This window comes from Phyllostomus hastatus, unplaced genomic scaffold, assembly GCF_019186645.2.
Source record: "Phyllostomus hastatus isolate PE091 unplaced genomic scaffold, TTU_PhHast_1.1 phas_scaffold_345, whole genome shotgun sequence".
In the NCBI taxonomy this organism is placed as follows: Eukaryota; Metazoa; Chordata; class Mammalia; order Chiroptera; family Phyllostomidae; genus Phyllostomus; species Phyllostomus hastatus.
The window spans coordinates 32,024,323-32,293,432 of NW_025334024.1; the positions used below are offsets into that span (position 1 = coordinate 32,024,323).

At 59.9% G+C, this 269,110-nt stretch overlaps 17 protein-coding genes across 42 annotated transcripts; 9 read left to right on the forward strand and 8 right to left on the reverse strand.

Annotated features, from left to right (window-relative positions):
* Positions 1 to 7,626: 7,626 nt before the first annotated feature.
* Positions 7,627 to 18,328, forward strand: DPEP1 (dipeptidase 1). Of its 3 annotated transcripts, none has more exons than XM_045819218.1 (11): positions 7,627 to 7,760; positions 13,811 to 13,981; positions 15,769 to 15,901; positions 16,160 to 16,292; positions 16,397 to 16,547; positions 16,674 to 16,743; positions 17,066 to 17,242; positions 17,335 to 17,419; positions 17,496 to 17,571; positions 17,768 to 17,903; positions 17,979 to 18,328. In XM_045819218.1, the coding sequence occupies exons 2-11, from the start codon at positions 13,878 to 13,880 to the stop codon at positions 18,144 to 18,146; spliced, it is 1,233 nt and encodes a 410-aa protein (XP_045675174.1). In that variant the 5' UTR covers positions 7,627 to 7,760; positions 13,811 to 13,877; the 3' UTR covers positions 18,147 to 18,328. The 3 variants fall into 3 exon arrangements, with proteins under 3 accessions (XP_045675174.1, XP_045675175.1, XP_045675176.1); XM_045819219.1 differs by lacking the exon at positions 7,627 to 7,760 and adding an exon at positions 11,541 to 11,845; XM_045819220.1 differs by lacking the exon at positions 7,627 to 7,760 and adding an exon at positions 13,681 to 13,705.
* Positions 18,329 to 21,605: 3,277 nt separating this feature from the next.
* Positions 21,606 to 27,010, reverse strand: CHMP1A (charged multivesicular body protein 1A). The gene is made up of 7 exons (XM_045819188.1): positions 26,881 to 27,010; positions 25,570 to 25,589; positions 23,963 to 24,040; positions 22,778 to 22,924; positions 22,474 to 22,602; positions 21,973 to 22,160; positions 21,606 to 21,776 (listed from the first exon to the last, which is right to left on the reverse strand). The coding sequence occupies exons 1-7, from the start codon at positions 26,885 to 26,887 to the stop codon at positions 21,755 to 21,757; spliced, it is 591 nt and encodes a 196-aa protein (XP_045675144.1). The 5' UTR covers positions 26,888 to 27,010; the 3' UTR covers positions 21,606 to 21,754.
* A 135-nt stretch (positions 27,011 to 27,145) lies between these two features.
* Positions 27,146 to 31,402, forward strand: SPATA33 (spermatogenesis associated 33). The gene is made up of 3 exons (XM_045818545.1): positions 27,146 to 27,194; positions 27,452 to 27,619; positions 30,435 to 31,402. The coding sequence occupies exons 1-3, from the start codon at positions 27,158 to 27,160 to the stop codon at positions 30,650 to 30,652; spliced, it is 423 nt and encodes a 140-aa protein (XP_045674501.1). The 5' UTR covers positions 27,146 to 27,157; the 3' UTR covers positions 30,653 to 31,402.
* Positions 31,403 to 32,567: 1,165 nt separating this feature from the next.
* CDK10 (cyclin dependent kinase 10) lies at positions 32,568 to 39,704 on the forward strand. Of its 5 annotated transcripts, none has more exons than XM_045818542.1 (13): positions 32,568 to 33,172; positions 34,775 to 34,847; positions 35,420 to 35,491; positions 36,066 to 36,168; positions 36,272 to 36,353; positions 36,455 to 36,522; positions 37,089 to 37,141; positions 37,289 to 37,358; positions 37,765 to 37,824; positions 38,128 to 38,251; positions 38,323 to 38,462; positions 38,759 to 38,811; positions 39,113 to 39,704. In XM_045818542.1, exons 1-13 carry the CDS (start codon positions 33,086 to 33,088, stop codon positions 39,208 to 39,210), a joined length of 1,083 nt encoding a protein of 360 aa, XP_045674498.1. In that variant the 5' UTR covers positions 32,568 to 33,085; the 3' UTR covers positions 39,211 to 39,704. The 5 variants fall into 5 exon arrangements, with proteins under 5 accessions (XP_045674498.1, XP_045674499.1, XP_045674496.1 ...); XM_045818543.1 differs by having other exon boundaries at positions 32,572 to 33,134; XM_045818540.1 differs by lacking the exon at positions 32,568 to 33,172 and adding an exon at positions 33,218 to 34,005 and having other exon boundaries at positions 38,323 to 38,444.
* On the reverse strand, positions 39,702 to 43,328 carry SPATA2L (spermatogenesis associated 2 like). Its single transcript, XM_045818544.1, has 3 exons — positions 43,224 to 43,328; positions 42,674 to 42,977; positions 39,702 to 41,501 (listed from the first exon to the last, which is right to left on the reverse strand). Exons 2-3 carry the CDS (start codon positions 42,974 to 42,976, stop codon positions 40,542 to 40,544), a joined length of 1,263 nt encoding a protein of 420 aa, XP_045674500.1. The 5' UTR covers position 42,977; positions 43,224 to 43,328; the 3' UTR covers positions 39,702 to 40,541.
* Positions 43,329 to 44,463: 1,135 nt separating this feature from the next.
* Positions 44,464 to 55,528, reverse strand: VPS9D1 (VPS9 domain containing 1). 4 transcript variants are annotated; one of them, XM_045819186.1, is made up of 15 exons: positions 55,215 to 55,528; positions 53,892 to 53,967; positions 52,202 to 52,294; positions 51,947 to 52,109; positions 50,417 to 50,528; positions 50,284 to 50,346; positions 49,823 to 49,875; positions 49,645 to 49,729; positions 49,333 to 49,418; positions 48,520 to 48,983; positions 47,351 to 47,480; positions 46,897 to 47,105; positions 46,526 to 46,622; positions 45,487 to 45,591; positions 44,464 to 45,188 (listed from the first exon to the last, which is right to left on the reverse strand). In XM_045819186.1, the coding sequence occupies exons 1-15, from the start codon at positions 55,311 to 55,313 to the stop codon at positions 45,020 to 45,022; spliced, it is 2,004 nt and encodes a 667-aa protein (XP_045675142.1). In that variant the 5' UTR covers positions 55,314 to 55,528; the 3' UTR covers positions 44,464 to 45,019. The 4 variants fall into 4 exon arrangements, with proteins under 4 accessions (XP_045675142.1, XP_045675141.1, XP_045675140.1 ...); XM_045819185.1 differs by having other exon boundaries at positions 49,645 to 49,732; positions 52,202 to 52,291; positions 55,215 to 55,527; XM_045819184.1 differs by having other exon boundaries at positions 49,645 to 49,732; positions 55,215 to 55,525.
* A 157-nt stretch (positions 55,529 to 55,685) lies between these two features.
* Positions 55,686 to 67,055, forward strand: ZNF276 (zinc finger protein 276). The gene is made up of 11 exons (XM_045818574.1): positions 55,686 to 56,071; positions 56,889 to 57,192; positions 57,498 to 57,544; positions 57,640 to 58,092; positions 59,037 to 59,115; positions 60,143 to 60,226; positions 64,379 to 64,489; positions 64,560 to 64,635; positions 64,933 to 65,050; positions 65,838 to 65,937; positions 66,010 to 67,055. The coding sequence occupies exons 1-11, from the start codon at positions 55,882 to 55,884 to the stop codon at positions 66,254 to 66,256; spliced, it is 1,809 nt and encodes a 602-aa protein (XP_045674530.1). The 5' UTR covers positions 55,686 to 55,881; the 3' UTR covers positions 66,257 to 67,055.
* FANCA (FA complementation group A) lies at positions 66,594 to 100,301 on the reverse strand. The gene is made up of 43 exons (XM_045818575.1): positions 100,196 to 100,301; positions 99,678 to 99,787; positions 99,438 to 99,522; positions 98,740 to 98,882; positions 98,527 to 98,622; positions 97,499 to 97,572; positions 95,783 to 95,895; positions 95,275 to 95,357; positions 94,738 to 94,771; positions 94,224 to 94,290; positions 92,518 to 92,630; positions 92,319 to 92,395; positions 91,978 to 92,119; positions 91,500 to 91,633; positions 90,051 to 90,161; positions 88,950 to 89,045; positions 88,796 to 88,855; positions 87,949 to 88,037; positions 87,216 to 87,276; positions 87,069 to 87,118; positions 85,819 to 85,895; positions 84,362 to 84,475; positions 83,148 to 83,284; positions 82,693 to 82,763; positions 82,361 to 82,457; positions 82,094 to 82,281; positions 80,982 to 81,078; positions 80,461 to 80,637; positions 78,905 to 78,978; positions 77,104 to 77,232; positions 74,258 to 74,342; positions 72,934 to 73,100; positions 72,326 to 72,431; positions 71,686 to 71,742; positions 71,433 to 71,537; positions 70,527 to 70,636; positions 69,516 to 69,669; positions 68,503 to 68,565; positions 68,027 to 68,129; positions 67,617 to 67,692; positions 67,302 to 67,458; positions 67,066 to 67,158; positions 66,594 to 66,718 (listed from the first exon to the last, which is right to left on the reverse strand). Exons 1-43 carry the CDS (start codon positions 100,272 to 100,274, stop codon positions 66,611 to 66,613), a joined length of 4,362 nt encoding a protein of 1,453 aa, XP_045674531.1. The 5' UTR covers positions 100,275 to 100,301; the 3' UTR covers positions 66,594 to 66,610.
* Positions 100,302 to 112,707: 12,406 nt separating this feature from the next.
* On the forward strand, positions 112,708 to 136,834 carry SPIRE2 (spire type actin nucleation factor 2). The gene is made up of 15 exons (XM_045818525.1): positions 112,708 to 113,088; positions 121,345 to 121,388; positions 124,419 to 124,784; positions 127,325 to 127,405; positions 127,514 to 127,678; positions 128,367 to 128,453; positions 128,706 to 128,829; positions 128,924 to 129,093; positions 129,653 to 129,839; positions 130,642 to 130,763; positions 131,795 to 131,929; positions 132,664 to 132,731; positions 134,842 to 134,869; positions 135,572 to 135,690; positions 135,966 to 136,834. Exons 1-15 carry the CDS (start codon positions 112,815 to 112,817, stop codon positions 136,186 to 136,188), a joined length of 2,193 nt encoding a protein of 730 aa, XP_045674481.1. The 5' UTR covers positions 112,708 to 112,814; the 3' UTR covers positions 136,189 to 136,834.
* Positions 136,835 to 139,651: 2,817 nt separating this feature from the next.
* TCF25 (transcription factor 25) lies at positions 139,652 to 158,368 on the forward strand. The gene is made up of 18 exons (XM_045818526.1): positions 139,652 to 140,118; positions 142,391 to 142,546; positions 143,513 to 143,587; positions 144,653 to 144,771; positions 145,270 to 145,335; positions 149,091 to 149,173; positions 150,086 to 150,216; positions 150,559 to 150,658; positions 151,754 to 151,847; positions 153,007 to 153,099; positions 153,214 to 153,319; positions 153,989 to 154,148; positions 155,248 to 155,335; positions 155,802 to 155,960; positions 156,105 to 156,195; positions 156,565 to 156,644; positions 157,808 to 157,880; positions 158,116 to 158,368. The coding sequence occupies exons 1-18, from the start codon at positions 139,927 to 139,929 to the stop codon at positions 158,272 to 158,274; spliced, it is 2,025 nt and encodes a 674-aa protein (XP_045674482.1). The 5' UTR covers positions 139,652 to 139,926; the 3' UTR covers positions 158,275 to 158,368.
* Positions 158,369 to 161,269: 2,901 nt separating this feature from the next.
* Positions 161,270 to 172,386, forward strand: TUBB3 (tubulin beta 3 class III). Its single transcript, XM_045818479.1, is given in 10 exon segments — positions 161,270 to 161,353; positions 161,355 to 161,761; positions 161,763 to 161,940; positions 161,942 to 162,071; positions 162,074 to 162,112; positions 162,115 to 162,190; positions 164,973 to 165,108; positions 169,613 to 169,721; positions 170,171 to 170,281; positions 171,025 to 172,386. Coding segments are annotated over 10 exon segments (2,331 nt in total). The 5' UTR covers positions 161,270 to 161,284; the 3' UTR covers positions 172,101 to 172,386.
* A 4,191-nt stretch (positions 172,387 to 176,577) lies between these two features.
* DEF8 (differentially expressed in FDCP 8 homolog) lies at positions 176,578 to 192,241 on the forward strand. 13 transcript variants are annotated; one of them, XM_045818488.1, is made up of 13 exons: positions 176,950 to 177,439; positions 181,120 to 181,253; positions 181,573 to 181,655; positions 182,871 to 183,020; positions 183,914 to 184,055; positions 185,241 to 185,405; positions 185,974 to 186,101; positions 186,232 to 186,345; positions 187,118 to 187,198; positions 187,838 to 187,978; positions 188,079 to 188,188; positions 188,403 to 188,472; positions 188,939 to 189,065. In XM_045818488.1, exons 2-12 carry the CDS (start codon positions 181,130 to 181,132, stop codon positions 188,446 to 188,448), a joined length of 1,284 nt encoding a protein of 427 aa, XP_045674444.1. In that variant the 5' UTR covers positions 176,950 to 177,439; positions 181,120 to 181,129; the 3' UTR covers positions 188,449 to 188,472; positions 188,939 to 189,065. The 13 variants fall into 13 exon arrangements, 9 of the variants coding, with proteins under 9 accessions (XP_045674445.1, XP_045674439.1, XP_045674440.1 ...); XM_045818489.1 differs by lacking the exons at positions 176,950 to 177,439; positions 188,403 to 188,472 and adding an exon at positions 176,578 to 176,761 and having other exon boundaries at positions 188,939 to 192,241; XM_045818483.1 differs by lacking the exons at positions 176,950 to 177,439; positions 188,403 to 188,472 and adding an exon at positions 176,879 to 176,939 and having other exon boundaries at positions 188,939 to 192,241.
* Positions 192,242 to 192,388: 147 nt separating this feature from the next.
* On the reverse strand, positions 192,389 to 197,039 carry LOC123805758 (tigger transposable element-derived protein 1-like). Its single transcript, XM_045818490.1, has 2 exons — positions 195,430 to 197,039; positions 192,389 to 195,344 (listed from the first exon to the last, which is right to left on the reverse strand). Exon 2 carries the CDS (start codon positions 195,341 to 195,343, stop codon positions 194,186 to 194,188), a length of 1,158 nt encoding a protein of 385 aa, XP_045674446.1. The 5' UTR covers position 195,344; positions 195,430 to 197,039; the 3' UTR covers positions 192,389 to 194,185.
* An 8,375-nt stretch (positions 197,040 to 205,414) lies between these two features.
* Positions 205,415 to 214,124, reverse strand: DBNDD1 (dysbindin domain containing 1). Its single transcript, XM_045819000.1, has 4 exons — positions 213,998 to 214,124; positions 207,878 to 208,033; positions 207,444 to 207,596; positions 205,415 to 206,497 (listed from the first exon to the last, which is right to left on the reverse strand). Exons 1-4 carry the CDS (start codon positions 214,026 to 214,028, stop codon positions 206,340 to 206,342), a joined length of 498 nt encoding a protein of 165 aa, XP_045674956.1. The 5' UTR covers positions 214,029 to 214,124; the 3' UTR covers positions 205,415 to 206,339.
* Positions 214,125 to 214,911: 787 nt separating this feature from the next.
* On the forward strand, positions 214,912 to 234,379 carry GAS8 (growth arrest specific 8). 5 transcript variants are annotated; one of them, XM_045819227.1, is made up of 12 exons: positions 214,912 to 214,947; positions 217,463 to 217,517; positions 219,473 to 219,550; positions 222,241 to 222,438; positions 222,982 to 223,188; positions 224,526 to 224,580; positions 225,118 to 225,323; positions 225,795 to 225,962; positions 226,273 to 226,359; positions 227,724 to 227,933; positions 229,685 to 229,750; positions 230,903 to 231,149. In XM_045819227.1, exons 3-12 carry the CDS (start codon positions 219,536 to 219,538, stop codon positions 231,050 to 231,052), a joined length of 1,362 nt encoding a protein of 453 aa, XP_045675183.1. In that variant the 5' UTR covers positions 214,912 to 214,947; positions 217,463 to 217,517; positions 219,473 to 219,535; the 3' UTR covers positions 231,053 to 231,149. The 5 variants fall into 5 exon arrangements, with proteins under 5 accessions (XP_045675183.1, XP_045675184.1, XP_045675182.1 ...); XM_045819226.1 differs by lacking the exons at positions 214,912 to 214,947; positions 217,463 to 217,517 and adding exons at positions 217,906 to 217,954; positions 234,284 to 234,379 and having other exon boundaries at positions 230,903 to 231,096; XM_045819228.1 differs by lacking the exons at positions 214,912 to 214,947; positions 217,463 to 217,517 and adding an exon at positions 217,350 to 217,462.
* LOC123806185 (5-hydroxyisourate hydrolase-like) lies at positions 231,257 to 233,769 on the reverse strand. The gene is made up of 4 exons (XM_045819230.1): positions 233,614 to 233,769; positions 233,154 to 233,293; positions 231,946 to 232,081; positions 231,257 to 231,502 (listed from the first exon to the last, which is right to left on the reverse strand). The coding sequence occupies exons 1-4, from the start codon at positions 233,671 to 233,673 to the stop codon at positions 231,413 to 231,415; spliced, it is 426 nt and encodes a 141-aa protein (XP_045675186.1). The 5' UTR covers positions 233,674 to 233,769; the 3' UTR covers positions 231,257 to 231,412.
* Positions 234,380 to 237,404: 3,025 nt separating the features above from the next.
* PRDM7 (PR/SET domain 7) lies at positions 237,405 to 251,920 on the reverse strand. Its single transcript, XM_045818480.1, has 13 exons — positions 251,903 to 251,920; positions 249,814 to 249,910; positions 249,144 to 249,638; positions 248,912 to 249,006; positions 248,655 to 248,781; positions 248,462 to 248,569; positions 247,497 to 247,546; positions 245,798 to 245,954; positions 245,080 to 245,181; positions 244,606 to 244,877; positions 244,124 to 244,191; positions 242,765 to 242,958; positions 237,405 to 237,490 (listed from the first exon to the last, which is right to left on the reverse strand). The coding sequence occupies exons 1-13, from the start codon at positions 251,918 to 251,920 to the stop codon at positions 237,405 to 237,407; spliced, it is 1,869 nt and encodes a 622-aa protein (XP_045674436.1).
* Between the last annotated feature and the right edge of the window lie 17,190 nt (positions 251,921 to 269,110).

A 269,110-nucleotide genomic window follows, 5' to 3' on the forward strand; every position in this document is an offset into this window, starting at 1 on the left:
ACCCGCCAGGGCCTCCCAGCCCTGTGGGGGTGAGACTCCAACTGAGATTTCCCCTGGACTGTCTTGTCTGGGAGAAATAAACTGTCCTGTCCCTGAATCCAGGGCCACCGTCCACCCCTCCATCCGTCCACCCGACCTCCTGTCCATCCCTCAACTCCGGGAGCCTATTTTTAGCTCCTGATTCATCTGTTAAGCAGGGGTAATGGGCATTGCTATGGCAACCTGGCCAGCTGAATTCTGGAAGGGCCGATGCTGGCCTCTCCGGCAGCGGAGAGGACCACCGAGAAGCAGCCCCACTCCGCACATCTGTGCAGCAGCTGGGTGCAGGGTGGGGGTGGGGCTGTGGGTCCTGGCGGGGGCAAATGTCAGCCTCATCCTGACCCAGCCGCTGAGGCCACATGGCGGGACAGCAGTCTCAGTGGCTGGAACCCCAGGCAGGCCCTGCGCTGCCCTGGGGAACAGAGCCGCGAGGTGGGTCCGGTGAGATCTGGGGAGAGGCAGAAGGCATAGAGGGGTCAGCTGAGAAGAGGGGGGATTCCTCCCTCCGCAGGAGGCAGGGAGGGCCCAGGCAGCAGCCCTAGGGCCGGCAGGGGTAGAAGAGGGGACCCGGGAAGTCCTCGGCCACGCTCCCAGGGAGCCGTGGGGCGGGTGCGCCTTCTCCCGGAATCTTGGGCCCTTTGTCACTTCCCAAGCTTGGTCACAAAACGCCATGCCGTGGCCTGCTCCCTGCAGACACTCGCTCTCGGGTCAGAGGCCACACAGCGGAGAGGCGGCGGAAGGAGCCGGGGGAGTGGGCGGCCGCCGTGACCTCCAGCCTGTTCACTCCTCCCGGCCACTGCAGGAGAGACCCCGCACCAGAGCCACCTGCGGGTCCCCCCTACGTCCCTGACACACGGGCACGGGCAGGCCACGCTGCTCGTTGTTGCTTTCAGCCGCCACATTTCGGCGTGGCGCTTTCGCGGTAGCAGGCTGACACGCTGCGCCTTGTGCGCGTGCGCAAACGGGGCTCCGGGCCTGGTAATAAAACACCGCGGGGCAAAGCGGGGCTTCTCTCTAGCTCTGCGGGTGGTGGTGCCAAAGCTCCATCTCTTTGCCTGTGAACATGCCCCACTCTGCGAGGGAGCAAGGACTCGGGGTCAGCGCCGCGCCCCCCCCACCCCCCGCCACCTTGGGCTGCCCTGCCTGCTGTCCTCAGCCAGGCGTGGGCGGCCGGGAGCAAGCACAGCAGCCGCCCCGAATCGGAGCAGCCGCCCCGAATCGCGGCTGTTCTTTCTTCTGCAGCGGAGAGGAAGCGCGGCAGGAAATTGTGACTAAGTGCTGGTAATTGGTGCGGGGGCGCGCGGCTGTCAGACGCAGAGCCTGGCGCAGGGCCGTGAGCACATGCCGTCCTCTGCCCGCCACCCCCACCCCCGCGTGGCGTCGCCCTGAGTGAGGGCGGCGGGATCCTGGCCCGGTGCAGACCCTCGTCCCCGTTAGGATGTTGGGCAGCCGCCGGACCCCCACATAGGAGTCCTCCCCCTGGGGTGCTTGCCGGGCCCGTCTGGAGCCTCAGGGCGGCGCTTGTGCACAGCAGCCCCACCAGGGCCCCTTTGTGAGCGGCGGCGCCTCCCGGAGGGCGGCGGGGCGCCCGCGGGTTCCCAGCACTCCAGGCCCAGAGCCAGCAAGTCCTGGGCGTGCACGTGTGTGCACGCCTGTGTGCACGTGGGTCACAGGTGCACGTGTTTTGTGTGTGTGCTGTGTGTGCACATGTGTGTTTTGTGTGTGCGCACATGAGCGTGTGTGCTTTATGTATGTGTGCGAGTGTGTATGTGTGTGCGGTCAGGAGGGCTGGGGGGGGGGTCTTTGTCCTCGGCCTCTTTACGGAAGCCTGTCCTGACCCCCAGCCACCCAGGGCGGCCCCACCCCTCCCCATGTGCGGCCCACCCACGCTGCGTCAGCTGGGAGCTGGCCAGGCCAGGCTGTGTGGGCCAAAGGCCCTGGTGTCCTGCCGGGACGGACACTTCCTGGAGCCCCTCAGTGACAGGTTCGCTAAGAGCGTGAGACACAGATGCTTGACCAGCAGAACCTTCCCTGCCCTGGGGGGAGCCAGTCCTGGGGGCCGGGGACAGGGTACCTGCAGACGGATGGGTGGACAGGCCTGCCTTGCTCTGGACCCACAGGGCTGGGGGCCCGCAGCTGGGATGAGACACGAGGACACTGTCTGCCCAGCGCCTCGTCGGACCAGGCCAGACGGCCTCGGCCAGTGGGAGTCCCCAGGCCTGGGGTGAAGGGCGGAGCCTCTGAGGGCCGCGCCAGTACGTCAGTGCGCAGTTTAGTAGGTCCCCGTTTTAAGTGGGAGGAACCGTGGGGCTAGACCCTCTGCCCAGGCGCCTTACCTGGGGTCTCGGGTGTGAGCTGACCCCTGGCCCGGCCTCAGCTCGCCCTCAGGAGCTGGGGAGTTCTCCTTCAGAACGTGGGGCACCAGGGGCGGAAGGTACCACGTGGGTGTTGTTCAGGCTGCAGTCCAGAGCCCCGCCCCTCTGCTCAGCGCTGGGGGAGGGGGGCGGGGGGGAGGGGGCTCCCAGGCACAGGAGGGTCCCAGCAGAGACCACCACCTGGATGGCAGGGATGGGCAGGGGCGCCCGGACTTCCAGTGCGTGCTCTTCGGACAGCTGCCCACAGACCTGGTGCAACCCAGGGGCGAGCTCGCCCGCCCCGCCCCCGCACACGGGTGCGGGCAGGAGCTGGGGCGGCCAGCTCTGGGAGGGGTGCACGGTGCGGACAGGCTGCCCGTACACCGCAGAGTCCTGGAGCCGTCCGTGAGGCCTGACAGAGACGCGGGCACGGAGGGCTCCGCCGACGCGAGCCGCCGGCCTGTCCTCATGGACGCGCGAACACTCACCCACAGGGACCGCGGCCTCGCTCCCCACTGCCGCCCCGCGCCCCTGGCGGGGCCCCTCCCGAGCGGGCGGGGTGGCTGGTTGGCTCGCGCCCCTGGGTCACCCTTGGTTCTGAAGCAGGAAGAACGGTGCTGCCCGAGCCCGTTTTCCCGCTGTCCCCCGCCGCCCCCCTCCTGACCGGCTCCCCCCGGGGATACTGAAGCCGAGGAGGGAGGCCTTCTGGCCGCTTGCTCCTCGCGCTCTCCCCAGCCCTGGTTGGGAAGCTTCACGCTTCTCTAGCCGCTCACTTCCAAGTCGGGTGTTTATCTGCGTCTTCTTCCCGCCCTGACCCCCACCAGAACGTTCTGAGTCTGGTCGCCCCTTTCCCGTCCGTCAGGAACCCTAGTGGTCCTGTGGGTGTCGTGAGGGCACCGGGCAGCCGCCTGCTCTCCCACCTGGGTGGCATGTGTGGGGGCCCAGCCGACTTCTACTTCCAACAACTGTTTGCAAAGCTGACAGGGGCCGACCTGCGGACTCCCGGACTGAAAATTAGACACGTTCTTTTTTTTTTAAGATTTTATTTATTTTATTTTTAGAGAGGGGAAGGGAAGGAGAAAGAAAGGGAGAGAAATGATCAATGTGTGGTTGCTCCTCCCTCGCCCCCTACTGGGGACCTGGTCTGCAACCCAGGCCTGTGCCCTGACTGGGAGTCGAACCAGCGACCTTCAGGTCGGCAGGCCGGGGTTCAGTCCACTGAGCCACACCGGCCAGGGCAGGGAATTAGACACGTTCTTCGGTGTCAGGAGGCCCTCCCTCTGTCCTCTCCTGTCCCTGACCCGGTCCCGCCTCACAGGGACCGCTCGCCTGGTCTCCCCGCGGGGACACCATGTGGACTTTGCCTGAATCGGTGCTTCCTGGACAGCTATTCTTTTTGACCTGAAATAAACGCTTGTTGCCTATTTATTTTTAAATAAAATAAAAAGGTTAATACCACATTCACACTCAAGTCCAGGGACTGGGGTGGGCCGGGGTGGGGGTGGCGGCGGTTGGTGAGTGCTGGGCGGCGCGCTGGCTGCTGTCCTCAGGCCCGGGCAGGAGGGCATGTGCTGCCAAGAAGACGGTGGGGGCTCAGGGGAGCCCCAAGCGGGAGCCGGTGCCTGAAGCCGCCCATCGAAGACCGAGTCCTGTCCCGGCATCTGGGCTGCAGGCTGTGACAAGCAGCAGACGCAGCCCTGGGCAACCCCGGCGAGAGCCTCAGGGCCACCCCGCCCACCCGGCTCCACAGAGGGAATGAGGCCCAGGTTGGGTGGTGGGCAGGGGACACCCCGCCCAGCCACGGTCTTTCACTGGCGTCGGGGTGTGTCCTGGAACTGGACCACCCATGGGTCCGGCAGGGACAAGTTGTGAGGTGACCCGGATGGGAGCCCAGGGTAGGGCAGAGTCTGGGGCCCCGAAGGTGAGGGGAGGGGGCCTGACCGGGAGCCTGCACTAGCCCAGCCGGGCCCGTGGGGAAACGCCACATGGGTGCCCTTCACTGGATGAGAGTGACCGGGAACCCCCAGCTGCTCTCGTCCCCAAGGCTCCCCGTGCCGACAACGCCTTTCTCCCGGCCCCTGACCAGCCCCCAAGCCCGCTCCTCCTCCCTGTGGGCATCGGGCCTGGAGAGGCCGGAACAAACAATCCCTGGGGCAGCTGACCCTTGCAAGTGACTGCCCGAGACGTGGCTGCCGGCCCAGTCACCCCGGAGCACAGGCTGCCCCACAGGTGGGCAGGGGCCTGACGGGGACGCGGGCCGGTCAGCACATCCCGGTGGGCTTCGCAGTGACCCAGGCCCTGTGTGACGGAAACACTGGTTGATAAGACCACCCAGGTCTCGAGCCTACGATGCTGTCACACAAGGCCATCATGTGGACATTGTGATGTGTGCTTATCAGCCCGAGTCCAGACCCTTCCCGCACCCCTTACCCCTCACTCTGCTCTCCCTCCCCCACCCCCTCCCCCTCACAGCTGTCCGTGCTCTGCAGCTAGGTCTCTGTTTCCACTTTGTTTATTTTGTTCATCCGATTACACATACAAGAGAAACCACATGGCACTTGTCTTTCTCTCACTGGCTCATTTCAACGTGATCACTTTTAATGACATATTTCAGCCACACCCTGAACACAAAACACAGCTCTGAGTTTCGGGATTCTGTGGCTTCTGTCCTGGGATGGAACTGCTTGTTTACGGAGGCGGCCTCCGGTCTGAGCACTTGGGTCGGAGGACGCCCAGAACACAGGCATCCTGCAGCTGTTCCGGGCCGGGCGAGTTCGCACGGGACTCGGGCAGACAGAAGAAAACCCTCGGAGCCATCAGGGCGTCCTTGTTCAGGGGGCGGGGCGGGGCAGTCCACACACACCGCAAGCAGAGTGTCACCCCGGGGGACGTCCCGACCCCCTTACTCACATGCTGAGCGCACGCAGAGCCAGCAGGGTGCCGGTGCCGACCCTCAGTCAGAGAGCAGAGCTTCCCTCTCTGCACGGAGCCCTCCTCCGGCCACGTGGGCTCGGCCAAGCCACAGCTGCCTGGACCTCCGGCGAGGGAGCCTGATGGACTCCATTATCCCTGCATGAAGAAATGTCACTTTCCCACGCTCTGGGCCTCTTAAGAAGCTGGACCAAAGTTATAAACGTTTCAAGGTTTCTGCTGAGTGTGGTGTTTGCCGGTGTAACCATCTAGAAAAACATGGCCTTGCCCAAGGGCTGTTACGAATCAGGGAACCCAGCTCACGGCTCCCTTCCCCCCTCACCCTGCTTTGTGCCAACCCCGGCTGCAAACGTGTTTGGGGTCACAGTGACTTTCTCCTTCCAGACCCTTCCGGACCCGCTCACGGCCCTGGGCCCTGTCCCAGGCACCTCCAGCAAGCCAACGCTGAGTTCACAGTGGGGTGACCCTTCACCCTGCTGTGTTCGTTTCACTGATTAAAATCTGTCCACACTTGAACTCCCGTCCCCGTGTTTGTCTTTGAGACGCGCTGGCGGCAGCCAGGGCAGGAAGCACGGGCAACGCCTGTTCTGGAATGAGCCTCCCGCTGTGACACTCGCAGAGAAAGGGGGGCCCAGCCGCTCTGCAGGGGGAGCTGGGCCTGCTCCTGCCTCGGCCACTAACGGGGGTCCCTCTTGGGCCTAGAAATACCCTGGGGGCCCGGCTGGGACAGCCCACAGCCACACTGCCTGCTCAGCAGACTCATCGTCCTCATGCACCTTCAAAGAGAGAGAGGGGCCGCAGGGCGTCCATCTGTCTGTCCTCAGGCCCCATGGGGACTGGGCTGGGGAAGAGTTTCCAAAGACGAAAGGCCAGATCTGAGAGCAGCATCCTGCGAACGAGAGGAAGACAGTCGAACAAACAAGATGTTCCCCAGAGACAGCGGGGGAAGGGGAGGCCCTCACCCCACCCCACCCCACCCCATGGTCACCCTGAACCCCCCTTGACCCCTGGGCACCCACCCCTGCTTGGGGCTGCAGCCTGAGGGTGACTTTGAGAGCCTAGCTCTGAGCCTCACCCCTCACGCCTCCTCCAGAAGCCCACCCTGATGCCTGTCCACGCCTCCGTCCCAGCTCAGGGGATGCACCCTCCTGGGGTCCAGGGGCTGGAGGGCAGGCCTCCCCACACACAGCAGGTCACCTACAGCAGATGGAAGTCTGGTGCCACCCTGGCACCCAGGGGTACAGGGACCTCCTCTGGCCGAGGGGTGCCCTCACGGAGGATGGCCTCTGGGGGCCCTAGAGCCCGCCGCCAGTGCAGATCTGTGCGGAGCTATCTGTGAGCGGCTCCCTTTTCCGCCTGCAGCCCCGCCCCCACCTGGGCTCCTCAGAGTCCGGATGCGTCCTCACCTGGCTGCCGCAGGGAGCGGAGGCAGTTCTCAGGCTGAGTCTCACGCTCCCAGCGGGGTGGTCTAGGGTGGTCTGGAGCAGCTGTGATGGGGGCGCTAATCCCCCCACTTGCAGCGGGCGTCTGGTGAGTGTCCTCTCCCTGGCTCGTTGGTGGCCACCTTCCCACTGTGTCCTCGCTGTGGCCGAGATACAGCCCCTCTGTCCTCTTCTCAAGAACGCACACCCCGTCCTGCAGCTCCACTCGCCCCCCCGACGCCCACCTCCCGAAACGGTCCGGGGCAGCACACGAACTTCCGACACCCGTTCAGTCCAGGGCACAGCGCCTGCTCCAGAAGCCCCTGGGCCCCTCCGACCGCCCCCAGCGCACTAGAAGCAAGTCCCACTCCGGATGTTTCAACCCGTCTGCGCCCCATATGCCACTGGCTTCTGGGGCGGAGCAGCACGTTCCCGGCTCCGCCAGGGCACGGCACGTTGGGGCGGAGCTTCTTCGCGGCTGCGTGGTACTCAGCCGCCGGGCTGGGCGCGTGGCGTTTGCCCATCATCCGCTAGCAAGCCCTTGGGTTGTTCCAACTTCCTGGCTTTTGTGTGTAACGCTGCTGTGAGCACGTGTCCACGCTTCTGCGGGGGTGCCCAAGTCTTTCGTAGCTCTTGGCATATGCGTTATATGTTCACAATTAAAATGCACAACAGAAAGAATGGAAAAGCTCGCAGGTGCCGACAGGGGGCGTCCTCTACGATCCGCAAAGCTGGGCGCGGCGGCCCTGGCAGCCCAGGGCAGGGCCCCAAAAGAACGAACAGGGCCACCCGCTTCCTTCCTGCCCAGCCCCCTTGTCTCAGGTACTTCCGCCCCTCCTCACCCCGCCTTCCCCACACTCACGGACACGGGGCTCTGCAGGTGGAAATGGGGCATTTTCACCTTCCTGAGCTCAGGCCTGGGAGGACAACAGGTGGCCGGGGCGGGGCCAGTGCAGCCGCGAGGTCCTGGTGGCCGAGCGCTGGCTGCTGACAAGCCTGCACTGCTGAGGCCAAGGTAAGTGGACTGGGGGCCAATGGGCCGGGGTCGAGGGGAGGTGATGCCACCCACAGAGGGGGGGGACAGGGGCAGGGGGCGAGGTGCTGCCGGAGGGGAGGTGGCCTAGCACAGGCCCAGCCGCAGAGCCCAGGTCCAGCAGGGCGCAGCCTGGGAACAGATGGGTTTCTAGAAGGAGGGTGCGCTGGAGTCGGGCAGGAAACGGGTTTGCAGAGCATCCCCACGCGGGGCTCTTCCGTGTGTCGTCTGGGAAGCGGCGGCCTCCTTGGTCCCGGGACAAGGCCCAGACCTGCAGAGGCTGCCGGGGCCCCTGCCGCCCCTCCTGCCCATGTCCCCACATCTCACTGTCCGCGCTGCCTAGAATGTCCCTCTGTGGCCGCCCGCCCCTCAGGGTGCAGCCGCCTCGTGCTCACGGGGCCGGGCCGGGGTCCTGGCAGCCCTACGCCTCGCTTACAGAAGTTCAGGGAAGGTCGCTGACCTGTGTCTGGCTCCAGGAGGGGGCAGCTGGATGTTGTGGATGGGGCGCCTGCCCCAAATGCGCCCTCTCCTGGCCTCAGCCCCTTGCGCACAGGGGAAGAGATGTGAGGCAAGGGGGTCCCCTCTGTCCATGTGGTGATGTCAGGATGCCTCTGACCACCCACTGGGGCGGGGGCAGCTCTGACAGGCCTCCATGGAACACAGACAGACCCCCAGGGACAGGCAGGCAGGGGAGGCCTGGGCCCCCTTCTCCCCGCACGCTGTCCTGGGCAAATGCAGTAACAGTGGACGACACAGAACTCGTACGCTCTGCCACTCTGTGACCTGGGCTCGGACAGCTCTGAGCCGTGCGGCCTGGGCGTGTGCAGCTGTGCCTCAGTTTCCTGACCTGGGAATGGGGGTGGTCATCTCTGAGCAGCCTCCAGACCCCCCCACCAGGCAGTGACCTCCTGGGTCACAGCTGCAGGAGCCTGACCGGCCACCAGAGGGCAGCCTCAGGGTTGCCAATGGGGTGGACACCTGCCGCCCAGCTCCCCTTGGGGTGTGGGTCGGAGAAGAGCCGCCGCCCCGAGGGGCCCAGCCCCTGAGAGCCCACCAGCCGCAGGCCGAGTCTGGCCCATTTCACGGACGGTGCACACACAGCCTCCTCACAGGCCCGTCTCCTTCAAATCGAGAGTGTCCCATGCCACACCCAGGGGCCAAGGCCGGCCCCAGACACCTTGGTGCCCCGCTGGGAGGGTCAGCCGCGCTTCCGAGGTCATGACCAGAAACTCCCTGTGCTGGATGAGGGGCTGTAAAGGCCCAATCTGCTGACGCAGCGGTAGAACCTCAGGCCCCAGAACTGCCAAGGCTGGGATGAGGGGATCCACCCTCCTGGGGCAGTGTGGCGGCCAAGGCCGCCAACTCACTCACGAGGCCCTGTCAGGCCCTGGCGGGAGCCGAGGTCCCTCAGACACACGTGCACCCACACCAGGTCCAACGCTAAACCGTAGACGCCTGCACAGCCCTCCCTGCGACGCAATCCAGGGCCCCCCCCAGCCACAGGTGGGGGGGATCCACTGGGCGGATTGTGGGGTTGGCTCCTCCGCCCTGGCAGGGGGTGGTGGGTCAGCTCTAGGGACAGCAGGCAGTGGACAAATGCAGCCCTGTGAGGTGCGACCTTCAGGCAGAAAAAAAGGCAGTGAGAAATCCTAATGGCTGTGGGGTGGTTTGGGGGCTGCTAGGGGGGCTGCCACCCCCTTCCCGGGTCCAGAAACTGAGGCACTGGCTGTACAGGCCCAGGCTGCGCGGCTCCGAGCGGTCCGAGCCCCCGGCCACAGGGTGGCAGAGGGCACGCGTCGTGTGTCGACCCGTCACTGCATTTGTTTCTCAGAGCAACATACTTTTCTGTCCCAGGGAGTGACTTACTATTTTCCAGTGCCGGGGCCTCCGGGGGAAGGAGCTGGGATGGGATGGTGGCGACCCCCTGTCCCTTCAGACTCCCTGACAAAACACATCAAAGATAAAACGAGGACTTTCAAGATCGTGACAGTGACCCTGAAGCCCGGGGCTTGCCCAGGATGCGGTCCCGCCAGAGCCTCTGAGGTTGTCCCCATCCTGCCTTCCCAGCGGGACCCAGGCCCTGGCTCCGAGCGGGAACATGCGGGTGACAGCTGGGGGGACCCAGGGCCCCTCGGCCCCAGAAACAGTGGAGAAGCCGATGGAAGAATGGAGGTGGGGGTCCTGGCCCCCGACTTCCTCCGGAGCCTCGGGGGGAGGGGCCGCCCCCAGTGTGGGTGCACATCCTCGCACGGCCGCTCCGCCCAGCCCCTCACTCGCCAAACTCTGCGTCTGCTCTCCAGGGGCCCCTGTGCCCCCCAGGACCACAGATGGGGGAGCAGGGAGTGGGGGTGTCCAGGGGAAGCAGGTACCCCTGCCACCTGACAGCATCCATCCCCACACTTGTCTGCTGCCCCTGGCCCCACGAGGACTCCTGACCCCGAGGTGGGGGTGGGGAGAGGGTGTGGGCTCAGGGAGCCCAGGATCCGTCAACTGTGAGGAGGGGGGGCTGGCCTGCTGGGGCCCTCAGGAGCCTCTTCCTCTGTTTTAATTCATCCGATTTCCCGCCTTCGCGCACATGCCAAAAATGTGACGGAGAACAGGAAGTAACACCATTAAAGGCAGAAATCTCTCTCCCCACTCCTGGCCTTCCCACCCGAGGTCGGTGCCAATGCAGCGCTCCAGCCGGCTCTGCATGAGGGTCTTGTCCGAATGTGGAGCTGGGGGACCACCCCACAGCCTAGGCCACTGTTGGAGGTGCCCAGAGCCCAGGGAGCCCTGTCCTGCCCTCCCCGGGGCACAGGGCCCCTCAGCCCCTCTCCTGGGCCCCCACTCCCCGTGGGCTGTTCACAGCCAGCCCGGCCCAGGGCGGAGGGTCAGGGAGCCAGGCGGCAGCCCTCACAGGGCTGTGGGCCCCTACTTGCATGCCCCCTCCATCAGAGCCCCTTCTCACTCTGGCCCCCCGGGCTCTGAAGTGCAGGGAGACCCCCACCTGGCCCCCAGGACCGTCACTGTGTCCCCGTCCGTCCTCCCTCATGTGACACTGGAACCTTCACAGCAGCAGTGCCCCGACTGGGGACTCCTGTCTTCCATTTAGAGACAGCGACCGGCAGACAGTGGGCAAGGGTCGGGGGTGGGCATCTCCACAGCAACCCCACTGAACAGCTGGGACCCTCGGTGGGGACGGCACAGCCCACTGGGGTGTGCCCCCCGACCCCAGCCTCAGACCTCAGAAACCGCTTGGTGGAGCCACCCCCAGCTGGGCCTTCCTCACATTCCCACCTGCGGCAGCTGGACTGAGGGGAGATCGCTCGCAGCCCCCCCACATGTGTGGGCTCCAGTGCCCCCCAGTCCTGCACCAGGGGGGTCCCCAGACAGTGTGGGCGCCAGGAAAGCTGCCTGGGCTGGAATCCCCAAGTCCTTAGCTGACCACTGACAGGGGTGTCACAGGCCCAGCACCGGGCCCCCTCTCTGCTGCCCGCCCCCCCCCCCCCCCACCTAAGTTAGCTCTCCCGTGGAGACGCTCCCCACAGCACCACCCGAGGACCTGGACTCGGCCACACACACAGCCCCTGCATCCTGCCGGTCCTGGGCCCAAGCCCAGCCTGCGGGTCAGAGGGAGCCTGTGCCCCCCTCCCTCACCCCCCCCCCGCCCACCGCCCAGCCAACTGAGGCTTCACTCGCGTCTGCAGAAACCACAAGCAGCTGACATGTGTTGGACATTCAGCTCCTTGTCCTGCTCTGTGGTGTCACAAAGGCCCTTGGGATGTTTTATCTGTAAGAAGTAGACTTCTTGTGCAAGTGAAGCTGGCTGGAGAACTTAGGGAAGGGCCGAAACTTGAGAAAAACAACCACCCCCAAGCTCAGTACCAGGGAGCTGGGCGGCCTGAGGCAGGTCCCAGCAGCACCCTCCTCCTGCTGGGGGGCTCGGCAGAGGACCACGGACCTGGGCTCTGGGATCCCCCACCTCTGGAGCCCCTGGGTGGGGGCACGCCTGCCAGTGCATCTGTTAGTGGGCACCTGCTGTATACTCAGTGAGGCCCGAGTGTGAACTGGGGGGAGACAGACAGGTGAGTGCATCATGGGGCCGGCGAGGGGGGTGCACAGGCTGGGGCTCTGGGGTTCTCCAGGGGATGGAGGGCAGATCAGAGCAGGGGTACCTGGTGTTGGGTCGAGGGGGAAAAGGGTGGCTTCTGGGGTCAGGGAGGCGGTGAGATGAGGCTGGGGCCCTGCTCCTGTCAGGACTCCCTAAAGGAGGACCCGCTGCTGTGCCAACTGGGGGGATCCCAGGGCCTCCCGCCCGGATGTACAGCCCCCCTGGGGAGCATGGGCTGAGGGCAGGACCACCTGGTGGGTGAGGAGAAGCCACCAGTCTGTGAGCTGCAAGGTCACCAGGGGCTGGGAGCTCAGTGGGAGAGGACGAAGGCCAGCGGTGCCCAGCCTTGGGCTGCTGGCCAGGCCCCCAGGGCAGCTGCACCAGGAGACAGAGCCAGGGGACAGGCAGACGCCAGGCCGGCCACAGCCTCGAGAGAGAGGGGTCAACGTCACAGCACTGCGAGCGTGTGGGCCTCGCTCGGACAGGTGACAGGTGACACGAGAGGTGGGAACCGGGCTTGGAAACGAGCGCAGTGGGCACTTGGCTGGAGGCGAGCTCTGGCCCTGCCTACAGCAGCCGCCGGCTCACTCTGCACCGAGCCCGTCGTCTGGAGGGCCCCGCTGCCCCTGCGGCTGCACGCCCAGGCGCTGCAGACGGAGGCACAGAGGCCACAGCTGCTGGAGGAAAGGCTGCGAACCGGCCACAGGCGCAGATAAACAAATGAGGAAAACAAGTCCGGTCAGCCCAGGACAGTCAGCCCAGGACAGACACCTTGGACAGCAGACGCACACTCTCTCCACACCCAGAACCGGTGTGGACACATCGACAGCCACCAATGCACCAGGAGCCACTCCTGAGAAATTCAGGGTGTGATTCCCTGAGGGAAATATGGAGTGATCAGGCTGGGAACAGAAGAAAAGCAGGAGGAAACGTAGAAGGGGACAGAAAACGCAGGGACAGAAGACTGGCGCGAGAGGGCCCTCGACCCAGGGAGGGCGTGTGTCCGACGAGGGCAGAGGGGAGCGAACCTGCAGGCTGAGCCGGCCGCGGGAGGTTGCTCGGAGGGCTCCCGCCCACCGCACGAGCTCCGCTGGGGTCTGCAACTCGGGGGGCCCCACGTGGGGCGGCTGAGGGGCTGGTTCTCACCAAGGAGCCCCTAAGGACTGGGGTGGCACCCACAGCGTCCTTCCTAGAAACGTCATCCCGTCACCGGCGTGCGGAAAACACCGGCAGCTGACGCTGTCGGAGAGAGCACCGATGTCCTCGTGGTCCAGGGCCACAGAGAGCCCTGGTGGGGCCGGGCCGGCCGGGGAAGTCAGGACGCCGGCCCTCCTTTGCCTAGAAGTCGGATGGATGTTTTGTTCATCGTGGATTATATCTGCACAAATGTGTTAACTTTTTTAAGTATTGTGCTAAAATGCTAATTCCTGCAGTGACTGGGGTTTCTGGTGCCCCCAGTCTGACAGTCGTGCCCGGGCAAGTGCTGCATTGTCACTGTGTCCAGCTTTGTGCCCCTGGGATGGGCTGAGCCCAGGCCCGGGAGGTGGTCCAATGGGCGTCGGGTGCCGAGGGCCCTGGAGACTGGAGGCTGCAGCCGGCGGGGAGAGGACCCCGGCTAGCAGAGGACGCAGACGGTCGCGGACCCTGCCCGCCGGAGCCCGCAGCAGGACCAGGGGGCCCTGCGAGGGACTCGGGGTGCAGATGCCGGCACTGGTAGGCGTGGTGGGAGCGAAGTTCACCTCACTTCCAGCTCTTGTTTGCTGACCTCAGGCCCGGCCCTGACAGAGGCAATAACAGCGCAGCCCTGGGCTGCGGAGTCACGGGCCGGCCGCAGGTGAGGGACGTGGCACCTGCCCCAACCCCCCCCCCCCCCGCCAGGAATGTGCCGACGGCTCATAAACAGCCATCACCTGAACAAAGGCCCCGCACTGTCTTCCAGCCGCGGCTCATCCTCCGTGCACTAGTCAGGCCCGGTGCAGTGTGGCGGCAGGGCCCTGGGGACTGCCATGTGGGCCAGCTGGTGGCTCTGGCCCCTGGTGGCCATCTGCACTGCAGACAGGTTCCAGGAAGAGGCGAAGAAAATCATGCAGGCCAACCCTCTCATTGACGGGTAAGTGGCCACTGGGGGGCCAAGGGCTGGGGGTTGGGGGCCGGGAGCGAGGCCAGGTGCCCCTGACTTGAGGCAGTCCCCTGCCCTGCCATCGCAGGGGACTTGGGGCAGTGGGCATCGAGAGAGGGGGTCCCAGTGCAGGTGCTGGGGGCTGTACGGAGGTCCGATGGGCCCGGCAGTCGGGAATAGTTAGAGAGCCAGGATGTGGGCGCCTGGGACTGTGCGGAGGCCTGGAAAGCCAAAAGGAGGTGGACGGAGTCAAAGCCAGTGACGGCAGGTCCGCCAGCATTAGCACCTCTCGCAGCCAAACGCAGCTTCGACAACAGGGAAGCCTGGGGGGACCCTGGCACGGCGTCCCACAGGGCAGGGGCTCAACGAGGCTCCCCTCCCCGGGCCACCTCAGGGCCCACAGGGGCTGCACGAGCTCCGGCTGCTCTGCCTGCCTGCCACCAGCCGGGATGCAGGGGCAGCAGGGGGCAACGGCTGTCACAGGACAAAGTTGCATGGCCACACCCAGCCGAAAGAGGACAGAAGTACCTCTTTCTTCTTTAAGATTTTATGTGTTTATTTTTAGAGAGAAGGGGAGGGAGGGAAAAAGAGAGGGAGAGAAACAGTGATGTGTGGTTGCCTCTCCTGCGCCCCCTGCTGGGGGCCTGGCCCGCAACCCAGGCATGTGCCCTGACTGGGAATCGAACCAGCGACCCTTGGTCCGCAGGCCAGTGCTCAATCCACTAAGCCGCACCAGCTGGGGCAGGAAATGTCTGTTTTGAATGGCCACGTGCCCTGCTTAAAGTGGGGGGAGGGTCTGTTACCAAGGGAGAGGAGGAGAACACCGCCAGCAGTGCCCCCGCAGCAGCTGCACACGAGTGCCGGCTGTGCACCCCCTCCTGGCACCTGGAAACCTCGCCGCCGCCCAGCATGCCGCCCGGACCACACAGATATGCAGGGTGGGCTGTGACTCGAGATGGCGGGGTGCCCCTCCCTCTGGGAGGCAGCTGAAGGGGGGATTGGATTTCCTAGGTAGATGGGGGAGGGGGGCCTCCAGGAAAGGCGTGATGTCCCCTCAGAGGCCTGGTGCACCTCTGCCCCAGGGACAGCGCCCGGACTCTGGACCTGCCCCCACTCAGGCAGCAAGGCGTCCTGACCCCCAGCCCAGTCCCCTCAAATCAGCATAGAGCCCCTCCCCCCACCCAGGGTGCGGGCAGCTTCCGGGGTCTGTGATGGCGCTCACAGAGGCAGGGGCGGCGTGCTGGGGGGGCCCCCCCGCAGTGGCACCTAGGGCCCCAGGCGTCCCAAGGACAAAGCCTCAGGCCCAGACCACACTGGGTTAGGAACCCAGAAGACCCCCGCCTGGAGGGCCTGTGCATGTGTGCCCACACATCGGTGTGCATGGGCACAGGCGTGTACTCACACGCTGTGACTGGTAAAGCCCAGCTTCCGGCTGGTGGTCTGCGTGGACCTGAGACTCTGCATTCTGATCAGCTCCCACGGTCTGTGTGGCTTCTACACACACACACACACACACACACACACACACACACACACTGCACCTAGGAAAGGTCTCCCCTTGGAGGGAAGACCTAAGCATTTACAGCCCTCAGCTGTAAGCGCAGGTGACCTGACTCAGGTGTGTGTAGGTAATGAGTAACCTATGACCCGAGGGCAGCCTTAGTCCTAAGCCTGTGAGAAGCAGGAATTCGACAGGGGACAGAGGCCAGGGACAGAGCTGGGAGCCCCCCGCCCCAGTGGCCTCGCTGACCTGCCTCCCTTCCCCTCTCCTGGCCCAGGCACAACGACCTGCCCTGGGTGATGCTCAAAAGGTTCCACAATCAGCTTGGGAATGAGGAGGCTGACCTGAGCCACCTGGCCGACACCCACACCAACATCCCCAAGCTGAAGGCGGGCCTTGTGGGGGGCCAGGTACGGCTGGGCTGGCCCCGCACTCCCTTAGGTTGGGGATCCACCTCGTCCCTCCCTGGGGTCCTGGCTACGATGCAGCCCCTCTCTGGTGGCAGCACACCTGACCTCCTTGGGGCTTCGGAGCTTGGGAGGGAGCTCTGACGGCCATGCAGGCTGCAGAGACTGCTTCCAGAACTGGAGGAGCCAGCCCGACATTCCTATGCTTATGGAGGGAGGGGCCTTGGGGCCTCGGGTCCTAGCTCCCCCCCCGCCCCCCAGTTCTGGTCCGCGTACGTGCCCTGCGACACCCAGAACAAGGACGCCGTGAGGCGAACGCTGGAGCAGATGGATGTCATCCACCGCATGTGCCAGAAGTACCCTGAGACTTTTGTGTGCGTCACCAACAGCAAAGGTGAGTGCCCACCCAGCCAGCTGCCCCGGCCCTCACCTCGCCCCGAGTGGAGGGGGCGCATCTGCTGTCCAGACACCCACGGCCCCGTGCGGCTCTGCTCCCAGGCATCCGACAGGCCTTCCAGGACGGGAAGGTGGCCAGTCTGATTGGCGTGGAAGGCGGCCACTCCATCGACAGCAGCCTGGGCGTCCTGCGGGCGTTGTACCACCTGGGGATGCGGTACCTGACCCTCACACACAGCTGCAACACGCCCTGGTGAGCGGTCCCCGGGGCCTGGCTGGGGAGAGGCTGCAGTTGGGCTTGGATGCAGCCCTGCTGCTCTGGGTCCTGACGGGGGTGGGGCGGGGGTGGGGTGGGGATGACAACTCTCCTCCCTCCCAGGGCCGACAACTGGCTGGTGGACAAGGGGGATGACAAGGCCCAGAGCCAAGGCCTGTCGCCCTTTGGGGAGGTGAGTGACAGATGCGAGAACCAGTCACCCTCAGAAAAGACGTGACCTGGAGACTGGTGTCCCCCACCTGCTGGGGCCTCCATTTCCTCACTCATGAAGGGAAGTTGGCTGGGGTCGTCTGAGGGCGGGCATCCAGCTGGAACCTGCTGGTCATTCGAGTGACCCCGACCTTCTAGCCATGGGGCCCCTGCCCAAAAGCACCCCCTGCCTAGACCTCTCAGGGGGCAGGAGTGAACCCCACGAGGCTGCACCCGCACGAGAGTGCACCGCCCCCATGGCCGGGGCAGGCTCTCCCAGCCCCCTGAGGCACGTGTGCCCACAGAGCGTGGTGCGGGAGCTGAACCGGCTGGGCGTGCTCATCGACCTGGCGCACACGTCCGTAGCCACCATGAAGGCTGCTCTGAACCTGTCTGTGGCCCCGGTCATCTTCAGCCACTCCTCCGCCTTCCAGCTGTGCCAGCACCGGCGGAACGTGCCGGACGATGTGCTGCAGCTGGTGGTGAGGCGCCTCTAGGCCCGGGCGGGCCCCGGGCTCCGGGTGGGGGCCACGCGGGCTGCCCCACGCCCACAGCTCCCCTCTGTCCTGAGCAGAGGAAGAACGGCGGCCTGGTGATGGTGAACTTCTACAATGACTACGTCGCCTGCCAACAGCAGGCCAACCTGTCCCAAGTAGCAGGTAGGTGGGTGTGAGCCGCCGCAGCTGAGCGGGAAGGCACCTCTGGCAGGACCCACACATGCAGCCTCCCTTGCAGACCACCTGGACCACATCAAGAAGGTGGCAGGGGCCGGAGCGGTGGGCTTTGGTGGGGACTTCGACGGTGTCTCGAGGTAAGGGCGGAGACTGTGCCTGGTATGGTGACCCCCAGCTCCCCGTCATGAGGGGCTAGAGGGGTAAGTGTCCCAGCAGGCCTCCTCTGGAGGACACCCCCTCAGGCCCCCAGTGCCTCAGGGTGGGGAGGCAGATGGGTCCCCAGACCCCTGACCCCCGGGCGGAGGAGCCAGGTCCTCTCCGTGCTCCTCTCAGGCTCCCCACGGGGCTGGAGGACGTGTCCAAGTACCCAGACCTGATCGCTGAGCTGCTCAGGAGGCAATGGACAGAGGCGGAGGTCAGGGGTGCCCTGGCCGACAACCTGCTGAGGGTGTTTGAGGCGGTGGAGCAGGTGAGGAGGGCTCCCGCTCACCCAGCCCCTAGCCGGGCAGGCGGGCAGGAGGCCCGACCGTGTGTGTGTCCGCAGGCGAGCAACCACAGCAGCCCCCCCTCGGAGGAGCTCATCCCGAGGGAGGAGCTCGAGGACTCCTGCAGGACCTACTATGGCTACTCGGAGGCCCCCAGTCTCCACCGCCAGCCGGGGGCCCTGCTGGCCTCCCTTGCCACTGCCCTCCTCAGCCTGAGACTTCTGTGACACCCCGGGGCCCGCATGCCCTGGGCTCTGGGAGCACCCCAGGCTCCAGGAACACAGCTCCCCGCACATGACTGGCCTGTCCTGAGCAGGCACCTGGGCACACCTGGGCAGCACGCTGCGGGGGCGGGCACTCGGGACAAAGGCCCACAGAGGACCCTCAATAAAGGCACCCACCTTGTTGAGTCCTGAGGCTGTGTGTCACCCTGGAGGGGCCCCCTGCAGATCCCAGGACACATCTGGTGACCCGGCCCCTGGCTGGACGTCCAGGCCCCGGAGGGCCCTGGTCTCGGAAGGACTCGGGGTCTGAAGGGGGATTCGCACATCACTGCTGGGGGAGGGGTCTTTAAAAACACAGCTCCAGCGCTCCCCCCATACTCGTACAGACACGCATGCCCACACACTCATGCCCTCCCCGTTATGCCTGCACATGTGCACGCACACCTGCATGTGTACATGCACACCTACACACCTGCACATGTATGCACCACTGCACACACACAGGCACACTACATGTGCGCCGACCACCCCCTGGGCTCAGCCTCTGTTGACAGACCGGAAGTGAGGGTGGGCAGCAGGCCTCGGGACCACTCTGCAGTGTCTGCTCACCACAGGGAATACTGTCCTAACACAGTCCTGCTGGACCCTGCTGGGCAAAGCTCATGGGGGGGAGCAGCGCCCCCTGCTGGGCATCCCGTGCATGTGTCCTGAGATGAACAGCCCCGAAGGCTACAGACCCAGCGTGGGAGCCCAACACACCTGGGTCCTCTCCAGGCCTGAGACGGCCCCTGTGCACAGGCTGATGCCGGGCGTGGCCCCATGCAGCCCCTCTGTGAGGCAGTGTGAACCCCAGTCCATGGGCACAGGCCCCGCCAACCCTGGCTGGCTGGGACCTTCTCCAGAAGGTGCCTTAATGGGTGTCTGCTGGTCACTGAGATCAGATTCATGTTTAAGGGAAAACAGCCAGGGCCTCTGCAGAGCTGGTGCCCCCGCCAACCTTCCCACGTGCCAAGGGTCCCCCGGGGCTCATGTTCCCCTGAGGAGGGTATCAATGCTTGACCTGAATAGTCACACCACATTCAACTGCACCAGAGAGAGGCTGGACCTCAGAACCCCCAGGGCCACTGAACGGTCACTCGTCAGCAGGGACACACCCACCAGCCCTCCCAAGGAGGGGCAGCGCCCCACGACCACTGGAGTCCTGGCCACCCCCTACCCAGGGGCCGCCCCAGTGCAGCCACCACCCCACAGCACAGAGCCCTCAGGGTGCGGGCACGTCCCAACAGTGTCTGCACCTCGGTCACTCGGGGACGTGCTACCTAGCACTCCGGCCGGGTGCATGGCAGCCCCAGGGCCCTCAGGGTGGGGGCAGCAGCGGTGGAGGGTCACCCATAATGGGATACAAGGGACTCTCACAGACAGCTGACCACCTCCTCGCCGAGGGCACGGTGACAAGGAGCGTCACCGATGTGCCGGGGGCCACGGCCAGGACTCTGCCCACACTGTCCTCTGCCCGGTCAGGCTCGGGCTGGCGCGGTCGTGCTGACACCCTGTGCCGGGACGCCGAGCAGGGACTGCACGCGTGGCAGCTGGGTGTGGAGGACGGGGAGGGCCGGCCTGAGACCCGGCAGAGCGAACTCGCTGGGTCTCCAGCACACGCAGGGCGCGGGGGCGGCTTCTGGCCCGGCGGGAGAATCCCACGACACCCGCGGTCCGTGTCGGAACAAGGCACGGCAGCGGCAGGCAGGGCAGCGGCCCCCAGGGACAGAGCCACACACAGGAAGCCGGCCAGAGGACGACGGGCATCGGGGCGTGACGCCCGAGCGTCCGCAGTCATCCAAGTCCTCCCACCAGGTGCTCAGCGGGGGCCGAGGCTGGCCGACACCACCCGTCCCGGCTGGGCAGCGCCACGGCGGTCAGTCCTGCGGCAGGACTCCCTGCTCCGCCTATCACGTGCACCCGACCAGGAGTTGAATGTGGGGGACACTGCTCCGCCCAAGCAGAAGCAGAAAATTATTTAAAGGTAAAAACCCCAGCATCTGCCTGTCCAGGCAGCGCCTGAGAGCCTGCAGCCCCGGGCCCGGCTGCCATCCCCCAGGTGTCCCCTCAGTGCCCGTGTGGGGCTGGGAGGCCACAGAGTCCCAGCCACGGCTCCCCCACCCCAAGGCCACAGAAGCAAACCTGGAGCCACTTCTCAGCAATCGCCTTGTTTACTTGCAGCAGTGTTTTAGGAACAGGGCGCAGACGCCCTCGGCCCTCACGTGAGCCACAGCCCCTCCCCCCCCGGGTCCAGGACTCCCAGGACCTTCTCCGACACCCCAGCACGCGGGTGCACCGAGGAGCCATGGCCAGGGAGTGAGGCGAGGTCCCTGTGTCAGGAGAAAAGCCAGACAGAGCCCCCGCCCTCGCTCGAGTCTCGCTCCATGGCCCACCACGTCTGCCCCCATGCCACCCACTATGCAGGCCACCCACGGGCTCCCAGCCCAGGAGGAAACAAATGCGTAAGTCCAGACGTAGTTCTCCAGTGTGTCTGTTCACAAGAGCCCCCAGTGCGAGGACGGACCGGACAGCCAGCCCTCGGGAAGGGCAGGCCGAGCAGTGCCGCCCCCAGCAGCTCATGCCAAGGAGGGCGCAGGCCCCATGCTCCCAATCTCCTGCCCACTCCTTCTATTTTGGCAAAAAAAAAGAGAAACCCCCAAAACTAAAAGAAAACCTCAAAACAAATCCAAACAGCTTCGAGAAAAGGAAGTAAACATCAGGAACGTGAAGGACAGAGGGTGCCGCCCCGGCAGGCCATCAGGACGCGTGTGCTGCTCTGTCCTGCACGCGTGGTGGCCACAGCCGACCGGGCTCTCTGGGCTCCCGACAGCCACTCTGGCTTCCGAGGTCAAAGGTGTGAGCACAGGCAGGAGGGGCTGTCGGGTGGGGGAGGCACTGCAGTCCGCTGCCAGGAGCTGTGACCACACATGGCTGCTCCCAGGTCAGGGGGGGGCCTGGGCCGCAGGGGTCAGCGCACGCCCCGGGGCCTGCCAGAGGCAGCAGAGGGGGTGGGAACAGCCCCCGGGGTGAGCACGCCTGCACCTGGGGCCCGGCGCTGAGGGTTCGGCCAGCGGGCAGGAGCACTGGCCCAGGCAGGAGAGGGTGGGCCCCCACCTCCGGGACTTCTGCAAAGGCAGCCTGGGGTGTGTTTGCTGGGTGGCCCCTGAGGGCACCCTCCACATGTCCTGGGGCTTGGGCCCTGTCTGTCCAAGGGTGGGTAGGGGAGCCCCTGTCCGCTGCTGGGAGGGCTCCAGGTACCGCCCGGCAACAGGGGACCCTGCACCCCACTGGCGGACAGCCAGCGGCACAGGTGCTGTCACACGACATCCTCGCAGAGTCGGGCACAGGAGGGAGCCTGCCGAACCACCAACTGCTTGGCCAGGAGTCACAGAAATCACCCACGAAGTCAGAAGTGTGTGCAAACTCACCCACCACCAGCCTCAGAGGACAAGAGGTCCGAGGCTGGGCAGGCGAGAGACGCTGAGAGCGGGGAGGACCGGCGCCGCCGCAGGGGCAGCCCCGAGGCGGAGGCAGGACGTGGGGACACTGCCCAGGCAGCGCCCTGCGGGCTCCTAGTTCCTCAGGGCGGCCAACCTGGAAAACAACAGCAGAGCCCTGTGGGGAAGGGCAGGGTCCGGGAGCACCCACAGGCAGCCAAGGCCCCTCGTCACGGCTCCATGGGAGCGGTGCTCAGACGGCCTGGGTGCAGCAGGGCCTTCACGCAAACTCAGGAGCCTGGGCAGGGAGCCACCTCCCCTCACTCACAGCCTCGGGCCCGGGCCCCACCCACCTGCGTGACAGCTGGTCCTCCTGGCTGCGCACGGAGCTCTCGCCCACGGCCGAGGCGCCCTCGGGCAGCTGACTGAGTTGGTCCAGGACCTCCAGGCCATTCTCCTCTGCGATCTGCACGATGAGGCTGTCCACCTGCTCCTGCGGCGTGGTCAGCGTGGTGGCCGAGCTCATGGAGTCCTCCATCACCTAGGGTCAGGTTCTGGGCGGTCAGGCGCAAGCCAAGGAGCCCCCACGGAGGCTTCAGTAGGCCCACCGGTCCCCGTCTGCTCCCCCGCTCCAGCCCCTCTCTCGGCTCTCTCTGCAGCCTGTGCCTGGCTCTCTCCAGCCTCTGGGGGCCGAGCACAGCTGCCTGTCGTGCAGGGAGCGTTCCCAGCCACCCCTGACCCCTCAGAGGCTCAGCACAGAGGACACTCGCTGGCACCAGGGAGGGGACAATGCAGGGCAGCTGCCTGCGCTGCCACCGACACGCTGCCCGCTTGCTAGCACATGGCTGACCTACCGAGGTGTGCACGTCCAGGTTCTGCACCTGCTGCTCGAACCTGTCCATCACCGCGGACACCTTCTGCAAGTCCATGCTGCTGAGGGCTCGGTCCAGGGCTTTGGTCACCTGCGCCATGTTCTTGGTCACCTGGCACAGGAGGGAGGAGGCAATGGGACTGCAGGAAGGGACGTCTCCACCGGGGACAGGCCCTCTGAGCCGCCAATCAAACAGTGGACACGAGGAGACCGGAGTCCCAGACGCCGCGGCTCCCGGGCAGCGCCTCCCAGCCCGCCCCCGGGGCCCGCCTGGGCCGGGCACTCACCCCCTTCATGGTCACAGCCGTCTGCACCTTGGAGGCCACGGCGTCCACGCGAGACGCCATGCGCAGCCAGTTCACACCCTCGTTCTTCTTGCGGATGGCGTTCTCCGCGTACACGCGGGCACACTCCACGTTCTTCTGCTGCAGGGCCTGAAATTCGGGGTGGCGCCAGCCTGGCTCAGGGGCCGGGCCTTTCCTGGGGGTGTCTGCTGGTGTGCTCCCTTCACAGCCCTTCACGGGGCCGAGAGTGTCACGAACACACACACGCCCAGGCCCCATGCCCGCTCGGGAGTCGGGGGCCCCGGGCAGGGCCTCCAGACCGGCCGCAGTGGGGCCCCAGCGGGGAAGCCCGGATGCAGGGCCACGCGCCCCTGCCCCTCCACGCCCCCAGCGACTCGGTCTCCCCAGCTTCCTCCCAGGCCCCTCATGCCACCACCCGAGTGGGCGCCACCGACTGGAGGGGCTCAGGCCCCCAGCGGGCTCTCTGGCCGCCGTCCCGCCCAGGAGCCATCGTTCGGGCCAGAAGTCACCAGGTCCCACAGATGCCCCCTCTTCCCGAGAGCACGGACCCCTCCAGCCTCTTGTCCTGCTCTCCCTGACACGGGGCCCCAGGAGCCTCCCACCCTGCCCCCAACCCACGGAGGGGTCGCCCCCCTCAGCCTGAGACACAGCTTCACCAGGAGAAGGCTGAGGGGCTGGGGTCAGGGAGGACCTCCAGAAGCCCACTGCCTGCACCACCTGTGGGAAGGTCCCGTTCAGCACACCAGGAATTAACAGAGAGCACGGACCTCCAGAGAAAAAGCACAGACAACATCTGATCTCTTTGCTCTGGACACCCTGCGGGCTGGCAACACAGAGCCACTGCAGGTCTTGGGCAGGTCTGTCCTTCCCGGGTGGAAGTGACACCCTCCATAAAGACACCAGGGGCCCTGGCTGGCGCGGCTCAGTGGGCTGCCTGTCGGCCCGTGAACCAAAAGGTCGCAGGATCGATTCCCACTCAGGGCACGTGCCTGGACTGTGTTGCAGGTTCGGTCCCGGCTGGGGGCACGTACGAGAGGCAGCCAAGAGGCGTCCCTCTCCCACACGGACGTTTCTCCCCCACCTCGTCCCCTCTCCCTAAGGTCACCCACTAGGCTGGAGAAGTCACGCAGACACCAGGAGCAAGGGCAGTGGCGGCGGCCGTCTCACCTTCTTCACCTTGGCCTGCTCGGCCTTCGAGTCCTTCTCTGCCTTCTTGGCCAGCTTCTCCAGCTGCTTCGCTGTGAACTGAGCAGAGGCGGGCGCCGGGTCAAACCGGTACCGCCGCTCCCAGCCTGCCGGGCTCCCAGGACGCAGGGCCTCTCTAAGGTCGCCTGCCAGCCCCTCCCTCGGCAGCAGGCTCCTGCCGCGGGCACTCCACCCTCGGCGTCTGACACTGCGGCCCCTCTTCCCTTCCTCAAACCCGTCCAGGCCACGCTGCCCGGCACAGCGGCCACAGGGGACTCTGCTGGCAGGCGGCGGGCGCTGCAGAGCTGTCGCCGTGCAGGGCGGGGGGACGCCTCCTCTCCTGGCTCTGCCTGTGTCCCAGACCCATGTCCTCGCTTCTCCGATGGACTGGGCTACCCACCCACACGGGGCCCTTCAGGGGGCACCCCGCCCACCCAGAGCGACAGCCGAGGTCTCGCCCTGCTCCTGCACACCCACCCCTGCCCCAGCATGCTCCGCACCCCCCATCCGCCCCGCCCCCTTGCCACCTGCAGGCTCTCACAGTCTGCCTGCCTCTGAGCCCCGTCCCTCCGCATCCTCCCGCTGGCCCCCAAACCACCACAGCCCACCCCTGGCCTTGCTCCTCCTTCACAGAGTCCTCGCCCTCCCACCGCCTCCGAACAAAGGCTGCCCCGGGGCCAGGTGTCCTGGGCCCTCCTGCCACTGGCAGCAGCAGGGGCCCTGGGGCACGCCCTCGCACACCCCGGCCACCTCCTGCCTCCACACTGCCCACACCTTCTTCCTCCTGGGGGGCCCCACCCAGCCCTGGTCGGAGTGGCCCCAGCAGCCCCCCAGCAGACCTCTCCTGACCAGGAAGCTGGCAGGGGAGCCGGGAGGAAGGCCCAAGCCCCCAGGGCCCACAGCCCCGAACACCGACCGGTCAGTCATGTCCCATTGGCCCACAACACCCGCCCTCCTGCGAGGGCCCCTGGCCACCCCACAGCCCTGGGCCCCCATGCCATTGGCACTTGGGACTGTCTGTCACAGGGAAAGGGTCTCCAGTCTGTCCACCTCCCACTCCTGGGCTCTATAAGGAAAAAAACAGGTTTTCCTGCTCTGGGCGCCTGGCCCTGACCCCCCTAAGATGGCGTCTACCCCAAAAGTGCTCACAAGCACAGCGCCTGCGCCTCCCCCACCCCCACCCTCCGGTGCAGGGCAGAGCCAGGGTGCCCAGTGCATCCCTGCTGCCCAGTGGTTCAGTGTCCACCAGCGACGCTCCCCGTGTGGGCACTCAAGGGAGCCGGGGCAGAAGCTACCCTGGAGCTGCCAGAGCCTTGACCACCGCCCAGGCAGGGGCCCCACTCCGATGCCCACAGGGCCCTCCGCTGGGCCTGCACAGGACCCCAGGGCGCCTTCAGAGACGACACGGCCGCTCGGCCAGTCAGCCCGAGACCAGGAGAGAGTCGCCGTGCTACTGAGCAGCTCAGTGGTCCCCTTCATTACCGCTCGAGCCAAACACTGTGCAGCGGTCGCCTGGCAGATGACCTCTGAGTGTCCGCGCTTATTCGCCAGCAGGACGGGGTGGGGGCACGTGGCCACCCAGTACGTACCTTCAACTGGAACAGCGTGTCTGCAAAGAGAGGGGAGGAGTTGAGAGTTTTAAGAGACACGGGAAACGATACTTCTAACAAGCACATGAGACCTGAGGCCCTCGCACCACAAGGAGTGGGAAGAGAGCACAGGCGTGGATGGTGCTGATGGACAGCCACACCGCTCTGCCGACTCGCTGGCCACGGGCCCTGGGCCACGCAGGGCCCTGAACCTCTGTGCCCTCACCAGCAACACCCAGATGGCACCAGCTGACCTCCAGGGTCAGCGTGCGGATGGGAGGACACAGAAGCAGCGGGTGGCCCACAGAGAAAACTTAAGGTGGTACTACGGTGACTCAGGCACCTTTGCAAAGCTCCCTCAGAATCCTTACCCCACTTGACAATGCATTTCTTACACACTTCTTCTCCCCCAAAGTACATGGGTGGAAACAGCAGCACGATGGCCCTGGCGCCATCAAAGGGCAGAGCCATCCAGCCAGGCTGAGCCCCTTGGTACTGGACTTGCTGCTCGCTCACCAAAACCCAAGAGCCATGGAGATTCGAGTGCAGCTGAACACTTTCTCACCTGGCCCCACTCCTAGGAGGGCTCGCCACCCTGGCTCAGGGGGGCGGCTCGAAGCCCTGTCCCCAGCCTGGGGTGCTGAGCGCTATCCGCGGAGCCCAGGGTGGTGGCCCTCAGGGCGGGCCTGGTCAAGGCCTTGGGCGCAGACTCTAGAACCCACAGCGCGCCTGACACAGGCGCCAGGCGGCCGAAGAGCCAAACGCTGCTACGGCAAAGTGTCGCCCCAAAGCGACGCGGGCAGTCAAGGCGCCCTGGAGAGCTGGGTGATCTGTGGCGCAAACACCAACATCGGTGTGTGTTGGGGGCTGGAGGGATGCCTTCCGAGGCCATTTGTACAAATTTCCTTCACGACGCTGACACGGCTGCGTGGCTTTTCGCGTGTCGCAAAGCGATTTTTCAAAACCTCCCTATCGCGCCAGCAAACGCGGGCAGCCCCACCCCCCACTCCCCCCACCCTCTGTCTCCCTAGTGCCGGAGGGCAGGTCCCACCCCGGGGACTCTCGAGAGGCGGGCCCGGCGGGCAGGGTGCTGCCGGCCTCAGCTTGGCTATTTCTCTTCGCAGTTCCCTCTGATCTGACACCCCGGGGCCCCAAATGGCGGTATCCGTCGACGGCACCGGCGTTGGGGGGTTGGAGGGGCAGCCGACGGCTGAGGGGGACCGGGTATCGGCGAACTGGGGGCCGGGGATCGGAAGCCGCAGGTCGAGGCCCGGGGCGCCCGCCCGCGCCTCCAAGGGCGGCGGCTCTCACCGTCCATGGCCAGTCCGGCAGCGGGAGCCCTCGCAGAGGCGGTGGGACTGGATCTGCCCGGGGGGCGTCGAATAGCCCAGCCGACCAGCTCTGCCGGGTGGGAACTTCCGGGTCGCTCCCCACTTCCGGCGCCCGGCCCCTCTCGCGAGAGGACCGCGGCCGATCCCGCCCGCGGGTTGCCGTGGTGACCCCGTGGCGCCGCCAGGTGGCGGTGTCTGTGAGTCACGCCCCCCAGGTGGGAGTGCCGGGCTGTGCCAGCGGGGCGGCGGGCTCACCTATGGGACTGGGCAGAAGCAAACACAAACGCGGGAAAGGTAAAGGGCCGCCGGCCCGCGGTCGCCCTGGAGCGGCCGGGACCCGCGAGGGCTTGGGGTGCCGGGCGCCCTTTCTTCAAGACCACGCCTCGGGAGCCCTTTCTTACATGGAAACGTCCAGTTTGGGCAGATGGAGTGACCCAAGTCTTTCAAGCTGCCTCTTTCCTTCTGAACCAAAGCAGGCAACTGAGGAATAGTGGATCCATTGCCCTAGATTCAGTAAGTCATAGTTCGAATTAATTATCCGTATATTCCAGGTGAGAAGCAAAACAAGGAGTACACCTATTCAGGCCCAAGGCCTAAGGAAAGGTCGATGAACAGGCAGTCCCAGGACTCTGAGAAGCCACTAGACACTGCGCCTGCAGAGGGTCACTCTCAGAGGAAGGCGGCAGCCAAGCAGCACTGCCTGTCACCCAAAGTCAAAGGTAGGACCTACCCAGAGCGCTGCAGCTTCAGGGTGTTTGGGAATGGAGTCAACAGGAGCCGAAGTGAGGGATCCTGGCCACAGGGGTGACGGTGGAAGGGTGTAGGACCTTTCCATGGGAGGGGGAGAGCCAGAACTCTAGGTGGAAACACAGGTTTGGTAAAGGTTGAGGGAAGTTGCCAAGTGACACATGCACAGCAGAGAGGCAAGGGGGGTTAGGGCAGACACTGAGCATGCCACTGTTGTCCCAGAGGATGGACGTGCTGTGTGAGGTGGGACGCAGAGGGAGCAGACCTTGGTGGGACAAAGGGCTGCCACGGTTTGGCAAATTTATTCACGTCGTCACAGCCTAGGGTGGCCAGACCTTTCCATGTGGGTGGGGGATGAGGCCACAGAAGCAGCCAGAGGATGAACTCTATCAGTTCCATCTGTGGGGTGTGGAAATTAGAAGAGGGGACATGTGATGGAGTTCATGCCCTGGAAAAATCTGTCTCCAGAATGAAGGGGCAGAGAAGAGGCCCGTCACATGTCACAGGCCCACTGCTGCTACTGGGGAGGAGCTGCTGAGGGAGTAGCAGCCGGAATCACAAAGGATCCAGTAGGCGGACCAGTGGGACCTGCTGTAGGATGCGATGTGGGGACATGGAGCCAGAAGGGTGGTGGCAGGGACCATGAGGTTGAGTCATTGCTGGGCCAGGAGGACTGGTGTCAGACTGGAGGGGAGAGAGGCTCAGACCGAAGCATCTGTGGGTCACGAAGGGCTGCAAGCAGTTTGAAATGAGGGTGTGGGGCTGGGGAGTGAGGCCTGGACTTCAAATCCCAGCACAGGGTGGGAGATCACAGGAGGGGCCCGAGGCTGCGGGAGGAGGTTTGGAGAACGCTCCCCGTCTGTCAAGTCAGGCTTCTGGCTGCAAGTCGCAAAAGCCACCCAGAGGCCTATCGGATGTGCCTTCGCTGCTGAGGGGTTTGAGGTTTCCCGAGGAAAGGAAGGGTCGGACGCAGGCACTCCTGGCAGCTGACCGCCTGCGCCACTGCACTGCCACTCCTGGGACCCGCGGTCCCCGGACACTGGGCGGGGACCAGGTGTGGAGCACAGACAGGACGACAGGACCGTGTCTAGTTCACAAGAAGCATCTCCTTGCTTCCTGTCGGTGAGAAGAACCTCTCCCGGCAGGCCTCACCTGCCTAACACCTCCGGAACGGGCTCACCTGCAAACTCCAAAGGAAGGTGTGGGCAGGGGGCTGCCTGTTGGAAAGGCGCCAACAGCATCCCTCACACCATCATTTCAGAGGGGTGCAGAGAAGACAGATGTGGGGGGAAGGTCAGAGGGTAAGAGTGAGGCTGGGGTTTCAAGAGAGGTGAAGAGCGTGGTTTCTCCTTGTGACAGAGCATCTCAGCAGCCGCAGGGACAAGCCGCTGGACACGTGGCACCACGAGGCAGTCTCCAAAGCCTGACACTGAGTGAAAGGAGCCCCATGAGCCCCATGTAAAGACCACATATGTTATTCTCCATTTATGTGAAATGTCCAGATAAGGCACATGTATGGAGAGGGAAGCCCAGGCTAAGGGTAAGAATGGGGACTGGCCGCAAATAGAAACAAGGTCTTCAAACTGGATAGACAGTTGCCCACCTGTGAAAGTTCACTGAAACCCACTGAACCGTGCGCCTGATGGAACCCAGCTGTGCGCACGTGCACCAGGGAACGTCTGCAAAGGGGGAGCCAGTCCCCAGGCAGCTGTACTCCACGTGCTATTTTAAATGGAACGTTCCTATCCTTTTACGTGGTTCTGATATACATATAAAATATTACATGAATCAATGTAAAAATTTTAACTCCCCAATTTAAATTATGCAGAACACGATGAAAGTTTTTGGCTTTTTAAAAAATTTTATTTTAATTACTGATCAAGTACAGTTTTCTATGTTTTACTCCCAGTTTTTGACTTAATGATAAAAAGGAAGGGCACTCTCAGCGCCTAGGGCAGGCCGTGGTCATTCGGCAGTGGTTAGAAAGCTCAAAGATCGGTCAGCGTCGAGGTGCAAGGGCTCTGGACCTGATGCCCACATCTCCCTCTGCCACCAGCCTTGGGCAGGCAACATAAACTTTCCGTGCCTCAGTTCCCTCCTCTGTACAACTTCAGAAGCTTGTCGTGGATCACTGTTCACTGTCATCACTCTGGCTCACAACTGGCCACCTCTGGTCCCATAGGGGGTTAGGTGGGGAGCAAAGCGCACCGCAAAACCATTTTGCTGCAGATGCGCAGTGAGGGGAGTCTGCTGACTGTCGCCCTGCACAGACGTGCAGAGGCCTGAAGGGGCGTGCCGCAAGCTGGAAGCCCCTGGGGTGGCGGCAGCGAAAGGCCTCCCACTGTTGTGTGTTGTAACATTCAACATAGTGAACTTCACAAGTTCTACACATTCCTTGTGACCTTAACAATTTAAATGTGACCAACGCCAGAAATGTCCGTTGCTGCAGCACTCTGACCAGGTTCCACACTGAGAGCTTTTGCCAGATTCGGGCTCCTCTGGAAACTGCGCCTGGGACTTCACCTCTGGTGCACGCCTGCCTTTCTGAGGCCTGTCACCTGGGCCTTGTGCAGCGCCGTGTCACCGAGGTGGGTGGCAGAAGTCTCCTGCTTTCGTCCGAGAAAGAGGGTGTTCAGTTTAAGCTTCGGGATGTCGTGTGCTATTTTGACAGCCTTCAACCTTCCTGTTTCTTTTTCCTGAATCCACATTTCCCTGTGCTGTGGCCCTAAGCCAGACACCGTCTGCTTTCCCAGGCTTACTAAGTACTGGGTGTTTCCTTCCTTCTAGAGAAAACTGAGGCAAAGGTCAGGCTGGGCGAGAAGAGAGCTATCCTTCCACAGATCGTCATCAGCAGAGCCTCAAGCAAGACTGTCATCAGCTACAACTCTGGCTCCAGCAGGAACGAGGAACAGAAGACCATTCGGGAGCCGGTGGAATGGGGCCCCTACGCCAGGCACAGGAACCCCAGCACCATCGATGCCTACACCTCACAAACCAAACAATAAACGGCCACCAGGGGTAGCTGTCCCCCGTTCACTGTGCTCTGAGTCTCAGCCAAGATGGCAGAAGGGCCACCCTGCCCGGCAGGAAGCTGCAGGGGCCCCTGCAGGAGACGAGGGTCCCCCGTGCTGGCAGCTTGGCTGAGGGCCAGAGTGACTCTGAAATAAGTGAAGGAGTCCGCCTCCTGCTGGCATGGCAGCCTGTGCAGAGGCGTGAGGAGAGCAGGAGGCATCTGCCCTGACTCCTGGGGGCCATTGGAGCCCTCACACATTCTGAGGGGTGTGCGGTGAGTCCTGGCAGTCGTGGGGAGTGAGGTGTCCCCACACTTGGAAAGAAGGTGGGTCTCTGAGCACTGAACTTCAAGGCCCAAAGGCTCCTAGCCCGGCTGTGACCTGGCCCAGGGTATTCAGAGTCCAGAATGAGAATGTGGAACAGGAGTTGGGGCCGATGTGCATGCGGAACTTTGGAAGCAGCCTTGTCACCACTGCCCCAGGAAGAGGAGAGTGGAGCTGACACTGCTCGTCTTTCTGGGTGTGAACAAGGGCACCCATCCAGGGGGCCCCCAAGCTGTGCCCCACAGCCAGCAGTGCTCAGGTGCAGCTGGAGAGAATGCCCCGCCCTGGCTGGGCTCACGTGCAGTCTGGTGACACTGTGTTAGCTCTTAGTTTGCAGAATGGAAGCAAACTGTACACACGGTTCCTATTTCTGCCTATGAGGATTATGTTCCATTAGTATTAAGTAGTGCAATTGACTTCCAATCAATTCGTTTCAGTATAACCTGAGAAACAAGAAGTCTCATATTGACATTGTTTACTAACACATCATCAGTATCTATATATTTCTTAAAAGATTTTATTTATTTCTAGAGAGAGGGAAAGAGAGAGAAAAAGAGAGAAACATCAGTGTGCAGTTGCCTCTCGCGCGCCCCCTACTGGGGAAATCTGGCCCACAACCCAGGCATGTGCCCTGACTGGAAGTCGAATTGGTGACTTTTCAGTTCACAGGCCAGAGCTCAATCCACTGAGCCACACCAGCCAGACAGTATCACTGAGTTTGTTCAATGTATTTACTTAGGCTTCTGCTACAGCTATGCATTCAGAGAAATCCAGCCCATACAAATGTGGGTCTGACCCCATAGGGTCCACAGGCCTTCCCTGCCCCACGAAGCTCCTAGCAGGCTGTACGCTTCTGTTATTGGACCTCTAGACTGCCCGCCCAGCCCTGCCCTGCCCAGAGCGTCTCAGTGTGAAAACTGTCCTGACCATGGTGCTGGTGTGCTCACCTCGGTAAGCAGCTTGTGAACAGGCGGGCTGAGGCTGCCAGAGGAAGGGCCAGGGGACCTAGCGGTGCAGATGGGCCCTCCCTGGGGTGAACTCAAGAGGGCAAGGACAGGCAGTTGCTGCGGGGCTTGGCTGTCACCTGGTGGGAAGTCAGGGAGGAGGGGCAACAGCTGACACACCTGTGGGACCGGAGAAGACTCCAGAGCTGAGTGCAATGGATCGCCAGCCAGAACGACACCCCCCACAGGGTATGGGTTCCGGTGTGGGTGTTAGGGGATAGAAACACCTGGATTTCATCCCATATTTTTATAAAACAGTCTCTGGAGGATTAAGGATATAGTCAGAAAGCTCTTCCCTTTTGCAGAACCAAATGTCATACAAATACTTATGTTTGGATTTTAATCAAAGTAAACAAAATGCTCCCTGTTAAAAAAAAAAAAAAAAAAAGGTCCAGATGGGCAGTTCCAGAACAGTCACGGGGCGGATGTACAACATGGAATATAGTCAATACTGCAATAACTATGGAGGGAGCCAGGTACGTATTGGGCATATCTGGGGATCACTTCCTAAATAACATATAAACATCTAACCACCGTGCTACACACTTGAAACTAGTATAGTATTAAAAAGTAAAAGACTTTATAAAGCTAGAATGATTTATTAACTTAAACCGAAACAACGGATTTTGACGCATTAACTTGATTAACTTCATAGTTAAGCAACGTCGGGACTTACATTCACATTAATTTACCACTGGCAGCACGGCCGCGCCCTACTCTCGGCGGGCCGCTCGGCCCGCGCAGCTCCCACGGCGTCCGCCTGCCCGCGGCCGCTACCCAAGCCCTGCCTCCGGGAGCCAGTTGCGCTCCCGCGCTCGAGCTCGGAAGCTCACCTCTCGCCGCCGAGGGTGGAGGCCCCGGGTCCCGCGATCCCTGCGGCCGCCCGTCCTCCTCCGGCGGCCGTCACTCAGCGCCCCTGCGGGGTCCAGTGTCCGGTTTAAGACTGAAGTCCAAGCGCGTCCAGGGAACTGAGTCCTCTGAGGTCTCCGGTTCCCTTGGTAACCATTGCAGATGCCGGAACGCCCCCGGAAGTAGGGACGCGCGTGCGCCGAGCAGCGGTCTGCTCCTGCGCACCCGGGAAGCGGGTATCGCGCTCAGCATGGGCGAGCCGGAGCCGGAGACGGAGCAGATCCGTCTGAAGTGTATCCGTAAGGAAGGCTTCTTCACGGTGCCTCCAGAACACAGGGTGCGATCTGGGGGTCGCTCGGGATGGACCCACTCTCGCCGGCGGCAGGGCGGGGCTGAAACGCTCCGGGCCCTCAGTGTCGCGCTATAGCGCCGAGGTTTCCGGCTTGGGCGGGAACGACAGTCCCAGAGTCCTTCGCGGCATGCGGGGAAGCCGGCGGCCACCCGCGGGGCCGGCCATCTCTGCAGCCGCGGGCCCTTTCGTTAAGAGCAGGCTCTGGGCTTCAGCGCCTCTTCGTATTTAGTGTTGCACCCGGGGCCCCTTTAAGTCGGAGGAGGGTTGACCCCTGGGAAGCCTTGGAGGCGTGGCCTCCCCCGGGCTGCGAAGAAATCGGCCCGATGCCGGCATCCTCCCAGCACCCGCTGGCCGGCCGCACCTCACTCAGAACTGCCCCGGGTGCCGGTCCCGTCCCTGACGTGGTGCCGGGGGCCCTGTGCTCGGAGGGCAGTTAGACACACCCCGACCAGGACAGGGCAACGTGCACAAAAGCAGGTGTTTCAGGACAAAAGTACCGGCATTTCAGAGAGAGAATGGTTTTCACTGGGGGCCAGGAAGAAATTGGGAAAGGGGTAGGATTTGAACACAGAAATGAGGAGGCCAGATTGAGCGAGTGGCAGGAGCAAAGTCACAGGGAAGAGAGTGAGGAAGGGAGTCAGGTAGGAACGGAAGGTGGAGATCATGGCCGGGTCCTCAGCCCAGGCCACCTGGTTCCCCAGGAAAGGAACGACCTGGAGGGCGAGGGCTGGTGCGAGAAGAGGGGTGCCGTCAGAATTGGAACCTTCCAGGTGTGCTGCTCAGACGTAGGCAAAGGGCTCACTTCGCACATCGTGAAGGTGTGTCAGCGTGCAAGGTGTATGCTGGTGCAGAGGGACCCAGAATCAAGTGGCAGAGTGCAGAGCTTCATTCCTCCCTCCCGGAACCTTCCAGAGACAGGCAGCTGTTTTCCACAGGGTGGGCCAAGCACCCAGGTTGTCCCTCGTTGGCCAGAATTTAGTCATACAGCCATACCAGCTACGAGGGAGGCTGGGGAACAGCCGCCAGCTGTGTGGCTGCCTGCCCCTGAGCTGAGCAGTGTTTCATAGCTGCAGGGAGGAAGCCCTGGCTGCCGCACATGGCCCTGCTTGGCAGAGCCACTCTGCTTGGCAGATGCTTCGTGAGGATCTCGAAGCTTTTTCCACCTGCAGAGCATCTTTTAGAGCAGTGTGCTCGGTGGACTTCTGTGGCGGTGGAATGTCCTGTTTTCTGCACCGTCTGTGTGGTCACCCTGAGCCAGGTGGGGCCGTTGAGCCCGTCGCATGTGGCTGGCAACGCAGCTGAGGAAGTGAGCTTTTCACTTGAACCACAGTCAGCTGCTGGCGAGTTAGGCAGCCTGTGCTGGACCAGGGAATTGGAAGGGAGCAGTTGGGCCGTCTGTGGTGTTATGTTCCAAGTGTCTGGCCCAGTGTCACCGTCCCTTTTTCCTCACCTGAAAAGCCCAAGTGTGTGTGGGCACCTTGCTGTCTGGTGACTGGGACGTAGGTAGTACCAACGAAGTGTGAAACATCACCTTTGGCCATCCATCAGCTGCCACCCCTTTGCACTGCCAGCACCTCTCTCTTTTAGCTGGGACGGTGCCGGAGCGTGAAGGAGTTTGAGAAGCTGAACCGCATCGGCGAAGGGACCTACGGCATCGTGTGTGAGTGGCCGAGATGGGAGGCCAGGGGCTCGGGAAAGTCCCGCAGTGGCAGCGCTGGGGCTGGAGGAGTCAGGGCAGCCACCGGCACAGGCGACTGTCTGTCTGAATGACTGCATACTGCAGATAGCTCCCTCACTGTGGCAGCCGGCACTGCAGCTGCTGCGACATGGAGGTGCGTCCCACTGCTAAGCGTTGTGAAGCCTCACAAACCAGCACAATGCTTCAGGGAGTCTTTGTGCAAAATGAGGGTTGTCTTTTCTGGGTAAAGTACCTGATTTGGTGTTAGGTCATAATCACAACAGATCACCCAGCAGTGGTCTGCACAGTGACTCTAAGAGGAATCCTAAATGGAGTGTCTCACAACCAGGCACCCTGTACCCAGCACAGACGGCCTGTGTCCGTTGAGGCCAGGGGTGTCCGCTTGCCCAGAGGGAGACTGAGTGGCACTGGGCACCCGGCTGTCCAGGGAGAGGAGGAAGGGAAGCCCTGGGTGTCAGGGAGGCCTCCGTGTGGCACGAGGGCATGTGGTTGGGGGTGGACTGGACTCCGTCACAGTTTAGTTTCTGCCCCAGATCGGGCCCGGGACACACAGACGGATGAGATCGTCGCCCTGAAGAAAGTGAGGATGGACAAGGAGAAGGATGGTGAGTAGGGTGGGGTGCTTGGCCCCTTCCGGTGCAGAGTGGAGGGGCAGAAAGGTGCAGGGTGCCTGAGCCCCTTTAGGACTGGGCCCTCAGCACTGAGAGCACCTGGCAGCCCCCAAGAGCGTCCGTGTGGTGGTTACGGGGGCCAGTCTCTGGGGCTCTGGCTCGTCGCCCCGCCCCCGCCCTGTAGGCTGCAGTCCCTGTCCTCTGTCTCCCTAAGCTTCTGCCTCAGCTCTCGGCCCACACGGGGCCTTCCCTGCCCAAGGCCTGGCAGGCAGCCCCTGTGTGCCCACCACCCCCGCCCCTCCCTGGCTGCCTGGGCGGCTGGGCCCTGCCCTGCTCACCACAGACCTGCCCTGCACAGTGGTCCGTGCCTAGCATTTGACAAAGGAAGTAAGGGTTCGAGGTGCTTGTTGGCATGGCCTTGAATCCCCCCGAGCTGGCAGCTGAGCCCCGACGGTGGTAGGGCAAGGTCAGTGCAGGCCGATGAGGGTGTGGCACGGGGCTCGCTGAGGGGCTGGGTGCAGGGGTTCTGTCGGTCAGGGCAGGCTCACTGAGGCGCGTCTGGTTGCAGGGGTCCCCATCAGTAGCCTTCGAGAGATCACGCTGCTCCTCCGCCTTCGCCACCCGAACATTGTGGAGCTGAAGGAGGTGGTGGTGGGAAACCACCTGGAGAGGTGAACAGTCTGCAAGGCCTCGCGGAGCCCACCACCCAGCCCCCCCCCCCCCGCCCCAGGGAGAAGGGTGAGGTGGCAGGTGTCTTCCCCTTTGTTCTGCCAGCATCTTCCTGGTGATGGGCTACTGTGAGCAGGACCTGGCCAGCCTTCTGGAGAATATGCCGACACCCTTCTCCGAGGCCCAGGTGCACAGGGTGGGGGGCACCCAGGGGTGGCCTTCACAGGCCCTTGTTCAGCACATTTGTGCCAAACGGGGCTCGTCCTGAGTGTCCGGCCCTCTGCACAGGTCAAGTGCATTGTGCTGCAGGTGCTCCGGGGCCTCCACTACCTACACCGGAACTTCATCATCCACAGGTGGGGCTCTGGGGCTCTGGGGACAGGCGGGGCCTCCGGCGTCGGCGCTGGTTCTTGACGTGGGGAAGTGTGGCCACCAGTACTGACCACTGGTTCCCGTGCATCACGGCCCGGGGTCCAGGACGGGAGCAGGAGCAGACAGCTCGGCGCGGTGGGGGCTGCTGGTGCTCGGCCCCCTCTTCGGGGAGCGGGTGGTGTGAATGCCTTCGAGGCCCCGAAAACCACCTCCTGGTCCTGTAGCCGACACCGGAGAGGCCGGACCTGGGGGTCGGGGGGCGGGACATTGGAGTCCAGAGCAGGGCTGTGCGGCTAGCGGTCCCTATGCTGGGCGGCTGTCCGTGCTGTCCTGGGGGGCCCGGGCCCAGGCTGGGCCCTGCACTTCCTCCGAAAGGTACAGAGTGCGAGGGTGGCCCTGCTGCCACTTGCCTGCGCTGCCCGCTCGTGTTTAAAAAGTCTCCGCGGGAGGGGCCGTGTGGGACAGCGCGCTGAGGGTCGCCGGGACGGCGACGAGCAGACTGCCCGCGGAGCCCACCCCTGGGGACTCTCACACCCCCTTTCTGCCACAGGGACCTGAAGGTTTCCAACTTGCTCATGACCGATAAGGGCTGCGTGAAGACAGGTGGGCGTGGGGGCTGGCTCTGAGGCAGTGTCTCGTGCAGGCCACCTGGGGGGGGGGGGCAGAACTGTCCTTCCATGCACCCTAAAGGCTCAGCGTGGCTCCCTCGCTGGGTGACACACCTCCCTCCCGTTTCTCGGCCTGTCACAGCGGATTTTGGCCTGGCCCGGGCCTATGGCATCCCCGTGAAGCCAATGACGCCCAAGGTGGTCACTCTGTGGTGAGTTCCTCGGGGCCAGCCTGCTGCTGGGGGGCAGTGGCTGAGGCGGGATCTGGGGCAGCTCCCCAGCAGCAGGGCGCCTGGCCTGGCTGAGCCGTCTTGGGCGTTGGAGGTGGTCCCCACCCTGCCTGAAGAGGGGGTAGGGAGAGGGGGCACTGGCGCCAGGCGCCTCCTGCCGTGTGTCCTGCAGCCCCAGCAATGGCACGGGAGGACCACGGGCCCTGCCGTGGGCCCGGAGCTGTCTGTGGTGCCCCCAGGAGCCTGCAGTGATGGTGGTCCCCACAGTGCTGGTCTCCTGGGCAGAGCTGCACGGGAGGGGCGAGGCTGGTGGGAGGGCCGCGCAGACCGCTGTGCCCCATGGAGACCCAGGAAGGGCCAGGCGCGAGGTGGGTGCTTCTGTTTGCAGGTACCGAGCCCCTGAGCTGCTGCTGGGATCCTGCACGCAGACCACCAGCATTGACATGTGGTGAGGCCGGGCAGGGGCAGGAGGGCAGGTCTTGTGGGGGCAGAGTGGGCTGGCGTCTGTGCCCCAGCTCCTGGGACCCCACGTCCCCGAAGAAAGCGAGGACACAGCACACGTGGGCCGTGGCACCGTGGTCCTCAGAACGGAGGCCCTGCCCTCGTGGTCATCAGGGGGGCCTGCAGGACCGCATGGTGCGGCCACCTCATTGTGACATCTGCTGGAGCTTGGCCTGTCCTCTGACCTCTCAGTGGGCCACGTGGGAGGGCGCTGGCAGGTGTGTGAGGGGGGTCCTGCTCCGCCCCACAGGGCCCTGGGCTGTGTCCTGGCCGAGCTGCTGGCCCACAAGCCCCTCCTCCCCGGCACGTCTGAGATCCACCAGGTGGACCTGATTGTGCAGCTGCTGGGGACGCCCAGTGAGAACATCTGGCCGGTGAGTGCCCAGCCCCCACCCCCGCCCGGCCGACCCGGCCCAGCCGAAGCTCCAGCCCCTGTGTCCTGCAGGGCTTCTCCGAGCTGCCGCTGGCCAGCCAGTACAGCCTGAGGAAGCAGCCCTACAACAACCTGAAGCACAAGTTCCCCTGGCTCTCGGAGGCTGGCCTGCGCCTGCTGAACCTGCTCTTCATGTACGACCCCAAGAAAAGGTGCCGGCCCTGCAGGGGCGGGGCGCCTTCCACCCAAGCCCCCCCAAAGAGGGTCTCTCAGAACAGAGGCTGAGCTGGCCCCTCCCCGACATGTGCCTGGGTCTGGTGGCCTCTGCACACTCAGGGCACAGCCCATCCCGAGGGTCTCCTCGGTGCCTGGGCCCCGGCCCTCCCTTCCCACCTGCCCTTCTGTTGTTGTGGGGAAACAGGAACCAGGGCCGCCCTGTCGGGCCAGCTGTGAGGGCAACAGGCCCGTACAGGGCCCAGGGCTGCACTGACTGCAGGCTGTCCTACAGGGCGACGGCCGGGGACTGCCTGGAGAGCTCCTACTTCAAGGAGAAGCCCCTACGTGAGTCCCCAAGACCCTCAGGCTCAGCCCGCAGAGTTGCAGGCTAGTGACTTTCTGGAGGGTGTTGGGACAGCCTCGGGAGCTCCTCCAGCTGCCAGCCCGGGATGGAAGGCGGGCCCCTAGCTCAGACCTGTCCAGGTGGGACGCTGACCCTGAGCAGGTGGCACTGGGCACTGGCCACAGACACCGTCTGTGGATCGCGGCACTGGAACAGAGGGGTGCTGGGTGGCCCTGGGGCCTATCGTGAACATAGGGTGGGGCTCAGACCCCCTGCCCGGTGCTGACGGCCCCCTCTCCGCAGCCTGTGAGCCGGAGCTCATGCCCACCTTCCCTCACCACCGCAACAAGCGGGCCACCCCAGCCACCTCTGAGAGCCAGAGCAAGCGCTGCAGGCCCTGACTGCTGGAGGCCCCTGCCGGCCAGGCCAACAGGTTCTCAAGACCCAGCTCAACCCTCTGCTGGACTCACCAGCTGCTTCAGCTGGCCATGTGGGTTCCTGCTGTCTCCACCCACCACTGCCCCAGCACCAGGGGTGAAGCCATGGTGCACCCTGGGCTGGCTGGCCCCACCTGGCCTGCGCTGGCGCCATCTGGTGGCCTCCCCGGGTCTAGCCCAGTGCTGTGCCGTTGGCTTGTAGAAGCTCCGAAGCACCTACTGGGCTCATCGCAGAGGGTGTTGCTGGCTTCGGACGTGCAGCCTCTCAGGGATGCTGTGCCCTCTCTCGGTCACCATGGTCTCCCCAGAGCAGGGAGAAGCTGCGGTGACCCCCAGGCCGGACTGGTGGGACCCAGTGACCAAGGTCTGGGCAAGGCCTTGGGCTGGGGGCTGAGCCCAGAGAGGGAGCCACACAGTTGGAGTGGCAGGAACTCAGAGATAAAAGCTCTCCTGACAGACGCAGGCGGGTCCCGTGTCCTTTATTGTACTTGAGGCTCTGTCCTGGGAGCGGGGGAGCCGGGAAGGAGGGGGTGGGCGCGGATGTCAGGCCGGCCACCCACCAGTCCAGTGAGTGAGTGGTTCCTGGAACCTGGGCAAGGGCTGCCCCTCCTTTCCTTGGCCTTGGAGCCCAGCCAAGTGCTGACTGGGGGTCCTGGGTGGGCTTCACGGGAAGCCGGGTGCTGGTGCCCCAAATGGCCTCACAGCCCCAGGCTCTGTCGGCCCTGCTGCTGCTGCTGCTGCTGCCCAGAGCTCCTGGTGCCTCTGTGCCCTGGCAGGAGGTCCTGCCCCTTCTCTGCCTGCGGGGCCAGCTTTCCCCCCACAGCTGAGCCTGGGCCAGTCAGCCATGCGCCTTGCAGAGTCCTCAGAGCTCAGGCTCCGTGTCACCTCCAGGTCCCCTGGGGCACTGGGAGGAGGCAGCATGTCCCAGGTCACAACCTGCAGGGAGCAGCCCAGGAGCTCCAGGCTGACTGCAAGGCCCCTGCTGTGCAGGGGGAGGGGCCCTTCATAGAGACAGACCCAGGAGCCTTGATGTGGGCAGCTGGGCCAGACTGCTCCACCCAGCACATTGGAGTCTAGGTCTGGGTGGCGAGGGTGGGGGGAGGAGGGGCAAGGGCTTTCCCGGGAAGCAAGAGCTGACCTCCTACCTGTGGGCCTGGCCTCTCTACCCCCCGCCGTGCCCAGGACTCTCCTCGTGTCCAGGGCAGCAGTGGCCCAGGCCTGATGAGGAACAAGAGCCAGCGAAGCACCATGGAAACACTCAGAAAGCCCTGGGCCAGGGGCTGGGCCGGGCGGGCCTATGGCCGGGCCCCAGGGCTGTCGTACAGCAGGGTGTCCACCTCTGCCCGCTGCAGCCACAGGCGCTGCTGCGTGTCGCCCAGCAACGTGTGCAGCTCGTGGCCCCGGCGGCAGGTGGGCAGGGCCGCGCAGTGGGCGGTGTGCAGCTGGCGGCACGTGTGGCAGCAGAGGGCAGGCAGGACACCAGGGGCCAGGCAGCTGTGCACCTGGTAGCCCGGGGACTCGGGGACCGGCCCGTGTGCATGCTGGGGGCCAGCCCGCCCGGGACTCCCGGGGCCCTGGGGGACGGCCCGGTGCCTGGGCTGACTCAGCTGCTCTCGATGCAGGGACAGGAGGAAGGCCTCCTCCGGCTCCTGCTCTTCCTCCTCCAAGGCCCCGAGGGGCGGGCTGCTGGCCCGCTGTGGCACTGCAGCCTCCTCCAGGGGCTCCCAGGCCTCCCTGCCAGCGCCCCACAGCCGGGCACTCTGCTCCCAGGTCAGAGGCCGGTAGGCGGCCTCTGGGGAGGGTGAGCTCGGGCCTGGAGAGGGCTCTCCGTACAGGCTGGCCTCCTCTGAGCTCTCGTCCTCCTGCAGGTCCCGGTACAGGTCCAGCTGGGCCCGGAACCTAGCCGGGGAGCCCCGGGGCGGCAGGGGGGGCGGCTCTTCTTCGCGGGCCAGCCTCTGCTGCAGCCACGCCACGCAGGAGCTCACATCCACACTGGCCCGCCGCGCCTGCAGCAGCACCTCGGCGGGCAGCACGCTGGTGCCCAGCTGCGCCAGCACCTCTCCCAGGATCTCACACTCCAGCCGCAGGGCGAAGCAGCCCAGGGCCACCTGCACCAGCTGGCAGGCGGGTGGCGGGGCCGTCACCATGAGGCAGTGGTTGTCCCCAGGCACGTAGCCCATCTTCTGGAAGCTCTGGACGAGGAGGTCCTCTGACAGTGCGCCCTTCAGCACGTGCACGTAGCCCCCCGAGAAGGTCTGCAAGGAAGGGCCAGTCAGAGGCAGCCCCGGGCCACCCCCCTCCCTCAGCTGGCGCCTGGTGCCAGGTGGCCAGAGCTTGGCTATGCTGACACGAAGGGCCACCCCTGGCCCGGGACTCATCAACTGAGGCAGCCCCTGGCACCGCAGCTCAAGAAACAAGTACTTTCTTCGGGCTCCTCAGAACAAGGCAAAGAGCCCCACACTGAGAACTCACTGCCTTCCAGCTACAGGGGGGTGAGGGCTTTCTGGGCTACAGACGGGGAGCAGCTAGAAGACTTCGTCAGGCTGGGACTCCGTGAGCGCTCCTCCGCCCACAGCTGCTGACCGCCTGCCTCCCTGTCAGCTCTGCGAGGCTCGGCTGCGTGCAGGCTCCGGACCCCGGGCTCTGCCTGCCCCTCACAATGAACGGACCTTTAACGGGCTGTTCTGTCCGTTTGGGAAGTGGCTTTGGGGAAATCAGGGAGCTTGCCCAAAGCCACACAGCCAGGAGGAGACAGACCCAGACTCACCCAGGTTGGCCCAACACCAAAGCCCAGGAGCTCCTCGAGGCCCCAGGCAGGCCCTGCGAGCCCCCGGCACCACCCCTTGCCCTCGGAAGAGATGAATGAGAGTCCTACGACCTCAGACGGGCTGGTGTCCTCCCTGAGCAGTGGGCTCCAGGGCTCACCACCCCAAAGAGGCTGCTGCCGCTGCCATGGCAACTGGCAGAGGCATTCCGCCCACATGCCCAGTGACATCATCACCTTCCCACTCATCTAAATTAAGCAAGGGGCCTGGCCCCTCCTGCTGGTGGCAGCTCACCAATGAGGCCAGTTCACACCCTCTGTACCTGGGCCGAGGGGTGAAAGAGGTCCATGCCCAGCCTGGCCCCCCAACCCTGCCTGCTTCACTAGGGTGCACCGACCTGGCTTCATTCTCCATAAACGGGATCAGCCCACATCCAGGACGGTTAGGGTGACCATGGGTCCTCAAGTCCCTCCCGTGCACCTGTCCTAGGACTCTTTATGACAACTGGGGCCGCAGAGACACTTGTGGGAGGGCAGTGATGGAAGCTTTCTGGGGCAGGGTGCCCTCAGGGAGCTCTGAGCCCTGAACCGCTGGGCAGAGGGCACCTGAAATCCCCCAGCCGCCATGCCTGCCCAAGGAAGCCCCCTCGGCGGGGCACCCACCTTGATGGTGGTGAACTCCTTCCTCCAGGGCAGCAAGTACAGGTGCACCGCGGCCAGCTCCAGCAGCTCGAAGGCGCGGGCCAGGCCGCGCAGCGCGGGGGCCAGGTCGGCGCGGCCCCACAGGCCGTCGGTGAGCAGCGCTAGCGCGTCGTCCTGCAGCGCCCCGTGCAGGTCGAAGTCTTCCACTAGGATCTGCCAGAGCACCGCACGCAGCGACGGGTCCCCGCACACGCCCGCGCGCCCGCGCCGCAGCTCGCGTTCCAGGCACAGGCGGTAGTCTTCCGACAGCGAGCGGCTGCCCATCCTGGCGGTGGGGTAGGGCTTTAGGAACCAGAGCCCCCTCCCACCCGCCGGGTGCCCCAAGACCACACCCGGCATTCCAGACCAGGCTCCGGACCCGCGACCCCGCCACCTAAGCCACCCCGGTACCTACAGCAACCCCCTTCCTGGAGATGCGCCGCGCCCCGCCCCGCCAGCTGAGTCCCCGCTCCCGAGCAGAGCACCCCTCGCCACCAGATGTTGCCGCGAGCCCCGTGGGCGACCCCACTACCTGTTGGTCCCCAACGGTCCCCTAGGCGCGCTGCTCAGCTCCGGCCTGTCCCCAGCAGGGCGCTTCCGCCGGGAGCCGGCTCCGCCCCTCGGCCTTGGCCGTGACGCTAGGGGTGGGGCTTGAGTCAGGCACCGCCCCCTCAGCTAACACAGCTGAGAGGGGCGTACCCAGGGGCGTGGTCTTTCCCTCCCCGGTGGAGCGGAGCTGGTTTGGGGAACTTCCACCTGGCTCCGCCTCGCTCCTCTCCCCGGCGCCGTGGCCTTTCGGGGAAAATTTTTCACTGAAGACCGAGGACAGAACAGGAGCTCCGTAAATGGACGGTGTCTCCCAGCGGCACGTCCGCCAAGGAGGCCCGGAGCTCGGATGGCCGCGCCCCGCTGTCTCCGGCCGGGCCCTCCGAAGTGCTCGGCCGGCCGGGGAAGCAGGGGCGCAAAGAATCTCCTCTTGAACCCGCCGGGCTGGGAGCCAGACGTAGGGCAGGGCTCCCCTCTGGCGGCGGGGGGGACCCTCCGCCTTACCTGGCAGGGTGAGTTGAGTGGGCGGGCGCAGCCCTGTCCTTTCCTGAAGTGCTGGTGGGCAGGGGACCGCAGCCCACACAGGACCCCGCAGGACAGCAGCCCCAGGTGCCCACCGGCTTCGAAAGCTGGCCTGCTGGGCTCAGACCCAGCTCCGTCACCAAGAGTCGTCTGCTGGAGAAGGCACCTCACCTCAGGCAGTGAGCCCACGGAAGGCCCGGGGCACTGTCTGGCCCAGTAAATGCCCGAAACGTCTGGTCGCCCTTTTGTGAGAGTGTTTCCCAAAGAACCTGAGCACCGCTCCGTGCCCAGCGTCTGCTGTGGGTGGGCCCACGCCGCCCACCTCTGGCCGTCCAGATTGCTGGGGCCCTCCTTCCTTGGCCGGCATTGCCCATGAGGGGGCCCGCCACCTGCTCTCTCCTCTCCTGGAGCTGCAGGTGCCTCCGCTCAGGGGCCCACATATATCTGCATTCCGGAGCAAAAGCTGATTCCTGAGAGCCCTTTGGGCTGCATGCTGTGGGATCAGGGTCTGCCCAGGTACGACCTCCACCCCACTAGGCTCCGCAGAGCCTCCTACCCTAGAGGGCACCCCGGGGCTACCCCAGTCCCTCGCAGAGCGCCTGGCGGCCGGCCTGGTGTGGTGGGTGGGCCACAGTGGTCTCTGGAAGTTTGGCTCTTGCTGGTCGGCCAGTGAGTGGGGAGCAAGCAACCTACTCAGGCAGAGATGTCAGCGAACTCTTTATTCTCAGCCAGCTCAGTGGCTGCTGGGGACAGGCAGAGTCAGGCCAGGCCGTGGGCTGCAGGCAAGCGCTGACCCCTGGGTCCACGCCAACTCAGAAGAGGATGTGTGGGGGTAGGAACCTGCCGCCCACTCACCTGATGCCCACTGCCCAGGGTGGGAAGGTGGCCCCGAGTCCCCGGCCGTGGCAGGTGTCCCGGGGACGCATGGGCCTCCAAGGGACAGTGGAGTGGTCAATGCCCAATAAATAAACAGTGCAGTCTCAAACTACCCAGGCCCCAGGTCTCCGGGGCAGAGGGCTGACATGCTCCCGACTCTGACAAGAAGCTGGCTCAGTGAGCTGTCTCAGGGGACAGAAGGCCCATGCCCTGGCTCCACCCTCACACACCGCGCCCCCCCCCCACCCCGGGAGCTGGCAGCTCTGGCTCCTTGCCGGGCAGGCTGCTCAGAGGCTGGAGCGGGAAAGAGAAGGGCCTGGTTCCTGGGAGCTGGTCAAACTTAGCCCCGTCCAGTCAGGGGCAGCCCCTGAGGCAGATGACAGGTCAGGGTGGGGGCAAAAGCTGCAGAGCCCCAGTGCCAGGGGCTCCTGCACAGTCCTCAGCAGAGGCCTTCCTCCTCTCCTTGCCCAGGGCCCCCCGGGGCAGCAGCTCCAAGTAGCTCAGGGCGCTCTGCAGTGAGGTCAGACAGTAGCCCCCCTCTCCAATCAGGTACCTGCGTGGAGGTGGCACCGGTCACTGAGGGGGTGTGAGGGGGCCCTGGCCTTGTAGAAGGGGCATCTGCCCTCAGGGGGCAGGGCCTGGACACTGGGGTCCCACAGGGGCTGTCAGGGAGGCTGGGTGGGGGGACAGCCCACCCCTCAGGCAGACACTGCTTAAGGCTTGGGCCCCAGCTCTCCCCACCCTCCCCTTGGCAGGGGGCCGAGCCGGGGGTGGTGGGAGAGCTGGGCTGGGGAGAGGGGCTGTGGGCCGGGTGCACAGCTGCACGCCCCGCTCCAGCTGGGGGCTCCTACCCCTCGTGGATGAACTCCTCCAGAGCGGCGCACTCCGACACCAGCTGCGGGAGGCCGCTTCTGAGCACCACGAAGGACAGGATGGGCAGGAGGTCGTCGGCACCGCTGCCGGACAGAGGCGAGGATGGCCGGGGGCTCTGGGGCCAAGGGGCTGCTCCATCGCCACACCCTGAGGCCCCAGCTCAGCCCCCGCAGAGGTCCTGGGCTTGCTGGCTGCTCTGTCTGCATTAGCACCACCCCCTGAGAGCACCTCCCCAGAAAGGCCCCACGGAGGACAGGTGGGGGTGGCTGCAACCTCACAAGCTTGTCTGAGCCTGGGGTCCAGGGTGATGGGGGGTGGCTCAGGTCCCAGGAGCCTGCTCACCCCTGAGATCAGGTGTCACTCAGCTCAGTACGCCAGGCACCCCAGGCTCTCCGAGAGAGGCATCTCAGTGAGCTGATCAGGGAGGGCCCAGAACCCCAGCACCCCAAACCAAGGGCCCCACAACCAGTGGTCTCTTGAGGAGAGCGTGGGGCAGACTCTGGCTCAGTCTGGCAGGAGGGGGTGCCTCTCACACGGTGAGCTCCTTCCTGCTCGGGCCCCGCCCCTTGTCCCCAAGCACCTCACGGCTGCAGGGACACAGGCAGGTGCCAGGGGAGGAAGCTGGTGGGGCTGCAGCCGGACTAAGCAAGCTTTCAGTCCTGGGACTGCCACCTGCAGTGACTCACTTGCAAGCTGGTGAAGGGGGCTGTGGGGGCCCGCCAGAACTCCCGGCCGACCTGGCCCTGGAGTGGGTGGGGTGGCACCTGTCTCCCTTTCCTCTGGGGGAGCCCTGCTTCTGCAGGGAGCAGCCCTACACTTCGTCAGAGTAGCCCGAGGGTCCCTGCCCCTAAGAAGCCCGTCAGAGAAGCCCTGGCCCCCAGGAGCATGGGTGGTCCACCGGGGCTAGAGCTGCTAGGGCAAAAAGCTGTGGCCCTGGACGCAGGTAGAGTGGGGGGTCCTGTCTCCCCCAGCCTCTGAGGGCAGCCCCTCCCGTGTCGGTGCCTGCCCCGGACTCACATGGCAGCCGAGCTGGGTGGTGGTCCGGCCTCGGGTGCAGGCTCCTGGGCCCGGTGGTAGCCCTCAGCACAGGCGCAGATAGCCCGCAGGGCCCGCACTGCACGCAGAAGGGAGGCTTTGGTGAGGGGCGGGGGACTCGCCCCCGACAGCAGACAGACAGCCGGCAGCCAGAACAGCTCGGGGCACCCACACCGCCCCTGCCCACTGCATGGCTGACCCTCCCTCGGATGTGGCCCTGGCACAGCTCAGGCCCCACAGGACACACCCCCTTCGACAGGAGGGGGGCCTGCGGCTCCCAGACAAGGCACACGGACCAGGGCACCCGCTGGGACAGGTCGCTGCCCCTGCTCCCTCCTCCCAGCACCCCTCACCGATGCACTCCAGCTTCTTCTGGGGGCAGCTCTCCAGGACCAGCAGCCCCAGCTCCTGGGCTGCAGCCCGGTAGGGGTAGGCACTGGCTCCCAGGCTCTCCGGGTCCTGAGGGAGCAGCTTGCTGGGGATGCCAAGGGCGGCCGGGGGTGCGTTCCTGTAGAGCTCCATGCTCCTGCTCAGGGCGGCCTCCCGGGTGCGGTGCACACTCCTGGGGCCGAGAGAGGCCAGGCTCAGCCGCCCGAGGGGCCCTGGCCGGCACAGAGGCAGGGCAGGAGGCAGCCAGCCCCGTCCCAAGTCCCGGGCGAACGGGAGCCAGCCGAGAGTGTGCCCAGAGCCAAGCGCCAGGGAAGCACAGTCCCGGGGGGGGGGGGGCAGGGGGGTCAGGCCCTGAGGGTGGAGAAGGGCAGGTGACGGGAAGGGAGACCCCACAGGGGCCCAGGGCAGGGATGGCACCTGTAGAGGGCCAGCAGCAGCGGCCACAGTGGGGAGAAGAAGGGCTCCTCGATGCAGGCCAGGCAGCGGTCCTTGGAGACGGCCGTGTTCAGGCCTTCGAAAGCCAGGAGGGTCAGCGAGAGCAGCCTGTCTGCCGGGACGGAGCCGGATACGGCACTGTGGGGCCAGCTGGCGGCCGCTGGGTGGCCTCTGGACGAGCCCCTCCCCCATCACTGCTCCTCCACCCTCCCAGGGCCAGCCTCGGCGTGGCCGGGGCCACAGCCAGCGTCCCGGCTCGGTGGTGGAGGGGCATCTGCCTGGCCCTCCCTCTACCCCCTTCACACCAGCTCCCCCCACAGTCCACGCAGCCCAGGCCCAGGCCCAGAGCTGGGGTCTGGCCCCTCATCCCTGGGCGGTCACAGGGTCCCGCCCAGCCTCCCTGAGGGGCGGAGGGGGCCGGCCTGGGCAGGAGCGCTGAGCAGGGGCTCTTTCTGAAAAGGGTTTGTACCCAAAACTGCAGGAACCTGGAGAAACTTGAGCAACACACTTGAAGACAAGCAAGCTCAGGCCCAGAGAGATGGGGTGCCCTCCTGGGGATGAGGGAGACCTGCCCAAGGAGATGGGGGAGCCACCCAGGAAAGACAGGCATCGGGCTGGGGAGAGGGGCCCCGCCCCGAGTCCCTCAGACAGCGGGGCCCGCGGTGAGGACAGGGCCCCGGGCTGCCAGGCCTTCATCGCTGGCGCTTAGGGAACCCTGGAACCGCCCTCCTTGTTTGGGACTGGGCAGCCACGGGCCGCCCTGGACCCACCCTTGGGGAACCCACGTACTATTCGTAAGGTGGGAAACGTGGGGGGTGGGCCCATGGTTGCTGCCAGGCTGCACGCGTGGGACAGTCTTTGGCCTGGAAGGACTCGGAGTCCGAGACAGCCCGGAGGACCAGCTGGCTGCCAGAGGCTCCGAGGGCGGACACCCCGCTTCACAAGACTGCCATGGCCAGCCCTCCCCCTCCACCCCCCGAGGACACAGCCGGCCCGCCGCTCCCAGAGGCAGGCGGGTGCCTGTCTGGGAAGCAGGGCTCTGCAGGCCTGGGCTGGCGAGGCTGCGGCCCAGAGGAAGGGTCCCTCCAGGGCCTGCTGCAAGCCTGAGCAGCCCCACACCCGCCCACGGTCCCCCGGGGTCGCACACTCACCGATGGCGTTGTGGATGTCCTTCACGGTGCTCCTCAGCTGCACCAGCAAGGGCTCCTCCTTCCCCCCCGAGGGCTGAGGCTCAGGCTGGCCCCCGGGGCCATGGCCCCACCGCTCAGAGGTGGCCAAGAACTGCTCCAGGTCCTCGAAGGAGCTATCCTTGCCCACCTGGGGTGAGGGAGGCCCCTTAGGGCTGCTGTCCACACCTCTGTCGGGGAGCCCAGGCTGGAGTGGGGCTGGTGGGGGACTGGGAGGGGGCCCCTCAGGGGGCCGAGGGGCCGGGCCAGCCTCCAAGGGGGACAGCATGCAGTAGAGGCTCTGCGAGGGCCGGAGCCGCCGGCTTCCAGGGGCCAGCAGCCCGTCGGCATCAGGGGGCAGGGAGCAGCTGCTCACGACGGGGTACAGCGCCCGGTACACAGTGCACTGCAGCTTCTTCAGCAGCTGCGAGATGGGGTGGTCGGGAACACTGCAAACCGAAGTGGAGGCGGTGTGTGTGGGCCCAGCTTGAGCCCGGCAGGTGGGAGGGGCTGCAGCCCACTTGCTGGCCCCTGTCCTGGGGGCCGAGCAAGCCAGCGCTTCCCCCACGTGCCCCCCACCGCCGTCCGGAGCAGCATCTCATGTATTCTTTCCAAATACAGTCTGAGCCGCCCTTGGAGAGAGCAGACGGAGGCCAGTGAAGGGGCGTGGGGCAAGGGGCCAGCCCCTGGGGCAGCCCCACAGGGGCCTGGCCAGCACGGGGCCTGGCCTCCTCATCCACCTCTTCCCCTTCTAGTCCTGCCGGCCAGCAGCCAGAGGAAGGGTGAGGGTCCGGGTACCTGAGCAGGTGGGACACCAGGCTGGTCACCAGTGACAGGTCCCCTGGGCTCCTCTTGAGCTTGGCCCTCCAGTGCTTGGGCCAGTCCTGTGGGAGAGGGGCCCTTGGAGCAGAGCACGGCCCCCCAGTAGGGCAGCCCCTCCCTCTCTGCCCTCGCCACAGCTGCACCCCAAAGGCCAGGCTGCACTGTTGACGCCCTCCCTGGGGTGCAGGGAAGACTCAACACCATGAGGCCCACGTGACCCCGCATCCTCCGCCTGGGACCCTGGGACTCTCCCCCACCCCCGCCCCACACCTGCCCTGGGGGACTCACGTGGTCTTGGTCATACTCAAGGATGGCGGCGTAGAGGGCCCGCTGCTCCCGCTCCTCCGGCGTCAGGGCGACCTGGCTGCAGAACCTTCTGGAGAGAGAGGGCCAGGTGGCCTCAGGTGCCGGGCGGGCCCCACCAGTCCCCCCGGAGCTCTGAGGCCCGGACAGCCCGGGGACGCACCTGTTGGCTGCCTCCTGGAGCCGCAGCCTGCGCTCCTCCATCTTCCTCTGCAGCTGGTGCCGAGTTAAGGCCGAGTCTGAGGCCCCACATGTGCCCCAAGCCCGGGCCGTCCCAGCACCCAGCAGGACACAGGAGGCCGCTGCCTCGGCCCCCAGGAGGTGCAGTCCAGGCCCCAGGCCGGACGGGCACCCACTCAGAGGGGCAGGCAAGTCCTGCACCCCTGGAAGGTGGAGGCTGTGGGCGCTGGGTGCGGGGTCAGGATGTCTTTGCAAAGGCCCCAGGGGCCGAGAGGGACCACCCCTGAGCGCGAGCCTCTCCCGAGCTGGAAGAACTCTGCTCCCACGCTGACCGACTGACCGACCCATCCTGCCACCTTGCTCCCCGCCCCTCCTCTCTCAGCACAGGGTCACACCCTGAACCTGCCCCTCTGGACTCTGAGGGCGGACGGACAGAGAGGATACAGTCTCCTCCCGGGCTCTGGCGATCACCAGGTTCTCCATCATCTGCCGCTGCAGGGACAGGGTCTGGGAGGGGAGGAGGGCGTCACGCCTGCCCTCTCCCCCTCCAGCACAAGCCTCCCCGGGGCCCGCTCACCAGCGACGTCTTCTGCAGGGCCTGGCTGGCGTCCAGACGGGCCACCCGGGCCTCGTAGGCAGCCTTCAGCTTCTGGTTCTGCAGGGAGGCCTCCTCCAGGGGCGTCAGCTCCCTGGAAGTGGTGAGAAGCTGCTGTCCAGGCCCCGAACCCCAGCCGTGCTCTGGGGACCCGAGGGCCCTTCCTGACTCAGCCCTGAGGCGAGAGGTGAGGACACAGAGGAGAGGGCTCTGGCAGCAAGGGAGCAGGAGGGAGGAGGTCCCGGGGGGCGGGACCACTGCCCGCGGAGAGGTGGGTGTTGGGCGGCCAGACTGCTGACTCCGCACCTCCTCACGGGAAGCTGAGCGTCAGACCGCCGTGCAGGTCCGTCACGCGTCTGACAACGACGGGAGCCTCTCCGAAGGCACCATGTGAACCAGACAGATTAGTCTGCAACCCGTGGGGGGGCCACGTCCACTGGTCACGGCCTCCAACAGCCACCCGCTGCGGCAGCTCCGGCCCCGCGTCCTCCCGGGCTCCTGGGCCGGAGGGGTGGAGGCCGTGCGCCTGGCTCTGCCCCCGGGCAGCGGCGGCCAGGAGCCGCTGGCCCTCCTCGTGGACCCTGCTTGCACGCTGGCGTCTGGGACGTGAGGTTTTTCGTCAGCTCTAGAAAACCGCCATCATGTTTTCAAATGACACGCCTCTCCTATCTTTTTCCTCCTGTTTTCCGGAAGTCCAGTAACCTATGGTAGACCTTCTGCCTCTCAGGTCTCCCGTCTTCGGTTTTCCTTCTGTGAGTCATTCTGGGTGCCCTTCGACCTTCTGTCCAACTCGTTTCTTTCCAGCTTCGTCTGCTCGGCTGTAACCGCGTGGGCCCACTTACACGCAGATTTCACCTTAAATTAAAATTTACTTAAAATCCATGTGTGTGAGCAGAGGCCGCAGCTCAAAGCCGTGGTGTCTGAGGGTCAGCTGTGCTTTCGATCTGCTGCTGGGATTCGCGTGTTCTGAGGCCCCCTCCAGCACCCCCGCCCCCCCATCCCCGGGTTTCAGCTGCGAGGTGCTCCATGCTCCCAGCCCTCAGCGGTTCGAGTATCAACTGTAACTCATTGTCACTGTTGCCACTCAGTTTGTAACAGGAACTCTGCTATTACATTTTTTGTTTTGTTTCTACTTGGTTCTTTATTTGCTAGGCCAGATTTTACAGTTTCTTGTTCCCTGTGGGATTCTCCCCGCTGTAGGTATTTAGGCATTTCCACACTTGCCTTTTTATTTCTCTGAACACAGAATGTATGACTGTTTTATCAGCTATTTCTGATGACTCCATTTGAAGGTGTTGTGGGTCTGTTTCTGCCATCATTCCTTCAGTTTCTGATTTCTTTCCGTGCTTAGCCATCTCAGACTGCGTGCCCCTCACTTCGTGGAAATCCAAGGTGCTTTTCCCCAGAGACAATCTGCACGGTTTCTGCCAGGTGCCGGGGTGATCCACGCCGAGACCCGCGCTAACGCCTCCAGCCCCAGCCCCAGCCCCCTTCCCTCCTGCCCCAGCTTACTTCTTAGAGCTTTGCGACTCCACCACCTGGAGCCTCTGGAACATCTCAGGCGGCAGAAACGGGAGGAGCTTCCCCCCTTCGTCCGAGTACACCCGGCGGTGCCGGCTGGTTGGCGAAGGTGCAGGAGCAGCCGCAGGCACAGCTGGCTTCGGGCAGGCTCTCCCTGCGAGGCACTCGAGTCAGCACAGGGCCCACATCCCACAGAGGATGCAGACCCGGGCGGACGCCCCAGGAAAGCTTGCTGCTGACACCCACCGAGCTTGGCAGCTGTCGACTGGGCCCTCTCCAGGCACTGCTCCGCCAGCTTCAGCATCTTCAAGGTGTCCAGGGGCACAGCCTCCCCAGCTTCTAGGGAGCAAGAGACAAGGAGACTGGTTCCCATCACCTCAATCACTAACCAGATTCTTGCCGAGATAAAAACAAGGGCGTGCCCTGGCCGGTGTGGCTCAGTGGACTGAGCACTGGCCTATGAACCAAAGGGTCAGCGGTTGATTCTCAGTCAGGACACAGGCCTGGGTCGCAGTCCAGGTCCCCAGTAGGGGGCGTGCGAGAGGCAACCACACACTGACGTTTCTCTTCCTCTCTTCCTCCCTTCCCGTGTCTAAAGATAAATAAATAAAAATTCTTTAAAAAAAAACCCCAAAACAGGAGCATGTTTGCTGTCTCCTAACCTCTGACCCCTGGGCCAGCCTGCCCACCCTCATCTCTGACTGTCCACCCTGGGTTCTGAGCCTGACCGGCCCAGCCTCTGGCCGGCCGTCCCATTGTCTCGGCTGGACCATCAGAGTCCTCTCTCCACCTAATGGGGCCTTTTATTTTTATTTTTTAACTTAATCTGTATTGTATTTCTTTCTCCATCACCATTTGGTCCCCTTATCCCCCCTAACGAGGCTCCTCTTCTGAGGACCTCACCTGCACCTCCAGCCCCTCCTCCAGGTGGGCCATGGTCATGGGCCCTTTCACAGAGACAGCGTCATTGCTCACTCCCTGCCTCTGGCAGCGCCCAGGCCTCCCCCCCGGCGCCCCCCCACGGCTTCCACTCTGCGCCCCACCTCTGGAGACAGCTCCTACCAGCCATCGCCGCAGGAGCTCCACCTGAAAACCGGTGGACGACGCCGGCCCAGCTCCCGCCTCAGCTCCCAGCCGGCCCTTCCCCACACACTCCCACTGAAACTGCCCTCATCCCCACCTCTGCCCTATCCCAAGTGCTCCCTGACCCCTCAGGGCCTCTCTCCTCCGGGACCCCGCCCCCAATGAGGGCTACTGCCACCCAGGTCCTCCCCGCCCTCAACCCTGCAGTGCACAGAGCTCTGCCAAGCTCACTGGGGACGCCCGTCTTGCCCTAGCCACTGGACCTTTGCACCCTGGACTGCAGGGCACCAAGCAGGTTGTGCTGCTGGGGCAGCCCTCTGCTCCTCACTTGCTAGCTCGCTCCTGCACTCCCATCTCCTTGTCCCCCCACAGCTCACCATAAAGAACGTCCCCAAGCCCACCCACCTCCAGGGGCCTCACCACTGCCATCCGTCCCACACTCCCTGCCGGCCTCTCTGCCTGGAGCCTCCGAGAGCGAACCCTCACACAAGAATGGCCCCTGCTCCACCCGAGGCCCTGCCCACACCTCACACACCTGACCCTCTCCAGCCTGCCTGCCCTTCCTCACTCAGCACCCACCCGCAGCTCAGGGCTTCTGTACACCCCTCTGTGGGGAATGCCGCCCCCAGCCTTGGCTCAACCCACTCCTCCCTGGGGTGTCCCGCCCTCCCTCGCCCCTCAGAGCACCTGTCCCTTTTTGCTCCCACGTCACCCCACCATAACTTATGCTTACTGAGTGCCTACCCATTCACAAAGTGTGTAGGACAGGCCACCCCAGGCCTGAAACCCACCAAGGGCTACAGTGTCCAGAATCTGCCCAGCCCCAAAGCAGCAGTGAAGCTGAGAGCTGTACCTTTGGTGGTTTCCACTTCTTCCAGCAGCACCTGGGAAATATAGTGGATGCTCCTCAGGTATTCTGTATATGCCTCCTGTGCCCAGGGAAGAGGAAAGGCAGGGGTCAGGCAGTGGAGGCAAAGATCCCGTCACTTCTTCCCGCAGCCCTTGTGGGAAACAGGAACAGTGGGGTCTGCTCGTCTCTGAGAAACGCCTGAGTGTCTGGCCAGTCAGCCTGGGGCTCACGCAGGAGTGTCCTTCTTCTCCAGACTGGAAGGAAGAGGTGCCCAGCTGGGTGTCCACACCTTCTCCCACTGCTTTTCTCCCCAGCACAGGAAGGAACTGAGATTCTCGTTGGGAGGCCAAGGAAAACAGCTGTGAGAGCCGCTGTCCGTTTGCACCCCTGCAACAGGTTTCCTTCCTGCGCCGCTCATTCAGCAGCTCTGGCATCTTTTCCCCGTGAGGCCACTGAGGGAGTGGTGTTGCAAATCGTAGAATCCCTTTCTAGCTTCGGTTCTGGGAAACCCTTTTCCTGAACCCCACCGCCTGGGCTGGCGGGAGTCTAGGACACTAGAATTACTGCCAGTTTCCCGGGTGTGAGCATTCTGCTTCCTGAACAGGGCGCAGGGCACTTGGAACGCACAGCATGGTGTTTCATTGTTGTTTGGTGCATCCTAGCCCCCGTGTGTGTAAGTCTACACCTCAGAGATTAGGGTAAAATGGGTTCCGGGGAGGATTTCTGACTCGTGGGGGCACCTGCTTCCCCAGAAAGCCCACTTGGGACTTGGGGACAGCAGGGGATTGAGGGGCCAGGACGCGCCCCCGGCTCGCGCAGCCTTCTCCCACCCGGGCAGCCCTGCGAGGCTCAGCCGGCTTTTCCACCTGGTCGCCACCCTTTGCTCATTCTCGGGACAAGGCACAGCCTCCCCGCCCGCCCGCCCGCGGCTGAGACAGACGCCTGGAAAGACACAGCAGGGAGCAGCAGCGGTTAACCGTCCTGGATGTCGTCCCCCGTGGGAACCTGATTAAATCTACAGCCTCTCCCGGGAAAAGACCCACACGCGATGCCGTCTGCCAGGTCTACTGGGGAGGCTGCGCGCGGACCCTACTGTGCCCCCTTCACAAATAAAAGCGCGGCTGTGATTCCCGACGTGAACAGACGGGAACCCCGAAGGCCGGCAGGCCTGGGAGCTGTCCAAGGTCAGAAGCCGACACCCCCGCCCAGCGCCCCGCCGCCGCCGTGGGGTCCTGCGGGCGCCCACCCCGCGGCCCCGCCCTCGCCCACGCCCACCCGGCCGGCCTCGCGTGGGGGCCGCTCGCGCCGCGCCGCGCCGCGCCTCACCCGGGGCCGGTTGCCGGTGTCCAGTTCGATGGCCCCGTTGGCTAGCTTCATGGCGCACTGCAGCGGCTTCACCGCGCCGTCCCCGGCCGCAGCGGCCATGGCGCCGGGCGGGGGAGGCGGTGCTGGAGGCCGAGGGGCGGGGCGGGCGGCTAGAACTCCGGAACAAAGAATGCACGGGAGCGGGAGCCGCCCGAGCCGCGGACCGCCGGAACACACGGGACCGGCACGGCGCACTTCCGGCTGCCCCGCCCGTGCCGCGCGCTCCGCGCCGAGGGCAGAAGAGACGGAGTTTTCCAATAACCTCTTCACGCAGTTGCCACGAGCGTGCGAGTTGCACAACCGGCCCCCTCATTTCAAGTCCGTGACACACTAGCCGCGTGGGCCCCGCTCCTCGCCCCGCCCCTCGCGCTCACGCCCCGCCCCTCTCGTCACGCGGCCCCACCCCTCCTCGCCCCGCCCTCTTCCAGCCAGCCGAGCAGAGCCGAACGGCGGAGGCGGGAGGTGACGAGCGAGCGCAGTCCCGCGGAGCGGACGAGAGCTACGGGCCGACCAAGACTTAGCAGGGCCAAGCCGCCGGGACCAGAGGACCGAGCGGGCCCGAGTGCTGCCGGGCGGAGCCGGGCGGGGCCGGGCGGGGGCCAAGGGGCGGAGCGCCGGGGCAGCCGCCATGAAACGGGACCGGCTCGGCCGCTTCCTGTCGCCTGCGGCTGCTGGGCAGCGCGGGGGCTCGGGCGGCGGCCGGACCCGGGGCCGCCCCGCCCGCAGCGGGCCGAGCGTGGACGAGGCAGCGGCCTTGGTGGCTTCGCGGCTGGGCTGGGGGCCGGCGCGGGCCTGCGAGGACGGCGCTGACGAGGCAGGTAGGTTCGGCCGCTCCGTGCCCACGGCCCCGAGCCTCTCTCTCACGGGGCGTCCTTGGGCGGCAGGCAGGCAGGCAGGCAGGCAGGCAGGCGGAGCCTCCCTGGCGCCCGCGCTGGGGACCGTTTCGCAAGCCGCTTACCCTTCCTGCCGCTCGGGCTGGGACTGGCCTGGGCTCCAGTCCCGGTGCCGCGCTTAGGGCTGCAGCCTGGGATAACCGCCTCACCTCCCGAGCCCTGGCGGCCGGCTCGTTGACAGAGAGCCCGGTGGGTCAAGTGGGGCTTGGGGGAGCTTGGGCCCCGCCGGCAGGGGGGTCTGGCCTTGCACTGCCGGAGGTAGTCCTGCTGCATCCTGGTGCGTGACCCTCGCAGCCTGCTGGCGACTTTGGTGTGCTCGTGTTTTGCTGAGGATTTTTGCATGTGTGTTCGTCAGGGACATGGGCCTGTAGTTCTTTTCTTGCGGCGCCCTTGTTTGGTCGTGGCTCAGTGTGCTGCCGGACTCGGAGCGGAGGCAGTTAGCTTCTCCCAGAGGTTTTCTGGACCAGAAGGCCCCCGCTGGCCACATCTTCCCAAAGGCCGTTTGTTCAGCTGGGAGCCCAGAGCCAGAACGCTGCCTGCGGCCCAGACATGGGCATGTGTCTTAGGGATGTGTCTGGGGAGGCCCCACGGAGGGCTCTCCACTGAGGAGCTGGGGGGCTGGTGGAGCAGGGGCCTCACTGCCTGGGCCTGCACGGCTCCCCTCCTGGGAGCTTGTGGTCTTGTGTGTCCTGTGCAGCGAGCAGCCTGGCCAGCTGAACTTTTGTCTTCTGTGCTTGCCCAGGAGCGGGTCGGGCTCTTGCCATGGGGCACTGCCGCCTCTGCCACGGGAAGTTCTCCACACGGAGTCTCCGCAGCATCTCCAGCCGGGCGCCTGGGCAGAGCTCAGAGAGACCGCCCGCGGGGGGGCGCACGTTCATCAGGGACTTCCAGCACCTGCTGGGGGTGGCTGTCCACCAGGACCCAGCCCTGTCTCAGTTTGTTTGCAAGAACTGCCACGCCCAGTTCTACCAGTGCCACGGCCTCCTCAAGTCCTTTCTGCAGAGAGTCAACGTGTCCCCGATGAGTCCCCGGAAGCCCTGCGCACAGTAGGCACTCCCTCCTTCATTCGTTTGGGGGTGCTCAGGCTGAGCCCCTGTGTGCTCTGCTGTTCTCAGCACCGGAGTGCCTGGTGGGAACCTGTGCGGTGGGGAGGCCGTGGTGCAGGGGCAGCAGACTCTCGGGAGCCCCGTGTGGCTGGGGTGGGAGGCCAGGGTGGGGGGTGAGGACCGTGGTGGCTCTGAGTGCTCCCATGCAGGGGCAGGGGCAGCCACCCGTGGGGGAGGGCAGTGAAGGGAGCAGGCCTACCCCTTGCTTGCTGTGGGGCCACTCATGGCCTGCCCATCCTTCACAGGGTGGGTGCCCAGACCCCGGCGGAGGCGGAGGAGGGAGCGTGCCTGGGTGAGTGCCCGGGACCAGACGTGTGGTGGGGGGTGGACTCGCTGTGGGCCAGTGCTGATCGGCCCCGGGGCTGCGGTCTCTGTGCCTCTCCTCAGTGGACCTGATCCCTTCGAGCCCCGAAGGCCTGCGTGGCCTGGTGGGGTGGGTGCATGGACACGCGGCCAGCTGTGGGGCCCTGCCCAGCCTGCAGAGGACACTGTCTTCCGAGTACTGCGGTGTCGTCCAGGCCGTGTGGGGCTGCGACCAAGGCCACGACTACACCATGGACACGGACTCCAGCTGCGGGGCTCTCTTGCTGGACAGCGCGTTGGCAGTCAAGTGGACGTGGGACAAGGAGGTGCCCCCACGGCTCACCCACCGTCGGAGGTCCAACCCCACTGGGGCTGCCGCTCCGAGCTCCCAGGGCAGAGCGACCACAGCCTGGGCCGAGACGGAACCGCTGCCCACGCCCAACACGGATGTGGCCCAGCCTCCTTCAGATAGCAGCCCTGTGGGGCCCGGGCCGAGCCCCCTGCCTCAGGCTGGCCTCCCCCCGAGTGGGGCTCCAGGTAGGAGGCTCCCCTGGGCCGTGAGACCGGGAGTGCCGCTCCTGAGCAGGGCCCTCAGCAGGCAGCGGGCGTCTGCGCCTTTGGGGGCGGCGGCTGTGTGTAGGCGTCTGGCGGTGCTGAGGGCGGAGGCACGGTCCTCTGCCGTCCATCTCCCCACCTGCTCCGCCTGGGGACCGAGGGAGAGAAGAACGGGGCCCTTGTTGTGGGGCATGCGGGAACGGGCCGGCTGGTGCCTCGGAGGCTGTCTGGGGCCATTTCCTGGGCCTCCGCCAGGGCCGTGGCGACACCTCCGTGGGACCGGAGTGGACGGGCTCCTCTGCCGAGTGCTGCGGGGGGGCACAGGCCCCGGTTTGGGGCCCGATCCCACAGTGCCGTGGGGGTGGCACAGCTGTTCACGCACGTCACGTTAGCAGAGCCAGGCTGGCTTCCCGCATGCTGCCAGCTGCCACGCGCGCACCTGTCTGTGTGTGGGCGTGTGGCCGCTCCTCAGTGCGAGCCCTCCGTGGCGCTCCCACAGAGTGCAGCTCCCGGGCCGGGTCTGGGTCGGAGGGGCTCCGATGCCGGGCGGGAGCAGGGGCTCTGTCAGAGGGTCCCGAGGGCTGCAGGGCTGTTCAAACCGTGTGTGCGACACCTTGATAACAACAGTGTTCTTAAATGCCCTGAGACAGTCACGCCCTGGGAGTTGTCCCACCCTGAAACGGCTGGGTCTCAGTCTCGGGAGGGGCTGGTTCCTGGTGCTCGTCACTGCCTGTGCCCGTGCTGGACCCATGGGGGCTCCGGGGCTCCTCTGGGCTGGCCCCTGGCTGGGGTGGAGCTGGGAGGGGGCTGGGATGGGAGGCTGGAGGACCCCGAGCCCCCGCAAGGCACGCTCTGCCGGGCCGCACCTGCCTGCTGGCCCGGCCCGTGCTGGACTGGTGACAGGAGCCCTGTTCTTTGTTTCTCAGGGCAGTTGGGTGAGAAGCAGTCCCCATCTTCAACCTCGGATGATCGGGTAAAAGACGAGTTCAGTGACCTTTCTGAGGGGTGAGAGAAGAGTGGGTTTAAACAGCCTAAAATCTCTCCTTGGAAAATCAAACTCCACCGCCCTTAGGGGCCTGCTGCCTGCGTTTCGGCTGGGGGTGCTTCCAGGCTTCTCGGTCCTGACTGGGGGTTCCTGGGTCTCAGAGGGTGCCCACCCTGACCCAGCCACCAGGGAGCAGGCCCCGGGCGGTGTAGTGCTCCTGGGTGGCCCTGCAGGCACCCTCTGCTGTTGCTCCTTCAGAGCCTTAGTTCTGCGTGACCCCACGTGTCCTAGAGCAGAGGAAGCCAGTGTCACGATACAGCTTTAGCTTTGGCTTGGGACTGTCCGCTCCTGGGCCACCCCCCCCCCCAACGCCTCTGAGCCAGGAACCAGCCCCGCCCCTGCGGCTGGGACGGGATGGAGACACACCTCCTCTGTAGACTGGAGTGGTGTTTAGTGCGACTCCAGCAGGGGGACGCCAGTGACCGAGGTCCCCGGAGGAACCCACGAGTGTGCTCGAGAGCCCCTCTGGCACCAGCAGTGGTCACAGGCTGTCCAGCTAGCTGCCGGCCAGCCTCGAGCCTCTCCGGAGGGTGGCAGCTGCCCAACTGGGAGTGGACAGTGATTCATGCTTCAGGGTGAAGGTCACAGGAGCACAGAGCTTTTCTGGCCTTTGTGACCTTTGAAATGGCTGGCAGCTGACTGCCTGCCCGACAGGTGCTCCGTGGTAGGATGAGGCAAAGTCCTGAGCATCTGCGCTCAGAAGCCCACTGCCCGCGAGGGCTCCCGCCCGCCGGGGGCCCCATGGAGAGGCCCTGGTGTGAGGAGCGTGGGGCTCATGGGGGGTCGCCAGCCTGCTGGACTGCAGTGGCCTGGGCTTGTTTCTGTTAGGCGGTGGGGTCAGAGATTCGGGGGTTTCGGTTTCTCAGGACGCCTTCAGCAGAACTGCACGTGGGACGTGGGGGCTCGCATGGTGTCTGTAGACAGGAAGTTGCATCGGATCCGCCACCTACCCTAGGGCTTTGCTAAAGGCTCCCTCTTCTGCCCTAGGGACTTCCTGAGTGAGGACGACAATGACAAGAAGCAGAGTACCCAGTCCTCAGACGAGTCCTTCGAGCCTGACCCGGAGAAGAAGTAAGGGGACAGGCTTGGTGCCCAGGCCTGGGGCTGTGGGGTGGAGTCCGGTGGGGGCTGGGCGCCATGCCCTCAGCACACGCTTTTTGGGTCAGACCACCAGGCCCAGTGCAGTGTGGTCCCCGAGTGAGCTGAGGCCTTTTGGGTTCAGCTCTGGGACCCGGCCTCAGGTCCCTCGTGAGGCGGCGGGCCCATGGGTGTGGCCCAGCCAGCTCTGGAGCTCCTGGCCTTCCCCCGCGCCGTCCTGCTCGCAGCCACACCTCCCGGGCAGCCTCGCCCGCTTCTGGTTCCTGCTCTGCGTGCCGAGGCTCTGGGGCCCGGGGCCCAGCTCTGCGGGGTTCTCGGCTATGCCTCCGGCACCAGTCTCTGTGCCACTTTTTAAAAAAAGATTGTGTTTACTTTTACTTGTAGAGAAGGGAAGGGAGGAAGGGAGAGAAACGCCAATGCATGGTTGCCTTTTACGTGCCTCCACTGGGGGTCTGGCCCGCGACCCAGGCATGTGCCCTGACTGGGAATTGAACCGGTGACCTTTCTGTTTGCAGGCTGGTGGGCAGTCCACTGAGCCACACTAGCCAGGGCTTGATGCCGCTTTCTTGTCGAGTTGTTTCTATGACCTTGTCTTGACCTTCTCTTTTCTGGGACTTGGGTGGTCTCTCCGGTTGGAACGCAGGGCCCTGGCAGGCAGGGACGAGTGCACTGTGTCGCTCTCCTCCCACTCTGTGCCCAGGCACAGCCCAGACCCAGCGGCTGCCGACGCTGACGTGGGCTCTGCCCTTCGGCAGCGAGCACGAGGCACACAGGAGACGCAGAACACAGACCGAGAAGCAGGGTTCCTTCATGTCCTGGCACAGGCTACGGAGTGACCGGAAGACAGCTGGGGGCTCTGGGGAGAGATCAGAGGCGGTGCAGCACTGAGCCCCCGCCCCCCACAGCCGGCCCATGGCTGCACGGACCCACCTGTGGGACCCACAGCCTCTCGGAAGCCTCCTGGTCTCAACCAGCGTTGATCTAGGGTGGGAGGAGAATGGCAGATCACTGGCCACAGAGCGGCTCTGGGGGGGCAGCGGTGCCCCTCGGAAGAGGGTGGAGGCCAGCGAGCAGGGACAGGGCTCCGAGAGCAGCTCCTACGGAGGCAAGGAGGGGAGGGGTCTCACAGTCGCCAGAAAGGGGCTCCCAGTGCACTGGGCTCCAAGGAGGACAGCTACGTGTAACCCTTGATAACTGTGGTAAAAGACACGTAAGTTTACCGTTTCTGAGCACACAGTTCAGTGGCATTAAGTACCTTCACAGTGCTGTGCCAAAGTCACCACCATCTCCCGACTCCATCCTCCCGCACAGAAGAACGTCATGTACCCAGGAAGCTGGAGTCCCCGCCCCCACCCCACCCCCCAGCCCGGACAGCCTCTGCTCTGGGTGCCCGTCTGAGGGACTTCATGGAGGCAGACGTACATAGTATTTGTCCTTTCGTGACCGGCTTCTTGCCAGTCACTCGGCACCACGGTTTTGAGATTCGCCGCGTTGTGGCCTGTGTGAGCACCGGATGCCTTCCTGTGGCCGAAGGGTCCTCTGACAGTGGTTTTCAAAGAGTGTGCGCCACGGCACAACCAGTGTGCCACAAGGATTTTTAAAACGTGTGACACCTGGCTATTTAGTCAGGGGCACTGACGTCTTCTCCCTCAGACTGTCAACTTTAAAAAACGACAACAGCCAACGCAACAACAGCTGTCTGGCATTCGTGAGTCAAGATCATGCCTTTTCCCTTTTTGTCAGTTTGGCAGCACTGTGTTTTTTGGCGTGCGGCAGAATCTGATTAGCTCATGTGTGCCACGAGGTGAAAAGGGCTGGAAATGCGGCTCCGTCGCAGGGGTAGCCCACGTTTGGTCGACCCACCCACCTGCCACGGTGGGTCGTTTGTGCCTTTTGGTTAATGCTGTGACTAGTGCCCCGAACATTGGTACCCGGCTGTCTGTCTCGGCCCGTCTGGGATTCTGCGGGCACGTCCCCAGGAGGCGGGTGCCGGGTCGTGTGCTGAGTCCACGTTCAACTGTCTGCGGAGCTGCCTCGGTTCCCCACGGCAGCTGCACCTTCCATATTCCCGCCAGCAGTGCCCAGGGGTCCATTTTCTCCACGTCCAGGGAACGCTGCTATTTTTTTTTTAAATAGTCGTGCTAATGGGTGGGAAGTAGTATCTTGTCCTTTTGATTTGCATTTCTCTAAGGGTTAATGGTGTTGAGCTTCTTTACGCGTGCCGTTTCTTCGGGGGGGCGTCTGTTCGAGGCCTGTGCCCGTACTTCCACCGGGCGTCTCTGTGCCGGGGGGTCGTCGGGCAGCTTGTCCTGTTCGGTGGCTTCTCTCTTTCGTGCTCTCGGTCGTGCTGTCCGGCGCACAGAACGGGTCGTTGTGAAGGCGGGCTCACCTGTTTCTCACTCCCAGTGCCTGTGTTCTGTGTCACAGCCAGGAAACCTCTGCCAGGCCCAGTGGCCCCGGGAGGACGTGTCCCTGCCTCCTCCTGAGCGCGTTGTGGTTGTAGCTCTTAGGTCCGGGCCTGTGGTCTCCACTGAGGCTGATTTTTGCGCGTGGTGTGTGTCGGGGGCCTGACGTCGTTCTGCATGTGGATGGTTTCCGGCACCTTGCGGAAAACCGTCCAGCTGGTCTGCACCGTCTGTCTCCCTCCCAGTGCCCCAGCTTTCATTATTGTGGCTTTGCAGTAAAGTTTGCAGTCGGGAAGTGAGTCCTCCAGCATTGTTTTCTAAATTGTTTGGCTATTCAGCATCCCTTGAAATTCAGTGTGAAATTTAGGATGCTTTCTGCTCCTCTCTCCCTTTTTGCCAAAAACACCATTGGGATTTTGATGGGGATTGGGTTTGGAGATCCATTTGGGGGAAGCATTGCCCTCTGAACAGCGTCAGCCTCCAGCCCGTGAACATGGGTGTCTTTCCACCTACTTAGGTCTTTCGTTTGTTCATCACTGTTTCGTAGTTTTCACTGTCCACGTCTTTCCACCTCCTTGGTTAAGTTTATTCCAAGGTAATTTATTCTCTTGGATGAGATTGCAAATGGGTTTTCTTAATTTTTTTCAGTATTAGCATACAGAAATTGGACAGGTGTTTGATTTTATACCTTGCAACTCTGCCGAATTTTTATTTTGTATGTGAATTCTTTAGGGTTTATTGCATGTTAGGTCATGACATCTGTGAATAGAGGTAACTTCCTTCCTTTCTAATGTCGATGGCTCTTGCTTGGGTCCCAGTGTGATTTCTCCGGCTAGGATGTCCAGGACCGATTTCTTGTTCCTGACCTCGGAGGGGAGGGGTCAGTCTCTAACTGCTGAGGATGGTGTCAGCTGTCCTGGCGCTTGTCCCATGTGGCCCCAAAAGCTCCCTTCTGTTTCTGACGAGAGTTCCTTAAATGTCTGGGGTCCAAAAAGGAAAACGAGGGTGCACGTCTCCCCTCGATAGACACTGCAGGAGGGCGTCGCTGCACCCAGCGGTCCCCACATTGCTGGAGGACAGGGTCCCTGCCGCCCGCCCTGGCCCTGCAGCAGGGCTGAGAAGGGGGGTGGTGGCAGGTGGGCACTTGGAGAGGCAGCATTTCCCCCATAAGGACGTCCCATCAGGGTCCCATAGTTGTCGATTCTAATCTGTTTTTCTAACTCCGTGGTTGTTTTGGTGGAGAGACCCATGCCTAAAGCTTTGCGAAGTGTTTCTTTACGTAGATCTTTAGAACAAGAGAGGAGCGTCAGTTTGCTGTCCCACTTACTGATGGAACGCCTTCATTGGTGGTTTCTTAGATGCGCCCTGACGGGTTGAACCCACACCTTTGATGTGTCAGGATGATGCTTTAATCAGCCGAGCCTCTCGGCCAGGGCACAGAGTGTGCGGTTCTGGTGCTTAGAAAAGACCCACTCCCACAGTGGCCGTGGGCTTCCCTCCTGAGGTGGCAGCACCAGGCCTCTGCCTCCTGAGCTGTCCCGGCCGTGGTGGCTCACGTCCGCCCCCGGGCCCCCGGGGAGCACAGAGGCCGACGCAGGTCACCCTTGGAGGCTGCAGGAAGCCCGGCCTCTCACGCTGGAGAGGGAGTGTGGGGGGAGTAAGAACGCTGCTGCACAGAGGTCCCACACGCCGGTGCATCCGATGGCCCTTCTCTCCCCAGGGTGCCTGGGAAGAAGAACGGAAGCAAAGAAGCCAAGAAGCCTGAAGAACCAAAAATCCGAAAGAAGCCTGGACCGAAGCCAGGCTGGAAGAACAAGCTGCGCTGTGAGAGGTGAGGCCGGTGGGGGCTGCCCTGCGGGGGCGCGGCCAGGGCGGCAGCTCCAGGGTGCTCTCTGTTGCAGGGAGGAGCTGCCCACCATCTACAAGTGCCCGTACCAGGGCTGCACAGCCGTGTACCGAGGGGCTGACGGCATGAAGGTGAGGCGGGCGCTGCTGGAGTCAGGGCGGGGGCCTGGGGGGAGTGCCGGGGCAGACCCACCCAAGGGTGCCCGTGAGCCTGGAGAAATGGAGGCACACAGCAGCCCCCACCGTTGCTGTGCTCCGTGGGGGAGGATGTGCTACTTGCTGCACTTGGGAAAGCACCCATGAGTGCGGAATGGCCAGATGTGTTCCTTCAAGGGTGCTGGGCAGGGCCTGTGGGAGGGGCAAGTGCTGCCTGATGGGCGAGTTGCTGTCACGGGGAGCCCAGCGCTCAGGGCCGCACCGTCCCCGCAGAAGCACATTAAAGAGCACCATGAGGAGGTCCGAGAGAGGCCCTGCCCCCACCCTGGCTGCAACAAGGTGTTCATGATCGACCGCTACCTGCAGCGGCACGTGAAGCTCATCCACACAGGTGTGTGCCCGGCCCCGCCCCCGGGAACAGCCCCGAGGGTGCCCACACCCTTGGGCTGCAGTGTCGGCAGGTCAGCTTAGCTGGTCCGAGTGTGGAATAAGCAAAGAAATCCCAGGGCCTTTCCGTTTATTGTGGTGGATTTTTAAACAAATTTTTAAGTGACGTGCTTTGGGGATCTAAGAGGAAGCCCACACTACGGAAATGGTGGGAAAGGGAAGTGCAGGGAGGCCGTGAGTGTCCCCGAGACACGGCCCACCCTCGAGGGCCGCTGCTCCGCTGTGCTCCAGCCTGGGCTCACACGACACCAGTGTCACGGTTCCGTCCTCACTGGTGTGACCACACAACCCACGTGTCCGGAAACACACGACCCACACGATTGCCCCATAGCTGCCCCTGTCCGGAAGGCAGTCCCTGAATCAGCGCCGCCGCCTCACAGGGCAGATTTCTGCACAGAGGTCCCATGTGACTGAGTTGCTTCACTCAGAGCCACCCACTGTTGCTGGCCTCCCAGGGACCCTCCTTCCCTGTGGGGTTGGCACGGAGGGTTCTTGTGCACGTCAGGCCCAGCACAGTAGCTCCCCAGGGTGCTCAAGTCTGAGTCAGGGGACCTTTGAACACTCAGGCTTCAGCTACCCAGAGGCCTCAGGGGCAGCCCCAGCCGTGGCTAATGGTGTCAGAAGTGTCTCTGGTGAAAGGAGGCCGGCGGGGTCCCCTGCTTTGGCACCGAGTGCAGGAAGCCCGAGCGGGCGGGCCTCCCCGGGGCCTGCGCTCACCTGTTGCTCCCCAGAGGTGCGGAACTACATCTGTGACGAGTGTGGACAGACCTTCAAGCAGCGGAAGCACCTCCTGGTCCACCAGATGCGGCACTCGGGAGCCAAGCCTCTGCAGTAAGTGTGGGCCGGCGCCCCCTCCTGGCCACACTGGCACCCGCACCCTTGCTAACCTCCTCTCCTCCCCAGGTGTGAAGTCTGTGGCTTCCAGTGCCGGCAGCGGGCGTCCCTCAAGTACCACATGACCAAACACAAGGCTGAGACGGAGCTGGACTTCGCCTGTGACCAGTGTGGCCGGCGGTTCGAGAAGGCACACAACCTCAACGTGCACATGTCCATGGTGCACCCTCTGACCCAGACCCAGGACAAGGCCCTGCCCCTGGAGCCGCCGCCCGGGGCCACAGAGGGCCAGGCCGTGAAGCCTGAGCCCACCTGAGGGTGCACTTGAACTCGCCAGGTGGTGGATGGGGTCACAGGACGACTCCCACAGTTCCTCCCATGCGACCCGATGGCACCGCCTTGCTTGCCCTGAGTGCCCCGTGCTGAGCCCCAGCCCTGTGCTGGGACGTGGGGGGCTTGGTGCGAGGCCCAGGTCGCCTTCGTGTCCACTCTGGGACCAGCAGTTTATTTCCCTACGTTGACTTGGGGCCAGATGCAAGTTTTAAATAGTCGGTTTCTGTTCCCCACCAAAGCAATCGGGAGATCTGTAGCCCACTCCTTAGTGTGGCAAGAGCTCCACGTCACGCTCGCAGTAAATTATTTCCAGAGGCGTGCTGCGCGTCCAGTCCAGTCAGGAGAGGCGGGGCTCCTGGGCGGGGCCCGCGTCGGGCGTGGCCTGCCGCCTGCTCAGAAGGGCGGCACTCAGCTCCGGGTCGCAGCCCCCGTGCGAGGCCAGCAGCTGCAAGGAAACCCTGGTCAGTGCGACACAGACCGAACCCCCAGGCACAGGGAGCCGGAAGCTGGTGACCACAGTCACCAGGCCCCGTGTCAGATCCCCGCGTGCTCAGGCCCACACAGTGATCTGGGTTTAAGAACGAACACCACGGTGCCCTGGCAGGGAGCCCAGTGGGTTAGACTGTCGTCCTGATGCACCAGGGCTGCAGGTTCGATCCCCAGTCAGAGCACACAAACCACCAATGATGCATAAATAGGTGGAACAACAAATGAATGGTTCTCTTCCCCGCTCCTCTTTCTCCAAAATCAATAAACATTAAGAAAACAGCAAGGTGAGCCTCTGGGTGTTACCTCCGCCATGTGTGAGAAGCTCTGTGTGGGACACCGAGGCACTGACCGCAGCAGGAAAAGCCGAGCTCTTGTCACCAGGCCAACAGGGTCCCCCTACAGAGGGGACAGGCAGAGCCCCGGTCACAGAGCCCGTGCACAGGCTGGGAGGGGCTGGCCCAGCCTCAGGCCCCGGAGAGCTGACCCGTGGGCCTATGGGCCGTGCCCTCTGCCTGGACACAGCCAGCACTTGCACCTGCCTGGTCCTGGAGCTCCTGGCTCCTCCTGGCTGAGCTCGAGAGTGCACCCGTCTCCCCGGCTACGAAGAGGCGGAGCAGCTTCAGGTACATGTCCACGGCAACGTGCAGGAAGCCGGCGTCCTGAATGAGGGCGTCTTCGTCACAGCAGGAGAGGAGGCTGAAGGGGAGGCTGTATGTCAGGTGACACCACCTCCTGGAGGTGAGCGCGGGCAGTCCAGGGAGGTAGAGGCACCCTCACGTCTGGAGGGGACCCCCAGCACCTGGGCACAGCCCCGTGCAGGCCCATGGGGCCTCGTCGGAGCCACAAGGACTGACCTGTAGAAGGCGACGGGCAGCAGCCTGATGTGCTGGTCCGGGGCCAGGCGGAGGAGGACACACCCCAGGCCGGTGGCTGCAACCCAAGGGGCTCAGTCAGGCTGGACGCCTCACCTGGGGCTGCTGTCTTCAGAGGACTCCCCATGCCTGTGGGGCCAGGCAGGTGGGCCCCACGACACCGCCCTGTGACACCTGGGGTCCCTGGTCCCCCACCAAACCCTCTTGTTTCGACGAGTGTGCACTGTTTGTCCTGACCAACACTTAGGCTTGCGTGCTTTACAAGAAGGTAAACATTTGAAAGTTGCTTCTGAAAAGAAAGACTCGGATGTCAGGGGTCACACTCTGACCCTGATGGCTGGTGACTAGACAAAGGCCACCCACTTGCTATCAGGTCTCAGCAGACTCCTTACCAGTGTCTGTCAACTGAAAGAGTGGCAGCCAGGACACCTTCCTCTTCTCCAGACACCCCAGGACCTCGGCACAAACGTCCAGAGCTGCTGGGCAGCCGGCAGCCTGTGGGCAGCGGAGGGAGGACTCAGGCACAGCGTCTGCAGGCGGGACAGCGCTCCCTGGGCCGCGAGCTGCGCACGTGTGGGGCGGAGGGACCGCCCTAGTCACAGGAGGGGGCCTGACATGGCGACAACCCACAGAGCATCTCCCCAGGGCCGCTGACAGCGGGACTGTGGGCACCCAAGTTCTGAAGTAACACAGGAAAACGAAGGCCCGTGGCCGAAGGCTCCCCACTTCAGTGAGCACTGCTCCTGAGGAACCCGGGGAAGGCTCCTGACCGCCTGCTCCTGGCTCAGGAACCTGTCTGGAGGCACCTGGGGACCTGCAGTCCCAAGCACCCTAGGGGAGAGGGCCCCGCAGCCTCGGGGTGACGTACCTGGGGGGTCAGACTCGACGACAGCAGGCCCAGCGAGGAAAGGAAGAGCAGGACCAGCAGCAGCTGCAAACAGAGACAGGGCCGCTCACCACGCGCAGCGCCTGCTGCCCCACAGGGCGGCCGCCCCTGCTCCAGGAACCGGCCCCGGGCTCCACCCTCCCCTCTCAGTGGGTCTGGGTCGCCGCAGAAGGAAAAACTCCCCATCGTGTTTGAACGGAGAACTTGCGTCCGCGCAGTTATCACTGACTGGGCCCTTTTCATTCTGGTCTCCAGCCTGGTCTCCCGGGTGTGGGAGCTGCCCCGCAGCAGGCAGCTCGGCCTCGCTCCCCAGCCCCCTGCCCGGCAGCATCCGTGAGGCCCTGACGCACACTGCCAGGCTCGCCCCGTCTCCCCCACCCCGGGGGTGCACCCTGTGCCCTCAGCACACCGGGCCCAGGGGCTTTGGAGCCAAACACCTTCCGATAAAAATGACCTGCAGACAATCGGAAGAATCTTGTTTGTGGGATTTTTGCTTTAAATTGTAATTACCAAAAATACTCTGGCTCACAATTTATTTGCCAGGCAGGTGGGCACATGCTGAGCTGACAGGTGGACCCTGGTGGGCCTCTGACCGGGCGGGCACCCTGGGCACAGAGTCCAGACGGGCCCCACGGCTTCCCCCGGGGACCTTTCCCTCCGCCTGCCCTGTCTCCCTGCCCGGCCCAGCTAACCACGGCTGCAGAGACTGACAGCTCACTGCCCTGCCCTGGGTGGTGGGGAGGGTGGGAAAAAGACAGTGAAAACACTTCCAAATTGAAGTGTAAGATGTTCTCTGAAAACAATGAACTTGAGAGTCAAAGTCTTATTGAACCCTAAACCCAGTAACTTTTACTTCCAAATAAAGTGACAGCATCACCAAACTTCCTGTCTGTCCTTGGAAAAGCTCCGTCTGTGCGGCAAGTGCTGAGAAGCACCACGACCAGGACCCCGGACAGGAGCGCGCTGGGCGGGCGCGGGGGCAGAGCTGCACTCGCCTCCTCCGGGGGGCCGCGCAGCCTCTCCAGGCCTCGCCGTGGGCTCGCCTGCCCCGCTCGTTGGATCGCAAAGTGCAGCGCAGCCGCAGAGACCCAGGCGGGGCCCCCAGCAGGCAGCACGGTGTCGGGGGGCTCTGTGTCGGAGGACAGGAAGCTGGAAGAGAGATGGGTGTCATTCCAGGAGCCTGGGGCCCGAGCTGCCACCGGACACCCAGGTGGGCGAGCGGCGAGGGGCTCAGTCAGCAGACACGGAGTCGGCGGAGCCCCACCCTGTCACGGCTCGTCCTGCCTGGGCTCAGAGCTGTTTCTGCTGCCAGCTTGCCTCCGTGCCCTGAACACGGTGGGCAGCAGGGTCTGACAGGCCCCTCGCCCCAGTGGCCTGGTCTCTGGAGGGAGGTCCTGGGACAGGAGGAGGCCCCGCGTCCCAGCCTGCGTCTGCTCTAACTGCGGGGCTGCACAGAAAGGTTCTCCAGTGGGTTGGAGACGGGCTGGAGACAAATGATGGAATGGAAGGCAAGGGTTTAAGAAACTTTATCTCCTCTGTAGAATTAGGCTGATGGGTGGGACTTGCTCCCTTGGTTTTCTGAGCACAATCTGAGCACCCCGACCCTGCAGGGAGACACAGGGGCGCATCAGAGACAAAAACCCAAGCCTGTTGGGAGGCTGGGTGGGAACGCCCGATCCCTTCGGATGACCCCAGAGCACCCCCACGTCCAGCAGGATCCTGGAGGCCATCCACCCACCAGTCCTGGGAGGGGGGTTAACTCTGGTCACTGGCCCAGCCCTGGGAACTGAATCTAGTTAGCCACTCAGGCTGGGGTCAGTCTCTCCCGAATGTTCTGGAACTTCTCACTCGGACATGGTGGCTCAGAGCTGCTGCTTCCCTCTCAGGGGCCCAGTGGCTCCTGCACTCAAGGCCCCCTCAAGCACCCCAAGGTATCCAGGAGATGACCCAGTCGGGCCCTAGAAAACACCCGAGCTTTCCTCCTGGGTCCCAGTGCCAGCACCTACTTGCTGGCAAACTGCCAGGCCTCACGCAGCCTCTGCAGCTCTCGGGGCAGTGGGATCTGGAAGCGCCTCCACTGACAGTGGAGCTCGGGCTCCAGGCGTGGCCACCACAGCTGCCAAGAGGAAAGGTCACAGGTCAACAGGTCTGGGCGGGTGGCTGTTCTGTGACCACTGAGGTTGGGGCAAGAGACATCCAGCCCCTCTGACTGACACCCCTAGCCTGGCTCACACTGACCTAACACTTCATTAGGTCAAGGGCAGGGCCCCGTGCACCCGTGTAAGGACGGCGCAGTGCTTGGAGTCCAGAGGCCTTACTTGAGGAGGTGCCCCACTGCCCAAGAGCTTGGCCCGGCCCCTGACACCCCAGGGAGAGCTGGTGTTTGAAACACGGAACAGGCCACCCGCTACGCTGCAGGTGAAGTGCTACCACCAGCCTGTGAAGGAGCTGGAGTCCCAGCGAGACGGAGAAGGGAGTGGGAAAGCCATGTGTGGTCAGGGTGCTGAAAAAGTCAAAGGCACCCAAGGTCCCACCAAGGCCGGCTGGCAGTGGCTGAGCAACCTGGGCTACGAGGGCAGCCAGACGGCAGAGGCGGCGAACACGAACGTGCACCCAAGGGACAGCACGGCCGCCAACGCCCAGCCTCAGCGGGTGGGACCGAACAGATGCAGACGCAGCACAGACGGCCTGCCCCTCCCTCCCTCCCTCCCCCTCCCCCCTCCCCCCTCCCTCCCTCCCTCCCAGGGTTGCTGCTGAGGCCGCTCGGGGCGCGGTCAGGGAAACCGGTCACCCCACCTGCGCTCTGACCCGTTCTCCTCACTTCTCCCCAAGCTGTTTCTCTCGAGTCACAGTAACGGGGATGAGGTTTCAGTGGGAAACAGACAGTGCCCCGGGAAGACGGCTGGGCCTACCAGGGCAGAGGCCAGGACCAGGGGGCACTCGGTCTGGCAGGCGGTCAGGGCCAGGTCTGCTGCCAGGGAGGGGTCTCTGCTTCGCGAGCAGGCGTGGAGGAGCGCCTGCAGGAGGGAAGGCGCCACCAGCTCAGCGGTTTGCACGTGAACCCCGGCCCTGAAAGACCCCGTGGCTTCCCAGCAGCACCAGACAGGAGGGCCCGCCCCGGTGGTCTGTGCGGGCCAGGCTGGGGGCGGAGGGAAAGGGAGTTACCCTGAAGAAGTGGGCGGTGATGTCATGCGTCAGGGCACCTCCGCGGGACAAGTTTCTCTGCAGACAGCACGGGCCAGTGAGAGGAGCCACGCGCAGGGGGAGAGCCCCTGGCAGGCGGCCCCCATGCACTGCCCGGACCCTCCCCGCCCACTGCCTCTCCCGCGGCCGCTCCGAGCAGCAGGGCCCCCCGCCCACCCATGATGGTGCTGACGTGGGGGCCCCAGGCACCCGGGGAGGCAGGAGAACGGCTTGTGTGACTCAACAGGACCTCAGTCCAACCTCTGGTCACATCTGTGCTTTTCTGAAAGGTGTGCAGAGGGCACGTTTACTCATCACCTTTCCCCACCTGGTAGGATCAGAGCCCCTGACACTGAGCCTCCTGCAAAATGGAAGGAAACAGTGCCACCTGGTGGGCAACAGCGGGGTCACAGCATCCCCCAGAGGCAGCACAGGAAAGAGAGAAGTGCACCGTGAGCAAGTGGTCTGCGCTTCACGGGCCCCACCCCCGCGGCCAAGGACAGCTCTGCGGAGGAGGCAGCGAGCCCCAGGGCGAGGAGGGCTGCACACCCACGGGCTCAGGGCCGGCCCCGGGGCAAGGAGCTCAGTGACTACAGATGCTCTCGTGAGCTCAACCACCTACCAGCTCAGAGTTGACCAACTGGAAGAACTCCGTGCAGTCGGGGGTGGCCGGCGGCTCCCCCCGGGGGCTGCCAATGAGGACAGACGCGGGGAGGCCCAGGAGGATCCTGGGAGAGGAGGCGGCGCGTCAGGGTGGAGGCTCGGCCTGACTCTGCTTCTGCAGAACTCAGATCCCGGGGCCGCAGGGACTCCCCCGGCTCGCCTTCAGGACCACAGCGTGCCGGTCTGCGGGCCCCACGGTCCCCAGACTGCGGCTGTGCCGGGCGCCTGGACCCCACGGCAGACACTCCAACGGGGGCCCCAAAGCCACGGCCTCAGCTGCCTCAGCACCAGGGGTGCCCGTGTGACGGAGCTGCTCTGCCCCTGGGAGACCCAGCACCCCGAGGCTGTGGACGCAGCCTCGGTGAGCTCTACGGCCTTCCCTCCTGTGACCTGCGTGCTTTCCGGCGCGCCCCTCCGCAGAGGGACCCTGCGTCGGGGCGGGAAGCCTTTGCTCCCGAGGGCTTCTCACCCCTCAGGCCCTGCTCTCCGGGGACCCCAGGGACAAGATGCCGGCACAGGCTGGGGGCAGGGAGCACCGAGACGGGCGACAGACTCGGGAGCTGTTACCGTTTGCACAGGAGCAGCTCCTGCTGCCTCTGAAGGCGGGAGGCCAGGTCCTGCCCGCCCACCAGAGCCTGGAGCCGGCTGCGGAACACCTGGAAGAGGACGTGTCCCCCAGAGGTGGTGCGGCCTTGGGGCGCGGCCGGGCCCTGCTCCAGGTCAGCAGCCATCTCCTGGAAGAGAGCAAGGCTGAGACCTCCTGCACTCTCACCTCTGCTTCCCGCGCTTCTCTGTCCCCAACGCAAAGGCAGGAAGTCCCTGGGGCTTCCCGTCTGCCCCACTCAGGAGCCTGACGCGGGCGTGGGAGAGACGTCTCCACAGGACTCGGAGAGTAAGTGGGACATGCCTTTTTACTTGAAATTAGACAGTTACAGAATTTTTCAAAAATAAGAACAGTAAAAAAAAATAAAAATCAAGAATAGCCCAAAGAACACCTGTACCCAGATTCGCCCGCAGCTGGCGTTCCTCCGTGGCACACCCAGTGTGTGGGTGCACACGCCCAGTCTCCCCGACACGCTCAGGGGCTGCAGAGGAGCAGCTGCACGCTCGCTCGAAGCACGGCCCTTGCCCCACCGTCACAGGCGCCCCGGCTGCACCTGCCGCCCCCCCCGCCCCCGCCCAGTCACTCGTCCTCCCACACCCACCACGGCGGACGTGGGGGACAAGAGCTCCAGACGAGGGGCCGGGGCCTGGGGTCCCCCTCTCGTGGGACTTTCACTCACTTGTGAGCGAACTCCCCCGGTGCTCCCGGCCACAGCCTCTCTCGTGTCCCTCCGCTCCCACACGCCCCACGCCCGGGCACTCTGGGGGGCAGCGGGGGGGCTGCCGGGGGCACGGAGCCCCCGCACAGAACCCCACGGAACAGGGCTGCTGTGCACTCCATGGCAGGCGCCCCGCACCCGCGTGGACGTGGGGGCAGCAGGGCTCCCCGGGGTCTCTGCCCGGGGGACCCCGTGACTCTCCGCGCGGAGCCACTCGCATCACTTCTCAGGGCCCAAGATCCCAGGGGAGCAGCCGAGTGACAAGGAAAGTCGTGGGGCGGCAACAGTTTCATCACCAAAGTGGTGTTTTCTCAGTTGTCTGTTTTCACAGACGTCCCGGAGCCTGGAGGTGAGTGCCGTACCGTGGCGTCGGTCTCTGCATCTCCACGGCGGTCACTGGGCACACCCACAGAGGTCCTGGAGCTCGGGGCCGGGGCCACGGCGCATGGAGGGGGGGTTCCCATTCTGCTCCGCTGCCGTAGGACCCACTACGGACACTCACACTAGACCCTTCACTAACAGGCAGCTTCACGCAGTGAACACACCAAGTTTTGCATCTTCCGACTCACCTGCAATCTTGAAAAAATATCTCGATTTCCAGTGTAGCCACCAAGAACCAAATCAGAATTTTCTGAGTGGTCGTAACTCCTTGAACTGAAACAAAACAAAAGCAAAAGCCCCCTGAGCATCTCCTGACTGTGGACCTCCCGCTTCTCCTGCCTCCAGAGAGGCATGTAGCCGCAGTAACCGACAAACAGCAAACCAGCTACAACAAAACGCCAGCAACGTGCAAAACAGCTACGTCCCACGATCCACTGGGACTCATCCCAAGAATGCAAGGTCGGCCCGACATCCAGAAACCAATGAATACAACGCACACATCGACAGAAGAGCCAAAACTACCCGACGATCTCAGCAGACACAGACAAAGCAGCAGGCAGGATTCGGTGCCCTTTCTGGGACTAAACGCCCCGAACAAGCGGAGAGAAGGGTCCCTCCGTCCCTCTTGTCCCATCGGGGCTGAGGACAGTGGTGACAAACACACAGCTAAGCTCACACGGCGGTGAACACCGGACACTCTCCTCCTGAGGTCAGGGGCAAGACGAAGATGTCCCCTCTCGCTGCTCCCATGAACTACAGGGCAGTTCTAGCCAGGACGGCTCACCCAGAAAGAGGGACAAAAGACACCCAGATGCAAAGGCCATCTCTGTTCACAAGAATCCAAAGGAATCCACAAGAAACAGCAACTAAAAGTTTGTGAAGTTGCAGAATAGAAAATGGATATATAGAAAAATGAGTTGTACCTCTGTGCACCAGCAAAGAATAATAAACAATCAAATAAAGCTCTGGCTGGTGTGGCTCATGGATTGAGCGCCAGCCTGCGGGCCAAAGGGTCGCCGGTTCGATTCCCAGTCACGGCGCAAGCCTGGGTTGCGGGCCAGGTCCCCAGCTGGGGACATGAGAGGCAAGCGCACATTGACGTTTCTCTCCCTCCCTTCTCCCGCCTCTTCTCTCTAAAAATAAATAAATAAGATCTTTTAAAACAAGTCGGACGACTCACATTTGCCAGCTGAAAACTCAGCCCCAAACCATGGCGACCAGACAGGAGGACAGGGAGGGGCTGCAGGGGCGGAGCGGAGCCCCTCCACGCAGGCAGCCTCGGCCGGGGCTCCAGGGCCTCTCCGTGGGGGAGGGGCTGGACACCCGCGTGTGGAACGGAGCGGTCCCGAGCACACACCACGCACAAAAATTAGCTGCAGTGGACGGAAGGCCTGAACACAGGACCTGAAGCTCCGGGCACGTGAGCTGTGCACCGACGCACTCGGCAGCCCGGGAGGAAGCGCGTGCAGCTCCCGTTCCTGGCTGAGGGTCTGGCATCCGGAGTCCTAAGGGACTCTGAACACCCAACACAACAAATGACCCTGTTTTGAAACGGGCAAAGGATCTGAACAGCCGTTTCTCCAAAGAAGACACATGAGCAGTTAACAAACAGGAAAAGTTGTGACGATGTCATTAAGCCATCAAGGAAGAGGAATTAAAGCCACGAGGAAACATACCGCTGCACACTCACCGGGACAAACATCACCGAAAAGGCAGGTCACCGCAGGGCTGGAGGTGATGCGTGGACGCCAGAACACCTCCCCCTGCTGGTGGGAGCGTGCAGTGGCGCAAGCCTGGAGAACAGCCCGGCAGCCCCTCCGAGAGTCCAGCCCCTCCGAGAGTCCAGCTCTGAGTGTGGAACGGCGTTGCTGTGCCCAAGGAGGGCACGGCACAGGGTCCCACGAGACCCGCACACCAGCGTTCCAGCAGCATCACGCACAAAGGCCAAGCAGTGAAGACTCAAACGTCTGTCAACCAATGATGGCTGAAGGAGGCGTGGTCCACCCTCCCACGGGAAGTTCCGACAGACGCCACGGCACGAGGGCCCTAGAAACACGGTCCCGAGTGAGCGAGACACAGAGGCCACGGACTGGAATCCTATACCCACGAACCGTCCATTCAGCAGGTGCGCCCCACCTCCCGAGCCGACCTCTGACCCCGAGAGCCCACGGGAAAGCTGCGGCCAGGTGCGCCGGCAGGAGCTCGCCTGCGGTGCCGCAAGGGTGTGAGGAGAGCTGGGCCGTGTGTGGACAGACCCTCGGGAGGACAGGGGGCAGCGGGAAAAAGGGCGTGCGTCCTGCGTCGTGTCAGCACAGGGCTCCGTCCCTGCAGGTGCAGTGACGGGGCGTGTCACCCAAGACAAACACGGGGCTGGGACTCGCGGCCTCACCCCCTCCCGCAGCAACCGTGAGGTGAAGGACAGAAACAGGCCTGTTGACGGGAGCACCCCCGCACAGCCTGGACAGCACAGGGACCCCCCGGCCCCGGGCACCGGTCACCGCTCCCTGCACCTCGGGTGGGGACCCCCAGAGCACACCGCCTGCGAGCACGTGTGCTCCCCTGTCCACACCCGCCGACCCTGAGGTCCAGGTGACACGGCAGAGACACGGTCGCTGCCACAGGCGAGCGCACCCAAGGGGGCCTGGCTCGGGAAGATGCCTTCGCTCTGGGGGGACTCGGACTCGCCGCCAGAATGCAAGTGCAGCTGTGCTGCGGGCCACACACACACACCGGGCTGAGGGGGGTGAGAACACGCCAGGGACTGTCCCAGTAATAGTGCGTCCTGGCTGGTGCGGCTCAGTGGCCTGAGTGCAGGCCCGCGAACCAAAGGGTCGCCGGTTCGATTCCCAGTCAGGGCACAGGCCTGGGTTGCAGGCCAGGTCCCCGGTCAGGGGCACGTGAGAGGCAACCACACACGGATGCTTCTCTCGCACGTCCAAGCTTCTCTCCCTCTTACCCTTCCTTCCACCCTCTCGAAAAACGAGTAATTAAATCTCGAACAAGAAAGATGCTTTTTGGCATCAGCACCCCTAACCTTTGGCAGAAGTCCATCAGCCCGTTGACGAGGACGGTGCACGCCATCTCCAGGTCTCCGCCGCAGCCCCCTGCGGCAGAGGGCGTGGGCAGGTAGTGCTCGCGGATGGCCCACTGCTGGAAGTCCCGCCTGCACGGAAAGCCCAGGTCTGTGCTGAGAGCGGCTCTCCGCAGGGGCTCCCACGGCTCCAGGTGTGCCCCCCGTGAGGAGCACGGCATCGAGGGGGTGGGACCAGGGGTCTGGGGCTGCGGGGAGCCCCTCAGGGGCCACCCACACCCGCTGGGCTGGGGGACAGAGGCGGGGAAGTGCTCCCAGGGAGCCTCGGGCTGCCCCGGGCCCGCAGCACAGGGGTCGGGACAGGGACAGATGCCCCCAGGAAGCTGTGAGGATGAACTGCAAACGCAGCAGAGCCCCTGACACCGCCGTCTGTGAAGCAGCCAAACCCACACGGGACACTCCCACTGGAGGACACTCCCACTGGAGGACACTCCCACCCGAGCCCGAGGGGCCAGGGGCCAAGGGACCAGGGGCCGAGGGACCAGCTCGGCCTCTGCCCGCCTCAGACCTGCGCAGACCCAGCTGAGGGCTTCTCGTAATTGAGACAGAAAGAGAGAGAGGGGCCCACACAGCGTCACAGACAGTGAGCTCAGGGGGAGCTGGATGGCCGCCGGCCTCCCCCCAGAAAGAGAGCAGGCGCGGAAGGGCAGAGCCCCCAGGGCGGCCAAGGTGGGCCTCGCATGAGAAAGCAAGAACCTGCCTCCTTGGACAAAGCATTATTTGCTCTTCTCATTGCCACAAACTTCTCCTTTTCTCGTTATCTCCAGGTCCCGCCAGATACTGACGTCACAAGACAGGAGTGGGGACGGCGGCATCACGGTGCGTGTGAGCGGGAAGGGGCTCTGACCCCACGGGGCACGGGGGCAGGCCGCACCGATGCTGGCCCTTGCCCACCCTGACCTCTGTGCCCCCAAACCCATGGGTCTATCAGCACCCCATCTGCACACCCAGAACAGCACGCTGGACCGCCCAACAGTCTCGGTAACTGGCCTCAGACTTTGGCCGCTGGCCCCTCGAGGCTGGCGCTCCCTGAGGCCTCCTCCACGGGCTGTGTGTGCCCTTCCCACAGGAGAGGTGGAGGCGGGACCGGGCCCCACCTTGGGGAACGTGCTGGCTGCCCCCACTGCCCCTTCTCCGGCACCTGCCCTCACAGCCCTGCCTGGTGCCGCCAGAGCGTGGCCCCACCTCTACTCCACTGTCCACCTGCTTGTCCTCAGGCCCATACAGGTGCCAGCGGTGTGGTCCGTTGGCTAGTGACCAGTCAGGGGAGTTGGGGGTCGAGGTGCCACATGGGCAGGTGTCATTTACAAGGCATGCCCCAGCTGCTAGAACATTCTAAAAGTTGTCCAGCGAACAAGAGCTCGGTTTCTCTTGAATAAAGAAATGAAATTGGGCTCACGGGTAATGTGTTACCCTGAACATTAAATTAAGGATAGAGCCCCGGCTGGTGTGGCTCAGTGGACTGAGCGCCAGCCTGCGAACCCAAGGGTCGCTGGTTCGATTCCTAATCAGGGCACGTGCTGGCAGCTGCAGGCCAGGTTGGGGCCCCAGGAGGGGGCGCACGAGAGGCAAGCACACATTGATGTTTCTCTCCCTGTTTCTCCTTCTCTTCCCCCTCTCTCTAAAAATAAATATTACAAAATGAAATAAAAAGTAAATTAAGGATCTAACGAGGAAACTCAGACTTTCAGACCATGTGGAAAGCTGTGTAACATTTCGAAGGGCAGACCCTTTAGGCACTTACCTTTCTGTATCTGAAAGAGAATCCACTTCAGGGCGAACTTCCAGCTCCAGCTGCACCCAGTCTCTGTAAGTTAACTGCGGGAAGGACCAGCTGCGTGTCACCCGAGGGGGGAGCCCAGAGAGCACAGCGGTCCACGTCACCCAAGAGCCCCCCAGCCGGCCTCACTCCACCTCGGCTGCCGGACTGCGCTGCCGGCCCCAGGCCCCCAGGAAGGACTGACCCGCTGCCCACGTGGCCTCGGAGCGTGAAGCCAGCCGACGAGGGGGGAGTGCCACCACTGCCGCTGCACTGACCTGACGCCGCACGGGTGGACGCCTGCACGTGCCCGCCTGGGGGGCACACCCCCGACCTTGGCGTAGCGGGGGACACGCTAACCGCCTGAGCCACTCGGCCAGGGCACAAGCGGCACTTCTGGGCGCAGCCCGCAGCCCGCTGCTGGTCCGCACGGTCTCGCCGGGGCACCTGCCGAGCTCTCGGGGTGCAGCGCCACCGCACGGGGATGGCGCCGCTTTCTCGTTCCCGGGAGGTCACTCCGGGCGAGCAACCAGAGAGTGGCCTGCCGGGACGGCACGCGCCACACGCTCACAGCAGCCTATTTCTGGTTTTCAAGGTCTCCGAGCACGTATCGACCAGGACTCACTTCAGAGCCCAGCGCTGCTGGTAAGAAAGCGTGTCACAGAAACACGCGTGCAGCACGCTCCCGCAGCGAGGGCCAGAGCCGGGCGACGCGCAGCGGCACGTGCTCAGGACCCCGGGAGGCAGAACCGGGAGCAGGGCTGCAGCGACACAGGGCGGGGCGGCCACCCTGAGGTGCGGGGGAGGCACCTGCCTGGCCTCCTCGTGTATGAAGGACACGGTCCACAATAAAGAGTTTTAAAATAGAACAACGGGAACGTTACTCTCTAAAGACCAAAACGAACAGGCAAGCACCCAGGAAAGAAACGACAAGCTATGGAAACGGAGACGGGGAGCACGAGCTCACGGGCTGGAGTGGCCGAGGCTCCTGGGCGCTGGGCTTGGGGCGGCCCGGCCCCAAATCGGAGCCTGGCACATGTTTAAAACACACTTCTATCCACTCTTAAAAATCTCTGCGCCCTGGCTAGTGTGGCTCAGTGGACTGAGCGCCAGCCTGCGAACCAAAGGGTCACTGGTTCAATTCCCAGTCAGGGCATATGCCTGGGTTGTGGGCCAGGTCCCCCAGTTGAGGGGGGCGGGGTGCTAGAAGTGACCACCCGTGGATGTTTCTCTCCCTCTCTTTCTCCCTCCCTCCCCCTCTCTCTAAATACAAATACATAAAAGCTTTTAAAATAATTTACCAAAAAAAATCTCTGTAAAATGTTACTGCAGGGGCAACTGACCAAGGGCAGAAGACACCCGTCTGTCTGGTTTCCTGCGCCTGCCTGTGGGTCTGCGAGGATCCCACTAACAGCTTCCATCAGAGCCGTGTCCGTGACGCCCGCGCGCCCACCTGCCCGCCGCCCTGTCCTCAGGCCCCCGGTCTGAGTGAGGACGATGTGAGGAGCGTGAGGAGCGAGGGAAAGGGCAGTGGGACCTACACGAAACGCCTCCTCCTTCACCAGGTCCTGGAAGGCCCTCTGCCTCCACAGACAGAGGGCGGCGCGCTGCCAGTCGCCCGGGAGCAGGCACGAGGGCCGCCAGGGAAGGTGGGCGGGGTCCTCCGCGGAGAGGGGCCCTCGGGCCTCGGAGAGCAACCTGAGCACGACGAACTGAAACTGAAGAGGGACGGCGACGCGTCTGCTGAGAGGCTCTGGAGACACGCCCCCCAGCCCCGTGCCGCCCGCAAGGGCCTTGCCTCCCGCCGTGGGGCGTGCTGGGCACCAGCGACCGGGCACGGACGGACGGCGTCTCCGTGAGCAGCCCCGCACATGTGCAGAGGCGCACGCAGCTGAACGGCTGGTCTGACCCACAGGTCGGACCCGCCCTCCAGAGTGACGCCGTCCTCCCGCCCGGGTCGGCAGGGGCACTGGGCGAGCACAGCCCACCAGGGAGGAATTCACGTGTGCCCTCCGCACCCCAGGAGGGCAGCCATGCCCCGTGTTTAGTAGGGGAGACCCACCTTTTTAATGAGGCCCGGGGACAAGCAGCTGTGCCAGGCATCACGCGACTGGGAAGAAAACTTACACAGAGCGTAAGAAATGGCCGCAGTGCAAAACCTGCAAATCGAAAACAGAAGTTGGACACAGAAACGGGAACCATGGAAACAGGGGGAGCAAGGCCTCAGTGTGAGCCTTGCAGAGCGAACCCAGTGCTTTCCGGGCCAGAGGGCCTGGGCACCGGCCCTCGGCTTCAGGTCCAGAGGCTCAGGGGAGAGGGGTGACCGGAGCAGCCTGACCCTGGGCCCGGGGAGAGTCAGGAAGGCGGCGAGAAAGAAAGCGGGGCCAGAGGCACCTGCAGGACCAACTCCCAACAGGGACTGGCCGATGCTGCCGAGAGCCCCCGAGGCAGACAGGGGGCTGGGGCATCCGCCTCCTGGGATGGATGTCCAGTGGGCGGTGGTCCGACGTAGACCTTACTGTGACTGTCCCTCCTGTCCCCTGTATTCCTCGTGACTCTTCCAGCCAACAGCTCCCACTTCAGACCCCGTCAGAGGACAGCCCGGCCCTCCCCAGGCAGCTGCTCTCACCCCTAGCCGCCCCCCTGTGCCCCGCACCTGCCACCCCACACGCTTCACTGTCCCCTCCGCAGGGGTCCCTGCCCAGAAGGGCAGGGACAGGCTCCACCCCAGGGCCTGGCCCAGTGGCACATGAAGGGACCAGATGTATGGGAGGACGGGTCTCAAAGCCCTTCAGGATGCGTCTGCCTCTGGACGGGGCCGCTCCGCAGGCAGGGACTCACCCTGGAGAAACAGCGGCAGCGGCTGCTCGGCACGGGGAGCTGGGGAGCCCACCAGAGGCTGCGGCCCCGAGACCCAGCAGAGCCCCTGGCCCTGGCCCGGAGAACGCTGAGCGACACTCAGGGGCACCTCGGGCCATGCCGACGCCTCACCTGCGGGCCAGGGTCCTGCGCTGCAGCCTGTGACCCCGTTTCCATGAACGAGGAAAACACCCGCAGGCACGCGAGGTCCCGGAAGGTGCTCGCAAACGTTAGTTAGCCAGGGGCCATCGGTGGCCACAGCCGTCACTTCCGTCGACAGCGGGGACACGTGCCTGGGGGCCGGCGGGAACTCACCTGAGGCAGAGGAGCGCGGAGCCCCTGGACTCGCACGTCAGGAGGCTGCCGAGGAACTCGGGGACGGAGAGGCCCCCGGCGGGGGCAGGCGGGCCCATGTGCACCTTTGGGAGCGCAGACGGGGACCGGCCGAGGTGGGCAGCCAGGGCAGCCAGCCCCAGCACCTGCGAGGCCTGCAGGCCCGGGCCCTGCAACGGCACGGAAGCCGGCTCTGCAGGAGGAAGGGCGCAGAGCCCACTCCCGGCGGGAGGACGGCAGTGGCCCTACCTGGTGGCGGAGAAGCTGGCAGAGCCTGGAGAGCACGGCAGGGAGGAGCGTGCGTCCACAGGTGGCCGTCACGAAGCGGGCAGCCCAGGAGCCCTGCCTTCAGAGACAAGGGCCCGGTCACTCCGGCCCCCTCCCCCCCAGGGCCCAGGGACAACCGCGGGGGCACAGGAGGCTTCAGCGAGAGCCAGGCCGTTCCCCGAACGGCAGGGTCTCCGGTGGCAAGGCTGCCCCTCTGCCGCGTCCCCACTGGATGGGAGCCAGCAGGCCCCCCACCAAGGCAGGCCCGCCCAGAGCACCAGGCCGCCCAGGGCAGCTCTCGCTGCCCAAACTACCTGTCTGGGGGGGCAGAGCTGGAGGCCACCATCAGGCTCTGACAGAAAGACGTCAGCAGGAGGTCCACAACCTGGGGGAGGGGCGGTGCTGAGGGCCTCCCGCCCCAGAGGGGACGTGCGCGAGCTGGGCCCCGCCTCGTGCACACGGCCCACAGCTGCCCGGGGCGGGAACCCCGGTTCCCAGACCCTGGGGAGCTGACGAGCCTCGCGGCACCACGCAGCCTGCAGTCGGGGTTTCACGGCAGAGCACGGCCAGGCTCGGCCGGCCTCGTCCGGCGCGTGTTCGTCACACACACAGCTGGGCTGGCCCACCCTGGGACGGAGCCCCCGACTGTCTGGGCTCCAGGCACACACTTCACGCCGCGGAGCAGAGCAGGCGTGAGGAAAGTGGCTTCCGATCCCCCAGCACCACCCAGCGGCTGAGCCGGCTGTGCTCTCGGGCACCTCGCACACACCTGCTGTTCCCGCTGCCCCAGCCTGGGGGCAAGGACGCTGAGCCGGATCTCTGAGACCTCAGGGCTGCCGCCGTCCTCGCAGAGGCCCAGGGCAGCGCCCAGCCTTTCAGCAACCACCGCAACCTGTGCGGAGAGAGCTGTGCACGGGGAGCCCAGTCAGGTGCACAGGGCCGCAGGCAGGAGGTGCTGGGAGGGGCCGACGGGGATGCAGACACCTCCCACCACCAGCCTGAGTGCACCCCAGGGCCTCGCTGCAGGGCACAGTGACGGGGCCGCGGGGGGCACCTGACAGGGCAGAGGGGCAGTAGCCGTCCACCCTGGTCCTGCACAATTGAGGGCTGACACCATCACACGCCTCCCCACCCATTTAAGCCCTTCGTCTGAACCCCACACCAGCTCTCCCCGAAACTGTGCTGTCTGCTGGAGGCCAACAGCAAAGAGGCCCCGGAGGGTGGGGTGGGGCAGCCACACTGCGTGCAAACGGAAGCCCTGCCACCTGTGGGGACGAGGCTGGCCTGGCTTCTCAGACACCCCGCTGGAGCTCTGGGGTCCCGCCAGGCCCCAGGGTCCCCAGACGCCACGTTCTGCAGAAGCACGGCTCTGGAAGGCCGAGCCCCCTCCCCGCCGTCCCAGCGAAGGCCCAGCAGGCAGGCACCCAGCAAGCAGGGACACTAAGGGGTTCTGTTAGAATGTCCTCCGTGAGCTCTTAGGGACATTCATTCTCGGCTGGGGTAAAATGACTTCCTAAGAAGTAAAATGTCACAGTTCCTAGGTCAACACACACAGAGCCTGTCGCTTCAGATTCTGCTTTTTCCATCACTGACGACCGGGCGCACTGGGGCTGGGCACTCCATCTCCCAGACCGTGCGCCCCGCTGCACGGAAGCACTTGGGCTCCCCCAGCAGCAGGCGGAGGCCTGTATCTGGGTTACGGCCACGTGGGCATCGTTAGCAGAGAAAGCAAGCCCCACACCCAGGAGCACGGCCGGCTTCCCCTTGCCCTGGCCTAGGGGGTGCCGAACAGCAGAACAGTCACCTCCTGCCAAGGTGGGTGACAGCTGGAGACCAGTCCCCCACCCTGTCTGAAGGGGACCACACCCAACACCCGCCAGCACCGTGGTCAGGCCTCACCGCCAAACAACAAACGGCCGGAGTACCAGCCCTACCACCACGAGGGGATAACCAGCCCCTCTGCCCCACACAGCCCACCCTCACCATCGTGCTGGGCAGGGTCGGCCATAGCCGCCCTGAGCTCTCCGAGTGCAGCTGTGAGCAGCGCCAGGGAGTCTTCTGAACAGCTGGGGTCCACCTCCATTCCCAGGGCTGCAACTGAGAGATGGGGGAGTGGGGGGGGGGGCGTCAACATTGGGCCAGACAGCACACACAGCGCTGACCACAGACCTCCTCGAGTCTGGGGTTTCTCTGTCTCTGAGGGGCACATGAAACCAGCCCGAGGCTGGACTCTGGATACCAACAATCACAACATTTAAGAACAAGTTTAGGAACAAGCATGGAGCACCCGCCCCGTCGCCGCAAGAAGGACAGCCAGCGCCCAATGGAGCCAGAGAAGCGCAGTGAGTGAGGCCCAGCTGGCAGCAGAAGCACGGGTGACAGTTTGGTCCCTAGTTCTCAAACGCGTAAGTGTCATCATTATATTACTGTTTACCACAGGATGTGAAAAAGTCGAAGGAAAAAGAAAAAAAGGTTAGTCTTTTACAAGCAGAGCAAGTTCAACATGGTGTCAGTGGTGAAGACACCGCGTGTGCGGTGAGCCACAGGGGTCTCCCAACAGCGACAGCGGGAGTCAAAACCTGGGGCCCCTGGCAGACGGCCCCCCACGTCCACTCTGCAGCAAGGACACTGCCAAAGCCCGAGGAGTGGGCCCGGGGGCTGGAGAGGAGGACTGGCTGCACCCGGCACTCCCAGCACAGCTGCTGCCCCAGCACCAGGCCCATGGCTGGGAGACCCGGGACCCTCGTCCTCTGTCTGCTCAGGGGTCCTGGGTCTCCATCTCCGAGAAACTCCCCAGGCTGGGGAAGGGGATTCTGGCAGACAGACCCCCATGAGTTCACACAGCTCTTTAGACGCCGGGGAGCTGAGACCAGCCAGCACAAGCTGCTGCTTGAACAGCATGGCCCCTGCCCGTCAAGGGCCAGGGCTGAGACGCCCACCCGGTGGCACTGCTGACAGCCTCCTGGTCAATGGCCAGGACACACAGCCGAGTCTGACCAGCTGCTGCGAGTGTGGTGGTCTCGTCTCCACATCCTCCCAATGAGGCCTCAGTCCCGTTGCTCTTCCCTGGGGCCAGAAAGACACCCCCCAACCCACAGACCATCCAAGTGGCCGGAGAGCTGCCCCAGACCAGCCCCGCGACAGGCCTCAGGAGCCACAGGCCAGGCCAGAGAGTCACTGGAGTGTGCCGCTGGAGTCTGGGACAGGCCAATGGAGACCACCCCTGTCCCCTGTGGGGCGTGTCCCCTGCAGGAAGGTGCTCCTTCAGGTGACGTGTCCAGGCTCAGAGCGGGGGTGGACGGCATCGCGTCCGGCCATCCTGGCCCACCACTGGCGCTGGCGTGAGGCAGGCTCCGAGTCGCATCCAGCATGGCCTGACCAGACTGCACGGACCCTGGTGCCCCCGACCCATCCCGAGGCGGAAAACCCATGGCCCGTACCTGCTGGCTTCTCCCTGGCAGCGGCGGAGCAGGCTCGGCGGTAGGTGGAGTACAGAGATGGGGGGATCTTGTCGGCTCTGAATCAGAACAGAACCCTACAGTCAGGTCATCCGCGACACGAGCTGCCTCACAAGCTGACGGTCCCACAGCCCCGCAGACAGACGCCCGGCACAGAGAGTGAGGACGGGGCGCTGCGCACTGAGACCCCGCTGCAGAGACACCTCCGCGCATGCGCACCTCCGCGGGGGGGCCAGGCAGCGGGAGCACGTCCGCCCACAGTGGTTTCCCGGCACGGAGGTTATGAATGAATTTTACTCCTCTCATTCAAGTTTCAGTAACTTCCAAATTGTAAAAGCGGGCCACCCTGGCTGGGGTGGCTCAGTGGATTGAGCACTAGCCTGTGAACCAAAGGGTCACCGGTTCGACTCCCAGTCAGGGCACAGGCCTGGGTTGTGGACCAGGTCCCTGGTTAGGGGCTCATGAGAGGCAACCACACATTGAGGTTTCTCTCCCTCTCTTTCCCTCTCTCTAAAAATAAATAAGCAAAATCCTTTAAAAAGGAGAGTTTAAAGATATAGAGAGAAATTTAAAGATCAGCTCAGAGTTGGAAATAGTTGTCTCCAGAGAAGTGGTAGGGAAGGGGTGGTGGCTGTTTTTCTTCAGTTTCATACAACTATGATTCTTCTTTCTACATCTATATTTAACGTTGAAAAAAAATTTTTAAGACTAGAAATTAAAAAAAAAAACAACTGAAAATAAATGTCAAAAAAACTAAGAAGCCACACCATCCAAATACAAACAAAAAAGCTGGCACCGCGTCCCCCGTCACGGGGACTTGTGCCAACAACACCGTCCGTCTCTTTGGTCCCCAGCTGCCCTCCTCCATGCAGAGTGGAGATACTCACAACCCAGTTTTCTTGGTGAAATCTTAACCCACTAATTTTGAACCAAAATTTTATAAGCAAAACATACGTGATAAAGCAAAGCTCTAAAGAATAACCAGAACTCTCGCCCTGGCTGGTGTAGCTCAGTGGATGGAGCGCGGGCTGCGAACCAAAGCATCGCAGGTTCGATTCCCAGTCAGGGCACATGCCTGGGTTGCAGGCCATGACCCCCAGCAACCGCACATGGATGTTTCTCCCTCTCTTTCTCCCTCCCTTCCCTCTCTAAAAATAAACAAAATCTTAAAAAAGAAGAATAACCAGAACCCTCCTCACTGCCACAACCGCACATGAAGGCAGCGCACGCACCTCCTCAGGGCCTCTATGAAGGCCGCACGGGAGTCAGGGGTGCTCGGCAGCTGTGGGCGGACACGGGACCCCAGTGAGAGGCATGCAGGGCAGGATGCCCTCGCTCCCCGCCACCTCCGTCCGGAGTCCACGAAGAAGCGTACTGACCACTCGCGGCGTGAGCAGGGCGCTCAGGAAGTGAGACACGTAGTAGGACCTCCGGAATATGCTGCAACACAGAGGAGCGGGCTCAGACGGCAGGAGCGTCGGGCGCCTCAGTGAACCCGCCGACGCCAGGGTCCACCCCGAGGGGCACCGGGTGGGCGGTCTCAGTGTGCGGCTGTGATGTCACAGCACGTTGCCAAGTCCCAGTTCACGCAGAGGGCAGTCTGCGCGGTGATCCCCTGCGTCCTGTCCCTGGCGTGGCCATGGGTTTGAGCCAGCCCAAGGCCGCAGGGGTCACTTCAGGTCAACGTGGGCATGCCCCTTGGAGCTGACACAGAAATCCCAGGAGCTGGGACCAGGCTTCTCAGAAGGACACTTTGATAAAGCAGCCTCACATGGTAGCAACCAGGACTTGAGTTTCGGGATCACACCAGACTCAAGAGTTCTGCTATCCGACTCTCTCTACTGGCTCCATGCTGGTCACCAACGACACATTAATAAAAACTACTGTCCCTCAAACAGTGTGGGCTCCCCTCAGCTCCACTCATTGGCTGTTTTGGGGGTGCCGTGGCCTTTTCTGAAGAAAACTCGTCACAGCAAGGGCTCTGTACCAGCCAGCCACGGGCCCACCCCTGGGACGCTCATGGGGGCTCTCGTGTCCCCCCACGAACGGGGGCACCTGCTGCACAGGGGTCTGGGAGCAGGCCAGGGGGCCACTCCAGCTGCATGACCCCACCTGGCCTCCATGACGGCGACGGGAATTCTCCCTGTGTGTTCAAACACCTGGATGGCCTTCTCCACATCCTGGGCCGCCTGGCTGTGGGGCTGAGTCCGTGCAAGGAGGAAAGGAAAAGAGAAGACTTATCGTTCTGCAGGGGAAGGCCCTGAGGTCGACACGTGGCACACAGGGAATGTTCAGAACCCGGGACGGCGCCCACGGCTTTCTGCCCTGGGCAGGTCAGACCAGGCAGCTGGGCGGCTGCGTGGCCCCTCCGGGAAGCAACCGCCCCTTCCTGTCTCCCTGCACCCTTCCTGCTTCTCCTCTCTGCCGACTCCCAGGACAGTACAGGGCTCCGGAGGTTTTCAGGTGAGGAGGAGCAGAGACATAAGTGTGATATTTAAAAAAGTACAGCAATAGATCTTAAAATGGAAAAATGCAGTATTTTGAAATATTCCCTTTAACGACATCTACAACAGCCCTTTAGTAACTCACGTCTTTTAAGTAAAAGGGCCTTAAGAACTATGCACACCATACGGCCACCCGACATTTGGTTCACGTACATGCAGCTAACCCTCTTCCGCGACTCCTGACAACGCACGAGGCCTGCCTGCACCCGCACAGCTCGCCCCTTCCACTCAGACTGAGAGGAGGGACAGTGCCCCCAGACGTGGGGCTGCCGGCTCCTGCTCTCAGCAGTGCGGACGCTGCAGAACAAGCACCCGGGGCGACTGGGATGCCCCAGCTGCACCAGACACCCCGGGTCCCAGACAGAACAGGCTTGAACACTCAAGCGTCACGGGAAACGAGACTATGCTTGGGGAGCCTGGGGACACGCCCGAGGGCCAGCACTGAGGTGAGTTACCTCTACGACGTCCCCAGCTGAAGACAAGTCCTCATAGAGCCCCATGTTTTCCATAGAAACCTGCAGAGGAGACGTGAGTGGCAGCGTGAGGACCAGATGGGCGTGGGCAACTGCAGGGAAGGTCGGAGGGGGAGGAGGGGAGGCCGGGACTCGCCTTCAGGTCAGCCAGCCGCGTCTTGGCCAGCGAGATGTAGTCTGTGAGGAGGGAGCGGTACTTGCTGGGGACCAGGGGCGGGTGGAGGATGTGCACCTGTAGCAGACGATACAGCAGGACACCAGCCTGTCAACTGTTCCTGACTGTGGGGGGAGACACTTGCACCGATGACAGGAAAAGTCAGAATTAGCCAAAGACCAGGAGGGCAAGCTGGAGGAGGGATGGACAGAGCCCTGGGTGAGGGCTTCCACATGCCCTGGGGGGGAGCCCTTCAGAGGTGGGCAGGCAAGGGTGGTGGGGTCGCATGGGCTCCTCAGCCACAGAACCCCGGGCATCCCTGTGCCCACCTCTCCTGAGATGGAGGGCGCTGACGCCACTGCTGGCGGGCAGGCCTCTGATGGCGAGGCGTCTTTCCGTCCGAAAGGGCGGCCGGCCGAGCCTCCCACGGGTGCCCAGGGCACAGGGCCAGCACTCGGGCCAGTGGGCCAAGGCACCAGAGGCGTGAGCAGCACTCGGGCTTCACCCGTGATGGGCTCACAGCTCGTCCGTCCCTTTGCCTACGACCCCACCTGCACCCTACGACCTCACCTGTACTCTTTAGAACGTGACGTCAATTTCTGACTTAAAAAAGGGCGAGAATCCATTTCCAGATGCCCTACCCCCCAAAGCAAATACTGGGCAAAGTTATCTAATTAAATAAGACTTACAGAAATAAATATATTTTAACTGTAAGATTAACATAAACAAAAAATAGTTCCCCACACCCAGAAGTAATGGTCACTAGCAGTGTGGGGTACATCCTTCCAGATGCTTCTTCTTCAATAAAAAATATGTCATTCTTGAAAACCAAAGACGGGATGTGACACGTTCTCCTCCTGTGTCAGCTCTCGGAGCTGCTGCATGGAAGGACCGAGACACCGGCCTGCATGGCCGCCGCCCAAGGACGGACAAGGGGCTGCCTCCTGGCCTTCTGCCATCACCAACCCCGTCCCTGGACACATACCGACACCCCTGGCTGCTGGGTTTGCACCGTCCCATGGGCACCAGCTCAGGAGCAGCACCCTTGGGCTGAGGAGGGCGTGGCGGCGGCCAGCTTCTCACCTGCAGGTACCGGGGGGCCTCGAAGGGCACGAGGTCGGACAGGAACTTGAAGAGGAAGACCAGCGCCTTCTTGCTGCCGCAGTGGAGGCCCCGCGAGCCCCCGAAGGAGGCCTGGAGGGAGACGGGCGTGAGGCGGGGCCGAGGGCGCCGGGCTGTCCGCACAGACACCTGTGGGTGCGGCGCCTCGACAGCGGAAAACCGCCACTAGGACGAGAAGCCACAGGGCCACTCAGTCGGTGCCCTTTCGGAACATCATGGAGAAGCCTTGGCCACGGAGGCAGTGAGCACAGTGCCTGCAGTGTCCGGGGACCCTCAGAGACTCAGCTCACCAACGGCCCAACAAGGCCTCTCCCAGGAAGTCCCACCCCCTACAGAGAAGCCGCACTCCTCCACAGCAACGCGCACAACCTCCATAGTCGCCTGTGCGGGCCAGGGCAGGGCAGGGGAGGCGGCGGTCCGCCGGGCCCTGGCAGGCCTGACCACCGCAGAGGCCTTGCAGGAACCGAGGGTGCTGGGGTGAGTGCGAGGAGGGGGCCTGGCACGCGCAAGCCCGCAGCACACTGCCGCCTCCCAGACCCTGTGGGTCCTGCAGCCAGGCCCTGTCACGGCCCGTCCCCCACTGAGATCCTGCTGCCGCTCCCCTCCGAAGGGCACGTGCTTCTTCTGGACACTCCGACGGGGTGGACGCAGGAGCCGTCAGACAGCAGGACTCTGTCACCCAGAGGGGTTCCCGAGTCGTGGCAGTGCCCACTCAGTGGAGAGAGAGCCTCGAGGACACACCGAAGGTGGGACAGGCAGGAAGCGCCCCCCAGCGGGCCCGCAGTGCGCGGAGGGTTTCGTGTGAAGGACCGCCCCCCGCCCCCCAGACTGGGGTAAGAGCAGCAGGTAGTGCCGCTCCAGGGAAAAGGCCGTTTTCTTCACTACTAGAAAAACTGCAGCCACGTACGCCTCGTGATGAGCTCAGAACTACGTTGCCAAACCCAGGGGCTTAAATCTGCCGTCACGTTGGCCTGCTTATGGGCATTCTTGGAAAACAAAGACAGACCTTCGAGCGCTGCACATCCGTGCGCTGAAGGGGTCCGCTGCAGTGTCTGTGAGCTCTAGCTCAGGGAGGATGGGTGAAAAAGGGGCAAAAGGGACCACAGGACCAAAGAGCAGCCCTGGACGCAGCACTGCAGCCCTCCTCTCCCGCCTGTGCCGTCTGTCTCGAGAACTGACCAAACCTGAGGCCCGGGACACCTGGCGGTGACCGGAGCGCCTGGGCAGGGCTCTCGGCAGAGGACGACACGCCGACACAGAAAAGTCCCTCGGCGGCCCGAGGACACTGCCGTCAACCCCCCCCCACACCCCTCAGCGCTGACCCCCAGAACACACCCGCTCTCGCAACAGCGAGTCGGGGACGCGCCGACGACCCCTGGGAGCGCCAGCAGGTCAGCGAAGGCCACGCACCTGGAACCAGTCTGCGTAGGGCGGGAACACGGCGGGGCCCTCCAGCGCAGCCTGGCGCACGACCAGGAACACGGTGACCATGCTGTCCAGGTCGAAGCTCTCGAACGCGCGGGCCAGCAGACGGGCCGCCCAGTCTGGGCAGGAACAACGGGGAAAATAAGAGGCGAACGGTCCACCGGGGAGCAGGCGCCCCCTTACGGCCGGCAGGCCCCACGCCGACTTCCAGGGCCGGGGAACTGCTCGGAGCAGCCAGACAGCCACTCCCTGAGGCCGACGAGCAGCGGCAGAGCCCATGGCACTGGACGCAGGGCACTTCCGGGCAGGGGAGGACTTCCGCCCTCACTGAGATGGACACTGGCTCCGCCCACAGGCTCACCCCAACTGCTGGGTTTGGCCAATCACGACAGCCTGTCACTTGTGCGCATGCGCACATACACCCACTCACCCCCACACCCCGAGGACGCCCGCCAGCACGCACCAGTCACCAGCGGCTGTGCTCCGGGGAGGCAGACCACCACCGTGGACACGCAGGACAGCACGTGCTGCCAGTTCACCTCGTGCGTCTCCAGAACGTCCTGCAAGTGGCCCACCAGCTCCTCCGGACTCAGGAGCACGAAGAGCTGGAAAAAAAGCACCTGGGCTGTCCGAGCAAACCCCTGTGGGGCAGGGGCAGGGGCAGGACACGCCCGAGTCTCCCTCCCCGCGGCGGTCAGCACTGGCTGGCAGCTGTGCGGAGAGCACGGGCCTCCCTCTGCGAGGACTGCAGCCACAGAGCTCTGCCGGAGAGCGAAGACGGCCTCTCCCCGCCCCTCGACTCACCCTGCGGTACAGGCCGGTGAGCAGAGGGTGGGTCCTCGCAAAGCTCCACTCCCTCTGCATGCGAACTGCATCGGAGACTTCACCGGGAGGAGGAACAGACAAAAACGTCAGCTCGCAATCATCAAAAAGCTGGGTAAGTGTCCGAGAGCATTACCATGGGGCCCAAGTTCCCATTGAGGGGGGCTGCGTTGGTCCCCACCTTTCAGCACAGGCTGGTGAGTGAGTATCTGAGTCAGCGTGTGTCTGAAAAACCTCCTGGGAGAATCTGTCGAAATTACACTGCGAAGCGTGTTTCCACTGAACCCGCTGAACCTGCAGACGGAGCAGAAGGGAGATGTCCACCGGGGTCCCAATGTCTCCACACCCGCGGACAGCTCATCAAAGCATTGTGTCCAGCAAAGCTGGCCAGGACCATCGGGTCCCGACTGCCAGGCCGGTGGCTCCCAGGCAGCCCCTTCCGCCACCCTGAAGCCCTCTCTGCCAGACCGAGGTGCTGCAGAATCCTGGGGAGCGTAGCTTCAACAGGAGGGAAAACTACAAGCAGGCAGCAGGCAAGCCAAGGAGAGGCAGGAGGTCAGAGGTCAGCAAGGGCTGGGCCTGAGGACCACGGTGGGACGGAGGCCTAAACCTGACAGAGGGCCAGGCCCCAGCAAGCCACCAACACTGCAAGGCCTCGGTTTCCCCTTCTGTGAGATGGGGTCAGACAGCAGGGTTACGCCAAACTCGTGCGGAGTGCCGGGCACACGCAGGTGCTCATACTCAGCGACTGCTCTGAAAGCCAGCGGGTCCTGTGACAGGAGCAGGAGGGAGGGGCGGCCCCCCTCGGAGGGAGCAGGACGTCGCTGACTCGCGAGGAGGGATGGAGGGTGACCGGGGCTGACCCTGGGCGTGTGCCAGGGTCGCCCGGCCCATTCCTCTCGGGGGAAGACTGAGGGTCCCAGCAGGTACATGCACCACCAGAGTCACACGCACAACGAGGGCGCAGGCGTGTCGGGCAGAAGGGAGAACGCGGGGCCCCACGGGGCCCGCTCCTCCCCGGGGGGCGGGTGCCAGTGTGCCAACCCCGACTGGCGGGGGTGTCTGATTTCAGTGCAAGTATTGGCGACTAATTTTAAGTTTTAAAAACAGACTGATGATCATTATCTGACACCTAGGACATGAGTTTGTGCTATCTAGGCATGTCACAAAAATGTGTAAAATTTAGAGAACAAAGCAGTGTTTCCACTGTTTACACAAAGTACGGGACCAGGTTTGGCTGGGGTGGCTCAGCTGGTTGGAGCGTCGTCCCGGGTCAGGGTGCACACCCGGGTTGCGGGTTCTATCCCTGGTCAGGGCGTGTACAAGAGGGCAACTGGCCGATGGTTTTCTCTCATGTTAATGTTTCTCCCCCACTTCCTCTCTTTCTGAAAGAGAAAATATCCTCAGGTGAGAATAAAACATAAGCAATAAGAAGGAGTGAATGATACAGCACACCTGAGGACTATACAGTATTGGAGGAAAACCAAAGCAATAAAGAGCAGGGAGATGCTGGGAAACTCTCAGGTTTCCTAGGACAGAGTCAATCCCCAGTCCCAACCCAGAGTGTCCACATGCAGCTCCAGAGCCACGGAGAGACACAGCCAGTGTGGCCGAGCTGGGGCCACTCGGGGTCTCAGCGGGGGCCCTGGAGCAGACGCAGGCGACAGCCCGCTGTGTGCTGCAGGAAACCCTCGAGGGCCTGGGAGGGCAGGGTGGGAAGAGGGGCACTGTGACCCGAGTTCCAGTGCTCCAGTGCCATCACCTCTCCTGACGCAGACGTGATGGCAGTGCCCACATGCTCAGGAGCCCCTGTCAGTACTTTGGGGTGCCCAAAACACCCAGGACCTCTACTCCAGCGGGAACCCCCCAGGCTTCCCAGAAACGTACCAGCAGCGCGCGGCCTTGTGCGCTGAGGACTCCTCCTGCACGCCGTCAGCCAAGGCTCCCAGTGCGACTGCCGCCGGCCGTGGGGGCAGAGCACAGGCGTCAGCACACCGTCCCGGCCCGCCAGGACCACCCCGACGGAGGGCTTCCGCACAAGGCGGGCGTCTTGGGTGGCAGCCCCTCACTTCCAAGGTACAGACCTCCCGGGCCACTCAAACCCCAGACGGCACAAGGCCTTGAGGCTTTGAAGTGAATCGCTCAGTGACACCTTTAAAACCAGTCACGATATGCAGACAATAAAATGTCCCCAAGTTCACCATTAACCACAATCAGCCATTCACAGCTCTGAGGAATTGAGCCAGGAGAAAAAGGGGGGTAAGTTGATGCCAAATTACACCCACAGGAGGGGGTTTCCGGTACTAGGACTCTACAGGGACACCTGCAAACAGGCGGAACACTGGAGATGGACGGGTGGGGAGAGGAGGAAGCCCCCGTCGGGGCCGGGCAGTACACTCACAGAGCAGCATCCTCCGCAGCACAGCCGCAGCGATCTGCAGACAGACGGGTTCCCCTCGCTCAGTCACGCCGCGGCACCACGCGAGAGCCGCACACAGAAGGGACTTTTTACAGAGGTGCACTGCTAAGATTTCCCAGTCTGCGTATTACCCCCACAAGGAACCAGGGAGTGAAAAGCGGACCTTCTGGAAGTGTCCATCTGACGCCCCGAGACTGCTCAGGCCCTGGCCGCATCCCGCTGGCCCCGGCCCCGCCCCCCACATGCCCCGATTGCCCGGATGCCATCCGCACAGAGGGTCCTGACTGTACCCAGTGAGGAGCGTCCTTCCCTTTCTGTAAGCACAGGCCCGGGGGACGTGGGGGGAGGTCACAGCCTGCCCCCCCCCACACCTGCTGGACTAGGAAGGAACACTGCGGGGGCATCTCATGGTCCCAGCAAGGCCAGTCGCTAGGCCAGGGACGGCAAGGACGGGCATGGCGGGTGGGGGTGGGGCTCGCTCAGCAGCCCCGTGCCGCTTCCCTTCGCCTTCCCTCCTACCTGGGGCACCCGCTCAGCCTCCGAGTTTCTTCCTGGACCCGAATTTTTCTGAAATCCTCTCAAAACCAACATCTGCACAAAATCTGGAAACCACAGAAGCGAAGTGCTCACTCACTCCGTCCCCAGTCACCCTGTAAGTGACAGGGGCTCCCACCTGCTCTGTTTCCCAACCGTCCTCTGTGGGTGAGTCGTGCTCAGTCAGCACGGCCCCAGGCCCACTTGCTGCCACGCCCGTGGGGGCTCCTGCCTCCTGGTTCAGCACGTGGTGATTCAGCTACGGGGCCCCTGCCACAACGGGCAGCAAGGGGACTCGCCACAGTTTCCACGCAATTCAAGCTGAATGCAAACACACTGCGATAGGCGTGGCCCCAGATGACTGCATGCGAGATTGCCACGCCGTGGCGTGGGGCCTGTCCTGCTCCCCATGGTCCTCCCAGCAGACAGCTAGCCTCACAGCATGGGTGGCCTCGGGAGCTGCACCCACGAACCGCCTCTGTGAGGAACTTACCTGAGAGCATGGCCCCGGTGATGTCAGAGTGCAGACCGGAGTCTTCTGACTGCTCACACAGACAGCGCAGGTTCCTGAAGAGCCACGCCACCACTGCCCGCGTGTCCTCGTGGCTGGGGACAAGCACACAGCACACCAGGTCCCACTGCTGCACAGCCACCGGCCGCTTGCTCCCCCTCATTTCACCAGGAGGCTCAGGCTGTGGAGGACGCTCGAGCAACCACCTGAGCTTCCTGCACAGGAAGTCAGAGCTCACGCGTGGGAAGCCGTCAGGGATGCTGACGTGTCTTTCACTAACGTGAAACACGACCGTGTTCAAGGAGTTTACCTGTTGGGAACAGTATGCCGCTGCAGGGGGCAGGACGCTCGGTTACAGCGTGATCAGACGGAACAGCAGCAGCCCCAGGCCAGAGCCCGCCACCCAGGGGTCAGCCACTCTCAGCCGAACCTCCCAAGGACCACGAGCACTGAGCCCCTTTCTGTGCCTGGCCATCTGTCCACCTCCTCTGGGGAACTGGCTGAAATCCTTTGTCCACTTTTAATTGGAATATTCAGGCCTCCCCCACTTCCAGGTTACAAAAACATCCTTCTAGGACGCCCTCTACTGCTTCCATACGTTTTTTTCCTTCTTCGACTCATCAGAACGTTTTTGGTGTAAAGATCCAACTTAAAATCTGGACGTGGCCCACGTGTCATGTCACTGGTGGTTTCAATGCAGCATCCTCAGCTGCCAGACAATCCCCCAAGCAGGAGGCCGTTTCTCCGGACCAGAGAACAAGCACGCAGACCCCAGCCTCCTGCTCCGCCCGCAGAGGAGGAGCAGCCGCCACTGCCTAAAGAAAAGAAGGGCCCATCCGAGGTCCAAGTGCTTCTGGCACCTGCTTTCAGCGCACGAGTCTCTCTCCTGCAACCTCACATCCACAGGCACCTGGGGCCGTCAGTCCCTGAGACTTTTAGGGAGAAAGAATGAACCGGATTGGCTCCCTTCTTTCCACGCTGCTGGCTCAGCACAAGCCGTCTCCCGTTTGTTTGCTCAGTCACCTGCCTCCTGCGACCCACCTCTTGCTAGTACAGCTTCTCCCACACCCTCCCATCTTCACAGGCTGTGCTTCTCTTGTAAAACCCCCTTTCTCAGCCTCAGTGGGATTCTGCGAGGGGCAGACGTCCTTACACACTTTCTATAAACCACATTTACCTGAACACCTTTTTAGTTTTTAAAAACACATTATCACATGATACATCTTACCAAAAAAAAAAAAAACCCCATCGCCAAGTGTGTGCATAAGACTTCAGTTACAAAAAACATTCTCTTTAAGTAATAAAATACAGTAGACCCTTAGACAACCTTTGACTCCCCCAAAATGTAACGCAGTCATCGTCCCTCAGTGTCTGTGGGTGACTGGTTCCAGCACTCGCCACCAGTGCTCAAGTCCGCATGGAAACCGGCACAGAACGCCTGTGGCCAGCTCTCTGCACCCGCAGGTTCCCAGCTGCAGACCGAAGACTGTTTCTGAGCCTCTCGGTAGAACCCACAGATGCAAAACCGATGGATACAGAAGGCCAACTGCACTTACTGGAGGGGAAAAAACCCCACATTGTTCAAAGATCGGCTGTGATAGCTTCTCCAGGCGATTTTGGCTTTGATATGTAAGTCCCACAGGACAAGATCATGAACTCTAAGTCATGTAACACAGGGAAACGTCCTATCATCACTACCTTTCCAGCAGCTCTTGCAGAGTCACGACGTTCTGTTTGTGGAGACACCACACAGCTTCCAGCAGCAAAGAATCCTGGAGAGAGTGGCAGTATTGAGTCCTTCAGGACGCATTCCCTACAGAACGCTCAGCCTATGGTCTTCATCACCAAACTCTGTTGAAAACCCAAGAGCAGGGCCCTGGCTGGTATGGCTCAATGGATTGAGCGCGGGCCTGCGAACCAAAGGGTCACAGGTTCAATTCCCACCCAGGACACAGGTCCCTAGTAAGGGGTGTGAGAGAGGCAACCACACATTGATGTTTCTCTCCCTCTCTTTCTCCTTCCCTTCCACTCTCTCTAAAAATAAATTTTAAAAAAAGAAAAAAAGAAAACCAAGTGCAGTAAGAGCAGGGCCTGAAATGTGCCTCATCCGCTAAGGTTTTAACCTCACGAAGCCTGCGGACACACCCGCAGCCAGCTGTCCCTCCTCCCGCCGGACCCCACCACATGTCCTGCAGGCTCCGATAGTACCTGCCCAGTTGCTGGCTTCCACCACTTCCAGACCTTCCTCCACCACGGCCAACACAAGACTCCAAATCACAAAGGAACACGCTAGTGTCTTTTTGGGCTCCTGCAAGGCTCCTCACAGCATCCAGGACACAGTTCCCTCTTTGACACGGCACAGCCCTTTGTGACCAGGCCCCGTCTCCTGTCCTCTCCCAGCATGGACACACACGGTCCCCTCGGTCACCCTGCTCCAGTGGCTCCTGCCCCAAGGGACTGAGCTCCTCCGCCACTCGTGTCCCTCCAGCCCCAGCCAGGTGGACAGCCCCCACTCCTGCTGCACCCTGTGCACATGCACACGCGGTGCCACGTGCTTCCTTCCTGCCCACGGGCACCTGTCCAGCACGTCCCCACTCAGGGGCTGCTGGGGTGCTTGGTGGGAAGGCTTTCTTCTCAAAGAAACGCGGGGGTCCTGGTGGCTCCCCCCAGACAACAGGACCCTGACTGGAAGAGCCCCGGAGTCGGAGTTGCACCCTCAGGCTTACCTGTGCTTTCCACAGTTCTTGACAGAAGGAGAGACGCGAGAACATGCCGTGCTCCAACAGGTGCCCAGTGATCTCCAACAAGGAAGACAGTTTCTTCTGAAAAGAGAAGTCTTTTGTAAAAATGGGCAACCATCTGGAACAATGTTAAAGAAATGTCCCACTCTCCCCAACGGCTCAGAAGAACAGCATGGTCTCAGCGTCGTGCAGCCTTACTCTCTGCTCCAGGTCCAGCAGCACCCGGCGGGAGGGCTCAGCGTGCGCCCTGCAGACCTGCACGATGCCGGAGGCCACCGTCTGGCTCGCCAGGACTGCCACTGGAACCCCCAGCCTCGAGGCCTGGTCCCGCAAAGCGGAGCCTAAAGACAACACAAAGCACGGAGACACACTGCAACACCGGAAACAGAAGGCCTGCAGTCTCCAATGCCTTCGTTCCCACTGCAGCCCCACAGACCGCAACCTTCGGGGGAAGGAACTGATGCCCGGAAGACCATCTGGGACAGAAGCAGCTATCAGAGTGCCTGCAGCCCACAGCTGCACACGCACACGTGTGCTTGGCAGGACACAGACAGGGCTGGCAGCTGCATTCTGATGGGGAACTTCATCACCCTGGCCGGCGCTCAGGTGGCTAGAGCAGCATCCAGGTTCAATTGCGGGTTCGATTGCGGGTTCAATCCCGGGTCCGGGCACATACAAGAGTCAACCAGTTAATGCATAAATAGATAGAACAACAAATTGATGTCTCTCAAAAAAACCAGTTAAAAAAGTTTTTAAGTTTTACTAACTTTTTCAAAGAAGCACAGTAAGTTGAGAACTACAGTAGCCTCCGTTTGTAAATTCCTGTTTTTCTGTAATCACTTCGGCGTCAAAGACCAGATTGGACGACAGGAGCGGGGCCTGGGGCTGTGACTCACCGATCAGGGTGCGGGGGTCTCCGCGGTCCGATCCCAGGTCTGGCCAGGCGCTGGGGCGCAGCTTCGCGGGCAGCGGGCCTCCCACCTGGAAGCGGCAGGGACCAGGCAGCGCGAGGCAGCTCCACCTCCAGAGGGTGAGCTCACCCCGATGGCTCCTCACCCGTCATCACGGAGCGGGAGCCCCCCACCCTCCGGCCCCGCAGGGACGCAGCCGTCCGCCGCACGGGCCGGGCCCCTTACCTCCAGCAGAAGCTGGTCCAGATTCAGGTGGCGCCTCAGGAGCTGCACGGCGGCCGCCCGGATCTGCTGTCCCCGCTCAGCGCCGGGTTTCTGCCTCCTGGCCCTGCCCACTGGGGGCCGGGTCGGACGAAGGGAGCACCAGTCAGGGAGGGACCCAGCAGCGGGCCCCGGCGACACCGCCCCCCGCCGGAGCCTGATCCCCGGCCCACGAGACTGAGCAGCCGACGCCCACCGAGGGCCACGGCCAGACGTGGAACCAAGGCCACAGGCCGCTGCCACCCGCGCTCCCGGGCCGTGCGGGAGACCGCACCCCTTCGCAGGGCTGCCTTTCCCAACCCCACGTCTGACACAGGGCGACCCGGGGAGGGGCCACAGTTCGGGGTGCAGGGTCAGGGGTCGGAACCCGAGCGGGCTCAAAGCAGCCAGAGCGGGGGAGGACCCTGGCCTCCCCGGCTCGGGAGGCTCGGACGGGAAGGGGCCCGGGGAGGGGCCCAGTGCGGGCCCTCGCACCCACGTACCCAGCAGCTCGGCCCACGTCCTCCTGCGGCCCAGGGGCCCGGGGTCTACGGCTCTGTCCCGCGCGCTGGAGCCAGACATGCTGTGAGCACTGCACTCTGTGGCTGCTCCCCGCGTCCGGCCCGCGCTGCCTTCCCATTGGCTGGAGGCCCGCGCTGCCTTCCCATTGGCTGGAGGTCCGCGCTGCCGTGCCATTGGCTGGAGGTCCGCGCTGCCGTGCCATTGGCTGGCCGCTGCCCGACCACACCCCCGCCGGGGCGAGACCCAGTACAGCAGCCATCTTGGTGGTGGCAGGAGGGAGGGAAAGAACAGCCACCTGGGCGGGGTGGAGCTGGCCTTGGAGTTGGTTAGCGGGGCGGATTCAAAACAGCATCACCTGCAAGAAAACTGCGGCAGGCATCACGCATTATTCCTGCCGACAGTGACGCGCAGCTGATCCTGAAGAAGCAACCGGCCAAACCCAAATCTAGAAAGTCGCCAAAAACCGTGGGCAACGTCCTTCAGACCATAAGTGTGAACGGGGAAATCAGCCCGCGGGCGCTGCCCGGTACAACCTGCAAGGACAGACCCGGTCTGTGTCCCCTCCGCCCGAGACAGTAGCTCGTGAGGCGGCCAGTGACACGAAGGAACTAGACGCTTAATGTCCCTTGACTTGACGTTTCGGTGACCACATGGTTCTGACTCCCGAATGATGATAGCACAGTGCCGGCCTCCAGCCGCAAACACAGGGCGCAGAGCTGCCCGGTGAGAGGCCCTCTCCCGGCGGGGAGCCCGGCCGAAGGCTTCAGTGGCGGGTGTCCTTCCCGTGTACGTGTGCGGAGCTGGAGCTCACCCGTGTTTCTGATTGTGTAGTATCCCAACTCTACAAATGCAGTTTGTATTTAATATTTGTATATGCTTATGTTTCATTTTCTGGATGTTGTATTATGGTTTTACATCTTAAAAAGCTTCAGCTGGAGGGTGGGGGAGACTGCCTGTACCGGGCTAGCCAATTCTTAGCGACAGCAAAGGACTGGGGAGCATGCGTGTGATCTGCCGACCCAGGGGTCTGGAGCCAGACCTGCTCCATTTGGGCCCCAGACCGACGAGGTGGCAGTGCGCTTGCTCAGTCACCACTGGGCCTGGTGCCAGACATCCTGGAAGGAGCGGGTCCTGGCAGTGGCCCCTGCCCAGCCTTGCCTTTCCCGTGGAAACCCCACCAAAGTCAATGACCGTAGCCTTCCCCTCATTCCTGTCCCCCACCTCCTGGCCACCCTGGCACTGCCCTCTGAGGCCCTAAGACTCACGAATGCAATAAACTTTGCTCTCCTGAGCCTCTTCTGTATCTCCTCTTGGGACCATCAAAGTATTCCAGACATTTTCTTAAAAGGCAAAGTGAGGGCAGCTCATCATTAGAAGAGCTGAGGCCACCAAGCCCAGCTTACACCCCGCCTGGGGCTGGGGAGCAGCAGCAGACTGAGGGCCATGGGGCTTCACCGACCAACCAACCGCTGGGCAAGGGGCAGACTGCCTGGCCCCCCAGGCCCTGGGGCTGAGGATAAGCTGCAGGAAGCCTGTCAGGTAAGGACACAGGCTTCCTCATCACTGCAAACAGAAAGAGCTCTTTTAACAGGTTGTACCATGTACCACTTTTACACATGCATGAGAGGACAAGCCGGTGGGGGCCGTGTGGAAGGCGTCCTGAGTCCCCTGGCCCTTCTGAGGGGCGAATTAGAAGCACAATCCCGTTTCCTGAGTAGGAGAAGCACCTGTTCTTCCCACCTACATGAGTCTGTCTCCTGTGCTTCCTTCTAATTTTCACACAGGACACCACGTCTGACCCTTCTGGTCACCAAATATGTGGCGGTTTTACCCATGACAAGCAGTGCTGACACCAGCTGGGTGTCCTGCAGTTCAGCTCAGTTCTGCCGCCATCTTTGTGGAGACAGATCCCTCCCCCAGACGGCCCCCACTTCAGTACCAATACTAAGTTATAGGCCCCAGGATTATCTGCAACCTCTTCCCAATTTGGCAACAAATTGGGGAGTCTCTGAACCCCCTCCTCGGGTTCACTTAATGTGCTAGAGCAGCGCACAGAATTCAAGGAAACATTTACTAATTTTTTAAAGAATGTGCCAAGGATACAGGCTGAGGTCTGGGAGGGTCCGGCGCACTGGAGCCTTTGTCTCCATAGAGCTGGGATGGATGTGTTTTCCGATCCGGGAGCTCCCCGCAGCCCCGTAAGTCTGGGATTTTATGGAGGCTTCTTCACGTGGGCATGATCTGTCATCAACTCCGATTCCAGCCCCCGATGTCTGCCCTGTCCTGGAGGGTGGGGGTGAGGCGGAGACCAACATGTATCTCCACTATCTCACAGGGTCGAAAGAGTCAAATCACCTGTCCACTCAGTCTCAGCATCCAGGTATTCCTCTGGCCTCTACCGATTCCACCCCTCATCTCTTCCTGACCCTTCTGCCCTGCACAAGATGGCCCTTATTTCATGACACCCTGTACATGGAAATGGGCAAGAACCAGGAAAGAACAGAAAGAATTTTTCCTTGGCATTGTCTGAGGTGCCAGGAAATACTAGGGATAAGGGGGAGTCTCGTACAGACTCTGACTCCCATACCCTGCAGTTGGAAAGTGACTAAAAGCCTTTCATAACTCGAAAATCCATAAAAGCCTCGGGGATGCTCTTCAAAGCCCCGGGGGCAGAAGAGGCCATTACTCCCCATGCACCCCCCCCATGCACCCCCTCCCCCAGCGGCTCTGAGCACTCAGGGTCTTCCCTCCTCAATGGTTATCCTGTGCCTGGCACATGTGCCCCTTCTCTGCCCCTCTGGACCATTCGCCCACCCCCGGGCTGTGCCGACCCAGCACAACGTACAGCACAGGCTGCACCCAGCACAACCACGCTGTGGTTTGTGGCTGAGAAACACAGGGCCAGGGGCAGGGCGTGGACACGAGTCAGAACCCCTGAAGCCCACATGAGGATCCCCTCAGCACCTCGCACGCTCTGCGGTGACCAGGAAACCACAGCGAACAGACAGGCAGCAGCTCTCCAGGCAGCCCCGAGGGCCCGCCCCGTGAGGGGTCCTGTCCATCAGCTCTGCCCTCCCCGCTCCCACTCTGGCTGTCGGTGGGCCGTGCCTCCGGCGGAGAACCTCGCCCAGAGCGGCCTGTTTTCAGCGCCTTTCAGGTTATTTGAGGGGGGAGACTATTAAGTTTTAGAGAACACTGTTTCCACTGGGCCGTGAGTCACTCCGAGAAAAGCTTTTCTCTCTTCACTTCTTCAAGCTGCCGACTGGGACCGAGCCCTGATTACTTTAATTACTTTAATTAGCAATCAAATCAGACTTGCGTTCTCCTGAAGCTTGCCAAATTCCAGAGCGTAGACACAAATCTCCCCAGCCCAGTGGAGTTATAAAAGAGCTTCATAAAACCCGCCAGCACCCGTCCAGCTCGGAGGATTGCTGTACTCAGACACCCAGAGGCACAGACCCGAGAGCCACCCACCAGCCGCCCCGCTCCTCCGCCGGCTCCACGCACGCTGGGGACCACACCCCCGCAGCTGGGCGGGCAGGCCCGTGCATGGCGCCAGTGCCCACGTTTGGTCTGCTGTGAGAACACCAGCATTTGGAGTTTCTACCCTTAGAGGCTGCATTGCAGGAAGAGGCAGCCAAAGGTGCTTGGTGCTGCGGGGTGACCGCCTCCTCAGGAAGTGAGGCCGCTAGAGTTGGAGGAGGGCAGAATGCCGGAGACCCTCTCCCGCAAGCCCCCAGACTGCTCAGGAGGAAAACACGACAAAGAAAACCTTCCAGCCTCGGTGTCTCCAGTTGTAAAACCAGCCTGACAAATGACGGCAGGTTTCCCGGGGACTTGTGCGTGAAAGTCTAGAGCACTGGGTCCCCAGTCAAGAGTGACCTTTAGTGTTTCATCTGGGACCCAGGGCTGGCTGAGAGCCACCGAGGCGACACGACAGTGAGGGGACGCCCCCTTCCACCTAAACGCTCCTCCCCCAAGGGCAACGTCTGGACAGCCCACCGTCTGGCATCAGCAAACTCCTGTGCCCCCAGAACCCCTCCCCAGAAGGGCCTCTGAGGAATGCTGGGGCTGCCCCATTCCTGCAGCAGCCTGTGAAACAGAGGTGGCAGGCGTGGGACGTGGCAGGGAGTGGCGCGGGCAGGAGCGGGGACTCTGTGCTGCCGTCCTTGTGTGGTGACCGCCACGAATCTCAATGAGACAAAGCCACGAAGCCACACCACGAAGCTCAGCGTGTGTGGGCACGTGCACACACATGCACACAATTCACTTAACCCCACTGCCCTCTGCTCTTCCCAGCAGAGTCGCCCATCAATGGCAGCTGCCAACGGAGGAGCAGGGACACGAAAGTCCTGATGCCCCCGTCCCCTGCTGTGCAGACAGATGCTGGGAGGCTGCCCGTGGGAGGGGGCAGCGAGCTCGGGAATGGCTTGAAGGGCCCCCCAGCAAAGCTGGGTCGAGTCAGGGGTGAGGCGGGAGAGGAGAGTCGTCCTTCTCTCCCCCTTTCTGTGCCATCACAGCCACTGTCTTGAGAGGGACAAGGAGGCCCAGCTGGACTTTGAGCTCTCAGAGAAAGCAGAGTCAGTTGCTGCCGGGAGGTGGGACCACAGTGGCAGGTAGCCAAGGAATGGTTTCACATTTCAGAGAGAATTTAGTCAGAAAGACCCAGAATAAGGAAGGGAGCTGATTCAGCAGCAGAAACAATCAAAACACCAAAGACTGTCCTGGCCGCATGGCTCAGGTGGTTAGAGCATCGTCCGGACATGGCAAGGTTGCAGGTTCAATCCCAGGTCAGGGCACAGACAAGCATCAACCAATGATGCAAAAATAACATTGGAACAACAAATCGATGTTTCTATCTCTCTTGCTCCAAAAAAGTTTTTAAAAAATCAATAGAAAAAAATTAAAACACCGAATACTGCCTCAGGCCTGTGTGAGGAGAGAGCCTGGCCTGGTTACCAAAAGTGCCCCCCTCCCACCGAGTCAGGAAGGTGGGGCCCTTCCGAGCACAAAAGCTGCCCCCCCACCATGACAAGACCACCCTGACTCACTTCAGCACAGGAGGGAGGCGTGAGACCTTTGTTCCCAGCATGGGAAGGACTTTCTCCCCCATCACCGAAGTAGGAACACATGCTGAATGACGACTAAAATTAAAGGTGCAGAGAAGCACTGATCGGCCCAAAATCACACCCACAAACAACTTCCATTGATAGTTTACTGTGCATATTTTCAGGCTTTCTCCTTGGCAATTTTTTAAACTGCCGCATTAAAATCGTGTTTTTCATCTACAATGATTCATGGGAATCTCTGGAAATGGAGCAATCCCATTCTCCTGAAGCCTTTTTAATTGCCTCACGGAGCCCCCCCGCCCCCTGAGATGCTCCCGCGGTGGAACCAGCCTGTTGCTGAGCGTGAGTCACCCCTCCCGCTCCCCTTGGGAATCCAGACTCCTCTAAAACGTGCCAGCTTTGAGACTGCAGACTTGTCTTTATTGCCTTAGGATGAATCACAAGTCATGGGATTGCTGGGTCAAGACCACACACACATTAATATTTGCTCTTTAATTTTTTACAACTTTATTTATTTAAGAGAGAGGGGAAGGGAGGGAGAAAGAGAGGGGGAAAACACTGATGTGTGGGTGCCTCTCGTGTGCCCCTGAATGGGGACCTGGCCCGCAACCCAGGCCTGTGCCCTGACTGGCAATCCAACTGGCGACCTTTTGGTTTGCAGGCTGGCACTCAACCCACTGAGCCACACCAGCCAGGGCCACTCTCTAATGTTTTGGCCACACGGGACCTTTACTAGTGAGCATACAGACGTGCAGGTTGAGAAGTGCTGTGTCCCAGCCCAACCCTGTTTTCACGGCCAAGGTCGTGGGTCCCAGGGGGCAGACCCCCTCATGAAGTCCTGATTCCAGAATATTAAAAACACGTGTGTCGGAGGACTTACGGGTCAAGTTCTGATGAGAGAAATGATTGTGTTGCCCCATCAAGGAAACGCTTTATAACCGGCCTTCCTGTCTCTTCCCCCTTTCTCTTCCTTTGCACTGAGTGCGGTGTGACTGCCACAGCTCAGTGAGTGGCCTCGGTGCCCACGGAGGTGCGGCGGCTCTGCCCCACCCGCCGCAGGGCTGAGTGGTGGCCGCAGAAAGGCGCGTCCGCATCCTAACCCAGACCTCTGCGGCGACTTCACCTGCAAACAGGGGCTTTGCAGATGAAATCAAGTTCGGACCCGGAGTCTTGAGATGCGATCACACCCTGGATGATCTGGGTGGGCCCTGATCCAGTGAATGACAAGAGTCATCAGAGGCGAAAAGAAGGTGACACGGGAGGGAAGGCTGGTGTGATACGGCGCCAGCCCAGGATACCTGGAGCCCCACAGTGTGCAAGGGGCAGGTGCGTCCCTCCCGCCGGAGCCTCTGCAGGAAGCGCGGTCCTGCCTTACACACACCACTGGAAACTTGATTTCAGACTCTGGTCTCCAGAAGTACAAGAAAACAAATTTCCGCTGACTTGAGCCACCAAATAGTGTCATTGGAGGCAGTGGACTCTCTGGGAGAGTTGAAGAGCATGGGGCCACCACTGTCCGGGCCCTGGGGACGCACCAGCGAGAAAAGCTGCCCAAGTCCCTGCAGATGGTGTCAGGGCTCACTGCCTAGTGGGAGGAAATGGACAGTGAGTTATAACAGTGTGGTTAGTGCACTGAGAAAAGTAAAGAAGGTCTGGTTATTAAGACGGGGGGCAGGAGGAAAGGCGGGCGTCCATGTGGACCTTGTAGGCATTGTGAAGACCTCGGCTCCGGTGTCCAGGGAGCTGGGCCCCTGGAGTGTGCTGCCCGCATTATGCAGCGTGTTGGGAAGAGACTCCAGGAGGCAGGGTCAGGGCCTGGAGGCCAGTCAGATGGACTCTGGTGATTATCAGGGAAAAGACAGGGGTGGGGGCGGGAAGCTCAGCCCAGAGGGGTGTCATGCACGGGGAGAGACATAGCCTAGTGGTCTGTTCGTACGTTGAAGGTTGACCAGCCAGGTGAGAGAGAACCCAGGGTTTCTGAGCCTGAGCCAGTGGAAGGGTGGTGTCAGCCCTGAGGGACCTGCCGGGAAGGGGCTGCAGAGACGGAAGCTGGGGAAGACCAGGGCCAGAACCTGAATGTGTCAAATTCCAGATGGAGCTGCCAGTGGGCCGGCCAGGGGGGGCAGTGGGTTCCAGGAGCCACACCCCGGGCTCACACACTCACCCCTCCCAGAGCTTGCTGTCACGGTCCATCACCACAATCCCTACTGTGCTGCTCCCAAGGAAGAGGAAGCGAGGGTGCCCAGCGGTGAGAATCACCAAACATGTCACCGTGATGTGCCCAGGTGACCCTATGCTGGGTGACCCTATTTTGGGGAAACAGGCTGGAGCTCAGGGTCCCCTACCACCGGGGGGGTGGGGGCAGGATCAAACCCCTGAGTCTACAGCCTTGCTGTATCAGGACGATGCTCCAAAGAACTGAGTTACCTGGTCAGGGCCAAATCAACGCACTCTTAAAAGACAAGGCAAGTGACAGGACCAGCCCCAGGTGTGTCCCAGATGGTGGAACGGCCATGGTTAATATGCTGACGTCTCCAGTAGAAAAGGCCCCAGACAGACAGAGGAGAAGCATGAGACACAAGAGTACGGCGGCAGAGGTGAAGAAAGCCTTCATCGTGGGCTGAGCAAAACAGGGGTTACCCAAACTGAGAACAAAGAGGAAGTTAAAAAAAGCATCAAGGAGCGCTGGGATCGAGTGGATGGGCACAGCCTGTACACAGGGCCGTTGGACCCAGCGAGTCTGTGTCTTAGAATCCATGCTGCCCACCTGCAGAGGGCCGACATCCACGCTTCTCCCCCAGGGCCCAAGGTGCTCGGGACAGCAGCCACTGAGCCAACAAGACCCTGTCCTCGGGGGCTGCGTCGACGTGGCCACCAGCAGGACACAGAAGCTGCACAGACTCACGCTGATGCCAAGACCCCACCAGCTGAGGAGTGAGGAGCAGAGCACAGGACAGGGTGGACGGGGTGCCCGCTCTGTGCAACAAGGGGACGAGTGACTTTGCAGTGAGTGCACCACGTGACAGGGACTGCCTGGGGCCAGTGTGCGAACCTCCAACCTCGTCAAATCAGCCAACGTGGATTGGTTGTTATTTCTACAACTTTACAAGAGGCGTCAGCTGTGCTGTGAACTGGCTTCACTGCAGGCTGGGGGGGGGGGGACTGGGAGCGGTCCTTATAGCTGGTGGGTAAGCAACGCACCTGGGAAGTGCCCCACCCCGCTCTCCCTGCTGAAAACAGAAAAAACACACTCAGACTTTGTAAACGACCTCCAGTGTCTTCGATGGGACGCCAACGGGTCCTCCAGCGTTTCCTGGACTCCCGATCAGGGACTCCAGGGCGAGCAGCTAACTCCCCTAAGCCCCCCTCTTCCGGGCCTGCCCCACACAGGACAGCCCACATCCGGGGTTTCCTCTGGTGGCCCTGGGGCCCCGGAGCCCAGCGCTGAGCTCTGGAAGCCCAGTCCTGCCTCACCTTCCCCGCCAGCCTAGAGGCCTGCCTGCAGTGAGCGGCGTCCCGGGGCCCTTCCCTGGGAGCTGCTCTGGGCTGAGCATGCCCTGGGAGCTCCCTCGGGCATGGCCTGGCTCTGGGAGCACCCTTGGGATTCACAGCCTTTATCGTTCTCCCAAAATAAACCTAAAGCACAAAACCCTGGCCTCTCACGTTTCAGCTTTTCCTCTGGACCCCCGAGCCCGGCCTGCCTGCAAGGAGCCAGACAAAGGAGGCATTCAGGGGCCTCTGCGTCCTGGCACCAGGAGCCTGGCTGCTTGCTGCGCACGGGTCCCCTGGGGGAAGCCGACCTGTTTTTCCCTCCAAAGTGGAACCAGTGAGGGGACCAGAGCCTGGCACTGCCGCCGCCACAGCCGGGCAGACTGCCTGCAGCCAGCGGGATCCACGGCCTCTCATCTCAAGCTGTCTTTGACCTTGCACCCAATCACTCACGTACGTGACTCACTGTGACCTTTGTCTCAATGAACACGGTGTCCTCCCTGCACTCCCCCCACCCCCAGTCCTGGAGCCCTGCACCTGCCCACCCCACCCCTGGAATTATGCAAGTTTGGTGCTCCTGGGGACCCAGCTGGAACTTACCCCCTCCGCCTCCAGGAGCCTGCAGTTAGGGTCCTCTCCCTCCCATGTCCGCAAAGAAGCTCAGAGGTCTGGTCCCTGGACCGTTTCCACCCCTGGCCAAGGGCAGCCAGGAACTGCTTGCCGCCCCCATTGCATTGCCAAGGTGAGGACCCGTCGCAGCTCCCTCCAAACCCCCCAGAGAACGGGAGAAACAACCAGTGGGGTCCCTTCCACACCAGCACCTGTTGGGACCCTCACCCGCCTGTAGGGAAGGTGCTCGGTGCTCTGTTCCCCTAAGAGCAGGGTGGGGGAGGGTGCCGGTTGGTCTGTCCAACCGGCCTGACACACCCGCGTCCGGTGCTCAGCAAGTGCGTGGGCCGGACGGCCTGCAGCCCAGGACTAGCACCTGGGAGCTGACGTGCGCCTCGATGAAGCGGCCCCCACACTCTGTGCACTAGATGCCCCTATTCTGTCCCCGAGCACGGCCCTAACATGAGGGGTGACATCCGCCCCTGGGGCTTCCTCCTGTGCTGGGAGTGGAGCACAAAGAACATGTCTTCAGGAGCAGGTGCAGGGAGAAATGACCTTGGTCCACGGCTTTCCAAGCCGAGTTAATGATTGACCGCGACCAATTCTACCAGGCCTTTTGTAATGGCCGGAAGGACACGGCTTATTCCTAAAACCCAAGTGGCAAGTTCAGACTATGGAGGAACCAGCATACCTCCGATTCCGATCACAATCCTGAGGCAAATGGCGAGATGTTTTAACCCTACTGCCACTTTCAGCACGGACAACCCCCGCCCCCACCAGGCGCCTGCGCTGTGCTCCCCTTTCGGTGCAGCCCAGACGACCGACTGTCCACGAGGGTGAGCATCTCACGGCAGAGCCCTCAGCCTGACGAATAGAAAGTGTGGGCGCTGCTTGGGGCCTGGCCGAGGGAAGGAAATAATTGTCCTGACTTGACTGGTGACTAATGGGTGGAACTTGTCCCTGTCCCCAGGGCTCCCACCAACCAGCCCGGACCCGGGAGCCCCCAGTGGTCAGAGGCAGCCCACCCGGGTGTCTCCTCCAGTGGCGTCCAGGCTACAGAGTTGGAGTCCCCTTCTCTGCCACGACCACCCTCTGGAGACCTTGTTGGACTTACTCCTCACCTTTCAGGGCCATTTCTAGGTCTCGTGTGGTACTTTTTTGGGGAGGGATACGTGGTAAGTGACCTGGGAGGAAAAGATACATTTCTAGGGGTGTCTGGAGAGGTGACTGGCGCTTCTGCTTCCTCACTTTGGTCACGGCTGGAGGGGCAAAACTTCAGATGCCAGGAGATAAGTGAAACCTAATGTTTGAAAACTGAAATGATCGGCTCTGACTAGTGTGCTCAGTGGACTGAGCATGGCTTCGAGCTGAAGGGTCGCTGGTTCGATTCCCCATCAAGGCACATGCTTGGGTTGTGGGCCGGGTCCCCAGTGGGGGCCATGTGAGAGGCAACCACACACTGATGTTTCTCTCCCTCTCCTTTCTCCCTCCCTCCCCCCCTCTAAAAATAAATAAATAAAATATTTAAAAATATTTAAAAGAACTTGTATGATCAATGCCAGATCATACCTGGTATTACACCCTTACACAGGTGACCGCCAGGGCCACTGGGTCAGCAGGTGTGGGCTGCCACGAGGCCCTGAACAAGGTGCCTGCTCATCAAGTGAGACCCTAAAACCACGTGGTCAGGGGGTTTGAGGCCCTTCGAAGGCAGGGAGGTGCTGCTTCTTCTGCCTGTGTTTGGTTTCGCCACGGGAACCCGGGTCTGAAGGGAAGGTGCCTTTTGCTCTCACCCAACCAGCTTCCGATCAGGGCAACTGCCGCCTTCTGTGTTCACTCACTGCCCTGCGGCAGGGGTGCCCGGCCCAAGGTGCTCCGGACACCCCGGAGGGCAGGGCTGGCCGGCCTTCGCTAGTGTCGTGCCCTCCACCAAAGGCGTTGCCGGTGGAGGTCGTCCTTCCCGCGGAGTCTGACGCCGCGTGGGCTCGTCAGGAGCGAGCTCACGGGGCGGGGGCAGGACCGTGCCCCACGGGACACACACCTGGCTCTGTGGTGGGGGCGGGGGCACGTTCCTGAAACCGCCAGCGCTCTAAGGCAGACCTCACAGCGAGTGTCTCCCTCCTGTCTGCCGACAACCGTGTGTGAGTGTGTGTGTGTGTGTGTGTGTGTGTGAGTGTGAGTGTGTGTGAGTGTGAGAGATTGGGCAGGAGAGTCACCTGAGCCGCAGCTGCTTTGCACCATCTACCCAGCACGCGCCGCACACGCCCCGCGCGCCCATCGCCGAGGTGCCGACACTGTCGTTTTCGCTGCATGAGCCGGGAGAGCTGAAAGTTTCCCAGCGCCCGAATATGGAGCCTCTGAACACAGTCTGTCTTTGTCAAACTCCTTTTCGTTTGAAGACTGACACCCAGAGGACCCCAGGCGACAGCCTTTTTCCCACGTCTCCTTAAAATGGGGTGAAATCACCACATCACCGAGGCGCTCAGAGTCTCAGAGAACTCCAGAGCCCTGGGCTCCCCCCAGCCGGGGAGACACCTCCAGGAACCTGCACGTGGTGCGCTGCCGAGGGAGCCCAGGCTGGGCCCGATGGGCCCTTATTCTCCCGTTGCACTTGGCTGTTCCTATGACCACCTGACGCTGTGGCCGAAGGGGTCTCGGGTTGGCACGGATAAAGTCGCTGGGGTGCCAGAGTGCCGCCCTCCCACGGGGCCAGGGAGCTGGCGGGGGGTGAAGGCACAAGCACCGCCAAAGGGGGTGCGGCTCGCCCACGGGTGAGCTGGGACGCCGTCCACTCTTCCTGGAGACAGTGGGGCCTTTAACGCAGGCGCTTGTCCTGCTGAAAAGGGTCATTCATTTAGTGCTTTGCCCGCGACCTCTCCCTCGCTCCCATCGCCCTCCAGTGACCTCCGCAGAGGCCGCTGCGGGCATCTCGTGTGTGCGCGAGCGCGCGGGGGTGGGGGTCAAGGTCCTCCTGGCTCCCTCCCGCATTCCCGCGCCCGGCGTGCGGAGGCCCCGCTGTCACTGCACTGTGGTCTGGGCTAGGAACCGGCCTCTGTACACGCGGAAGGGCCGGGTGTGGGCGCCCGCCATCTGGTTTTCCCGGGATCTCCGGGGCCGACAGACCGGCGTCTGGGCGCGCGCCTCCCCTCGGCCCCGCCCTGCGCCCCCCACACCCGGCCTCCCCCGCTCCCAGCCCCCTGCTGCGGCTCTGCGCCCGGAGGGCCCAGTGCCCGACGGCCCGCGCCCCTCCCAGCCCGGGAGCTCCCTCCCCGCGCTCACCTGCGCCGCGCGCTCGGGGCGGGGCCGCCGAGGATGACAAAGCAGCGGCCGGAGGCGCGGGACCCGCCCCCCGCGCTCGGCGGGTGCGTCGGCCGCCCCGGCGCGGCTGTTATGGAAACCGGCAGGGCGCGCAGCGGGCGATGATGGGGCGGCCATGGCCCGGGCCGGCGGCTGCAGCGCGGGCGCGGCGGCGGCCGGGGAGCGGGCGGCGGGCGGCGGGCAGCCGGAGCCGTGGGAGCTGTCCCTGGAGGAGGTGCTGAAGGCGTACGAGCAGCCCATCAACGAGGAGCAGGCGTGGGCCGTGTGCTTCCAGTGCTGCCGCGGGCTGCGGGGCGCGCCGGGCGGCCGGCGGCGCATCCGGGACACGGCGGACATCCTCCTGCGCAGGGACGGCTCGGTCGGCGCGCGGCTGGAGCCCGGCGCGGCGGGTGAGGCCGGCGGGGGTGTGGCCGGGCGCTCAGGCGGCGCCGGGGTGGGGGGTGGCGTGGGGAGCCGGCCCGGCGTCGGTCCTGGGGGAGCAGCTGCAACCCCTTCTTCCTTCCTCTCTCCTCCCGGGTCGGGTACGCGCTCTCCGTTCCCCGCCCTCTCTCGGCTGGACCCGGCGCCCCTTTCTGACCCCTCTCTCCGCCACCTCTCTCTGTGGACAGGAAGGCCCTTGTCCGCCCGGTCCCCTTTCTGGCTTGGGAGCCAACCGCCCCCCTCCCCCTCCCCGCGCCCCCTCCCCGCGCCCCCCTCCCCAACTCGGCTGAGACCGGACCTCCGTCCCTGGCCCCTCCCCCCATTCTAGAACCCGCCTCTTAGCGTCAGGGCCCGGTGCTCTGAAGGGGCTGCCTGCAGCTGGGCACGTTGCCCTCAGAGAACAGGAGCTCTGGCCGGGCGCCGACCGCCCGCCCGCCCTCTCCCACCTGGGCAGGTCCTCCTGCTCCGGGTCTGCAGCCCTGGGACCCCCAGCTGTTCCTCCCAGGGATTCATGGTGGGGAACCCTGGTGGCACCCATGCCCTGGGCAGGAAAAGAACAGATGTCCTCCTGGGGTCTTTTTCGTGGGCCTGAGGGTGGGAGGAGGAGGGGCCGGGTCTCCCTGGAATTCCTGCTGAACTGCCCCCCCTTTCCTCCGTCCGGTAGAAAGCAAGGGATGATGAGTAGAACTTAGAGACAACTTGTTTAGTTTTTCTGTTCTCGACCGTTCCTAAGAGCTCCTTGAAAGGCGTTCGAAGTCTATCCAGCATGGTGAGTGTAGGTGGCTTTTGTCTCTTTAAGAAAAAAGTCGTTTTCTTCCCTGGGGAACCTGAGTCCTTGTGTGGAGCATAGGATGCTGTCCCCCCAAAGCTGATACGCTGTGGGGGGCACAGAGGTGCTGCGTGGGCTGCAGGAGGCTGGACCCTCTCCAGCCCCCAGAGCCGTGGGTCTGCAGAGACCCTTCCAGGCAGGCGTGGTGGAGGATGGGAGGGACCAGGGCAAGCCTGGGCGGGCACAGTTGCTCCAGTAACTGGGGGGGGGGGGCTGCTGCGCCCTGCCCTGGACCCTGGAGCCATGGCTGTGCCCCCTGCTCATCCCTGCCCTGTGCGTCCGCCCCCCTCTGCTGTGGGACGCCGGTGAGAACTGTAAGAGCTGGCACAGGAGTGGCACCCCCACTTTACTCCCGGGGACCTGAGGCTCGGGACCACCCAGTCCCACGGAAGGGGGCAGGGCTTGGGCTCAGCGTTCAGTACACGGTCTTCAGAGGTGGGCCCGGGAGCCCTGGGCCCCACACGGCCTCTGGCCTGCGGGCCCCGGAGTCAGCGACTCACAAAGGTCCGTCCTCCTGACGCTGTATTTTCCTGATAGAAACACCGTCCCTGTGCCCTGCCCCACCCTCGGAGACCGCACAGCCCGGGGTCTGGCTCCGGGCACCGCAGGGCCGGGCAGGGGGCCCTGCCTGGTCTGACCCTCTGATTTTGAAGATGGTGAAACTGAGGCACAGAGTATGAGGAGTTGGCCACCAATCCTAGCAGCCGGCTAGAACAGAAATGCACACCGCACCCCTCGCACGGTGAGCCAGCCACGCTGCGTGTCTCTCTGGCACTCTCCGAAGTGTGCCGAGAGGGCTGTGGTCAGAGGCGGCCGTCTCCTCAGGCCCCGGGGACGCATCAGCCCCTCCTTCCTGGTTATCGCAGACTCGGGAGCACTCCCTGCTGTCTCCACACGCACAAGCTCGGCTGGAAACCCCGGCTGGGGTCAAAGCTCGCTCGTCGCCACCCGCCACCCTGCGCTGAGTGAGCTCTATGGGGCGGCACCAGCCCGTGGCATCAGCGAGCCCAGTTTTGCATTTTCCAGTCGTTACGGTCTTTGGTTTCTGTTCATAAACATGTGCCATAAGGGAGGATGAGGTTAGGGACCTGCTGCCCTTTCAGGATGAAGGAAAATGAATTCCCCCAACTTTCTTTTCTGCCCTCGCTGACCTCTCGTGAATCAGCGGGAACTTCAGACCAGCTGTGTGCCAGAGGCGGCGCCCCAGCGTTCGGAGGGGCGTGTGTGGGGAAGCTGCGTAGGTATTTCTCGCCGTAAATAGCAACAGAAAAACTTTCTCTGGATAAGTAAATGTTTACAATAACTTTCAGGAAGTCAGACCATCCTTGGGGGAATGGCTAACAGTATCTCAGCAGGCCCGCGGGGGCCCGCATGGGGAGAGCAGACGAGAAACAGCTCCCTAGTCTTCAGTCTGAAGACTTCTTCCTGACGCTTGGAGGCCCCTCTTCCCCAAAGCGGGAAGTCAGTTTCGGAGGCCGGGATGCAGCCCGCCGAGGGGGAGGTGTCCTTGTCTGGGACGGAGGCAGGGCTTGTTCAGGCCCCGTGCTGAGCGGCAGGAGCTGGTGCCCGAGAGGAAGCTCGTTCCCCAGGGCAGCGCCGTCCGGGCGACCCGGCGGCCCCGGATGCGTCCAGCGGCATCTGTCCACCCGAGGCCTGGCCGTCACCGTGATGGAGAGGCCCCCGCCCTGCTGGCCTGCGTCTGCTGGGGAAACATCCTTTCCTGCAGGCCCTGGGCTGGCCACCCCAAGGCTGGGGGTCCAGACAGCTGAGCTCACCCCTTCGCCCCTTTTCTCCTGAGTCTCCAGCCTGCGTCTGCTAATTTACACACTACAGTACTTCCCTGGTTTTTCTCGTCGGTTTTGGTGCTAAAGCTTTTTGGAGGCTCCACTCCTCAGAGGCCTGAGTGTCTCACATGACCTGTCTGCCTCTGCCGGGTCGCACCTGCCTCCTCCCGCGCCTTCCGCTCTGCCTGCGGGTCTGAGGCAGCTGACCCTCAAGCACCGCAGTCTCGGGGGGAAGCTCCTGTGGGCAGCTCCCCGTGCAGCCCGGGCTGCGTGGTCACAGGCTGTCCCAGCACAGAAGCCCAGTCTGTCCCGTGCCCGCACGGCGCGGGGCGTCCCTGGGTCCCGAGCCCCGTGGAGCCGAAATCTCTTCCCCACCCCCCACCCAGTGGCCAGAGACAGAGCAGTGCCGGAGAGCAGGAGGGGCGTCTCCCTGGTACCCCCACTCCTCCTCCCCAGCGTGGGTGACGGTGGCCTGTGTGGAGTGGGGGAGCATAGGTAGGAGCCTGCATCTGCCCTGGGCCCAGGAAGCACGTGTGTGCAGGCACACAGACACACCGACACACAGACGTGCACACACATTCTCAGACACACATGCACACACGGAAACATGGGTGCCGGTTCGCACACACGAGCCCTGACCGGGGTGGGCTGCTGCCTGCCACGCACATTTCTAGCTGATGTAAAGTGCCCTCCGTCCAGAGGACACCCGGCACCCCCTTCAGGGCGCTGGGCGTGGGGCTGGTGGGGCTGCAGGCGGGCTGAGGGCCTGGCGCTGTGTCGGGGGAGGTGCGGGTGCTGGGAAGGGCACCGACTGGGTGTGACAGAGCCTAACGTGCTTGCAGATAGCTGTCTCGGTTTGGCCTCTTGGCCTCGCTCTTGGCAGCAGTGACCTCACTGGAAGGCCGTCCCTGGCAAGCCTGGCCCTCCCTGCACGGATGACCCCAGGAGATGCTCAGCCCACGTGCCTCCTGGGCTGGCCGCCCTGCCCGCCCACCATGTGCAGATCCCGCCCTGGGCTTTCAGGAGAGGCTTAAACTCTTGAGAAGGGGTCCCCAGGGTCCCTGCGCACCCTTGAGATTTGGCTCACGGCGGGTACAGCTCCAGCCCCTCTACCACCTCCGGGGCCCTGGTCCTGCCACCCCGCCCCCACCCCAGGGCCCCGTGGCCTCACAAAGGCAGCACTGTAGCACTGGTTGGTCTGGTCCCGGGATGTAGGCATTTAAGCAAACATGCCGGTGAGTATCGGCCGCGGGAAGACACTAGGGTTTCGCTCGGATCCTGTTGGACCGCTCAGAGGGCGTCTGGCCGCCGGGGAGGCCGCGGGGGAATGGGTTCCCGGGGACCAGGCAGAGCAGCCTGCAGGGAGCCGGGGCGCCTGGAGGAAGCGCCCCGGCCGTCTGCACCTCCACCTGGCGCCCCGTCTGCTCAGCGTCGGCACATCTGTCCCCACTGACGGGCGCTGGTGTCGCAGGCAGCCCCTCCCCAGGGGCTGCACAGTGGGGGGCAGCGGGCAGATTAAAAGCGGGGTGTGGGCGCCTCCCTGGCTGCGGTAACAAACCACACACGAAGACCCCCCTACAGAACCCAACAGAGACCCCTTCTCCGGCAGTTAGAGGTCAGGTGGTTGGCAACCTGCTCCCTCTGCCGCCCCCAGCCCCCCGGCAGGGTCCCAGGTCCTGTGAGGGCCAGGGACTGGGGCGCGGACAGGCCGGTGGAGCCTCGGGGGATGGGCACTTCCTCCTGGGCAGCATCGGCAGGACGCGGGATCTGGAATTACGGTCCCCTCGCTTTCAGGGCCCGGTTTCCAGGGTCGCGTCAGATGCGCTGACCCTGCTGGTGGCTCCCCCAGGGCTGCAGTGCACCCCAAAACGCATTTCTGACAAGTCCCACTGATGCTGACACTGCGGGTCCCGCTCTGGGGCCACTGGTGTCCTGTGCGTGGATTCCTTGGGCCACGCCTTAAGGAGGGGTCCCCCCGCTGTTGCCGGAACACCTCTAGTACCGGGACGACTCAAATGGTCAGGGAGGGGGCCCAGTCACAGTCTGCAGAGCCAGGCTAGTGTGGGGGCTGAACCTCAGCCGGGTGGCCCTTGCGCAAGCCCCCTGCGCTGTCTCCTGGCTGCGCGGTGGGGCAGCAGTGACCTAGAGGAGAGATTCCCCAAAAAGCACTCGCAAAGCTCCCTCGAGCTGTCCTTGGCCGGGTGGGAGGATGGGCAGCTGCCTGTCTGCTGTGACCGCCGCTGGGGTCTCCCTGGCCTTGTCCTCAAGAGACACCCGGGCAGGGGCTGGGTGTGGGGGCTCCCTGGGAGCAGAGGTGCCAGGACTTGGCGGAGAGGCAGACTGGGCCCCTGGAATCCACTCAGTGCCTGGCGGTCCACAGGGAGGGAGCCCTGTGGGCGACGTGTGAGTTCCTGGCGAAGGGCGTTGGTCTCACCCACCCCGAGGCGGTGGCGGAAGTGAGTGTGGCCGCCTCTGACCCAAAGAGCTCCCTGTGTTTGCTGAACAAACACGCCAGCTCCGCGGTTTCGGCGGGCGTCGCCCCTCCCGCCTCCTCCAGCCATTTCCAGAGACCAGCGCTCCAGCTCCGTCTCGGGCGACACCTGACTTAGTCGTAAAATGCGTTTCCTGATGGTGGAACGGCGTTTACTGGCAGCTTACTAGACACCAGACTGTCTGTGTGTGTCTGTTTAATCTCTCCGGTAACCCTGTGGTGGGCGCAGCCCTGTTTTACAAGAGGAGGCGCCGAGAAAGTCAGGTGCCCCGCCGCTCACCAGTGTCTGACTCTGGGCTGTTTCCCGGCCGACCCCCCCACCCCCGACCCCCAGCTCTGAGCGTGTGTGAGGAGCTGACAGGGTGGCTTCGCTCGCTGGCACACACGCACATGCACACGATTCAGCAAGTGAGAGGTGAGCCCGCTCCCCCTGCACACACGGGGGGTGACCCCTACTTCCCTCAAAAGCGGGCTCATCCCGTCTCATTACAAAGAGCATCTCCTCCTCCTCAGTGTCCGTCCAGGGTCCCCTGAGTGGACTGGTCCACCACGGGTTTGCAGCGTTTCCCTGTGAGGAAGGATGCGGCCATGAGTGGTTGTCGGTGTCCAGCAAGGTGGTGGGTGGGTGGGACTCGTGAGCCGTGGGGGGCTGGAGTCCCGTCCACCAGCACTGAGGGGGGCCGCGTCCTCACGGCCAGCACGGACCTCGGTCTGCACCCTGCCGTGTGGCCGCGGGGCTGCCCCGAGCCCGAGGTGTGACAGGCAGGAGCTGAGAGGCCACTCTGCTGTTTAGTCCTCAGTGACCCTCAGTACTTAAGATCCGGGGGTCCCGCCTGCAGAGCCTGCAGTAGCCCAGGCTGTGGCCGGCCCCCCTGCAGGTGCCCGGGGTCTCCCCCACGGCCATGCGCTGCCCTGACCCCAGGCCTGAGCAGTCCTGGGCAGGAGGCTCCTCCCCTCTCCGTGGTCACCAGGCCAGTCATACTCCCCACGTCCTTGCAGGGCGCCGTGCCCTGGGAAGTGTCTGCCCCCCGTGCCTCGCTCTCTCTCTGACTAGGCTGGGCGGGCGCCCTCTCAGTCCGCAGGCCTTAGAGGCTCAGCCACGGGTGGCAGAGGCGGGTTGGACCCTCTCCTGAATGGTGCCCCTCACTTCCACCCCCGCCCCAGGCGGATGGGGGCTGAGGCTACGGGGGAGCCCCCTCCCACCCCCCACCTGCCAGGCAGGTGGGAGCACTTCCGCCTGAAGCTGCTCCAGGGGCTTCCGGGCTGCAGAGCCCCCACAGATGAATTCTTCCATCTTTTCTATGACAGAGGGTCACTGCAAAGAAGACTCAGGAGCTTCCCGATTCCTCCACATTTGTTGTTTTGTGCAGAAGAGACCGGGGGCCTCCTTCCGTAGTGCATCCTGTGCCCTGCAGGGGCAGAGGCGCTGTCTGGGGCACCAGGTGTCCTGGCTCCTGGCTCCAGCACCACCTCAGTGTGGCATCCGCCCCGCAGCCCCCGCTGCCTGCCCCCGCCTCTGTCTGGCTGCCTCTGCTCTCCACGGGGATGGTTTTCTAAAGGGGCACGGAACTTTGCACGGTGCTGGGCGACCACCTTGGTCACAAGTTATGGCAGCTCCGCTCATTTGTGCCAGGGTGTTCCAGGTGGGCGGGGAGGGGACATTTTGGGGTACGGGGGTCCCAGCCCAGCCATGTATTGGCTCTGTGGTCTTGGCTACATTTCTCAATCTGCCTGAGCCTCAGCGTCCTCCTCTGTAAAGGGGGTGACAGCTCCGAGCTCCATGAGGTGGCAACACCGGTGGAAGCCATGGTAAATCATTTCAAAGGGTTCTGTGCAGAGAGCTGGGCACAGCCTCCATCACCCCAGGCCTCACCGGGGGGCAGCTTGCTCATCCAAACCCAGAGACTCTCCAGGTTCTTGCAACTTGACACAGTTAGACTCACGAGCGTTTTTGTTAACATATGAACTATTTCAGCCAGGGACAAAAGCATTAACATTATTCCAACCAGACAGCTCCCCGTTGGTGGGGGGACAGGCTCAGTTTGTAAGCGGCCCTGCAGGCTGGCCGCACCCCTCCCTGGTCATCAGGATGATTCGAGGCCCGGGTCTGCCCAGGAGGCACCTTTGCTCGAAGCCTGATTTCTCCCATGGCCTCCACGCAGCCGTGGCTATGACCTTTCACAGTGTGCTGTGGGCTGCTCGCTGGGACCCCCCCGATCCTGGGGGGGGTGCTTTCTACTCTTCTGATGGTCGGTGTGACGCAAAGTCCCCTAATTTCGGCAATCGTCCTGGAGCTTGGTGGCATTTTGGAAATATTCATGCAGTGACAAGTTTGCTGAGCAGTTTCATGGGTCATGTCTTTACCCCCCATCTCATTCCTGGGGGAATGTGAGGCAGCTGGAGCTTACACCTAGTGCAGCTCCGCCGACCGAGTTCAGGGAAGGTTCAAGGAGCCCTGGGTCCCGTCTCATCCAGCCTGGCCTCTTGGGAGGCCCTGGGGGCAGGCTCAGGAGCGGCTGGAGCCCGAGTCTGGGTCCCCCTGCACCACCACTTACTACCAGTGACACCTCGGGGCACACAAGTGGGCCTCCATTTCCAGGCCTCCGCTTCCTCATCTCTGAAATGGGCACCGAAGCACCTACCTCTCGGGTTATATCCGGGGTACACGGAGCAGCCACGTGTCGACATGCTGACTCGGTGCCATGCTTAGTAAGAAGCATGATGAAATGCGCAGAGCCCCAACTCAGCACCTGGGCTTCAATGGGGGGCTCTGGCTCTGAGAGAGGGGCTGGCAGTCTGGGCGGACCCCCAGATCCAGGCTGGGGGCCGATGCCAGCTCACCCAGCTCAGCTGCTGGAGCCCCGCATGCGGCTCCACACCACGAGTGGGCAGGGCCTGCGTCACTGTCCTGGACCCGCACCTGGGCGTCCGGCTGGCAGCTGGACCTTGTAGGTGTCTGTCCGAGTGGCCGGTGGCTGAGCCCACTGTGAGCTTCCCGGTGCAGCGACGGAAGGTCTGGGGCACGCGCTGTCTGCTCCCGAGGGGAGGGTGGCTGGGTGGCCCCCTGCTGCGGGTCTGCAGTGTGGGACATGTCCCGACCTGTCCCTGTCCTCTCTTGCAGAGCCCGCAACCATGGTGGTGTCGCCGGCCAGCTCGGAAGCCCAGGTACTTGTAAAACAGTTTTTAAGTTTACTTGATACATATTAAATAGTTTTAATGTATCATTTGTACCATTGTATCATTGTACCATGTATCATTGTACCGTTGCTTCTGTGGGGCAGGACAGGATACAGCTCTGCAAGGGCTCCCTTGCAGGGAGCTGGTGAAGAGATCATGTCCCCAGGGTGGGCGGGGGAGGGGAGAGCCCATGTGGGTGGTCTGGACCCCAGTGAGCCTCCTGGCCCTGCAGGGGAGGGGGAAGCGATGATCCCTGACCACCCCCCCTTCCACCCTGAGGGAGTGAAGGTGTGTGGTGTGTGGGGTCACCGCTGGGCACGCAGTGTGGGCAGGGCGTGGGTCAGGGAGCACAGGGGAAACCAGCTGCGTGAGCCATGCCCGGGAACCCCGCCCCACCCCTGCGTTAGCTGAGCTTGGTTCCTCCACCTTTCTAAAAAAGGTGCTATGCAAATTCGCATTTATGGATTAAACAGGCGATACCAGGCGGGGGTGAGCACAGGCCGAAAGAGGCTCTGTCATCTGCTGCAGAGGGTTTAACAACAGTAACAACACCCCAAAGCTGCTGGCCACCCTCCCTGACTTCAGGGTCAGGCCCTGCCCCCCTGGCACCGCTGAGGCCCTGCATGCGCTGCAGATAGGGTGGGCGAGTGGGGTTACCGTCGAGAGTGCTGAGAGTTTATTCTCGTATTACTATGAATTATTTATTGTTTTCCACATGAACAACTGTGAACCTACTTTTGCCCCACCCAGTATACTTTTCTGGAATTTGGAAAAAAAGATGTTTTTAGGACTCATCTTCATCACTTTGCGTGGCTGGTAGCCCCTTTGCTGCTGCATAATATTCTGGAATTTATTTATCTACCGCTCAGGGTCGCTCCCCCACCCCCACCCCCACCCCCATCCTGGGCAAGTCCCTAGGGCTGCCCACACCTCCCACCACAAAGGAGCCTGAGGTTACATTTCCAAGTTCCTTACCAGGAACTTTGTGGGTGGGCGTCCAGATAGCCCCACCCCAGGAAATGTGCCCAGGGACACTCGCCACGCCCCCTAGATTCTCCCCCTGAGTTGGAGCCGGCCTACCACTTCAGCTCCTTTCTTCCTGGGCTGGCCCCCCCTCCGAAGGCAGGGCCGCAGGGCCTGGGAATCTGGCCCGCTGCCCAGATTTCTCCTCATGGAAAAGCCCGTGCCAGCCTTCCAGGTGTGTGGGGCGCACAGAAGCTTTTAGGGGCAGCTATCAGACAAGAGGCTTGCACGGAGTTAACCCTTTCACTGCGGTGGAGCTCACCGAGGCCAGCGGTCTGGACCCAGAGGGAGAGGCCGGTAGTTGGGTGCTGCACTCTGCTGGGGTTGGGGGCTTCTCTGTCACTCCCCCCGTCTGTCTTGCCCCATGTGGCAGAGCAGTCCCCCCTGGGCAGACCTGGCCAGAGCCACCGGTAGGCGGGGGAGTGGCAGGTGCCCTGGTGAGCGCTTGGCTCCACCTGCCACGCGGCTGCCTTCCACATGGGCCACAGACCGACCCGAACCTCGGGCCCAGCTCGCCCAGCTGCTAGCGGCGGTCAATGGACCGGACATGTGTCTCTGTGCCCTGCCTGTGATGCCAGAGGTGCCCTGGCGCAGTGCAGCAAGGCTGGGCGGCCGCGGTCTCAGCCAGGAGCCTGACACGGCAGGGCCGTTGCCCTTTGTGTGTGTCTCCGTGTCATCGCCGTGAAGGGAAACCATGAACACGGAGCTGGGCACACTGGCAGCTGCGTCCCTGTGGCCACCCTCTGCCTTCGGGGCTCAGCTGGGTCCGCCTGGAGCCCTCGGGCTGCGTCCCTGTGGAGCAGGGCTGTGGGGGTGCGGACGGTGTTGGGCCTGTGGACGCGCCCGTGGACCTCTGGTTCCACGGACTTGGATGCTCGTCCACGAAAGTGGGGTTCACGGCCAGGAAGAGTTGAGGAGTGCTGAGCTGAGGCATCTCTGCACCGTAAGAGTCACGGATTCTGAATGTGCTGCTGATGCACTTTAGAAAGACGTGGGTGGAGTTTCAAGCCTGGTGAGGGGAGCAGAACAGCCGTGCGGTCACAGCCAATATACCAAGGCTTCTTCCCCCGGAAGCTCCCCCTCTCCCCCCCACCTCTCAGGTGCGGTCATTCCTCAGGTTTTCCTTTCTTAGGCTAAATTTGTACACCTTGACGTTGACATGCCGTGCAAATGCTTACCTGAGGAGGTCAGTTTTATGGGAGGTCAGCCGTCGAACCTGACCCCGCGTAGTGAAGCAGCAGGCACGGAGTGTGCCGGCCTCTCTCTTCAGACTCACAGGGTTAGGGCTCTGTCCCATCGGGAGGTAACGCTTGACGAGGTGTCTCTGGTAACCAAATGTATTGGGGCGTGCCTTACACTCGAGCTCGGCGGGTTCTGACAGATGTAACCCCACTTCACCCCATGGACACAACCTCTCCCATGGCCCGAAGTTCACGTCCAGGACGGTCCCCATCCCAGCCCCGGCCCGGAACCACTGAGCTGCTTTCTCTGGCTGCCGATGAGACCTAGGTCGCCTTGAGCTTTATGCAAAGGAGCCCAAGCAACGGAGACTTTGGGCTGGTTCGCGCCGGCCCCCACCAGGCGATGAGGGTGTGAGACATTGCGGGGTGGGGTGGGGGGTTGGTGCCTCGTTTCCGCTGTAAGGATGGGCCACGTTTGTGTGCCGTCTGCCGGTGGACGGCGTTCGGACATTCCAGCTTTGGGCGCCCTGGGCATGGCAGGGCCGGTCTCCGTGAGGGCACGCTTTCCTCCCTCCGGGTTATAACGTCCGGCAGAGGCGTTTCCTGGTAGGTGCGTGCTCAGCGGCGAGGACTGGCCAGTGTTGTCCGCAGTGGCTGTGCTGTGTGGTGAGCACACCAGCCATCCTGTGGCTTGCTCCGGTGGCCCCACGGTGGTCCCCTGTGGCCCATAGCTGGCTGTTCGCTTTGCTGTTGGGGCCTGTCATTCAGGTTCCCGGTGGCCCCATCTGACCCCGCCCACACCCCCTTCCTGCAGATGGTGCAGTCGCTGGGCTTCGCTGTGTACCGCGCACTGGACTGGGGGCTGGACGAGAGCGAGGAGCGGGAGCTCAGCCCGCAGCTGGAGCAGCTCATCGACCTGATGGCCAACAGCGACTGCGACGAGGATGAGGACGGCGGCTGCGGGGCGGCAGACGAGGGCTATGGGGCCCCGGAGGAGGAGGAGGAGGTGGAGGGCAGCCCCCGCACCGTGCGGACCTTCGCGCAGGCCATGCGGCTGTGCGCAGCGCGCCTGACGGACCCGCGGGGCGCCCAGGCCCACTACCAGGCCGTGTGCCGTGCGCTGTTCGTGGAGACGCTGGAGCTGCGGGCCTTCCTCGCCAGAGTCCGGGAGGCCAAGGAGGTGAGCGCAGGGAGGGGCGAGGGGAGGGCGTGCGGTGGGCGGAGTCCGTAGAGGGGGCGGGGCCCAGGGGGGTCGCAGGAGGAGGCGGGGCACCTAGGTGCTGCCTCGGCTGCAGGGTGGTAGGGGCTGGGGAGGGGTCATCCGTAGGGCATGGCGGTCTGTGTCCCCTCCGAGGGTGGGTCGCTCTGCCCTCCTGTCCGTCCGGCAGGCGCTGTTCTAACCCTTGGCAGGCTGTAAGGTGCCCCTCGCACCTTCTTACCCAGGTTTGCACGGACAGGGCTGAGGCTCAGAGAGCTGCGTAAAGGCCTGTCAGCCTCTCGGCCCCCTGACCCCACTCCTGCGGCCTCTAAGTCAGTCGTCAACCTCCCCAGCGCCTGGCCTCCTGCCCCAGCTAACCTGGGCAGGCGCCGCTTCCACCTGAAGACAGGATGCTGAAGGCAGCCGGCCCCTGCTCCCTGGAGCCTGGACCCACAGGGGCGCTCCGTGTGCTGGGGGCCCTGGGGCCGCGGGCAGTTAAGCGAGGGACACTCGCCTGGGCATTTGCTGCCGGTGATGTCCGACGCTGCTCTCCAAGCCCCTCGTGCTCATCACCCCTTTTACAGCGGAGCGGCTGGAGGCTCTGAGGGGCTGTGTCCCTCGCCCCAAGTCTCAGCCAGTGCCGGGCAGGGCCGGGGCCCCCTGGCCCTTGGGTGGCTCCCCCCCAGGGCTGTTCTGCCCCTGGTGGTCTCCGTGTCAGGAGCTCACAGTCGGCCCCTCCCCTCTCCTGGCCTCACCCGTGGAGGAGACGGAGGTGTTTCCTTGAAATGGGGGTCCCGGCACACAGGGACCTGCCTCACACCGGGCTCTCACAGATGAGAAAACGGACACGGGAGAAGTCAGGGGCCTCGGCTTCCCTCTGCTGCGTAAGTGACAGGAGGTGTTTTTGGAATTAACTGATGCTGGCCCCTGGTTTTGCCGAGACCCGTGACGGGTGCTGCCTCTCTTTTCCTCCCACCCGAAGCGTTCTGGGCAGTGTCCCTGGTGCTCTGGGCCTGAGCGGGCTCTGGGGCCTGTTCCGGCTGGTGCCAGGGACTCAGCGCAGGGCCAGTCAGAGCCGCTGCTTGAGCCTCCGGGGCCTCATCTGCAGCCCAGTCGATGACCCAAGCGGGGTGGGTCCTCAGCCCCTGCCGGCCCCCCACCACCGGTCCCTCCCCACTCCTCCTCAGCGTCGTGGAGATGTGCTTCTAACGCCCTAATTAGTGGGTGCCCTGAAGCCTCCACTCTGTCGCTAAGGTCCATTCCTGGCCCAGGTGCCAGAGCTCTTTCTTTAGCAAGAGCGCAAAGCTCTGGACTTCCAGCAGTGGACCCACAGGAGGTTCGGGAGTCGGTGGTGGGGGCAGTGGGGGGGGTCTCTCCGTGGGACAAGCGGGCAGCATTTTGGGCAGACAGCCTGCCCAGGGACAGGTGTAGGTGCTGCGGAAGAATGGGAGACGCACCTTCATTCCCTTTGCCCATGGGGACCACCAGTCACACACAGGTCTATTTTTAGAATCACACACCTTGTGCTGCTCAGGGGCTTGGCAGTGTTTTCTAGAACATTCCAAAGCAGTTTGGCAAGTGACTTGGGGCTACAGCCAGGGAAACCGGTTCTGCCTTAGAGGGGGCGGGGGAGGGCTGTGTGCCAAAGGACAGCTGCTTCTCCAGGGTGGGGGGTCAGGGCTGGTGAGAACAGAGGCCCCGGAAGCTGCCAAGACCCAGGACCATGGAGGCAGCAGATCCAGCAGCTTCTTCCCAAATTCTTCCCAAATTCTCAGCGTAGTAGCTGCCTGGTGACCCCCGTGTCCTTCTTGGGCCCTGACCACAACAGTGGCATTTTTCCCAGTTCGTAAAGTACATGCCCATGACTGTTTTCCAGGCACTGGCTGGGTAACTCACTCTCTCACTCCCCCATCCCCCCATCCCCCATCCATCCAACAACACTGGAGACCTAGCGTGTGTGACTCTGCACTAGGAGACAGGGTCGCCAGCGTGAGGAGAAACCACAGAACGTGTGGTCTGGCCTCACGGAGCCGACAGTGCAGACAACAGTCAAAGCAGCAGATCCGTGCAGAACGTGGGCTGGGTCCGCGTGCGGAGAGGCGGCCGGGGCGCCCTGGGAGGGTGGCTGCGTGTGGCCCCGGGGAAGAGGCTAAGAAAGGCGTCCCTGAGGGGGGTTGTGGGCTGAGGTCTAAGGAACGACACTTCACAGCGCAGGCGAGTGGGGCTCCAAGCCCTGGGTGGAGGCCCCGCGCCTCGCTGGGGGTGCGGGTCAGGTGAGGGAAGGTTCTGCGGGAGCTGCACTTGCCCGGACGAAGCTGCTGGAGGCAGTGCTGGGACGTCACAGGCCCCGTGGGTTCCGTGGCCGCTGGCTCTGCTTCCCCAGATACTGTTTCGAGCCCTCAAGCCGGGGCCCTCGTTTCCTGGTGGAACAGTAGCCCGTGTGGTGAGGGCAGGGCCCGGGCAAACAGCCCTGCAGGTGCCTGCCCCTCGAGCTGCCGTCCGCCACCTTCCCACCTGCACAGATGCTGCAGAAGCTTCGGGAGGATGAGCCGCAGGCAGAGCAGCCGCTGGCGGAGCTGGACAACCTGGGACACACGGACTGGGTACGACGGGCTCCACCTCCCACCCCCACCCTGGCCCTGGGACCCCGAGGACCCGTGCCTGGGGGCTCGGCTGTGGCTAAGGGCCCTTCTCCCCTCCTTGGGGTGCAGGCGCGCCTCTGGGTGCAGCTCATGCGGGAACTTCGCCACGGCGTGAAGCTCAAGAAGGTGCAGGAGCAGGAGTTCAACCCGCTGCCCACGGAGTTCCAGCTCACCCCCTTCGAGATGCTGATGCAGGACATCCGCGCCAGGAACTACAAGCTGCGCAAGGTCATGGTGAGTGGAGCCGCCCCACCTGCCCGTGTGCGGGCCGCCGACCTGAGCCGGGGGGCCAGTGGGAGTCGGCAGACGCGGCCCAGACTCACAGGGTCCCGTCGTCGTTGGGGACTCAGCGAGTCAAGGGCAGGGCGAGGCTAGTGGTGGGCTCCAGAGGACCAGCGCCAGGAGCTGAGGCCACAGGATCGTCCAGTGAGATGCTCCTATGGCCCTTGCCAGATGCCGGCGTCACTCTGAGCATGTTTTAAAAGACTTTATTTATTTTTAGAGAGAGGGAAAGGGAAAGAGAGGGAGAGAAACATCGATATGAGAGAGAAACAAATCAGTTGCCTCCTCTGAGCGCCGGGTCTGGGGGCCAAACCTGCACCACCCGGGCATGTGCCCTGACCTGGAACTGCACCGGCGACCCTGCACTTTTCAGGGTGAACGTCACCCAAGCCGCCAAGCGGCACCCGTCAGGGCTCGCTCTGAGAACTTCAAACGTGCGAGGTCATCTGGCTCTCGCGACCACCCGGCCCGCATTCCTTGCGAAGAGCCCCCGACGCAGGGAGCTCCTGGGGAGCCACCTGGGGAGGGTGTGGGGGCCCCGTCCTGCTCAGGGTTCGATGAGATCCTCCCGGCCAGGCCCCAGCTGACAGCCCCGAGGGGTCTCAGGCTCTGAGTCTCCCCGCCCCCCACCCCCCCACAGGTCGATGGGGACATCCCTCCCAGGGTGAAGAAGGACGCCCACGAACTCATCCTGGACTTCATCCGCTCCCGGCCTCCGCTGAAGCAGGTGCCCGCTCCTCACCAACAGCCCCCGCCCCCCTCCCCGCCCCGCCCCGCCCCGCGCCGCTCCCCATCAGGAGGGCAGCCTGGAGTTCTTGCCGGGGGAGGTGGCCCAGGCTTGGTCCCGACGGATGTGTCCCCAGGAGCTCAGTGGACACCCGTCTGCTCCCTGATGCGTGGGCTCCTAGTGGTGCTCCCCAACTCTCCTGTGCCCACTAGCCCCCGCCCCTCCTACCCTGCACTGCCACACCGCCCACAGGTCTCCGAGAGAAGGCTCCGCCCCCTGCCCCAGAAGCAGAGGACGCTGCACGAGAAGATCCTGGAGGAGATCAAGCAGGAGCGGAGGCTGCGCCCCGTGGCGGCCGAGTGCTGGGGTGGCCGGGGTGAGCCGGGGTGCCCCCTCCACTCCCACCCCTCACCCCTCACCCCTCACCCCTCGCTCTGCCCCCTCCCTCACCTCCTGTCCTGCTCCCCTAGGGTTTGGCTCTCTGCCCTGCATCCTCAACGCCTGCTCTGGGGACGTCAAGGCCACTTCCTGCATCAACCTGTCCCTGACGGACGCTGGGAGCTGCGCCCGACGCCCTCGGCCCCGGGTCCTGCTGAAGGCGCCCACGCTGGCGGAGATGGAGGAGATGAACACTTCGGAGGTCAGATCCCACAGGCCCTTGAGGAGACAGCAGGGAGGGAGGAGCGGGAGGGGCAAGGAAGTGAGAAGGGGCCGAGCAAACCCAGGTGCAGCCTCCAGCTGTGGCGTCCACTGCCCAGGGCCTCTGTCCACTGACAGCACCCTCCACTGATGCCGGTGTCCCATCCTGGGCACAGCGTGGCAGGGACCAGAGGGGAACTGAAAGGACTATCATCTTGGGACCAGGAGGGAGGCTGAGCAGCCGCCTGGTCAAGAGGAAAAGCGAGTGCATCCCAGCATGGCTCCGGGCCTGCCCTCGCTGCCCTCTGAGCCGGGAAGGTCGGAGTGGTGGCCACCTCAGCAGGCTCCACCCACCCTCAGGCCTGTTCTCTCCAGGGCTCTCCAGAGGCTGCCGGGGACTGTTTGGGTTGGGGGCTGCCTGCCTGCCCTGTCCAGAGAACAGTCACTCTGGGCCGTGGGTGCAGCGTGGCCCCGTGGCCCCGGTGGCCCCGGTGCAGTGATGGGCAGGTGGCACTGTGGGCCGAGTGGCGAGGGCAGGCCTGGGTCTGGTGTGTCCGCAGGAGGAAGAGTCTCCGTGTGGGGAGGTGACCCTGAAGCGGGACCGCTCCTTCTCAGAGCACGACCTCGCCCAGCTCCGGGCAGAAGGGGCCCCGGGGCTGCAGCCAGCCACTCAGCCCAGAGGCCTGGAGCCGTCTCGGGCCCGTGCGGGCAGCATGCACACCTGCCGACCCAGCACCCAGGAGCAGGGCAAGTGCCTCCTTCCACCCCTCTCCCCTGGCCCTGTCCTTTGGGTGCTGTGTCCCTGGGCCTGGGTCCCTGTTTCTTGAGCAGGTGGCACCTGCAGGGTGCAGGGAGCTCATCCCGTTTTCTGACACCTCCATTTCTCATGAGCCGCCTCCTCCTCGTCTGTCATCACAGAGGACAGATCGGGTCTAGGGGCCACGCACCTAGTCCTACAGCTGTGAGGGCTGCACTGCATGACATGCCAGCAGGACACGGGGTTGTCACTCCACCGGACCTGGCCTGGCCCCCTCTCTGCCCTCCAGGTCACCTCGGCCTGTGGCCACTTTCAGAATGGTCCCATTTGGTAGTTGCGACCCCCTTTCCTGTGAGAAGAGGTCCCGGCCAGGCCAGTGCCTACCTCACTGTCCCCGCCAACCATCCTGAAGACATGGGGACCCTGTGGTGGAGGCCAGTCTGCCTCCACCCCTCTGGCCCCTGCCCCACTCTGCCCTCTGGGTCCCTGGTGGGGATGCCGCGAGTGGGACTGCGGAGCAGGAAGGTCCCACAGGGACTGCACTGTGGCTGCCTCGGGGCTCCCAGCGTTGGCTCCTTCATGGGGCTCGGACCCCTGCGGGGTCCCCTGGGCCTGCTGCATGGCATGGGCCCTCTGCTCCACCTGCTGGGTTACTCCTGCCGCCCCCTCGCAGCCACCCCACTGCCCCCTGCTGCCTGGCAGGCCGTCTTCCTCGTCCCCTGGGCAGCCCCCCCCTCCCCCCACCAGGATCTCGCCGGGTTGTTCTGACAGGGCCTCCGAACTCTTCCTCAGGTCCCTTCCCCACGAGCGTCCAGTCCCAGGCGGACCCCAGCTCCTCCCGACATGGTGACCTGAGCTCAGTAGGGGACAGGCCAGAGGGCTCTGCTGCCCCCGACGCCAATCACCTGTGGCTGGTGAGTGAAAGGGCAGCGCTGCCCAGGGTGGCTGGGGTGGGTGCCTCTCCAGTGCTGAGCTTCACCTGTGACCAGCACAAGTCTCCAGGGAGCCCACAGAGGCGACGGCAGCCCTCAGTGTGCATGGCTGGTCCTTGCGCCAGCTGCGGTCTGGGGAGGTGGGTCTCTTCTGCCCCCTGCTGGGCATTCCGGGCACTGCGGCCCCTGGAAGGGAAGGACCTTGCCAAGGGGACGGCGTGCACCTGCAGTCCCAGCTCCATGCTTAGCCCACACGGGAGACCCTGTGCCTTGGAGGCCTCGTGGTGGCACCAGGGAGCCCTTTCCCAGGGTGAGGAGGTCTCCACTCAGCCACGACGCTGCTGACTCTCCCTTGACCTCAGTTGCATCGGCTGTGAAATTTGCCCTGACACTTGCTGGCATTTTGACCAGAGCCTCAGTGTGGGATTTTATCTAGTGGGCACCTGGCTGGCACTTGGAGAGACATCAGTGCGTGCTGTGTATCGTTCCCTTGACGTTTTAGCAAGGGGCTCAAGTGAGATCAGATGTTAAAATGCTTTGCAAAGTGTAAGTGCTGGGTCAGCGCAAGGCAGTGTTACTAGTGATACCCCCACAAAGGCAGTGCTTTCACAGTCTGAATTTGTTATCCTTCCCTGCACGGAAAATTACCCCTGAACATGGCTGCTCACAATAACCAACACTGATGGTCTCACACAGTTTCCGAAGGTCTGGTCCGGCTCAGGGCCTCTGGTTCTGCTGGGGCGGGGGGGGCTGCCAACCTGCGTCTAAAAGCTTGGTGAGGCTGGGGGAGCCCCTCCCACGGCTGTGTCAGGTCTGGTCAGAGAAGTCGTGGGAGCCTGCACAGCTCCCGGGTGTGGGTGGGCTGAGGCACAGGACCTTGTAGGAGTCGCCGGGCCTGGGTGCACTGAGGCCAGGAAGACGGCAGGGTCCTCAGGGAAGAGAACCGTGGGAGGCTCCTGCGAGGTTCCGGGACCGAGGGCCCCGGTGGGCGCCGACCCCTGCCCTGTGTGCAGGAGTTCAGCCACCCTGCGGAGAGCCTGGCTCTGACTGTGGAGGAGGTGATGGGCGTGCGCCGCGTGCTGGTCAAGGCTGAGATGGAGAAGTTCCTGCAGAACAGGGAGCTGTTCAGCAGCCTGAAGAAGGGAAAGGTGAGGCCGCCCGGGCCCTGGACGCCCCTCACCACACAGGCGCCCTGGACGGGGCTTGGGGAGGACGGGACTGGATCCAGTGAATTTTAGACAAAATTGGACTCTAACAAGGCCTGTTCTTTTTTAATAATATATTCTATTACCCTGGCTGGCGTAGCTCAGTGGATTGAGCGCGGGCTGCGAACCAAAGCATCGCAGGTTCGATTCCCAGTCAGGGCACATGCCTGGGTCACAGGCCATGGCCCCCAGCAGCTGCACATTGATGTTTCTCTCTCTATCTCCCTCCCTTCCCTCTCTAAAAATAAATAAATAAATAATCTTAAAAAATTTTTTACAAATAATATATTTTATTGATTATGCTATTACAGTTATCCCAATTCTTCCCCCTTTGCCTTCCTCCCCCTGGTATTCCCCTTCCCTCCAGCAAGCTCCCCCCTTAGTTCATGTCCATGGGTCATGCATGTAAGTTCTTTGGCTTCTCCATTTCCTTTACTATTCCTAACCTCCCCCGGTCTATTCTGTACCTACCATTTGTGCTCCTTATTCCCTGTACCTTTTCCCCCAACCTCCCCCCCCCCAACTGATATCCCTCCATGTGATCTCCGTGTCTATGATTCTGTTTCTGTTCTGCTTGTTTGCTTCATTTGTGTTTTGATTCAGTTGTTGATAGCTATGAATTTATTACCATTTTAATGTTTATAGTTTTGATCTTCTACGAGGCCTTTTCTTAACAGATTTGCTGCTGCTGCCGAACCAAATTCCCGCTGTTTTCCTGGCCACACACCTGTCTCTTTTGTAAAAGGTGAGTCTTCTATAACCACCTTGACTGTGAATTAACATGGGAAGGAGGAGGTAAGAAGCCCCGAGGTCAGCACTGTCCGACAGAGCACTCCCTGTGATTGGCGGGGGGTGTCCTCTAAGGCAAGACATGGGACGAGGTGGGGTTGGTTCACCTCCATTGCCTGAGTGTCCAGGCCATGAGGCAGCGCCTGTTCAGCATCTTGAGCTGAGCACCCGGGGAGCCCCAGGCCCCAGAGCCCCCAGGGAGGAGAGAGCTGTCCAGAGAGCGAGCCTCGGCGACATGCCGAAGGTCCCCGTTGAGTGTTCAGCAGAGTGTTGATCAACACATCTGTGCGAGGAAATTACTGAAGGCTTTGAAGGAATCAGGGATTGGCAAACGCTAGCCCATGGGCCAAACATGGCCGTTGCCTGTTTTGTATTTAACAAATAGAGTTTTATTCATTAGTCACTTAGCCACACCTAAAATACTACATAACCCTTTACAGAAAAAGCTTGCTGACCCTCCCCTAAAGGTTGAAAGGAATAGTACCCTACAGAGTGTCGGCTCCCACCAGCAGTGGCGGGAATGTAACTCACGGGCCACTGAGTGGAAAGCACAGGAAGGTCTTGGTCACTAGGGGGATAAGTACCGAGACCAAGCATTGCCCCAGACCTAAAGAATCACAGAAGCAAGAGCTGAGAGGACCAGACTGTTCTCAAGTATCTTAACTGCTTCCCAGAACAGAGCTCAAGAAAGGTGAAGGGATTAAGACGTAGAAATAGGTAGTTACAGAATAATCACGGGGATGCGAAGTATAGCACAGGAAACAGAGCGGCCGAAGAACTTATATGTGTGACCCGTGCACATGGACAATGGGGTGGAGCTTGCCTGGGGGAGTCAGGGGGTTCTGGGTGGAGAAGGGCCAAGGGGGAAAACTGGAACTGTAATAGCATAATCAATAAAATGTAATTAAAAAAAAAAAGAATAGGAATAAAAAGTATCCAGCATCCAGCAAGATAAAATGCTTGGCACCCAGTCAAAGATTAGCAAGCATGTCGAGAAGCAGGAAAACCTGACCTATAATGAGAAAAATCAGTCAAAATCATGCAGAACTGACACAGATGTGAGAATTAGCAGTTAAGGACATTAAAAGTTTTGAACTGCATTTATGTCCAGAAAGTTAGCGACATGGAAGATAGGTAAATGCACAGTTGTAATTAGAGACTTCAATAATTAGAAGAAGGACTTCTCTCGACAACTGGCAGAACCTGTGGACAGAAGGAAGCTAAGGCTGTAAAAGATCTGACCCGCCCTGTGAGGGAGCGCCCTGACCTGGGCAGCAGCAGGCACGCTCCTCTCCAGTACACACGGAGCACGCCCCAAATACACCATCTTCAGGGGCATAAAACAAGTGTTAAAAATGCAGAAGGACTCTAGTCACACGGAGTGTGTCCCCTGACCACAGTGAAATAAAATAAAATTAACCTAGTGGTTTATTGATGGCGGATGACTTATGGGACGCCCACCCAAGAAAACATCTGCTTGTTTCTAAAAATGAACTTGGGCAATTTGCACTGACAGGGGGAGCCCCGATGTATCTCGATGGAACAGCGCATGGGACACCCCACTGCACTTTTTGTTTCTGGTGTGCATTTTTGCTGCTCTGGGCTCATGCCAGGAAAATGAAGGCTGCCTCTCTAAGCAAGGGGCCATCTCTGAGGACTGGGCTTCAGAGAAGAGGACCCCATTGTCTGAATTACAATTCTAATGTTTGAATTTTTACCAAAAAAAAGCATTTACTTCTGAAATCAGATGTGGGGAGTAAGAACAGTTAGTTGTGGCCTCTCTGGTCCAGATGGCTGCTGTGGTGAGAAGCGGGAGGCCCACGCAGGAGTGGAGGGGGAAGCGAGGACTCCAGACCAGACAAGCTGAAAGAGAGCCCCGAGCGACAGGAGTGTTTGGGTGTGGAACGAAGTGAAGAGAAAACCACGGCTTGAGAGTCAAATGCTAGTGAAGCACCGAAGTGACCAGGGGCCCCGGGGGAGGCAGGTGTGCTGGCGGGACACCTGCCAGGAAGCAGCTGTTTCTTCCTGGGCCTCATCAGGCTGACCCTTTTCCTCTTCCCTTCCAGAGCGGTCTGCACTTCCTGCAGCATAAAGGTGAGGCTCCGCGGGGTCTGGGCAGGCCCCCAGGGGTCTCGGTCGGCTGCTGCCTGCCCGGGAGTATCCCCAGGGGCCCTGCAGTCTCCTGTAGGAGGACACCACCTTCGCCTCCCCTCCCGCCAGGCGGAACCCGTTCCTACACTTTCCAAGACTGCGGCTTCTTGCTGGTTTTTTTTTTTTTTAACATTCTATGTTAGTAGGACGGTGCCAAGAAACCCTTCCCTCCCCTTGAAGTCCTAGCTTCCCGACCCCATACGTCCTCCAGTGTTTGGGGGGGGGCGGGGGGCGCTCTTTGTGACTGGTCAGGTGTCCACACATGTGTGTGCGCACTGAGGTAAAGGGGTGACGACTGTAGAAGTGTGTCACCCTGTTAACGCCTCAGCCCAGAAACAGAAATCTGCATAAGGGGGGTTTTCATCACCAGTGTTTCCAGACCCCGAGGTCATGCCCTGCCGCTCCTGGTCCCCGGGGGCTGTCCCCTGCACACCGCGCCCGCTGCTCGACCCTGCATGTTGGGAAACGCACAGCGCCCACCCTGTGCCTGTGTGTGAGCCCCTGTGGCTGGGGGTGTGTGCGAGGAGGCACGGGCCTTCAGATGCCAGGCATGGCATTGGGGGGTGACCCAGGGGGCTTCAGGGGCCAGTGTCCCCGGGCTGTCCCTGGGGAAGCCTTTTTCCACCCACACTCCTCCGTCCACAGATGAAGATGCCTTCTAAGAAGTTCGCACACATCCCCGTCTACACGCTGGGCTTTGAGAGTCCTCAGAGGGCGGCAGGGGCCAAAGCCACAGTGGCGACGCAGAGGAGAGACGCCTTCCAGTGCGTGCCTTTGCTCTTTGCTGACGCTGCCGGTAACGGGAGCCAGGGTGCGGGCCGGGCATCCTGTCTGCTGGGACATCCCAAGGAAACCAGACGCGGGGGTCTGGGAGGGCTCTGGGGGTGACTGGTGTGAGACAGAAACCCTGCTGGGTGGTGAGGGCCTGGACTCGGAGGAAGAGGTTTTGCTGGGACACCCTCTGTTCTGCACGTCCATTCCCAAACCCAGCGCCTGACGCAGGGGGTGGGGCCTCCCTGATGGCCTGGTCCTGCCCCAGGTCCCTGCAAGGGCCCCAGTGGCAGCGTGTGGAGGAGGAGTTCCCGCACATGTACGCCCACGGCTGCGTCCTGAAGGACGTCTGCAGCGACTGCACCAGCTTCGTGGCGGACGTGGTGCGCTCCAGCCGCAGGAGCGTGGATGCCCTCAACACCACTCCTCGCCGCGCGCGCCAGACCCAGTCCCTCTACGTCCCGAGCACCTGGACTCTTGACTTCCAGTGACAGCCCTTGCCACCCTGGGCCACCCGGCGGGAGCATTTTCAAGGTGGCCTCAGGTGGCCAGGCCTCTGGGGAGGAGCTGGGCGCATTCCGGACCAGGCTGGAGACCCTCTCACCCCGTCCCAGGGCACAGCTGCCAGCAGCCTCCCGAGTGTGCATGTACATATATACATATATAGATACATTTATATAACACATACACAGCCTATATATTTATATACATCTCCCGGCCCCTCCCCCATCAGGCTCATTTCCAGGACCCTCCCCCGGGGGGCTGTTTCCTCTCTGGACTCCTTGGGTGGGGTGGGGACGGCACAGGGTAGGAAGGACAGACTGGAGGCAGGGAGGGGGTGGTGGGGCTCTGGGCAAGACCCTGCCCCTGCGTTTGCTCTCCATCCCTCCCAGGGTGGACGTCCTGGCTGGGAAGGGCACCTGGGTCCCAGGGGGATGGACCGCCCCGTTCGCAGCTGTGCTCCACAGCAGGGGTGCGGGCTGCAGAGGCACCTGGGAAGCGTCCCCTGGGAAGGCCTGTGGCCAAGCTCACTCCCTGCCCAACGTCACACCCTGAGATGCTGTCAGTCTGGTCACCTGGGGGAGCCTGTACATGTGGGTCACGTTCTCGGCCTAATAAAGGTGGTCTCACAGTCTCCTGTTGGGGCGTGAACTAAGGATTGCCCGGCCACGGCAGTGGAAGTGTCCTCCAAAGGTGGAAGCTGGGCTCTGAGGGGCCATCTGCGCCCGGGGCGGGGGGCGGGATGCCCACTGCCATTCTCTGCGCCCCACTTCATAGCCTGACACCTTGGTCCTACGGCCAGCCTGGGGGACCCTTTGTCCTCATCTGCCAGTTGCTCCTTGGGGTTTGCGGGGTGGGAGCACCTCCACCCTGCTCTCGGGGACAGTGGCTGGTGGGGCACCTGTGTGCTCTGCCTGCCCACATGTGCTTGGGAGGTGGCATCTGTCGTCATCCTATCCTGTGGATGAGGAAACTGAGACGCAAAGTGTCCAAAGAACTTTGCTAAAGATGTGCCCAGCTTTCCTGGGACCTCAGCCCAGGCCTGCTGGGTACCAGGTTCGAATGCCTGCCCTGTGGACATGGGTCCGCAGGAGGCCGGAGGCACATGCCTTGTAACAGATGGGCTTGTGGGAGAAGATATTGCATCAGCTGGGGTCCAGAACACTCAGTGACACAAAGTTACAGCAGCCAGTAACAGTAGTCAATTCCCAGTCCTTGTTCTGAGCACTTCACAGGCCAGGAGTGGCATTACTCCCACTCAAAAATGAGAAAACAGGACAGAAAGGACAGGAGTTGCTCCCAGACATACAGCCAGCAAGGAGAAAGCCCACACGTGGACAGCAGCTCCACGAGCAGATGCTCCTGGGGGGTGAGCACTGTTGTCATTGCCCCAGTTCTACAGGGGACACCTGGGTTCTGGCCCACACAGGAAGCTCTGGAAGTAGAGGGCCTCACAAAAACAACGGAAACCCATCCTGCTCAGCTGGGCCGAGTGGAGAGGGTGTCGCTGGCACTGCTGTCCCCAGGCTGCCGGGCCTGCCGCCCGAGGACCGCAGGTCCAGAGGCGGCAGTGCCCTCGGAGTCAAGCCCTGCCCACCCCCGCCCCCACCCGAGGTTCGGACCCACAAAGGTCACTTCCTCTGAAACTGTTTACATGCAAACTTCTGGTGGTACGTGGACTCAGGCTCAAGCTGCCTGTTCAGGGAAGGTGCCACTCAAATGAGCTGCATGTTGCCTCCCTCAGGGCCACACAGCTGTCTTGTGACGGGGAAAGCAGAAAGCAGCTCCAGGCCCATCAGACTCCCCAGTTTCCGCCCACAGGTGGGGCAGTAAACCTGCATAAACTGGCCATACCACTGACACAATCCGTTCACCAGCTGGCCTGGCCCTGCACAATCAGACTGGACAGCAGGGCGGTGTCCTGGAGGGCCCACCTGTGCTCAGCATAACCCTTTGCTTCATGGCTGGATTGCAGGCGGGGGCAGGATTTCTAGGGGACCCCGGGGGAGTGGCTGGAGCAGGTGAGGCTGTGGGACCGTGAGGCAGAAGCTGTAAGCCAGTGGTGTGGTCGTTCAAGATCCAATGACCAGTACAGGCCTACAGACCACATCCTGTCCTGCCTCCCCTTCTCCATCCAGTGGCCTTCTGTATGTAACTGAACACAGGTCTGGCTGCCTGCCTCTAGGAAAGCCAATGCTTGAGAGGCAGGTGCTGGTGTAAAGGGAAGTAGTTAATTTGCAGATGCTGGCCATCTGGAAGATGGGATTCAGGTCTCAAAGCCCATCTCCTTGAAGATGTGGGACTCATGTTAATAACCCCATGTCCTGGAAGATGGGGGACTCACGTCTCCGTGGAGGCAGAGGTTTTTGTAAGGAGGGAGAGGGGAACAGAACATAGGGATCAAGAAAGGGGGCTGCGAAGTTCTCTACGTGCAGACAAACACAGCCCATTCCCATAAGGCAAGTGACGGTCCACTGTGAGTCATCCTGGTTTCATCATCCCGGGCTTCACGTCATCCGGGCTCTTCCACTGGAGGTCAGCCAAACTCCCGGGGCTGGGGTGCCTGAAGGTCGGGGACTGTATCTTTTGAAACTAGTTCCTAGAATTCTTATACAAACATGCTGTTCACTTATAAGCTACACGTTAGTCCGAGTCCACACTTACAGAAACAATGTTGAAAGAACGATGGGGTGGGTTACAATTTTCCACTGTTACACTTCCTCCTGTGAACTCTGGAGCCACAGACACAGATGCAAAGCCAGGCTACACCCGGTCCAGTTAGTCTCTGAATCCCACTTCCTTTACCTGTAAAAGGGCATCCCTAGTTCGCAAGATGAGGTGAGAATGCTCCGTAGTGACAGCCATCCCCAGCTCAAGGCTGCCACACCAGGTCATCCTGCCCTCGCACTTGGATGGCAGTGCAGGGTTCTCCGTCCTGTCTGCATTCACACTTTAATCTCCAAAGAGCTTTTTAAAATGTCAACGCCCCACCTGGAATGTTTAGGGCTGGCTCTTTCATCTTTACTATAACCACCTCCCAGGAGGTTCTGACGCAGTTAGGGCGGCAAGTTCACCTCAGGCCACAGCTTCCCAAACCTAGAGGTATACAGGAAGTCACTCGGGGCGCGTCAGCGGCAGAAAGCAAGCAGGACAGATTCGGTTTCAGTCCATCCCGGCATGGGGGTGGTCCCTGAGTGTCGTCCGGAATTCCGCAGCTTTGGGGAGCTACTCGGTTTGCATGCGCTTACTGCTAATGCGGGGATTGTCCGGTCTATACAGCCTTGGAGTCAGGCTGACGAGTCACGGGGAGGGCGCGGAGAGCTGGGACCAGAGTCATATAGGTCCCTCCAGTTGTCACCTGCGCATCGCCCCCTCACCTGGCACCACCTGCGTGACCCCAGACAGAACAGGGCCTAGGTCCCGGTGCAGGAGGCTGGGAGCCTGTGCGCCCCGCTCCCGCGTTACAGCCCGACAGCAGTCGCAGGCACGTCTCCGCAAGACTCGGACACACCCGCCAGGGGCCAGCAAATCGCGCGAGAACACGTCCGGGCAAGCCCGCACCTTCCTTGACGCCACTGGGAACGGAGCGGAAGTCCCGGAGAGCCGCAGCGCGCAAACGCCATAAGCCAGCCCCGCGCCAGCGCGCCGTAAGTGCGCAGGCGCGTCAGCCGCTCTGTTTTTCTGCCAGTCTTCTCCTAGTCCCTAGACGTCAGCGGCCGTTGGGTCTTATGTCGCGCCGGGCCCTCCGGAGGCTAAGGGGGGAACAGCGCGGACAGGAGCCCCTCGGCCCCGGCGCCCTGCAGTTTGGCTTCCGTGATGACGATGATGCGGAAGAGGAAGGACCAAAGCGGGGGCCAGGCGCTCGGCGCCTCCGGGGCGCAGGGAAGGAGGGCGTCCAAGTCAACAACCGGTTCGAGCTGGTGAGCTGCGCCGCCAGGGGTGGGGGTGGCGGGGACCTCGCGTGGGAGGCGGGTCTGCACGGGGCAGAAGAGCACGGGGGTGGGGTGTGTGTGGGGGGTTGCGACGGTGACGTCACGGGGGCGGGGCGACCTAGGGTCCTGGCCGCACTGGAGAGGGCGGGACGAGGGGAGTAGGCGGGGCATGCGGTCATGGGGGTGGGGCAGGAGCAGCGGGCGGGGTCACCTCGGGTTTGAGCCAATGCTAGGGGCGGAGCCATAGTGTCCAGGGGCGGGGCAAGTGGTCTGAGCTTCCGTGGTGGGCGTGGCCATCACTTGAGGTGGGCTGCCCAGCAGTTTGATGGGCGGGGCGGAAGCATGGGGGCGGGGCTCCCCCTCTCAGGATCTTGAGCGCTCTTCCCTTGATTTTCATCTCCACGCCAGGCACTTGAAGGGTCTTTACAAACATTCTCCTTTATTCCTCACACCGGACGTGGTGTCTTGCTCATCGCTGCATCCCCGCCAGCCAGGTGTCCAGCACAGAGAAGTAACACAGTAGCTGTGAATTGAAGGAATAAACTCCCACCCGTGTCTCCTTAGCGCTGGCCTCAGTCTGTAATTTTCTTGTGTGTGCTGTGTCTTTTTTATAGATTTTTTAAAAATCCTCACCTGAGGATATGTTTATTGATTTTAGAGAGAGAGGAAGGGAGAGAGAGTAACATTGATGTGAGAGAAACATCAGTTGGTTGCCTCCAGTATGTGTCCCCACTGGAGATCTAACCTGCAGCCTTTTGGTGTATGGGATGACTCTCCAACCAACTGAGCCACCTGGCCAGGGTGTTATGTCCTTTACCGTGGTCTCGCCTCCCTGAGCTCCTTGCGTGGGCTGGTAACGCATGTTTTGCTCACCTGTGTGTCCTGCACGGTGTGAGTGCCCAGTGTGCACATAGAATCAGCAGTTCTTTCTGTTGAGGTTTAGCTTGGCCTAGAGCTTATTATGAATTTGAATTCCTTAAAACACCTCAGATTCCCAAAAGGGGCTAAAAATAGGATTTGTTTTTAAGAAAGAGAGCCTGATTTTATAATAGGAAACCAGCACCCAACTAACAAGAGGCCCCAGTGGCGCCCTTAGTTGAATGATGAGGAAAGGGTGGGTGCCAGTCCTCCATGACACCCAAAGTTTAGGGGAGATGTCCACAGCAGCCTCATTCCAGCTTCCCGCTTTGCTGCAAGACCCTAACCAGCCAGACCACACCGGCCCCTGACATCCTGATGCTGCCGTGTAGAGGAAGGCGTCTGAGGGGGCCATCGCCTGCTATGGGTGGTGCTGTGGCAGACCCCACTTTGGTAGAATTCCAGCATCATCCAATCAGGTGCACTTTTACCCGTAAAGATCTAGGGATCTGCTAGAGAGACACCATCACACACTCCTGAGTTTATCCTTCCACGTGGAACCCTCCACTGGTAAAGAAGGCAAACCCGAGAACACAAAACTGACTCCTGCTTTCTCTGCTGCTTTCCCGCTGGACAGCGGGCCCACTGGGACGGCGGCAGCGCCTGTGCCTTGCGTTCTCGTCCATGAAGAGTCACAACCACAGCACGGTCCCAGTTGTACTTCAGAGTTATCTCAGGCTTGCAGGGTTAGAGTAGTTCTTTTTTTAGCTTTATATTTTTTAGATGTTCTAAATTGAACATACAGTTTTATTTATTTATTTTTGGACTTGAGTGTACCTGAATGGGTCCATCATATCTGGTTATTGCTACATTGTGGCCTCTTTTATTTGTGTATTAATTTGTTAGCTGAAGGGCCAGAGCTTTCCCAGTAACCCTTACCCACCTCTGCCGCCCCCCACCCCTGTCTCCATCTCTCCTCCAGAGTGTGTGTGTTTGGTGGGGGGGGGGGCCCTGGGAGTTGCTTCTGTTCAACACTGTGACCCTCAGATTCCTCCGTGTGTGGGGTGAGTGTGGACTCCATTGTGTGACAGTGGCCCTGGGCGGTGCTCATGGGGGATGAGTTGTGATGTTTGGGGACTCTGCCCACTGCTGGCTCTGAAGACAGGACACCATGGGCCACGTGGGCCACAGCCCCTCTGTGGACCGTGGGAGCCCTGACCCAGGCCCTGCTCAGGTGCCGGCACTGAGGCCTGCGGGGCACAGCATGCTGGCGCTCCTTCCTCCATAGCCCCGAGTGGCCTCCCTGCTGTCCTCGCAGACGTGCCTTGCAATAAATAGCATCAGGATGCAGTGGTGACCGGACACCCAGATGATACCTCTTCTCTCCCCTTCGTTTCTGCAGATAAACATTGAGGACCTGGAGGAGGGACCTGTGGTGAATGGGGAGAGTCTGCCCACAGATGCTGTGGTGTCGGGGAGCAAAAGGAGGTCCCAGAGTGGAGGTGCCGGGCCCAAGAAGGATGGAGAGGAGGCTGGCAGGGCAGCACCCCTGGAGCAGGTGTGGGGGTGTGTGGGGGCGGAGGTGCCCAGGCACATACTCCCTGCTGTCATTCTCTGAATTCCATCTTGTTCATTACTCAGTCACCCCAAACTTCCTGGGAGCCCTGGTCAGATGTGCATGAAATCCTCAAGACTGGTGGCTGTCAGGGATGCATCCAGGGTCCCCCAGACCAGTCTCCCCAGCATGAGCACTGTCTCCCTCATTTTTGAGAGAGTCCCCTGCTCAGCAGGGTGCGTGCTCTTCGGAAATGTGCATCTGGAGCTCAGGCCGGGTGGACCACGGCCCTGGGTGGACACACCCTGAAGAAACATGTAGGCCCCCAAGTTTTGTGTTCTCTGGGGCACTTGGGAATGCCCCTCCAAAGACCTATCACTCACTTATCCAGCACGTGCTTGGGGAGCCTCCTGGGCTCTCGGGACAAGTCTTTGCCCTCCAGGGGCATCTGGTCGAGGGGTACATGGATGAGTGGACAGCTCCAGTTGGGGAGAGCAGATGAGTGTGGGGGTGCCTCCCCAAGGAGTCTCCACACTGTGATGGGAGCAGAGGGCCAGGTGAAGGCGTGCCAGGTGTTGAAGCAGAAGGACATGGGTGTAGGGACTGTGGTGCGGGGCCTGGTCTCCAAGTGGTTGAGTGTGGCAGCGAGGGCTTAACACAGCAGAGGGTGAAAGCAGAGGGCCGGTGGGCAGACGTCAGAACTCTTGGAGCCTCAGGAGGTCACTGGGAGCCCCGAGGTGTGTCAGGAAGAGGAGTGAGAGGAAGGGGGAGGCTGGACCAGAGGTGGGGAGACCCGGGAGGTGTTTGTTGTCTGAGAGAAGTAGGTGAGGTCCGGGGACATTCAGGGAGTGGAAGGGGACACCAGGCCTGCACCCTGTGAGACTGTCCCTCTGTAGCTTCTGCTCTGGGTGTCAGGGCGGAAGATCTCACCGTCTCTCCCCATTGATTAAGATGTGCTTCTTTTGTTAGTCTAGTACGAGTGGCAAACTCCGGAAGAAGAAAAAGAAGCAGAAAAATAAGAAGAACGCCCCAGGAGAAACTTTGGTATGTCCAGCGGACACCGCGCCCACCCTTTCCTGGCTGTTTCTCGGATGGTGTTGGAGGCAGTTAGTTCATTTGTCTGTGTGAAGCAGACATGTCCCCAAGGTTTTATCGTCCCATAATAAAACGAAATACGGAGCGTAGGGCTGGGTCCCGTGACCCTGTCTCCTCTTACCTGCTCCCAGTTCCCACAGCTCGCACGTCTTCCTGGCGAGCGTCTCTCAGGTCTGCCGCTGTGTGCCACACCCTAGAGCTGAGTCTGCCCACCACAGCCACTGCGTCCTGCCGTCACTCCGCTTCCCCTGTGCATGCAGCCAGGCCTTGTCCGTCTTGTCCTGCGTCCTTCTGTGGGGCTGGCGCCTGCAGCGCTTCTTACAGAAAGTTGGGAAGGTGTTAGGGATGTGACCGTGTTTGCAAGAGCGCTGTCATTGTGGAAAGGAAAGCAGTTGTACTTATTTGATATTTTGATTTCTTCCCAACAGTCGTGTAACTAATTTAGAGGTTAGAGAAATTTAAAGGGGAAATTGCGTACCCAGCTTTGCTTCTGTGTTTGCTCATGTCATTCCTTGAGATCCAAGCCCCACTCTGCCCCCAGATGACGCTGCGGGTGGCAGAGCCCCTCCTCAGCCTGCAGCCCCAGGCCGGACCTGTGCCCTATGCCTAGGAGCAGCTGCCCCCAGGGGCAGTGTGTCCCCCAGAAGTATTTTCCCATGTTGCCCTTGGGCCTCCCTGGTCTCCTCTTAGTCCCAAAAAAGAGGTTGCAGCTTTGTGGTTGCGCATCAGCATCTCCAGTCCCAGCTCCGTTACCTGAGGAGGTGAGTGGACCTGTGAGACCAGTGGCATGGGTTCAGCACTCAGATGGCCCGGGGCCCACGTGGTGCCTCTGTCTCGTCGGAGCCCCTCCTGGGGAGACTCTCTCTTCCTCTCTCGGCCATGTGCTCGCTATCCTTCAGGAAGTTAGCAGTGTGACTGTTGTTTTTTGTCAAAGCGAATCACGTGGTCATCTGTTGTTGTGACGTTTAAGATGAAGTGAGGATGGTGATTAATATGTGGTTTCGGGGCTTTTAGGAAAATGGGCTGGAAGACATCGATCGCATCTTGGAGAGGATCGAGGACAGTGGCGGCCCGCGGCGCCCCAGCCCCCAGCCCCTGAGCGCGAGGAGGCACGTGCTGTATGTGGAACACAGGTACCGCCGCCCCCTGGGCCACGGCGGGCTCCGCGGCCAGGAGGAAGAAGAAGGCTTACTCTCCTCACTTGAAAGTGATAGGGGTTCATCACCAAACGTCGAGGAACAAGGAGACAGAGGAACAAGGGACTCCACCATTTCCAAGGGCCTCTCTCACTCTTAGCTTGGGTGTGTGTGGGGATGCTGCTGCCCTGAGGTGTCATCCTGGGGTCAGTCACCCATCTCGTCCCCACAGATGCCAGAGGAAAGCCTGTGCCCACCTCAGAGGCTGCTCCTGAGTCAGTGGGGAATGCCCACCTAGTCCAGGCCTTTTCGCTTTCTTAACTTGGCCTCCGGTCAGGTGGCTGTAGAGAAAGGTGGCTTACAAATTGTCTTTGACGCCAAAATAGTTTTCCCCGCTGGGGATTTTATGTGACTTTCTAAACCTCCCAGGATCATTGTAAAAGAACTCAGTTTCTTTCTTTCGCTTTTTTTTTTTTTTAATTTTAAATTCTCTAGACACTTGAATCCTGACACAGAACTGAAAAGGTATTTTGGCGCCCGAGCTGTGCTGGGGGAGCAAAGGTAAGACCAACGTGGGTTGTGTTCTCTGTTGCAGGCAGGGCTTTCCAAGCCCTAGTGCACAGAGACCCTGTGGGGGCGGGGCCAGGGGCTCTGAGGGCGGGGCCAGGGGACCACCCGAGCTGGACCCACTGCTTTCTGTAGCAAAGGCTCTGAGATTCCTCAATTTTGAGCTTCTAGCCTTGAAATCTTGGGTAGGTTCATTCTTGCTTCCCAATTGGCAGCACAACTAACTTGAAGTTTCGGTTCTGGGACAAGTCTGATCTTTGTTAATGTAACAGTTCTCAGTGGCTGGTGCCCCGTGAGAGAGTCTCGAGGAGAAATGCTGGGGGCGTAAGGGGCTGGTTCTGGGACGCCCAGTGGGAGGACGGGCGTTCTGGGGGCCTCCACCCTGACAGACGCTTTGTCTGGTTATAGAACTTTTTTCTGACTCTAGAACTAAATACTTCCCATTAAAAAATTCAAGCAAGTCAGAATTGCCTGCTTTGACAACCCCCAAGAGATAACCCTTCAGGACAGGTCACTGGGCCACTGCATCTCCCCAGGGTCACAGAGCTATGCTGATCCCCACACCCCCTGCGGCCACACCCTGGTGCATGGGGACTGCTGTCACCCCAGGGGATGGGCATTAGGCTGTGGGTTGAGGATTTTTTGCCCTGTTATTTGCCCATACTTTCCTTGTATTTATAATGGTTTTTACTTTATAGTTTGCTTTTATTTTTGGTGTTATTTAGGGCACAAGGCTCTCTGAGTTTGTCTCTTTTTCTTGAATATTAATGAAAAACATTTGAACTGTAAACCGTTCCTCTTGGTCGCCTGGGCCACCCTAAGTGAGCCTTCTCCCTGCCCCCACCCTCGTTCCCTGTGCCTGTGTTTGCTGGGTCTGTCTCTGCCATTTCTTGACGTTTTTGCCTGGTGTTATTTCTGTCTGAGTTAAAGCTAGTAATTAAGTTAATAGTAATTACATTGGTTTTGGGTTTTTTATTATTTTTTAAAATTATTATTTTTAATATATTTTATTGATTATGCCATTACAGTTGTCCCATTTGCCCCCCTTCACTCCCCTCCACACCCTCTCCCACCCACATTCCCCCCCCTTTAGTTCATCTCCATGTTTCATACTTTTAAGTTCTTTGGCTTCTACATTTCCCATACTATTCTTATCCTCCCCCTATTTTCTCCCTGCCATCTATGCTACTTATTTTCTGTACCTTTTTCCCCTCTCTCCTCCTCCCACTCCCCTTTGCTAACCCTCCATGTGATCTCCATTTCTGTGGTTCGCTTCCTGTTCTAGCTGTTCGCTTAGTTTGCTTTTGTTTTTGTTTTAGGTGTTGTTGTTCATGATTATGAGTTTGCTGTCATTTTACTATACATGTTTTTGATCTTCTTTTTCTTAGAGAAGTCCCTTTAACATTTCATATAATAAGGGCTTGGTGATGATGAACTCCTTTAACTTGATCTTATCTGAGCAGCACTTTATCTGCCCTTCCATTCTAAATGAGAGCTTTGCTAGATAGAGCAATCTGGGATGTAGGTCCTTGCCTTTCATGACTTGGAATACTTCTTTCCAGCCCCTTCTTGCCTGCAAGGTCTCTTTTGAGAAATCAGCTGACAGTCTGATGGGAACTCCTTTGTAGGTAACTGTCTCCTTATCTCTTGCTGCTTCTAGGGTTCTCTCCCTAATTTTTACTTTGGCTAATGTAATTATGATGTGCCTTGGTGTGTTCCTCCTTGGGTCCAACTTCTTTGGGACACTCTGAGTTTCCTGGACTTCCTGGAAATCTACTTCCTTTGCCAGGTTGGGGAATTTCTCCTTATTATTTGTTCAAATAAGTTTTCCACTTGTCGCTCTTCCTCTTCTCCTTCTGGCACCCCTATGATTTGGATGTTGGAACGTTTCAAGATGTCCTGGATGTTCCTAAGCCTCTTCTCATTTTTTTGAATTCTTGTTTCTTCATTCTGTTCTGGTTGAATATTTCTTACTTCCTTCTGGTCCACTTCATTGATTTGAGTGCCAGTTTCCTTCCTATCACTCTTGGTTCCCTGCACATTTTCCTTTATTTCACTTAGGATAGCCTTCATTTTTTCATCTAATTTGCGACCAAATTCAACCAATTCTGTGAGCATCCTGATTACCAGTGTTTTGAACTGTGCATCTGATAGGTTGACTATCTCTTCATCACTTAGTTGTATTTTTTTTGGAGCTTTGATCTGTTTTTCTTTCTTTTTTTTTTTTTTTTTTTTTGTCTCTGTGCGCCTGTTATGTAGTGATGGGCGGAGCCTTAGGTGTTCACTGGGGCAGGGCAACCCAGTTGCTGCCCTGTGACGCAGTCTGTGGGGGTGGGGTCCGAGAGGGAACAATGCCGCTGGCTCAGCTCTCTGTGGATTTCAGTCTCTTCCCCCGCTTCCCACAAGCAGGGTGGGCCCTTCTGGAGCTGATTCCCAGGTGGGTGTGTCTGTGCATGTTCTAGGACCCTGTGGGTCTCTCCAACGGACTGCCTGTGAGGCTGGGAGATTCTCCCACTGCCACCTCAACTCCCACAGGTGTTTTCAACCGGTAGTTTGAGGCTATACTTCCCCACACTGGGGCCCTGGGTTGCGCAGTCCATCCTGCTCCTTAGCTGTTTCTCCCGGTTTATCTGCGAGCGAAAGTGGGACTGCCCAGTCCGCAACCACTGCCTCGCCGGGTCCGCCCGCTGCTGCCTTGCCGGCCAGATGCAACCTTGCGTGCCCCGCTCCACGATCCACTGCCTCACTGGGTCCGACAGCCACCGCCTTGCCTGCCCATCCTCCAGCCACCGCCTTGCGCTTAGTGCTCTGTGCCCTGAGCCCGGCTGCGCAACTTTGCCCCTCCTACTGGTCTGGATGAGTGTGTCTTTAACTCCTTGGTTGACGGACTTCCTTACAGTTTGATTTTCCGTCAGTTCTGCTTGTTTTTTGTTTTTAAATTGTTGTTGTCCTTCTTTTGGTTGTGCGAGGAAGCACAGTGTGTCTACCTACGCCTCCATCTTGGCCGGAAGTAATCACTCATGTTTTCCTTAAGTCAAATAATTCAGTTTATTAAAAAAGTATAGATAATTACATACACACGTCCGTGTGCTCGTCACTCAGCTGAAGAAACAAACCGTCACTGATAGAGCGGAAACCCCTCCTTGTGACCAGCGCTCGGGCAGGTCTCTCTGGCTTGCAGAGAGACCCCGGGGTGCGGGGCGAGGGGTCGGGGGGCCATCCACCCCAAAGTCTGCAGAGCTGTGCCCGCCGCCTACCCTGTGCTCCTGCTGGGCTAGCCGCCTCCCAGAAGTTGATGTTGGTGCTGATGTTAGCGGGCTATCAGGTCTCTTCTCTTTTCAAACCTGCTGTTGGGTTGGGGAGTCCCAGGAGAGGGGAGGAAATGGGCCCTTGCCTCCAGAGGGAAGCCGGCCCCCTGCCCAGCCGGTCCTGCCTGCCCCCCAGACGCAGCTCGAGAGTGTCCACGGGGTGCCTGCAGGCTCACCCTCAGTCCCGTCGTCTTCTGTGCGGGTTTGTGGCCCCCTGTCACCTTCCCTGCCACTGTGCCAGCCTGCCAGCTCCTGTTTCTTTGCTTTCTCTGGTTGTCTGGTTGTTTGGGTCCCAGCTTCGTCCGGCAGTGGTCACATGGAGTCACTGCCGCATGTGGAAGTGCAGCCATGCACCTGCTCCCCGGCCCCATGGCTCTGCTCCCATGCTGGGCCGAGGCCGGGCAGCGCGGGTGAAGCTGTGTCATGTCCTGTCCCCCGCAGGCCTCGGCAGAGACAGCGTGTGTACCCCAAGTGTACGTGGCTGACGACCCCGAAGAGCACCTGGCCCCGGTACAGCAAGCCAGGTGAGGGGCTGTGGCGGTGCGGGGTCGTGCCGGGCCCGACACTGGGCCCTGCTGGGGTCTGAGCCCGTTTGGCCCGGTTGCTCCTCGGCTTGTGCAGAGCCGTGTGTGGTGACTGAGGGCCTGGTGTGGTGCCAGAGGAGACACTCCTGGTGTTGGGGCACAGCCCCCCATGCCGACTGTGCGTCGTCCTGACCATGTTTCAATGCAGTTTTTTTCTACTTTCTGGCTTTTTCCTGTGGATACTATACCATAGGAAGCAATCAAGTTCTTTTTAAAGTGTGATATTTTATTTTTTGCTGCAAACGAATACGTCACGTACTTTAAAGAGAAATAGCAGCTGTGCAGAAAGGTGTGTGGTGTGGGCCAGCGGCCTGTTGGAATGGCTCGGGATGGAAGAGCCCTCGGGCTGGGTGGGGGTGAGCGGTGGGGGAGGGACGCCCCGAGCCTGGGCCGGAATGGGGGGTGTTAGCTGTGTGTCCTGCGGCTTGTGGCCCTAGTGCGGCCGTCAGCGCAGTGTGAACTCAGGGTGACCAGAAACCGCAGACCTAGTTCTTGAAGGTGATGAAGGGAAACAGGAATTCCAGGTTCATTGGAGAAGCAGCCCTGTGCCCTGAAGGTTCGGGCACAAGGAGCAGGGACAAGCGGCGTCTGGTCACGGGCCACGTCATGTCTCCTCCATGCCGGCCCGGCCTGTGCACTGGTGTTGTGGGGGCTGGTGCTCTGTCCACGCCCCCTGGGGGAGCGTCTCTGCAGGAAAGAGCAGAGAGTGGGTGCGGGCCGTCAGCCCTGGCGCGTGTGGTGGCGCTCGGCTGGGCTGGTGGAGCCGGAGCTCCCATGTAGCAGCTCAGGCGGAGCGTGCGGAGCTTCCTCGCCAAGAGCACCTCGAGGGGCCTGACCCGGCATTGTCCCCAGGCCTGTCCATGCGGCTGTTGGAGTCCAAGAAAGGCCTGTCCTACTTTGCGTTCGAGCACAGCGAGGAGTACCAGCAGACGCAGCACAAGTTCCTGGCCGCCGTGGAGTCCATGGAGCCCAACAACATCGTGGTGCGTGGGGCCCGCAGGCCACCCGGGTCGCAGGGCCCCACTCGCAGGCAGTGCGGGCTCACTGCTGCCTTGAGGGTGGGGCCTGGGCTGTGGGGGTGGGGGCAGGTGGAGACACCTGGGCACAGAGTCCCAGGCCGCCTCTTCAGTCAAGTCAGAGGTTTGGCCTCACAGCCATGTCCCTCAGCCTCTGAGCTGGGGGCTGTGTGAGTCACCCCCGGTGATGTTTTCCCTGAGGCTTTGGTGCCCGAGAGAAAGATGTGCCCAGGGGTCTGGCATCTCCTGGGTGTCGTCCCCGGAGGGCCCTGCCCTCAGCTGTGGCCGGCGTCCCCTCTGGCCTCGCAGGTGCTGCTGCAGACCAGCCCCTATCACGTGGACTCGCTGCTGCAGCTCAGCGACGCCTGCCGCTTCCAGGACGACCAGGAGATGGCACGAGACCTCGTGGGTGAGAGCCGCCTGCTGCCCAGCCCTCCTGCCCCTCACCCGAGTGTCCCACAGGCTGGCTGGCGGCACAGATGCCGTTGGGTGATGCTGGGATACGAATGAGTTTGCCAAGATACTGTTAAAATAACAGCTTTGAGGTAGAATTCGTGTTGCATAAAATTTACCCACTTAAAATGTATAGTTTTAATAAATGCCAGAGTCATACAGCCCTTCATAGACCCTAGACCATTTCCATTACTTACAAAAAAAAAGGTCCCCAGCGGGCTGACCCACTGCACCCCTGCACTGCACCCACTGCTCCCCTGCGTCGGAGCCCCCCACTGCTGTTAGCCTGGACTCATCAGTCGCCTGCCTCATTCCCAGCCCTGGGCAGCCACTGGTCTGCTTTCTGTGTCCGGGCTGGCCTGTTCTGGACCTTTCTGAGCAGTGGAATCACACAAACGTGTCTGTCCGGCTGCTTCACTCACCACCGTCTCCAAGGCTGGGTGGCGCTCCACTGTGTGATGGAGCACCTGGCAGACACGGGGGCGTTCCCGCGTGTCGGCCCTTGTGGACGAGCCGCTGGGGCCTGTGTGTGTGAGTTTTGTAAGGACATGAGTACATTTTTTTTTTAATCCTCACCTGAGGATATTTTTTCATTGCTTTTTAGAGAGAAAGGAAGGGAGAGAGAGAGAGAGAGAGAGACAAAGAGGGAGAAGCATCAATATGTGAGACAAACATCAATCACTTGCCTTCTGCATGCCCTGACTGGGGACAGAACCCGCAACCTGGGCATGTGCCCCGACTGGGAATCGAACCCACGACCTTTCGGTCTATGGGACGACGCTCCAACCACCTGAGCCACCCGGCCAGGGAAGGATGTGTGTGCACTTCTGTCTGGAACCCAGGAGCTGCCAGCTCAGACCCTGTGGGCGAAGTCAGTGCAGAGTGGCCTCAGGGACCTGCAGCATCACGTCTGTGCCCTGTCGCTCCCTAGTCCTAGTCACCTGACCTCCCTCCTTGCAGAGCTTTCCATGTGGCGAGGCACAGAGGACGGGGTTGCAGTCCTCTGCGCGGTGGCTGTGACCCTGTCCCCTGGTGTTTGTGTGGCCCGCAGAGAGAGCGCTGTACAGCATGGAGTGCGCCTTCCACCCCCTGTTCAGCCTCACCAGCGGGGCCTGCCGGCTGGACTACCGCAGACCTGAGAACAGGTGCGTGCAACCTCCCCTCTCTTTCCTCGCAGGTGACTTGAGAACCTGTGGATGGGGAGCGGGAGCAGGGGCATGGGCTGTCCACATGGGTCCTCCTTGAGGCTCCGACCGAGCATCCCACTGTATTGAAAGCATGAGTGCAGGAGGACTGGGCCCTGGCCAGGTGACCACTGACCGGGGTCATGCCGGTCCATGTTGGAATTGAGCCTGATGAGCCACTTCACCCTCGGGGCCCTGTGCTCAGGTTCCCGTGTGTCTCTGCATGAAAGGAGTCCTGCCCTGTGAGTGCAGAATGCCCTACCACGCTTTGTCTGCGTGTGTGTGTGTGTGGTTCTGGAGTGTGTCCCTGGGGTGCAGCCCGACCCTGTTTCTGGCAGTGACCCACTGTGCATATGGGGCCCCCGTGTCTTGCAGAAACTTCTGCTGCCCTGAGGGCCCTGCTCAGGCCCTGAGTGGCCTTGGCAGCCCCCCAGTTGACCTCAACCTGGTTGTCAGGGCCCTGGTGGGGGGGGCATGCCGGCCGTCCTGGGCCCTCCGCACCCTCCTGTGCTTTCCGGCTCTCTCTGGTTGTCAGCCAACAGGGGCGTTTTCCCAGCCCCCCCTGCTCCCAGAGGCCATCCTGGTCCCCAGCGTGCTGACCCACTGTACCCCTGCACCGTGGGCTGCACCTGCACCCCCCACTGCTGGTGTCTGCCAGCCTGGTCTCTCCCTGTGAGTTGTTAGTGCGCTGGGGCAGGTCGTGAGGTACTCACACTCCCAGGCACTCCCCGCGCGGATGGTCTGGGTAAGACGGTGGTCTGTTCGGATCATTCCCGCCACAAACTCGCCGCTCCAGCGACAGAGCTGCCACAGCTGTTGGAGTGAGAGGTGGGTCCAGGTGGTAATGACACTGGGTTTTAACTCTGTTCCTTCAATGATGACTTAACAAAAACCCAAGGTAAAGGTTCGACCTAGCAGATAAGCTTGGTTTTCTGTGCACGGACACACGTGTAACTCAAACAACAAGCAGAGCGTCGCCTTCTCTGCAGACCCAGGAACATTCCGGAACATTCACGGCGATTAGGCCCCACAGGAAGTGCCGACGCAGCCAGCAGGACAGGGCGGCGTGGCTCTGCCGCCTGCTGTCGCTCTAATTCACGCGGCACTGTCTTGGGTCTAGGAGTTTCTACCTGGCCCTGTACAAGCACTTGAGCTTCCTAGAGAAGCGTGGCTGCCCACGCACGGCGCTGGAGTACTGCAAGCTCATCCTGAGGTAGGCGTCCTGGCTGCGGCCGCGGCCTCTTCTTCGGCAGCTGCAGGCCTGTGGCAGTGACATGGGCCCACTCTGGGTTTTATCTCCCTCTGCCCCCCGCGCTGCCTCTGGAAGCCTGGAACCGGACGAGGACCCCCTGTGCATGCTGCTGCTGGTGGACCACCTGGCCTTGCGGGCGCGCAGCTACGAGTACTTGGTGCGCCTGTTCGAGGAGTGGGAGGTAGGTGTGAGCGGCCGGCGCGGGCTCCGGCGAGGGTCCTGGGAGACCCCAGTGCCTCTGGCCTGGTTGACGGGTGCGCAGAGGAGCCGTCTGGGTTATGAGAGAGACTGTCAAGCCATCACAGGGCTTGTGCGCAAGTCACCCCAGTTTCACTCAGTAATGCCCCAAAGCACCAGAGATGCCAGGGGTGCGGCGCTGTCCCAGGAAAGCCATAAAAAACTTCATTTAAGTGAGAAGGTGAGAGTTCTCAACTGCATGAGGAAAGAAAAAATCACATGCCGAGGTTATTAAAATCTGTGGTGAAAACAAATCTTCCGTCAGTGAAATGTAAAGAAAGAAAAGAAACCCGCGCTGTTTTCACTGTCGTGCCTCTAACTGTCGTTCTGTTTGTTGTCAGTTTCTCACGCTGCCCGGTCCGTAGACTGGACTTGGTCACGGGCGTGCACGTGCCGGGGGGGACATAGTGAGTGCAGGCTTCGGTGCCGGCCACGGCGCCAGGTGCCCACTGCGGTCTTGCAGCCCGTCCCCCTGGACAAGGGGGTGACTGTGTGTCCTTTCTGCAGAGCGAACCCCCCAGATGGGGAGACTGTCTTCGTCACACTAAGTGCTGCAGAGACACCACGTGTGCTGGCTGCTGAGAGCTTTGCCTCTGGTCTCCACCCCGTGCAGGCTCATCGGAACCTGTCCCAGCTCCCAAACTTTGCCTTCTCCGTGCCACTGGCGTACTTCCTGCTGAGCCAGCAGGCAGACCTCCCAGACCAGGAGCTCGGCCCCACGAGGGAAAAGGCCTCCCTCCTGCTGCGCCAGGCACTCACCATGTTCCCCGGAGGTGGGTGCCGCCCAAGCCCTGCCCTCCCCGTCAGACCAGCCCAAGGGACCATGTGAAAGCCAAGACGGCGTCGGGACTTGTTTGGGTCTCGGGGTAGCTTGGGGTCTTAGGATGTCTTTGATGTTGGCTGTTTGAAAAAGACTTAGCTTCTGAAGAAGGTGTGGCATCTTCTAGGGAGCAAGAAGTGAGGCCCTGGACGGGGCGGGAGGTGGGGCGGGAGGTGGGGCGGGAGGTGGGGCGGGAGGGCAAGTTAGCCGGCTGGGCTGCACGCTCTTGTCTTGTGATCCTGCCTCTTTCCGTTTGGAGGGGCTGAGGTGTAGGTTGTCCCGGGGCCTTTCGAACCACCTTCCTCGTGGGTGTTGGGGTGCACAGGCCTGCGACTCATCCCTTCAGTGGCTGTCGTGCATCCCCCACGCCCTGAAAGGGCTCTCACCTGCCAGAGGAGCTTGCTGCTCTCCCCCCGGGCAGGGAGGCAGGCGCTGGGACGGTGTGTGTGGTGGTGCCAGAGCAGATGGGGACTGTGAGGGCTGTGGGGGGGATGGGGTGGAAGGTGAGCGGCTCAGGCTCCCAGCACCCCACACCTCAGCCACCCCAGCCCTGCTGCGCACCTTGGCCTGGCTTGCTGTGCGCACAGGGCTGCCTGGCAGGTCTCAGGGAACTGACCCTCCCCACCCAGCGGCTGGAGCTGTGTCTGTCCCTGTGGAGGAGGGAGGTCGGCCTCCAGGCCGCTGCCCAGTGGTGGTAGGGGCGTGGCTCTGGAGCCCCCTGTATGACACAGCTGCCCACCCATGCAGCCTGCTCACTGACCCGCGGGGGTACATGGCCTTCACCTCTGCAGCTGCCTCTGGGCAGGGCCTGGGGCAGGAGCCTCGTGCACGGAGCCCCCTGGAGAGTCACTGGGGAGGAGGTTTCTCCCTCAGAGGGCGGGTGCTGCTGAGGGGACAGGGTGTGTGGCCTCTGTGATGAGGACGTCCAGCTCCCATGCTCGGAGGGGTCCTGGCCAACTCCCTCATGTGCAGACAGGGCCACTGGGAGGCAGCAGGACAGAGGACCCCTCCTCGGGGACAGTGACACATTGGGGCTGTGCTTCCTCCTGCAGTTCTGATGCCCCTGCTTGAGTACTGCAGTGTGCGGCCCGACGCCGCCGTTGCCGGTCACCACTTCTTCGGACCCAGTGCCGAGATCAGGTAAAGACCGGAAGACGCTCTGGGGAGCCACGTGCCTGTGTGTTCGTGGTGGGGGCCTGTCTTCCTGGCTGGTGCCGTGCACACGTGTATAAGGGCCTGGGTCCTGTGGGCGTTGGTTGGCCTGGCCTGTTGGGCATGGAGCTGGCAGGCGTGTGCGTGGCCTGCAGCCCAAAGCACTGGGCTTCCCAAGGAGCAGGGGTACAGGGAATGGTGGCCCCCTGTCCTTTCTGTTCTCTGTGTTCCCGTTAACGAACTTGTGCTCAGTGAGGGCCACATGCACGTGCAGAAGAAGGCACCTGTGTGCCCCCAGCCCCTAGGCAGCAGCACATCCCAGGTTGGCAGCCCCCTCTCCAGGCAGTTTCCACTCACTTCAGGCTCTGGGCACACCCTGGACATACCCCACAGCTGCCAGCGGGCCTATTGGGGCCGGGCCGGGGCTGTGCTGACAGGCCCTGCTGTCCCGCAGCCAGCCCCCTGCCCTGCGCCAGCTGGTGAGCCTGTACCTCGGGCGGTCACACTTCCTGTGGAAGGAGGCCGCCACCATGAGCTGGCTGGAGGAGAACGTCCGGGAGGTCCTGCGGGCAGTGGATGCCGGGGACCCCGCCGTGGGAGAGTGCGAGAGCAGGTGAGTCTGGGGCAGCCGGGGCGCGCTCGGGCTGAGGGGTCCACACAGGAAGCGTGAGGCCCGACCGCTCAGGGGTCTGGGTCGTGAACGTCGGGGCAGGGCGGGCTCCACTCCATGGGCTGTCCCTGTTCTCCCGGGCTGCAGGCGGAAGGTGCTGTACCAGCGTGCGCCCAGAAATATCCACCGTCACGTGATCCTCTCTGAGATCAAGGAAGCTGTTGCCGCGCTCCCCCCGGTAAGGAGTGGGGCTTCTGGCAAGAGCCGGTGTGAGCTGGTCCCTCCCCTCGGAGACTCGGGCGCCCGCAGCCTGCAGCCCGCTGCTCCGCAGTGGCGTCCTGACGTCCTGGGTGGAGGTTGTGGCGTCCTGACGTCCTGGGTGGAGGTTGTGGCATCCTGACGTCCTGGATGGAGGTTGTGGCGTGTGCGAGGGTGGCTGTGTGTCCCGCCCCTGCTGCCAAAGCCTTGGGTGCAGTAAGCCCAGCCTGGCCTGAGGGTCAGCTCCCGCAGGAAGGTCCAGTCCACAGCAGGACCGGCTGACCGGCTGTGGGGAGGGAAGCGCAGTGCAGGGCGTGGTCAGCTCTCCGTCCCGTGTCCTCTTCTGCAGGACGTGACCACGCAGTCTGTGATGGGCTTTGACCCTCTGCCTCCTCCAGACACCATCTACTCCTACACGAGGCCCGAGAGGTACTGTCTGCATGTCGCTCGCTCCTTTGCTTTTTGGCTCTGAGGTCAGTGCTTTGGACCCTGGGCTTGCTACCTCCTCCAGACACAGCCCGCAGCACAGAGTGTTGGGGTCACGGACCGGCCTCTGCGGGTGCGGACTCCGTCGGTTCTTTCTGTCTGACGGGGAAGCGCTGCTCGGTCGCAGGTGCTGGGCATTCAGCGGGAAGCAAGAGTGAGGCCAGCTCTGTGCTCTTGGCGCGTGCAGTGCGGTGGGGGAACACGCCGGGGCAGGGCCTGGGGACTGCCACCAGCAGCTGCGGGGAAGGAGTGGTGGGCGCACTGAGGCCTGAGGCGCCCTGACCGGGTCGCGAGGTGACAGCCGCTGGGCCTGAGCGGAAGAGTCCGCCCATGCGAAGGCCCGTGCGTCTGGGCCGGGAGAGCGGGGGGTCCGTGGCTGCGGGGTTGGGGTGTGCAGCTGCTAAAACCGTGTCATTGCGGAGCCCAGGGTTCCCCAGCGCCAACCCGCAGGTCTGGAAGGGTCATCCACAGCCCTCGTCCCATTTAAGGGAACAGGGGCTTCCAGGTCATGGTAGAACATGCTTTGTGGGGTGATTTTTTTTTCCACTGAATCATAACAATTGGATTGCATGTTCATGAGGTAACATTTCCCAGTTAAACTCTCCAATCAAGGTAGAAATTACTGTTTCGTGGGTTCAGAAAGAAGCTGACACACTGGACATCACAGCGTTGAGGAATGGCTGCAGGACTTCACTGACTCGGGGGTGTTCCCCGCCTGTCCCCCCAGCCCTGTAGGCCGTCCGCTTTCAGAGCAGAGGAGGCCCCTGCGGAAGGGCACCTCTGTCTCGTCGGGCTGGGCTGCAGTGCCTCCCTTCACCAGGAGGGGTCTCCACGGAACACTCGCCCTGGAATCTCTGTGACCAGTTTACGCCCCTTCAGCTCTCAGCGCTGAAGGACACCCTGGACCCACAGGGTCTCTCAGAGGCAGGCACCTGTGCAGTGGCCAGTGTGCAGCCTGGCTGTGGGGGCCCTGCTTTCCACTTGGTTCAACGAGCCAGCCCCCCTTAGGAACAGCCTCCGCCTTTGCCCCTGGGGCTCCAGGCCCCAGCTCCAGCTGCTGCCATCCTGTCCCTGCTCTGTCTCATGACCCCCCTTCTCCCTTTCAGGCTGAGTCCTGTCAGCCGTGGAAACACAATTGCCCTCTTCTTTCGGTCGCTGCTGCCCAGTTACACCACAGAGGTAAGTGAGCGTGCGGTGGCCTCCCCCGCTGACCGGGAGCTCTGCCGGCAGCGGGGCACCCCGTCTGCCGAGCACGCCGGCCATGCCCGCCGGAGCCTGTAGCTGCCGAGTGGACAGAGCACCCTCCTGTCAGCATGGCTGTGCCGGACGCATGTGTGTGGCTTCTGGGGCTCCCTCGCCTCCACAGCTTCCCCTGTGCCCGGCAGCCCCGCTCACACGGGTCTCGTTGCCACAGGGGGAGAGGCCCGAGGATGGAGGGGCCGAGGGGCTGGACCGCAACCAGGGCTTGAACAGGCTGATGCTTGCCGTGCGGGACATGATGGCCACCTTCCACTTCTACGACCCGGAGGCTCCGCACGAGGCCCACGCCGAGGGGGACGGGGAGTGGGACTGAACTCGGGGGCACCGCGCCCGCTCTGTGCAGTCGCGGTCCTGACTCATCTGGTCGGAACTGGCCAGCTCCCTGAAGTAAAAATGTGGTGTCCGCCTGCCTGGCCTGTCTCTCCTGTCGGCAGAACGGCCACACCTGCACGTGTAACCCGGCCTTCCCGGGCTGCACCTCTGCCCAGCGCGCTGCTCTCGGGACTGGCCCGGGCTGGCCTCGGCTGGGCACATGGGCGTGGGCTGCCCAGCCCGGTGGAAGGGCTCTGTGGGGAAGTGCAGGCTGAGAGGGTGGCCGGGGGATGGGCAGGGCAGAGACTGGGGGCGTTTGCTCCCCAGGGTGAACAGAGCGTGTGGGTGGGCCGGTCAGCTGGGGCAGGTCCTGGCACGCCTGTTTGGCAGCTGAGAACCACACAAGGCTGCCGGTGACTCGGGAGCCTGTTTGGGTCTGGGAGGATCCAGGGCACTGAGTAGTGAGTTGGAGTTATCCTGTCTGCTGGCTGCCCTCCCGGTTGCAAGGAAACGACCCTGTGACCCAGCTCTGGCCCAGCCCTTCCCGAGATTCCCCCGTGGCGAGAGCCAGGGGGCGGCTGGCTACACATCCCACATGGCTGTGTGTCCCTTGGCCCTTGGGCACCTCTGCAAGGACAGTGTGGCCGGGCCACCTGGGCTTTCGGCCAAGCAGTGACCCCACCTCACTGGTGTGGCTGTGGCTGGATGCAGGAGCCCCCTCCCCCTTCACTGGGCTCCTCGTGCCCTGGTGTCCCCATGGGGCCCACGCGCACATCAGATGCTCGTGTGATGCAGGCCTGCCGTGTGCCTGTCACTGTGCTTGGTGCCGGGGGTACAACCGTGAACAAGACCCAGGGCTCCAGCTCTCACAGCCCCTCCCAGTGGCTTGGGAACATGCTGGTGGGTCAGGTGTCTGGGTTCCCGGCGGGCGGGCTCCGGGGATACCGTGTCCATCTCTTCTCTGCACTCCAGCTCCCGGGTGCTGGAGATGGATGGGGTGGTGTGACGGACCTCAGGGTTATCTGTGGTTGCCGTAGGTGTTTTCCCCACGACTGTGACTAACCACGAAGTGGACGTTTTGCAGCTTGGCTGTCCCTGCTGTCTCCCTCCCACGGGGGCCCCAGCAGGCGAGTCCAGTGAGAACCAGATGGAGCATCCTGAGGCCTCACCAGGAAGAGGGTTGTGGCCACTGGCCAAAGGCTGCCCAGTTCTCACGCCTTTAGAAGTCGCAGGCTCGGGGGTGGGGAGTCCCTCCACTATTTATGGAGCCGGAAATAGTAATGTCCCTGAAATGCCATGACAGGAGCGGGGAACCAGCCCGGCTCACCCAGCAGACGCCCTTGTGCCCCAGGGCCAGATAGGAGGGACAGAGGGCTGCACTGGGGGCCCTAAGGCGTGTGGCAGGGATAGGGGTCCCCCGCTCAGCTGCTGGGGCCACCTCTCCTGTCATGGTGCAGCCTTGTGCTCATGCCCTGGGACCCTTTGGGACTCTGCACCAGGAGGGCGGGAGAGGGTTTGCGGTGGGGCCCGTCGTTTCGTCCAGCCGTGGGCAGTGGGGGGCTTGTGCATGGCAGTGACGAACACGCAGGTCCTCCAGTTTGGAACACGGGGGAGGTGCCTCTGACCATGAAACCCCCTCCTCGGTGTCCCCCTATGGGAACACGTGACTGTCCACCAGAACCCAGGGAGAGGGTGCCCAGCAGCACTGTGTATGACGGGCCGGGGGCGCCTCGCTCTGGGGCTGCTTCCCCCATTGTTCTGACCGCGCACTTTCAACGGGCGTGTGTTGCCTACGATGCACTTCAGAGCAGAACGAGGGAGAGCTGTGCAGCTACAAGGAGGGTCGGTGTCTGCGAGTGGACGACAGCCTGGGCTCGTGCCTGCAGGCCCACCAGGCCGACTGGCTGCTGGGGGGAGGGGGAGACCGTGAGCCCCAGCAGGAATGCCATAGATGTGCTCAGACAGCCCCCACTGGCCACTGGCCTTTCTGCTCGCCTGTTTTCCCCACCTGCCGAGGGATGGGACAAGCCCCTCCGCCTCCACCTGGGCCTCCAGTGAGGAAGTGCTGGGGTGGAGGGAGGCTGCGGGGCCAGGGGCACTCTGGACCCATGCTCCCCAGTAGACCTCAGGGCTGGGGACAGAGGTCTGTCTGGACGTGGCCCCTGGCCTGGAGCCAGGTGTCCTTCTGCAGAGGGTTCCGGGCTGGCAGCTCTGTGCCCCCCCCCCCCCCCAGGATGACAGAGCATCTCCTCCAGCCCGTGGGACCAGGCTGTCCTCTGGGAGCATGGAGCAGAGAGACGGGGGAGGGGGGTCCTCTGGGACAGCTGCCCTGAGGAAACATCTAACGTGGGGTGGGGGTCAGGGCTGGGGGTGCATGGTCAGCAGCCAATGACCACTGAGGTGAAGCAGCATCGGGCCAGAGTCGGGAGAGGCGGTTTCCGGGGCAGGGGGTGGGGCTGCTGGCCAAGGGGCTGGGAGAGGGTTAGGAGTCTCAGGCGGGTTCAGAGGGCACCCCACACAGACACCGAGAGCAGGGGCCCGGTAGGGGCACTGGTTGGTGGAGCATTGGAGAGGCTGGCGGGACTGCAGTGTCTCCAAGAAGCACGAAGGGGCGGTGTCCAGCTGTGCCCAGGAGGGGAGGGGGGCTGGGTGCCATTTACACCACCTGGCGGCAGGCAGAGGTGAGTGGGCACGCTCTGATGAATCCCTGGGCACCCACCCATCATACAGCTGCCTGTGGGAGGGTGGATTAGATGGCTTGGAGGCTATGGAGAAAGAGTCCAAGAGTCCATTCTTCCTGGACCTCGGCCCTCCCCTGGCCTGGGGAGGCAGGAGCCATAAACACGGGAGGGCTCAGGCCACTGTGCCTCCCAGGAGAGGGGCTGAAGGCCAGAAGTTTGGTGCTGCGGAGTCAGGGTCCTGGTTGGGAAGTGACCAGACTGGTGGAGAAGCAGGACAGGCCTGCTGGTGGCACCATTGGGTGAGCAGGACACTTGCTTTCGGGTGGGACTATGCATGGAGAGGGTCCCCAGAGGAGGCTGCTGGGTGCCCTCAATGCCACACCCCCTGCCCCCCCCCAACCTTGGGCTGGCCACCAACCAGATGGGCCCCTGGTGCCTGGAGGTGTGAATCCCCAATGGGCTCTCGTGGCCCATTGGGCTGGTGAGCCTGCTGGGGAGCATGCTGGTGGTGGCCACCGCTGCTGAGAACCGCAGCCCACACTGCCCCACGTACTTGCTCATAGGCTGCCTGGCTGTGTCCTGCCTGCTGGTGAGCACGAGCAGCTTGTTGGGGACGGTTGTCACACTGCTGCTGGAGGTAGGCACCCTGGCCACCCAGGCTGCCATGGCACAGCAGCTGGCCAGCGTCCTCAGCCTGCTCACCTGTGGCTCCTGGGTGTCTGGCCTCTGCTTCCTGGCCACCATAGCTGTGGACCGAGACCTCTGCGTCTTCTCTGTGCTGTGGTACCACCACATCGTGATGCTGCCCAAGGTGTGACACGGCCGTCAGGGTGGCCAGTGTCATCTCCAGCACCCTCTTTGTCACCTCCTGTGCCCACGTGGCCATCCTGCTGGGTCCCATCAGCCTCCTCGTGGCCATGCTGGTGCTCACACAGCCTCGCCTGCTGCGTGGCAGGCAGCGCCTGGCCCTCCAGGGCTCTGGCCTCGAGGGGCTCGGCCATGTGCACCACCCTGCTGGGCAGCTTCCTCCTCTGCTGGGGCCCCTTCTCCCTGCACCTCCTGCTCATTGTCCTGTGCCCTCGACACCCCACCTGCCACTGTGTCTTCAAGAACTTGCACCTCTGGCCCTCGTCATCTGCAAGGCCATCGTGGACCCCTTGTCTACGCCTTCCACAGCCAGCAGCTCTGGAAGACACTCCGAGAGGTGCTGCTGTGCTCCCCAGGAGGGGAGGGCAGGTGCTGGGCCAAGGGAGGTGTGGCTGCCACCGAACCAGACTCCCGTGTGGCTGGTGCAGTTACTCGCCGAAGAGGACAGACTAGAAGGTCTCTGGGGGTGTGGCCGCACGGACCGCTGGGGCCAAAGAGGCATCTGCATGAGTGTGGGGGGGGGGGGTTGGGGGAGGCAGGCACAGGGCAGGCCCGGCTCCCTGACAAACACGCCCACTCTGGAAGGGCCCTGCCTAAACCCAGAGGCAGGTGAGGACCCACCTGGGCCCCACCCACCAGGATGAGAAGTCTGAAGCTGGCAGAGGGCTGCCTCCATGCAGCCTCGGGAGAAGGGGTCCCGTGGGGAGCAGGACCCAGACCCACAGGGCTGCCTCAGGAGGAAGTGAGGAGCTGCCCCAGGGGGAGGGCCTTGTCTGCAGGAGCGGCAGTGGGAGTGTGGGGCAGATCTCCTCTGGGCTTCCTGTGCAGGGAGAGCTGGGGCCTGGCCCATTTGCACCACAAGCACCCACATGTAGTGCCAGCCAGCACCTGCTCAAGGCCAAGGCCATCTGTCTGAAGCAGTGACTAGCACCCAGGGTCTCAGGGCTGGGAAGTGTCTGGTAATAAATGCTGTACTTGGAGCAGCCTCATCACCACGCGCCTCAGCTCTTTCCAGAAGTCTCATGAAGATTGAGGGTGGAGGAGCTGGGGAGGCTCGGGTGGGAGTGACCAGGGGGAGAAGCAAGTCCTAGACACCAGCAGGAGACCCCAAAGGATGCAGAGCGTCTGAGGCCGTGCCCTGGGGGAGCGAACAGACCCCCGCTGCACCCAGTCAGATGCCACATCTTTGCTTCTGTGTGTGTGTAAACCCAGCCCAGGGCAGCAAGAGTGAGGGGCAGCTGCTCTGCCCCCAGTCACCTCCATGGTGGCCAGGCTGGCACGGTCCAGGCTGCCCTCAGCTGCCATAGAAGCAGGACCACCATGCCCCACTGTGACCTTGGCAGGGCATGGGCATCCTCTACCCCTGCAGGGGTCCACCGTGGGTCAGGGTCTGGGGTTTCTGTTCCTCCAGCACCATCAGTCTCAGTAAGGCTCTTAAGGGAGGACTTTCAGAGTAGAGTGAAGCTGTCCCCTGGCAGGGGGATCCCTGGGAGTGGCCTCTGGGGTGGACCATGCTGCCTGGTACTGGGGACCCTGGCTGCAGCCCTGGGCCTCTTGCTGAGCAGCCACGTGGGTTCTCCACAGACACTGAGCAGGAGCCAGAGTGCAGGCTCGGTGGAGGCCAGAGCGGTGGCACCAGCCAGCACCAGGGCAGTTCTGGAACTGTCTGCAGCCCCGCCAGCTCCGACCCTGCCAGGCCAGGCCCCACCCCACTCACGCTGGCACTCCAGCCCTGGCTGCTGGCCTTGGGGTTGGGAGCTGGTTCCCGGCAGGGCCAGCCCTTGCCGGGAGACAGGACCGTGAGTCAGCCTTGAGCCAGCACCAGAGCCCCAGGGGATGGAGGGGTGCTGTCCAGGCCCAGTGCCATCCCGCAGAGAAGCCGGTCCCAGCCGATGCGATGCTGCAAAGCTCATTCTTTGGCTCAGACAGGGAGGCACAGCTGGCTCCAGGGAAGAGCCAGATGCTCGCCAAAGACCCCCGAATGGGGGGCAGGGAGGGGCCCCAGGTGGCCAGAAGCCAACCACAGAAAGCCACATCATGGACACGCAGTGGGGGAGGGGCAACTCGAGAACAAAAGACCCATTTCCAGACTTGCCAAACTGGGGAGCTTCAGGAGGGGAAGGGGGGGGCCTGCACACGGCACAGCCCGCAGGCCCCTCCGAGCCTGCACCCTGGACACGGGCCCCACGAACCTGTCGGGCTGACCGCAGATGCCCTTCCTGGAGGGCTTGTCACTGAAACGTCTCAAGTACCTGTTACCAGGTGCCTTCACTAACGTGTGAGCCCAGGCGGCTGCGAGGCCGAGGCCGGGGGTGTCTGTCTTCCTGTGAGGGTCCCCCTCCCTTCTCCTCTGGCCAGGGGACCCTCTTCCCCAGTTTTCCCTGCAGGAGCCTGCACCTCGTGCACACTCCCGCTCCCTACACACTCCAGCCCCTACCCGCCTCACTTGGACCGAGAGTCCGGACACACAGGTGATGCCAGGGAGTAAGACAGAAACGACGGCATGCCGCCGGGCCTCTGGCCGCCGTCCCTCACCTGGCTGGGTCCCTATCGCAGTGCCTGACACGACATTCACTGAGCAGTGGCTGCACCCCAGGCGCCGCGCCTGGCCCGGCGCAACGCCGGTCCCTCCGGAGTCTGACGGCAGCCAGTGGGGGAGGGGCGGTGGCACCCCCACCGCAGGGAGGGAGCGCGAGACTCAGGGTCCCGTAGTGGCCCCGCCGCCCCCTCCCGCACCCACAGCCACTCTGGCTCAGGGTCTCTCAGCCCTGGGTTTGCTTTCGGTGCCTGTTGAGCCATTTCCTGCCCCCTTGGACCCTCGCGGGGTCCAGCAAAGCTCAGAGTACCTTGGCGGCCCCTTCATGCCACCGACAGGGCGCTGGGAGGCGTCCATCTCGCCCCTGTGGGGTGGGAAGATGGGGTCGGTCCCTAAACCGAAGTGTGTGACCGGAGAGGGAGCCCGGGCGGGGTCCGAGGGCTAAGGGACTTCTATTGTCCTCCCTCCTTTCGGGTGAGCGGCCCCCGGAGCGGGCGCGGCCGGGCGGGGAGGCGCGGGAGGCTGCGGCAGGGCCGTGCCGCATCGCGCGGCTGCGCCCCCATTGGCCGCGCGGTGACGCCAGGAGGGCGCGGCAGGCTGGGCCCGGCCTATAAGAGCGGCGGCGGGGGCGGCGGACCCTCGTCGCCAGCCCGGCCAGTCCGCGCCTCCCGCAGCCGCCGCCACAGCACCGAGCATGAGGGAGATCGTGCACATCCAGGCCGGCCAGTGCGGCAACCAGATCGGCGCCAAGGTGAGGCCCCGCGCCCCGCGCGCCTCCCGCATCCCTGCCCGGGCCGCACCCGAGGGAGGGAAGCAGGATGCTCGGTGCACCCGAACGCGGTCAGCTCTGTGGACCGAGAACAAAGCGACAGGCCCGCCCTGCCGCCGCCACCTGCGGCTCCCCCGCGCTCGCCGGCTCCAGGGTCTCTCCGAGCGCAGCGCGGCCCCGGGTCACGCTCCCTCCTCCGCCGGCCGCCGCGGGTGCAGCCGGCTAGCTGGGCGTGGCCCCCTTGGGGTGGCCACTCAGCCTGAGCGGGATGGGTGGGTGGGTGGGCCGGTTTGGGTGGTTCCCCCTGAAAGCCTTAACGATTCCGACTGCCTCCGCCGCCCGCAGGAACGGGAGGTCCTCCGGGTCGTCAGAGCCCCCTCGGGCCGCCAACCTCCCTGTGATAACCTCCGGCTGCCTGGCCCCACCCCGTCCTTTGTTGGGGGAGGGGTTCGGCCCGCACTCGGTGACCTTGGTCCAGGACCGGCCTCTCCCCCGGCGCAGCCCAACCCGGAGGAGCCCCTCTCCGAGTCCGGGGGTTGGGCGCGGGAACAAAGCCGGGCCCCGGGCGTGGGCAGCTCCTCACGGCCTTTGTTAGCCCATCTCTCAGCAGCAGGGATTGGGGCGGGAGGAGGAGGTGGCGAGCGTGCTGCCCCTAAGTCCGGAGGCTGTCCCTTGCCCAAGGTCACACAGCGCCTTAGTCCCCACGGGCGCCCGGCGGCGGCGGCCCGGGATCCGGCGCTGCAGGCGTGCGCCTTTGTCAGGACCACGGCCAGGGACCCGGCGCAGGGAGGGCGTCCAGCTGGTCCTGGAGGGGAGCGGGGGCAGGAACGGGTCCTGGAGGAGAAGGGACGGAGGAGAGGCTTTCTCTGGAGGCTGTTGCCATGGAGACGGCGAGAACAAAAAGCTAATTACGAGGGGGCTGCGACAGCCACGTGGCTGACATGTAAATTGCAACTTGGGCTCCGGGGCGGAGGCCCCGGGATGGGGTCTCGGAGGCGGTAGCCGGCGACTTCTAATCACCGAGGAGACAGCTGCGCCTGCTCGGGGACGGGGGCTGGGGGCGGGGCAGGCGGGGAGGGGACGGCCTGGGATCCGTCGGGGCTCCTGGAGCAACTGCTGACAGCTGCCCGGGCGGGTGGGAGGGGCCGAGGGCTCATTAACGTGGAGCGACGGCCTGGCCTGAACATCTGCTCCTCAGAGGGTCAGGGGTCCCGGGGGCGGGCAGCCCTGAGCCCCCCTGGGCCTGGGGGAGGGGCGGTCCGCTTAAACCCCTCCCTCCGCAGCCGGGGCTGCCTTGTTTCTGGCAAAGAGGCCCCTGCTTCTCTGCGCTCTGACCCCTGCGTTTGCTCATTACTTTTTATTCCTTTTGCCTTGATTTTCTTGATTCATGTTAATTTTGAAGATTAATATCTGATCCTTGTGAACACTTCAAACAAGAGGTAGGAGGATTTGGGGGGAGGAATTTTTTCCTCCTTTCCCAAACACTGGCCTTTGCGGTGACCCAGACTCGGAGGAAGGGCTCAGAGCCCCCCCCCGCCACGCCCCTGCCCACCCCTGCAGCAGCTGGAGGATGGGGGTGGGCGTGGGGCTGCTTTCCTGCCCGTGGGCCCTGTGTGGATCTGGCCGCGGGCCCCGGGGAGGGGCGGAGGAAAGTCAGGGCGGTCTCGGAGCAGGGCGGGACTCGCCTCTCCTGAGCAGTCGCAGGGCGGCATTAGCGACTCCGGGCAAGGACGGCCGCCGCCTTGGGCGCCGTGCCAGGCGCTGTGCTCTCATCACCTCACCAGGGTGTGGTGAGACGGCGTGCGGCCCAGGACACCTGGGGATGCGCGGGGAACCCGACCCCTCCCTCCTCCCCTAGGGGAGCAGGGCCATTCCGGAGCCTTTGTCTGCGCCCCTGCACGCAGGGCGCAGGGCGGGGCTGCGGAGGGGAGGGGCCCCTACGGCCACCGTACCCGCCCCCTCGGCACCTGCCCGATAGGTTAGGGTGGCGCTGGCTGGGGCGGGTGGAAGGCCTGGAGTCTTGGAGGGACCACGAGGCAGCCAGTCCTCCCTGTGGGGGGCGCTGCACCCCGCTTGCCTTGGGCTCCCGTGCCCGCCCCGCCGCCCTGGGATCCTGGGATCAGCACCACGGACAGCGCCGCGGGCCCAGGGCCGGCCCGCCCCGCAGCAGGCGGAGGAGCAGCAGCTGGCCTGGACCCGGGGGCCGTTTTCTCATCTGTAGTGATGACCATAATTATTTCTTACTGAATTTAAAAAAAAAAACCTGTATTTTTAAAATTTATTAAATGTCACATCATCTAGTTTACTAATAAGATATCTGTTTAATGTTTTAAATTACAGTCATTATTAGTTTTAACTACAAAAGCAGTCATTAGTATATTCCCCCCCTTAAAAATGGAAATGTTAGTTCGGGCAGGCTCTGCCCGTGGAGCCGGCTCTGCCCTGCGGGCCCCACTCCAGCGGGACAGCCCGCCACTGTCGTGAGGGCTCCTTTTGTCCCGTGGCCGCTGAACAAACAGGCCTTCCCCTCAAGGGCGTGTCCTGGAGGTCTCCTCCCGGCAGCGACCTTTTACTGTGCCACAGCTTTCCACAGCATGCCGATGTTTTAAAACTACATTTTACTTTTGTTTTAGTTATCCGTACACATGGCTTTACCAATTTAAGTAGCATCTAAGGCCTTCTGGTCAAAGAAGCCAACATGTCTTGAACGCTTTTATGTGTCAGGGCTTGTGCCAAGCACTTGGTGTGGGGCCATTGCCCTGCCTGCCTCCCAGGTGAGAGCGCTGAAGCCCCACCCAAGAAGTGGAGGGATGTCACACACTGGCCAGTACTGGGGTCCTCACCCACTCTGGCCTGCCCCTCCTGGAGCATGGTCCTTCTTCCCACGGGTGGGCTGGTGGCCCAGTGACTGGATGACTCTCTTGGCCCCACACTTGCCCTCTTGAGACCACCCCCCCTCCACAGGGGCTGTGGGTGTCCCTGACGCCAGAGGTTTGGGGTGTCCTAGGGCTGTGGGGACCAAGGCTCCGGGCACAGCCTCAGGGTGAAGGAGGGCGTGGAGAGCCCAGCAGTGGTGGGAAGCTCTGATCAGCCTCTGAATGTCTGAGTGACACTCTGCATGTCTTCCTTCTGACGACAAAACTAACACACAATGCCAGAAGAGAACTTACCGGTGACATAAACGCGTAAAGGGGGGAGGGGCCCCGCCCCCACGTCCCTGGGAGGTGAGCTCTTGTTGCTGACTACAGTCTCTCTGAGGCATGTCAAGACACTGCTGTACAGTTTGTAATAATGACACTGTTCATAGTTTTGAGGTTTTTAAACAATTTTGTCTTTAATCTGTGTGTGTGTGTGCATGTGTGTGTTTGAAGTTAACATGTGAACGTAACAAAGAATTCCAAAAGAGCCAAAGGGTGCACTGGGAGAAAGGGTCCTCAGCCTGGGACCACCCGCCCTTCGCACTGGAGCTTGTTCCGTCCGAGGCAAAAGCACAGTGACCTAGTGTGTAATTGATTTTTCAACTGGGCAGCCTTTTTGCCAGCACATGACCCCAATGGAGGCGCCTGCTTTCCCCGAGGACTTCATACCCCACTCATCTTCTGAAAGCCACCCCCTCCCGACCCTGAGGAGCAAAGGGGAGGCGCCGGGGGCAGCCACAGCATGTGACCTGCCTGCATAGCCCCCTGGGAGCACCCTGGGGGGCAGAGCTCAGCGCAGCCAGGGCGCGTGCTCTCGTGTGGGCACTCGTGCTGATGGTGCTACCCAGTGCTCAGGCTGCCTGCACCAGCCACGTGCATCACACAGATGACTCGGCGCTTTCTCGAAGCGGCCCAGGCCTGTTGCACACACAGAGACAGGTGCAGGGAGCATCCTCGGGACCTGCCCGAGGTCGCGCAGCTGGGAAGCGATGGTCTGCCCCCGAGCCGAGGCCTTGGCCTCGCCCCTGCCTGCTGCAGCCAGGGGCGCACAGGCCCGGGACTGAGGGCTGTGCCAGGCTTGTGGGGTTAGGTGGGGCGACCCAGGCGGGTCACTCCCCACTCCGGCCCCTGTGGTTCCTGTAGCTGAGGCTGCCAATGGCCTGGGCACTGCTGCACCCTGTCCCTGGATGTCCTCTGCCCTGGCAGTGGCTCAAATGTCTTGGACTCTCCCCTTCTCTGTGCCTCCATTTCCTCATCTGAAAAGGGAGCAATAAGAGCCACCCAAAGAGGGTGGTTTCTTACTGACTGGGTAGCAAGTGCGGAGCTGGGCCGGGTCAGCTGAGCCTTGAACCACCCTGGTAACCGTGGACGTGCAGGTGGTAGATGTGATGTTTATGACACGGTCATGACAGGTGACAGAGCTCAGGCCTCTTTCCAAAGTCTCTCCAAGGGGCTAGTGCTGGCTTTGGGTCTGAGCCCTGAATTTTATACCCAAGGCTTTGTGGCCACATGGGGAAAGGGCCTTGTGGGGGATGTGGTCCCCTACTGACCCCTCTGTCCCCCCGCAGTTCTGGGAGGTCATCAGCGATGAGCACGGCATTGACCCCAGCGGCAACTATGTGGGGGACTCGGACCTGCAGCTGGAGCGCATCAGCGTCTACTACAACGAGGCCTCCTGTGAGCACCCCGACCCTTCCCGAGGGCTGGGAGGGCAGCTGGGCTGGGCCCGGGGACCTGCCCTCCCACTGAGGTGCGGCTGGTGTAGCCCGAGACTCTCGCCACAGTGAGGCTCAAACATCCTCTTAACCACCAGGCAGGGAACAGGCAGGGCTAGGCAGGGTTCTGGAGGTCCCCTCGGAGTCCCATGGGTGGGCCCAGAGCAAGGGCCACCTGTAGGGCTTGGGCTGGGGCTATTTAGCACCTGGTGTGGAGCGATGTCCGAGTTCAACTGGAGAAAGACTCACCTGCCCACTCGGACCCTGGAATTGACCCTGGCCATCCAGGGTGTCAGTCTCCATGTTACTCGCGGGGTCAGAGCACATGGCTGGGAGGCCGGGGCCGGACTTCAAGGGCAGGAGGAGCCCCTGAGCCTCCAGGACGCACTTGGCCCACCCTTCTCCCCTCAGCTCACAAGTATGTGCCTCGGGCCATCCTGGTGGACCTGGAGCCTGGAACCATGGACAGTGTCCGGTCTGGGGCCTTCGGACACCTCTTCAGGCCTGACAACTTCATCTTTGGTGAGTGACCCCTGTCCCGCAGGGGGGGCTGACCTCATCACGGGCAAACCCGCATCAACAGGAACTAAGGGGCCATGACCTTGCAGGACAGAGCTGACCCCCACTCTGCAGGTGCCGGTGGGGGCCCAGAGGGAGGGCCTGCGCAGGGGCAGAGACCACCGGGTGCTCCCAGCAGAGCGGTGTGTAGAACAGGGGGTTAAGCTGACAGGCTCGTTGGAGAGCTGCTGGCTGGTGGGCATCCAGAGGACAGTGCTCACACGCACAGCATTGCTGTGACCCAGATCTCAGGGGGCCCTTGTGCCCCGGATGGTGGTGGCAGGCCTCCCCCCACCCCGTTTCTGCCTTTCAGAGCTCAGCACCCCAAATGACTGGCACCAGTCCACATCCAGACGCCGAGATGGGAGGGAGGCTGGGGTTGTAGTGGAGGCTTCCACCATGGCTGGCCAAGGTCAGGCCGGTGGAGGGGAGGGCCGGCCAACTCACCCAGGACCCCCAAGTGAGGCAGAGGGGGAGCTGCATCTCTGGCTTCTCAGTTTCTGACCAGAGCCCGTGGCCTGGCACTGAACAACAGGGCCCCTAGTGCACAGCATGGCTGATGGGGAAAGCCACGGAGACGGGAGGTGTGGGCCCCCCACTTTGCAGGGTGGAAGCAGACGCGCTGCTTCCACAGTTGCTCTCTGGGTTGGGGCATTAAGGCACAGGAGGCCTGACCCTGTCTGTGCCCCCTCCTGACCCCCACACAGGTCAGAGCGGGGCCGGCAACAACTGGGCCAAGGGGCACTACACGGAGGGCGCGGAGCTGGTGGACTCCGTCCTGGACGTGGTGAGGAAGGAGTGCGAGAACTGCGACTGCCTGCAGGGCTTCCAGCTGACCCACTCACTGGGCGGGGGCACGGGCTCGGGCATGGGCACGCTGCTCATCAGCAAGGTGCGCGAGGAGTACCCCGACCGCATCATGAACACCTTCAGCGTGGTGCCCTCGCCCAAGGTGTCGGACACGGTGGTGGAGCCCTACAACGCCACGCTGTCCATCCACCAGCTGGTGGAGAACACGGACGAGACCTACTGCATCGACAACGAGGCGCTCTACGACATCTGCTTCCGTACCCTCAAGCTGGCCACGCCCACCTACGGGGACCTCAACCACCTGGTGTCGGCCACCATGAGCGGGGTCACCACCTCCCTCCGCTTCCCTGGCCAGCTGAATGCCGACCTGCGCAAGCTGGCCGTGAACATGGTGCCCTTCCCCCGCCTACACTTCTTCATGCCCGGCTTCGCCCCGCTCACCGCCCGGGGCAGCCAGCAGTACCGGGCCCTGACGGTGCCTGAGCTCACCCAGCAGATGTTCGACGCCAAGAACATGATGGCCGCCTGCGACCCCCGCCACGGCCGCTACCTGACGGTGGCCACCGTCTTCCGGGGCCGCATGTCCATGAAGGAGGTGGACGAGCAGATGCTGGCCATCCAGAGCAAGAACAGCAGCTACTTCGTGGAGTGGATCCCCAACAACGTGAAGGTGGCCGTCTGCGACATCCCGCCCCGGGGGCTCAAGATGTCCTCCACCTTCATCGGCAACAGCACGGCCATCCAGGAGCTGTTCAAGCGCATCTCGGAGCAGTTCACGGCCATGTTCCGGCGCAAGGCCTTCCTGCACTGGTACACGGGCGAGGGCATGGACGAGATGGAGTTCACCGAGGCCGAGAGCAACATGAACGACCTGGTGTCCGAGTACCAGCAGTACCAGGACGCCACGGCCGAGGAGGAGGGCGAGATGTACGAAGACGACGAGGAGGAGTCCGAGGCCCAGGGCCCCAAGTGAGGCCGCGGCGGGGCCAGGCCACGGCCAGAGGTCTGCGCTAGGGCTGCGCAGCCCCTGACGCCGCCCGCCTCGCCCCACCAGCCCCCGCCACGCCACCCCAGGGCTCCCGAGTGTCCGCCCTTCAGTGTCTGCGGCTCCGTCTTCCCACCATAGGTCCTTCCCTTCCGTGTGTGGCTCATTCGTCTCCGCTTTGTCAGCTCTAGGCCTGAAGTTTTATTTTATTTATTTATTTTTTACTGGTTTATGTTCCTATTTGGGGGGATACTTAATAAATTTATTGCTGTCAGATACCCCTTCCTGATGCTGGAGATGCCTTTTTTTTCTGGAAACTTGGGCCCAGAGGGGCAAGGAGGGGCAGAGGGAGAGGTGGAGCCTGGGTGGGGGCAGGGCAAGAGGCTGCTGTCTCCCTGGCTAGCAGCTGAGACAGGCGTGTCCCTGAGGGGCTCCTGGAAAGGGGGGGATGTCAATGCCTTGTCTGGATGAAGCTTCACCTGAGAACCCCAGGCAGGTGTAGGAGCAACTGAGTGATTCACATTCCAGAGCTTTCCTCTGGCATACCTGTGTGCTGGATGTTAGAGGCAGGAAGGCCAAGACCCAGGTGAGAGGGAGGGAGAGAGGGAGGGAGGACCTCAACCCCTCCCGGGGAAAGTGTGTGTTGAGGGTTGGGGCTTGGCCCTGAGAAGGACTGGCAGGCTTGGGGAGTTGAGGCCAGGGCACCCAGTCACCCGCTGGCAGGAGTGATGTTGGCTCCTCCGCCCCCTGGTGGTCATTTCCTCTGGCTGCAGGCGCCTGGTGTCCCCTGCCTGGGCCCCTGGAAGGCGCTAACTTGGCTGCCCAGTTCCTTCCACAAGGCAAGAAGGGGAAGACCCGCGAGGCCGCGGCGAGTATGCACAGAGCTGGCCCGGGGCCCGACCCTCTTCATGCAGCTGGGGGGTGTCACCAGACCTAGCCCCCCCCCTCAGAAAAGTGGCTTTTCTGTGTGGATATGTGTGTGGAAGAGGGGAGCCCAAAGGCACTGAGGGCCCCCACCCAGACCAGGGGACTGGAGCCCCCAAGGGCCGAGTCCCCGGCTGTGCCCTGAGCCAGGGGCAGCTCCTGCTCTGGGCGGATGGTTCTGGCCACCTGCTCTGCCAGGCGGTGGTGAGCAGCTGACAGCTCTCCGCACCTCGCGCCCGAGCAGCCGAGTAGCAGTGTGTGACGGAGGTCACCCAGCAGGTGGGGACTTGTGTCCTGGGCTGGGTCCCCACCACCATGTGGTGAAGGGGGCTGGGCAGCAGCAGGGCTCCCCCGCCGTCCAGGGGGGTTCACGGGGCTGAGGTCCTCCACCAACTGGGGTGTCAACAGCTCAGGTTCCCAAAGGGTTCTGCGACCTAAAAAGACACGTGCCTAGTGCCGGCACAGGCCCTCCCAGCCCCTGACACCCACAGGTGCTCATGCTGGGCTGCAGTCCCCTGTCTCACCGGGCCTACTCTCAGTTAGCCTTCGAACCATCATCATCATCATCATCATCATCATCATCATCCATGTTTCACAGCAAAGAAACAAAGGCTCAGAAGGGAGGGCCTTTGCCAGCTGGCGGGCGCAGAGCCCAGTGTCCGGCCCACAGCGGTGCCCCCCTGCACTGTGCTCTGCGTGGCTCCACGGCCCACTTCCCACCCGAGCACCCGTGCCCACCAGCACTCCGTGTTTGCTCTCGTCACTCAGAGGGGTCCGACCCGGCTGCCCTGCCTTGTGGAGCTGGCTTTGAGGCCAATGGCTCCGTTCTCTCATCCCAGGCCCACTCCCAGCACCAGCGGGATGCGCAGTGAAACTGGGTAACCCATAAACAAGACTCCCCGGGGGGCATGTGGATACTAACGTGCTCCTGAGTTGCTAAAGCCAGTGATCCTGGACGGGGCCCCCAGCAGCGCACAGCGGGACCCATCCGTTCCTGTGGTCACGAACACTTGCCCCCGTCCCAGCCCTGACTGGGAGGTGCTTACAGATAAAGAAACAGGTGCCGATGGGGGAAACAGCCCCAGGACACCCAGCCTGCTGGCCAGGGGACTCCCCCTCTCCACGGAGCCTTGCCCAGCTGCACAGAGCAAGTCCCTGTTTTCGTGTTTCAGGCGCTGGGGTTCCATACAAATTCGTTTGAAATAGAAGACTCTTACTCTCACAGATCTTTGAAACCTGGCTTGGATCGTGACCAATGAGAGTGCCTGCACACCAGGTCCTGGTGAAGTTCAGCCTTGGAGGCCACCGGACACAGCTGCCACTGCAGCGGGCGGGGTGGGGTGGGGTGGGGCGGGGTGGGGTCCCCCGGAACAGAGGCGCAGGTCCGAGGAGCGCCGGAGTCAGGCAAACCTGGAGTGCAGCAGAGTCCCCGTGGGCTGGGGGCAAAGGTGAACACCTGGACCTGGGTTTGAAGCTGCCCAGGAGCCCGTTTCCTGGGGACCTGCAGGGCTGAGGTAGACGTGGGGGGTGGTGTGGAAAGCCCTACCTGAGGCCCACTCCCACCTCGTCCGGGTCAAGTGACCACGCATGACTCAGAGGCTCCCGGCAGGACCCACGCACCCATCGCCACGGGCTTCGAGCGCGGGGCTGGTCAGCACCCTGCCCCCACCCCCTTTCATAAGCTGCAACCCTAACCCTAAGACGCTGCTGTTGGGAGGTGGGGCCTGCGGGTGGGGCCCCCATGGACGGGGTGCGTGCCTCATGGAAGTGACCCCAGAGAGCTCTCTGTCCTTGGTCACTTGAGGACACAGTGAGCAGCCGGCCCCGACCATGCTGGCACCCCGGTCTCATATGCCCAGCCTCCAAACTGTGAGGACCACATTTCTGCCGTCGCCCAGTCTGTGGCCCTTTGTCAGAGCCGCCCGAGGGGCCGAAAGCCCTCCCTTCGTGTGAACTCACTGAAGCCGCTTTGACAGGCTCCCCACACAGGGTCTGTGAAAGGGCTCCTCCACGCGGGGTCGGGCCCTGCGGCGTGTTCACGGTGTCGTGGTTCGAGCTCACTCCCCACCCAAGCCAACTGGGGCAGACCCTGCAGACAGCCCGATGCTCGGCAGCAGCCGAATGGATAAACCAGCTCTGGTTCCTCCACACCAAGGAGTGAACTGCTCATGCCTGCGCCACACGGGCGAGTCTCAGAATGACTTTGCTGAGTGATGAAAGGCAGTCAGCCCTGGCTGGTGTGGCTCAGTCGGTTGGAGCATCGTCCGGCAAACCTAAGGATCGCGGGTTTGATTCCTGGTCAGGGCACGTGCCTAGGTTTTGGGTTCGGTCCCTTTTGGGGGGCGTGCAAGAGGCAACCAACTGATGTTTCTCTCTCTCGCCCTCTGTCTCTCACACGCTTCTCCTCTCTCTAAAGTAAATAAGTAAATAATTTTTTAAAAAAGAAGCCAGTCGAAGTAAGAGGATACAAAGATGAGAGGACATCCACCTGAGTGAAATTCTAGAAGACGCAGCACGGTGACGGAGAGCTCATCAGTGGTTGCCTGGGACCAGAGGTGGGACAGGGACAGGGGACCTCAGAAGGTCGCGAGGGAGCGTGTGAGGATGCTGGCCAGGTTCACTGTCGTAATCACGGTCGTAGTTCCTCAGGTGTGTGCCTGCGTCAGAGCTTTCCACCTGGACCCTGGGACAGGGCAGCTTGTTGTATGTGCACAGTACTTCAGCAGACTTAAGAAAACAGAAACGTCAGTGGCTCGGTCTCACCACAAATCAAAGCCAACTGTCCACGCACCCGCCCCCTCTCACTTCCCCTCCTACCGAGCTGACTTGATTTCTGTTTCACAGGCACAGTGGTTTCTTTCGGTTCCTCAGGGCCTTTGCACATGCAGCTCCCCTTCTGGACCCTTCCCCCCAGCTTTTCTGTGGTTCTTCCCTTCTCACCCTTGGGTCTTGGCTCAAGCAAGGTGTGCCCCCCGCCCCGCCCCAGACCTTTTTCGTCTCCCTGTTCATCTCCTTCTCAGAGCTCATCATGTCTCTCGTCACGAGGCACCTCTGCTCACCGAGCGCTGCGACCGTGTCTGTCTTCTCGGCGCTGCGTCACCGCACCGAGGCCGAGGCCTGGGGGGCCCCACATCTGGTGCTAACACAGGTCTGTGCAGTGGGCCCCCTGCCAGGCGGGGGCTTCTTCCCCTCGGGGTGGCCTTGCTTGGGAACCCTTCCTTTCCCCAGTCCCGCCCCACTGCTCTGGGCTCTGGGCTCTGAAGCAGCCAGGGAGGCAAACAGAACTTGCCTGCACCCCTTAGTTTCTGGTGGAGGTGGAGGTGGTGCGGGAGGGGAGGGATGGAGAGACGAGCGCAGTGAAAATGCGTGGGGCAGGGAGGAGGGTTACAGAGAAACGAAGCAGGGATGGGGGAAGCGGGTCAGGCCTTCCCACAGTGGCCTCTGCCCCGCTCCCCCGCCCCCACGCGGCAGTCCGCACCGAGCAGCTTCCTAAGCTCGCTGAGCCTCAGTCTCCTCTGCAAGACGGGGCAGGTCGGCAGCCGCGAGCACCGCACAGGTGGGCAGGCGGCCGTGCGTGCACAGAGGCGGCTGCTTGCCGGCGATTCCCTCTCCGTCCCCGCCTCCCCAAACACTGGGGTTGGAGTCTATTTAAACCAGGACGTTTGTAATGACGGGAAATCTAGGGAATTGCAGAACCCCCCGCCTGGCCATACCACCTTGAACAGGTGAGATCCAGCGTTTCCCATTTCTCGGAGCGGGACGTGACAGGGAAGGGCGCGCCGACTCCGGGACCCGCGTGCCATGAGCCTCCCGGCCGCAGGCGGCAGCAGCGGGCGGCGGGTCGGATACAGTGTAGCGAGGGCGGCGGGCGGGATACTATGTAGCGAGGGCGGCGGCGGTCAGGTGAGCTGCGGAGGGGGAGCCTAGGCGGATCGGTGAGGGCAGGGGGTGCCCGGGGTGGAGGAAACCGGGGCTCCTGGCCCTTGGGTGCACACAGCCTGCCGCGCCCCGGAGCTCGGGCAGCCCCCTTTCCCGACGCGGTCACGAAGGACTCGAGGGGTCAGGGATCTGCCCAAGGCCCCGCCCGCGCCCAGGAAGGTTCAGACCTGCGGGGTCGCGGCGCCCACGTACCGTCCTCACCTGGGCGCAGGGGCGCGTGTGGCCCCAGCTGTAACCCCACCCCGATGGGGCAGGGTTTAGCAGCTCCAGGCGGGGAAGAGCTCCCCCAAGTGACATTGTCTCCGCTTCTTGCCGTCAACCCTTGTTTTTTGTGGGATTCCTGAGTCCCTCGGGGACCCTCATAGCTGCTCCTGCCTCCGTGGATGCTGGGCTGCTGTGAGTCCCAGTTTCCTCACCTATGAAGCGGGTGGGGTGGTGGAACAGACTGGCCCCTCCGCCAGCAGGTTAGTCCCCAGAGAGGGTCCCCAGAGTGTCTGCCTGTTGCTCTTGTGGGTGAAGGTGGGGGAGGGACCGTTTGGGAGTGGCTGGGGCCCTCAGGCCAGCGGTGTGCACCCTGCCAGACTTAGTGACAAACAATCCTTAAAGGGACAGCACCCCAGTTCCTGGTCCTGGTGGGTTCCTTGCAGGCCTCTTTCGCGGTCTGAACAGACAGTCTGTGTGGTCTCCCCTTCCCACTCCAGGAAGAATTCTAGGGACCTCTGGTGGTGGCTGTGGTGATAACAGGACCTCTTGGAGTCCCAGCCACAGGCAGGACATGTGGGTCATGGTGAGGGCATCTGAGCTGCAGCCCAGTGTCCCTCAGCCATGCGCCTCCCACCCTGCCGCTCAGCTCTGGACTTTACTCCCCTGGGTCTCCTTCACTGCTGAGTCCAGGGGTCCCCTCCCCATGGGGGGGGGCAGCCTCTGGAGGAGTGTGGAGGGTGGGATAGCTGGTTTTCTTGATTCGTCTCAGTCTCTGCCTTCCTGACCGTTCTTCTGTGAGGCCAGGCCTGGATTTTGGGTGCCGAGCTCTCTGTGGGATGAAGCTGCTGGGGTGGCGGGGGTGCCTGGCATTCCCTGGCCCCTCGTGTGAGAACTTCGTCTGTCTGCCCTCTGCAGCCCGGAGGGAAGCATGACACTCTGACTCAGCAGGAGAGACACTGAGGCTGGGAGTGGCCAGGCAACCCCACTCATCTGTTCATGCAGCACCTCTGTGCCGGGCCTGGGGCCGGCACTGCCCACGAGGGGGTGGGCGAGACGGGCTTGTTGCGCAGGAGCTCTCAGCTGGATGGCAGCTGCTGGGAAGGGCTGGGTGTGCCTGCCTCCCAGCTCCTCTGGCTGCACTGTAAAATTCTGCGAGGCTTCCAGGAGGAGAGCCCAGGGGTGGGCTGGTCTTTGCGTGATGAGAGTGGCCGTTGGCTCAGCAGCAGCTCTGGGCTGTGGGCATCACTGCCAAGTACAAGTACGTAGTCCTTTCACGCACCCCAGGAGGCCTGCCTTGCTTGTGGACAAGAAAATGGGGTCACGCTGGGAGAGGCAGAGTTTAAGTCGTGTCTGTCTGATTCATAACAATAAGAGCAGCAATGACAACAATAAGTTCTACCCGGAATTTATTGAACGCTTACTATGTGCTGACCAGAGTGTCCAGAACTCTGATTAACATTAACTAATGTAATGTTTTAAATATATATTTTATTTATTTACTTTGAGGGAGGGAGTAAGAGAGGGAGAGAAACATCAGTGTCCAAGAGATACACCCATTGGTTGTGAGATACATCCCTCTCGCACGCCCCCAACTGGGGACCGGCCTGCACCCCAGGTATGTGCCCTGACTGGGAATTGAACCATAGACCTTTTGGTTTGTAGGCTGGTGTTCGGTCCACTGAGCCACACCAGCCAGGGCTAATTTAGTCTTAACAATAACACTGTACAGTGGGTGCTATTATTATCCCCATTTAAAACGTGAGAAGTCGAAATCCACAAAAAGCTTAGGCATTTGCCCGAGACCACATTGGATCCGTCTTACTACCATAACGTGCTGGGTTGATCAGTTAGGGTCTCTTTTGGCTGCAAGAGCCAGAAATCATCCCCCCAATAACAGTAGTTTAAACAGAAGTTTATTTTCTTTCTCATTTGAATGAAGCCCAGGGGTGAGCTAGGCTGAGCTTCTCTGTTACAACCCAAGGTGACTGCTCCAGCTCCACCCATTGCGTCTGCATCCCAGGCAGCAAGAGGCAGGGAGGGATGCAGAGGGGCAGTTCCTCCATGTAAGAACAATTCCCGGATGTGTCAGGAGATCTGTCCCTGTACATCCCATGTTCAGAGTGTAGCATGTGACCACATCCGGCTGCTGGGAAATCACGTGAGAAGTTGAAAACCAGGGCTCTCCCCTGTCAAAGGAAAACCAGATCTGGACGGGTGCCAAAACAGATTTGTTCAGGACCATTGCCATACAGCTGAGAAACCTTTGTGTGGGACCGAGCTTGACTCCAAATATGTCATGGGCCCCCTGGATTAATAGTCAAGGGGCAGGATGGAGTTGGGGGGTGAAAAAAACGCAGAGAGGAAATGTCAAGGGCATGGAGGATTCTGGCTGCAGGGACCAAACGGGATCTTTGCTGAAGGTGGGGCAGGATGATCAGACCCCTGGGGTGGGGGAGCACGAGGAACCCATCAGATGAGGTGGGGTGACCAGGTGTCAGGGTGGGGCACGCCTGCTGGGCTGGCTTAGCAGTGTGCTTGCTGAAACTGGGTTTCACAAGGAGGGCACAGAGGGCCTAGGAGCAGGTTCAGGGGCCTGAATAAAGTCTGACCAAGCAAAGACTTCATCAGCACTCAGGAGGAGGGGTTGGTGAACACCAGGGCAGCTGGGGGCAGGGGTCACGGGGCATCAGGGCCCGACACCCTGTGTGAGGTGCCCATGGCACCTGTGTCCTCCCGTGCTGCCCTGGGGGCAGCCAGTCTGTGGGTGCCTGGTTCTGCCTGACGGGACCTCCCAGCCCCCAGCCCCACCCACAGACATCAGACAGGGAGAACAGGTCCCGAAGGTGGGTGGGGGTTCCTGGCCAAGGCAGGACAGCTGGCAGGGAGCCGGGTGCAGGGACCCTCCGTAGGGCTGCTCCCGTTGGGCGCCACGCTCTTCCGTGGCAGTGGGGTGGGGGTGGTGGCAGATAAGAGCCAGGGGGTTGCCTTTTATGATTACGAATTGTTTCAGACTGTAAATGGGTGTAGAGAAAGCATAACCCACACCCAGAAACTCACTACCAAGCTTTAAAAAACCTCTTCTGCTTCCTACAGACTCATATCAGCCTGGAGGCTGAGGAATGTGGCCCCGCTGGTTAGGTGGGAGGGCCTGGGGTGGGAACCGCCCCCAGCCAAAGCCCCTTCCTCTCACAGCGGCAGCCCTCCGCCTGCTCCAGTTCCCTGGGCTCTGGGCAGGGGAGCGGGGCCAGGCAGTGGGCTGGGCACTTCCTGCGTTTCCTGGGACCCCCAGGTGAGAGGCCACACCCTGACTCAGGCTACAAGTCAAGTCCCTGGGAACCAGGCCAGTGAGCTGCTGGCTGGCATGGGGAGCCCGTGGGGCCCTGGAGCCCAGGGAAGGGCCTGGGTCCTGGCATCGGCTCCGGAGTGCCCAGCACTGTGCTGTCTGGTGATCCCCGTGGACTGCCAGGCTCAGGGCTGTGAATTTGGGATGCTCTGACCAGAAAGGAGTACCTTGGTGTGGGGGCCAGGGCTGAGGAACTGAGTTCTGGTAGCTGTGTGTCAAGGGGGCAGCCAGGCCTTCTCGTCAGACAGTGTAGGGCGGACGGTGAGGGCAGGGCTGGCCGGAGCTGCACAGGACCCCAGGACTGTGCTGGGCGAGTGTCTGCTGGGGCCCCCTGGAAGCTCAGGTCCTCCTCCTGCCCCTGCCCGTCCCATCTGCTCTCTTCCTGAGGGGACACCACTCCGAGGGCCTGAGTGAGCGGCTGACTGCTTTGGGGAGGGGCTGAGGATGGGGGCCGTGGTGTGGGGGCCTCTGCTCAAACGCCCCTGGGGAGTGAAAGAGGCCAGGCATGCCCCCTGAGAGCCCCCAAAACAGCGGGGACAGGACACAGCGAGCTGGGAGCTGGCCACTCATGGCTGCCCTGCCTTGCCCGGCCCGCAGGTGGGATGCTATGGAATATGACGAGAAGCTGGCCCGGTTCCGGCAGGCCCACCTCAACCCCTTCAACAAGCAGCTTGGACCAAGGCAGCATGAGCAGCGGGCCACTGAGGAGGCCCCAGACACCACTTCTGAAGGTGGGTGCTGGGGCCGGGGGCCATGTGGGCAGCGTGACCCCTCGTCCCGGCGCCTAGCTCCCTTCCCAGTTTCTGTGGTGGAGGGGGCTGGCTTTGCCCCTGAGCCGGGCACCATGCTGGCCGTTTCCTTCTCCCCACATGTTCCCTCCCAAATGGCAAACGCCGGGGCAGGGCCAGGCTCCCCTCGGCACCTCCCGTGGGCTCCCGGAATCCCCAGGGGCCCTTCTGACCCCCCAGCTGCCTGGCCTGCCCCTGGGGAAAAGGTGGACTGACTTTTTCCTCTCTGTTGCCCTTCACGCCTGCACCCCGCTCGCTCCAGAGAGCCCGCCTGAGCCGGAGTTCCACTGCACCGAGCGCGTGATGGACCTGGGTCTGGCCGAGGACCACTTCTCCCGCCCCGTGGTAAGATTCAGGGCACCCGAGGTGTGAGGAGCCAGACATTCCCCAGTCACCCCACCTGCAGGCAGAGGGGCTGTGTCCGTCTCAGCCAGGGCTCCTCAGCCTGAGGCCCACCGGGCACCGGGCACCCCTCGCCAAACCTGTCGGAGGGCTGGTGGGGATGGCTGCGCCTGGCTCTGGGAGCCGGGGCTGCCCCTCCCAGGTGGGGCTGCTCCTCTCCCTGAGCTCCAGGGTCCTGTGAAGCAAGTGTGAAGACTGACCTCGTCTGGGCTCCTGTGGCCGTGCTGCCGGGCGAGGGCTAGGGAGGGAGAGAGGGGAGCCTCCCGCCCGCCATCCACCCTCACTCGGGTCTGGAGGGCCACTCTTTGGTCTGTTCTACACTTTGTTACAGGAAAACTTTATTGAAAATTTAAAAAAAAACATAAAAGGGCTCTAATGATTTTTAAACAAAAAGTTTAAAAATATTTCAGTCTTATGTAAATGGTCTCCAACTTTTGAGAGAAGCATTATAGTAACATTCAAATGTAACACCAACCAAAAAAGATGCACCTCAAAGCCCCAGGTTCTAAGGAACTTCCCATGTGGTATGTGGCTTTAGGCTTTGCCGGTGCTGATATGTAGTTCATCTACGTGCTTTGTATCTCCACGATGGCATCTTCCAGGCCCTCCTGTGAGCCGTACACTGAGCTCCAAAGGAGGGGCTGTGCCTGGCCCCTGGGCAGCCCCACCCCCAGCTCTCACTCCTGAGCGGCCTCCCTTCCCCAGGGGCTGCACTGTCCTGAGTCTGATGCAGGCTTTGCTGGGTCACTGTGAGGTGCTGGGGCCGGGGGTGTGGGTGCCTGAGGCGTCTCTGGGCCTGGCGATAAAGCTGGAGGCCACTTCCTGTCCTTGATGATAAGCAAGTCTCGCTTCCCCAGCTTTAGCAAAATAGCGTGGCCAGGAAAGCAACTGGGTTTCTAAAAGAAGGAAGTTGTGTTTTGAAAACTATCCTGAATTAGGTCTTCGGAGACCTGTGGGTAGATGGTCCAGCTGGGGGCAGGTGGTGTGGGTGGTTCCTACCTGGGCCGCTAACTCCCTGGGCCTGGAATAAGTCCTTGACCCCTTCTGGGCAAGTGGAGGCCGGGAGGTCTGCTTGGGCCTAGCAGCCCACTAGGACAGGCATGGCCTGGACCCGAGGGGCATGGGGTGGGCATCTGACTTGTGTGCCCCGCCCCCCAGGGCCTGTTCCTGGCCTCGGATGTCCATCAGCTGCAGCAGGCCATCGAGGAGTGCAAGCAGCTGATCCTGGAGCTGCCTGAGCACTCCGAGCGGCAGAAGGACGCCGTCGTGAGGCTCATCCACCTCCGGCTGAAGCTCCAGGAGCTGAAGGTGAGTGCAGGCGCAGCCCACCGTGGAGGCAGCCGGAGCTGAGCCAGGGTGTGGAAGCCTGGAGGCCTGGGGTGTCCCTGGCTCCCTCCCAGGGGCCGAGGCAGAGGCTGCCCAGAAAGGCAGGGGGCGAGCTGGGCTTCTCTATCAGCCTGACCCTAACTGGCCAGTCCTGGGTCAGGTGCCCACCCACTGCAGCAAATGAGTGAGGCAATTTGCACATTGAACCACATGACTCTGATTGGGGGGTGGGGGCTCCTGGGGGGGTCACAGCAGGGGTAGTGGATCCTGGCAGCCCAGGCCACATGTGTCTGTAGTGTCCTGGAGTCTGTGCATCTGTCTTAGCCACCACTGTGTCCCTGTGCTGGCCAACGAGTCCCTGGGAATTTAGACTTGCTAGGTTATAGGCAAGGCTGTGGCAACAAAGTCTCTGAGATACAGTGACCTAAAGGAACAAGGTATGTCACTTAACTCGTGTAGAAATGCTGTGGGTGGTCCAGGGCCCGTATGGCAGCTAATGGTGATGGGGACCCCAGCTAATGGTGATGGGGACCCCAGCTAATGGTGATGGGGACCCCAGGTCTTCCGTTCCTGACTGGGTTCCAAGGGGGCCCGAGTCCCCACCCAGGTCTGCACTCAGCCAGCAGAGAACAAGGGAGGAAGGTCACGTGCCCCCTGTTCACCAGCCCGTGGCCGTGGCAGGCAGCACCTACGTGCAAGGGGTGCTGGACAGCTGGTCCAGGCCTGACTGACCACTTGGTGTTCCATCGAGAAAGAGCAAAGGGGCGACATTAGAAGAGGCTCCTGTCTGTCACAAATGGCGCCTGGGAGCAGTGAGTCGAGGGGCTTGTGTGAGGGGAGAGGAGCTTCAGCGGCCCCTGGGCCTCTCTCTCCAGGACCCCAATGAAGACGAGCCCAACATCCGCGTGCTCCTGGAGCACCGCTTCTACAAGGAGAAGAGCAAGAGTGTCAAGCAGACGTGTGACAAATGCAACACCATCATCTGGGGGCTCATTCAGACCTGGTACACCTGCACAGGTGGGCCCAGACCCAGACCGGCCCCTGTGGGTGGGCAGGCGGGTGCCTAGCACAGGGCAGGGGCCTCGTGGGTCTGCTGCGTGTCTGGGCCGTGGTCGGGGCGTTACAGACTGTGTGGGGCATTCGCTGAGCCCTGGGCGTGCGTGAGGGATGAAAGACCCAACTCACGCCTTCTTAAATGTAAACGAGTTAAAATAAATATTTAGTTTCTCAGTTGTACTATCCACGTTACAGGTGCTCAGTAGCCACAGGAGGGCGGTGCAGGGAGGGTGCTTCCTCCACTGGACGAGAAATGACCAGTGAAGGACATGGTGTGGTGGATGACGTAGCAGAGTGACGAGAAACGAGGAGAGGGAGCAGCACGTGTTGGGCAGTCGGGCGGGTGTGGCTTCAGGGGGATTGAAAAGGCATCCCGGGACATTTAAGGAAACACTTGGAGGTCAGGGAGCAAGCCAGGTGTGAGTCTGGGGAAGAAGGTTCCGTGGGGAGGTGGCTACTGTGCAAAGGCCCTGTGGTCACTGTGACTGGTGTCCTCGGGGAGGAGCAGAGGGCAGGTGGCTGGACCGTTGTTTCTGAGGGGCGGCGTGGCTGACGTAGGCTCCGGGGTTGCTGGGGCCTTTCCAGGAGTGAGCTGGCGGCCTCGGCAGGTGCTGCATGCACTCGGGCTGCAACAGGCCAGTCTGCCTGAGTGGAGCAGGGATGGAAGGAGGGATGCCAGCGTGGTGGGGGAGGGGAGGGCACTCTGACCCGGGCGGGCACTGGGAGTGGTGCGTGCACACTCCAGGAAGAAAGAGTGGCAGGAGAGAGGAGGGGGGCTGACTTCAGGGTTTTCAGCCTCAGGAGGCGGAAGGAAGGCGGAGGTCTGAGATGGAACCGTGTCTGTGCTGGGCTTGGGAAGGAAGAGCTGGAGCCCCACTCTGACCCCGTGGCTTGGACGGCCTTTATGCGTCCCGGTGGGGATGTCAGGTGGGCCCCTGGGCTTTTGAATCTGGAGTTCTGGGGCCAAGTCTGCTCACGCCTTCAGGGCAAGGCTCGGGACAGGGGCCAAGGGGCCTGCGGGGGGAAGCTCTCGGATTGGTCTGGAAATCGAAGTAGCCCCCCTGGGGGTCCTGGCAGCTGAAAGTCAGCCTGGGCTACCGCCCCCGCTTCTGAGAGTCACAGTGTTGGCACCCCACACCACCCCAGGGTGTTACTACCGCTGTCACAGCAAGTGCTTGAACCTCATCTCCAAGCCCTGCGTGCGCTCCAAAGTCAGCCACCAAGCCGAGTACGAGCTGAACATCTGCCCGGAGGCGGGGCTGGACAGCCAGGATTACCGCTGCGCCGAGTGCCGCGCGCCCATCTCTCTGCGTGAGTGCGGGCGGAGGGCGGCTCTTCTGGGCAGGGGACAGGCCCACAGCGGCGTGAGGACACTGGGGAAGTCAGGCGGCCAAGGCCAGCGTGGCTCCTGCAGACACGTCTCCCTTTCCTGGGGGAGCGACCAGAAGCTGCTGTGGCACCTTTTCACCTTCCGCCAGCAGCCTGGGGGTCCCCCCCGGGTCACGGAGGAGCGCCCTTGTGCGGCCCTGTTGGGACCGACAGCGCACCTCCTCGGGGACTAGGAGAACCCCACCGCAGTCACGCACTGCTGTGCCTCAGGCCTTAGAGATTCATCGCTGTGAATGCATGGGGTCCCCTGAGCAGTCCTGGGAGCGGCCCTATTATTGTCCCATCTTACTGGTGAGCAAACCAGGCAGTGAGGCGCCCTGACCCGGTCAGGTTTGCAGGGTGGACCCCCGGACCCTGTGGGCTCTTTCTCTGGTGTGCCGTGGGCACAGCTGGGCGACAGGACAGCACCACGGGGCGCAGAAGACGCCTGCGTGTGTGGCTGGCACCCTCAGAGTAGCCCCGACTTTGAAACAACCGGCCCGGTCCGCAGGAGGCGTGCCCAGCGAGGCCCGGCAGTGCGACTACACGGGCCAGTACTACTGCAGCCACTGCCACTGGAACGACCTGGCCATCATCCCTGCGCGCGTGGTGCACAACTGGGACTTCGAGCCACGCAAGGTGAGGTCAGGAGCGGGGAGCGTGGGCTGGGGGCGTGGCCATGCCCAGTAGGGGGTTTGGGGGCGTGGCCTGGAGCGGGGGAAAGGTGGTGGCGTTGTGTTGGAGGCGCCACCTTTGCCTCCACTCCCAGGTGTCTCGCTGCAGCCTGCGCTACCTGGCGCTGATGATGTCACGGCCGGTGCTCAGGCTCCGAGAGATCAACCCCCTGCTGTTCAACTACGTGGAGGAGCTGGTGGAGATCCGGGTGAGGCACCGACGGGGTGCGGGCGGACCTTGCTCCTCGCAGCAGGGGGGTGGGGGTGGGGTGTGGCGTGCATTGTGGGAGCTGAGGGGAGGCCCACCTGCCTAGATTATGGCCCCTCGCCGCCCTGTGGATTGAAAACACTAGAGCAATGTCCAGCCTCAATGTGATGCTAGGCCAGAGGAAATTTGGAAATTTCTAGTAGCTACATTAGAAAAGTTAAAAGAAGCAGGTAAAGTTATTTTGAATAACATATCTTATTTAACCCAGTATACCCAGAGGATTATTTCAACATAACCTGTAGACATCACTGAGACATTTTTGTACTCTGCCTTTGAATTCCCAGGTGCATTCTGCACGCACTGCACCTTCGTCAGCCCAGCGAGCCCTCGTGTGGCTGTTGGTAGCCACGTAGGTGGGCCACCCACGTGTGGCCTCCAGCCGTTTCCCATGAAGTGGTCTGAGGGGATTGGGTTCTATTTAAAGGGCAGGCTACGAGGCAGAGCCTGTGTGTTTGCCAAGGCCCCTTGGGCTGGGCTGGGTAGGGCTCTGCGTCCTTCTCAGACATGGGGTGGGGGGGTAGAGCCTCAGGGTCCTGCCTGGCCTGGAAGTTGTGCTTTGAACTTGAGCTTGGCTGGAGCCCTCAGGCCTGAGCCCTTCCTGCTGGTGTGAAGGTTCTGACCCAGAGTGTAAGAGGAGATGACCCTCTACGGGGGCTGTGTAGGGCCAGCCCCTGCCCTGGCCCAGGAGGCCCACCTGCCTGTCTTGTCTGCAGAAGCTGCGCCAGGACATCCTGCTCATGAAGCCATACTTCATCACCTGCAAGGAGGCCATGGAAGCACGTCTGCTCCTGCAGGTCAGCCCCCCCACGCAGGGTCGGGGGAGGGGCGATGGGCCACGGCCGGACAGATGGGGGCACATGACACTGCACCTTTGGCGAGGGGTCTTCCACACCGTCCCAGGCAACTCCAGGTCTATGTTAGCAAACAGGCCTTCTGCCCAAAAAGTGTTCTTTGATTACCCCTGAGGGGGCACCGAGAGAGATGGGCATCGTCCCTGCAGCCTCTCTGTGACTCTGCAATGCAAGGACCAGGCGCAGGCTCACCCTAGGTATTCGTGCGGCCGGTGCTCACTGAGCGCCCGCTGGGGCAGTAAATACACTGTGTGGCCTCTGGGGGGCAGCAAACAAAACAAGGCCTTTGCCCTCATCTTAGGGCTGCCCTTCAGGTGGGGAAGGCAAGAAACACCAGCTGCTCACAGGTGGGCGAGGTCCGTGGACAGGATGAGGCAGAGAAGGGGACGGGAATGTTGGGGCAGGTCCGGGAGGAAGAGCCAGTGCCAGGCAGAGGTGGGCTGTACCTGGGGCCTGTGTGGCTGGGGGGCTGAGCCTGTTTCCTCCACAAGCACCCAGGGCCTGGACGGTGGGTGGGCAGGGGTCGGGGGGCCGTGGGAGGGGCCCTCCCTGGGCTCGGAGTCACGGCTGCTGGACCCGCAGCTCCAGGACCGGCAGCACTTCGTGGAGAACGACGAGATGTACTCGGTCCAGGACCTGCTGGACGCGCACACGGGCCGCCTGGGCTGCTCGCTCACGGAGACCCACACGCTCTTCGCCAAGCACATCAAGCTGGACTGCGAGGTGGGTGCCCCACATCGAGGACCCAGCATGGGCAGGGAGGGCGGCGTGTCGGGGCCAGGTGCTCTCAGGAGCAGTGCTGACGCCCCCCCCCCCCCGCCAGCGGTGCCAAGCCAAGGGCTTCGTGTGTGAGCTCTGCAGAGAGGGTGACGTGCTGTTCCCCTTCGACAGCCACACGTCTGTGTGCCGAGACTGCTCCGCCGTCTTCCACAGGTGGGTGCGGCCCTGACCCCACCCTGAGGCCACAGGGTGAGGGACAGGCAGGGAGACACTGGGGGCTTGGTCTTTGCTGCCTCGTGTCCAAAGCCCTCACATTGCCCCTGAGATATGGAGTGAGGCCTGACGTGACCGAACTGCATGTCCCGCCTGTGGGGCTGGGGAGGCTGCAGTGTGAGCCCCTCGTCCCACCTGCTTCCCTTGTCCCCAGGACTGGGGCGGGCCCCTCAGGGCTGGCACAGGCCGGAGTTTCCTAGACCTTCCAGTTACTGGCACTTCCAGTAAGTGTCCAAGTAGTTTTTTTTTTTTTTTCAGACTTCTCCAGGCTAAAAAAAACCCTAACATTTTGTTTATTAATGTTGAATAACTTAAACTTTTATGAAGACTGCCTGTTTGGAAAAAATAATACACATAAATTGGAAAAAGTATTTTAGCTGTTTAATAAGCATGATTACTAATAACGTGTCCACCTCCTGGGCCCTGCACAGCGCCTCACAGTGGCCTCAGATGGGACAGCACTCCCCCATTTCTGCCATACTGGCTTTGTCAGCCTCTTGCTGTTGGTCACAGCAGCAGCTGGCGTCAGAGCTGCGCAGACCTGGGACTGCTGTCACAGAAGGGACGAGTGTGGAAATTGAACTCCCGGGAGCTAGCAGTTTGCATGCTGTGTGGCAGATGCCATCCACTGCTGCGCCCTGTGAGCGCCCTGCCCGTCCCTGGGGTCTGACCCTGTCTCCCAACCCCCAGGGACTGCTACTACGACAACTCCACCACCTGCCCCAAGTGTGCCCGGCTCACCCTGAGGAAGCAGTCTCTCTTCCAGGAGCCCCAGGCCGACATGGATGCCTAGAGCCATGGGCACCCCTCCTCGGCCTGCCTGGAGCCCACCCTCCTGGCCATTGCCAATGCCAAGGTGTTTCCTGTGCTCTGGAGACCCCTGGGGTGCAGCCCCTGGACCTCTCCCCCACGCTGGGCCTGAGGGGCATAAGTGCCACAGGGACCATTGTGTCTGGGAGTTTGCTGGGACTTGGGGCTGTGCCTGGCTGTTTCCTGGGTGTGCTGCTGCGGTGAGGGCTGGAGTGTACCCCCGCCCCTACAGGGCTCCGTGGGCAGGGGAGTGGACAGCTTCTCTTCTTCCCTGTGGTGAAGAGCCCCCCGTGCCCTTGGAGCTTAGGCAGCAGGGTATCAGCCACCGTGCCAACCCTGGTTGGCCTCAGGGGATTGGCTGACGAGACCCGAGGATGCCGGCTGCACACACCCAGCCTGGGCCTGAGGCTCATGTGCAGTGGATGGTTTGGGATCTACTGGAGGCTCCCATCCCCCCAGCCCCTTGTTCCTTTGGAATCTTCTGGTTGTTCCTGGCTGGGGCTCCTCACAGCTGTCCCCCAAGGGCCCTGGCCCTGTCTCCACGGTTCTCTCCAGTAGGTGAGATGTTGCCTGGAGACCAGGAACTGACGGACAGGGACAGAGCCAGTCCTGGGCCTTTCTGTGCCACAGAGAGGGAAGGGGGCCATGGGGCCCTCCTCTGGTGGACTGGCTACAGCTCTGACTTGGCCTCATCCAGCTCTGGCCTCACCCTGCTGCTCTGAGCGGGTGGCTGGGAGTCCTGCCTCCAGGTGTGGAGACGGGGAGACTCCAGGTTAAGCAAGAAGATTGGTTACAGCAGACTCGAGTAGCATTTCTGGGGACCAGATTTGTCCCACCACAGTGCCTGTGGAGGAGCCTGGACAGCCTGGAGACCACCAGCCAGGGACCTTTTCTAGGGGGGCCTGAGGCCAGGCACTGGGAGTACCGGCTGCAGGGAGCTCCAGGCAGGAAGCCTAGAGCCCACAGAGGAAGAGGCCCCAGCACCTGACCCACTGCTCCTCAGTGGGGGAGCTGCGCCGACTGGACATCTGCAGGGAGGCCCGTGTGTCGGAGACCCTGCACCGAGGGGAAGGCCTGAGGGAAGGCGCTTCCCTGGCTGCACTGTGCTCAGCTGCCTCGCGCAGGTGCAGGGTGGTGGGCAGGGGACACAGCCACTGCGGTGCCCCTCACCTTTGACTGGGAAGCCCACGGGAAGAGGTCGTAGCCAGCAGAAGGGGCAGCTCAGCTTGCTGGCTGATGCGAGGGGCACTGAAGACAGTGCCGTGTGGTGGCTTTAGGCGACCCTGCTCTGCCCTGCTTCAGTGTGACAGCGAGGAGCGGGCTCAACGACGGGTCCTCGGCCCACCTCTCCTCTGGGGCTGCAGAGGGGGTAAGGGCAGGTGCCTCGGGTCTGCACGTTTTCATGGCCACACGTTTCTGTCGTGGGGACATTAGCCATCCCTGAGTTTCCCGTGTCACAGGGTCCAGAGAAAACGTAGGCATGCTGGCATTTGTCCGACACAGCTGGCTCCCCTCCCTTTTTTTAAGCTCCCTTAATTACCTCCTGCCTCAACACCTCCTCCCCACCTGCATCTTCTGGATGACAAAGTCTCCAAACAGAATCACGGGTGGTCTGAGTCCACAGCAACGTAACAAAACCCACCGAGAAACCGGTTTGCACCTCCCGGAGGAACAGTGAGGGGCACCCAGCTGGGACAAGGTTGCAGCCACTGTCTCATTAAATCTGTGTACTCCAGACTCTGCTGTGTGTGGTGAAATGGGGGCAAGGCAGGGCGTGTCGGACACACGCCTGAGGTGTGCAGACGTATCTTCTGTGAGGTGGTGAAGGTGCAGACAGTATCTCACAGGTTGTTTGGGCTCTGGGGGGGTGGGAGCACTGAGCTGGGCACACGGAGAATGCTCAGGAAGCAGAAGCTATGTCTCACTTCCAGAGTCCTGTGGTAGAAGAGCTGTCTCGTTGGCCAGTGTAGCAATGAGAAAGTCACAGGTCCGGGGCCCGCTGCATTTGCTAGAGCACTGCAAGGGCTGACACTGAACCTCAAGGTCATGCCAGTCACCCTTGGACATCAGGAAACCGTAAATCCCCAACACAAATTACATCCAAACCTCTGTACATGTACATTTTTCTACAGGGAAATCTGTGGATTCGACGAGGATCTCAAAGGGGCTATGGTGCAGAAAACCTCAGGAGTTTCGGCTAGGTGACAATGCTTTGTCTACATGCGTGGTGATCAGATAGGCTGTCAGCAACCCTGCCCCTAAAGCTTGCGGCTGAGCCTCAGCTACAAACAACTGAAGCTCTACTTTGGATATCGGGGAGGATGTGATCTTTACCCTCCCCCACTTTCAGGTTATGAAATAGGATCTTAACATTTTTATTTTGACACACTTAGGCTTACAGAACATTGCAAACCATTCCTATGTACCGGTCTCCTGGATGTCCTAAATATTAATAGTTGGCCCCATCTGCTTTATTCTTTCTCCACATGTACCTTTTTCTCTGAATGGTCTCACATGGTGGGTTGCAGAGACAATATCTTTCAGTACTTGTGTGTATTCCTTCCAAACAAGGGCATTATCTTACGTGGCCCCAGGGCAATTATCAAAAGAAATGAGGAAGCCAACATTGACACAGCACAAGAAAACTTACAACAAGCCTTGTTTGGGTTTTACCACACAGCTGTCAGGTCTCTTTCACCTTCTTAAATCTGGAAGGGTGCACGGCACCCACTGTTGAGAAGAGCACAGGCTACTTATTTTGAGGAATGTCCCTCAGTGTGAGTTTTCCCTATTGGATCTGGGGTTTGCACTTTGGGTGGGGATTCCGGAGGCGATGCTGCTGTACCCAGTGTGGCACCTGGCTTGCGCCCGGAGGTGCTGACTGTGCCTCACCTGTTTCTCTGTCCTTCGAGCTATTCCTGTCATTCTTCAGGTTCTCATTGACCTTCTGGCATAGCCAGATGTTTCAGGCATATCCTGTCCTTTCCCAGTCCCAGCCCTGACACCAGCCATTTCTCCAAGGAGCCCCGGTGCCTTTCAGTGGGAAATGGTGTTTGGTAAACCACTGGGTGTGCTCGTGGACACTGGACTGTCACTGCTTCTTGGTCCTTTCAACAGACAGAGCTGAGAAATAGCCCTCCCTGTCTATTTCTCTATTTGACAATAAACATTAAAAACCACGAATTCAGATAGTTCTCATTTCCAAATGCCACAACTTTCATCCCCCCCCCACCATTGTTATATTTGTAAGTCGTCGAAAGTGAGAAACCTGGCCCCATGAGCCTTAATATATTTATTTGCTCAATCCTAGAATATGCAGAAAGTGCTTTCAGGATTACTAGCCTATGCTTTTGTGAAAAAGAAGTTTACTACCCAGAGCTTAATAATTGTTCAGAGTTCCTTTTTGTCTTTACCCTGACGGCACACAGTCAGACTATGGCTCAAACATCGCTCAGAATTTGGGTATTCCACTTTCACTGTAGGTGTACAATTAATGTGAAATATAGTTGTTCATACGTTTCATTCCATTTCCCTACCATTGTTTATTTTGTGGCGTGAACATAGTCCCCAAAGTCAGACCTTTACAGGAGGCAAACTCAGGTGTCACCCTCCTGCCCCAGCCCTGGGACCCTTTTCGCTCCCTTCCCATAGGTAGTGGTTCTGAGTCTCTGGTTTCTCTTCCCATGTTTCTTTTTGCACAAATGAGTAAGATGCAGGAATATTTTCTTATTTCCATTTTTTCTTCCACAAAGGGTAGCACACTATAGTGCTTTATGTTGCATTTTTTCAGTTAATAGTATATTCTGGAAACCAGTCGACACTGGCTCAGAGTTTTTCCTCCTCCTGCTGTTGCTGACGCCACTTCCACCTGTGCTCTGTCACATCTGCGCTCTGCCACTGCCACCGCACTCACCGCTCTCCCGTATGGGAGTACTCAGGGTGCGTTCGCGTCTTTGCAGTTACAGACGATGCCACAGCAGATAATCTGGGCACATGCACTTTCTTTTCTCTAGAGTGCAGTCCTAAAACATATTCCTAAATCTAAACACACCTATTTTTAATGAGTGTCTCATGCCCCTCAGTAAGGGTTGCACCAGTTTGCATTCCCACCAGCAACACGTCAATGTGCCTGCTACCCCACAGTCTCACCCACAGAACGTGCATCAAACTCTTTAATCAGTGTTCCAGTCTGATTAGTGAGAATGGTATCTGTGTAGCTTTAATTTGTATTTCTTTAAGTATGAATGAGGTCAAATTTCTCTGTTTCAAGATCTAATTTATTTATTTATGAAGTATATGTTCTGTTTACTTTTCTGTTAGGTTTTGGGTCTTTTTTTCTTTCTTAGTCTTTAAGAGTTCTTCACACATCAGGAATATTACCTGTCATCTATGAGACATGTCGGAAATATTTTATTCCATTCTGTCAGTTGTCCTTAACCTTGTCTGCAGTTTTCCTCCTGTGGAAAGGTTTCATATTGTTTACATTTTTGTAGGGTCAAATTGATTCGTCTTCTTTTTTTAAAATTAATTTTATATGGATTCTGAGTCGTAGAAAATCTTCCTCCATACCCAGGTCAAAGACACACTCATCCGTGTAATTTGTAGTACTGTTCCTACAAATCAATTTGAAGGGTTCATTTTTTATATTTAGAATCCTGATCTGTTTGTTTATTCTTGTGTATGCTGTGAGGTGTGTGTCTGATTTTAAGTTTTTCCAAATGGCTAACAAGTTGTCCTTCACTGTTTTCAAAAAAAGCCTACCTGCATTTAGTTCTGGACCAATTTGTTCCCCAGTCCTGACAACGAAACTGCGCTAATCACAGCCACAGTGCGTTTTAATGTCTAGAAGGGCTGGTCTCCCTTCCAAACATTATTTTTTCTGTATTTTTAAAGAAATGTTTTCCTGAGTATTCTAGCATGCAATCTTTTTAAAGCACATAGTTAAATAAAATTTTAATAACCAAATTTGAGACTCTCAAGTGTCAAATTAAAATGCCAGAAGTAGGGCTTCCAGGAAGGCTGAATGTCTGGAAGCAGACAGGCTTGGCTGGGCTCGTCTGTGGGGGTCACTTCGTTGTCTCTGGCTTTACTTGGCGCAGCTCTTGCTCACACGCACTGGAAGACAACCTAGGGCAGTTGCTTCAAGCGCCGCTTCTTCTCATTGTACAATTCCCTGTAGCAGTTGATTGCATCATTGATTGCTCTGGAAACTTTCAGCTTCCACTCATCATTGGGGCAGCTACTGGTGAGGAGCTGTAAACCAGCCTCGAAATGTGAGAAGGCTGTCGAGAGCTCTCCTGTGGTCAGCTGACGAAGGGCAGGCTGGGCGTCTCCGCTCTCCTCCTCTGCTGCTGGCCTCCGCCCCAGCTGCATCAGCTCCTCATTGGAGAGCGTGTCCTCCTGAGACTCTAGCAGCTGGGTGATGTCAGCTTCCACAACTGTTTCAAAGGCCGCAGTCTTGGCAAGGGACACAACGTTTTGTTTAAGCTGTGTGGCGTCATCTGATTGGGCAACATCCTGGGACAGAACACACTGGGGCCAGAGTTTCTTCCACACACTGTTCATTGTTGCTGGTCTGAGCGCCTCCCAAGCTACTGCGATGTTGTCCACAGCATCCATGATGTTGTAGTTTCTCCAAAACTCCCTGATCATCGCTGTATCCTCACCATCTGTCGCTTCTAGGATGTGCTCAAAAGTCCTTTTCAGGTAATGAGCTTTTAAGGTAGAGGCTACACCTTGACCCATGGGCTGCATCAGGTTAGCTGCACTGTTGTGAAGATCTTCCACTCTTACGTTATCAGACAGATCACTCAAACCGACAGGGTGGCATGCTGCATTGTCTAGGATGAGCAATGCTTTGTTGGGTAGGCTATTTTGGGCACAGTATTTTTCAACAGCAGGATAAAAAAAGTATGTGAACCACTCATGAAAAATGCTCCTGGTTGCCCAGGCCTTTTTGTTTGAGCGCCAAATCACAGGTAAATTGGGTTTGGAGTAGTCCTCTAGAGCCTTGGGGTTTTCTGAGTGGTACACCAATAAGGGCTTCAACTTGAAGTCCCCAGCTGCGTTGCCACCAAGAAGCAGCATCAAGCGATCTTTGGAAGATTTAAACCCTGGCTCAGCTTTTTCTTCCTTAGCAATAAACGTTCCTTCAGGCATTCTTTTCCAATAAAGCCCTGCCTCATCTACATTGAAAACTTGCTGGGGGGTGTACTCGCCTTCCTCGATGATGCTTTTCAGCATTTGCGGGTACACGTCCTTGCTGCCAGGAGCCGTGCTGTTCATCCTGAAGTGGGGCAAACAATGGCGCTCCTTGAATCTCACAAACCACCCTTTACTTGCACGAAAACTTTCTTTTTGAGAGCTCTCACCTTGTTCACGCTGTAAGTCATCAAACAAACTTTTGGCCTTCTCCTGAATCATGGTGACACTCAGGGGCATGTTTCGCTGGCTCTGGTCTTCCAGCCACACACGCAGCAGCTGCTCCATGGTCTCCATGACCGCGCTTCGATGGCGAGTCAACCAAGAGGCTCTCAAGGGAGTAGCTATTCGAGAACTCGCTTTGATTTTTTCTTTGTTATCTCGGATTGTCGCCACTGTGGAGACGGCAAGGTCTAAGGCCTTTGAGTTCTGGCTGAGCTTTTCACCCACTTCAAATCGTCTTAACACTTCTAATTTTATGTCGAGGGTAATTGCTTTCCGTTCCCTTTTTGCACTTGGGATGGCCGTTGCATTCAGGGGCCTTTTCCCGGGCATTTTGCCTCCAAAATGTAATGAAATCACCGCAGCCTCTGGGGCAAGGTGGCCTGTGGTTGCTCTGCTCGCTCGCAGGACTTGGGAAAGAGAACGGGCTGCGCGGAGGCGCAGGCGGGCTTCCCCAGAGACGTGGAAGGGTCACCACAGGCTTGCCCAGCAACAGGAGGGCTCATCCTCGACCCCAAGGCGGGCAGCATGGGTCTCTGGGGTCCATCAGTGTCCAAAGTCCTGGACGGCACAGCTGCAAGCCCATCCACACTGGATTTCTGTGATCCAGAGAACAAACAGAAACTCGTGAAGGCGAAAATAGCTGCACCGCACACACCAAGGCAGTTCTTTTGTTCAGAGGGTTGTCCTGGCGGCAGTGAGCCCGTTCTCTGAATAACTCGGGGTGCCTGCTGCAGCGGCCACCTGGGCAGGGAGAGGTGGTGTTCGCCATGGGGGCCGCTGCCCATGGAGGACCCAGGAAGTGCGTGTCCTTGTGGATGCCCGATTCAAAATAAGTCTAAAAGCGCTCCTCTTAGCACCTAGCCCGAGCATGCGCTAGTTTCTGTGCTCGGCTGACTGAGTAGGGCAAGGCGGAGCTCCTGTTTAAATCTTTAAAGAGAGAGTCAGGCGGTACAGTAGCCTCCTAAAGAGAAGTCCCGGAGCAGGCACCGTGGCCTTGCTGCTCCTGCGCGCGGCTTCCCAACGCCCGCTGGGGCGACTGCGGGGCGCGGCGCCGCTGTGACTGATCGCCGCTGCTCTGCGCCTGCGCGCGCCCTAGCCGCGCGCCAGGTACCGTCGCACCGGCTGGTGGCGGCGGCCCGCGGCCGGGCGGTGGTCCGGGACGCGGCTAGACGGCCGGGTCGGGCGTCAGGGCCCTTAGATCCGCTCCGCAGGTGAGCCCCGGACAGGTGCTCCCGCCGGTTCCGGAGGCGGGACGGGCGACGCCGCCGTGACGCCATCCGGGTGCGCGGGCCGGCTTGGGCGAGCCGGATAGGGAGCGAAGGGCAGCCGGAGCCGTTTCGGCCAGGTCCCCTCCGCCGAGGCGGCTGACCCTGGCCTGAACCCGTTGTCCTCCGACCCCGGAGCGCCTCTGTTCTCGCAGCCCGCTCCACGCCTCCCTCGGGCGCCTGAAAAGGCGCCGCGCCTCCCCTCCCGCTCCCCAAAGCGCCCACGTGGAGCGGTTTGCGTGGGAGCCCCGCTCCACACGACCCTGCAGCGCGTCGTCCCGGCACCTCGCGGCGACCGCGAGTCCGCTTTGTGGTGCGCCCCTCGGACAGGCCGTGTGCTTTGTCCTCACCGGATGTGCCCATGGACGGGGAATAGTTTTGTGAATCCTTACGGGTTTTTGGTTCTGCCACTATTCGTTGAGCCCAATTACTAGCAGGTCGTGCTGCTCGAGGGCTCCGTGCTGAGCCTCACACGACTCTCGCTTCAGTCTCACACCCGGCCTGCAGGTGGGTGCCGCCGCAGCCGTGTCTTACCGACTAGGGAACGAAAGACGAGAGCTGGTTAGTGGCGGCTGGCACTGTGCCGTTCAGTCCTGCCACACTCCCGCACCTTCATTTTAAATACTCCTGTGTTGTACACCTTCTCCCGGGTTAGAATCCGTGAAATACTACTCCATGTTTTAAGGTTGTTTGGTATCGACGCAGGGGGCAGTGATCACATTGTGTTTCTTTTCCCTCCCTAATACACTAATGTGGAGTTTTTGGATTTTGACCCAAGAAAGGTATCTTGATCTCAGATGATCGTGAAAGAGGAAGAGAATCGCATAAGTTTATTTTCCGTCCTGTCTTCAGGGGTGAACTTTCCCCTCATGTCTGTTCATTTTGGAGACAGTATGTGTCAGGTTTGAGTTGTTCCTAGCAGTATCAGTGAATGCAAAGCCTTCACCCTGTGGCCACGTGGTGTCCCAGCCTCGAAGAGGGCTGTCCTGGTGGAAGTCAGCACCTGACTGGTGCTGCACCTGGCACAGGTGTCTTATGAGTCGTGAACTTCCGTCCCCATGGGACGTGTACAAGGCCCCCATGTTTTCAGTTAGGAAGGGAGGAGGGTGTTTTCCCAGACTGAGTCACTTATCCTTTGAGAATCTCCCAGCCAGGGGCATCATGGGGAGTAGAACAGGCAAGGGCTCTGCCCGGTGCGCTGCTCTCCTTGCAGGGCGTGCCGATGTGTTGGCTGAGGGGCGCATGGCAAGGCTGGGGTGGCAGCAGCTGCTCTGTAGTTAACCATGTGCCCCCGGGGTCAGCACTCATTGGGGGGGAGCTCATGCCTGCCAGGCCTCTGACATGTCCTCTTTCATTCAGCGAGCTTCCTGCGCTGTCCCTGCCAGACAGCGAGCAGGTGTGTGGCAGGGGAGGAGATTCTAGGGGCTGTGACAGGAGAGGAAGCAGGAGCAGAGTGGTAGAAAGGGAAGCCTCGAAGGCCAGTGTTACTGCAGGTGGGACCGCGAGGAGCTCGCCGGCAAGCTGAACAGCCAGTGCCGGGGTGCACCCTTGTGCATCTGAGGCCCAGGTCAGGGGCCTTGTTTGTGACCTGGCTGGAAGTGAGTAGGAAGAGGCAGCAACACTGGGCCTGTTGAAACAAGACCTTGGTGCATCTGGCCTCCAGCCCTAGCTTTGCATGTGCAGAGACTGGCGGAAAGGCTCCTCCAAACCGAGGTGGAGGACCCCTGGGACTCTTCGGGCTGCATCTGACCTCATGTGGTTCCCCAGCCCAGTCGGAAAAGGACGGGCTCTGAGCTACAGGAAAGGGATTGGATGTTTCCACAAGTGTTGTGGGAAGGGTGGTACTTGGTAGATCCAGGGCTGTCGGCCTCCTGATAGGGCGTGGAGCTGCCAGCCGTTTCTGGGCTGCTGTGGGGAGACCTGGGGGTTAGACTTGTTGCCACGCTCCCAGCTCCCTCTTTCCTTCCCCCAGGCTCTTGCTCACCTCCCTGCACTCCTAGATGGGCACAGCGGCGAGGGTCAGAGGAGGTGATGGAAGCACCTGCTCCACCTTTGGGCTCCTTTGTCTGGATCTCCTTCTTGCAGTGCTTGTTGTTTCATAGGGTCCCACGTGGGGGCGCTGCTGTGCCCGGGAGATGTCATCCGTCTGCAGAAGTTGGGGATGCGGCTCCTTTCTGAGCGTCCGTCCCTGTTTGGTTTCGCCCAATGGTAACTTCTTTCTCTTTCTGGAGCCCACTGCACTTTTCAGTCCACTCTGGCCTTTGGGAGGATTATGTGAATAATTTAGCTAATTAGCGAGTTGATAGTCACCTGGGAATGAGTTTACTCTGGGGAATAGCTGCCCCACCACAAAGGACAAATAACAGGTGCTGTTCCCTGCAGCTCCAGCTTTATTGTAACAAAGTATCGGGGAGACCCAAGTCTGTGCTGTTTTGGGTTTTTAAAATACAATTAATCCTGAGTCATTGAAGGCACTTAGATTTCTTTTTGGTATGGTGGCTTTTACTGTGCTTGTTTTTGCTGTAATGGTTTTTGACCTATAATAGGGAAAACCCGAAATTATCTCTAGCTCTGTCCTTAACTGATGTTAGTTGCTAGCATTTATGGTAAAAATTGGCACTTTCCCTCTGTGAGGACGGGAGAAAATGCTGGGTCCAGAAAAGTGTTTGCACTCCTGGGCCTGACAGAAACACTCTCCTTTGGTTGATCAAAGATAAATCATAGTATTCTTTGGTTTTTAATTTTCACATGATTTTAGTCTTAGAATTGTGTTTGTTTTTGAGGTTGTAATAGTTTCCGTGACCAAGATTGCCTTGGTCAAGAAAAGGTTAGTTGTTTCTTTTTTTTTTTTTGACAGTTGTAAGCTATAAACATTCTTTATGCATTTCTGCAGTGAAGTTCCTGTCTGAGTAATTTTTTATGGGATATTTAAGCAGCTAAACGAAGGCAGCAAGCTTACACCTCAGGCTTCGTCCCTGGCCCTGCACACCCGTGATCGCCACGGTGGGGAAATGCCTGTGGGTGCAGAGCTGGCCCTCTCGCCTGTGTGTGTTTCAGCGCCTCCAGGGCGGCGCTTTCAGTTGCTCGTTCTGCCCAAGCCTGACGTCTCTGGAGAGCTGGCCAGTCACCCGTGCGTGCCTCCCCTCAGTGTCCTCCCCTCACTCACCTGTTGGCCGGGTTGTGGGGCAGTGAGAACCTCTCCCTGTCAAGCGGTCCCCCCCACACTAGACCCCCCGTGACTCAGACATCACTTCTAGCCCGGATGCAGGAAGCAGCAGCAAAACCTGTGGGTGGAAGGCGCCTCCTGACGCCACCCTTGTGCAGCGTGTGGGACCTTCTGAGCTGCAGGCCAGGTCCCTGGGGGCAGAAGCGCCACCGCGCTTCTGGGTGGAGCACTGCCTGTGGGGCAGACAGGCCGGAGCCTGCCCTCGCCCAGCAGAGGCTGTGACCACCCCAGCACGGCTGAGGGCAGGGGGCCCTGGGCGTCGCGTCTAGCTGTTCGTTCCTCTTCTGCCTCTTACTCCGTGGGGTTCGGTTTTATTTATTTTTTATTTTTTTAGTGTTTTTTTAAAATATATTTTATTGATTATGCTATTACAGTTGTCCCATTCCCATCGCCCTTCAGTCCCCTCCACCCTGCACACCCTCTCCCACCCACATTCCTCCCTTTAGTTCATGTCCATGGGTCATAATTTCTTTAGCTTCTACATTTCCCTTACTAATCTTACCCTCCTCCTGTCTACTTTCTACCTGCCATCTATGCTACTTATTCTCCATACCTTTTCCCCTTCTCTCCTCCTCCCACTCCCCTGTTGCTAACCCTCCATGTGATCTCCATTTCTGTGGCTCTGTTCCTGTTCTAGTTGATTGCTTAGTTGTTTTTTTTTTGTTTTAGGTGTGGTTGTTAATGATTGTGAGTTTGCTGTCATTACCCTATGCATGTTTTTTATCTTCTTTTTCTTAGATAAGTCCCTTTAACTTGACCTTATCTGAGAAGCACTTTATCTGCCCTTCCATTCTAAATGAAAGCTTTGCTGGATAGAGCAATCTTGGATGTAGGTCTTTGCCTTTCATGACTTGGAATACTTTCCAGCCCCTTCTTGCCTGCAAGGTCTCTTTTGAGAAATCAGCTGACGGTCTGATGGGAACTCCTTTGCAGATTTCTGTCCCCTTATCTCTTGCTGCTTCTAGGGTTCTCTCCCTAATTTTAATCTTGGCTAATGTAATTATGATGTGCCTTCGTGTGTTCCTCCTCGGGTCCAACTTCTTTGGGACTCTCTGAGCTTCCTGGACTTCCTGGAAGTCTATTTCCTTTGCCAGATTGGGGAAGTTCTTATTATTTGTTTAAATAACTCTTCCACTTGTTGTTCTTCCCCTTCCCCTTCTGGTACTCCTATAATTCGAATGTTGGAATGTTTAAAGATGTCCTGGAGGTTCCTAAGCCTCTCCTCATTTTTTTGAATTCTTATTTCTCCATTCTTTTCTGTTTGATTGTTTCTTCCTTCTGGTCCACTCTATTGTTTTGAGTCCTAGTTTCCTTCCTATCACTATTGGTTTCCTGTGCATTTTCCTTCATTTCTCTTATCGTACGTAGCCTTCATTTTTTCATCTAATTTGTGACTAAAGTCACCCAGTTCTGTGAGCTTCCTGATCACCAGTGCTTTGAACTGTGCATCTGATAGGTTGGCTATCTCTTGGTCACTTAAAAGTATTGGCTCTGGCCCTGGTTGGTGTAGCTCAGTGGATTGAGTGCGGGCTGCAAACCAAAGGGTTACTAGTTTGATTCCCAGTTAGGGCACATGCCTGGGTTGCAGGCCAGGTCCCCAGTACGGGGCATGGGAGAGGCAACCACACATTGATATTTCTCTCCTTCTCTTCCCTCCTCTATAAAAATGAATAAATAAAATCTTTTTTAAAAAAGTATTGGCTCTGGGGCTTTAATTTATACTTCCATTTGAGCCTTTTTTTTGGCAGGGGTGGGGCCTGTGGGGGTCTGGTCGTGCCTGTTACGTTGAGGGGCGGAGCCTTAGATGTTCTCCAGGGCCGGGCAACCCAGTTGCTGGGTTGTGACGTTGTATGTGTGTGGGGCGGGGTCCCAGAGGAAACAATGGCGCTTGCTCCTCTGTCCATCGGATTTCAGTCCCTTCCGCCGCTTCGCCCAAGCTAACTGGGCTCTTCTGGTGCTAATACCTGTGTGGGTGGGCTTGTGTACGTTCCAGGACCCCGTGGGTCTCTCCAACACACTCTCCTGTGAGGCTGGGAGTCTCCCTGCGCCTCAAGCCACACAGGTGTTTTCGGTCAGTGTCCCGAGGTTCTGTTTCCCTACGCTGGGACCCTGGGTTGTGCAGTCTGTCTCACTGCCCGATGTCGCCTGGTTTATCTGTACACGAATGTGGCCCGGACAGCCCACCAGGAGGCCGGACCCGTGGTGGTGGGCTGGTTCCTAGGACATGCGGGTCCCCTGCTGAAGGCCAGTCCCTTGCCCCTAGTGTGTCTGCGGTGGGGCTTGAGGCCACCTCCCCTGCTCCACCCGGGGCCTCTGGGCCAGAGTGCTCTGCCACACTGTCTGCAGCCAGAGGTCACATGGGCCTGATGTGTTCCAGGGATGCCATGGTCTAGAACCTGTTGGAAGATGCTTTGGTGGGTGGGTGGGCAGAGGGCCTGTTGATTCCCAGTGGGGTCTGGACACCAGCCACCTGATGCCACAGGTTTGGCATTAAACATGCCTCTCTCCTGAGCTTTGGACCTGGCCACATGGCTACTCTAGAACTTCCTCAGGACGGGCAGAATGTAGGGGTCTCCCCTCCTCCCACAGTCATGGAGAGACAAATGGTCACAGTGGCTGAGGTTGGTATGGGACACTCCAGGGCAGCCCCTGGAGGGGGCGGGGCTCTGCCCCTTGCAGCTGCCCATCATCCCCCAGGACAGGGGCTCCAGAGAGCGGCAGCTGTACGCTCACCAGTGGCAGTTGGGCTGAGTGTGCACCGTGCTGGGGGCCAGGAGGCTGGGCAGCTGTTCTTTGGACAGGTCACCATGGGGGCCCAGCACCTTGAGGAAAGGCACACAGAGCACCGACACCAAGGTAGAGGGTGGAGACCCCAGTGGGGGACTCTGCACAGCCGAGTCCTACGAGGCTCGCCCTTGACTCCTCCCCAGCTTCCAGGCTGTGCAGTTCGGGATGAGTGAAAAGCTGGGCCAGGTGCCCTTCAATTCTACCCCACCCGGCCACTTGGCGAGGTGCTGGCAAGGAAGCTGCACAGCGAGGCCACTGCCCAGCTTGAGATGAGGAAGCGAGGCGCCTCATGGGCTGCGCCCACAGCAGATGCTGGGCGCACTCACACTGTGCCTGGAGCAGGGGAAGGTCAGTGTGGCTGGGTCCTGGGTGGGGCGGAGTGGAGCCCTTCCGAGCTGCCTGACGGGCAGTGGTAGGCGGCGGGTGGGCAAGCGGCCGCTGGTTGGGAGGTGCTGGAGAAGGGTGTAGTGGAGCCGGGGCCCTGGCCCCTCCTGCAGAGGTCCGCCCACGAGGAGTTGGTGGAGGAGGACACGTCCCTCCCTGAAGGGTTGAAGAGCTGGCACGAGGGGCAGGAGGAGGGGGGCGTGGAGCTCCGCGGGCAGGAGTGGAAGGCTTGGCACTCTGCTTTGGAAACAGCTTCTAAGATCCTCAGAACACAAGCGAACATTCTGACCACTGCAGGAGGGCCTCTCAGCTGGGGGCACGCTGACCCGCCCTGGCACCCTGTTCCCAGGTCGTGTGTCTTCCTGAGTGGGGCCTGAGTGCAGGAGCCTCTGGTGAGGTGGGCGGTGGGGGCATTTGGTGGGGACATGCCTTGGGCGTGAGGTCTTGCCAGTAGTCTTAATTGCCCCAAAGAGAGGAGGCTTTGGTTTGGATGAGAGTCCTCAAGGTTTGGTGAGCGAGCAGAGTGAAGGAAACACTACGCCAGTTACCAAGGGAAACCGTTGGGTCTTGAAGGAGCATTTGGGTTGGCGGAAGGCCCGTCAGTGGCGCGGAGGAATTGCAACACCTCCCACAGGTGGGCAGGTGAACCAGTGGTGGGTGGTGGAGTCGTGGGGGACGCAGCCAGGTTCCCAGCTCCAGCTCTCTGGGTACAGTGGGCTCAGTTTCCTTCCCCCTGGCTGGAATCACCAAGAGAGTGGCTGCTCAGGGCTGGGGGAGGGGGGGCTGTCGCTGCTCTGCCTGCACCTCCTTCCTGGCACTGGGCAGCTGCTGGCCGCGAGGGAAGCGGTGGGTCTGAGCTGCGGGTCTCTGGGGCCTGGTCTGGTGGGTCCTGGGCAGCGGGGGGCCCCGGCACACAGCCCGAGAGCCATGGCAGGAATGGGCTGAGCTGTCCCATCTTGGTGGGTGGGTGGCCAGGTGGGTCACCTGGGACACCTGTCCTTCCCCTGCTACAAGGGGTCCACTCACAGCCCCCACATGCCCACCACACAGCCTGGCCAAGACCAGCCTGGGACTCGGCTTTAAATTTTCCAGATCGTGTGATACATTTGCCTCAGAAACAGCTCTGGCTGGTGTGGCTCAGTGGGTTGTGCATCACCCTGCGAACTGAAAGGTCACTGTTTCAATTCCTGGTCAAGGCACATGCCTGAGGTGTGGGTTTGGTTTCCAGTTGGGGCGTCTACCAGAGGCAACCAATGGATGTTTTTCTCCCCCTTTCTCCCTCCCTTCCCCCACCTCTAAAAATAAAGTGGGGAAATTTTTAAATAAATAAAATAGAATTTCCAACTTGGGACAAACACGTTCAACTTCTGTTGCTTGTAAAACATACACTGTTGCATTTTTTGTTTCTAAGGACCGCCCTGTAGTTCAGCCTCCATTAGCTGGGGTGCTTGGGGTCCTGCAGGGTCCTGTTTGGGGCTCCCTCTGTGGAGGTGGGGGTGCCCCCCTCAATGCAGGAAGGGCCTGCCTGTGGCACCAGAGCCTAGGAGCACAGCCCTTTCCTGGGGTTCAGGGCACAAGCCCCCGAAGTCCCTGCTGCTGCACCTCGTGTTAGCACGCTCTCCTCTGCCCCTTCCTTTACCCTCCCTCTCCCATCCAGGCAGTCATGCCCCCAGCACACCCTCCAGGAGCTTTGAGTCAGCTCCTAAGCTTGTGGACAGAGGATACCTGGCCTTGAACCTTCTGTTAGCGGCGCAGGGTTCAAGGAACCACCTGGCACATGTCTGGGGCCTGTTCTCTGGGCCCTTGGTTCACAGATTGATTAAAACAGTTGGTGTTCCAGCCTCATCCTTGGCCTTCTGCTCACAGGCGAGGGTCCTCCCTGCTGCTCTGGGCCTGGAGCTCCCAGGAACATACCCTGGGCTGGGATGAGGCTCTCCAGGGACCGCCAGTGTCTCCTGGGCCTCTGTGGGGGCAGGATCTTCACCAGATGACGAGAGATCCAGGACACCTGACGTGTGACCCAAATAAGCCATGATGCTCTCCAGAGTGCATCACTGCAGAGTCCCTGTGGCTTCCCTGAGAAAACAGCGCCCCCTGGTGTGTGCCCCGGAGCTCTGGTCACAGAGGAGGAGAGTGGTCGGGCCCTAGGACCTGTGGTGTTTTGACCCCACTTCCTGTAATTAGCTCTGCAGTAGCAGCAGTGAGGGTGGGCACTGGGAGGAAGGCCCGGTGGGTGGGCCAGCTGCCTTCAGAGGGCTGGGTCGTGAGTGGCATTCTTGCCTGTGTGGGGTGAGCGCCCCCAGTCACACGTGGAGGGAGCAGGCAGAGTCTGTGCGCTCACTCAGGCCCCTTTCCCCGGGGACTTGCCGCTGCTGCGCAAAGGGAGCCCACGAGCCCACCCGGGGCTCCTGCGGAAGAGCAGGCTCCTGCCCCCAGACACGGCTTGGGGGCCGAGGTCAGGGCAGGTTTGTGTCGGCACAGACGGCAGGCTCACGCGTTTATTGTGAACCCAGTCTCGGGCCTGCAGGCAGGCTGGAAGCCCATTCTGTTTCTTAGCACATGAAAAGCAGCGTTCAGAGCAGCTGAGCCTAGTGCCCCGGAATTGGGGGGCCGGGGCTGTGCCCAGGTCGCCCCCACATCCCCAACTGCCTCGGGCCGGGATGCCAGCTGGTGATGCGGGCGGGGATGGGCAGGAGGTGACCCCGTCAGTTGGAGACTGGCATGCAGTGTTGGAACTCCGAGCTAAGGAGGGTTGGCCCAGATGTCTTGCAGGGACCAGGACAGGCAGGGTCTCAGGGCCTGGGTCAGTGCTGGGTGGTAGGAGGGGACAGAATGGACATCCAGGTGGCAATTTTCAGGACCGACTCCACCATTTACTTGGCTGGACCCCAGGGGGTTTGCAGAGCCCTTTTCATTGCTCAGGTCCCCTGTCACCTGGTATCCACATGGGAATCTTGTGACAGATGAGCACCAGTCCTGCAGACAGAAGTTTCCAGAAGGCCCAGGCCACTCCCGTCTCATCCCTGGGCATTGTCAACCCTGATCCAGGGACCAGGAAGGAACTGGACGTAAGGCCACTGGGCTGTGCTTGTGTGAGATGCCTGAGGCCCCGACCCAGAGCCATAGGGAGTGGGCAGAGTGTCCACAGAGTCATGGCCTTGCACTCCCCCGCCTGGGCTCTGGGCCGGCTGGCCTAGTCCTCCTGGGGCCTCTCCACCGTGAGGAACGTGTCCACAGTCGCTGGCTGCCGCTCAGGGTCGCCAAGGGGCTGCTTCTCGCGGTTCTGCTCGGCCCTGGTCCTCGCCCAGGATGGGGATCTCAGGCAGCCGGCCCGGGGCAGCGGGTGCAGGCCTGGCAGGAACACGTAGGGTCAGCAGGGCCTGGGGTGTCTCCTGCAGCCACTGGGCTGGGTGCAGACCTCCCAAAAGGAGGTCCGGCCACACACTGGGTCCCATGGGTGCTTAGAAAATGTGAGTGCCAGGCCAGCAGCCATGAGGACGTATGGGCCTGGGTGTGGCCTGAGTGGGTAGCTGAGGCCCCACCTGGGGGGTCTGGCCCCAAGCAGATGGCCACCCCCATGGTCCCCAGGGTGCAGGTGGGGGTCTGAAAGCCCCCCCCCAGGCTCCCCTGCACAGGGTCTGAGCAAGGGGAGGAGGGTCCCTGGGCCCACACACCCCACTGGCTGCCGTGCAGTTTCTGAGGCCATTGGGGTCTTGGGTCAAGAACAGTGCTTCCCCAGGAGCCAAAGGCGGGGAACCGAGTCAGGCTGAGCTGAGGAGGGCCGGGGTGGGTGAAGGGCGCGCAGCCTGACTTGTAGTTAGACTCAGAATCAGTTGATCCTGCCTCCCGAGGCCTGTGGCTGCAGCCTTCTGCTGGTGTTTGAGAAGCATCGTGGAGTCGTGAGGACAGGAGGCAGGAGGAGAATGTGGATGCAGCAGTGCTGACTCAGTGCTGCCATGGTGGCCAGTACTCATTTAAATACACAATTGACCTGGCTGGCATAGCCCAGTGGATTGAGCGCGGGCTGCGAACCAAAGCATCGTAGGTTCGATTCCCAGTCAGGGTACATGCCTGGGTTGCAGGCTACGGCCCCCAGCAACCGCACATTGATGTTTCTCTCTCTCTTTCTCCCTCCCTTCCCTCTCTAAACATGAATAAATGAAATCTTAAAAATAAATAAATACATAATTGAGATGAAATTATTTTAAAAAATACAGGTTTGCAGGGAGCAGTGTTTGGAGACCTCGGGCCCTAGGACCTGCCCTTGTGGCCCAGTGTGGCCCAGCGCCAGCCTCACCTGCTGGGGAGTCACCGGCCAGGTTCTCGGCCAGGTTCTCCTCGTCGGAGTCAGCGAAGACCTCGGCCAGCTCCTGGTCGGACATGTCGGTCAGCTCGGTGAGGTCCAGGAGGTCAAAGTGCACCTCCAGGGAGGACACGCTGCTGAGGGGCTCTGGGGGCAGAGGGCGTGTCGTTGGCACAGTCCCTCCACACGCTGCCCCCCACGAGCCCCAGGGAGGAACCAGGGCTCTGGCTAAAGCCAAACATGGCCCTAATGAGAGGGAACAGCCAGCCCCCAACTCTGCTCCCACACTCAGGGCCAAATGCCTTCAGGGTCCCCCATTTATAGACAGTGCAGCTGAGGCCCAGCGAGCGGAAGCTCTAAGCCCAGGCTCCCCACACCCAGGAGTCAAAGCTCCCCAGGGGCAGGCCGGGCAGCCCCGCCGTACTCACGCCTCCTTTCCGTGACCTGCAGGAGCCCTGGTGCCGGAATTGGGATTCCCACCTCCTCCTCCTCCTCCTCGGCCACAGGCAAGTGGCAGCTGTCCCCTGTCCCGGGGGCTGGGGTGTCCAGGGCAGCCCGTGGCACCTCCACCTCCTTAACTATTTCTGCAAAAGACAGAATGTTCCCTGGGAGGGCGCATGGGGGCTCCTCACCCCCGGGACACAGGCAGGGAGGGCTGGGGGTGCTGGGCATTGATGAGGGTGCTTGGGTGGCCTTGGCCAAGATCCCAGACTTGGGGGCTGGGGGGCTTCTCCTCTCCCCGGGTGGCGCTCCCACACCCTGGCCCCGAGCGTCTGAGCTTCGATGCACACAGGCCATGCCAGTCTCTCGGGGCCATCTGCGCAGCCCGTCGCCTGTCTGTCCTCTGCGGACTGACCGCTGTGACAGAGCCTAGGTGGTCTGACCCCACCAGCGCCCTCTCTCATAGCGAGAGTCCGGGCAGCGGCAGGGAAGCCATGCAGACCCCTTCCCCACACACACACCTAGCTCCTGGGGGATCTGTCTTTCCGAGAATTTCTCACTTGTTTTTGGGAGAAAGTAGTTTCTCGTTTTCAACACTTTGTGTGTGTGTGTGTTTGAGATGAAAGTGGGGGGCCCCTTGGTGCTGTGCTTGGTGGAGACAGGACCACAAGAGCATTGGCCCCCATGCCTACCAGCTCCTCCTGCAGACTGTTCTGGAGTCTTGCCTTCACGTCCCCTGGCCACCGCCCCCCCCCCACCCCCGGCGCCAAGCAGGTAGGCTCCAGTGATGCAGCCCTGGTGCCCCTCCACAGTGCCCCGCGATGCTCTGGGAGTGCTGAGAGCCGGGCGTGGACGGAGCCTCGGGAGCAGCTGCCTCGAGTGTCGCGACGAGAGGGGCCCGGCTGGGGGGCCCAGCGCCAACAGCTGCCCCGGAGGGGTGGGCCTGTCCCCCTGACAGTGTGTTCAGCAGCCAGGATGCCGCCACAGGGGACGTGTGGGTCTGGAGGGCGCCTGCCGAGTGGGACATCGGCGGACAGTCCCGGAGCTTGACCGTCCAGGTGGGCAGCACCCTCCCTGGAGTGTGGTGGAGGGAAGGCAGGCCTGCTGGCTGGCACCCTGTCAAGCTTTGCACCCTACTCTCACACATGGGGCCTGGGCCAGCTGGATTGAGGGCTCAGGGGATCCGGTTTCCACCTCTGCCGCATTGGAGTGTGGCTGCTGAGCATCCTCCGAGGGTCGAGTTACACCCACCCCTGGCCTGGCAAGGACATCTTCCCGCCCAGAGGGCACGAGAGAGAGTTTGGATGCCGCTCTGGGCTAGCGGGTGGGGTCGAGGAAGCCCTTGGGGGTCTGCAGAGCATTTTGCTTTGTTTCCTCAAGGGGTGGGGCTCACACAGGGGTGCAAGTATGACGGGGTGGACTTGTGTCCTGGCCTGTGACACAATTCTGACACACTTCCACACACATGGCCCCTGGTGGTGGGTGGGTGACTGGGTGGGGGCTCCAGGTGGGTGCTGCCATCTGCCTAGAGATCCCATATGGAGTGGGACACTCTGGGGTAAGTGCCACAGTGACAGTGGCTCCTGGTGTCCTGTGTCCTAGCACTTCGTTTCTTAACCAGTGTCACAGCCAGCTAAGAGCACGGTTTGCTTGTCCCAGGCACAGAGGTCACAGCCACCAGCTGCTGGCCTCCACTCCCAGGTCCTGGCACAGGGCTGGAGATGGGCCAGAAGAGGGAGGACAGACCCCTGGCCTGCGCCTATGGGGACGCTGGAGTGTGTTCCCGGGGCCCACCTGCAGAGGTGGGCTTCTGGCAGACTGTGGGGCAGAGGCCAGGTGTCTGCTCACAGCTGCCCTGTCCCTGTCCCTCTGTCACTGGGTGGGGTCCCTCATCTGGACAAGAAAGCATTCATTCATTCATTTGTTTGTTCTTCAGAGGTTTCCTGAGTGCCCCCACTGTGTCTGGCGAGCCTGAACCAAGTAGATGGCCTCACCCTCTCAAGGGTGGGCAGTGCTGGGGAGGAATGGGGGCTGTTCTGTTGGGGGGTGGGGTCTGGAGGTGGGTGGGAGTTGTGCCCTTCTTGAGCGGAGCAAGGTGAGAACCAGGGGACACAGAGGCAGGCATCACTGCTACTGTGAGTGGCCTCAGGGAAGCCGCTGGAGGGTTGCAGCTGTGGGGGCTGCATCTGCTTGCACTTCTATGGGCTGTAATGGCAGGTGGCAAGGATAAAACCCACAGGTGCTGCCCACCTTCCTGCACAGGAGCTGAGATGGGGGGCGGGGCAGGGAGCCCGCAGGACCTCAGCGAGACAGCACACCCCTGCCCTACCCTGTGGGGAAAGAAGGTGGGACATCAATGTGCCTCTGTAGGTACTGGGGGCCTGGGGCCTGGCACAGCCCCGGTCCAGCCCCTGCGCCTCTTGCACTGACTGTAAGAAGCACATTTTATCAAATGCCAGCATCCTTGGGACAGCAAAGCATCTATGGTGTTAGAAAGTCAATGGAATAGTGTGTCTCTGGTTTTTGCATCTTTTCTGTTTCCCGTTGGCAGTGGCCTAGCCTGAGTCAAAGCTGTGGGGGAAAGAAGAAGCAGAAAACACACGTTCTGCTCTCAAGGGTACTGATCTTTGGGCTGGAAGAATGTGATGGAGATCAAGAGTCAGAATGCCAGTAAGGTGGTATGGCCGCAGTAGAAGACAGTCCCACTCTGAAAGGTGGAGCTGCTGCAGGGCCCAGCAACTCCACTGCCACCCTCAGACCCAGGAGGACTGGAAGCACACGTCCACACACACACTTGCACACGCGCGTCCACAGACGCCTCATCCACAGCAGGCAGAAGCAGACTCCAGCCCACACGTCCACCGACGGAGGACAGGTAAACAGAGCAGCGCCATCCGTCAGTGGAATGTGACTCAGCCCCGAAAAGGACAGAGCTCTGACTCCTGCAGCAACATGGACGAACCTTGAACACGTTATGGTGAGGGCAGGAGGCCAGATCAAAAGGCCACATGTTATGCCATCATTTGTGCAGATGCCCAAGCAGGCAGAGCTGTGGAGCACAGAAAACTACATCGAGAAGACCTGGGGAGCAGACTGGCAGCTGGGGCGTGTGTGGGGCACAGAGTAACAGCTCCTGGGCCCAGGGCTGCTTTTCGGGGCGATGAGAATATTCTAAACTTAGGTGCTGGGGATGGTTGCACCACCCGGTGAGCACAGATGCTCCTTAAGTTACAGTAGGGTTATATCCCAGTAAACTTGTCATAAGTCAGAAATGTTAAGTCAAAAGTGCATTTAACACACCTGACCTGCTGAACATAGTAGGTCAGCCCACCCTCCTCAGATGTGCCCTGAGGAGCACCCGTGTCCGCCTGCAGCCGCCTGGCACCACGAGAGACAGCGTCATGCCACTAGTCCAGGAGAAGGCTGGAACTCCACATTCAGAGTGCATCTACTGAGCGCGTATGGCTCTGATGCCACCGTGCAGTCAGAGTCACGCAGCTGACCCCTCAAGTTGGGGCCCATCTGTGCACCAATGACACGGAAATGTGCACTTTCAAAGGGTGGATTTCAGCCCCAGTGACATTTCTCAGTTTTTAAAAATCTTCAGTGGAAACAAAGGTTGGCTTTGGCTGGAGTTGGAGGGCAAAGCCAGGAGGTGTACCATTTGCTGTGCACCTACTGTGTGCCCGGCACCAGGCTCAGAGGCTGGAAGTAGGTGTGAGAAATGTGAGCTCCTGGACCTGGGCTTGGTCCTAGTGTACAGTAGGTGCACCATTTGTTGAATGAATGAGCCCAAGACGCCCTGCCACAGTGAGTAAGGGGCTGTGCGATCGGTCCGTCTGATACCTGGAGGATCAAGGGACAAACTCACAACAGGTCAGACCCCCTGCTGTTCCTGGGTCCCTGGAGAGTGGCTGTCTCAGCAGCAGGCGCGTGGTGGGGGGCTTGGCAGCCTGACTGAACCCCAAGCTGGCTGGGTCTCCCGGGGCAGGGCAGAGGCCAATGTGGGCTTCCCATGTCCCCAGAGAGGTAGGTTCTGGTTCCAGGCCCAGCACAGTTCCCCGTGGGGAGGCTGACGGGGTGCCACAGTGCCCCCCACCCAGGGCCAGCTGCTGATGTGAGCAGAACCGATAGGGTTACCTTGTGCTCTGTTGCTGACCTATTTTCCAGCACAGTGGTGCCGAGAACTTGGCCCAAATTTCAAGTTCCTGGCTATGTGCTCAGGGCCTCGCCCCTGCACTCACCCACAAGCAAAGGAAAGAACTAGTGAAGTGGATGAATGAATGCCGTAAAGAACACAATGGCTGCAGAGAGGGGCAGGTGGTCACAGAGGTGGGGCCCTGGCACCCCGTTTCCCAGCCCCTGTCCCCAGACCCATCACCCCTCCTGCCAGCCCTGTGCAGGCTCAGCCTCTCTTTCCCCCTGGGCTGGGCCACAACCCTGGCTTTCCAGAGGTAGCAGCTGGGGTCCTTCAAGAAATGTGCTCCCCCCCTTAACAGTTTCATCTCTGAGTCTGTAGCCTTTTGACAGTTAGGACATTGTTAATTTGTTTAGGTCCAAGGTGGGATTTTATGCTCCATAAAACCCTTACCTTTTAGAGAGAGTTTCAAAAATAATTGTGGATGAAATAGTCTAGATATGCTATCAATTACTGCTGGGTGAGTGGGCAGGAGGGGATCCTCTGTAGTTCCTTTTGTGTGTGTGCCACACTTTCCAAACACAGTTTACAAGAGCCGGTGAGCTGGGAGGACGCCAGTCACAGCCCTCACACGTGAGCTCTATGATCCCGTGGCCGCTGGCTGTGGGTCCCACAGTGCGGGCCTGAGCGCTGCCCCAGCCGAAGCGGCACCCGCACAGAACAGGCACCTGGTAAGCCCACGTCTATGCCCTGAGTGACTTGGTCTGAGGTTCCAGTAGGTGAGATTCTGCAAGTGAAGGGTCGCTCAGCTCCTGCACAGCCCTGTGGGGGGCCTGGGATTGTCTCCACGGGCGGGGCGCGTTGCCCATCTCTCCCCAGCCCTTGCTCTCCAAGCCCTGTCTTCAAATCCCCACCAAGCTGCCACTGGGAACTGTGTGGGGGTGGGGGGTGCCGGCCCGGGTCCTGGGACTGTCAGTTGTGAGAAAAGGCTGGATCCCTCCCACAAACGACAAAACAAAGGAAGCCGACACCCACTAGCCCCTGGGAGTGTGATGCCGGCAGGGAGGAGAACAAGGGCCCCCGGGCAGCGCAGTGGGATGAACAGCCCGGCAACTGGCTGCAGCTAACAGCATGGACCCACTGCTCCCGGACCCCTCCGGGCCAGCAGTGTGGTTCCAGGGGAAGCCACCAGAGCCGCTGGGGGACCCTCAGCGGGCCCCTGTGTGGCAGGGAGTGGCTCCCTGGAATGGAAGCCCCAGGAAACCAGGGATGCTCCTGGGGCCTGGTCAGGCGGGCTGAAGAGTCCTGCGTTTGCATCCTAGTTCTTGGGCGGATGGAAACCCTTTAGGAAAGGTCTTGAGAGGGGTTCCCACAGTTTTCCTCCCACTGTGGCAGGACGGTAAACGGGCTGCGAGGAGGGGTCACTCCGTGTAGACCTGCCCTCCCAGGCCACCAAGTCTAGTGGTCATCCCCCCAGACTCCGCAGGCGGTGCACCTCCGAGACCCATCTCAGTCTGGCGCCTGACAGGATTCCGGCCGCGCCCCCACCCACCCGAGTGCCCCAGAGCCGCTGCTGGGGCGAACAAAGCAGACGCGCGGCCGAGAGCTGCATCGCCCCCCACGCCTCGCCCACCCAGACCCCCAGCTCCGGCCCCGGCGCGCCCCATCCCCTGAACCCTGGATCCACAGCTCGGCTGGGAGGGGTTCAGGATGAAACTCTGGGCCACCCACCAAGGAGCACGACAGACACCGCTTCCGGGAGCGCCGAGGGGGGCGGGGACGCGGTCTGTGCGCCCCCCGCCCGGCGTCGGCAGCTCCCGGGAGGTGCCGCCAGCCTCGCGCAGACGGGACCCAGAGCAGCTGATGGTGTTCGCGGCCCTGGTGGCTGCGTGGGCCCAGGACCAGGGGCTGCGGCTCTGCTGCGGGAAAGGCGCAGCCCAGGGGCTCCTGGGGTTGGGTCCACACTCACCTCCCCGGCTGGCGCCCTCCGGGGGCTCCATGCAGCCGGTGGCGTCACCCGGCCCAGGCGGCCCTGCAGCGGCGGCGACGCGGCCAGGCTCCCGGCTCCCGGCTCCCGGCGCAGCGCATCGGGCAGCAGCCGGGGGGCCGCGGCGGCGGGGAGGAGCTCGTGGGGCGGGGCGCGCAGCTGCTCCGGGCCCGGGCCACCCCATCCTCCCTCCGCCCCGCAGCACAGGTGCGGCGCCGCCTGCCCCACGCGCGCCCCCTGTCGGACCCGGGCCTGCGGACCCCGCCCCCTGCAGACCCACCCGGACCTGGCCGCGGCCTTCCAGCCCGGTACGCACGCTCCTCCAGCAGTTGCACGGAGTTCCGTCTGTTTACTCACCCCCCAGATATTTATGGGGCTTCAGCTACGAGCCCGCGCTTCGCACAAGGAGAGGCAAAGGTGGAGCCTACAGCCTAGGGCCCTTAAACATAGAATTGCATGTTGTAATAAATGTTACGAAGAAACACTGGGGGTGGAGGTAGGGGCGAGAGCGTTTAATGGGGAAGTCGGAGGGGTCGTCGCTGGGGGATGGGAGGCAAGGACGTAGGAGCGAGAGGATGGGGAGGAAGCCAGCTCCCGGGAAGGAAGGCAGGGTCTGGGCTCGGGGAGCACACAGAACCGTTCTTCCAGTCCCACTTCCCAGCGCGGCCGCTGCGCGGCCCCGCACACAAGCCCTCTGAGCTCAGTATCTCAACCCTCTCAGCAACGCTAAGAAGACGGTACCTCGTTTTCCAGGGGAAGAAGCTGAGCAGAGGCAGGCAGCCTGATCCACAATGCCCAGCCAGGCAGTGAAAGCCAGAAGACCCGAATCCACGCTCAGCGTCTGCATTCTTACAAAACCAGACCAAACCAGAGAAAACTTCAGAGAGAGTTTGTTCCCAGCCGGGTGTGGAAAAGGCCCGCAGAGGAGGGAGGTGGGTATGAACGTGATGTTTGCAGGCAAGCTCCCCTACCCCCCCCCCCCTCCAGGAAAGGCAGGCGGCTGGGTCATGCAGCCCGCACTGCGCAGCCTAACCCCCGTCACAGGGATCCCAAGGCCTTTGAGACTCTGGCAGTCAGCGAGCTAGGCTAATACTTTTCTCATTTTCCTGTAGTTTACAAAACAAATGAAAACAAAAAACTGCTATTTAAAACTGTCTAAAATGACGTCATGACCCACTAGGCCTCACCCCTATGGTTCGCATGCGCCCTGTCCCTGTGCCATCCCAAGAGGTGGAGAATTTGTCCTCTCAGGGAGGTAAGGGAGCCACAGGGTGGGTGGTGTGGGCAGCAGGTGGGCACCGGCTGCTGGGGTGGCGCATGGCATTTTCTCAAAATGGCCGGAGCCTTATTTCTCATCCCACATGTCTTCTAGAATACCCCCCTCTGAGCAAGACACTCCCATCTGATTCCTTCTGCTTGAAGCTGGGCAAGGGGTGTGACTGCTCTGGTCAATAGCATGTGGCCAGAGGGGTGCTCTGTGACTTCCAAGGCTGGGTCATAAGGAGGACCCAGCTGTCTCTGAGAAGGCACCCCTGGAGCCAAGGCTCCCTGGGTGAGGAAGCCCCAGGTGCTGGAGCTCCTGCTCTCTGCGGGGTGGCATCTGGAGCTAGGGTGAGCTGTCTCCACCTAGTCCTGGTCTAGCTGCAGATTAATGAGCAAAACAGGTATGCGAGCCTGTTAAGCCACTGTATTTTGGGTATAACCTGTTATGCAGCCACAGTAACTGTAACAGTAATTGTTTAATAATTATCCCTGTTTGCAGGATGGTAAATGTATACTGAGGGCCTCTTGTCAAAGGCATCCAGAGGCCAGTGTTCACTTTCAGTCCTTCTAAAGAACATTTTCAAACCAAGGTAGAGAGAATAACACCATTAACCTTCATTTACCCATCGCTCGGACTCAGTGATGGTCAGTTCATGGCAGGTCTTGTTTCTTTACTCTCAAAGCCTCCTTCCAATGCAAAGCAAATCTTACACACTTTATGTCCTCTCACAGCTAATTACTTCACTACCTGTCTCTAAAAGAGAGTACAGTCCTAAGCACTCTGCTGTCCTAATATCTAGGCATCCACCTGGCTGATGCAGTGGCTTGAGGCAGTTTACCTGACCGACCAGGTAAGTGGGCCTTAGGATGAGCCAATGTTAGGTGACATATCAGAGATTTGATTATTAACATCGATTCTGGGATTTTGCAAAAAAAAAACTCAGACGCTATGTATCTGGATTTCCAAGTTTCACAATGTGATGCTGAGTAAGTGATTTAAGCCACGCATGTGAAGAAAAGACTCTTTCCAAAAAACCAGAACTGAAATCAACATGAAAAGAGGAGGTTGCTTGGGCCTTGTCAGGAGTCCGGGGCCCATACACTATTCATCTCTGCAGCCCGTGCTGATGACACTGTGGGCTTGTGACAAATGAACACCCTGTCTGGGTATCCTGAGCTAATTCTTGCCCTTTTTTGCTGAAAGGAATTATTGTTAATGCTTTTATTTAGTTCAGGATTCTGAGCCAGACTTCTAAAAGAAAAACCAATCAGCATGAGGCACCTAGCATATTGGGCCTGTAAATTAAGTGTTAAATAATAATAATCACCCCGTTGTGATACCCAGCTGCACCGCCTTGCCTGCCAAGCTCCCTCTAGGAGGCCTGGCCCTGGAGGAGGAGATGTCTCTCAGGCCAGTGGTGTCTGGCACAGAGGCGCAGGTCTCGGTTGCCCCGGCTCAGTGGCAGGACCAGACCTCACAAAGGCCTCGGGGACTGCTATAAATAAATCACAGCTCTGTGCAAGCTGGGTCAATGCAGCCCTTTCAACTGGCTGCTCCGCTGCAAGAACAGTCAGGGCTTGGCTGGGCAAGCAGGAAGCTCCTCTGGCTCATCGGGGTGGCTCTCAGATCCCTGCTCCCGGGGGGATATCTAAAGGCCAGAGATCAAGAGCAAATGAGGCATGTTTCTCCCTGGGTGGTGCAGCCTGATCCAACCCATCTTCATGATTGCCACTCTGTCCCCAGTGAAGCTCTCCAGGGGGAGGGGATGGACGGTGGACCCCTCATCTCCAAGCAGATGGAAATGTCTGCAAAACCACTAATTAGGAAGATCCTAAAGTTGAGAGTGTAGAGAAAAAGACCATAAACAGTGGGTGAAGATGGGCACTTGCTTGTGACAAACGCTTAGCCTTCTGGGTGACACAGAGCGATACGTACGGGTAATAGTGTAGTGTTTGGGGCCGGAAATTCGCTTTTGAAATTGCAACATGGTTAGGGTAGGAGCCTGATAACTTTTGTTTTTTAGCCTGTCTGGAATCCTCTGGCGGTGGTTTCTAGTGTTTCCTCACCCTGAGAACAGGGGGCCACAGAGGCGGCCTCTCCAGGCAGGGCAGGTTACCTTCGTGGAGGGGATACCTGCTGATTTCAAAACTTTGGAGATTTCTCACGTTTGTTTCCTTCTGAAGGTTCGTGAATCTCCAGACCGGCAGGGAAGGAATCTTCGAAGGTGGGCCAGGTGGGGTGAGTCTCAGGGGCTGAGTATCAGCCCAAATTTGAATCTAAACTGCATAATTCCTCGTCCCCTCCTTCACTGAAGGCTTCTTTGCTGAGCACCTGCGCCAGGTGCTGTAGGTAAGAAGTGGACGAAACGGCGGAGGAGGCCGGCGACGTACACGTCCGTCCCACGAGGAAACGCGTTTCGGGGTGTCGGGGAGATCAAGTGTGTGATGATGCCCGGTTGCGGGCGAGACCTACGTGGCAACCCTGCCCCTGCCCTGGGCGCGTTGCTGGGGACTCACTCCTGTTGTTGTCAGGGCCTGCCGCGGCGGGCGTAATCTCGCGAGAATCTTCGATACTTCGCGCGGGACCGCCCAGCGGTTGCTGGGAGACGGCACAGCTTCCGGCGGGCGGGCGCTTTAGTCTGTGGGTCGCGGCTGGCTCAGACGCCTGCAGCCATGGTGAGGCCCCTACCCGCCAGATCACCGGGGCCGGCCAGATCACCGGGGCCGGCCAGACCACCGGGGCCGGCCTTGCGCAGAGACCCTGAGGCGGGCCTGGGGCACTGGGTTCCCGGAACGGAGAACTTGGTGCTCCGCGGGGAGCGTGCACGGGGGAGGGAGAGTCTGGGTCGCCGCGAGTCCCGCATCCGCCGGCGCTCGTAGCTGAGAGCCCTGGGCTCCAGGGTCCTGTGCTCGCCGGGCGGTCGTAGGCCCTCGCCCACTCAGCCTCCCAGGGCCCAGATCCCATGTGTCCAGAACAGAGAGCCTTCCCGGAGCGGGAGGCTCAGTCAGAGCCTGGGGTTTTCCTGGGGCCTGGGGTGCAGGGCACACCCGAGGACCTCCAGGCTCTGCGTGGGCTGCAGGGCCCTCGACCTCAGGGGGTCCTCGGCAGGTCCCGTGCCCACGGCAGCGCCGGGCAGAGCCTGGCCTCGTCTGTCCGCGTGTAATGGGGCCCTCAGCTGCCCCCGCCCCCCTTCAGGAGTTGGCAGTAACTCAGTTTCCAGGCAGGGAGCTGTGGGGACGCTGTCTCCGTGGGGAGCCCTGCGGTTGGCTGTGAGAGTCCCAGACGCCGAGCGGAAAGGGGCCTCTGGTGGGTGGGCTTCGTGGCGTACAGGGATTAGTGGTTAGGAGTGAAGATTGCGGTGCGTGGGTCTTAGAATATCAACTGCGAGAAGGCCGCCAAAATACTTCTGCCTATCACTAGCTTGAGGGGTTTAGGCATGCTTTTCCTTATTTCTTTTTGCTTCTCTATGCTTTCTAAGATTTCCACACAAGTTTTTGTAATCACAAGTTGTCCCGGAGACCCGTAGACGCAGACAAGCAAGGGACACAGACCCCTCAGAGCAGCGAGGGTTTGGAAACAGCGTCCGCTTCAGTCACGCGGGGCAGGGGGCGGGCTGGAGGCTTCTCGCGTCTCCTGGGTAAAAGGGGGCGTGTCGCCAGAGTAGTCGGAGCGAACCGCGGACTCAGCGCCCACGCTGGCGCCCGCGCCCTGGCCAGGTGCTCCGCAGTTTTGTATTTGGAAGAAAGAAAGCCTCGTTCGCGCGTGTCTGGTCGTTGCCACGGAGGCGCCTCTCCCAGCACTTGTGGAAGGTTCTTGCAGGCTTCTCTGTGGTGGTTCCCAAACACTGTCGCCACACGGCAGCACTTGACACTCGTCCCGGGGTTCTTCTTCTCGAGGCCACGTGGGTTTCGCGTCCACACGGGTGGGCCGGGGATCTGCCCTGTATCAGGAAGTGCACATGGTCGAGTTCCCGCCCATCCTTTATGAGGGAGAAAATGTTCTGAAAAGGAAGATTTCTCCTCCAAAGGTGTCAGCGAGAACACATGGGGAGAGGGTGGGGAACCTTAGGGTAGAGTGAGTGCTGCGGACGAGGGGTGGGGGGAGACAGGGACCCCGGAGGGAACCAGCCAGCCGGAAAGCAGAGCCATTACAGGAGAGCCCCGCTTACCCGAGCGTCTCTTCTTTAACCGAAGGCGCCCAAGAAGAAAGGGAAAGGCAGAGGTACCCCGATTGTGGACGGGCTCGCTCCGGAGGACATGAACAAGGAGCAGGTGAGCGGCCCTGGGCCCTGGGCCCAGCCCGGGGCAGGGCGGGTGGGTGTTGCTGTCCCATCCCTTGTCTGGACCCCTGCCAGGGCTGCGCCCCTCGTGCTGCCCTCCTGTCGGTGCCAGCAGTTCCGTCCCAACCAGCACACCCGCCCCATCTCCACAGCCCCCACTGGTGCCGAAGCTGTCACTCAAGCACACTGCATATTAAAAAAAAATGCAACCCAGCCATTGAAGAGCTTTTTTATGGTGTGGTAGGAATTGGGAAGGATGTGTTTTTTTTCTGATATAAAAACTATGTAGATTCTTTTGTATTTTCTTTCAATCTTACCCTTTTGTGCACCTGATGGTTACAGAGCTGTTATCATAGTGGATGAATATATAGTATTCTTGTTTATTTTATTTACCATTAAACATAGGAATTATTTGAAGCACTTGTCCATGTTAATGAAGGTAGGGCTAGAGAACATAGCTGTATAATTACAGCTTTAATTGAAAGGCTCCTGAAAGCGGCAGCATGTGGCAAATCATGAGATGCACTGGCGCCCGAGCGGCCTCCGAGTCTCCGAGTCTCCGGTGGCGGCTGGCCCGTCTGCCTTGGGGCTCTGAGTCACCGGGCGTTGCTGTCAGCCACCCTGCCTTCCTGTAAGTAGTTGTAGGATGGAAAATAAACACAAAGCAAACCGCCAGGGTCACGAGGACTGAAGTGGGGTGTTGAGCAAAGGGCTTTAGGGCTGACGAGTGGTTTTATTTCAGTCAGGCCCTGGAGGAGCGTTTTGTTGGGGAGATGCCCAAGGGACGTAGCTCCTGTCTGTCAGTGGCCAGTGGTGGGGTCGGCTTCCTTACACCTCGTTTCCCGGGGGGCTGCAGACCCTCCAAGGGAGTTAAGTGAGGACTTGCTACGTGTGGGGGACCTGTGAGCAGTTTCCGCAGAGGGCGGCAAGGTGCAGTTTGCGTTTTGGGAAGATCACTGGGCTACACACCACGTCACCCCAACAGCTGGGCCGCCTCTTACCTCCTTGTTTACTTCTGGTCCCTGTGGAGGCAGCGCTGACATGCCGGGTGTCAGTCTGCAGGGGCAGGGACAGACCCCTCGGAAGCGCCCAGGGTCCTGGGTCCAGGCAGGCATGAGGGACAGGGCAGCTGCAGGCAGGTCGCTGGGTGGTTACCCTGTGGGCATCGGGCCCAGGGCTGTCTGTTTACTGATTTTTAAAGGGAATCTAGAAATCTGAATGTTTATTAAAAAAATCTATGTAATGAGTGATGGCAAAATCACATTCCGTGAGACAGTCATAGCAGGTAGGAGCTTGGTTTAGACTGTTTGAGTGACGCTAAAGGTCTGTGACGTGGAGGTGCCGTCATCTGCATGGGCCCTGGTCACAGGCTGGGGTCTGTGTTTCCCTCTCAGGGGCCAACCCCGCCTGGGCCCTCACCCCAGGTCCCCTGGGGAGGGGCTGTCAGCATAGGGACATGCTACAGCCAGCGGCTCAGGTGCACTCAGGAGATCTCAGGAGTCTGTTCTATTTGTTTGGTTTTTAAAATTTTTGTTAACCCTGTTTGCAGATGGACAGTTGGCTCCAGACCAGACCTCTCTTCACTGTTAAGGGTCTACTGGTTCTATACATTTTTTGCTTAACATATATCTTTAAAGGTGAATGATCACTCAGCATTCAGCATCATTTTCTGAATGTCTTTATGCTGCCATGTCATTTTCATATCTATGAAGGGGACCCAAGAAAACCCAGAATTTATGTATAAAAAACTGTGCGTTTGTCCTTATGTGTTTAAACTTCGGTCGCCTTCATAGCCCTCTCCATTCGATGCAGTGCACCTGTTGAGACTTTTTTCACCGCTCAACATAGTTTTTAAACTCGCCTTTTAGTGCTTCTGCTGTTTTTTGTTTCACCTCTTCCACGTCAGCAAATTGTTTCCCTTCGAGGACATTTTTTCCAGGGAAACAGAAGAAGTCACTCTGGGTGAGCTCGGGTGAATAGGGAGGGTGGGGCACAGGGCTCACGGCAGTTTTTAGTCAAAACCTGCTGAACAGTCAGCGCAGTGTGGGTAGGTACGCTTATCGATCACCCATCATGAAATGGATAAACACATGGAAAGAGTCTTCAGAAAAACTTCAGTGCCGCTGAATGCAGCCTCTCACAATGACGCCAGCAGGTGCACTGATCCAGATGGGGTCCTGGGACACTTGCCTATCGGGGGAAGCCTGGACTATGGAACAAGGGGTTCACCCTCCAGAAGATAATTCCAGGTTTTTTTGGGTCCCCCCTCATAGGTATATTTGGTGTGTATAATCTTCTAGTTGATTGAGGCTAATTTGCAACCATTTCTGTATTTAAAATCATCTTAGATTATTTCTTTTTTAATGTTACTGTTTTAATAATGGTGTGGCTAATATCTTCAAGGAGAAAGCGCTTATGTTCTTTTGAGAAATGACCTCAGTATAAGTTCCCAGGAATGGATGAAAATATGTAATCGTATGATGAGTGGCCAGATCAGATTGTTGCTCTCTGCTCAGCGTGTCCTGCCCTGAAGCCTGCCCAGCACCATCTCTGCCGCTTTCGTCTTTCACGTGTTTTCAGATGAGAGCGGCCCCTCCCTGTCTCTTGCTTGCTTCTCTCCTCCAGGCACCCCCCAAGTGGGTGGGCCTGGCGGGTCCCTGGAGGGCTCTGTTCTGCCCCCAGGTGGAGGGGCATATTGCCCGTATCCGGGAGGAGCTAGACCGAGAGCGGGAGGAGCGCAACTATTTCCAGCTGGAGCGGGACAAGATCCACACCTTCTGGGAGATCACTCGGAGGCAGCTGGAGGAGAAGAAGGCTGAGCTGCGGAACAAGGACCGGGAGATGGAGGAGGCCGAGGAGAGGCACCAAGTGGAGATCAAGGTGAGTGGGGCAGCCTGCCTGTCCCTCTGGGGCCACTGCTGAGATGCTGGGTGGGGTGGGAGGCATGTTCTCTCCTTGCTTGAGGAGGGGTCATAGCCCTTTGGGTCCTTTACATTGGGAACCTGAAGGTATTTTTTAAACAAAAGATTATATGCATGCAGGTGAGCATGGTGTGTAGGGGAGCAGGTGAGCAGGTGAGCGTGTGTGTGCAGGGGGGCAGGTGAGTGTGGGTGTGCAGGGGAGCAGGTGAGCATGGGTGTGCAGGGGAGCAGGTGAGTGTGGGTGTGCAGGTGAGCAGGGGGGCAGGTGAGCATGGTGTGCAGGTGAGCAGGGGGGCAGGTGAGTGTGGGTGTGCAGGGGGGCAGGTGAGCGTGTGTGTGCAGGGGAGCAGGTGAGTGTGGGTGTGCAGGTGAGCAGGGGGGCAGGTGAACGTGTGTGTGCAGGGGAGCGTGTGTGTGCAGGGGAGCAGGTGAGCGTGGGTGTGCAGGTGAGCAGGGGGGCAGGTGAGCATGTGTGTGCAGGCCGTGCTTCTCCTGCCTGCAGGTCTACAAGCAGAAGGTGAAGCACCTGCTGTACGAGCACCAGAACAACCTGACGGAGATGAAGGCGGAGGGCACCGTGGCCATGAAGCTGGCCCAGAAGGAGCACCGCACGCAGGAGGGGGCGCTGCGCAAGGACATGCGGGCGCTGAAGGTGGAGCTCAAGGAGCAGGAGCTGGCCAGCGAGGTGGTGGTGAAGAACCTGCGGCTGGTGGGTCCCGGCACCGGCTCCTGGGCAGCGCGCGCATGCCTGAGTGGTCAACAGTGACTGGGAGTTCACACTTCTGTTTAAAATCTCCCGCAGTTTGGCAGTTAATTGAAATACTTTTTTAAAAAAGCCTGCAGCCAAGCAGGCCCACTTTGGGGCGAAGTACAGAATCCTGTGTCAGGCTTGAGCGACAAATCGAAACGAGGAAGATCCCACTCAGGGCTCCTCTGTGCGCGCTGCTGACACCTGACACCCACCTGCTCCCCCAGATGCACGTCAGGTGCATTTGGAAACACAGACCGTCACCGTATCCCGCACACCAGTCCCTAGCTGTCCATGGCAGATTGTCCTGCAAGCTGGGCTCATGATCACCTGGCCCACTTCTGAGACCTTTTGGTCCACTCTGAGGGAGGCTGGTGGGGGCTCCAGGTGGGGTTGGCATTTGTTTGCTGAGGGCCCGCCAGGTGCCAGGCCCTGTTCTCATCTCTGGGGAGGGCTGACAAATTGGGGCTGATGGGGAGGGGCCGGTGTGATGGCTGGAGCTGCGCTTAGCCTGAGAAGCCACAGGAGGCCTGGGCTCTGACCCTGGCTGCGTCAGGGAGCCTGTGGAGGGTTTGGGCAGAGGGAGGGTGTGTCTGACCTTGGCGTTCACAGGTTCTTCCTGGCTGCAGGTCGAGAAGACTTTGTGAGCACACCTGTCTCATGTGAAGGCAGCCCAGCCTCTACTGGACCTGGAAAGAAACTATAAAACTTCAGAGTTTGCAGTAAAGTCTGAGGGTGCTAGAGTTTGGGCCCTCATGAATGGTCTGGTCTCTCCTGACACAGGCACATATCAGGCTGGTTTCCAGCACGTTCAGTGACATGAGACTGTGCACTTACCCAAGGCCTCATTAGCTGTGTGGTCAGAGTTCCCTTTTGTGTAAAAATACTGCTATAAAAACAATTAACACTTCTTATTCAGACTTTTAATAGTCATCTGTTGAAGTAATTTTTAATGTTGCTCCAAGCCACAGCTAGAGTAGTTGAGCAGGCGCCTGGGGAGCCTGCAGGTGTGTGTAGACACGGCCACAGCTGTCTAGCCTGCAGGTAAGCCAGGTGAGGGGTCGGCACACTCAGCGCTGGGAAGGTCTGTTGCCATTTTCTGAAGCTCAGAGCTGACTGCAGCCAAAGGAAGTGAGTTGTGGCATGTGGCTGTCACCAAGCCTGTCACTGTGGGCACGTCCCACGAGCTTACAGACAGGTCCACGGGGCTGGGCTCTCTGTAACAGTGAGGGCAGGACTGGCCCTAGGGGGCCGCCTCTCTCTGTCGCCTGGTAACACACCTGTTTCGGCCTCTGCAGAAGCACACAGAGGAGATCACCAGGATGCGCAACGACTTCGAGAGGCAAGTGCGCGGTGAGTGCCCGGAAGAAAGTGACCCCCCTCCAGGGCTCATCACTGCAGGGCTGTTGGGCCAGGTCACTGCGGCCCAGCCCTGCCAGGAGAGAGGGTGTGGTCAGTGCCACGGCTGATGGACACTCAGAATCCCAGAACAAGTTACTTCCATGTCCTTGGGGGAGGCGATGGTCCCGCCCACATCCCTACTCGTGGCCCAGACCAGGGACTAGGGGCAGGGGTCGCTGTTCAGCCTTCCTCACGGCTCCTGGCCTGAGGAGGTCCGTCTGGTTTAGCCACAACGCTCCGAGCTGTGACTGGGGGGCCGCACGGGTCATGGCCAGTGACCACTAGGACGTGAGGCCACTCATCCACCGGGTTCCCCCTGCAGGGCTTGAGCAGCAGCGGCTGCCAGGGGAGAGGACAGCGGATGTGTGGTGTGGGGCGTGTGGCCCCTGAGCACCAGGAGAGCCACTCCATGACGTAGCCCCGTTCTCTGGCAGCCTCGGCCCCGCTGGCCGCTCGCCGCCGAGCTGCTGCGTGTGCTCTGCCTTGCAGAGATCGAGGCCAAGTACGACAAGAAGATGAAGATGCTCAGGGACGAGCTGGACCTGCGGAGGAAGACCGAGATCCACGAGGTGGAGGAGAGGAAGAACGGCCAGATCAGCACGCTGATGCAGCGGCACGAGGAGGCCTTCACCGACATGAAGAACTACTACAACGACATCACCCTCAACAACCTGGCCCTCATCACCTCCCTCAAGGTGCGGCCCAGCAGACCCCCGCCCCGACCCTCGCCCCAGTGGCTCTGATGCTACCCTGCCTGTCCTTGATTGGAAGTCCCGGGTAGCATAACCTCATCTGTGCCTGTGGCTGAAAACGGGCTGTCCCCCTAACGTAGGGTAGGGGTTACTAGGCCAGTGCGTGCTCTGGTGGCTGAAGGCTCAGGGCCCTGGTGGGAGCCCAGCAGGTGTGGCATGGGTGGCGCCATTGTCACCAGGTGCTGGCAGGGATGGAGTCTCCACGAGGGGGAATGCCTTTCTGGGCATCCTGCACGCAGCCTGACCCCGTGGAACCTCCATTCCTAGAAGGTTCGGAGCCTGTTAAGATTGTGCAGAACAGTGTGTGCACACACAAAACAGGTCCGGGTAGTCTGCGCCCTGCAGCACAGGATATCTCGGTCGTGAGCTCAGCCGGCGCCCCCCTCACTGAGCCGCCCCCGCCCTGGCCCCCAGGAGCAGATGGAGGACATGCGGAAGAAGGAGGAGCACCTGGAGAAGGAGATGCAGGAGGTGTCCTCACAGAACCGGCGCCTGGCGGAGCCGCTGACCAAGGCTCGGGAGGAGATGAACGAGATGCGGAGGAAGCTGGGCGACCACAAGCGGGACAAGCAGATCCTGGTGGTGCGCCGTGCATTCCCCACCGCCTCCACCCCGCCCCCACTCCCCAGCTCAGAAGAGAGGGGATGCCCATGCTGGGCGGGGCCGTAGCGCATGAGAGGGGCCGAGTCTCTCTTCTGTGACTGGAGACCTGGAGGGAACTTTGAGTCGTGTGTGTGCTAGGGGACAGGTGTGCCCACCAGCCTCCCTGGAGGGGCTGAGCCCTTGTGTCTGTGAACTGGTTCTTTCTGGTGACTGCTGTTGGCCTTGTCGTCTCCCCGGAGCCTGCGGTGCAGCCTGAGTGCCCTCCGTCCCCACCCTCCTCTCTCCCCAGTGCACAAAGGCCCGCCTGAAAGTCACTGAGAAGGACCTCAAGAGCCTGCAGTGGGAGCACGAGGTGCTGGAGCAACGGTTTGTCCAGGTGAGCAGCCAGTGGCTCCCGGCGCCCCGCCGCCTGCTCTTAGCTGCGTGTGCAGGTCTCGGGGCAGAGGCCTGTGGCACGTTCGCCCACCTGCCCCGAAGGCCGCCTTCTGAAACACAGGGAGGGAGCCTGGCCCCTCCAGCGAGCAGTGTGGTCCCTGCACACACACGTTTCCAGTGCCGCACTCTCAGGTGTGCGCTGTGAAGATGTCCCGGCACCCTCATCTGCAGGGGAAAATGACAGGGTCCCCCTGCAGCCTGTTGCGGTTGTCACAGACGCCTTTTGTGACTGCAGTGAGGGTGTGGCTTCCGGCTGTACATCCAGTGCTTCCTGTGTCTGCCTGCTGTGCTGCCCCCAGATGTCCGGCAGGCCCCGCCCCACGAGCGCCGGTGCTTCTGCAGCCCGTCCCTCTCGCAGCAGCCCTACTCCAGTCCCTGGCATCGTGGCTCATCTTTGCGCAGCTGTGTGAGCATCTCCAGGAAAGTCAATTCCTGGCCAGCTTTCCATCTAGGTTTCCGAGAGAATCTGCCCAGAGTGCGCTTGGAGGTAGTCTCACCCCACATGCCCCAGGGGCCACTTCTCACCTGCACCAGGTCTCAGGAATTCAAGCTGCTAGCATGCCTTGTGGAGAAGGAGCTTTTCTGAGCTTTCCAGCAAGTCCGAGAGCCCCCCCAGCAGTGTGCAGGGTCTGCCCAGGCAGAGCATTCCCACCTCTGCGAGCCGCCTGAGAGTGCAGGGGTGTCTGTGAGCTCGGCAGACCCACGCGCATCCTCACAGCTGCCTCAGAGGGGCCTTCCTCGGGCTGCGGCAGCCTGAGGAAGGAGGCACCCGGTGTTGACATGGTAGCCCCTGCAGGTGGGGTTAGGGCTGCTCACTCTCCACGATTCTACAATCTTGGTTTTTTTTTTTTTATAGCGCAGTTAAAAGTAACAGACTTAGGAAATGAGAGGCACTTTCATCGACTGACAGGCATTTGGCCCCAGGGCCATGCCAGCACGTGGATGGGGTCTGGGATCTGGGGCCCCCACCCCCAAGCGCTGCTTGCTCAAGTTTGATGCCCTGGATTCACATGGTGTGACCAGGGACAGATCTGACCTGAGCCCACTGCCCAAGCCCAGGGTTGGGCCCAGCCGACCCCTCTGTGTGGCCTGCTCCCTTCCAGGTGCTGCTGGCTTCTTGAGATGCCTTCCTAGAGGGGGCCCAGCTGGTGCCTCCTCCTGCTTTCCATGGGGTGACAGCTGCAGGGAGCGGGGGTCCGGGCAGTGCAGATGACAGGCTCACCTGGTGGGCCTGGGGGACGGCCGGCCCTGGGAGAGGCGTGTCCTGGCCCCCGGCAGGAGTGGCTCAGGGGAGGGTCCCTGCAGGTGCAGCGGGAGCGGGACGAGCTCTACGGGAAGTTCACTGCGGCCATCCTGGACGTGCAGCAGAAGACGGGCCTCCGGAACCTGGTCCTGGAGCGCAAGCTGCAGGCCCTCAGCGCGGCCGTGGAGAAGAAGGAGCTTCAGCTCAACGAGGTGCTGGCCACCTCCAACTTGGACCCCGCGGCCCTGACCCTGGTGTCCCGCAAGCTGGAGGTAGGCGCCACACGGGCTCCTGGGGTGGCCGGACGGGGCCCCTGCCCCTACCCCCCAGGTGGCCTGGGGTCACTTGTCTCATGGTGAGACCTGAGTGTGCCCAGCCTCTGATTATCCAGGGGAAACCCTGGTCAGTCCCTGGGGGTGCTCCCCACGCTCAGCAGTTCTCTCGTCTGAGATTGCCCATTCTCCCTTCGCTGCAGCGCCTTTGGGCCCCTGAGGCCACAGCCGGTTCCACTTCTCAGGACGGGTTCAGTGGAGCCGCCGGGCCCTGGGGCTCAGCCGCTCTCACACTTCTGGGTGGGAGGTCCGTGGGCCTCTGGCGGCAGACCCAGACACTGGCCTGGGGTGGCCAAGTGTCCTGCATGCTCACAGGGCATGCGGCTCTGGCTGTGGGCAGCAGGGCCGGGGCTGGGTCTTTGCCGAGGCTGCTGGGGAAGGCTTCCTGGAGGGAGGTGCTTCTGGGAAGAGGCTGGAGCACCCACTCACTTGGGCCCAGTTATTCATGGGGCTACTCTGTGCCGGGACTGTCCTGGGCTCGGGGCACAGCCGTGGACAAGACAGATGAGGCCACAGGCCAGCAGGGTCAGCGGAGGCATCGGGACAGTGGTTGCTGCTGCCTGGGACCCACCAGGTGGAAGCCTGGCAGTGCCCAGCGGGCCCACTCTCACCCGGAGCGGGCCTTGCCCCTCTGTTAGCTGGACCTGGTTTTGGGGGGTGTCACAGAACGTTGATGCGGGGTGAGGGGTGTTGGTACTGCCAGGGACGCTGGGCGACCTGCCACTGCCAGGCCACGGGGACCGGCAGACAGACGCGGTGTGCCGCCGGCCCCCACGTCTGCACCCAGAGGCCTGTCCCAGTGGTAGATGGCTGCGGGCAGACGGGTTCTTCCCCCGAGAAGCAGGTGTGGTCGCATCGGTGGGAGGTGTGTGTTATCTGGGGAAGTGGCACCGGCAGTGTCCCCACGCAGTTCGGCTGACCGGGCACGCTGTCTGCTCACACTGCCCCGAGGCCCAGAGGGTGAGCCCATGAGGCCTCCACATCTCTGCTGAGAGCTGCAGGCTGCGTGCCCCCCAGCCAGCCTGCACCTGAGGCCTGATGTGCTGCCAGCTGGGTGGGGGGACTCTGAAGCTGTCAGCCGTGCCCCCGGGTTTGGGGCTGGCAGGGGACCGTGGAAGGTTCTGGGCAGGGCAGACTGGCTCTGAGAGCCCACAGGACCCGCAGGAAAGGCTGGGGCAGGATGGACAGGTGGCCGGCCAAGGAAGGGATGGGGAGGCCGAGTGAGTGCCCACATTCGTGCTCACTGGGTGCTGCGTCACCGGGGACAGGCTGTTGGGGGGCTGGGCACTCAGGAGCACAGGAAGGGCCTTGCCTGGGCCGGCCGCTCTGTGCTCCTGGGGCCAGGGCCCATCTCTGGCTGGGTGCCTATTGCTGTGAATCACTGGAGGGGGTGGGTAACAAGGGGATTAAGAAGCCTGCACACAAGGGTCCCCACAGCAGCACCCTTGGGCCAGGGTGGGGGTGGGTCAGCTCTGGCCTTTCCTGGTTGGACCCGCCAGGCCTGCCCCTCTCTGACTTCCAGAGGCCGGTGCCGCCTCCCTTCTCCCTAGAGACCTTTCCCCATGGCCAGCGCCCCATGTGCCAGGCTGCTGTTCCCCAGACAGCTGGGGTCCCAGCAAGAGTCCCCAGATGCCGCCTCTGCCTTGGCCCAGACACATGTCTCCAACTCGCGCCTGCCCTACTCTATGCAGGACGTCCTGGAGTCGAAGAACAGCACCATCAAGGACCTGCAGTACGAGCTGGCCCGAGTCTGCAAGGTGCGAGGGGCCCACCTCCCCTCGGGGCACGTCCCCACCCAGGACCATCCCTGTGGCCTGTGGCCTGCCCCCACCCAGGTGACCCTCTTAGGGTCTGCCTGTTGCACCTCTGGTCTCATCCAGCAGCTCCTCCCCTACTCCATCGGACTTGGCCTCTGGGGTGATGGGAGGGGCCTCCTCTGATCCCCGATTAAGTCCCACAGCCCTCCAAGCAGGGGACAGCTACCAGTCTAACCTTATCTGATGCTTCGTACGTCTGCTGAAAGCTGCATGCCGTTCCCTGCTCCCCGCAGTTGGAGAGGGCAGTGAGTGCCTTGACCCCACCATCTGTCCTGGGAGCCCCAGGAGCCCCGTGAACCCAAAGGCCTAGGCCGTGCACCTGCACCACACCCCCCTCCCACAGTGCCCCTGGCTCTGGGCTTTGCCCGTGCGGATGCAGACGCAGAGCTGCCTGCAGACTCTAAGAGCAGCTGAGTAACTCAGACGTGCCCGTATTTCTGTGGGGTGGATGTCACATGGGAGCCCTGTGCTGTGCAGCCACAGGTGAAGGCAGTGCCTGCCGCCTGGGACTTCCCTTGGCACTCCCCAGCCTCACCTGCCCATCTGGACCCTTCCTTTGGCCGCCCTGGCACCCTGGCACTAGTACCCACAAAATCGGGGCCACCCGCTGGTCTGCACAGCTCTTGGGAGGGTCCCCACAGGTTGCATCTGATTGTCGGGAGCCCACAGCCCGGTGAAGGGAGAGAGCCAGGCCCAGCCTCCCTGGTCCCTCTGGAGCTCGGCCATGGCTCTACCACTTGCTGTCGACTCCAGGCCCGACGGCCTTTCCCTGGTGAGGGTGAGGCTGAGGTGCCCTTGGAGCTTTGGTGTGAAGTCACGTCCAGCGCGGAGCATTTCTCAGGCCTCGCCTCATCCAACCCTTACAGCTGACCGATGAGATTCACCCTTTTAAAAACATCCCTTTTCCAGAGGAGGGGCTGGAAACTGTGTTGCCCGGACCTGTGCTCCTCGGGGACAGGGGCGGCCACCAGGCCCCTGTGTGGTCTTCCAGCCCCTCCCACCCTCCATGATGAGCTGGGCGGCCTGAGTGAGGGTCAGCCTTGGTGTAGCCCCTCCTGTGGCCCCGCCCCCGACTCCGCCCTGTCCCCACAGGCCCACAACGACCTGCTGCGCACCTACGAGGCGAAGCTCCAGGCCTTCGGGGTCCCCCTGGACAACGTGGGCTTCCGGCCCCTGGAAGCAGCTGTGATGGGGCAGAGCCTGGGCCAGGGCCCCGCGGGACTTGTGGCCACCCCAACGTAGCCCCACCCAGGACCCCTCCCTGCACGGCACCCCCTTTTACACAGGTGTGTGTGGGTTCGTCGGGTCAGCAAATGAAGGCTTCTCGCGTTCGCCGCGTGTCCTGTTGCACGGCCGTGGCAGAGACGCTCCAGAGCTCCCACGTCTGCCCCTCCCACCTCGGCTGGCCAGCACCAGCCGGGCTCTACCCAGTGACCGCGGCAGCCCTCAGGTCCCACGCCAACTTTATTGTTGTGTGAGTCTCAGCTGACACTGGTGACATGGTGCGGCCAGAACCTCCCTCAGGAAGTGGGGCCCGAGAGGTCCCCGCAGGAGCCCGGAGCCCACCGTGGAGGGTGGGGGTGGCCGCAGGGGCCGCAGCGCTCAGCTCCCTCGGTAGGTGGTGTAGGACCAGGGGCTCAGCAGCAGGGGGACGTGGAACTTGTGGGTCTCGTCTGTGATGGTGAAAACGACCTGAGAACCAGAGGCACCAGGAGAGAGCTGAGGGCCTGACCACGGCACTCCCAGGGAGACGCTGGAGGCCCAGACTGTGGGAGGGGTCTAGTTCCAGGGTAGAGCCAGGAGCCCCAGGCCAGCCAGAGCCCAGTGGTGAACTGGAAACCTGGGGAGGGCTGTGGGCGAGGCTGAATCCTCTCCAGAGAAAGCACTCGGCTTGGGGGAACCCCTGGGCCTGCCAGGTTTTCCCAAAGGGCCCACTCTGGATGGGGCCAGGTGAATGGGAGGCAGCAAGGTTAGGACCAGTGAGCTGGATGGGGCCCGGTCACCACTTGTGTCCACAGGGGCTGAGTCACCCTCGACCCTGCCCCCGCCGCCCTGGGAGACAGGGGAGGGGTGCTGGCCACTGCAGGACTTGGGGGTGAGGGCCTCCACCCTCCCAGCCAGCCGCTGGCCCTCACCTCCACGTAAGGGTAGAAGCTGTCCTGCCCCCTTTGCTTCCAGTAGCCCTCGGTGTCGAAGGTCAGCTTGTAGGTGCCCGCCTTCATCTGGCCTGGTAGCAGGAGCCCCGGGCAGCGGCCGTCAGGGTTGGTGTAGCTAGAGAGGGTAGAAGGGGAAGAGGTGCACCCCTGCCAGGATCGCTGGGCCTCCACAGCCCGCAGCCTCAGCCGCCCCTCTGGCCTGACCCTCCCAGGCTCTAGGGCCTGGGCTTCTGGAGCAGCCGCTGCACAGTATGGAGAAGCAAGCCTCCCACAATCACCCCACGAGCAGTAATCACTCGCTTTAGTCTGCGCTTTCTCAGATTTCCTCTGCTCTTAGGTGTGCTCATTTACAAACTTACAGAAACGTACAGTGGATTTCAGTATTCATGTTGCTCTGTAACCTGGACTTCTCACTCTCTGGGTCATCCCCGTGATCAATATCGACTCAATATCTGGGTCAATATTGATCACACCCCAGGGGAGTCATGCCCAGGCCTCCCGGTGCCCCCAGCTGTGCCTTCAGGTGTGTTTGTCCTGTGGTCACAGAGCAGCACTGTTGGCGGCTGGGGAATGGGTCCACATGGCCCCCCAGGGGACTTCACATGTCTTTCCAAGACCACAGCTGACCCTCACATGGGACCTAGACATCCAGCTTTTACGAGGGGCTGAACAGGGAGGAGACCCTCAGGGACCAGCTCCCCACTTCCACCTCCAGCAGAGCCTGCCTCCCTTGAGATGGGGCGCCTGTCTGTTCCCTGCTCACAGGGCTGGCCGAGTGCCCACACCAGCCTGGCTGGGCCGCCCCCGCAGAGCGGAACACGGGGTACGAGCCAGGCCTGTGAGGAGCTGGGCGCCACCAGGTAGGGTGTGAACTGTCCCTTGTCTCTTGCTGTCCCAGTCTCCCCATCTGTAAAGGGGTCATCAGGGGGCTGTCAGAGTGAAAGGACAAACGCAGTGCCCAGCATGCTGCTTGGTGACCTCAAACCCTTTCAGGTCCTCCTCTGACCTCCACGTGCCCACCCCTCCGCTATTTGGCTGTGCTGGGCTGCACAGCCCATGGAACAGGAGTGAGCAGGTGCTGGGGTGGGCGGGCTCTGCCAGCAGCACTCGGGGCACTGTCCTGGGCTGGGGTTGCTCCTGTCCCAGGCCAGAGCTTGGGCCAGCCTTGTGCTGTCCAGACCTCCTACCTTTTCCTCAGCTCAGTCCACTGCTGCCCATGGTCCTCAAGCCTGGACAGCCAGAGGCAGAGGCCCTGGGCTGGGAGCCCCGAGGCCGTGTCCAGCACATGTGTGGTCAGAGGGCTGCTGACTGGCTCCATGCCTCTGCCCTGGGCCAGGAGAGAGGGAGACAGGGTGAGCCTTGTGTCCACACCCACTGCAATACCTCAGAGTAAACAGCCCCAGGGGGACAGAGTCCCAAACTGCCCTGGGGGGAGGGTTACTGATCAACCCTGTGAGGGCTGTGGTGTGGGCACGCTGAAATACAGTTCATAAGTCACACTGACCTGTCCCCTCCCCTCCGGGCCACCTCCGGCACCCAGCGGGTCGGAGCTGGCGTCGGACCGGCTCTCCCAGAACTCAGCTCTGTGTCCCCTGGCTCATGGGACCTCCGCCCCAGGCAGACAGGGCCGGGAACCCCAGCCCCTACCTCCAGGGACCCCAGATGTCGCTGGAGCGTGCGCAGCCGCGGGGTGGCCCCCGAGCTCATGACCGCCGATTTGGATCTTGCAATGGCTCGAGATGCCAGAGATCACCTCACACCCGCCACCGCCAGAGGGGCACCTCCCCGGCCAGCCCCGTCCGGCTTCTGTCACCTCCCAGGACCCGGATCCACGTGTCCGTCCAAACCGGGGTTTGGGAGGGGGAGGTCCATCTTGGCCACCAGTAGGACCCGGGGGACTTCGCTCCCGAGGGGGCCCCGGAGCGAGAGAGCGCACAGACCTGCAGGGGCGCGGAGGCTCCTCCCAGGCGGAAGTGGAGTCGAGGGGGCGGGGCGGGGCTCGGGGCGGGGCTGGGGGCTGGAGGCAGGTTGGGGGGCGGGGCGGGCCTCGGGTTCAGGGCCTGGAGGTGGGGTGCACACGCCCTGCTCCCCCAACCGAGTCCCAGAAGCAAGGTAAATTTTTTCCTTCCCTGGGATACTCAGGGTTTCTATGGAAGCCTCTGAATGGTCAGTTAGGGTGTCCGATTCTGACTGCCCCTACCCCACAGGCCACGTGACGATGCCTCAGTTTATGCATCCGTGAAAAGGGGCGGTAACCACTCCCGAGGCTGAGATCCAGGGGAGGAGACTGAGCTGAGCTGTTGCTCTTGTTCGCCAGGTCCCCGTGGTCCCCCGAGCAGCCGAAGTTCTGTCCCCTCCCGCTGAGTCCTGCCTGGGCAGCCTGGGTGAGCCCAGGGGAGCAGGAGGCTGCCCTAAGGAGAAATGACACGCTGTGGTACCGGGCCAGGCCCTGGCGGAGTAAGCCCTAAGGAAGGAATCACCGGAGGAAGTCAGAGATGTGACCCATAACACACCCCCACAAGTGGCAAAACGAAATGGCTCTGCTTCCCGCAAAATTAGGTCACATTATCTCGTGAAACTGCTCCCAGGATTCCCTCCCCCACCTAAGTGTTGAACACCTAACCAAAGGGGTCCCAGAACTGGGAATGTATTGATCAGATCTCAATCCAGGCAAAGTCTCCTCATGTCAGTTCTGGGAGGGGATGGTCTGAGATCACCAAACTTTGCCTCCTTGTGGAGCGGGAGGGGGCAGGACTGAGGCAGAAGCTGAGCTGCCTGTCAGCCTTGCCTCCAACACCTCACAGGACCCCACCCAGAAGCCGGTCGTTTAACAGAGAGGATGGTCCTTCTAGGTGGCTGCCTCAGGGGCTCCTCATCTGCCCTCTGGGTGGCGCTGGGTGGACGAGCCCAACCTGCCTCCGATCCCCAGGGCAGAGCACCGTGTGTCTGTCTGCGGAGCGTGCCCCTGTGCAAACCTACGGTCCAAGGTGATGGCCTCCAAGGTGATGAGTTAAATTCTGCAGTGACAGCTGGACTCACACTCACTGACAGCAACAGCCACCCTCCCATCTCCAGCCTGACCGTGTGCAGCAGAAGCCAGCACTTGTCCCATGAACTGAGTTCACTGGTGGCTCATGCGTCAATGTGTTGGGCCACAGTGTCACCCAGGCCCATGGTCCTCAGCCAGGTGACTTGTTGGAACCCTCTGGACCTCTCTGGGACACACCTACCAACCCTCTGTCCCAGGGCAAGCGCAGCCATCTCTGGCCTGGGCAGTGACTCAAATGGGGAGACAAGTGAAGCAGGCAGAGCCCACGACAAAGTCTGGATGTGGTTGCTCTGGGGTCAGGCTCTGACTCCAACCACAAAGTGGCTTTGAACATGGGCACAGGCATCCTTCCCATGAGGGTCCTGCCACCGTGACTTGTGGGCTTCTCTGTGGTCGGTGCCTGTCCAGACAGCAGCCAGATCAGCCAAGGTCTCAGGGCTCTGCCCAGGGCCTTAGCTGACCAAGAAGAATCGTCAATTCCAGGTTACTGAGCAGCATGTGCTGTGTGTTTCACCTGCATGGTTTCAAGTCTATGAGGCAGAAACACCTTCAGCCACGTGCCCGGAAATGTTAGCAAGATGGTTCAATAGCACAACTGCACTAAGGCTCTGGCACACAGACCAGGCCCGGAGGCCCGGCTGCCAGGTAGCCCAGCAGCAGCACCAGGCTCGCAGCTTCAGCTGTCTTTCCACTCTGTTTCCTGTGCCTGTGTTTTGCCCTCCTGGTAGCGAGGGGCTCCTGCACTTCCAGTACCATAGTTGCCCAGTCGCACAGACGGGAGGGAGGAGGGCAGGACCCCCTCCAGGAAGACTTGTGCTTTGTGCCACTGTCTGCAGCAGGTGTCTGCTCTGATCAGTCGGTGCATATTCTGTTTGGGAGTCTGTTCTCATCAGTAGGTGTCTGTTCTGATTGGCTGGTGTCTGTGCCCAGGGGCTGGGACGACCACACCACCCAGTGGGCCCTCCTGCCCCCCTGCCCTGTGGGTCTGGCTCTGAAGTGAGCACACTGATGATGCCTGTGTGCTGGCTGGTGATGAGCGTGCTGTGCTGAGGCACGGTTTGTGGCTGTGTTGTAGGTGTTCTGTGTGTCCATTGCTGTGACTTGCATCCTGGCCTGTGCCTGCAGGGAAACTCAGAGGGGTATTGATATCCCAACAGCTAACAACTAGCATGACAACAAAATTAGCACAGAAGTCTAAAGTGCAACGTGCTGCTGTGTTTTTAGTCCACTCCCTGTGCAGACAATAACACTTCCTGTGAAGTGATACAAGCAGCATAGTGCACAAAATTTTTGTAGCAATTTCATGGTTATTTGTTTACTCAGAAAGATTTAGGGCTCCTTCTGACATGGCTGTAGTTGTGGGAACACTGTCCCTCGTTAACTTGAAACTATCAGGGACCTGAGTGGAGGGGATGTGGCCATCCCCAGGTCTCATCCCTCCACCGGCCCCACTGCTCCCAGGCCCTCGCCCCTCTTTACCTGACAATATCAGGGGAGTCCTGCCTGGACACTGGCCTCATGTCAGGAGCTGGGGCTGAGTGCACAAGCCAGAGAGAAGAGCTGGCTGGGGACAGTGCATTCTGGTGGCTGGAACCAAGACTCTGGATGTTGGTCCATGAAGGACCTGATGTGGCTGCCCCCCCTCCTGTGGTCATCAGGAGACAGTAGGTGCTGGCTGGGGAGCAGGGGGTTGCTGTGGGGGCAAAGCCACCATGATGACAGAAAAGGGAAGGAAAGAGGAGGAAGCAGCGGTGGCTGCCAGGGACAGGTGGGAAGACAAGAGGACAGCCCCTTTGAATGTCCCTTCCTGTGGAATTTTCAGGTTCATTTGTTGTCAGCTCCTGCTACCTACTCTGAGCTCAGATTCCGGCCCCCCAGAGTCGTTGTGCCCTGTGAGTCTCAACGCGTCTACAGAGCGCACAGCTGGGATCTGCACCCAGCTCTGCCACCTCCACCCTGTTAACCCCCTGTGCAGTCCCTGGAAGGTGAAAGGGACTTCAAAATGTGTTATGAATAGCTTCACAGGACAAGTGGCCATGTGAAATACTTAAGAAGTGAGATAGCCACCCGTGGCTCTAACACCCCCTGAAGCCATACAGGAGACGCTGGCAATAGTGCAGATTGCTTCTCTCCATCCAGGGTTGTCGTCACCTGCAGCCACCGTCTTTCCTGGTTTATAACAAACACTGGGAGGAGGCTCCTCGGCACCCGGGCCAGTGATGCCTAGGAAACCCAGGCTTCTTTGTCCTTGCCCGATTTGATCTGAAAATGCAGGCACAGAACCTGCAAAGAAAAACCCCCATCAGGTAGAAATCCCCTCACCGTGGTTCCTTGAATGAGACGAGTTTGCCCTGCGCCATTCCTGACCTACATTTTTTGGGAATGGGCGTCAGTCATTCTTTGAGAAGTAGACGGGAGACTGAGGTGGCCACTGGGGAACATCAGTACGTCCATCTGGTGCCCGGAGAGAGCTCCCTGAAAGGACAGGAGGAGAAAGACCACAGCACAAGGCTTCCTGCCCGGTAAGCCAGGTGGCTCAGTCCCTACCACGCTGACTGGTGGTAAGGGCTTGGATTTGCTACTATCCCGACCTTCCATTACCAACTGCAGCTTATGAGACATCTTGGGGCCTCCTTAGAAGGCACCATCTGGGCAAAAAAACTGCAAGTCCACATAGTACATGAGACACTGTTCACAAGCCTGTGGTGGGAGGCGAACAGAAAGGTCATTGTTCCAGGTCACGGGGGTGGGTGTCCCCCTTTCGTGAATCCACCAGCAGGAACAGGGTGGGTCATGCTTAGGTCACCCTCATGCGGGAGGGGGTACAATAGGGGTCCTCGCTTTTTGCCATCTCTCTGAATTGAAGTCAGTCCTGGTTCTGAGAAAAGCGTGACCTGTAGGAGCTGCCAGCACCCTCGCTTATACAGACGTAGATGTTTACCCTGTTCTCACCCTGAATCTCGCTGGACTCCCACCCACTGGGTCCATGGGAATTCTGTGCTCCTGGGCCATTGTGGACAATACCTGGAAATGGGTGGCCAGGAATGACCAACATTGTGTGTGTCTGCTCTGCACTTAGCATGTGCATTGTCCCATCAGACTTCACAAACAAAAGTTTAAAGATACAATAAGAGTTTCGAGATGGTGTCAGTGGTGTATTAAACCCCAGTGGGCCAAAGTACAGGTAAGTGCATAGATGAGGTGCACCCAGGTCAGGCAGGTGCTGTCCCCAGACTCAGTTCTCAGCAAGAGCTAGGTGAGGGTGTTGCTCCACGGGTCACTCTTAGTACCGCCTGCCTGTGTTAAGGAGGACAGGAGGCTGCCCAGGCTCATTGGGAGGGTGGTGACCTGGAGTGAGGCATGTCCCCAACCTCAGGCCTCCTTCCCAGGGCAGCAGAGTCTATGTGGGGAAAGCAGTGGTGTCTGCTCAGCCTCTGAATTTGGCTTCAGGCCCCCACCCAGTCCTTATCTTCCCTTGTCCAGCACTAAAGACCCAGAACATGTGGGCACCAAAAGCTGTTCGGTGAGACTTGTGATCTCAGCCATCCTCTGTACTGACTTAACTTTGAATGTCAAACTGAAAGGCTGGGGTTACCCTTCCCATTGTACAGAGTAGGAAAAAGGCACAGAGAAGTGAGACTCTTGTCTTAGGTCACACAGCTGGAGAGGGCATAGCTGAGACTCAGACCCAGAGGGGACTGGTCGGGAGTGCGTATGCTGTGCACCATGAGGTGCTGACCCTAACGGGGCAGCAAGGGGAGGTCGAGGCAGACCAGGTGCCCAGACTGAGCCAGGCTCACGTCCATGCACATGCACACGTCCCTCCCTGCCGTTCACCTCTGAGGCTGCAGAGGAAATCAGGAGACTAGGAGCCAAGAGGGGCAAAGGGGGAAAGGTGGGGATCCTATTAAGAGAAAAGGCCCCACTTCCCAGGCATCCAGGAAATTTCCTTCCCTGGTGTCTCATATGAGGGGACGGACAAAAAATCAGAATTACCTCCTGGAGGGTGGGCCCCTTGTAATGCAGGCTTCCCCCACTAGGTGAGTGTTCTAGGCACACACCTGTATCAGTGCACCAGCTGGTGTTGTGAGAGGGTGCATTTGGCCTCGGTGAAATTTTTGAAGACTCTTCCAACACGTTTGCCCATTTCATGATGGGTGATTGACAAGTGCACCTGCCCACACCATGCTGAATGTTCAGCAGTTTTTGACCAAAAATGCTCATGATCCCCATGCCCCACCTTTCCTATTTACCCAATCTTGCCTGGAGTGACTATGTTTTTGTTTCTCCAGATGAAAATAGCCCTCAAAGGGAAATGTTTTGCTGATGTGGAAGAAGTGAAACAAAACAATGGCAGAAGCACTAAAAGGCATTGAAATCAACAAGTTCGAAAACTCTTTTGAGCAGTGGAAAAAAACATCTTGATAGGTGTATTGCATCAAATGGAAAAGACTTAGAAGGTGACTGAAGTTTAAATATGTAAGGACAAATCCACAATTTCTTATAAATAAATTCCATGTTTTGGGGCTCCCCCTTCCGTATACCTCTCCCTGGGTAGTAACCTAACTGGACCAATTCCAGACTATGCCTTTGCAGGAGCTGAGTTTCTGTTGCTGAGAGTGTGGGTTCTCTGGGCCCCTCCTAGAACCATCTGCTTTCACTGATAAGGGGGATGAGGTATTTGAGCTTCAAATTTGTATGGAAATAAAACTATTTAGAACAGGCGGCAAAACAAAACAAAATCCCATGGAGGAGATTGGTGTTGACATCTCCATAGCATTTAAGGAGCTATTTGTCTATCACATCTCTTGTTATGAAAATGGAGGGTTTGTTTAGCCATGTAACTTATTTACAAATGACACTCTTGGGGAGAGTAAACGGCCAGTACATTTATCTGAAGTCCCCTCAGAGCTGAGGTAAAAAGTGTGTGTTGGCTAATTTGTCCTTTGGCTGTTGAGATGCGATTTAATGCTAACAACTTACTCAACTTTTCCTGCAAACATGGGACTTCTTCCCTGAGTGTGTCCTCTGGTGTGTGATGAGATGTGACTGGCATGTAAAGCCTCGCCCACACTCCCTGCAAACATAGGGCTTCTCCCCAGAGTGTGTCCTCTGGTGTGTGATGAGAGTTGACTTCTGTGCAAAGCCTTGCCCACACTCCCTGCAAACATAGGGCTTCTCCCCAGAGTGTGTCCTCTGGTGTGTGATGAGAGTTGACTTCTGTGCAAAGCCTTGCCCACACTCCCTGCAAACATAGGGCTTCTCCCCAGAGTGTGTCCTCTGGTGTCTGATGAGAGTTGACTTCTGTGCAAAGCCTTGCCCACACTCCCTGCAAACATAGGGCTTCTCTCCAGAGTGTGTCCTCTGGTGTCTGATGAGATCTGACTTCCATGTAAAGCCTCGCCCACACTCCCTGCAGACATGGGGCTTCTCCCCTGGGTGTGTCCTCTGGTGTGTGATGAGATGTGACCCATCGTCGAAGCCTTGCCCACACCCTCCGTGCCCGAGTGCTACAATTCTTGACGTTCCCCCTCCCACAGATAATTTCTCCGTGTCCTCTGGATGCACTCTCTGGCCTGTGCTGGGCTCTTCCTGCATTATTTCCTCGCACTCACTAGAGCTCCCCATTTGTTCCCTGCAGGGTTTCAAAACGGCCCTTGAGATTCTCCTCTGACTGGTCCTTTTATGCAAACATTTCGACCTTTCTTTGACCTCTCGCCCTTCAGCTTTGTCATTCCAGCTGTGTGTGCTACTATGTTGCTGCTGCTGATTCTGATCCTCTGGGCAGGGCTCCTCTGCTTGGAGGTGTTTTCTTGCAGATGTTCCCAGGAGACTCTGAGAGGGGTGGCTGCGCTTCATGTGTCGGCTGAGGAATTTCTGACTGGAGAAGGCCAGAGAGCAGGAGGGACATGGGTGCACCTCTGGCTTTGGTTCCGCTGAAAGAGAAAGGTTTGGTCAGGGATGTTGGTGAGAATGCCTGGGCTGCACAACTCGTCTCCTGGTAAGACCTGCCCCATGAATCCTTCTTACTGCGGTGACAACGCAAGCTCCGTCTCCCACAACGTGTCCACTCGCAGTCTATCTTCCTCCTCATTTTTACGCAGTGCACCTTCTTCAGACACCCAGAAAGCCCACATCAAGGGTCTTTCCTAACACTGTGCACACTAGGGACTCCCGAGTAGCTCCAGGGGCCGGTTCAGTCCCTGAGCGGATGGAGCCGCAGCGACCTTCCCACACACGTCACGTGTCGTGTTCAAGAGGGAAACCACAGGCCCCAGCTAGGAACTGCTTCTCCCTCAGTGTTCCACAGTCACAAAGTGGAGGTGCGTCCTTCCTCCGCCTCACGCCGAGGTTCACACCTAGCAGTTTCATTCCTTGTTAGCCCGTTTCAGATACACTAGGATGTCCTGTTGGTAAGCGTCTCTCCCACCACACTTCTCACACGCCCGACTCCCACACCACTCCTGCCAGTCCGCCACCCTCTCCCTCGTAGGGATGAAGTCATCCCTGAGGGTTCCCCACTGGGGTTTATCTTCCAAAGTCTACCAAAGCGGCATCCCAGAAGAGATGCACTTTCTGGCCTCTGCCGGTCTCTTCCCCCATCACTCTCTCAGGCGCACTCTGCCGCTGGAGGCCGCATGGCCGTCCCGTCTCACTGAACAAGGTCCCCACTGGCTCGGCGCTGCATCGCCAGATGCTCAGCACCCACCCACCTCCGCTTTTACTCTGTGTCCAGCTCAAGGCCACAGTGGCCCTCAGACCGATCAACGGCCCCCCGCCCACCTCCCCGCTCTAGCTACTCCCTCTGTCTGAGATCCTTTGCCCGCAGGTACTTTTTAAAATGTTTTCTCTGGAGAGAGCTTCTCCCTGACCACCTGCCACACTGCACCCTCCCCTCACACAGATCCCAAGGCACTTGTCCTGGGTTCGTTTTCTCTGGAGCACTAACCGCTGTGTGATATTGCGCACGTGCACGCATGTACCCCTGGGTTTCCCTCCTTCACCTGTCAGCGGCTCGAGAGCAGTGGTGCTGACCAGGGCGTTAATCTGCATTTCCAGATCCCAGAGCCCTGTGTGGCACAGGTAGGGACTCACAGGGCAACTAACTGAAATCACGAATGAATGCATATTAACATGTTTCATTTAGAAATTAGAGGAAATTAAGAAGGAACAACTATAAAAAGTCCAGAAAAACCTGCTTTGTTGAGAGAGCTGGTCAGTTCCCAAAAACTTGTTTTTTGCTGTGACCAGGGTGGCTCAGTGGGTTGGGTGTTGTCCCACAACGCAAAAGGTCATGGGTTCAATTCCTGGTCAGGGCACAGGGCTGGGTTGAGTGTTTAGTCCCCAGCTGGACCAGGGCACATACGAGAGGCAACTGATCGATGTCTCTCTTGCACATTGATGTTTCTCTCCCTCTCCTTCCCCTTCCCTCTCTCTAAAAGTAAGTAATTCAAATCTCTTCAAAAACTTGAGGGGTTTTTGTGGCCTCTAAGCCTTTCAGTACTATATCCTATTGTGTATTTAGTGCATGAAGAATTTTAAAAATTTGCACAGAAATTAAAAATATAAAAATTCTTTTAAGAGTCAAAGGCATATGAAATGAATCCTTAATTTCTAAAACATCTGATATGAACATTTACTGACTTTAGAGGGGATTTTACTCAACTTCAGAGTTGGACCATGACCATGAACATTTCTAAGGAAAGTTTTTCTTTTCTTTTTGTTTTGAGGAAGAACAGTAGTGCCCACCTCTCCCGGATGCGATCTCTCTCTTCCACTTGCTGCCCCACTTGATGCCCAGCTCCTGGCCATACTCGTCCCCGTACCAGACCAGCAGCTCACAGCCCGGCCTGACGACCCGGCAGGTTCGGTAGAAAATCTGCCTTTGGTATTGAAAGGCCACCAGGTTCTGCTCTTCATCATCCCGGGCACAGTTCACATACCTGGGATTGAGGCAGAGGAAGGGAAAGAAAACCACAGTGATGAGTTCCCACTACCTGTTACATCCATGTCCAGCTCCTCACTGATTCTTAAGGCCCATTAGGCTCTGGTATTGCCCACTGTCCTAATGCTCCCAGGGAACCTCTGTTCACTGTCTGAGCGTCCGTCACCATGTCATGTGAATGCCTACCTCCAAGTCCTGCTTGCAGTGCTAATGCTGCCTAACACCATTTTCTAAAAACCCAGTTCTAGACTTAACCTCTACCCTGATTGGCCATAATATCCAGTGAGCTCTGGGTTCTCTAAACACTAAGTCAAGTTCTGTTTGACACCCCAGAATCTGGTGCTTGATCTAGACTCAGTTTCTAGATTAGCTCACGTCATTCGATAGTCAGGCTAAGCCCATCTTCTCTTGAGAGGTCTTTCTCCAGGCTCCCCACACTTAACTTGGGGTACCATTCACTTGTCTTCCCAAGGTTCCCATAGAAAGTTGGAGGTCTCTTTGTCTTAGCAAAATAACACAGAACAGTAACAGTTGATTCACGTTCTGTTTCCCTTGATGAAAGAGCCTCTCGCAGAAAAGGGGCCCATGACCATTCCTCTGCAGGCCTCAGAGCCCAGCTCTAGTTTGAAGTGAGGCTGGGATGATTTGCAGACCTCATAGCTGTAGGCCATCCTTGGTTTGTGCTCTCCTGACACCATGTTCATCTCAAAAAATAGGAAAATTACAGTTAAATATTTCTGATAGCAATTGTTTCATGTGTGTCTGCAATAAGTCTTTCATAAGGACATGGGTTGCCTGATCTCTTTAAGTAATAAATTCCTTTGTCTAATCTGGAACATAATATGTGCTTAATTAATGTTGATTAGATAAATTAAAGTACAATCCAGGATCCCAGGAGAATCTAGGTCTTTCTAGGTTTTTCTGCCCTAGGGCCCAAATTTTGTCTAGTATCAAAAATTTTATAGAATTTTCTATAGAAACTCTTTATGTTTTCAAGAACATATGCTATATTTCTATCTCCTTTTTTTTCTAAATGTCTCTTGATATGAAAGAACACTGTGTGGAGAAAAAGAGGAACAAAGGGTTAAGGGAGACCACTGGGGTGGTGCGATGACAAGGAAGAGGAGTGTCCCCTCTGGCACCCAGTGACCGGTCGACCTCACCTCATCCAGTTGGCCCAGGATTTGTCCTTTCCATCCACATACTCATAGCAGTTTCTCCCTTTGGTGATCTGAGTTTCAGAAAAGAAGTTAAAGACCTTTTATTTTTTTGGTGGGGAGGTAATAGTCAGAAGAATTATTTTACCCTACTGTCATCAAAGCTCTTCCAGCCTGCACGGGGATTTAACTGTCAGTTGTTGCCACATGATATTTTTCTTTCTCATCATCTACGTATCCGAGTCTACCTGTCCAATCAGAGTGGGAGCCCCACAAGGGAGGAGCCACTCCTTTGTGTCTGTACCACTTTGCTCCCGCTCACCTTCTGATCCTTAAACAGGAGCTCTGTGTTCATGTAAAGTCCAGTCAGTACACAGAGCTAACCATATTGTCCCCTCCATGTCTAGCATGTAAAAGGTGAGGTCCCTCCAGGCCACAGGGAGGGTGTGGGAAGCCAGAGGACAGGGGAAGAGGTAAATAGTTCTCACCAGCCAGGAGTAGCCGCCATTGGCTGCCTCTTCATCTTCTGTGATGTGTCCTTCATAAGGGCCAAAGTGCAGACCCACTGGCAAGTCTGCTGCCTCATTCCACACTCCAAGCCCAGCCTCAGGGATGCCCGATGGCCCAATTCTCAACCCAGGGGGCAGGGTGAGGGCTGAGCGGTGGGGATGCCCCTTGTCTACTACACTGTCCATTACAAATGTAGGGGGCCCATGCACAGCACAGCTGTTGATGAAGAAGTTCTGACACTTCTCACAATCTGGAGACGAGAGCAACAGGGGTTAGGGAAGGTATAGTGCTTGTACCTGGACACAAAGAGTTTCAGAGGGAGAGCCTAGGCCCTCACATCACTGAGCCCCAACCCTGCAGTCCTGGTTAGTGGAGGGAGGGAATGATGTAGGGACTAACTGGCTAGATGCAATTATTGTATCATAACATGCTACTAAATGAGGGTCACTTACAAAGGTAGTCATCATCCTGGGGCTCGCTGACCTCTTGGTACATATGGCCCTTTCTTTCTCGTAGGCTGTACATCTTCACATCCATCTCCTTTCTCCTGGATTCTAAGTTGGAGAAGTGCAAGGTTGGTGGGGTCTGGAGTGTTAGTTCCCGTTTTGTCAGAAAACAGTCAATCTCCTCCCATCAAATTATCACCTGTCCCTTCTACATACTCTGGTATTTAGAAGGTTTCCTACCTATTGGTTCAGAGAGACTAAGAGTCCACACTGACTACAGATGACTGATTCAATATTAGTTTCTAGATCTTCCCAGGATCAGGTTTAACTTCCCAACATTCACTCATTCATAAATTATTTATGGAGTGCACATTATGTGTTAGGCATTGAGGAAAGGCCTGGGCACACAACACCAATAAAGTGTGGTTGCTATTATCACAGATGGATTTATTGAACAATTTGCATGTGTCAATTGTTTTAAATGTAATTTAATGTTTTCAAACAATATATGAGTGATGTTTCCTTATCTTCACTTTATACATTAGCATGCAGGAGCTCAGAGAATGTATAGGATTTGCCCAAAGCCCCATTGCTAACTTCAGTCTCAGCTTAGCCCATCTTAAATGCAGGCCCATCCAAAGTCCACCCCACAGACCTAGGACATATTTATCAGCCCTTTTGTAGGACTTATAGGAGCTAACATTTCTGAATTATTTTCTCTTACCTGACTTTTCTCTAATGTGCTCTCCAGAGGCACTTGCTTCTGCAGGAGGGGACAGTGGTTTCTGGGCCTGCTCTGAGTCACTTGCAGTCAGCAAATTCGCTGTTCTGGACAATTCCTTCAAACTAGATTCATTGCTTAATGATGGTCTGGACATTGCCTTCAATGTGAGGGTCATGTATTAAAAGGTAACATGCATTTATTTAATTCTTAAGAGCTTATGATATATTCTCATATGCATGAGTGTAATTAATACTTCAGCAGCCCTTGGAAATATCTGGGGAGTATGAATATTAGAATGATAAGGAAGGGCCTATATGGGTATTGAATTCAAGACTAGAACCCATGCCTTAGGCTCTTTCTTTTAAACTTTCTCTATGATAGTGAGAGTGAGGCATGTGTGGAAGAGAATAAAGAAATAGTTGGCAGAAACATATCTAGATAATAAAGAAAATGATGCTAAAATTCACAAACTGCTGTATCTTGGAAAGAATATTTGTAATCAGATTAGCTCGTTCCCACCAATTTTGTTTGAATGAAGTTGTACCACTAGCTAGTTCTCTTCAGTTTCCTGATCTACAACATGCTCATTTTTATTGTTACAGTGACCATGAGATACAACGATGTTCACTGTGTATAGCAATATAAAGTGTTCTGTGAGCTGCGTAATACAGTATGGATGTGAGATTACAGTCCTGCCATCAATGTTACCTTCATCTGTCTTCATATTTGATATCTCACAGAAATTATCTTCAGTGTTCATTGGCCCATTCTAGTTTAATTTGCAATTGTGAAATCATTTATTCAGCAAATGTTCAGGGGCTCTTGGGGCCATGAGACTTCTGAGAAGAATGCAGTATGGACCAGCCTCGGAAAGAGCTCACACAGAGGTAGGCGGTCAGCTAAACAAATTATTCCAAACAGGGTGAGAGTGGCCTCATTAGCACTCAGAGAAAGAAGCTGTTACTTCCTCCTACAGGGATGGGCATTTGAAATCGGTTGCGGATGGATGAGTTTCTATTGAATAGTGTGTAACCTATATGCAGTCCTTAAGCCATTTTATCACTTGTTTCTCAATCATCAAACCTGAAGCTCCTGAGGGCTGGGAGATGCTTTCTTAGAGTGGGAGGCTCTGGTGCTGCGGAGCCTATACCCTTCTTTATGTGGCACTTTCCACTGTACAAACTGCCTGCACACCAGACGCTTCCCTTGCAGGGGTGTCCAGACTGTGGTCCGCAGGCTGCATGCAGCCCAGGATGGCTGCGAGTGTGGCCCAGCACAACTTTGTACATCTACTTAAAACATTTGTGATTATTTTGTGATTACATGTTGCAATGTATTTAATGTGTGGCCCGAGACAACCCTTCTTCCAGTGTGGCCCAGAGACGCCCAAAGGCTGGACACCTCTGCGGGGTCTGGCTACATCTCTCGCTTCAGCGTAGCGGGAAAGAATTTCGGATGGAATCATGAGTCAGATGAGTGGTGTAATGATACATAGAAGAGACAGTGTAAAGTCTATAAAACTATGACAGTTTTACTGAGTAAGTGGTTTAGAGAAGGAGCTACAGATTACATTGCACTGCCTCTAATACACAGGATCAAACACTTCTATGTCTCTGAAACTCTCTGCGTTCTACTGCTCTTACCTGCATCTGTATCCACGGGGAAGTTCTTCCTGTCAACAGGGTTGGGAAATACTCACCTTGTGGTGTTTACTCTGCTCCCCTCTGAAGGCCACCCAAGAAGGTTTGACTAAAGGATGATGAGAAATCAGTGTTTTGGTTGGTAAATGTTTCCAGAATCTGGAGGTTCTCATTAGGTACCCAGAATTCCGAATCAGAGGGTAGGCCAAGGGCGATCCAAGGATGATGGAAATGTCTTCTGAGCCATCATTAAGGCTTAAGCTTCTATTCGGGGCACCAAGTAATATTCTTAAAATGCTTTAAAAAAAAACTAGACAAAGCATCCTATGTGCTTAATCCTACATTCATAAAGTATTTATTATATATATTAAAAAATAAATTAGCCTGGCTGGTGCGGGCTGTGAACCACAGGGTCGCTGGTTCGATTCCCAGTCGGGGCACATGCCTGGGTTGCGGCCGGGTCCCCAGCAGGGGGCGCGAGAGAGGCAACCACACACTGATGCTTCTCTTCCTCCCTCCCTAAAAACCAATAAAACTTTAAAAAGCCTTCCTTACTTAAAAAATAAACTGGCCTTTCAGGACAAAAATATAACAAAGGTCCTGCGACCGTGCAGGGGCGCCGTGTACGACGTCACACGACCGTCCTGACCGTCCTCCGTCCTGTCTCCTTCATTCGGGCGGCACCGTGGCCGCCTGGCGTCTCCCCCCACGGCCGTGGGCGTCGTCGGGCTCGGTCGCGCACGCAGTCTCGGGAGGACTTCCCGCCACGACCGCGCCGCGGACCGCGCGCCGGGTTGGACGCCGCCCCCGCCGGAGAGCCCAGCGCCCGCGGGCACCGGGGAACGAACGGCGCCCCCCCCACGCTGCGCGGCCGGCCCGCGCGCCCCTCCCCCTCCTCGGGGCGAGTCCGTCGGGCCTCGCTCGCGTCCGTGGCCGCTCGCCGGTGCGCGCGCGAACACACGCGACCACGTGCTCGTCTGAGGACTTCCCACGGACGCCCTCGGCGGCCCGCCACGGCCCTCACCTCGCTGCCTGGGCGTCCACTCCTCGTCCGAGTCGTCGCTGGACGCCGCCCGGGGCGCGGCCGCCCGCCCGCGGCGGCGCATGAAGGCCGGCCGCGGGGCCCGGAGACCTGCGGAGAGACGGAGCCTTGGCCCGGAGAGCGCAGCGCCGGGGGCGGGCCGCACGGGGCGCCGCGGGCAGCCGGCCGCCGTTACCGAGGCCGAGCAGCACTTCGTAGTTGCTCTTCACGTTCCGGTACCGGCCCTTCTCCCAGGCGCCCATCGCCGCCCAGTCCGCCCGGGAGAAGTAGGCGGCGATGTCCTTGAAGGCGTCGTCGTCGGCCTGCAAGGGCGGGAGACGGCGTGGGGCTGCGGCCGGCCGCCTCCGCCCGGGGGCGCCCTCCGCCTCTCGCCGGCCCGCGACGCCGCCCCGCGGCAGCCGGGTCCGCGCTGGCCGCCGCCCCGCCGCTCACCTGCGCCGCCCGGCCCGGTCGCGCCGCGTCCCCCTCGGGGCGCTCCTGCGGCTCGCGGTCGGGGCTCATGGCGTCCCTCCCCGAGTCGGTGGCGCCTGTGGAGGGAGAGGGCGCTGGGAGGGCCGCACGCCTCTCCCCCCCGCGGCTGGCAGGGCGCCCGGAGCGGGGACGTGGGGGCCCAGCGGGACGAGGGCAGTGGACGGGCCACGCAGAGCCGCCCGCGGCGGCGCACTGTCGGCCCTTCCCTCCGGGGCCGCCTCAGGAGGAGGCGCGCGGCCCGAGGCGCCCGACCGGGAAGGCGGCTTTCTGGGGAAGGGGCGCGGGGCCGCCCCGAGCCCTGGGGAGTCCGCGCGGCCGAGGCGCGGTCCCCAGGAGACGGCCGTCCGTCGGGCGCCCGGGGCTTCGGGGGCCCTCAGGACCAGACCCGGGGCTTCCAGGCCGAGCGCGCGCGGTGCTGGCGGCGGGGGAGGCCGCCGGGCCTCCGAGGCTGAGGAGACCGGGGGCCGCTCGCCGTAGGCTCTCCCGACCCCGCGTCCCCGACGACGGCGTCTCTGAGTTTGGGGAGATTCGGTCCCTGTGGGCGCGCTGCCGGCCGGGTGCCCGGGCTGAGGGGAGCTGGGGCTGTCGGGCTGTTCGGGGGTCTGAGCGTCGGGGGAGTTAGAGTATGTCCGGGCGAGGAGGTCTGGGGTCCCGCGGGTTAGCGGACTTGGGCCCCCGCCCCCAGCCTCTGAGGATGAGGGCACCTAGGCTCTCATAGGCTGGACTTTGGAGGCCGTGGGCTAAGGGTTCCACGTGGCAAGGTCCCCGTTTTCCTGTCAGTCTGCCGGATCCCCTGCCTCGCTGCCCACCCTGGCCTTGGCTTCTCAGCTTCTGTCTTCCCGCCCTCAGGAGGTGTGACGCACGGGGGGCGAGGCTCCAGCCAATGTAGTGCAGCGGGCACAAGCAGCCAATCAGTGCTGAGATCGCAGGGTCTGCTCGCCAATTGGCGGTCAGAAGAATCTGAAAGGGCGGGATGGGGGGGTGGAGCCTGTCTGGCAGTCTCGATTTCCCAGGCCCGCCCCATCCCGCGGGGATTGGCTGCTCTGGTTCCTGCGAGTGCCTGTCACGCAGCCTGCAGCGAGGACCGCGGCTTGGTGGTTTCCGTGGCTAGTTTTCCAGCCGCTGGTGAGGGACCCTCCCGCAGGACATGGGAACCTCGGGCCCGGGCAGGTCTTCAGGGTGGATGTGGCCCTCCTGCCACCTGACAAAGTGTCTTTGTTCCCCCATACTGTGGTCGGGACCCCCGACTTTCGTCTAGGCCCGTCTGTGCCCCCCCTTCTCAAACCCACTTTCAGTAAGAGCTGTGTAATCAGTGAGGACGCGGTCAAGACTGCACTGCATTCTGGGAAACTTGTCAGTAAATCCTGACCACGCAATTCCCAGACACAAAAGAAGTCCCAGAGGGCTGAAAGACTGAACACATGGAGTAATAAGTATACCAGAAAAGCCATGGGGAGAAGTGGTGATACGAGGAATAGGTTTGTTGAAGTAGCTTTGTCAGGTCTACAAAGGCTTCAGAAGTAAGAAGACAAGATATAAGCAAACAGAAATGAAAACAAACAAAACACCCTGAGAAAACCTACAAGTATTTTGCACAAATATAAGGCACCTAATCTGAGGACGGGGGTCCAGGGTCAGTGTAGCTGCCACTGGCTTTCACAGGAAAAAACGGAAATAGGGTTTCGGGCCCTCACCTCATTTTGAGCACAGAAAGATAACTTCATTTCCATGGGTCAGAAATAAGCCAACTAACCGTAATTATTACTGTGAAATTGCATAAAGGAGAACCTCACCAAAGTGGAGTTGGCGGGTGAGAGGGAGTGCTCTCACGTAGCACCACCCTGGGTCAATTACAGGAAAAAGTGTCAACCACAGGCCCCCCCCAGGAAGATGTACTGGTGCCTCCCAGCAGACACTGACTTCCCAGCAACTCAGCCAGAGAGAAACCGTGGAAGTGCAATGCGACTTACTTCCATGGAAGTCAACCCACAGAAGTTCTTTACATTCGAAGACCACGGTGCACTCAGGAAGACACCAGCCTTCCTCATCTCAAGATCTTTCATGCAATCATAACTTCTGCAGAAATCTGCATACACCTGTTTTATCGGTTCAGCCACAGCAAACTTATAGAAAGATGCACCCCCCAGAGTCAAACAAGGATGGCTCCAGCAACATGAAATCAGAGATGGCTGGCCTGAAGGCCACACATCCGGGGTTTTGCCAAGGCCCTGGAAAACATGGTAGTTACATTCTTCTGAATAACAACGTCCTTCCTTGGGGTGAAAGGGACCCCAACTTCTTAATGCTAATTTATTCAGGTTGGCCAGTTGGCTCCTGACAAAGAATTTGGACTTTGTATTATCAATAGAACATACAAGAACTATGTAGAATGATCTGCCCACAATAATTAGTCAATGTTTATTAAGTGATGAAATGAACTGTCATGAACATACAGGGTGGGGAAAATGTAGGTTTACAGTTGTGAGTGTTCAAAACAGAGAGTTTATTCTTGCATTATTTATTAATCATTGTACAATTTCCCATACAAACCTACTGCTGCCCTACCCTGCATGTGGTTCTATGTAGACTAAGATGAGCAGCAGTTGTGGACCACATCTTATACTTCATATGTTTATACAGATTAGATTTGCGGAATCTTTGAGTCAAATTGATTCTGTCTTCTTTTTTAAATGAGAATAAGATTTACTCAGCCGTCTCGAGGGCAGTAACTGTGGGGATCAGGACCAGAGTCATGCCTGTGTGTGAGTGCCCAGGCTTTCTATTCGGGACAGAGGGTGGGAGTGGGCCCTTTTGTTACAGTGCTGTTATGGCTACAGGGCACTGATGAATGGTCGTTGTTATTTTCTCCCTGCAGGTGCACCCTGCTCTTGTTTTTCTTCTTCTTTAACAGGACTCAGAGCAGCAGTAACTGGATCCCCCACTCTCACTCACAGGACTCAGCGCTGACATCCCGGCACCCCCAATCTCTCAGGCTTATCCCCTCTACACAGTCCCATGAACCGATGTGACAGGACCCCTGCTCTCTCAGGGGGAGCCCCTCCCCCAATCACAGGGCTCAGATACGAGGTGGTGTCAGGGCTCCATATTCTCTCGGGTGAGACCCCTCCTCACCCTCAGAGGACCCAGAGCTGATGGGACAGGTCCCTCTGTGCTGGCAGAGTGGGCCTGCTGGCTCTCAGACGTCCACTGCCTGGAAATGCTCCGCTCTGCTGCCATCTAGTGCACATCCTGGGGATGGCACCTATTTACTCAGCAGCTGCTCCGACCGTTTTGCGAGGACGCTTGGAATCTCCAGGGCACCTCACACCATCCCCAGCTCAGCAGGTGTTACATGCCCATCGTGGTTGGACCCAAAGCTCACATGACAGGGCCCACTACTGCCGCTGGGGGGACCTTTCCCCAAACTAATGTGACAAGACCCCTGTTCTCCCAGAGAGGGACCCCTGTCCATAACCACAGAACCCAGAGCTGAAGTGACTCGACCCCTTACTCTGGCAGCCGGGCCCCTTTGCATACTCATAGGCCCCGAGCTGATGTCACGGGACCACTGCTCTCTCTGGGTGAAACCCCGCCCCACGCTCCCTGAACCCCCTTAACTGGAGGGGATGTGGCACCACCCCTGTTCTCTCTGATGAGACCCCTCCAGCACTCGGACGATGCAGAGCTGTGACCACAGGACCCCGCTCTCCCAGGTGGGCTCCCCAGTCATGCACAGGGCCCAGACCTCGTGTCACAGGCCTTGCTGTTCTCCTAGGAGGGACCCCTGGCCGTACCGATAAGACCCTGTGCTGAGGCAACACGGCTCCTCACTCTCTGGTAGGACCGACACCTTCTTACAGCCACAGGAGCAAAAGCTGCAGCTGCCGTGCCCTCTACTGTCTCCAGTGTGACCCGGCCCCCATGTCACAGCACCCAGAGCCGATGTGACAGGACCCCCTGCGCTCCCTGGGAGGGACCCTGCACACACCGGGGGGCCCCAGAGCCAAGGGGACGGGAACCACTCTTCTCCCCGGTGGGACAGGTTTCCAGACACACAGGGACAGAGCCTGTGTGATGGGCTCCCTACTCTGTCAGGTGGGAGCCCTTCCCGTGTCCATGGGTCTCGGCTGTCAGGCAGGATGCCTGTCTTTCCCAGGTCGGGACCCTCTTCACTGTGAAAGGACCCCACTCCTTGCTGGGAGAGGCACCTTCCCACACACTCAGGACCCAGAGTTCAGATGGCAGGGCCCCCTACTTTCTCAGTGAGGGGCCCACCCCACATTCACAGGACCCCAAGGTGATGAGACAGCACCCCAGACTATCCCATGTTGGACCCCCACACACTCTCTGGGACCCTGGCTGATGTCAGAAGACCAGGTGTCCTCTCGGGTGGGGCCTCTCCTCCTGCTCACAGCAGCCAGTGCTGACTGGGAACCACAGCTTCCTCTTCCTGGCGAGGTTTTCTTCCTGCAATTCTGGGACCCAGGGCTGAAGTGACAACACCCCCAGCTCTCTCTGCAAAGCCCCTGTTCCCGCACCCACAGCGCACAGGCGATGGGACAGGACCCGTCACACCCACAGGCGGGGATGTTCCCCCGAAGTCACAGGGCTGATGTGGCCGAGCCCTGTGCTCTTGGAGGGGGGCTGTCTTCAGGCTCCCAGGACCCACAGCTGAAGTGACAGGACCCCTGCTCTCTCAAGTCAGACCCCTCCCCACAATCACTGGGATCACAGGTGAAGGGTCAGGACACTTGCATTTCACAGGGAGGGGCCTTTCTCAACCCTCACAGGACACAGGTGTGCAGTGACAGGACACTCCCATCTCTCCTGTAGTCCTCTCCACACTCAAGTGGCCCAGGCCTGAGGTCACAGGACCCTTACACTCTCAGGTGGGACCCCTCTCCTTGCTTATAGGACCCAGAGCTGACTTGACACGACCTCTTATGCTCTCTGGTGAGGACCCAGAGCTCATGTTATGGGGCTCCATCCTCTCTTAGGAAAAAGTACTTCTCCCAGCAGTCAGAGGACCCAGGACTGACTTGTCAGGACCCCTTTTTTACACTCTAATACACACCGCCATCTAGCGAGCATTTTTGGGATAGCATCTGAGTTGAGGCCAGCAGGAAATGGTTTTGTCGCCGCCTTGTGGACATATTGGGAACAGCACCTTTTTCATAGCATCTGCTCGCATCATTTTGCAAGGTCACTTTGAAGCCCCTCTGAGCCTCGCGCCATCACAGCCTCAGTACATTGTATGTGCCCACGTTTCCGTTCTATGTCTAATGCTGTTCTGCACGTGGGGTTCCTGACTCTCTCATGCGAGTGAGGTTCCCATGCCTGTGCATGTCCCGAAATAGGTTGTTTCATTTGCTAATCTGTTTTATACCTGTTGGATTATTAGACCAGCCCAAAGATTCTTAAGGCTAGAGGAAGGATCATTTCTCCACCGCTTAAGCAAACAGTCACATATTTAATAGCAGGTGAATCTGTGGAGTACATGTTCGTAACCATTTACTTAAGTAAGATTTAACAATTTAACTGAAGTAACTTATTCTCAAAACTGAAGGATTATGTCAATGAAGTATGGAACAAGGTACTAATGTAGCTTGTTGCTATAAAACTTTTATGTAAAGTGTCAGAGGCGGTAATGAAGAGGGCCAACATTTTATACTTGGCACGTTGATTTTAAACAGGCTGTTAAGAAAGGGGAGACTGGGAAATTACTCAGGATTGACATCTCATTTATTCCTGAGAGATTTAGTTTCCAAAACTGGGTTTAGGAAGAGAGCTTCAGCACAATCACCTCAGCTTTAGACAGTAAGACTTTCTAGCAAGAGCTTGTCGACCCTCTTACCTTACTCCCTGTGTCTTAGAGGTTTTGGGAGATAAGAAATCTCATCACAAGTGGTGAATGTGTGTGTGGCCCTTTTCCCACTGAAGATGCATGAACATAAGCAACATTCTCAGCCCCTTTGGCTTTGTCACTTCAAGAAAGGTACAAGCACAACTGCAGGGCAACAAAAGGTTTGTGGTGTGTGTGGAGATGTTGCTGTGAGTGATGGAATGTGTCCAAAGTGGATTGTGAAGTTTCATGATGGAGATTTCTCACACGCAGTTGCTGTTCCGGTAGGCAGACCTGTGGCAGCGGAGAGCCATGGAGGGGAGACATTCACTGAGGACAGACCACGTAATGGCACGTGGGAGACAGGTGACCTACTGAATGGATCCAGATCAAGCATCGAGAATTCTTTGCACCAGCACGGTGACGTTCATCACTTTGATGCTGTCTTCCACAGAAGTGAAATGGGCTGCTGGGGGGCCCCTTTTGACTGAATTTCTACAAGCCGTTCTCCACCGAAACCTAAGGAAAACATTCTGCTTCCAAGACAAATTTTGAGGGGTGATGCACTGTTGATATGTTAGAATAACGTGGAATGGGAGAGTTGAGGGGTAAGAAAGGAACCACCACCCGCAGCCCCTCCAAAGGGTGGTCTTCACCCAAAGGAGGTGATGTTGTGTATGTGGTGGATTCCCGAGGGTGTTGTGCAGCGGGAGCTCCTTGCAGAAACCTAGTGGGTTACTCCCATCAGAGCAACTGAAAGCCACCTGTGGGAAAGTGTTCAGAATTTGTCAGCAGAAGACTCAGAAGGTGCATGACCATTTATTTCAGTCTTTCCAAATTTCTCTTAGTGGAGAGAGAATTCCATTCCCTGGAAGACTGCAGAAGGCACCTGGAAGAGTTCTCTGCTTCGAAATAGAACAATGTTGTGGGAGGATGGAATGAATGGTGAAGTTGCCTGAAAGGTGGCAGGGGCCAGTGGAACAAAGCTGTGAGTACATTGTCCAGTCGTTGTTCAGTCACGTTTTGGGGGGAAAAGGAGAAGTGTGCCTGTCATGGCACCTGATGGTAAAAACTGAATTAACTTCTCTGCCAAGCCAGTAAGTGGTTCCATGTGTTCCAAGTGTCGGTCTGTGCTGCCATCTTGTGGCAATTTTGGGGAATGATGACTTAGTGCAGGTCAGCAGTGAAAGCAGTTGATACCAATGGAATATAAATGACTTTTGATGGCAGAGGTTTTTATGAGTGCATTTGAAAACGAGTAAGTATCAGGGCTGTCCATTTACCTTGTTACAGGTTTCCAGATTAATGGCCAGGAAAGCAATAAGTGTGTTTTATGTGACATTTCTTGGATCTGGCTGTGTAGTGTGATAGAGTCAGGTTTCTACAATTTCCAAGTGTGCTTGAAAATTGTAATTTGCTTTGTTGCAGCTTTCTTTAAAAAAAAAGATTTTATTTATTTATTTTTTAGAGAGGGAAGGGAGGGGTAGAGAGAGAGAGAGAGAGTGAGAAATCAATGTGCGGTTGCTGGGGGTCATGGCCTGCAACCGAGGCATATACCCTGACTGGGAATCGAACCTGCGACAGTTTGGTTCGCAGCCCATGCTCAATCCAGTGAGCTACGCCAGCCAGGTGTTGCAGCTTTCTTAAACAACACGGAGGTAAAATTTATTTAAAATTCTCCACCAAGAGTTCAAAGAAAGTAAAGTAAAATACAAGCACTCTCATTTTATGTACGTGCCCTACAGAGATGTTTATGGGCTCATTTCCTCAGCTCCGCCTAGATTGACTTTACTGTTTTAGGTTCATTGTACCGCTAAAAAGCCTTTTTGTGAAGCCAATAGTACCAGTGTGTTTCCAACTGTCAGTCTCTGCTGCCATCTGGCGGTCATTTTGGGGAATGACGCCTCAGTTCAAGTCTGCAGGAAAAGGGACTGATTTCAGTGGAGTATCAATGGCTTTTGATGGCAGCGGTATTTACCAATTCATTAGAAAACGTCTAAATGTCAGCACTGTCCAGTTACCTTGTGAGTGGTGTGCAGGTTAAAGGCAAAGGGAGCAATTATGCGCTTTATGTGAAGTTTCTTGGAACTGGCTTTATAGCGTACCAGCAGCAGGCTTTGACCGAGTTGCAGGAATGCCTAAAAATCTTTTGTAATTTGATTTGTTTCTTACAGCTTCCTCAAACAATGAGAAAAGTAAAGTTTATTAAATTTTCTCTACTATGGTGTAAAATACAAAATAAAATACGTAAATAAAATAAAAGTGTCACTGTTTTGTGTATGTGGCCTTAGGGACATGTCTTGGGGCTCTTTTTCTCTTTTTTGTCTGGATGTCTTTTACTATTTTAGTTTCCTCATATGGGGGCAAAAACTGGTACATTTCCAGTTTCTGTTTCTTACGTGTATTTCTGCGTGAAAATTTCTTTCTCAAGTTTTGGCATGTAGTATGTTAAGCATATTTCAGTTAAAGTTATTTTGTATCTCAAACAGTGGTTCATTTTGGAGATTATTTAGGTGTCTGTTTCATAAATACCAAACCACAGAAGTTTCCAGTCACCCACTTTCAGTTAATTCCAGCTTAAGTGCTATGAGAGCAAAAAACAAACTGTATATGAGTTCAATGCTGCCATGCTGGTTGCAGCCTGCTTTATACTGGGCCGGCCAAAAAGTCAGTTTGGTCCCTCACCACTGTCGTCTTCACTCCACCATCACGTGACTCTGGTTCACATATTTGTCTTTAAGTTTATTCGAAACCCTTTGCTTAAACTGTATCGTGACAGATGTCCTATCAGCATGCATTAAAAAAAGCAGAAGCTCACCAGAACTGCTGAGTGTGGGGCTATTTTCATATTGAAAATGGATGAACAGAAGTAATATTTTCAGTACATTACACTGTGGGATCAAGAGGGTTACATCAAGAGGGTTAAAAGGCCAGTTAAATGGAATACAAGATTTGTGGCACATAGGAGAAGGTGGTGTGATGGGTTGAACATGTCAGAAGTGGTCTGTGAAGTTTCTCATTGGAGATTTCTTGTGTGAGGGTTCCCCACCCGTCAGATGGACAAGTCACAGTCAATAGCCATCCAGTCCAGACGTTCATCAAGGACAGAACCCATTTTGCCACGTGGGAGACAGGCGACATACTAAAAAATCCCTAAGGAGGTGTAGAAAATAATTTCCACCAGTATGGTTACATGAATCACTTTGATATTTGGGTTTAGAGAAGTTAAGGGGGGAGGAGGAGGGATCCCTGCCTGACCACATTTCCACATCAGATTGTCTGCTGATATGCAAGGAAAACATTCCATTTCAAAGACAAATTGTGGAGAAGGTGATGAATTGTTGATATTTGACACTAATGTGGATTGGGAGAGGTCATGAGCACATGAAGGGGAACCACCAGCAGCCACTCCAAAGTGTGGTCTGCACCCAGACAAGGCAATGCTGTGGATATGGTGGGATCATTACAGAGTCCTGTACTAGGAGCTCCTTGCCAGAAACCAGGCGGTTACTTCTAACAAGTACTGCTCCCCATTGGACCAACAGAAGTCACTGCTCCAGGGAAAGAGTCCTGAATTTGTCAGCAGAAGACGCGTAACTGGCCATCAGGAGAAGGTGAGAGAGCACGTTTCTCTTTGGTGACCAGGGGAAAACAGCTCCAGCCTGGCTGGGCAGTCCTGATTTATCTGCAGTACTCATAAGATGTCGTATCCTTGGACTGCCAGGTATTTCAGCCTTTCCTAAATTTTCTTAGTGGAGAAAAATTTTCTGGTCTGTGGAAGACTGCAAAAGGCACCTGGAAAGAGTTCTGTGTTCCAAAAGATAATGTTGTGGGCAGATGGAATGATGAAGTTGACTGAATGATAGCAGAGGACAATGGAAGTAAGTGGTAAAACCGCTGTCCAGTCACATGGTTGAGGAAAAAAAAAAAAATTTGCCTGTCATTGCATTTTACTGGAAAACTCAGGAACCTTTTGGCCAAGCCTGTAGTACAGCATGTGTTCCAAGTGCCAGTCTTTGCTGCCATCTCGTGGCCATTTTGGGGAATGACATGTTAGTTTAGGTCCACAGGAAAGTGATTCTAGTGAAATATCAACGACTTTTGATGGCAGTGGTATTTACAAGTGCATTCGAAAACATCTAAATGTCAGGACTATGCAGTTATCTTGTGACTAATCTCCAGAGTAACAGCCAAGGGAGAAATAAGCGTGTTTTATGTGACGTTTCTTGGAACTGGCCTTGTAGCATAATAAATTCAGGTTTTTGCAAGTGCCAACTGTGCTTGAAAGCCGTTTGTAATTTGCTTTGTCTGTTGCAGCTTCCTAAAACAATGTGGAGGTAAAATTTACGTATAATGCCAGTATAAGAGATAAAAAAAGCAAAGTAAAGTACCAGCTCCATCATTGTATGCACGTGCCCTTCAGGACATGTATACAGGCTCGTTTCTCCACTTTGCCTGGACCTTGTTTACTATTTTAGGTTCCTCATATGGTGCAAAACTTGTGCGTTTCCAGACTTTGTTTCTAAGCTGTGCATTCAAGGGTGAAGATTTCTTTCTCAAGTTTTGTTATGGAGCATCTTTACCATCATTTAGGTCCAGTTATTTTATAATCCCAATGGCAGTTTATTTCAGAGATTCTGTAGAAGTTTATTTCAGAAGTCCCAAACAACAGAATTGTCTAGTCATCCATTCTCAGTGAATGCTAGCTTACGTGCTATGAAGGCAAAAACATATTGTATAGGATTCTGAGGCTGTGATGCTGGTTGAACCTTGCTTTAAATTGGGCTGGTAGCAATGTCAGTTCAGCCCCCCCCACCCTCTCCCACCACCACACCCTCACCCCATCCCCTGGCTCTGGCCTCACATACTTGCCTTTACATCATTCAAAACCGTTTTGTTAGACTGCATCATGACAGCTCCCGGAGACAGGCAACATACTCCAAGTATCCTAATCAAGCGCTGGAAATCATTTGCACCAGCACAGTTAGGGTAGTTGCCCTGACGTTTGGGTTCCACTGAAGTGAAGCTGGTGGTAGGGGGGGGGGCATCTTCACCGCATATCCACATGTGGTTCTCTACTGAAACGTAAGGAAGACATTTCATTTCCAAATTAAATTGTGAGGGGGGATGAATTATTGATACATTAGAATAATGTGGAGTGGAGGAGATGGAGGGCCAGCAAAAGAAGCACCACTAGCCCCCTCCATAGGGTGGTCTTCATCCGAAAGAGGTGATGTTGCCCTGTGGTGGTTTCTGGAGGGGGTCCTGCAGAAGGCGTTCCTTGTGGAAAGCCAGCAGGTTACTTGCAACAAGTACCGCTCCCCATCAGACCAACTGAAAGCACCGCCTGAGGGAAATGGTCTGAAATTTGTCAGCAGAAGGCACATACGCTTCATGATAACGTGAGAATGCATGTTTTTCTTTGGTGACCAGTGAAAAATGGTTCCAGCCTGGCTGCGAAGTCCCGAGTCATCCACAGTGCTCACCAGACCTGGCACCTTCGCATGACCAATTACTTCGGTTTGTCTTGAATTTCACTTATTGTAGAGAAATTTCCATTCCTTGGAAGACTGCAGAAGCCACCTGGAAGAGCTCTCTGCTCCAAAAGATAACAAAGGTGTGGGGCCATGGAATGGTGAAATTACCTGAAAGGTGGCAGAAGGCAGTGGAACAAAAATGGTGACGACCTTGTGCAGTCACCGTGTTTGAGGGAAAATGAAAAGTGTGCCCGTCATCGCATCTCACGGTAAAAAGTGAAGGAACCTTTCAGCCAAGCCATTTGTGGGACATGCGTTCCAAGTGGCGGTCTCTTCTGCCGTCTTGTGGCCATGTTTGGGAATGACACCTTAGTTCAGGTCAGCAGGAGAAGTCGTTGATTTGTTATAGTGGAATATCAGTGACTGTTGATTTTTTTTTAAAAGACTATTTGGAGGTACAAGTCTCAGGTCCCAATGCAAGTGACCAGTTCCTTGGAACCACTTTTTGTGAGCACATCGTCTGGACCAGATACCGGATTTGGGGGTGCACCATGGGTTCTTTGATTATATCTTTAAATTATTCTTTGTATATATAAAAGATATTTATTTCTGCATGTTATTTACCACACAATTTACTAAGTTGTGTTATTTATGATAATGGTAGGTTGATATTCGTGAGTTCTCAAGGTAAATAAGATATGCAATAATAAAATTACATTAGTTTAGCCGTATAAAGCATGAAAAATAGAGCTTGGAATAAAGTATGAAGATATGAAGAGTTAAAAATGTGTTAGTTGTAAGTTCAGTAATAATTAAATAAAATAGTGATATGATTCTTAGCATTGTAAATGAGGTCAGGACCTGGAGCAATGGTTTTCTAGAAATCAGAAATTTCTCGTCAGTGAAATTGTGTCCCTTATAGGTTATCTGAGGAACTCACACTATGGCAAAGGTCCACATTTTCAAAGAGGAGAATGTTTGGTGGTGAGTGCTGGAATCTAAACGAGGAAGATTGTGGAGTCTAAGTGATTTTAAGAAACAATTATTGCAGAGCGATTTATGGGCAATGCAAAGGAACAGTGACCCTCAGTGCTGCGGTTTATCGCAGCGTGGTTCAGTGTCTGAAGGTGTCACATCTTCCTTGGCTTCTGAGCTTTTGCAGGTGTTTTCTAGCCAAGGACATCCCCCCGCCCCAGTCTTTGCAACATGGCTGGCATTTTATGTATGTATGTATGTATGTATGTATGTATTTCTGTTGTTGTTCTTTAGCTCTCAGCCTGCAGGCTGCCTGTCCAGAGAGGGGCGTGATTTCAGATCGAGAGTGCAAAGTCACATGCTGTTTGTATTCTAATTGACTCTTCATCGTGCTCCATATAGAGTAGGGTTTCTCATTGCTGTGGATAATTCCTTCTCTTGGGAGATTTTTCCTCTGCATTGTAGGTGCTTATTAGCAATCCTGACCTCTGTTCAGTGCATGCCAGTAACTCCCACCTTAACCCCCACCCCAAGGACAACCTGAAAGGTCTCCATAAATGTGCCAAATGTCCCCTTGGGGGGAAAAGTAGACCTGAGGTTGAAAACCACTGATCTTGAAGCTGTGATCATCTTTGGAACCTGAGTGATCTGGCCTTGGTAAGAAGTGTTTTTACTATCATTCCCTGCAAATTGTTTTCTAACTCCAATTGTGGATTATTTTGGGGTGGTTATTTAGAAGTGTACTTCATAATTTGTAAATATAAGTGTTTTCTAGTTATGTTGTTACTGATTTCTTGATAAATGGCAGTGAGAGCAAGAAATATATATATATGGACATATAAACATATATGTGTATGTATACATTATATATGTGCAAATTTCAGTCCTTTTCAGTTTGTTGGAACTTGCTTTATATCACAATATGGTCAGTTTTTTAAAAAAAATTCCCAGGGTGCTTGGAAAGCATCTGTAATTTGACATTTTGGGGTGTAGTGAAGTATTTATGCACATTGAATGCCATTTGCTTATCATGTAATTGTAAAAATATTTTTACTATTTTTGTGGGCTTTATTGTTTCTGAAACAGAACCTGAATGACAGAGGTTTGTTAAATCTCCTATTATGATTATTATTTTGTGTATTTTTCCATGTAGCTCTGTCCTATATAATTTTGAGTTTATGTTATTAAGTGAATAAAAATTTGGAACTAAGTGGTAAATTGAATTTTCTGAAGGAGTACTTTTATGAAGTACTCCTGTTTATGTGTATAGTGGTTTACATATTGCCTTCCAGTCTGCTGTATGTTGTATAATTTTCATTTGGTTAATGTTAGTATAGTGTATTTTTACCATTCTTTCACTTTAGAGCTCTTGGTAAGTTGTAGATAGCTCTCAGTGTTTCATGTTAGTTATGAGTGGCTATTAAAATCAATTAAAGACTTGATTTTAGTGGAGGATGTAAGGTATGGGGCCCAACATTTTTCCCACTTGGTTGTTCCAACACCTTTTATTCCATCTCAAGTATTTCCCCACAGATCTAAGGAGATATCTTTGTCCTAGAAAATGACCACGGTCCCTCACATCATGGTTGCCTCATTTATGCTCTTCTGCATGTGGGGTTTCTGACTCTCTCCTGTGAGTGAGGTTCTTCTGCCTGTGTAGGTCTGACATTTGGCCATTGTCATTTGCTAATCTGTATCATAGCTGTTGGATTGTTAGACCAGCCCAAAGATTCTTGAGGTCACATGAAAGATTGTTTCTCGGCCACATAAGCAAACAGTCAAGTGTTTAATACGAGGTGAATTTGGGGAGTCCATGTACATCACCATTTACTTAAGTAAGATTTAAGAATTTTAGTAAAGTAAGTTATTCTCAAAACTGAATGACCATGTCAGTGAAATATGGAAGAATGTACTAATGTAGCTCGTGGATATAAATCTTCTATGTAAAGTATCACAGGCGGTCATGAGAGGGCCGGCATTTTGTACTTGGCATGTTGATGTCAAACTGGCTGTTAGGAAAGGGAAGAGTGAGAAATTACTTAAGATTGTCATCTCATTTCTTCCTAAGAGGTTTAGTTGCCACAATTTGCTTTAGGAAGAGAGCTTCACCTCCACCTCAGACAGTAAGACTCCTAGCCAGAGCTTGTTGACCCTCTTACTGTACAACTTGCATCTTGAAGTTGTGGGAGTTGCCCAACAGACATGAACGTGCCAGGTATGCTGCCTGTTTTTCTAAATTACCTGCATGTCCCCCACTTCACCTTTGAAATCTAAGACTCTGTTCTTCCATTTTCGAAGATACCCCATACACTCAATATTACCTCATTATGTTTGGTATTCATGTGAATATGAATTTTCTTTGTCCATGTAGTAGATGTTGAATTCCTCCTTTAATCAGATTGTGTGAATTTGATTGTTATCTCAGCTGTTATAATTTAGAAGGTATGACAAAAATAATTTTTTTTTATCGCCCATGGTGTTGGTGAAGTGGCCATATGACATTCATGGGCGGGACACTAACTTCTGGAAAGTGCAGCTTCTGAGAGATCATGAACATCTCCTGGCATTGATAGGGGCTTAAGACTTGGGAAAATTTAGCTCAAGGTAAACAGTCATCAATCTAGCAAGTCATGTGTATGTTAAGTTTTTGTTTCAGTAACTACAGATAAGGCCCCTCCTTGCCCCTTGAGAATAAGCAGCTGACCTCCTGGAGACATCTGTACCAGGAAGAAGCAAGCGACCACCCTTCCCCCTTGGAGGCAACTGTTGATTTTGAAAGGCTTTCGCTGACACCTTGTTTGCCCTCCCCCAACCCCCTTATAAAAGATCTGGCCAAGAAAGAAAGAGTAAGATGGTTTGTTAGGGTATGAACCCACCATCTTCTCGGATCACTGGCCATCTGAATAAAGCACCTATAAAAGATTCAATCACTGTCATTGCTTATTGGATTTGGTAATGACAGGCAGCCTGAACGCCGGTGTCTTTTCCGGTTACATATTTTGGCGAGTCCGCTCAGGGACAGACTTTGGGAGTCTCCGGTAAGTTTAGGTGTTTGGTGGGGAGTCCCATTGGCTGCCTGGACCGAGGGGCCCTGGGGGGCTTGGAATCAGAGAATCCCAGGCATCTGCCAAGTGATTTCACTTGGGGATTCTCACCCCTTGCTCCCAGCACCTCTTGTCGTGCATCACACTGGATTGAATCGTTGTGCTGTCTCGTTCAGGTTGAAATCCCGTTCACAAGTTAAGTCATCTGTTCTGTTTGGGTACCGTCTGTTTGGAGCTCCGTCTGGTCCGCAAAGACATCTGCTCTGGTCCCAAAAGGGCATCTGTTTGGAGCTCCGTGGAGTGCTATCTGGTAATATGGGGGCGGGGAACCCTCTGTTCCAAAAAACAGCCCGCTGGTGTGGGTACTGGTAAATTGATCGACGTATGAGCGTATATTGAAGGCATATGTTGTTTTGTTGTAGTACTGTTCTGTTTGTGTCCTGTATAATTTAGACTCAGGAGAGTGCTGGTCACTGAATGGGTCTTTAAATTACTGTATTATACTGTAAGTAAAGTTGTTTTGTCAAAATCAGGGAAGTACAAATTGCCTTACCTAGAAGTTTTTGAGTTTACATGATAAAGATGCATGCATAGTTAAAAAAGGAAAAAAAGAGGAAAGTGAGTTAATAGCTCAGAGAAAAGAGAATTTACATATGAAAGATAGAAGGTCAGAGCAGAGGGGCCAAGGAGATCTAGGTATTAAGACTGCTGCAGCCTGGTCAGAGTTCCTGCAGCCCCAGGGGATCCACTCCTGTGAGTGAGATGGGAAAAGTGCGCCTGAACTGGCATCGCTATCTTGAATCGGTCAAGAAACCAGATTCTGTGGAAGAAAAGCCCCCACCGGGCCAGGGCACTATCCTTTTTGGAGACTTTTCAGTGAGAGTAAGGTCAGAAGGCCAGTCTGCCAGATGTTATCTGGCACATACTCTGTTTCCTACAGTGGACCTGTGAAACTGGAAAATCTCAAACCCTTCTTATGGACATAACCCTGCTACAATGACTGATTTGATTACCTCAGTTTTTGCCATTTATCATCTCAATAGGCCAGACATAGAAGCCCTATTGAATTCTTTGCTTCCGTAAGGGGGATGAGCAGAGGCTGGTGTTGGATAAGGCATATGAAGAGGCTCGGAGTGTTGACGGGAGAGACCTGGTTCTTTTTGCTGATGCATGTAAAGAATTACATATCAGCAAATCTAGTAGTATGTAATCAGTTTATTAGTGGTCCGCTTCCATGGAAGAGAACAGGACTGGGTAGATCAGGGGGTGAAAGGGAAAGTTTCAGAGTAAATCAGGGTGAGAAAAGCAAGAGAGACTGGAGACCAGGGTGGCAAGCCCCTGGGCAGCCTGTGGCCAGAGGCCCTGTGGCCCGAGAGCCAAGAGCCCCCTGAGCCCCTGAGAGCGAGAGCATCCTGAGCCTCTGAGAGAGAGAGAGTGAGTCCTTTGTTCTCAGGATTTATATAGTTGGTGGGATAGGAGGGAAAAAAGTGAGATATTGATTAATGGGTAAATGTGGTGCCAGCTTTCCTGGGGGAATGTGACTACCCAAATTTAGGGATGCATGGGGGTCTGTCTGCCCGAATTCTTATCTTGCTGCAGACTCCATTTGGTCATCCTGTTGTAAAACACATACGTGATAGGAGGCAGTTAATTAAATTTTGGGGCACTTTCCAAAGTTATTTATGGGCTCTTTCTGTAAGCATCAGGGACTCCCTTGTAAGACAGATAGTGACCAGAGGTAGTCACTAGTGTTTCTTGTGATATTGGAACACCTGGCGATATTATCAGACCAGACTTAGGACTGCTGAGTTAGCATGTGAGACTTGTCTCCTTCCTGCCTCGGTTTCTCTTTATTCTACCTAATTGGTAAAAGGCGTTTCCTGGCAACCAGGGTGCTAAATGCTGGCCAGTGACAGTATTGCAGTCTCAGAGTTCTTCCTATGCTGTCTCCTGCTTCAGGAGGTTATGCGAAGAAAATCCAGATGGGGCTCTGGGCCTTCCCAGGGCAATACCTGTAAATGAGCCCAGCTGGGACCCTTAAGGAGATGGCCTTTCTCTCTTAGAGCATTATAAGAGATGCCTCCCTGAGGGAATGGGGAAAGGCATCCCTGAGCAGAAAAGTCTGGGTATGGTGCAGGCCGTGCAGCAAAAGTCCACAGAGGACCCCTCCCAACACCAGGAAACAGTTAAGGAGATTCTTGGGGATGGCAAGTGACTGCTGCATTTGAATTCCAAGCTTTGGGCCCACTGCTAATCCACTGTGTGAAGCTCTGAAAGGACCAGAATATAGCCCTTTAGAGTGGGCAAAGGAGTGCACTCAGGCTTTTGAGTCCCTGAAAGTGCACGTGGCTTCAGCACCAGCCTTGGGGCTTTCAAACCTACTGAAGCCCTTTCAATGGTATGTGTGTGAGAAACAGGGCATTGCCCTAGAATTCCTCACCCAAATGCTTAGTGACATTTGCAATCCATCGCATAATTGTCAAGGAAATTAAACCACACTGTCCAAGGGTGGCCAGCTTACTTGAGAGTGGCAGCCACCTGCGAGCTCTTGGGGAAAGCTGAAAAAGTTTGCCTTGGGGACAGGCTGTGCCAGTTATGTGTCGCAGCAAGTGTTGAGCCTGCTGGAGCAAAAGGGGAACGAACATGTGGCTGACTGCTGAAAGAATGCGCAGGTACCAAGCCCTTTCTTCTCGACAATCCCAACATCTCCCTCAAAACTGTAAGTAAAGTAATTCCTGCCTTTTTCTCCCAGACCCCGACTCGGCTGCACTAATACATGACTGTGCTGAAATAACTGATGAAGTGTATTCTAGCAAAATTAATTTACAGAACCATCCTGTAGAAGAAGCAGACTGGACTCTCTGTGCAGATGGAAGCAGTTATATGGACAAAGGAAGCACAGAGGCTGGATATGCAGTTGTGAGTCTTCAAGGAGTAGTGGAGGCCAAGGCCTTGCTGCCAGGAACCTCTGCCCAGAAGGCTAAACTGGCTGCATTGACAAGGGTGCTGGAAGTGTCTCATGGGAAGAGAGTGAATGTGTGTATCAGCTCAAGGTAAGCTTTTTGATTTTGCATGCACATGGTTCCATCTGAGAAAACAAAAGACTGTTAACCTCCAATAAAAAGGAAATTAAGCATGCAGCCAAAATTCTAAAGTTATTAGAGGCTGTCCAGGCACCCTTACAGGTGGCAGTCATGCACTGCCCGGGGCATCAAAGAGAGGGAACTGAAGTGGCTGGAGAAAGCAATCTGGCTGAACGGGCAACAAAAGAGGCTGCTAAAGGAATATTTATGATGCCATTAGTACTTGTTCTGGACTTGTCAAAATTTGACCCTGAATATTTGACTGCAGACTTAGAAAAAGTTAAAGGTTGGGGTTTTAATAAAGAAGGTCCTGATAACCAATAAAAAAAGAATAAGAAAGGAGCTATACTGTTTTCCTGAACGTTTAGTAGGGCCAGTCATAAAGCGTTTGCATGAGGCACACACTGTGGAAAAGACTCATTAACCACCTATGTCAACTGTGGCTCGCAGGTCCTGGAATTTCTAAAGAAATAAGGAAAGTAATTGTTAGATGTGTTGTATGCCAGAAGAACAACCTCAAAACAGAACCCCACCAAAAGAAAGAAGGAAAGCAATGTCAAGGACAGTGCCTGTTTGAGGACTGGCAAACAGGCTTTACCCAGATGCCAAAGCTCCGAGGGTGGAAATATTTGTGAACCTCTGTGGACACCTTTTCAGGATGGGTAGAAGCCTATCCCACTAGAACAGGGAAATCTTCAGAAGTATTAAAAACATTCTTGAAGTAAATAATCCCTCGCTTTGGTCTCCCTGACAGCATTCAGAGCAATAACAGACCTGCTTTTGTTTCAGAAATCACACAGAAGGTTAGTAAAATCTAAAACCTTAGGAATTAAGTGGAAACTCCACATGGCATGGAGACTCCAGGCTTCTGGGAAAGTAGAGAAAATGAACCACACCTTGAAGAAAAATATAGCCAAACTGTCAAGAAGCTCATCTTCATTGGGATCAAGCTTTACTTATTGCCCTGCTCAGGATAAAGGTGGCTCCTCGAAGTGGGATTCAGTGGAGTCCCTATAAAATTGTGTACAGGTAGCCATTTCAGGTCACAATTTGGGGTGAAAGATACGTATATAGATAAAAATCTGAAGGTAAGAAAAAAAATATGAGCAATATTTAAATCAGACCTTAGCTGTGATGAATAACTTTGCCTGTATTAGGGACTTCTCTCCCATAGGTCTACTGCATTCGTTCAAATCAGGAGATAAAGTGCTGCTCAAGATTTGGAGGACAGGATCCCCAGAAAACCAACTAGAAGAAAAGTGGACTGGACCTTGGGATATACTCCTCACCACCCCAACTGCAGTGAAGCTGGCAGGAATAAAACCTTGGACTCATCACACCAGAATAAAGGAAGCACAGGAAGAAGATCTGAAAGTCATCTTTGAAAAACAGTGAGTTCTGTTCTCTTCATTACCTCCTGTTTGACCCCTTGTTATGGACAACTTATTCCATTCAAACAGGATGATAATATCTGGGTATGTTTGGCCAAAAATGTCCTGAATATTTCTGACTTTTTTCTATGTAGAACAAAGTTTCACTTCATGTCTTATAAGTGTCTGTGCCCCTTTGGAAAGCTTTTTAAATTATACTGTGTTTGATGATATTGAAAAGAAAATTACCTACTCTGGTATTTATAATTGGGGACCAGTGGTAACTATAAAGGACAGGGAAATGTTTTCCTTAAAGGTCATTAATGTACCCCAGCTAGAGAGTATGCAATTTTTGTCAGCTGTGCTAAA

Coding starts and splice junctions, on each gene's coding strand:
- VPS9D1 (XM_045819184.1), bottom strand. CDS start 55,313: ATGGCCGCTGCGGCCGGGGACGGCGCGGTGAAGCCGCTGCAGTGCGCC. Junction 53,968..55,214: donor ACACCGGCAACCGGCCCCGG/GTGAGGCGCGGC, acceptor CCCTGGGCACAG/GAGGCATATACAGAATACCT. Junction 49,876..50,283: donor CCAGAGCCCGGGAGGAGACT/GTATCCTCTCTG, acceptor ACTCGGCACCAG/CTGCAGAGGAAGATGGAGGA.
- SPIRE2 (XM_045818525.1), top strand. CDS start 112,815: ATGGCCCGGGCCGGCGGCTGCAGCGCGGGCGCGGCGGCGGCCGGGGAG. Junction 128,454..128,705: donor CCCGGCCTCCGCTGAAGCAG/GTGCCCGCTCCT, acceptor CACCGCCCACAG/GTCTCCGAGAGAAGGCTCCG. Junction 132,732..134,841: donor ACCTGTCTCTTTTGTAAAAG/GTGAGTCTTCTA, acceptor CTTCCCTTCCAG/AGCGGTCTGCACTTCCTGCA.
- LOC123806185 (XM_045819230.1), bottom strand. CDS start 233,673: ATGAGCTCGGGGGCCACCCCGCGGCTGCGCACGCTCCAGCGACATCTG. Junction 233,294..233,613: donor GACATCTGGGGTCCCTGGAG/GTAGGGGCTGGG, acceptor CTCCTGGCCCAG/GGCAGAGGCATGGAGCCAGT. Junction 232,082..233,153: donor TGGACTGAGCTGAGGAAAAG/GTAGGAGGTCTG, acceptor TACCCTCTCTAG/CTACACCAACCCTGACGGCC.
- DEF8 (XM_045818489.1), top strand. CDS start 181,130: ATGGAATATGACGAGAAGCTGGCCCGGTTCCGGCAGGCCCACCTCAAC. Junction 183,021..183,913: donor TGAAGCTCCAGGAGCTGAAG/GTGAGTGCAGGC, acceptor CTCTCTCTCCAG/GACCCCAATGAAGACGAGCC. Junction 186,346..187,117: donor AGGAGCTGGTGGAGATCCGG/GTGAGGCACCGA, acceptor TCTTGTCTGCAG/AAGCTGCGCCAGGACATCCT.
- PRDM7 (XM_045818480.1), bottom strand. Junction 245,182..245,797: donor GCACATTAGAGAAAAGTCAG/GTAAGAGAAAAT, acceptor TCTCCAACTTAG/AATCCAGGAGAAAGGAGATG. Junction 244,878..245,079: donor CCAGGATGATGACTACCTTT/GTAAGTGACCCT, acceptor TCTCGTCTCCAG/ATTGTGAGAAGTGTCAGAAC.
- TCF25 (XM_045818526.1), top strand. CDS start 139,927: ATGTCGCGCCGGGCCCTCCGGAGGCTAAGGGGGGAACAGCGCGGACAG. Junction 142,547..143,512: donor GGGCAGCACCCCTGGAGCAG/GTGTGGGGGTGT, acceptor TTCTTTTGTTAG/TCTAGTACGAGTGGCAAACT. Junction 153,100..153,213: donor TACTGCAAGCTCATCCTGAG/GTAGGCGTCCTG, acceptor TGCCTCTGGAAG/CCTGGAACCGGACGAGGACC.
- LOC123805758 (XM_045818490.1), bottom strand. CDS start 195,343: ATGAACAGCACGGCTCCTGGCAGCAAGGACGTGTACCCGCAAATGCTG.
- DPEP1 (XM_045819218.1), top strand. CDS start 13,878: ATGTGGGCCAGCTGGTGGCTCTGGCCCCTGGTGGCCATCTGCACTGCA. Junction 17,243..17,334: donor ACGATGTGCTGCAGCTGGTG/GTGAGGCGCCTC, acceptor TGTCCTGAGCAG/AGGAAGAACGGCGGCCTGGT. Junction 17,420..17,495: donor CAACCTGTCCCAAGTAGCAG/GTAGGTGGGTGT, acceptor CCTCCCTTGCAG/ACCACCTGGACCACATCAAG.
- CDK10 (XM_045818539.1), top strand. CDS start 33,703: ATGGTTTTCACTGGGGGCCAGGAAGAAATTGGGAAAGGGGTAGGATTT. Junction 35,492..36,065: donor GATGGACAAGGAGAAGGATG/GTGAGTAGGGTG, acceptor GTCTGGTTGCAG/GGGTCCCCATCAGTAGCCTT. Junction 36,354..36,454: donor CACCCTTCTCCGAGGCCCAG/GTGCACAGGGTG, acceptor CCCTCTGCACAG/GTCAAGTGCATTGTGCTGCA.
- FANCA (XM_045818575.1), bottom strand. CDS start 100,274: ATGTCTGGCTCCAGCGCGCGGGACAGAGCCGTAGACCCCGGGCCCCTG. Junction 94,291..94,737: donor GCTGCGGAGGATGCTGCTCT/GTGAGTGTACTG, acceptor GGCCGGCGGCAG/TCGCACTGGGAGCCTTGGCT. Junction 82,458..82,692: donor AGCTCTGCCCCCCCAGACAG/GTAGTTTGGGCA, acceptor TTGTCTCTGAAG/GCAGGGCTCCTGGGCTGCCC.
- GAS8 (XM_045819226.1), top strand. Junction 224,581..225,117: donor CTTCGAGAGGCAAGTGCGCG/GTGAGTGCCCGG, acceptor TCTGCCTTGCAG/AGATCGAGGCCAAGTACGAC. Junction 227,934..229,684: donor TGGTGTCCCGCAAGCTGGAG/GTAGGCGCCACA, acceptor TACTCTATGCAG/GACGTCCTGGAGTCGAAGAA.
- ZNF276 (XM_045818574.1), top strand. CDS start 55,882: ATGAAACGGGACCGGCTCGGCCGCTTCCTGTCGCCTGCGGCTGCTGGG. Junction 56,072..56,888: donor GGACGGCGCTGACGAGGCAG/GTAGGTTCGGCC, acceptor GTGCTTGCCCAG/GAGCGGGTCGGGCTCTTGCC. Junction 58,093..59,036: donor CCCCCCGAGTGGGGCTCCAG/GTAGGAGGCTCC, acceptor TTTGTTTCTCAG/GGCAGTTGGGTGAGAAGCAG.
- DBNDD1 (XM_045819000.1), bottom strand. CDS start 214,028: ATGGAGCCCCCGGAGGGCGCCAGCCGGGGAG. Junction 207,597..207,877: donor GCAGGTCACGGAAAGGAGGC/GTGAGTACGGCG, acceptor CTCTGCCCCCAG/AGCCCCTCAGCAGCGTGTCC. Junction 206,498..207,443: donor GGCCGGTGACTCCCCAGCAG/GTGAGGCTGGCG, acceptor TGTTCCTGCCAG/GCCTGCACCCGCTGCCCCGG.
- CHMP1A (XM_045819188.1), bottom strand. Junction 22,603..22,777: donor CGGCTGTGACCATGAAGGGG/GTGAGTGCCCGG, acceptor CTCCTGTGCCAG/GTGACCAAGAACATGGCGCA. Junction 22,161..22,473: donor ACCTGGACGTGCACACCTCG/GTAGGTCAGCCA, acceptor ACCTGACCCTAG/GTGATGGAGGACTCCATGAG.
- SPATA2L (XM_045818544.1), bottom strand. CDS start 42,976: ATGGGCAGCCGCTCGCTGTCGGAAGACTACCGCCTGTGCCTGGAACGC. Junction 41,502..42,673: donor AGGAGTTCACCACCATCAAG/GTGGGTGCCCCG, acceptor CCTTCCTTGCAG/ACCTTCTCGGGGGGCTACGT.
- SPATA33 (XM_045818545.1), top strand. CDS start 27,158: ATGGGACTGGGCAGAAGCAAACACAAACGCGGGAAAG. Junction 27,195..27,451: donor CAAACACAAACGCGGGAAAG/GTAAAGGGCCGC, acceptor CGTATATTCCAG/GTGAGAAGCAAAACAAGGAG. Junction 27,620..30,434: donor CCTGTCACCCAAAGTCAAAG/GTAGGACCTACC, acceptor CCTTCCTTCTAG/AGAAAACTGAGGCAAAGGTC.